Raw genomic sequence first — 288,358 nt, forward strand, 5'->3', positions numbered from 1 at the left:
CAAGTTGCCTGGGGCTGGGGGAAATGGTCTGTGCCTAACGTGGAGGAGGGGAAACCTACAAGGGATCTTCAGGCTCTGAGCTACAATTGGAGCTATTTGTAATTGGCTTCTATAGTCTGCTCGTGGAAGAACAAAGAACAATTGCATGGACAAGAAACCCTGTATTGAGCCAGATAACTTTGCTATACTTTTGAGGAACTCAGGTGAGCTTTTTTGACTTAAAGCATTACAAGATCAGAATACCTGAACCTGTTTAACTAGTGAAAGAAAAATGCTTTTAAAAATCTATTGGGATGATTCCAATAACTTGTGAAGGCTTTCTTTAGGAGTGAAGGCTTTCTCTAGGCAAGTTGTACCAGGTTGCCCAAATTTTCATCCATGAACCTCTTCTAAGTGAAATTAACTTTGGTTTCTTACCTTATTGATGGGAGAGAAACCAAGTTGTTATAGTGAGTTGAATCCTATTGATGTTGTGTCTTCAACTCTATGAATGGCAACACCTGTTCATACTTCTTAAATGGGCATACCTAATTTTGGTTAGTGATCCAGGCCAGTGAAACCTTCATTTATTAGAAAGGTTCAAGAGTCCTCAAAATGTTCAATTAATTACAGCTTTGAGTAAATGCAAAATGTTTGCAACCTCACCTAGTTGTCCGCTCTTGGTTAGCTTTCAAATTGAAATCTAAACACGTCTCACCTCTGCATACTTGTCAGTTCCAAAAGCTACTATGTCAGACAACACGGAGGTTGTTGAAATCCTCAAACAACAAGATAGTTTCAACAAAAGGGAAGAGTGTGAAAATCAACAACCTGGCTACCAGTACTAAAAACACCAAAACAAAAAAAGGGAGTTTTCAAATACCTACAATCCACCAGATGCTACAAAATCCTCCTCTCCACCCCCACACCTCAATCAGATTTCTGAGAGACAAACTCATTCAAACCACCAGGACACACACATACAAATTCAACTGCAAATGAACACATTCAATGCACCTCATACTCCTCCCATCTCACAGGTGGACAAACAAATACCCACCTACACAAAACGCAATTGTGCCACAGAGAGAAACATGTATCTTACAGTGACATAGAATCATAGAGTGGGAAGAGACCAAGTCCAATCCCTTGTCATTCAGGAACACACAATCAAAGCACTCCTGACATTTATTCATCCAGCCTCTGTTTAAAAACCTCAAAAGGAGACTTCACCACCCTCTGAGGCAGTGTATAACAGCCCTTATCATCAGGAAGTTCTTCCTAATGTTTTAAAGGAATCTCTTTTCTCATAATGCAAATAAATTACTTCATGTCCTTGTCTTTGGAGCAGCAGAAAACAAACTCCCCCTCTTCAACACCATCATACTGCTTTTATACAAGTCTATTGTGAGATCACATGTGGAATATTGTGTGCAATTCTGGTCACTTCACCTTAAAAAACAGATTTTAGAGCTTGAAAAAGTGCATAAAGGAACTGCCCAATGAGAATCGGTTAAAATGCTTAGGCCACTTTATCCCAGAAAAAAATAAATAAGGGAAGACATGCCAGAGATTTATAAAATTATACATGGCCTGGAGACAGTGGGCAAGGAGGTATTTTTCTTCCTCTCCCATAATGCGAGAACCCAGGGTCATCCACTGAAGTTGAAGGGAGGGAACTTTGTCACAGGATGTGATCATGGCTGCCAACTTAGATGGCTTTTACAGGGGAGTACACAAATTCACACAAAGGAGAGTACACAGATTCACAGAAGACTGGGCTACTGATCATGATGGATATCTACTCTCTTCAGTACCAGAGGTAGTATGCTTCTTTAAATCAGCTGCTGGGGACCACGGGGAGGATGATGCTGTTGCTTTCTTACTATTTGTGGGCTTCCTGGAGATAGCTGGTTGTCACTTTGTGAACAGAATGCTGGACTTGATAGGCTTTAGGTCTAATCTAGCAGAGCTTTTCTTATGTTTGAACCTGTAGTCTCCACGGAATTAATGACCCTAACTCTTTACTGCTTCCAATCCTAAAAGTACTTAAGCTTCTCATCTCAGAGCCAAAAAGTGGAAAACTCTGCACCAAGAAAATCTGGACTCTTCAAACTTTTAACTTTGCCAAAGCTACATAATTATGCTTTGCTTTTAGACTCTTGTCTCCTATCATTTATTAGTGTTTTTAGTTTTGGGGAGAGTTTCAGATGCAGAGGGCTGAAACCGTGTCCCAACCTTTGGAAATTATATTCCGCCACCCCTTCTGACACTGTATCATGTGGTGGCAATTGGGGTTGGGGGCAAACACATGAAAGGCTGAGCATTTCAGGATGCTGAGTTCTGTGCTATTTCGTGCTATTTTGCAGATTTATGACATGACAACATTGATATGTTAACATAACTTCATAAAAGCCCACTGTTAAATGCATTTCATTAAGCTAATTGACATTAATGGGATGCATTAGATTGGGCTCCAAATAAGACTTTCTTCGAAGAAGGTGAGGGATTGCTCTTTATACCCCACTTTTCTCCCAAAAGGAATTTCAAGGCAGCTTACAAACATTTCCTCACTCCCAACAACAGGCACCTTGTGAGCAGTGACAAAGGGAGGGAAAACTGCACCCAGGGCATTAGCTGCCCACGCGCCCCCTCATGCCCCTGACACACCCTTGGCCCTGCCCCCAACACATGATGGCAATGGCAGCTTCCGGGACAAGCTGCCCTGGATGTCCCCATTGCTGCTACGCATCTGCTTGTGAGGTAGGTGGGGCTAAGAGTATTTTAAAAGAACTGTGACTAGTAGCCCAAGGTCACCCAGCAGACAGCAAGTAAGTCCGCCACTCATGTGGAGGAGTTGGGAATCAAACCCAATTCTCCAGATTAGTCACCCACTCTCAACTGCTACACAATGCTGGATTGTGATACCTTGTCCTTTACGTTGATGACTTACAACTGCATCAAAAGTTTGGGATAACAATCTTCTCTTCAAAATCAAGATCAGTATGTTTTCTATCTATACCTGCCTCTCCTACCCAAACTTCTAATCATTTTCATGTGTTTGATGTTTTTGTGCCTGAAATTTATTGACAGGAACTTTAGGAACAAGCCTGGATTCCCCGGAGAGGGTATTTCCCATCAGGGGTTCCCCACTCCTTTAGTGGTTTTTTTAGACCAAATAGGAAATCCAGAGTTCAAGGCTTGCCTTATGGGATGATGCATGACCATTGCTACAAACAATGCTACTGACAAACAGCAACAGAATGAGAACGTCCAGAAATAGTTGTAAATTCCAGCCCTTGTTCTTATAACTACATTTGATCAACTGCAAGGATGGCTCCATGTCATTTCATCACCTATATTCTGGCCAGCACACACAGAAAAACATCGCTTCCAATACTTTACACACAAGTTTATTTTGATAGTATTTGAGTTCTGTTCTGGTTATTTCTCACCCTGGCTTTAAAACAAAAAATAATTTCAGGAACTAAAAGCTTCCTAAAGCTGAACCTTTAATTGGATATTTACTTTTGATATTTTGCAGCGCATTGACAATTGTGTGTGTTCAGCTAGAGTTTGAATGTTGTCATGCAACATTCAACAATATGACTATATACAACTGTCCCTTAATTGTTGTAAGCTGGACCACAAACTGAAAACCATTTAATTCAGATTCTGAATGTTTATATGAAAATATTGAACTTGAGAAATTTAATTTTATTGTGATGAAATAAGCAACAATAGTTAACAATAACTTGAAAACATATGTTGTAAACAGAGTACTTAACTGAAAGCCACTATGCTGCTCTCACCACTAGCCTTTGGTTAGAATGATCTGGATTCATAGTGTTATTTAGCCATAAAGTTCACTTGAGCAAACCTGGGCCTTTCAGATCACCCTGCACCAAACTGCTCAGACAGAGGAACCAATCCCAGGTGAATTACGTAGACTGGATGAACATTTATCAACTTTTTTACATCATCTGATACTGCTGAGCTGAAAATTGGGATGTGTTCTTCAGTCATCTGAGATGATACCGTGCTCCAGCAAAAAGGAGACTAACAGTTCTTTTTTTGTAAGCTGCTGGAGATTCTACACATTTAGTTTTAAGGACATAAACATTGCAGAAGTTCAATGGATAACCAATGTAAGGTTGACAGGGAGCAGTGGATTGAAGACACTGCAGGTGGGCTGGGGCAGCTGGAGATTAAGAGAAACATCAAGTGTCCAATGTTACTATTAGCATGTCAAAAAGTTACACATGAGCAATCTGTGGCAGACATGATTAGATAGCAAGTTGCACTTGCGGATGGGCGCGGGGATGGTCTTCACACCTAGACTACTTGTGCATCCCATTAGTGGTACATATGCCACCAATTGAGAATTGCTGACCTATAGAACCTGCTCTTCTGGTAAGTCTGAGAATTATTTCGAACAGATACTCCTGAATTAAAGATGTCAAGTACCTAGTTGTGTATGATGGACACCTCATATTAGCAAAATGTATGGACTGTGGTCTAGGAAAGATTCCCTAAGTGCACTGTGTCAAGGAAATGCACTCCCCTACTATATATAAGCTCCAGGTACACATAGGTTTCTGATTACTCTTGTACCATGATGTACCAATTAATGTTCTGTTTGGTAAGCTGTACTGTCTTCCTTGAATTTCCAAATGATTACACACAGTAGTTCTCAATCCACTGCTTATTGTGCATGTGTGTACATCATGTGTGTGCTGTCAAGACACAGCTGATGACCCTGATGGGTTTTCAAGGCATGAGATGTTCAGAGGTGGTTTGCCACTGCCTGCCTCCATGTGGGTTACGAGAGTTCTGAGAGAACTGTGACTGGTGCAAGATTACCCAACAGGTTTCATGTAAAACATGAGGTAATATTTGGCATTCTCTGTGGAAATGTCAAAAGTACAGTATATTTAATCATTGGATAACTTCAGAGTTCCATGAAAGGGCAAAATGATAATAAGAAATTAAAAAAAACACTTGTGGATTGGATTTATTTGGCAGGATGTGGTTCAGTCCTCCTGAAAGAGTCGTGCATGAACAATTATGTGCATGAGCAACTTTGATTCTCTCCAGCAGAGGGCCTCTTGTAAAAATCATAATTTTTCAAAAGAAGATGAGGCCCGCTCCCACGCCCTCAGTTATACAAAAAAAATTGTATTACTGTAAATTATGAGAGAATTTAAGATGAACCCCCTTTTTGATATCATAACTAGGGGGAAAACCTAGCCTTGCATTTAAGAAATATAGTAGTGCCAATCTCACGCCAAGCAAACCCCATTCAACAGATAGTTGCTCTAAAGCAGTGGTCCTCTCAGCTGCTGCAAGTTGGAGGGATGGCTATTTCACACATGCAGGCCATCATCCATCAACACCTAGCATGGCGTAGTGGCTGGGAAACCTAGGCTGGAATCCCCACTCTGCCATGGAAGCTTATTGGGTGACTTTGAGCCAGCCGCACAGCCTCACCCTACTTCATAATGTTGTTGAGAGGTTGAAATGGAGAAGAGGAATTTGATGTAAACCATGTTAGGTCTTTGTTAGGGAAGAAATATGCGGTAGAGGCATATAAAATAAAATCTGAAGGATAGAGCTGTCCTACCACTTTGCATGACCACAGATGCCACATCGCACAACAATTACAATTCTGCAAGAACAGAACAGAGGTCACAACAAGCATTGCGTAATAGGCAAACCTATAGGGTGTTCAAGGCAAGCAATGAGTAGAGGTGGTTTGCTATTGTCTGCCTCTGTGTAGCAACCCTGGGCTTCCTTGGTGGTCACCAATTCCTATACTAACTGGGGCCATCTCTACTTAGCTTCCAAGGTGAAGCTAGTCTGGCATTCAGACAAGGACATCTCTGCGCTTACCAGCTTTCTGCGCTTTTTTTGTCTGATTAATTTTGTAGCCCATCCCAAGCATGATTTACTCATGGAAAGGCAGCATTTCAATCATCTAAATAATTGAATTAAGGCTGGCCTGAATGGAGTGGTCTGATGTGGTAGTTCCCGTAAACCCCAGGATGTCCCAAAAGATCAGGGTGTCCAATTCTGGCTCTCTAGATGTTCATGGATTACAATTCCCATCAGCCCCATGTTCATAGACTATGATTCCCACTAGCCCCTTGCACACCAGGGCCAACACATTAACCATTGAGGGAGGTGATTTGTCAAGACCTATGGGTCTCAAACTTTTCTCTGCTCCATTTAATCACTGAAATTATCTGGTGCAAATGGTACAGCTGTGGTAACCATTTCCTTTCATATGCATCCTTGATATTCATCTCAGAGTCACCACAGGATGTACAGCCCATACATTCCAAATTCCACATAAGATCACACTCCTAAACTCAGCATGTAGCTGGCATAACCCAGTCTGGATCTGCTCAAAATTGCTGATTGCTTAGGAGATCCTTTTCAATGTCAAATCGATTGGAAGAGAAATCCACTTTATGTTTAGTTGGGAATGAAATGAAGTAATTGCAGGACATTAAGCAACAACTGTCAGTTTTTATCTTTCCCCACCCTGACGAATATAAAGTGATTCTGATTGGCAAGGCAAAGATTGCTGCAGATCTCTTTTGGTCATAAAATTGAGTTTATTGATACATAACATGATAAGATGCCTTCAATCCTTCCAATAATATTATGGTTTGTTTTGAGAAATATGCCTTCAAGAAGTAAGTGTTGCTAGGCTGCGATCTCAGCTGCTATCAGAAACCCTGAAACCACTTTAGGTAAATATAATCACTCACATGTTCTGGCTCATACAGGAAATACCATACCAACTAAAGGCAGACCTGCTTTATAGGCAGAGAAATTCAGCTTTTGCATACATTGTCTATAACGTTTTGGAGATGGCACAGAGAATATCCATGAAATAATAGATTTCCTTAGGGCTGACTAATGTTCAAAATGCAGTAAGCGAAGCTTTGAATTGTGTAGGCAGCTGCCTGCAGAAAAATTGTCTTGTCCCTTAAATAGTGGCTCGATGGGGTATTATTTGCAGGAGATATTATTTAAACTTGAACTTTCTGGGTGACCTTGGGCCAGTTATACAAACAGTTTAGCCTACCCTGAAAGGTTGATGTGATGATAAAACAGAAGTGGAGAGAATGACATGAGCTGCTCTGGGTCTGTATTGGGGAGAAAGGCAGGGTATAAAAAAGCAAGAGAATAAATATCAAGCCGTTAGTATTATATCATGGATCCATCTGTACATTTTGAATAATAAATGGATGTCTTAAAGCACTGATAACTGCATTTGCTGGAAGCTGTTACACTGAGCATTACAAACATGCTGGTTGTAAAAGGTGTTAAAACATCATTTCCTTTGTACGGACTTACACTAGATCTGAAGGAAAACTTGTGGCAGAGACAAGACATGAATCAGAATTCCCTAATATGTCGCCCTTACATCTGAGCCAGACATTCAGCCTTTTTTTTAATCCGGAAAGAAGCCTTCCAGACCCCATCTTACTATATAATTAAGCTGCGTGTTCCCAATGATGAACCAAAAAAAGAGAGGGCTGCTAGGAAGTGTAGTCCTCAACTATCCAGGAGGGCCCAGATTCTAGCTCTCCCTGGAGATGCAAGGACTACACTTCCCAACAGCCTTTGCTCCTCCCTCCATGGTGTGCTTCTTCCCAACAGCGGCATGCCTTGAAAAGGGGGAAAAAATACAGGAGGAAGCCATAGTCCCCCTCCTCCCCCACAATGTGCTTCTCTCTACCAGGACTAAGTCCTGTGATGAACTTTGAAGACCTTCCTGCCTGAACAGAGCACAAACTCTGTCAAACCACAGCCGAGCCAGAAGAGCCCATTGGCAAAGTTAGGGGAGCCTGTCTGGTGTGTGTGGGCGGAGGGAATCCATAAGTAGGCTTTTTTCCCCCATTGAATAATTAGGTTAAATTTTCATTATCTGTGGTAAATTAAGGGGCCAAGCCAGGAGAAAAGGCAAGAGAGGTTGGCCCCCTCGGTGGGCCCCTTTAACGCACCAATAGTTTTCTGGAGCCCATTGTATTTGTTTGTACAATGGGCTTTACTGCTAATTTAAAAATAAACCAGAAAGTGTTTCCTCCCCATCTCCCATAAAATCAGCTTGCATCTCACACAGTGAGTGGATTTATTTTCCTAACATCAGGTTTCTTGTAATGTTTGACAGTGCCAGGCTGGTTGCAAAATTGGGCTGGAAACAGAACAAAGAAGAGCTTATGGGGATAAAAGGCTGATATGGAAAGTATTTCAGGGACAGTTTAGCTATTCTCATTCTTTCAAAATCCCCTATTTCCCGTTGTCTCCCCAGTTTTAGGGGGGGAAACCCCCACAGCGATGGACAATCGCGGGGTTAGGTCAGTTTGATTTCCCACAAGATTAGAGTTTGAAACATTTATCACACACGTTTGCAAAGGCTAAGGAGATCCCATAGTTTAAAAAAAGACAAAACGGAATTTCATCTAAGCTTTACCATGATTCAAACTTCTAAGCTTACCCTGCCTTCCCCAAGCTACTTAATGTCCTCTCCAATATAAAACTCAGAGCAATTGATATTGATCAAGTTTGCATTGCATTGTTCACTTCTAGCCTTTGTAAAGCTGTAGCATTACTGAGCAACAAGCTGCATTTCATGCATTTTTGCAAACCCAAATCCTGTTCTCTTGCTCATTCTGTTCCGCCTCCTCCCTCCCAGCCCACTGCTGAAAATGTCATAACCCATTTTCTCTCCCAAATCACAGACATAGAACCACAGCTTCAGAAATGTTCCTCATGTAGAACACAGCCTAGGAGGTGCACCTATACGGATTGGTGGCTGGTGCTTATTTTCTATATGTGGTTTTTATCACCCAAGATACTTGGACCCTTCAAATCACTCTCTTAAAAACAAACCCCAGCTCAATGCCCCAGAGTGGCACAGTAGTTTGAGAATGATGGTAAACTAAGACCACGGAGAACTGGGTCCTAATCTTCATTTGGTCATAAAGATCACTAACGCTGAGGTGACTTCTCAGACTATTACTTGCGTGGTTGTTGTGAGGATAAAATGGAAAGGGGAACCATGTATGCTGTTGAGCTCCATGGGGGAAACATGAGATAAAACATAGGTGTCAAGCTCGCGGCCCTCCAGATGTTATGGACTACAGTCCATGCTGATGCTGGCAAGGGATAATGTAAACTGTAGTCCATAACATCTGGAGGGCCACAAGTTTGACACCTATGAGATAAAAGTATGTCAATAAGTGCAACCTAACATCTTACAAATCACTGAGGTCATAATTAAATTATTGGTATTGTTCACTTATGATTCCTGCTGAACCCATTTGAAATTGGAATTAGGAGCCCTAAGTTGAATTACGAACTCCAGAATTGTAAGTATCTGGAGATTTGGTAGTGGAACCTGGGGACAGATGAGGCGGCAGCCATTTTCTCCAGAGGATGTGATTTCTGTCATCTGGTGTTCAGTTGTGATTCTGGGAGCACTCCAGGTCCCATCTGCGGCTGGCAACTCCAGGCTGATATGGTTACATTTCAGTTTCCCCAACAAAGCAAATAATAGTTCTCCAAGGCTATTTCAGGTCAGGAAGATGTTGCAGGGCAGGAAGGTCTAAGTCCCTTCTCCCCACTCATCATAGTCCCAATCCAAATCAGGACCCTAACCATCCTTGAGAAGTAGGGGTCTTCCAAAACATATTTGTGACCCAACCTAGGTATTTACTCAGTGAAAACATAACGTGTAGTTAGGTCCTTGAGAAGCACTTGTTTCAAGGATGTAACAGGATGTTTCTCACCTTGTCAGGCCACATCAGTGGAGGTGGGATGGGGGGTTACCTCAGCTAGCTCACTGGGCCTGATAAGCCCTCTCAAGGAGCCGAATTCGGCCCCTGGGCTGCATGTTTAACACCCATGGCCTAGAGTAGTGATGGTGAACCTTTGGCACTCCAGATGTTATGGACTGCAATTCCCATCAGCCCCTGCCAGCATGGCCAATTGGCCATGCTAGCAGGGGCTGATGGGAATTGTAGTCCATAACATCTGGAGTGCCAAAGGTTCGCCACCACGGGCCTAGAGCATCTCTGACAAGTGTTTGTCCAACTGCTGCTTAAAGACAGGCAGTGAGGGGGAGCTTTCCCCTTCCTAGGCAGCCAAGTCCACTGTTGAACAACTCATACTGTAAAGGTAAAAAAATCCTAATGTCCAGCTGATACATTTCTGCCCATAATTTAAACCTATCCTCTGCTGCCACCAGGAACAGCTGCCTGCCTTTTTCTAAGTGACAGCCCTTCAAATACTTAGAAAGAGCAATCATGCGGCCCCTCAATCTCCTCTTCTCTAGACTAAACATTCCCAAGTCCCTCAGCCTATCTTCATAAGGTTTGCTCTCCAGATGCCTGATCGCCCTTGTTGCTCTCCTCTGCACCTGCTCTGTTTAAGGCAGGGTTCAAAGTGGCTCAGTCACAATATAATTCTGAAAGCTAGGTTTCAGCATTGAAACTCGGGCTACGATTGCAGAACTTCCAGTGAACAGAGGCAGAGTATCTTTTCTTCATCACTGAATGCATTCCAGGATTGGAACAAAATTGCTATAACCAAAATCATCATTCCCAAGCCAACGTGGAGGCTATCATCCCTGTTTTTAGAGATTTATAATGCCCATTTCAATCATCTCTAAAATGAGCTCTTGAAGGACGAGGCTGCGAAGTACTCAAATGAAGGCCTTAACTAATTGACCATCAAGGTAAAGGGGAAAAAAGAACCAATTTCGAACTCAGCCAATCAATCTTTATTATAGCTCACAAGCTACACAGAAGCAGGACAGAAACAGGGCAATCAAACCACAGGCACATCCTTGCTACAAAGAGGCAATGCGCAAGGATTCACTGAAATGTGAGGTCTTGAATCCATTGGGAATTTGTCATGCAGAGGCCAGCCTTGATATTGTGATTTCTGTGTTGGCTGACATGGAACCTCTGAGCGACAACTGATGCCAGGGGTAGATGTGGAGAAATTCTATTCTATGAGCAGATGCCCCAAATGCTAGGCTTGCCAACTCCAGCTTCAGCAATTCCTGAAGGGGGGGGGGGTATCTGGGGAAGACACTCAAGAGGAATGTCTGGCCACAGAATCCAGCATCCAAAGCTGCCGTTTTCTCCAGGTTGGAGATGAATTACAATTCCAGATTCTTAAAAACAATACAGAGAGGAGGTCGCAGGTGTTTCCTCGTCCTCTCACACCACAATCTGCAGCAGTATGTGGCCCTTGCGGGACTTTGATAAGTAAAAATTCTTGTGTGACTTCTGCATGGTGGATTGGGGATCACCGATTGTCTAGTTAGGCCCTGATTTCCCCATCGAAGTTGGGGATTTTTAGATTGTCAAGAAACATGATTTGGACAAAGTACCGTTAGGCATGAATCACTGCTAAACAAAACAGAAGTCCTAGGTCACCTTAAAAAAAACATTTATCCCAACATGAGCTTTCGTTAGTCTGTACTTCTTCAGGTGCGATGGACAAAAAGAAATTATTTTCCTCATATTTATGCAAAAATTACAGAAAGGGGGAAGAAATAGAAGTTGTTCTTTAGCTGCTGCATCTTTTGGTATAACCCACAGTCTCCATGAATATCTTCTTGTGTACAATGATTTATTTACTCAGTTCATACCCTATCGTTCTCCCCAATGGGGACCCCAAGTAGTTCACATCATTCTCTTCTTCTCCGTTTTATCCTCAATGTAACTAAGAGACAATCAAGGTTAAAAAAAAAATCAGTCTATCTTTATTACGGCCCACAAGCCATATAGAAGCAAAACAGAAAGAAGGCAACCAAACCACAAACATCCTTGCCACAAAGAGGTGATGCTTAACTGAGACGGTTTGCTGTGATGTGAGTTCCTGAAGCTGCTGGAAAGTTGTCGTGCAGCGACTAGTGCAGATATTGTGATTGTTGTGGTGGCTGAACTAGAGCCTCTGAGCGGCAGTTGCTCTATGCTGTAGGTGTCAGGGGTAGGTGTGCCTTGCCACCTACAGCACCTCACTTAGTCCCTGTGAGGAAGGTTAGGCTGAGAGTGTTTGCGACTGGTAGGGTTGCCAAGCTCCAGTCTGCAGGGGCATAGCTGAGGAAAATGGTGCCGAGGGCCAGAGGTGGGATCCAACCAGTTCTCACCACTTCTCTAGAAGTGGTTACTAGTTTTTTCTGAGTGCCGAGAAGGGGTTACTAAAGCAACCTCCCTGCCCAATAGGGACTGGAGGTGCGTGTGTGCGGCGGCGCCACTGTTTGAATCCCACCACCATCGGAACCTGTTATTAACATTTTTGGATCCCACCACTGCCTAGGGCACACCCTGCACTCTACTGCCTTGCAACTGCACACTGGCCCCGAACTCCTGCCCCCCTGTGACCAGAGGGAGTGGCACTCAGGGGTCTAGCCCCCCTGCACTCCTCCTAGCTACATCACTGCCAGTTGAGGGATGGAGATCTCTCGGAATTACAAGTGATCTCTATGCAACAGAGATAATTTCACCTGGAAGAAATGGCTGCTTTGGAGGGTGGGCTGCGTGATATTACATTGTGTTGTGGTCCCTCCCTTCCCCAAACCCTTCCCTCCCCTGGCTGCAACCACAAATATCTAGGAATTTTCCAACACAGAGGTGGCAACCCTAGTGACTGGCCCAAGGTTACCTGACAAGCTTCCATGGCATAGTGGGAATTTGAGCCTGGATCTCCCAGATCCCAGAACAATACCTTACAAATGTACTTCAGTGGCACTGGGATGAAATAGGAGAAGCTCATAGCCAATAGCTAATGTGGGCTAATGGCTAGAGTGTCTGTCTTGCACTGAGAAGACCCAATGGACTATGAACTTCACAAAGTGACCTTTAGCGCTGATGGTATGCACATTTGAAAAACTGAAAGGCAATTTGAAAGGTGGTTGTGTGCAATGAGATATGAAAAACAGGCACTTTAAAATCCTCCTGTATTGGGTTTGTGCATCAATTGATGGCTATTCGAGGTTGATTTAGTCGCATTTCAACTTTCCTGAAGCTTACAATGCTTGTGTGAGTTATTTTTGTTACTTATCTATGTACTGTACTTTGATTGCAGCCTTTTTTCAAGAAGAGGAGTTTAAGGTGGTGGTATATTTTGGTGTATTTTTCCCTCTTCCGCTTGAGCCTCACAACAACCCAGTAAGTTAGTTTAGGCTGAGGAAGAGTGACTGGTGCATGGCCAGAATGGAGATTAAAATGTGAGTCTCTCAAATCCTAGTCTGGCCCTCTAACGACGACTCCAGAATGTCTTCATGTCTGGCTCTTGAGAACATCTGGTGACACACAGAAGAAACCAGGGTTCTGATAAAACTTTCTGGGCCTGATTTACAGCAAGGACTTTCCTTACGTTCTGTTTATATGGCTTTTTCTAACAAATAAAAGTGCCTAGGACAGCAGTTGTCCATTGTGATTCCAAGCATGCTTTCCAAGTTGAAAGTCAGACCTGAGTTTAATCATGCTCACACTAAAGAAGAATTTGGATTTATACCACACTTTTCTCTTACCTTTAAGGAATTTCAAAGCAGTTTACAACCACTTTCACAACTGTTTGCAAGTGGGTTTTGCGATTCTGCACAGCTTCAAAGAGCACTGAAAGCAGTTTGAAAGTGCATTATTCTGCATGTGCGGAATGAGCCTTGGTGTTAAGAGATAGAAACTTGTCTTGTTTGTTGGTGATGTTGAGCTGGAATGGATGGAGAAAGAACTAAAGGTCCCTTACATTCAGTCTTGTCCATGGTACAGAAGCATTAGCTAGGAAGAATGTGGCTTTTGGGAGCTGGTTTAACCTGTCCGGAAGCTTCTTATTTTCTGGGGGACGAAATTGGGCAAGTTTCCTGGACCAGACAGTTGAGGCAATGGAGATGATGGCTGACACTGAGGCGGCTCAGATAGATGGGGCAGAGGCTTCATGAGCTTTCTTGGCAGTGAGCTCTGCCTTCCTGTCTAATGCGTCCTTAACATTACCTTTTCCATTGACAGACAGGAGATCTGAGGATTGAAGGGTGGCTTCTGAGCATTGATTTAGGGAAATTCTAACATTTCCATGGCCTGGCTGTCTGAGGTATAAAGCTTTTTGGCAATTGCAGGGGGCTACTTGATTGCCATGGGTCTCTCTCATTCCGTCCTGACTGTGATATCAAAAAATTCAGAGGAGAGACCTTTCCAGAGCTGGTGATCCTAGGTAAGAATTCCTTTGGGCCCTTTGGTTTGGATTTGGGTTCCCTTTCTTCCTTGGTTGAGTTTGATTGCTCAGAATGCTCAAGAGCCATGATTGCCATTGAAATAAGGGACTGAAAGTCATTAGCACTGAAGATGCACGGGAGGCACCAGGATTGTTCTCCTCTTCCTCCTCAGAACATAACTCTCCCTCTTCCTTTTTCCAGTCAGGTTGAGAACCTAGATTCTGGGTGGCCTTGGCTGCTCCTGCACTGAGGTTAGTGCTTGTGGCCTTCAATGCTGCATTGGGGATCCCATGGATGGGGAGCAAGTTTGAAAGATGGGGAGGCCTCTCCCTGTTCAGATAACACTGAGGGGGTTGGAGACATGCTATGGGGGAAAGCAGGGAACCAATTTACAGGAGGGAAGGACTGCTGGAAAACATAGAACGGAACACTGGATCATGGCCAAAAAATCCCAGACAAAATGGCCTCCCATCTGCTGCGTAAGATAGCTGCTCTCCCACAGGGTCGAAAGTAAACAGGGTAGGTCTGACATTGTTTCTGGAGTCTTCATGCAGGAACTGCAGACCTGACCCTGAGAATCAAAAGTGGTGGGTACGGTGGCTGGTGGGCAATTCTGGCCGCCTTTACCCAGCTGTGTTGAACTTGTCATCTTCTGGGTGTTCTTTAGCTTAGCTTTTTTCACACCTTTTTTTAGAGGGTGTAGAGCCACTTGCACTTTTGCAGCTTGAGCTGTTATGCCCCTTAGCATTTACTATGCCCGCTCCACTTGTAAGTGGGTCCAGAGAGCTGGAGGTTGCTGCTGGCTGTCCAGGCGGCAGAAGGTCGGAGTCCTTACATAAGAACATAAGAACTAGCCTGCTGGATCAGACCAGAGTCCATCTAGTCCAGCATTCTGCTACTCGCAGTGGCCCACCAGGTGCCTTTGGGAGCTCACATGCAGGATGTGAAAGCAATGGCCTGCTGCTGCTGCTGCTGCTCCTGAGCACCTGGTCTGCTAAGGCATTTGCAATCTCAGATCAAAGAGGATCAAGATTGGTAGCCATAGACTGACTTCTCCTCCATAAATCTGTCCAAGCCCTTTTTAAAGCTATCCAGGTTAGTGGCCATCACCACCTCTTGTGGCAGCATATTCCAAACACCAATCACACGTTGCGTGAAGACGTGTTTCCTTTTATTAGTCCTAATTCTTCCCCCCAGCATTTTCAATGAATGCCCCCTGGTTCTAGTATTGTGAGAAAGAGAGAAAAATTTCTCTCTGTCAACATTTTCTACCCCATGCATCATTTTATAGACTTCAATCATATCCCCCCTCAGACGTCTCCTCTCCAAACTAAAGAGTCCCAAACGCTGCAGCCTCTCCTCATAAGTCCCAAACGCTGCAGCCTCTCCACAGGAAGCTTAGAATCGGTCCTGCCTCCCAGAGTAATGGGTGAGAATAACCCATCTGTGAAGATGCCCTCCACCTCAAAGAGAGAACTGTGACTAGCCCACACACCCAGCAGGCATCATGTGGAGGAGCCAGGAATCGAACCTTGCCCTCCCAGATCAGAGTTTGGTGGATGGCCACCTCGCTCTCAGTCCCTCCTTGCTTCCTTTCCCATGCACCGTCACGTGTGTACAAAACCCTGGATGGCGTGGAAATGCAAGGGAAGACGCCCGCATTTAGGCCCCGATGGGAATCAGGGCCGCGACACTGCTGCGAAGCCTGCCGTATCTCTTTAAGAGCCCAGTCACTCTTCCCTCCACCTCCCCGGTTCTTGCTTTGCACTTTGTTTTAACGCAAGGCCGGGGTGCTGTGGCGAATCTTTGCACCTTTTCTTTGCCCCAGAGCGGTCCGCTACCCCCCCCCCCCCCCGACGAGGCTCCAAGCAAGGGGGAGGCCCGAAGGGAACAGGCAAGCCAAGGGTTTTTGCTTTCTGTTTCCCACTCCTTGCTCCCAAGCGGATTCCCCTCCTCCTTTTCCTTGCACATGTTGCAGTGTGGAAACGCAATCCCCACCCCCGGTGACACAAAAGCGAGCCTTGAAATCGACTCGGATTGCTGGATCTTTTCTCCTCTGTTTTTTTTTTTTTGCTCCCCCCTCCCCCTTTCTTCCAGCCATTACTTGCTGAACTCTCGGGAGATCTTTATCAGCCCGTCTGATCGATCTGGAGAGAAATCTGCCTGCACAGAAGAGGCGGCGCGTGTGGGCAGGGGAGGAGAGCAAGAGGCTGGGCAAGGCGCCTCTTCCTCTGGATCGCCCCCGAACCCTTGCGCATCCACCAAAACCGGGGAAAGTCCTTGCAGGAATTATTTGTTGTTATTATTCCGCAGTGTCTTTCCCCATCCCTTCTCGTTCCTTCCCTGGTTGGTTTCGCTGAAGGCTTCGCTCAGGAAGGCGAAGGAAAAAAGGAGCAATCGTTTCAAAAAAATGGTGCATGACCGAGGCGATTTTCTGCTGCTTTTTTGGACTGCAAAGTTGACGGCTGGAGAGGAGCGAGCGATCAACCGGGCTGACTTTTACCTCCTGAGCTCTTGAACAGAAGCCTCGGCTTATTTTGGCATCCCCCTCCTTTTCCTCTGGAGGAGATTGTATGGGGAGGATTGTTTGTTGCCTCTGAGTGCAGAACTGAGGGAGAGGGGGAGATGATGAGTTAAAAAAAATCCCTCCCGTTTCCAAAAAAAAAAAGAAAAAAGGAATTGCTCCCTGCTTTCCAGCTTTGGTGGAAAAGAAGTCCTCCTTTTGTTTGCAAAGTTTTCTTGGCTGGGAAAAGGGGGAGGGGGGTGACGGCGGAGGCGAGAGCCATGGCGTCGGTTTTCACCAATGGCCCCTGCCTGCAAAATGAAGCCGAAGGGGTTCATCTCTGCAGGAGCCTCGAAGTGGGCACCGTGATGACTTTGTTTTACTCCAAGAAATCCCAGAGGCCGGAGAGGAAGACCTTCCAGGTGAAGCTGGAAACCAGACAGATCATCTGGAGCAGAGGCTCGGACAAAATCGAAGGAGCCAGTAAGTATGTGCGGGTTTGCACAATGCAGGAAAAAGGCAGATCGTGTGAATCCCCGGCAATGGAAATAAAGGTTTTTTGTTTTTTTTTTACAATTACGATTTGTTTGAGATTCAAGTAAATTACTGTTTGCGTTGTGGGCGCCTGCTAGAGGCCTTCCAAACCAAGCAATGCATGCATTCATTTTGAATTAGTGCTCTCAGACTTGCGAGCATGACCACAAAGGCTTTCTAATCTGCCTGTTCACAGACACCTTTGTTAAACATTTGTGCCCCCTCGGTTTCAGTCTACAAGAGTTTTCCAATCTGGTTACCCGAGGAAAGCCTTTATTGCCTTTGGGAGGCTAAATTAGTGGCTGCTTGCAGATCTGCTTTCAGTGAAGTCATTGGTATGTCGATCATTCCTTGGGTAAGATGATCATTTTTGTTGGGCCAAGGGTGAAAGAAGAATGAGAGGGTCTTAAACTGCACAGAACTCTGCCCCATGAAGAGTTCCTCCCTCTCCAGATACCTTCTCTACTTTACACATTAGCCATCTATGCTCAATGCCTGTGCATCTGTAAACGTCACATTTTACTAGGCTGAAATCCTATACACACTTAAATTGGGAGTAAGGTCTGTTGAACACAATGGCACTCACTTCTGAACAAACTTATCTGTTTGTTTGTTTGTTTTTTCCCCCCAGCTGTCATAAAAAAACCAGGTTTGGCCTCTTGCCAATCCAGGAACAACTATTTTATTATTATCAACATCTTCTGGGCCAATGAAGGATGTCAGTTTTGATCACCTGACACTACACCTATTCCAGTTCTCCCCTTAGCCCTGTTAAGATGTCAGAGCTACAAGAGGAAAGCAGATTTCCTGTTTTTCTCAAGTTTGAAAAAAAAATAATAAAATCGAGTTTTTGTTTTGGATCTCTTCTTCTCTGTCAAGAGAGGTTATATTTAGACTCTGACTTTCCTAATCTCGATAGCAAGTTTCACTTTGTGTGATTTTTATTTAAATTGCAGTCATACTTTGTAAAAGGGAGTAAAAATGCAGTTTAAAAAAATCTCCCCCTAAGGAATTCGACTCCACATTTCTATATCTATACTCTAGAAAAATAATTGTTCCCTGGTCAGGTGTGGCAAAGAAAAATTGCCTCTAGGTAACCAGGTAAAAAGGATAAGTAAAATGGAAGGATTGTCAAAGGCTTTCACGGCTGGATTCAACTGGTTCTGGTGGGTTTTCCGGGCTATGTGGCCGTGGTCTGGTGGATCTTGTTCGTAATGTTTCACCTGCATCTGTGGCTGGCATCTTCAGAGGTGTATCTCAGAGGGAAGTACGTTACACACTGTGTCCAGAGAGAAGGAAATGTTTGGGGTATATATATTATCCAGGAAAAACGTTAGGAACAAGATCCACCAGACCACGGCCACACAGCCTGGAAAACCCACCAGAACCAAAATTGAAGGACTTTGGTTGTTCTCCCACACTTACCCCACCCCTCACTTGTCTGCCAGCTTTTGTGTAAAGGATGATGAAGCGGATGTTGGATTTTAATTAATATATCTTAATGCTTTGTTTTTATAATTTTATTATGTAAATCGCCATAGGCGGATTCCTGGCAGAAGTGGCATAACATTTTTTTTACTTGAATAAAGTGAATCTGTTTCTGAAATAAATGTGTCATGGAAGAGTATTGCAGGTATGAGAATGTCAAGCAAAAACCTACTGTGGCCAGTAACTTTTCTTGGCAAAGCTGAAATCCTCAGCATCTCTTATCTTGCTGGGTGTTGTTCAGGCATATTTTACTATGTGTGTAAACTGTACTGTTTCATACAACACAAATCTACACTATGATACAAATCTAAACTGCTGAGTGTGTTGTGCTAGCATAGTGTCTTGGTTAGGCTGCTGAGAGATTAAGGTTTGAATATCAATGCTGAGGTGAAAATTTGCTAGGTGACCTTGGGCTAGTCATAAGAACATAAGAAGAGCCCTCCTAGATCAGACCACTGGTTCATCTAGTTTAGCATTCTGTCTCACATAGTGGTCCTCCAGTTCCTCTGTAGGTCCCACAACAGAGTTTAGAGGCCAATGCCTTCCCCTGATGTTGCTTCCCCACACTGGAATTCAGAGGTTTACTGCCTTCAGAAAATGGGGATTCCCTCCAGTCACCAGGGGCAGAGTTATAAATGAAGCAAATGAATAAAATCTCCTAAAAGTGTTGCTTTGAAGATATACTGTATGCTGCAAATGAACTAGGATACTGGAATTTATTGCCAAACAGAACAGCTAAGACAGTAATGACTCTTCAACTTTGCTTCCCGTGAGGTAGATACAAATCTGCAAGTCACAAGCAGCATAGAATCTTGTGACACCTGAAAGTTAAGCATTTTATTGTGGTATCAGCTTTTGCGGCCTACGGCCCACTTCATTAGAGGCATGAACCATTATTAGAGTCTTCAAGTATGTATGTAAAGACGCACATTAAAAATATGCAAAAAGAGAAAAATTTTAAGCAGTGATCCCAAAATGCCACAGCATGTTTACATTTTCTATGCAAACTCCAAATGTGTTCATTTTTTGTATTTCGCGATGTTACTGTGTATAATTTATTTTTTTCTACCTTTGTGTGGGGGTGGAGTGGGGGGGGGGTTGTCTAATCTTATTTGTCGAAATAAATCTTAGTCCTTCAGGTGGTACAAGACTCTTGGCTGTATTCTTGTGCAGCAGACGGATATGGCCAGTGCTGTGGAATCTGCAAGTTTTTTTGAAAAAAACAACAAATCTTTCAAATAAATCTTTATTAACCAATTTATCAGCTTTAGAGACAGATGTTTGCACAGCTGGATGGCGACTTGATTAGCTGTAATCCTCTTGTAAAACTCTGCTAGAGGATCCTTTAAACATCCTAATTTAATATTTCTATCTAAGCTTTGCACACATTAATTATGGTGGCTATACAGTGGCTTAAACTGGGCTTTTCTAACCGGCCGGGGGCGGGAGGGGGGAAATCTTTTTGCATCCTTTCTTTGCAATAGATTTCTTTGTGGGTGCCAACAGTGATTTAGTGAGGGGGGGACAGAGAATTGTTTTCCATTTTTGCAGTCTTAGGTGCCGTGATTGGTCAGACCTTATTTGTGCTTCTCTAAGCTGAAAGCTAACTGTGGGCCATTTGAACAGCTTCCATGGCCCGAGTAAAGTGTTTAAAAAACCCATGTAGCCAGATAGCCAGTGATAGCTGTTCTAAAGGCATTTTGGGTGAGCAAGTAATAAATTAGTTTCTTAGATGTCCACGAGGATTTGAATGTTTCTATTGATTTTTTTTCTTTTAATGCAAAAAGCACTTAGAATCCAAGATGGTGGCTTTGCAATGAACTATGGGTACATAATTAAATAGGATTGTTAGCTGAAACTTCCCCAAAGAAGACTGCTCCTGAGCTGTATCGCCTGTTTTCTTTGCTGCAGGCCTTTAGAATAAGGACTGAAAGTCTGAAGAAGCCGTGCTGCTGCTAGTTGTGTAGTCAGCATGGCGTAATAAAGTGCTAGGCTAGGATCTGGGAGGTTAAGATTCAAATCCCTACCCTGTCATGGGAGCTTACGTCATGAGAGCGGCACACTCTCAACCTCGTTTATGTCACAGGCTTGTTGTGAAAATGAAAGTGAGGAGAATGGTATAAGCTGCTTTGGGTCCCCACTGGAGAGAAAGGCAGAGTATAATAATTACATTCCTGTGGGAAATATTATGCTTGAGATGAGATATGAAGTTTTTCTATGTTGGGGGCATTTGATTTGTGGTAGCGGTTCATTCACCCACAGCAGTTGTATCTCAGTGATGCAGTTGTCAAACAAGGAATGTTCTTGTGCGAGATTGCTGAAGATCTAAGGATGTCACAAAACTGAACTTTGAGTGTATTGTTGAAGGCTTTCATGGCCGGGATCAACTGGCTATTGTGGGCTTTCCGGACTTTGTGGCCACTGTCTAGACTTTGAGTGTTTGTAGCACGAAGGGAAGGCAACATGAGATAGTTTCATCAGATCTCAGAAACTAAGAAAGGTCAGTATTTGGTTGAGAAACTATAAAGGAAGACTGTGCAGAAGGTGTCAATGGCAAACCTTCTCTGTTTCTGATGTGCCTCAACAGCCCCTTACTGTGGTTTCCATAAGTTGGTTGTGACTTGATGACACTTCCATAAGTAAAAATCTTTAGCATTGGGTGAGTGAGTGCCGAGTTCAAGCTGAGATTCCTGAGTGGAATTTAGGGCTTCAATTAGCAGACCTACAGAACATGTTGCCTAAGGGCTGATCCATGTCTCTGTTTTTTGGCCATCGAACAGCTGACTTCTGATGACCCTGTCGGGTTTTCAAGGCAAGAGATATTCAGAAGAGCCTTTGCCTGCCTCTGCGTCATGCCCCTGGTATTTCTTAGAGTTCACTCACCTAAATACTTCCCGGGGTTGTGTGTGACTGGCCCAAGGTCACTCAGCAAGTTTCCATGTCAGTGGGAATTCAAACCTAGGTTTACCAGGTCCTAGTCCAGCATCTTAACCACTACACCATGCTGGCTCTCGCCCTGCCCCCAATGCCTTCTCTCATGTATTAGTAAGCAGATAGCTGAATGATGTGGTTATCTGAATACTTGTGTTTGCTGTATTATCTTAAAGTTTAAAAATTGAGTAACTTTGATTGCAGCCTGCATTTTGCCTGAAGAATAATTCATGTTCACTAGACAAAAGAGGGTACTTCTTCATACAAACCATAATTCTCTGGTAGAACTTGCCACCACAGGATGTAGTGATAGCTGCTAGTTTAGTGTGCTTTTAGAAGAAATTAGATGCATTCACTGAGGAAGGTTCCACAGGGTCTGGAGTGGCCTTCCATATTTCCAAGGTAGTCTCTCTGTGAATGTCAGTTGCTGTGGGGAACAATAGGAGAAGGAGTGTGATGTAATAGGGTGTTGAACTAGGATGACGTGGATTGAAGTTCCCACTGCAGTTTGAATCTTGCTAGGTAACCTTGAACTGGCACAATCTCTTTGTGTAAGCAGAGGTAGGATTCGGCAGGCTCGCACCACTTCAGCAGAACCGCTTGTTACAATGGTGCTTGTAAGCAACAAGTTAAATTATTTGAATCCCACCACCGGAACCGGTTGTTAAAACTGGTTGTTAAAGGGGAAAAAAGAAGAAGGGATGACCACCAATAAGAGTCTTCAGTAAATAAATCATCACTTTGTCACGCATCTCCAAAATCCACCAGTCTAGTAATGCTGCATCTTGCTCAAATCATTTATTTCTTTCTATAATGGGCCCTTGATCACTATAGCAACAGTCTGGAAGGAGCATCGCTTCAACTGTGATAAGAATGTTTTTTTCAGTGCTGTGAAACCTCAGACCTAGTGCTCAGAACTTGACAATATGGAGTCCCATTTGTCACTGTGTTCATGGTTAGCTGTTGTTAGCTGAGTTAATCATGCAGTAGAGCCATGGACATGTTTTGAGGTGGTCAAGGACTATAAAGTTGTGAGAGCACGTATTGGCCCAACAACATATCCCTGATTTCCGTCAGATCCTCCTTGGTGAACACAAAACCCACATTGCCACGGATATGAGGCAGCAGCTTTTCCAGGGCAGGATTGTTTTCCAGTCTTGGCATCATAGTGTTTTTCAGAACAGTGTCCTTCCTGCGCAAAGACATACAGTGGCCTTCCTGCTCAAAGACATACAGATTTGCTGCATTTGTTGAAGGCAATATTGTCTGCTCCCACAGTGAAATTGAAATGTACGTTCCTGAACTTTAAGATAAATTGTGCACCTGATCATGCAGGAGACATTAAGTATTTTGCCGAGAATACAATCTGCCCTGCTCTTCAAGCATCTAATACTATATTCACCACAAATGTGAGATGACACTCCCTAAAAAAAAGAGAAGGTTACAAGCAAAATCAGATGACATTGAGTTTAAGGTGACCCTTTCCCCTCTGGAAAAACCCTCCCACAAGCAGCTCCATGACCCAGCTGAGTTTTTAAAAGCTGGCTTCTTTCTGACTACATTTTCCAGTACAAACCAGGAGGCACCCAGGCAGAGAACTGCACTTACCAGCTGAACTGTGCAGGCTGCTTCCTGACCCATGGCTCAGCTGATGGGTGTGGGGGGGATTACACTCCATGTCTCTTGGCAGACACTGTGGCAGAGAACAGCGGAACCCCCCGACAGCTAGATCTTGGGGCAGGAAGTGACTTCACTGGTAGGAGAAACCAAAAGGCCTAGCTGGGGGTGAGTCGGGTGATTGGGTTGGGGGTTGCAGCCCCCCACTCCGACACTCATACCCAAGCCATTTCCTTCTAGCGAAAATGTGTGCCTTTTCTAGTATTTTTATTAATATTTAGATAGAGTAACTACAAGTGTATACATATTCCAGACGGAGCAGCATGCTTGATTTATGATACCGGGTGTCTTACAGTTCATCCTTTCCCAAATCATGTCTGACACTGAGTTCGCCTTTTTTAATTACTCCAGCTCATTAGTTCTGTAAAATATGTTACAGTAAATGTGCAGACATTCTGCATTTGTACACACACATCTCTTTGTAGGAAAGAAGCAATGTGTTTTCACTCTAAAAACAAAACTGGGGACCATTGTCTTAATTAAAGGGGGATTTAAATTGTGCGTTCAGTTGTTAACCACCAAAGGTAGTGTCAGACGTTTCATGTGTGTACAAGGAAAAATCATGCATACGCTGAACACGTTGTACACATGTCCACTGTGATGTGGTTACAGGATTAGTGAGCTAGAAACTTTCAGTGTATGAGCACTTTTTAGATGTTTGAGTATATCAGGGGGGTGCCAGTTGTGCATATCAGGAGTGCATCCTGTCTCTTGTCTTCCCGATAGGCTCATATGCCATTTTCACTGAAAGGAGCAACATGTGGATTTTGGATGCTCATACAGCCTTTAGTTCATATATATGGAAGCTGAAAATACATATTGCCCATTTGATACCACGCTATAGCCCAGTGGTTCTCAACCTTCCTAATTCCGCGACCCTTTAATACAGTTCCTCATGTTGTGGTGACCCCCAACCGTAACATTTATCCATTTTACAGATGGAGAACACTGATACAGAGAGTCTTAGGTGACCCCTGTGAAAGGGTCCTTTGACCCCCAAAGGGGTCCTGACCCCCAGGTTGAGAACCACTGCTATAGCCCCATAGATCAGGAGGAACTACCAGTGATTTCTGGCTTCCTGGTACCTGTGGGCTGAACAGCGATATTGTCAATTACAATTCCATGTCCGGGTAGTTAGAACATTTCTGCCACATGAGTTTATCACATCACTTGCTTTGGAGAGCCCCTTCTTCACAGTAGTTGCGGTTCCCCAGTACTTACACTCTCTCTCTCTCTCTCTCTCTCTCACACACACACACACACACAACACACACAACACACACACACACACACAGAGTCTAGTTTCCTCGGTCAAAGTTATATTCCAGAAGTCAGGCACAAAAGTTCCAACACTCGCAGCAACAAGTCCAAGGGTAAACCAAAAACACAAGTCCAGGGATTCAAATCAAGGTCCTGACACAGCAGATCGTTCAAAGCAGGAGCCACAAGGACAACAGCAATTTGATGTGTTGCTTCCAATCATCTATGCCCTTTCCAGCTGCTTATAAAGGCTACTTAGAGGACTTATAACACCATGCACCCGCTGGCTACCTCAGACCTGCTCCTGCAGATACTCCTCACTGTCCCTGGAGGACCTTGCTGGGTTGCCAGACACACATGTTATCTTCTGTCCTGTAGGACCTTGCTTGTTCTCCTCTGTTCCTGAGGCTCTGGAGATGAGGGAGATGAGCAGCATGGCATCTGACTTTCCACAGCTCTCTCTAGAGCAGGAGGGCTACGGGGTCCTGCACTGGTGTCAGGCTGTGGGTTCATGTCTGACCCCATAGGGCTTGCTTCTCTCCATTCCACTTCTGCTGTTGGCTGTGGACAGGAGCCAGGATTCCTGCTGACTCGTTATCAGAGGAGTTCTCAATACTTTCTGGACCCGTCTATTTTAGTTTTTTACCAGCCTGGATAATTTAGGGTTATCTACAAAGTTTTTCTGCCTTACATACAGGGTTTCAGCTTCATGGCATCTGACATGGCACCTTGACTCAATTTTAGGATCTATGTTCATAATTGCAGGTGATCACAATCTTCCTGCCTCCAGCCTGATCCATTAAATGAGATCTATGTCAGACTCTTGGACGTTGTAACTAGTAATGAGATGCTTCTATAATTGCCACTTTCTAGACTATCTTGCTTTTAAAAATAGATGAGATTAAAGGCTAGTTCCAATCATTTGGCGCTGGCTCTTCCTTCCAGACTTTATGCATTAACTCCATTTGTAGAGGGCCTTTTCTTTCCATGTATTAGTGCTTTGTCTGTTGCTTATAATATTAAATGGGCTAGTGCCAGGAAATAAGCTCCATAGGGCCCAGAAGTTTCACATGGCCCAGGTGGGATCTGCAAACAATCCACAGTCAGTAGGATATTCTTTCATTATCCACATGTGGATTAGTGCGGGGGGGGGGGGGGGGGAGAAGATGACACTGTTCTAGCAAATAGAACCCTGAAGAGGCAAGCAGTCCAAAATATAAGAAGTTGCAAATTGTAGAGGTTTCTCTTTAAGTTCTTCATTTTAGGGTAACAGTTCCAGAATATAAATATTGCAGAGGAAGGTTGGATTCTGAATCTGAGCAAGCTGAGTTTGTATGTGAGGAGTCTGAGCTTGCTTTATTCTTGACTTGTGCTCTCTCCTTTCTTGAGCAAAGCCAAGACCGAAGACTTTCAAGTTTAGGACATCTTTGATTCAGTGTCCAGTGTGGACTTTGTAACAAATTGGGGTTGATTTCTTTTCCAGTAATTGGGAATTAGCATGGGTTAGAATCTCATTTATTCAGAGGTGGGAAAGATGTCCGAATGCTGCCTGTGCGTTGTGTGACCGTCGTATATTTTTCATTCGTCATGGGTATTCAAAAATAAGACTGTGGTTGATGCCAGCTGGACCACCCTAGATGGTGGGGCAGCCAACAAATGGCGGTGTGATGACTGTTATTGGTGCACACGGGTATATGGAAGGACATACCCCAACAAGTACGTTGCTTCCTCAGTGATGTTTGGTCATTTCATGAAAGATTGGTTCTATAACCACAGGTTCAGTTATACAACTGTCATGACACAGTTTTCTATCAGTATTTTTAATGAGAGAAAAAAACAACAGTATAGCCTACAAAATTCCATCCTCATTCAGGCTTAGACAGATTTGGTCCAGATTTAGGAGCCTCTGAAATGTAGGAGCCAGTTTCAAGTCTTTATTGGCATACTGATACAGATATAAAATGTCCTAGTAACACAGATTTCTTGTCTCACTGACCTGCTTTTTTTCTTGGTGGCATACTGTAATTTCGCATACAAGGTATGCATGGTAGTTAAAAAAACTTTATTGTGTGACTTGTCTTACAATTATGGTCGTTTTCATTTTGAATACTTGATGCTGGCTGTTAATTCTCCCAAGATACTTGTTTTTTCATTCTCATATGAGACAGACCCACATTTGAACTATGGCCCCTTCCGCACACACAGAATAATGCGTTTTCAATTCAGTTTCACAACAGTTTGCAAGTGGATTTTGCTATTCCGCACTACTACAAAGAGCATTGAAAGCGGTTTGAAAGAGCATTATTCTGCATGTGCGGAAAGGGCCCATGTGGAATTTCTGCTGAAGGTGAAAATTCAGGCCGTTGAGGAAGTGGGTTCATCCCCTTTGTCCTTTGCCACAGAAGGATTGTCTGTTGCGCTTTGAGAGCGCCTAGTGTGAAAGGGTTGAGAAGGTGACCAGAGCTGTGGTCCTGTGCATGTTTATTTGGGATGCATGTTCAGTAGAACTTTTAAGTGTGCATGGGATCAGATATGGCCTTTAAGGTTATGGACTCCAATCCCCTTCTCCACAGAGGAAATCCAAACCAGAACATTCCTCACTGGTAGTTGTCTAGCCTTTGCTTGAAAGGAAGACTTGTTACGTAGGAGGTCTCTGTAAAAAGCTGGAGAAATAGCAATAATATAGAAGAGTGAATCTGTAGTGCTGAATGCCTTTACATATGGTTCCATCTAAGTAACAGGAGTTCTGGATTTCAATTGTGTGTGGTTTGGAAGTGGGATAGGGGAGGAAAGCCAAAGTCAGTGCCATACTAGTACAGTTTCTCTGAGGATGTTCTATCAAGCTTTGCTAGCAATTTTAATGATATTAATATTTCTATTATACTTAAATGGTAGCATTTCGGTAGGGGCAGGTCTCATGCTATGAAATCACAAGGGGTACAAATTTAAAATGTCAAATTGGGAGAGGACACTTGGGGAAGTGGCATGCTATCTAGCTCTCCAGGGAAAAGTGTCTTGCTTATAATAGTTCTATAAGTCCTTTGGTTTTTTTAAATAATATTTTTATTAATTTTTACTCATATATAAACACACACAAAATTTGAAAATTATTTTAAAAAATCAAACCATATAACAATAAAATGGATCTTAGTGTTCAGTGAGATAGACATGATACAAACTTGAGAGAGAACTAACATTCTTCTATTTAATTATTTAACACCTGCTGATATAAATCAAATAAACTTATTGTCCTAACTAATAACATCTCAATAACATGTTAACTTTATCATCTAATTCTTCTGATTCTAATTTTAATTTCTGTTGGTATTAATCTTATTATTATTAAGTAAACGATTCGGCCACGTATAAAAAAGATCATTCCTACTTCTCAACAAACTCTACAAGAATCATTGGTTTAACCATTGTAACATACTCTCCGAGGTTATACTCTCAGATTTCTGTATTTGGACTTTTTTGTTTTGTTTTTCCAGCTGGTAGTCACTATTACTCTGACTGCCGTTAGCAAAAACAAACATAGTTCTTTAAGGTTCTTTGGAAAATTCTCAAGGAGGATACCCAATAATTATAATAGCAAATGAGAATTTAATCTTAATTTTTTTTCCTTTTTCTCATGACCTTCCACCCAGTACTTTTTTGATTTTTTTACAAGACCACCACATTTGGAAAAATGATCCAACATCTTGACATTTCTGGCAAATACCATTAATTTTTTAAACTCATTTTTATGATATCTTTTGGTCTTCCGTGTTGATTTGTTGATTTTATGTGGTTTCCTGTATAGTTCTTGTGAAGTTACAAGGATTAGGCTGTGGTAAAGGTTTCAGAACTGCTTTAGGAAATCTAGGTATGTGGGGAATGAGTATTAATTACTGTTTTAATTACTAAAATGGGAGATGCTAGCGTTATACTGCCTGCAGATCACTAGAAACACATCCCATAAGAGCAGGTAGGCAGACGTCTGTGATTATATTTTGCAGAGGGAGGTGCTCTTTACATACTTCTACTACTGTCTTCACTGTTTGCAGATTTAGTGTTTAGATTTTTTCTTTAGATCCCTCCAGAGAGTGATTTTTTTAGCATGGTGGGTTGGACATGAAGCTGCCTCATGTTTTCCCCCTCAGCCCTTTGGCCTTAGCAGTTAAATGCTTTCTTTCTGTAGTGAGAAGTTATGGAGTTTAAACCTTCCTGGACTTTATGCCTCTTCAGTCTTTTATTTATTTAGTCCATTTATACCCTGCCTGTCTCCCCATTGGGGATCCAGGATGGTTTACATCATTATCCTTTCTTCCATTTTATCCTACAACAACTCTGTAAGGTAGGTGGATCTGAGTGTCTATAACTGGCCCAAGGTCACTGAGCAAGCTTCCATGTCAGAACAGGGATTTCAACGGTCTGTCAATGCTCAGGTGTTAAGTTGGCCCCATGGAGTATGGTTAGAGCTATTTGCTTTTTGGACTAAACTCTCTTGCATTCTAGAATGCCACTCCCTACTTGGAAGTATCAAATAGGTGGTGGAAGAAGGTTTTGAGTGCTTCAACAGTAGGAAACCAAGTGACTTACTGCATGTCTCCAGTTAAGTCTGCACAAAAGAAAGCTATCTCAAAAAAATCAAAACAAGGTGGTTATTGGACCTGGTGACCAGTTATCCATGAAAACGCTGCTGTAGGGATCTGCAGATCCCGATTGCCAGATGAATAGTCTCAAGTTGCTGCGCCACAAATGGTGCGGTAACCACTTAAGAAAGCAGAGAAATGGAGCAGATGTGCAATAATCAGATACAGGTCGAATGAAATATGCTTTAGGAAGCTTGCTTTGAAGCATGATGTTTTAAAAAGCGAGTGCCGTTGCACTGAAGCTTAAAACAAAGGAGAACTCTAACTTTTGTCTTAGGTCATCTCCCTGCCTCCTTTTGAAGGATATTAATATAGTTTTCCCATCTCACATGGCTTGGCTGGGTGCCTTCTGGTGCTCTGCTGGATCTAAGCGTGGCCATCTGCAGGCTGCAACCAGCTCTGCTGGGCTGGGTCCATCCACACATGGCTTTCCCAGGCCAGGTACCACCTTCTGTGATCTGTGTGCAATTTGTCTTGTCTGGGAGCCCCTTTTGGCCAGATGTGGCTTTTCTATCCTGGGCTGGGCTGGCAGAAGCTGTGGGGAGACCATCAACCCACTGGGAAATTCCTCAGTGGTTATAATGATGCGTCTGCCCCTGGATGGGAGAGTAGAAAGACTAGAGGCAAGGAGGCAATTCCAGGATCAAACATGACATGGAATAAGGGGAGAGGACTGAACAGTGTTTCTTGTTCACAGTTGTGCATAGCATCACTTCTCAGATGACAGGACACACCCAAGGACTGCAAACATGTTAGTTTAATGATCCCTGACTATTTAATTTGTTTTAAGTATTGGAGGTTATATAAAGGTTGCTTTATTTTGGGGACAGTAAAGCTCTAACAGCTCCATAACAAAGGTGAAGTTGGTTATGCTGGAGTGATGCCAGCTTAAGCTCTGGGATTTATTTTTGCTCCCCTTTGCCAGAGCATGGCAAATTCTTTAATTCTTTCTTTTAAAGCCTTTCATCTTTCTTTAAAAAGCCTTTCATTGGGTAGATGGTCAAGCAGAAATTTATCAACCCGTATTTGGGTGTGCATCTCTTATTTCAAAGGACCAACATGGAATCTAAGGCCCCTTCCGCACACGCAAAATAATGCGTTTTCAAACCACTTTCACAACTGTTTGCAAGTGGATTTTGCTATTCCGCACAGCTTCAAAGAGCACTGAAAGCCGTTTGAAAGTGCATTATTCTGCATGTGCGGAATGACCCAAAGTTTAGGAATAGCCCTGTTAGTTTGTACAGCCTTTTCCTGAAATGTCAAGATCTAAACAGAACGAAGGGAAAAATTGAAACAGTAAAAACCATCTATTTGACATTGATCAAGTTGCTGAGGGTTTTGTCTTTGCGAGTCTTCATGCCTCTGTGTGTAGATATCCAGAAATATTTCCTTTAAGCTTCCATTTGCAACTGTGCGCCATCATTTGTTTGTCTGCAAAATTAGGCACCCCCCCCCCTCCTTTTCTGTCCTTTCAGGCTTTTCTCTACATTAATTTCAGATCGTACCTTTGTTTTTAACCCTTAAGTGAAAATCATTGCCCTTGAAGTGTGTTAGTTTAGTTTACTAGCAGATACAGAATTTGCTCAGTTCACTCGCCTCTAATGGTTGAGCAAGATGTTTTCTTAGCCTTCCGTCCACAGAGGAACAGCATGAATGCTTACAATAGTGACTTGCCCACCACAAGTTGACCTTAGCTTTGAGTTTTGGTTTTTGTCATTGAAGCCCAGCCTATTGAGTTCTGTGGCACACCAGTTAAGCACCATGCAATGTAATCAATACATAACCATGTGCGATAGGTATACGATTCTGACTAAATGGAAACTTTTAATTCCCATTGTTTTAAAAGGAAGTGGTGGCTGTGGTGGTACAAGAACATCCAATTAATTCTCTCCCTCAGTGCCCACTGGGACTCAAAAGTGCTTAATTCTGGATTTTTTTTCTATATTTTTGTATGAATAGCAATAACACAAACTATTAAGTCATTTTGTTCTGCCTAATAGCCTAGGAATACTCCTGTATCTTCTGTAGCGATGTGTTTGCAGCATCTTGTATCTGTTTGCATCACCAGTGGAAAGTTAATACTGGGATAGTTATTTTTTCCTTGGATATGAGTTCTGGGAAGCTTGCAGGGGTATATATTGGTCCACTGGAAAAAAAATCCATAAGCTGTTTTGCATACCATATGTTGCTGTTTTGACCATATGTTTGCCCTGTGTATACAGCTGAGGGAGGGGGCATGGCTCAGTGGAAGAGCATCTGCTTGGCATGCAGAAGGTCCGAGGAAAGAAACTGGGGAGCAACCGTCAATCAAAGTAGACAATACTGTCCTTGATAGGCCAATAGTCTGATTCAGGGTCAGGCAGCTTCACGTGTGTCCATGTGTGTGCTAGAATTTAGAACATACTTCCTGTCCCCCCCCCCCCCCCAGTCCCGTCCCCCCGTTTATTAGTTTTAAAATTTTGGAGGTTAGGAATTGTACTGAAGTTGTACCAGGTATGACTGATTTAATCTGGATATATTTTAAAAGTTAAGTTTCTGCATCAGATAACAAAACTTAAGAAATCCAAACTTCGGTATCATTTTGTTGGGGTTTGAGCCTGGCATCTTCCTACCTTTTTGAAAACAGGGGGGGTTTTTGGGTGGGGGGAGAGTGCATTGCTATCACTATGCTGACAGCCTCTTATTGCTACCGGTCCGCATCTCTTAATAGTCTTTTGTTTCAGGGTAATGTGCCACATTTGAATTCTTTGCCTGTTTGGAGAGTGTGCTGTTCATTCCTGTGGTTTTTCCCCAACCTTTTATTCATGGCCAAGAACACTGTAGTGCAAGCAGGAGCCCCTTTTGATCCTGAATTTCTTTGTCCCTCCCCCATAGCTGCTTCTCAGCTGCTTCAATGCTTTCTGAAGAGCCATATCGGGTTTTCATTATCGATCTGGCTTTTGTCCTCTATGGAACCTTTCAGATCCCTGGCTGCTCTCTTAAGGGGGTTGTGATTGTATCGGGGCTCATAGGACCCATGCATCTTTGCTAGCAATTTTTCTTTTCCACCCCTCCCCACTACAGTTTTTTTTTTCTTTTAAGGCAGTTGAGGAGGCCACAAGAGTGTTCTCGTCACAGTAAAGATGAGGTCGCATTAGGTGCCAGAAAATTAAATTTTGGTTCTGCTTTGACTGATTATGATCATTAATTTTGCTGTTGACTCTGGCTTCAGTAGGACAATTTGATTTATTTAGATATTTTTATCCTCCTCCTTTCCTCTCCCATGCCTGTTTGATGTAACATGTGTATGAGAGCCTGTGTATATGCAAGGGTATATACACATGTACATATACACATGTATATATCATTAGAGAGATCCTGTGGGTACTGTGATGCATCCAAAACCTGTGTCTGTAACTGTTGGTGGGTTAACGGCACCCACTGAGGGGACCAGCCCCTCCTGTCTTTCCTCTCCCCTTGGCCAGGGGTCACCAGTAAGGGATAATGGCAGCCACCGATGAGGCAACCCCTCTTGCCTTTCCTCCCACCTTGTTCCTGAGAAAATTTGCGGTGGTCGTGGTGGTTGACCTTCCCTTATCTAGAACGGCTTCTTCAGTGGAATCTGAACCTCTGTACATCTGTCTTCACACAAAAATGAGGAATTGTGGCTGGGAATCACAATCTCCTTCGTAACTGTAGTTTAGCTCTGTGGTAAAACAGGAGTCCATTGGCACCTTAAAAGTCTAACAGACTTTACTTCAGCATAAGCTTTGATGGGTCAGGTCACTTCATGCCTGTTAAATGAGGTGTGTCCCCCAGAAGTTTATGGTTGAATAAAGCGGACTCCTGCTTTATTTTGTTGCTATAGACTCTCATGGCTACCCCTGTGGAATTAGGTTTGACAGTAGCTACCAGTTAGGTGTGCTTCCCAACAGCTCTTGGTCCTGAATGACTGGGTCCAGAGTCGTCTTTAACACAAGAAGCTGCCTTATATTGAGCCAAACCATTGGTTTTTCAAGGTCAGTATTGTCTGTGACTGGCAGCAAGTCTCAGAATGAGGTATTTCCCATGACCTGATTGTTTTAAGTGGAGATAGTGGGGATTAAAGTTGGAATCTTCTTTATGCCAAGCAGATGCCTTGCCACTGAGCCACAGTTCCCTAGTCGTCTTCAAAGAGCAACTGTTCATTGCAGCGAAGGTGTCTCTGGAATGAACAGAGAAACACAGTACAGAATTGGTTGGTTATCTGGCTTTGATGCTTTGTTGGAGGGTGGATGGGTTGCAGAGGGCAGTCGGTGAAAGACAGGGATACTTTTTGAGAGATGATAGACAAGATTATTGTAAGATGTTCTTCATACATTCATTTGACTCATTTGAAGGAAAACTCATAATTTGTTCTTTTCCAGAGTGTTCAATTTGGAAGTGAGCACTTGAATACATGGTATCATTCAGTCTTCCATTTGAGTTTCCTCTTTCTGTCATGGTCTTTCGAACGAAGCTAAGATATACCAAGTAAAAATTATCTTGATGGTTGGAATACTACACTGAATGCCGAAAAGAAGTTTTATTGTGTTGTTGGTTTTTTAAAGGTAGCTTTGGAAAAAAATTTCTCAACTGGTATAAATGGTTCCGGTTTGAAACTGACAGTTATAAAAACAGACGACAGTGTAATTAGCAGGCAACAATTCAAGTTTATTGACATGGCTAAAATTGATGGCAAAAGCAGATAGCATTAGGAGACCATATATCTTGCTCAGTCGTTCTGTGAATAAAATAATGTTGCTTCCGAAGGAGCATTAACGATAGGATGACATAGTAGGGGGATGGGATGAGATTTCCTTTCAGCATATGATTCACCCGGCTTTCAGCGGAAATGTTTTTCAGTAACAAGTAACCTGTCTCGTCAGCTTGTTAACCAGATTTTTTTTGGGGAATTCACAAAAATATATTTTGTGCAATGTTAGGGGGAGGGGTTACATTAACATTTGCAAAAAATAAAGTGTTTTTTAAGGAGACCTTGAAATGACTGTATACCATAATTCCAAGTTGTGCAATTAAAAAACCCAAAAGTCTGCATGTTGCAAGTATAAAAAAGTATATTGATCTCTCTGAGAGAATAGTTCTCAAGTCAGCACAATGTTAAGTTACTTTGGCTATCTTATAGTGCTTCCATAGAAATAAGCATCACTGAACTCAATAGGAGAAATGAGTAAACAGTTTTTGAATGGGCTCTCTGTCTCATTTACAAAATGGGGGGATAATACGGTATAGAGTAAGCATGTAAAGGAGCCCCGTGATACAGAGTGGTAATTTGCAGTACTGCAGTCAAAACTCTACTCATGACCTGAATACAGTCCCAATAGAAGTTGGTTTCATACAGTTGGCTCAGTGTTGACTCAGCCTTCCATCCTTCCAAGGTCAATAAAATGAGTACCCAGCTTGCAGGGGTAAAGTGTAGGTGACTGGGGAAGGCAGTGGCAAACCTCCCCATAAACACTGTCTGCCTAGTAAACATTGTGATGTGATATCCGCAGTGGTTCATTAATGATCTGGTGTTTGCACAGGGGAGTACCTTTACCTTTAAGCTTTAAGGGGACTTGAGGTTTGTTGGTTTGGTTTTTTCTGGCTGACAAGCAAAAATAAGGATCTTGCAGGAGATCCATGAGGAAGCATGTGGGTGCAAAGTGCCATGAAGTCACCACCAGCTTATGGTGATCTCAGCAAGAGACTTTCAAGGCAACTGAGAAGCAGAGATGGTTTGCTATTCCCTTCCTCTGCAGAGCCTTTCTTGGTGGTCTTCCTTCCAAGTATTGACCGTGCTTAACTTCCGATATCTGATGCGATCAGGCTATACCAGTGGTTCTCAACCTTAAGAACATAAGAAATAGCCTGCTGGATCAGACCAGAGTCCATCTAGTCCAGCACTCTGCTACTCGCAGTGGCCCACCAGGTGCCTTTGGGAGCTCGCATACAGGATGTGAAAGCAATAGCCTGCTGCTGCTGCTCCCGAGCACCTGGTCTGCTAAGGCATTTGCAATCTCAGATCAAAGAGGATCAAGATCCTAATGCTGCGACCCTTTAATACAGTTCCTCATGTTGTGGTGACCCCCAACCCTAACATTTTTCCATTTTACAGATGGAGAACACTGATGCAGAGAGTCTTAGCCAACCCCTGTGAAAGGGTTGTTTGACCCCCAAAGGGGTCGTGACCCACAGGTTGAGAACTACTGGGCTATACCTTGCTGCCTTCCCTACCATGAGGATGAATACAGGAGCATTTTGGGGTGGTGGTGGTGGTGGTAATTCTATCCAAATGTAGGATTTAATCACATTAACAGCAGAAAATTCACACTGGGACACTCTCTAATTTCCAAGCCATTATTAGTCATACCCTTACAAAGGAGGTTTTTTTCTTTACCACCCACAGGTCTGGAAATTTTCTTTTAAAAACATGGTCAGTGATTTCTTGGAGTTTTGGTAGAGCCGCTGGGAACCAAGTTTTGCAAATTGCAGTACAACTACTTACAAAATGTCCAAAGAGCTGGGATAGGTCTTGGGGTTTCTCAACTCAAAAGAACTGATATGGGGATTTTCCCTTTCTAGCAGCAAGTGCAGGTGGAGCTCTTCAGCTCTGCCCTGGTTTATCTACTGCTAGGTAGGCTGTTGTGGTTATTATAAGACAGGCCTCCACTTGCTGCAACAGCTGCAGGCGGTTAACTGACAGTATTTTGGTTTTATGCTGAATGTGATCTTCTGTAATGGAGAAAACTTTGTAGCTAAACTCCTAGTTTTATCCTTGAATGTGATTTGTTTTTTGCCTGGATCTTAACAGTTGTGAAGTTCAGAGTTGTGACATGGAGGCAGGCAATGGCAAACCACCTTTGAATGTCTCTTGTGTTGAAAACTCTACAGAGTTGTCGTAAGGTGGCTGCAACTTGACCATGCTTTTCACCACCACCACCACCACCACCACTTGTGAAGAACTGTTGCTTTTTTATATATGGATATGTTACCCAATATCAAAATAATGCTTAGCTGTTTTTGTGTGTGTTGATAAAACTGGAATGACCATATGATATTAAGGTATCGTTAAGGCCAGTGTGATGGGTCAGATCTGGAAGACTCAGGTTCAAATGTTACTCTTCTGTTGAAGTTTACTGAGTACCTACCCAGTAAGCTTCAACAGAATTGTTGTGGGAATAAGGGAGGATTGTTGTAGGAATAGGATTGTTGTGAGAATAAGAGAGGAGGATTATGTGAGCTGCGTTGAGTTTCCACTGGGGGAAAAAAGGCAAGGCATAACGGAAAGAAAGAAAGAAAGAAAGAAAGAAAGAAAGAAAGAAAGAAAGAAAGAAAGAAAGAAAGAAAGAAAGAAAGAAAGAAAGAAAGAAAGAAAGAAAGAAAGAAAGAAAGAAAGAAAGGTGGTTTTGTGAATTGCCATCAAGTCACTTTCAGCTCATGGCAACCTTATAAATCAATGTCCTCCAAAACGTCCTATTGTCTTGCTCAGGTCTTGCAAACTGAGGACTGTGGCTTCCTTGATTAAATCTATCCATCTCATGTTTGGTCTTCCTCATTTTCTGCTACCTTCAACCTTTCCCAGCATTATTGTCTTTCCCAGTGACTCTTGGCTTCTCATTATGTAACCAAAGTACTACAGCCTCTGTATAGTTATTTTAGCTCCTAGGTACAGTTTAGCAGTGGCATAGCACCAACGGGGCAGGGGGGCGTGATGCCCCGGGTGGCACTGTATCGGGGGCAGGCACCACCGTGGCAGGAATGCAGGCAGCGTGCACACCCCAGGCACAGTTCCCCCTCACTCCGCCCCTGCAGTTTAGGCTCAGTTTGAACTTGAACCCACTTTTGGGGGAGGGGGAAGGTTCCATGGTATTCGTAACACTCTTCCAACACCTCATTTCAGAGGAGTCTACATTTGTTCTGTCAGCTTTCTTTATTGTCCATCTTTCACACCCATACATAGTAATAGGGAATACTATGGCATGAGTTAACTTGCTTGTGGTTGCCAGTGACAAATGCTTACACAAGGATCTTTTCTAGCTCCTTCATTGCTGCTCTTCCTAATCTCAGTCTCCTGATTTCTTGGTTGCAATCTCCCTTTTCATTGATGGTTGAGCCAAGGAATAGAAATCAACAATCTCAATTTCCTTTTTGTCCACCCTAAAGCTGAATAATTTTCCAGTGGTTATTGCTTCTGTCTTCTTGATGTTCAGCTGTAGTCCTTATTCGATAAGGTAGTTTTAACTATATCTACATCAGTTTGAAAACTAGCAAAATCTCTTCTGGGATATTGAAAGGAAGTTGAACTTGGGAACTGAAAGCTGAATAGATGAAAAACAACCACATCATGTAGTGGGGAAAGTCCATCAACGTTTTATTTTTTAAAATCAAATTTAAAATCTAGAATATTATATGTTATAGTAGTACACCAGAGCCAAAACGTCAACTCAAATCCTATCAGACTTGTGAAGACTGGGTATTTTAAGTGTATGTTGGTACTGATTTCAACTCAACATTGCTTTTTTTTTTTAGCCATCTGTGGCTCTTATCACTATAGGGAGACCTTCTGAGGTTTTACTCAGCAATTAGGAATGTTGAATATGAACTGGAAGAAACAAGGAGGGAGGAGCTAACTCACATATGTGAGGAACCTGCTTGGCAGCCTGTCCTTGAATTTCAGAGCCATGATTAGTAGGTGGAAATTTTTGATCAGCAAACAAAACTCTTGAGTATTGCAACGGTTCTTTGAAATATTCCACCAAACTTTATACAATGGCTTGTATCGAACCACCTGTACATGGGAGAACATATAGTTTTCCTGCATGCTTATCTGTTTGCAGCCCTTTCTGACCCTTAGAGTGATCTTTCTTACATAGAAGAACTGGGGCAGGGTGGTATTGGGGTGAAAAGGAACAAGGGGATGAAATAGTCCCTCTTCTTAGAGGAGATGCACTTGCAGAAAAAAAGAGTGACTTTAATACTCAGTCGTTCCTCGTTCCAGCCCCCTGATTTATGCGACTGTTCCTAAATGTGGGTTCTGCAACCCTGCAAATGATCCTTCCAAAGATCAGAATGGAGACTGCCGGAGTAAATGGAGAAAACTCCACATTCGGTATCCAGTTGTTTCTGTACAAGCCAGGGTGTCTGGTTTTGGTTGTTGCCCTACTATGAAAACATAACATGAGAAAGAAGTACATCTCTGTTCCTGTTTTGAAGCTGGAGGATATAATAAAACAGTTTTGGGAAGGTCTCAGAACAGTGTAGGTCTCAGAACTTGGCTAGAAGATACTTCATGAACACAGGGATCTGAAAGCAGACTTTGTCAAGACTGGAGTAGTATTAAAAGGAATTGGTTGCTGTGTGTGCGTGTTCTGTCTAAATTAAAAGCTGATAGGAATGTTGAGGCATGGGCTAAGGCAGGGGTAGGGAACCTGCGGCTCTCCAGATGTTCAGGAACTACAATTCCCATCAGCCCCTACCAGCATGGCCAATTGGCCATGCTGACAGAGGCTGATGGGAATTGTAGTTCCTGAACATCTGGAGAGCCGCAGGTTCCCTACCCCTGGGCTAAGGGAACAAAATTCCAGATATTATTGGATTATTGTGTTACATTTCATATTGTCAGGTGTCTGACAGGCAATGGAAGAGAATGCATATTTTAAATAGCTAATTTTATTTGGAAGAGTGCCATAGTTTCCACAGTTTCCAGGAAGAACTGACAGTCAAAGCATAACATAACATAAGCATAACATAACAAAGCTTGTCATACCCCAGAACTTCCACAACTCTATTGCTATCAGTTCATTCACATAACACTGTTGAAAAAAAGATTGATTTAGCAAAAAGCAAAGATTGGGGAAAATCAAGAGGAACACCCATGTTCCGTGCAAAGATGCGGTAATGAAACTGATAATTGGAAGTGACATGACTCAGTGGTAGAGCATCTGCTTTGATTACTGAAGATCCCATAATGTTCAATACACAGTTAAAAGGCTCAGATAGTAGGTAATACGAAGAACTTTATTTCGACATCCCAGAGAGCTGCTGCCCGTTAGAGTAGATCGTACTGATCTGAATAGACCAATGGACTGATTCAGTATTAAGCTAATTGATGGGTGTAAATGTATGTGAGGGTATGCAGAGTCCAAGTGCTATATGCCTTCTTCTGAACTTGAAGAAGCCTGGCAATTAGAATGCAATTTTTGACTCCGTGAAGTTGTACCTTGTTTGCTTGCTGCAGAAGTCCTGCAGGTGGTGTACCTGATAAAACCAAGTTTAAAGGCTACCACTTTCTATAATATTTAATTGTCTGTTCTGAAGGGTTCTATCTTGATGGATCACTTTCAAGCTGTCTCATAGAAACGGACTATAGTCTTTACTTTCTTCCCTTCACTAGGAGGTCATTCTCTCAAGATTTCATTCATGAAGTGTAGAAATAGGTTGACCATCATGGAGAGTCCAGGTGTCGTGGACTCTGGAAAAGTTACTGCTTTCTGACTAGTACTAGTGTTCTGAGGCGTGGTGTTCTGTCAGAGGTGGTTGTGTTGTGTTGAATCTTCAGGGTGGCAAACTGTGCTTTTCATACACGCCTTGCACCATACTCAAATTGAAGTAGAGAGGGGCCAAGTTTCAGGAAATAGGGGAGAGGCTGTGGCTTGGCGGTAGAGCATTTGCTTGGCATGCCGGGTTCACTCTCTGGCACTTCTGGTTAAAGGATCAGGGAGTGGGTGATGTGAAAGACCTCAGCCTGAGACCTTGGACCCATCTGAGTAGGCGATACTGACTTTGATGAACTGAGGGTCTGATTCAGGGTAAAGTAGCTTCATGTGTTCAAGTGGCAAAGAATAAACTAATTTTTTTCTGGGGCAAGTCACAAATGGTGGCAACCTTGTGTAAGTGTGTCTGGCTAATATTAACATGGTGGCTTGGTCAGAAAGATGACCTATCTATATACTGCCTTCTTCCTGATTAAGAGCAACTAGTACTTCATTCAATTACATTAAAATGCCATTTGTACCTCCATGGCAATAAGTGCTATTCAGTGAATCCTCCTCCCCCCTCCACTGCCAAAGAAACGCACTAAAATAATTTCTAAAGCTGTTGAATTATTTATTGTATGATGATGATTGGAGGGGTAGCCACTTGGTCTCCCCCGCACTTGCCTGGCTTGTGTGGTCACAACATGGGCGGCTTCAGCAAACTTGGATGGGGATCTTCTGCAATGGTCTCCATCCCTTGCAGACAGACACTGTGAATAAGAAACAGTTTTCAGCAACAAGTTGGCAGACAACAGCGTTTCCCTCAGGGCAGTTGCAGCACTCCCTTGACCTGACCATCTTCAGTCTCTCATCTGTCCTGCATCAACATGCAAGCCTTACTCTTGGTCACATGTTTCTTGCACGTTTCTTCTGCCCCTCACCACAGCCATGCTTAAGTCCTGCCTTAGCATCAGCCTTGTGACTGAGTGTCCTGGGAGGACCACTGGATTGTACCGCTCCCTTCAAACTCTCCAGAATTAGCAGCTCCAACCTCTAGCAACCACTTTCTTCCCAATTGGTACCCTTCCAGGTATACCTGAGTTACAGGATTACAGCCTTTAGTTGGGCTTCCTGATGCACCTTGCCCCCTTTCCAGCTCTCTGATGCCACAATAGGAAACAGCAAGAGCAGAATCTCGGAAGGAGTTACATCTTCCAAGTCCATTTATAGTCTCTCAGATAAGTATGTGTAATGTAAACTTGGAATTTTCTAATGAAACTGACTTTCTATTATGTTTCCTCTGCAGTCACAGCACATCACACCCAGTCCATATGACTTCCCCACAGTATACCTTACAGAGGTTCTAATATGTCTTCACTCTGGTTAATTTTAACTTCCATACTGGAACCCCATTTATTTACCTGGGGTTATGTCTGTGCTAATTATTTTATGGCATATCTGTGCCTAAGCCTACCACAAATAATGTGGGCAGACTTTATCTTCCCAGTGTATTCTGTCTCCTGTTTGTTGTTCCACTTTTGGATTTATGAGTATGTGTGTTTGCAGAAGTATCTTATTACAGGTCATCATTTATTTCTTATTCCTAACAGAATAATTAACACCATATAGTATGATATTGTCTCAGTTCTTCTCTCACAGATTTTCATATGGCTAGAGTGCAAAGTTGCACTACAGCACTAGACTTTTGAGGTTAAGGGATAGCAGTTCAGGCATTTATACTTCTCGCCCTGGAACTCAGCTGTTTTGAACTGTTGTGCTGGGGTTGAAGCGTTTCCGAGCAGATTATCTTCTTCCTTTCATAATTTCACATTTGCCTCCAGTTTGTTACCTCGTAATTGCAAACTGATTGCCTTTGTCCTGATCAATAAGGTAGTGAAATAGACCTATTTTATAGAAAGTGTGGGGTTTTTTTTTACATATTTGTAGGCCTCTCGAAGTATGCAGAACAATATTACTTAATTTTTTTAAAATGTGGGAGGTAGGTCTTGGTCTTTCTGCCTCTCTCTCAAATGCCCCCCTTTTGCTGTTGACAATAGCCACACATGTTGACAGGCACAGAAAGTTCAAAATCATCAAAAGTCCTACCAGTGACGAAGACAGGAAATGGAAATTGGTTCAACAAGGGCAAAAAAATGAACTTTCTCACAGTGTGGGAGGCAAGACATACCTGCAGGAAGTTCTTAAGAAGGAAAGAACCCATAGTCTCTACACATTGGTTTCTCCTTCCCTCAGCAAGTGGTATTCAGTGACATATTGTCTCTGAACCAGTGGGAAGCAGTCTTGTCCAGTTTTCAGATCTTAGTACCCCCCAACAAAGTAGATGTTGTTCAGGAGGATCCTCCAACCATCAGCAGAAGTTTGGAGGGAGAGTAGGGGACTGCTGAGGAAAGGGGGTATGTTAGAAGGGAAGGGAAGCGGGACCACTGTCCTCCTTCCATTTTATCAAAGGCCTCCAAGTTGTGACTGCCGTCAAAAAGTTCAGATATCCTGTTAGTTGAGTCCAGATAAAATCTCTGTATCCTGGTGAAAAAGTAGTTGCCTGGACTTTGCTGACTGAAATTACAAAATGACTTGCATGCTAACTTGTCTCTAATTGTAGTACACTCCATTGGCCTGAGGGGTAAAGCTAATATGTGTTCACTCCATTGGCCTGAGGTGTTAAACTGATATGTGGGAAGGGGGTTGTGGTTATGTGGTAATTCTCCAGACAGAAGCAAGATTTAGTCACCAGCAGTTGTTTAAAAAGAATATTTAAGTGTCCCCAAGGGAGGGATCACAGTTTTCTGATTCCAGTCGGCTGAACATAGGCAGTGTCTCTTTCAGTAGGATCCTTAGGTAATATTGTACAATATGTCATGTGATGGGTCCCAAAATGGTGACACCAGGATAACATAACGAGATTATACATTTTCCCCTGGTTTTTAAAATGTAAAAGTATTTGAATAAAAAGAAAAGGAAATGGTCAGATCAAAAAGCAGTAACGATGAAGAGTGATGGCAGGTAGACCAGGTGCTTTTAGTCTGAGTTTAAATGCCTGTGTGCAGGCTGGGCAGGGCTTGTGTGCTGCCACAGCAACATGCAGTACTGAGGAGGCTCAGAGCTGGGTCTGGACTGCTGGCAGTTTAGCAAAGGATAAAGGCCAAGGTTGCCAAGTCCGTGGGAGAGTCCAAAGATAAGTCAATCAGGCCAGGAGTCAAATGCCAGGAATGCATACAGCAATGAAGAGAATCCAAGAATCAAGGTCAAAAGCCGGTCCATTGTCAGTCAGGTCTGGAGACAACAGTGGTGTGCAGACAAGGTCAGGTAGAATCCACTTTGCAACCACAATTGTAGTTTCTGCCCAAGGCTTTTTATTCCTCGGAGCTACTTGCCTAAGGCTGCTCCTTCAAAAGCTCTGGGCATTATTAATTAATTAATTAATTAATTAATTAATTAATTAATTATCATATTTTTGTTTCGCCCTTTCCCAGAGGGGCTCAGGGTGGGTTACAACAAGTGAAAAACACACTAAAACATTTAAATTGAACATTAAAACTATAAAAATGCCTACAACAGTCCAATATGATTAATTAATAATAATTTATAAAAATAGATGCCAACTTGAATGAATCCATACCCTCTCGGGTAATGCCTAGCTTGTAGTCTTGCTGAGTGACGTCTCTCCGTTAAGGCCAGCCTCAGTCTCCATCTGTACCTCAGGCTTACACCTGGAGACTCTGAGCTGCTAGCATCATCTTTAGCCCTGCTGATTAGTTCTGAGCCAGAAGCCTGTGGGGTTCACACTCTACCTGTTCAGCTGGCTTCTCTCTGAAAGGCTCCATTAAGCCTTTCTCAGGCAAGCTGTCAGCTACAGCAGGGGCTTCCTCAGAGGAACTGTCAGTTGCAGTAGGGGGGGCCATGACAACCTGTATCAAAGAGTCTTTGGGCACCATAAAAGGCTAGCAAATGAATTATATTATAAATGTTCGTGTGCTAGTGCCTACCTTGTTGGGTTGCCAGGTCTCTCCTCACAACCAGTGGCAGATCTGGGGTGGGGTATAGGGAGCAACAATCAGCACCCAAAGTGCTGGCATCTCATCAGGGAATGATGATTGGCGCTCAGAGTGCCTGCATCACATCGGGGTGGGGGTGGGGGCTGCTTTAGCACTTGCCTCCCAAAACTCTGTGGTGGTTTCCATAGAGTTTTAGGGAAAATGATAGAGCGTCCACATTGTATGATGCTGATGCTTCCACATCAAACTGGAAATGAAATAATTGTGCATACCAGTCAGCCCACCCCCTTTGGTTGGCCTGCTTCCCCTGCTAATCAGGTATGCGTAGGAATGTATAGGGCAGCACTAGGGATCGGCAAGCAATTGCCAATTCCTACTGTCCACCATTTGTGGGCGCCTGGGAACCCTACTACCTTGTGAGAAGCACAGATTGAGGTTATTATTTCATGCTTGTGACACCTCAAGTACAATTGTGGTCTGGAAACTTTTTTTACAGAAATGAGGCCATAACTCCAAAACTGTGCAAGAAAAAAGTCTACTCCAGGGGTCCCCAAACTTTTTAAACAGGGGGCCAGTTCACTGTCCCTCAGACTGTTGGAGGGCCAGACTAAAAAAAAACTATGAACAAATTCCTATGCACAAATGATTGTGAAATGCTTCTGATTTCACCCTTTCAGTTTCCTTTCTGTCATGGTCTATTTTTTAGAACAGTGACCAGAGTAATGTCCTCCAAGTATACAGGTGTGGGCTCCAAATAATATTGTTGGGGAGGTTGCCAGGAATACCTTCCCGTAAAAAAAAAAAAAAGAAGCAGGTAACTTTCCCTTAATGAAAGCATTCCATCTAACCCAGGATCAGGTATCTTCCTGTGTTCTTTTCCTCCTTAGCAGCCAGCGGTAGCGATTCGCCAGCTCTGGCTGATTGCCAGTGGGAGTGAGGCGAACAGAAAGCCTGGGAGAGCAACACATGGAGTAAGCCTTCCAGAGTGGAAGGGCGGCAGGCTCTAGTTGGCTATGTAAGGTTTCCAACTCTGGGTCAGAAAATTCATGGAGATTTGGGGGTGCCATCATGTAACTGCAATCAACAGCCGTTGGGGCCAGTTCCTCCTCTCCCTTGAGCCCCCACTGCACATGAATGGAGCCATCGCCGCCATGCCTGGCGGGCCGGATAAATGCCTTCAGGGGGGCACATTTGGCCCCCGGGCCGTAGTTTGGGGACCCCTGGTCTACTCAAACTGGGGTGTGACTCAATCTCAAATGATGATGAGCTAGTTTCTCCCTGGACCTTTTCAGCCCAAATCTACCCAGGTTTTGTACAGTCTGTCGGTACATGCCTTTTCTGGAGACTCTTGGATTGGTGTGAGCATCGTTTATCCTCTTATGCACTATCGCTATCCCTTATTTGTACTCTGTTCTCAAGTAGTGCTAAATTGGAAATAATCCTTGTACTGATAAATATATCCTGAGCATGTAATGGTTTCCTAGTGAACTGCATGAACAGCAAAAGTAGAAACCTTGTTCTTATTCCATGAAGGGTGAGCTGAGGAAATTCTCTACTGAGCTGTAAGCTGACCAGACACACCAATCTATGCTTCAGCGAGAGAGCAGGTGATTGTATTCATTAAAAGCAGGGTTTGCATAAATCTCAGAGTTGCTGTTAGGCCGAATTTAAATGTGAGATTGGAAAGGCAAAAGATCGTCCCCATGCAAAAGTTTCTCAGAATCTTGTTTATACTGTAGCTTGTGCAAAGTGGCTATGCGTGCCTCGTTAGCACACTACCCTCAAGAGCTGAGGATCTCTGGTGTGCAAACTAAATGCTCATAACTCCTTTGCGCTGGTTGCAGCAAAGTATAAACCAGGTGCTAAATCCTGCTGAGTTGTGTAGGGAAGCTCTTTTGTTTCTGCCTGTATCCGATTTAAATTGGCTTTACTGGCAAAAAGGAAAAATTAATTAGTACAGAAAGGGTCATTGCAGGGAAGTCGCTGAAAGTGAGCACTTCAGTTATATAGATGACTAGAAGTGTCACAGATGATTAATAGTATGCTATTGCAGTGGGCTCTGGTGTGTCACTTGAGAAACTGAACAGATTTTATGATGTATAATATACCATAACGTGCTTTACTCTGTGCCCTTTGCTTGTTCTGTAGGTCCTTTGCAATGTTCTCAGATCGACACCCATCTGTCACCAGCAGAGACCTATTTCCAATCTCATCAACAAACCACAGAAACAAATTATCACCCCAGGGTATTTGCATATTCTCCCCCCACCCACCCCCAGCCATCTTCTTCCAGCTGCTCAAGTCTCATTCCACCCAACTATGATTGCATTGACAAGGGAGAATGAATGTTTATGTAACCAAACCCCAGTGTGGGGGATTGGTAACCTCTGGCCCTTGCTAAAGTAATCATTGTTACTGGAACAAGAGCTTTGCTGTACTCCGACAAGAAGGAGCGCCGCAAAGCCTGAAGACTGAAGGGGAGTTCCACTCTGGAATGGTTTCCTGTTTACCTTCAGGAAAGCGGCTGGTGTTGGTTGAGGCGTCGGTGTTTATTTGTGACTTGTGTGGACCTAGGTGGGAATATAGAGGCTTTGTGTTTGTTTTTATCGGTTGTATTTTTGTGTCAGAGTTACTCAGATGGAATTGTGGTTACGGTATGAGGCCTGCAAGTGGGTAGAATCTGCAAAGCAATAACTGTTTATTTGGGAGGAAGAATAAGGTCAGATTTTAAACTGCAATTAAACTTATGTCCATGCAAATAAAATGTGCTGGTTACCACTGAAATAGGTTATCCAAAAACAGTTGCCTTTGATATTATTTGCATCCTTCCCTAGCTCTATTTAGACATTACAAAATGATGAACGTTTGCATTGGGCACAGGCATGGCTTGTTGTCAGCCTTGCATTCGGCCTCTTTCCCCTTCATAGAGTCATAGAGTTGGAAAGGGGCATGCAGGCCATCTAGCCCAGCCCGCTAGTGTTTGTCCAGCTGCTGTTTAAAGATTGCCTGTGAGGGGGAGCTCACCACCTCCCTAGGTTGCCAGTTCCACTGCTGAACCGCTCTTATTGTGAAATTACTTTCCCAATATTATCCGGTATCTTTTGCTCACAATTTATGCCGATTATTAGGACTTTTATCCTCTACTTCTAACAGGAATAGTTCCCTGCCCTCCTCTTCATGACAGCCTTTCAAATACTTAATGAGAGCAATCATGTGTTCCCCCTGCCTCCAACCTCCTCTTCTTCAGACTAAATATTCCTAGGTCCCTAAGCCTTTCCTCATAAGGCCTGGTCATTCTCTTCTGCACCCGCTCCATTCTGTCCTCATGCTTTTTGAAGTGAGGCCTCCAGAACTACGCATAATACTTCAGGTAAGGCCTGGCTAATGCAGTATACCCCAAGGCAATGCAATCTTGCAATATGGGTGTTGATGCACCCCAAGATTTTATGATGTTTTATGATGTTCTATTGATTGTGCACCACCCAGAACCCTTCAGGGATAGGGCGGTATATTAAACTAGCGGGGCCCGGCCACGCGTTGCTGTGGCCATTGTCCTTCTCATCACAGTCTGCATCCCACACAGATGTCCATCCAGGTCCAATGATCCGCAGCATAGCCTTTTGGGGTGGTCAAATGGAATCCCTCTTTCCCTTTTCAATTCACATTGTTATATGGTACTGTCTTGTTTTTTTAGTATAAGGTAACCCTTTCCATTCCACAATGGAACTGTCCAGAGTGCGAATCCCACTGTCCATGAGGCTGGTTGATATGCACAGTCCTGGCTTGGGTAAGGCAGAACTGGGGCAAGGAGGCTATCCCAGTCAGGCAGCAGAGGCAGGGTGGTGAGGCGCTCAGATCGAGGCCAGCTCCCTGGGTTCTTAAAGGGCCACGATGCAAAAGAAGCGGAGCCAGTGGTGCTGATTCGCAGCCCCACCCCTGGCGGATTTTCTTAGAAGAAAAAGGCAAACTGCAGCTCGCTTTTTGTAAAAGAGAGCTGTGTGGCGAGATATGGGTGCAGGAAGTGATGGGTAAAGTGGTGGTTGGATGTGAGGGAGGGCAGAGTGAGGTGTGTGAGGATGAGCTGGAGTGCTGTATGAAAGTATGTGTGTTATGTGGTAGCAGTGGGTGAAAGCGGCAGCAGAGAGGTGAAAGTTACCTGCATGGTGAGGGGTTACCCCCCACCTGGTGTCTCACACAGCAAAGTGTGTATGTGTTTCACTTCCAGTTGTATTACCTAACAGTGTTACCTATTTACTGTTTTCACTGCTCATCTCTGCCCATCTGCGTGAACATTCTAAGCCCTCAGGCCACAGACAGGCTGCACGAACATTCTAAGGGTGACAGTTAAACACAAACAGCTTCATGGCTTGGTGCGCCAGGAAAAAGATGTTTTACCTGGCTCAGATATGGACTTTTGGCAATTTGAAGGTCTGATTACTTGCCCACAACAGGGAGGGACATCCTGTGAAAATTTGGGGGCGATCCGTTCAGCCGTTTCGGTGTTAGGGAGTGACTAACAAAGTCACTGTTAGCTTTTTATATATATATATAGATGTGATAAACAGATAGGCAGATAAGACCACATTATCTTTTTTGTCACCGCATCACACTTTCTGCTCCTATTTAAGCTAAGGTCCACCCGTGTGCAGAGGTCTTGTTCACACATTGTTTCCTCACACATTGTAAGGAAATTTGAATTTTTCTGTGTTCAACAACTGTTACTTTGCCATGAGATCCAGGTACCTGAGCCAACTGGAGTTTTTCTTCTGTATGAGATTGAATCCTGATCTTTCTTTATTTTTGTGGAAACCCCTCCCCCCACTAGCAAGTTTTAACTTTTTAAATGTTTGGGCAGTTTTGATAAATATTTCTGCCACTTTAGCACACATTTTATTGGCCCCTCCAAACAATTTCTCCTTTCTACTGGAGGCAGGGGGTATCTTGATTGGGTGTCTTCTTCGTTACTTGCAAGGAGGCAGGAACCACTTAACAAAGTTGAAACTCCCCTTCCTGTGACGTGCTCCAAGGCTAATTACCTCAGTATTTTTTCCTGCCTGCAAGGATTGCACGGTTTTTCGCGCAGCTCCTTTGGGAACTACCAAATACAACAACTCCTTGTGTATGTGTGTGCCTGTGTCTCCCGTCTGTCTCCCCCCTGCCTAATGTAAGTAAGTTGGAAGGGGAGGCGCGGCCAGAACTAGGGGGAAGTTAGTGGAGGGAGAGTTCTTTCCTCGACAGTAAAAGCTTCCCGCCATTTCCACCGGCTCCCGCCTTAAGATGGCGACCAGCTCCTTCACCCCTCCTAGGGAGGGCTTCGCTCGTTCCACGGCAGAGGGAACTCGAGCCGCCAAGAACAAAACGGCAGACATCCAGCCGCTCGGCTAGAAAGCGACGGCCAAGAAGAAAGGGACTAAAAAGTCCGGCGGCAAAATAGATGGCGCGCCCGCGCAGAAGCACCCGCACCAAAACGAAGCTGCTGGGAGCTCGGCGCCTTCCGAGGGCACTGCCGTTACAGGCGGCTCCACGGCCGGGTCCTCCCTGCATCCCATGCGGGATTCGGAGTCCCCGGCTTCCCCCCGCACCGAGGAGGAGAGACGGGTCCCTACGGAGCCTAGGCAATCCCAGGGAACCCAGGGGGAGGGGGCAGAGACGCACGAGGGCGCCAACCTCCAGCCAGACCCCGCGGCGGCAGCGGTCGCGGCCTGGCAAGCAGCCCCGCCAGCAGCATTTGCCCACTTCCTTTCGAATCAGATTGAAAAAGCCCTAAACGCCAGAGAAGCTCGCCAGGCATCCTCGGAAAGAACAGCCAGTAGCGCGGCCGGAGGTCTACACAGAGAGGGAGTAGACCTGGCCTACAGGAAAGCCATAGACTTCCCAGACGAGGAGGAGGACTCCTCCCCTGAGGAGGAGGGGGTGGAGGGGGCTAGATTTTCAGACACAGAAGAAAATCTTATAGAGGCCACAGAACAAGCCCCCAAGTTCTTCAAGTTGGAAAACTTGCAACTGCTGATCACTAAAGCCATCTCAGCCCTGGACCTATAGGACCAGGAGGGGGCAGAAGACCCCCCACCAGACCCAGACTTCCCCCCTAGATCAGGAAAACCCCTAAAAGGGTTTCCCAAGGGCAATCTGGACTATTTTCCCCAGGAACTGGAGGGAGAGAAGTTCTTCCCTGTTCCAGAGTACTTTGTAAGTAGGATCAGGAAGGAGTGGATAAAACCAGCCGCTCACAAGACTCTTCCCCCCTACTTCAAGAAAACATATCTTATGCCCCCACAATTTCACACTATGCTACAGGCTCCTCCCGTGGACGCCCCGGTAGCCGCACTTCACTCAGCAGACCTCGTAGTCAAGGAGGGGGAGGGCAACATTAGGGACCCCCTGGACAGGAGATCAGAGGCATCGCTTAGAAAGACGCATGAATGGTTGGCAGCTGCAACCAAGACCCTCACCCCGGCCTCTACGGTCGCCAGGGCTAGTGTGGTGTGGCTTAAGAGGGTACTGGAGCGTATTCCAGAGCTCGACACCGCCACCAGATGCCACCCTAGATGCCATCGCCCTGGTGGTGAGAGCCATGGCGACCAGCATGATTGCCAGATGCAATGCCTGGCTACGGCCTTGGCAGGCCGATGCTCGTTCCAAAAACGTAGTAGCTGCATACTCTTATCACGGGACAGCTCTATTCGGCGCCGAATTGGACAGAGTCCTAGTCGAAACTAAGGACAAAAAGAAGACAATGCCCAAAGCTATCAAACATGAAAAGGGCAACACCTCCAACAGCAGGCCCACATTCAGATCCAATAGAGTCCTCCCTAGATTCTCCAGAGAAGTGAACAAGCAGGGATGGCAACAGCGGAGCTCCTTTCGTGACAAATCCTTCCCTAAGTTGAACAACAAACAGGGGAAGCCCTTCAAGCCAGACTTTAAGAAATAGTGACTATACGGACGCACCGGTGGGGGGGCGCCTAACCAGGTTCTCTGCGGCCTGGCAGAGAACCCACGTGGACAGATGGTCCAGAGAGGTAATTCAGGAGGGCTACGTGATAGAATTCCTACAGTTTCCAAGGCAGCAATTCGTCCCTTCTCCAATCGCGGGAAAGTCATCCAAAACGCAAAGAATACTTCAGGCGGTGGCCCACCTGCTGACTATTCAAGCTATAGAACGGGTGCCGACACAGGAGAGATTCTCAGGCACGTATTCGCACTTTTTAACGGTTCCCAAACGCAATGGGGACTGCAGAGCAGTGCTGAACCTCCGGACGGTCAACAAATCGCTCCGCCTGCCAAAGTTCCGCATGGAAACTCTAAGAACCATATCGGTAGCCCTGAGGCACAACGAATTCCTCACCTCCTTAGATTTAAAGGAGGCCTACCTACACATCATGATCCATCCGGCCCACAGAAAATTCCTAAGATTCGCTGTGGGGCAGCAGCACTTCCAGTACAGGGCGTTACCCTTCGGCTTGGCCACGGCCCCAAAAACATTTTCAAAAATCCTCCTGGGACCCATCATCCAACTGAGGGAACAGGGGATTCACATACACCCCTACCTGGATGACCTCCTCATCAGGTCCCAGTCCAGACAACAAGCACGGGAGGATGTAGCCAAGGTCCAGGAGGTGCTGCAAACCCACGGATTCTTAGTCAACCAAGAAAAAAGCTCCGTCGTTCCCAAGCAAAGACTAGAACTTCTGGGAGCAATAGTGGACACGACCAAAGACACGTTCTTCATCCCTCCAGAGAAGGCACAAAAGATCCAGATCGCAATGGCGGCACTACTGGTGGCTCCTCGCCCCTCACTGCTCAAAGCAGCCAGCTTACTGGGTCTCTTTATCTCAGTCATGGACTTGAATCAATGGGCATGGTTCCACGCGAGACCTCTGCAACAGCTTCTATGCAGATTTCAATGGGACATAATCCAGAAGAGGGACAAGCCCATCTCCATTCCTACCTCGGTTCGTGCCAGCCTGAGATGGTGGCTAAGCAAACGCAATCTAGCACAGGGCAACACTTCCTGCACGCAACCAGGCCGCAGATTCACGGATTCAAGCTTGCAGGGCTGGGGAGCAACCCTCAACCAACAATTCACCCAGGGACAATGGTCAGAGGAGGAGTCCAAACTCCCAATCAACTTGTTAGAGACCAGGGCCATATTCCTGGTGCTGAAACATTTTCGCCCACAGATACATCAACATGTTCTAGTACGCACGGACAACGTGGCAGCAAAGATTTATTTAAACAACCAGGGGGGACCAAAATCCCCGAGCCTTCACCAAGAGGCGGCAAAAATTCTGACCTGGGCAGAAAAACACCTGCAGTCCCTGGAAGCCCAACATATCAGGGGGAAACTAAACAGCCAAGCAGACTGACTAAGCAGAAAGCAAATATTAGAGAGCGAGTGGCAGCTCAACCCAAGAGAATTCCAGAGGATCTGCAAAAACTTCAGCACACCTCTAATAGACCTATTCGCAACACCAAGCAATGCACAACTGCCAAAATTCATGACGAGACATTTTCACAAGGGGGCGGTGGAAACAGACGCCCCGGCAGCCGATTGGCCACAGGCCCTACTCTATGCCTTCCCACTGTTTCCCATGATACTGCGACTCCTGAAAATCCAAGCAGAGAGGGCGGAAGTAATCCTAGTAGCCCCCAGGTGTCCAAGGAGACCGTGGTTTTCAACCATCCAGGAAATGACCATCAGAGGACCAGTGGGCCTAACACCATCTGCGGACCTCCTAATACAGGGCCCCATCTGCCACCCGGACCCAAGCTGGTTAAACTTGACTGCGTGGCTTGTGAAAGGAGGAGACTAGCCGCAAAAGGATACTCAATCAAGGTCACCAACACTATCTTGTCAGCACGCAAGAAATCTACAATCAATATTTACAATGCTTCATGGAGGACCTTTGTTCGCTGGGCCCAGGCAAAGCACATCGACCCAGAGAAGCCACGAGTCAGAGACATCCTTGAGTTCCTACAGAGAGGGTTCGCACTTCGGGGATTCCACGTTTTTCTTGCGTTTCTATCAGCTCAGAAGACAACTCTGCACTTTTCAGTCACAGTTTGCCCCGGGCCTAGATCAAGGGCAAGTCGCTCACCAGACATCCCGATATCGTGGGGTTTCTCCGAGGGGTCAGACTTTCTCAACCACCGAGGGTACACAGATTCCCATTGCGGCGCCTCCACGCCGTACTGACAGCACTCACACTACCACCATTTGAACCTATTCAATCCATACCCTTAAGGTGGGTGCATATGAAAACCCTGTTCTTAATCGCCATAACCTCGGCAAGACGCGTTTCCGAACTGCAGGCCCTCTCGGCAGACAGAAAATTCTGCACGTTCCATCCGGATAGAGTGATCCTTCGGCTGGATCCAACCTTCAGCCCCAAGATTCCCTCCGCATTCCACATAAAACAAGAAATAGTGGTTCCAAACTTTATGCCTAACCCCGCTCACCCTAAAGAGAGGCTCTGGCATAACCTGGATGTGCGCAGGGCACTCAAGGCATTCTTAATTAGAACTGAATCAATAAGAAGATCAGAATCCATCTTCGTAAACATCTCTCCACCCAATGTGGGGATGCCCATGTCAAAAGCAGCCATTAGTACGACTCTTAAGGCTACCATCATAGAAGCCTACAAGGCTCAATCCCGTCCGATACCCACGGGAGTGACGGCCCACTCCATAAGAAGTGCAGCGGCCAACGCAGCCTTCAGAAACTGCGCCTCAGTGGAGGACATCTGCAAGACAGCTACGTGGGCATCGGCTTCTTCGTTTGTAAGACACTACAGATTAAACTCCATCGCCGCCTCCGAGTCAGCGTTCGGAAAGCGGGTTCCGCAAAATATCATTGGGGACTGATACAACCCACCCTTTTTGTGGGGACACCGCTCTGGGAGGTCCCAATCAAGATACCCCCCACCTCCAGTAGAAGGGTCCATTGAATACTTACTGTGAAGGGCCTTTCTACTGGACGGCTAGGGGGGTATCTTGGCCCTCCCTGGTTGTTATCAAACCCCAAAATTACGTTCTAAACAATATTCATAGTTTAGTTAGTTCCCAGGGAGCAATTAGTTTAGTGTTAGCGTGTGTTATCCTTGTGAGCACTACTTTGTCAGTTCGAATACTGAGGTAATTAGCCTTGGAGCACGTCTCAGGAAGGGGAGTTTCAACTCTGTTAAGTGGTTCCTGCCTCCTTGCAAGTAATGAAGAAGACACCCAATCAAGATACCCCCCTAGCCGCCAAGTAGAAAGGCCCTTCACAGTAAGTATTCAATGGACCCTTTACTTGTTATTTGTTTCTTTGTTTCATGGTCTCTGTTCCCCTATCCTGAAATGGGAACAAAATTTTTAAGATACTTCAGCAACACGCCACCCTATTCTACCATTGCCCCCCAAATCTCAAAATCCAGACATTCCCTGCAGAAACTGTACAAGAATGTTTAGCTACTTTTAATTTAATTAACATTTTATGTGTGTCTGCTGTGCAATTTGAGTTTCTTTTGTAGAGGTTCACAGCCTTTTTGAGCCTTTTTGTATTTTTGGAATTTTGAGTAGTGGACATTACCTCCAAAATGGCTGTTCACTGGAGGCAGAGTCAAACACAAAATGGCTGCCAGTAGAGGCAAAGCGAAGGACGATTGACCCTAATTGTTACATCTAAAGCCTCTGTGAAGGGTCAGTGCAATTCTTGAGCAATATTCTCTGTATACAGAGACTGGGGTTACATCAGGGAGTTGGTATTGAATGAAATCCCTTTCCCTTATTCTTCCAGGTGTGAAGAAAGCTTATCCCCACTCATGCAAGACTAGGGTATTGACAGTTTCACCCAATTTCCTCAATTTACTACAGGCCCTCCCTGCACCGTGCCATATGGAATATTTTCCAGAACAGTCCCTCAACACTCAGAAAGAGGCTTCAAAGGGATTGGTGAAGGAGAAAGAGACTAAGGTCCACTTCTGAGAATTTTTCCATTCATGTGCTTTAGGATTCAGTCTGTATGATTTGCAGTGGTTTTTATTATTCAATTACAGTGTAAATGTCGACTGTGACTGTAAATGTCTGTGGTACAAATTAGTCTCAGAGAGCCCCTGGTGTTTTCCTTGTCCCTCTTAATCCCTGACAGCTGCCTGGGTGCTCCACACGAAGGGGAAGTGCTTCTCTTCATGCCCTGGCATGGTTGCTAGTAGGACAGGGATGTTGTGGGTCTTGCTCAGAAAAGAGGACTGGCACTCCACAGCAGGGCCAAGAATGGATTGTGGGGGAAATTAAAAGGGCGTCAGCCAAGCAGTGGCCACACCCATTTTCTTGGTATATCTGGTTTTTTGGTACACCAAAAATGCATTGAGAGACACCACGTTGCCCACAAACGCTTTGCGTCCACAGCTGCATGGAGAAAAGCAGGTGAAAAGTACTACCAAATAAACAAGCGAATAAACCAATAAATATTGTGGTATTGGCGTATTTACTAGGTAAAAAGAACTAAAAAAACCTGAAGGATTTTCATGTGATAGATAATAGAATTTAAGAGGACACAATAAGCCCACTGAGAGGCAGATGTTCTGTGCTGTGGCTGCTTGAACTTTCATTGAAAATCACATTTGTAAATGGTCTGATGGGAGATATCCTTGCCTTTTTAATCATGGTTGCATTTTCGTGACACCAAGTTTTGCTTTGTGGTATAGAATGGGAAGCAGTCCATTTTGAGAACTGAGGTCTTGCTTTTCTCTCTAGTACATAGAGAAGAGTATCAGTTACAAAGGGTAGGGGAATAGGTAGTAATGGCTACCTCATTGCCTTGATTGGTTGGTGCAGTTAAAAACAAATGCTTGGGTTGTTATCTGACAATACTAAGAACCTGGCTGTCTTTAGTGTAGACTTCATTTGGAGAAGAGCAAACTGGTAGGTATGCAAATGAGGGAGCTTTGTGGGATAAGGGAAAGATATAATCTTTGGATTGGATCCAGCCAGCTTTTTCACTCAGCCAGTTCTGCTCTTTACTACATTGGTCATCCCATGTGGCTTTTACTTATGCAGATCCAATGATCCCCAGCATAGCCTTTTGGGTTGGTCAAAGGGGATCTCTCTTCCCATTCCACTGGTAAAAAGACTGGCTTCATCAAACCTTGTGTGTTTAAGTAACAAAAGAAGACCTACTTTTTTGGGTGTCTTTGCCTTAAACACTTCTCCCGTTTTCTCAGAAGCTCCTTTTTCTGCTGATACACTTCAGAAGGATAGGAAGCGGTTGAACCACAAGTGGTGCTAAAGCCAGACATTGTGTGCGTTCAAAAGTTCTATTGTTGCAAGCTGCAAGAAAATGGTTTCCCCTAAACGGTTGTGCCTGATCTTTTGCCCAGCCTGTATACATCTATGCAAATTTTGAAGTCATAAGGAGGGAAGAACAGAGAAGGTAGCTACACTATGTCAAGGTCATCTCATTGTAGAGAATGTTATCAGGCTTGTTCAGCAAGCAAGCAGAAGTTCAGTCAATTTTGTACATCATCTGAGCTATTTTATTGGTCAAAGTCATTGCAGTTATGCAAATGTTATGAACTGTAAAGAAAAAAAGAAAATTGGATAGGATGAAGAGACCTCTGGTGGTGTGTGTGTGTGTGTGTGTGTGGGGGGGATAAGTTGATGTTCCAAAATTTGGAGGGAGGCAGGGGAGACAGATGACAGAAAAGATAGTACTGTAATGTATTTTTCTAAACAATCAGTGAAATGACTACAAATACACTTAAAGATTAGTGTCTGTGCCCTCAAGCTGTTTCAGGAAAAACAACAAAAATTCACAGTTGGAAGTTAAAGTTCTTACAGCACTCTGTTTTGAATTAAACTAGTCTTTCCAAAATTCTGCTCATACTCATTGAGTTATGTAACATGGGTTCCTAGAGAAAGCTGTTTTTGTTTGTTACAGCCTAGAGTGAATGCTATAGTTGATATCTCTGATCCAAGAGAGTGCGGACACAGCTACGTTCATAGGGCTCTAAAATAATTCATGCTCGTTAGGTTTTTTTTACAGCGGATGAGGGTATCACAGGCAGGACTTTTCTGTGACAGTATCATCAGTACTGAGTACTGGCGCCTTTTTCGGGGCTCTTCCGTCCTGAAGGCAGAATTGGTAAAAATTGGTGCAACCTTTTATAACAAAGAAAGAAAAGAAACGGGAAAGAATGCTGACTGCAGGTAATATAATAGATCCAATGTGGTGCAGTGGTTAAGGAGTTGGACTAAAACTCATGTCCAAATCCCCTGTTGGGTGACATTGGCCCATTCACACACTCTCAGCTCATGCCCTGGCTAGTATTTGGATGAGAGACATCCAAGGAATGCCAGAGTGACATGGAGGCAGGCAATGGCAGACCACTTCCCAAAGTCTTTTGCCTTGAAAACCCTATAGGATCACTGTAAGTTGTCTGTGACTTAACAGCATAAAATAAAACCGGTAATAGGGAATTGAATACAGCCCCTCCCCCACTGCCTCTGATCAGTAGAAATTTGGCTATCCGTATTAATATGAATAAATATTTTTTCTTCCATCGGACTGAATTTTTGCTTCTACAGCTCTGCCACCTCCATTTTTTAATGGAACTGTGCAGCTACTTCATTGATCCCACATGGAGCTTTCAGGACACTAGCAAAAGTCTCAGAAATTCAGGCTTGGATGTCTTAATCAGATCCTCTGTTTGACTGAATTACCAGGATACAGCTGAAATCTATGAAGTTGCTGAAGCTTGCCCAACTTCCGTTGGCTGCAAACTATTCTTGCTGTGATGGGGTTATCCTAAATAAAAGACAATGTGCTAGCCAGTTCCTGAGGTTCCACAGCTCCATAAATAGGACCTAAGAACTCAAAATCATTCCTAGCTGCCATATGGTATATATAGAACCTTTAGGTTAAAGGCAAAAGATCACATCTGGGTTCATGTTTGAGTTTGTGTGGATTCTAAATTTTTGCTTTGATACAACACAAGATGGGTTAGAGTGATGGGCTTTTTTGAGACGGGAACATGCCAGATAGATTAGGAGATCTTTCCAAACTCTCCCAATAGGAAGTTCTTAAAGGTTTTCCAAGATGATGTGTGAATTCATGCAAGGGCCAATATCTTTTTTCCATTTCTGATCACCTTTCTGGCTGTTCCTTTCATCTTGATGTGATGGCAGAGCCCAGTCTATGTTAAACTACACTTCCACAGAGGCATCTCTGTGCTACTCAGAAAGAGCCTTGTGTCTAGAAAAATGTGAGTCACAGATGTAATTAATTGATTCCACTGAGGTTTTTCAAGACTCATTTTTCCAGGAAGCAGGTTGACCTGTTCTTATGTTAAAGAAAACGCTGAGCATTCTGGTTGCCAGTAGGAAGACTGCAGAAACATTCCCTCTTTGTCTTCCACCAGAATTCTTCTCAGTTCTCAGCATTGCCATAACCACCTTTTGTATATGTTGATACATGTCTTTTGAACATATGGGATGAAAGAGGATTTCTCTCCCACAGTGCCTCCCCACCCCCATCCAACAGTTTCACCTATGGTTAGTATCCAGGGGTTGAGGAGGGACCAGGATCCTGGAAACCTGGAGGGGAATGGTGGTTGACTTGTCACATGGCAAAGCAGGACTCTCCACTGAGTCTTTCAAAACCTTTCTGATTCCTTTTCTTTCTTTCCTTTTTTCTACATTACTCTTCAGACAAATGTTTCCACCTGGGGAACAGTCAACACAGACAACAAGGGGTATTTAGTCATCCCGTGGTTCAGATAGTTGCTGGCCCATAAATTGCAACCATTACAGTTGAATGCTTGACACATAGTTCACCTGTGTCCAAATGTGCTCATTGCTGTGCGATAGTGGAGAAAAGATGATTGTAAATGGATGATCACCTACTGCTTTGCTGCCACTGCTCCCCACCCCTGGACTGGTGTCACCACCCTGTCTGCTGTTCATCAGAAACTCCCAGAAATTAACTTCACAATTTTGTGATTTATTAGTGTGGTGTCTCCCAGAGTCCTTTATGCCAGAGCTTCTTCATTATTGACTGGTGAGTTGGCTGGAACTCTATAAATTTGGTGCGTGTATTTTCTTGCACTGCTTCATAGGAATTGTAGTTTCCCTCCCTACGTGCATCCACTGAAACCTTGTTTTTACTGTTTGGTTAATGAAAGATATGTCTCTGGGTTTGTTTTTCTTGCAGCATTCCTGGCATTTTGTGCCTGTTATGACCAATGTTTGTTACTAGAAGGTGAGCAATCCTGATCTTACAGTCAGTTCTGTGCATGTGCCAACATGGTAATATGCCATTGACTATGCAAGTGTAAAAAGCAGTGTGGTATTCAGTGGTCTCTTGCTTCTGTCATTGGGGACTCTCTTCAATCACTTTAGCTGAAACTCTGAGTGATTCTGAGCTCAGCAAGTATGGAGGCTACTTTAATGACCTGACCATGACCTGGTTGGATACTTACCTTCTCCAGCCTCACAGTTCCTGGACCAGACAGGTAAAAACATCTCCCTCAAGCTGCCACACAAGTTACCAATGCCACTTTTAACCTAGACTTGACCTGCCCAGGATTCTGTAGTACAAAAGGCTGCTATTCTGGTGGGAGATGTTAGTATGAAAATCTGTTGAGGGGGTTGTTGTAAATGAAGAACTATATTATTTCAGGCCTCGGTGGTGATCATCTTTGAGTTTCAGGTCTTAATATTCCTGCAGTTAAGTGAAAGTTAGTATACCAAGTATAAACTTGCCTTTGGTTTGCTGTAAGGGGAGCCTTTGGGCAGTAGTAACTATGTGATTTTATGAAAGGCCACCTCTTAGAATGATACTAGGAGGAATAGTTCCATATATGTATGTAACTGAAATCTAGTGTAACATGGGAAGCAAAGGCAATTGTGTCTAGATCAGTCATTGCCGAACATATTTCATGACTACATCGTTATCTCTACTTGAATTACCATTTCGATCTACCGTAAATGTAGTCCCAATGACAAACTTAAATAGGTTCTTTACTTGTCACATGAATGCCATTAGGAATTCAAGATCTGAGTCCACTTACCTGTACCTTTACTGAGATACAATCGTTCCCATTTCATCTTTGTTCATTTGCATTTGCTGCTGAGGAACTCTTGACGTTCTTACTGTACTTCTGTCCTGTTTGTGTGAACATGACCTTGGCTACTTGTTCAGGATGCACCACAGTGACCTCTAGTGGCTCCAGGTAGACCCACTGTCAATTTAGAGTTTAAAATGCAGACAAGCCTTGTGTACTTAGTCCGGGACTTAGAAGATAGCTTGGAATAGTGGACTGGAAGGGGACCTTTCAAAAATATGCGCTGAATGGTAGGCTGTACTGCACTACAGGGTATCCTGTCTATATTTTGTGCTTCTTTGACTAACATCACTTATAGTATTTTTCCCTTGTTCAGTTCCCTTGTTCAGTCAAATACTTTTCATTCTTGCATCCACATAGCAAGACTGGGGGCACTTTAGAAAGTTTTACTTTTTCGATACTTGTAGACAGTAACAAACTGAATAAGATAAGACAGAGATGATGCTGGCTCAGCTTGACAGGACTACTGCTTTAAATGAGATTGTTCTTCCTACCATTAATGGTGTGTAGCTTTTGCCAAGACCCTCTGTCAAGAAATTTGGGAGTCTTGTTGGAGTCTGACTTCTTATTGGTGAAACAGATATCTGGAACAGCCAAAAAATGTTGGTGATGGTTCTCACCTTTAGTACCTTTGTGACCCACAGACTTGAAGGACTATTTCTCTCACCATGTTTCTGTACAAGGTCTTCTGTCAATACTCCTCTTGTCTAAGGGATGTCTGGCAACATCCCCATCTTGGCTTTTTCAATGGCTGCCTCATGGCCTCTGGAACAGCTTCCGGGAAGAGGTCAGAGGTGCTTCAAACCCCCTAGTTTTCCAGTAAGGCTGTGATAAAGAATTTATATAGTTTGAGCCTGGGCCAAGTGGGAAATGGGAAAAGTTTTGACTAATAGATTAAATAAATAAATCAACAGTCTAGCATTCGGAGAAAAAAAGAGCAAAAATACAAACAAACCCTAATTGGTACAGTGGGACAGAAAGTAGTTTATTAATGGTATAATTCCCCTGTTGGTTGTACGCATTGCTTTGTTAGGGCATGTGATTATCATTTCCAATGTTTTTCCTACTGCAGCTGAACAGGGGAGTTCTGTTCCACGGTGGAGTTCTGTACTTTTAGTTAATATGGTGGCTGTTTCTGTTCAAATTTCTGTGAGTACAGTTGTCCCTCCCATATCACAACTTTCCACATTGCTGTTTTGACTGATCGTGGGTCATGCCAGACCCCGCCCCCCCCCCCCAACACAAGCACCCCCTTCAAACTCCCAAAACTAGCCCTGGTTCCACAAGGGGGGATGCTGATGAAAAGCCCCCCATGTCTTCTGATTTCAAAGGGCCACTAATGCTTCCATATGCTGCCTCCAGAGCCACCTCGAGAAGCTAAATAGCTGCTGCTGCACACCGGCCATCCCAAAAACTTCAGCCCTCTGCTCACATTGTGGGGGATGCCACGTCCCTAACCACCAATGTGGGAGGGACAACTTTTTTTGGTGTGTGTGTAACTTTTGCAGAGGGGTCTGTTTTCTGTCCTACTTAATGTCCTACTTAATGTCATTCCAATTGATTTCTTTTCCTCCTCCTCCACTCCCCCGCTCCCCACAGTTGATATTCGTGAAATCCAAGAGATTCGTCTTGGAAGAAACTCCCGAGATTTTGACAGATATCAGGAGGATCCTTCATTTCGACCAGACCCGTCTCACTGTTTTGTCATCCTTTATGGCATGGAATTCAGACTTAAAACTCTCAGCCTTCAAGGTGAGATTGCATCTTTTCCCTCTGTTGAGTGTATAGATTCTCAGTTGTTTCCATACTTGAATTTCCCTTGCGACTTTCAGGATTCATTCACTCTCCAGTAGTCTTTGGCTTTTTGTGACAGCAGAAGGAAGGAAGGAAGGAAGCGGCAACATCAGTTCTGAGGAAGAATGGAAGAGAGTTGATGGTGGCACCTGCAGCAGCTTCAGATATTAAAGCTGCTACTGGGATTTTGAGACTTTTGAACATTTTGATTTGTTAATGAAATGAAAATTCTCCAAGGTACTCTGCGATAATTTCTACAAAATTTTAATAAAATTTAAAAAATCAATAAAACCATTTTTGAAACAACATGCATCAAATAAATTCCAGCAGTGCCGGTGAATAGTTTATTCCCCCCCCCCCCCCCAACTTGGCATCCCATATAATCCATTGATCCAGTTCAAAGGCCTTCTGTAAAAGGAAGGTCTGAGGAGCCATCTAGAAAGCTTTTAGAGAATCATCCATTCTCAGCACCCAAGGGCAGTTGGGGCACTGGCCCCAAGGACCCTCCTGTGGGGCTGTGCAAACAAGTCTAACTAAGGGTGACTCCACCTACTATGAGCTCAGACTGGTTGTTCACAGCTTGCAATGAGAAGCCAGTCTGTGGCCAGATCTGCCAATATTGTTTATGATGATTACTTATTTTTTACTTCTCCATGGTGGGGTTCCTTACATCTAATTTTTTTAAAGGTTTTTTTAAAGGTTTTATTTTTTATAAATATAAACAGGACAGAAAAAATAAAAATAGAACAATATCACAACTGCAATTACATCAAAAGAAAAAGAAACAAACATGCAATTAATATAATAAACAATACATGATAACAGGAACAGTTATGAGCAGTAAACAGAGGTATAACAATGAGCATTGATTGGTGATTATCATAATAATAAACCTTAGCATCAATCATAAAATACTTTATATATTTGATAAACACAATAAAGTTATGCAAAATTTAAATGATACATTGAATGAAATAGAATCGTTTAAAAGCTTGCAATGGTGATTACTATTATACTTTTCTAAAAAATATTTCCCCAAATATTGAAAGTTGAGTTAACATATTATTTTTAGTTATTTATTCGTTTTATATTTTCCACCACCCTGACATGGATATAGTATTATATCCATGATATATTTGATTTTTTAATGGAGTTTTTCTTGGGAACCAAAACAGACTTGTAGTGATAAGCAAGTGATAATTACCACTTTTCCAGGAGGAAAAGTCATCAGTAATTTTGTTTGTTTTTTTGTTTCCTTCCTACACATCAGAGTAAAAACAAAAAGGCAAAAACCCTGTGCAGTTTCATGTCCCTCCCAGGAATTAAAATAAATCAGCTAAAGCTTTGTTCGATTGATGTATCAGTAATAAACAATTAAAACTGTTCTTTCATAAATCTTTTGGTAGTCTTATTTCACAGCTAGAGGGTGTCCTCAGAAAATACTTGACTCCTTGCAGAGGATGTTTATACCAGTTGTGGTGGAGTGAAAGGGTCAGGGACTGGTGAGACTATCTAAGCTGGTACTCAGGTTCTTACACCAGGATAGGCAGTCATGAAAGGCTTTATATGTAAGACCAAAGCAGTTTTCCAAACAATAAATGCAGTAATTCAAACCCAGAAACATTAAACTCTGGTACTTTTAATAGGTTTACCCTGGTTTTCTTATATTGGTTTATCCTGCAAATTGATTTTAAATATTTTAAGGTGAGCCTTTCCTCTCCTCAGTGGAGATCCCATCTTGACCTTCAGTCTCCTCTTAGTTGTTCCCAAGTTTATCTGGTGAAGGCCTTATAATATGCTGATTCTCCTGTATCAGGGACCAGTTCAGGTAACAAGCTGACTGGCTCTTCATTTACTGCTGTTTTTATTCCCATGAGTTCATATTTTTGGATATGTATTATTCATGTAATTCTTCACCAGCTTGCAAGAGAACATGAATCATGAATGTTCCAAATAAGTCATCTGGAATGGCTGAACTTGGTTTATTTCTCACCCTGTATTTATTGAGCAGTCTCATCTACCAAAAATTGACTGGGCACTGGAGCATGTGTTTGCTATCTTTTTTAAAAAATTGTGTTATAATTTTATTACATTTTCCTTTGTGAACCACCTCCAGTTCTCCAGAGAGATAGCCTATACATTTTTAAAATAAATAAATAGTGTGGATATTGGAAATCAATCCCACAACCATTTCACAAGTGCAGCACTTGGTGTGGACCCATACAGCGCATATTTGCAGCAGCCCAGTTTGGTTGTGTAAATTGGTCCATAAAAAGCTTCCTAAGCAAGTTCGGTCAACATGATTATCCCTTCAAAACATTAGCTGGTTGGCTGCCCTATTGTATGCAAGTCCCCTCGTGTCATGCACACTGGTGGCTAATGGGAAGCAAATCTATCAATTTCTTACAGTCTGTAAATATTTTCCTGCCTGATCTTTTGTAAGCATTTCTCAAAAGCCACAGGTGACTCAACGTACCAACTATTGGCAAGCTTGTTTCGGATGATGAAAAATACACTTCTTTGTTTAAGGCTGGAGAAGTATTTCGGTCAAGAGTGCTCAGGGTGGTTGTTCTCTTTTAATGGTTCTTCTTGGAATGCTCAGTTATAATTTATAAGCTCAGTGGGATTAGCTTCCTCTGGTTAGAGGACAGCTGTGCCGGGACTTCCTGCGTGGAAACAGGGTCAGTGTCTGCCTCATATCTTTATATGTTCACTTGGTTCTTTATTTGTTCAGCCACATCCGAAGATGAAGTCAACATGTGGATCAAAGGGCTGAACTGGCTTGTGGCGGATACCTTAAAGGCTCCCACCCCGCTGCAGATTGAAAGGTAAAACAAAAATTACAGCAGGAAAGCAAGTGCAGGGAGTTGGGCGTGGCAGGGCTGTCGTTCTATCTCCTGCTTGGCCAGCATCTGTAATTTTTTGAAAACCTGGACCTGTGTAAGTAACTGAAGTCTACAATGTGCGCGATGAAAATTTATGTACGCTTACTTTCTTGTGGAGGTTTATTGTTCTTCCGAGAGTGAAACGTCATTCATTGCGTGTTTAGTGTGGCATAGTGATTAAAGCAGTGGTGGCGAAGCTATGGCACTCCAGATGTTCATGGACTACAATTCCCATCAGCCCCAATTGGCCATGCTGGCAGAGGCTGATGGGAGTTGTAGTCCATTAACATCTGGAGTGCCATAGCTTCACCACCACTGGATTAGAGGGTCAGACTAGGATCTGGGAGATCCAGGCTTGAATCCCTGTCCTGCCATGGAAGCTGGCTGGGTGACCTTGGGCCAGTCTCATACTCTCAGCCCAAGCTGGAGATGTGAAGGCCCAGATAAAAGAGGGGGAAATTGAGGAGGACCTTTCCACTCCTTTTTTTCTAGACCCTTTGTAGTTTTTCTTATGGAAATTTCAGGATGGGAAAAAAGGGGGTAAAAATCAAGTAAATACATTTTGAGGTGTGCAAAAATTATGTATAGTTGGGAGAAAAAGGCTTGGGGGTGGTGGAAGATACTGCTGCTAGCGGACTGGGGCAGGGAATCTATAGGGAAATCTGCTATATGGAAGCTCGGTTGCCACTGTGGCATATTGGCAGCTGCAACAGCACTGTAAAAACATCCCCATGTGGAAAATACCTCTCTTCACTTATTTATACCCTCGTCACATTCTTTAGCACAAGTCCAAGCAGTCCCTCTTGAGGTGCTCTGTGTATGCTAGCCAAGATAAGGTTTAGAGGGGCTTTTTTGTCATGCGACTCCCTCAACTTCAAAGATTTGTCTAAGGCGTTTTAAAGTTTTTAAATTAAGGATATACACATACAGAACAAAAAAATCAACTACACAACAAATCAAAAGAACCACATAGAAACCTTGTATCTAATATAAAAGTGCAACTTAAATGGGGAAAGGGTCGGGGGAGGTTTTACGCAGATTTTACACATTCTTTTCTAAAACAACACTCTTCAATACTTTATTCAGAATTTTCATGGACGGCCTAGCAACCACATTAAAGAAAATTCTTTATTGAGCTATTCTCTTGAAATGTACATAAATTATAAAACTATTCCAAATCACCTTAAAGTCATCTTTCCTTTTCCTCCCATGAATTAATCTAATTTTATTTGTTAAACTTTCAAGTGCCACTGTATTCCTTAATTTATCACGCCACTAATCTAGAGAAATCTCCTTAGCATTTCTCCAACATTGTTGTAGCTGCGAGCAATAGAAAGTTAAATGTTTTTCATTTACAATGGGTGTTTTCATCAATAAATAGGGTAAGACCAGTTCAATAGTAGGATTTATTAATTCCCTAGTTTTTTTTAGAATATCTGCAAATATTGATCTCCAAACATTTGTTATAACTGGACATGACCACCACTTATGAATAAACATCCTCCAATCACCAGCCTCTCCAGCAATCTTTATTATCTACTTTCATTACATGGGCTAATTGGAGTAAAATACCACCTTTGAGACATTTTTAATGCATTCTCTTATAAACTGCTTGAGTTTAATTTAAAAGGGAAAATCATTGGAATATTTGCTTCCAAGACTTACCATTAAATTTAAATGTTTAATTCTACTTCCCAATTCTTTTTAACTGTCTGCACTGAAGTTTGACCCTGATTTAATAATATGCAACATATTTAGTAATTAACTTCCCTTCTACCTTCTCTGTGTTCTGAATAAAATCATCAAATTCAGTTAATGGTCTGTTTAATTGAACTTTAATTTCCTTCTTTTTTAAAAACCTTAAAAGTTGATGTTTCAGCACTTAGTCCTTTCAAGAATCCTTCCTTCAACCCAGAGTTGACTGCTGTTATTTAAAAGCATAATATTTGCATCCATTGATGTTATTTGACTAAGAAAGTAAGCTGTACACCTAATTGTTTGCAGAAGCAAATTTTGGATAGGATACAATGGCAATCAATGGAGAGATACCTTTCTCTGTCAGCAGGCACTTCTGCGATGCTAGGCCCTGCATCCTCATTCTGGTTCTCCTTGGTCTCTTTTCCTGAGGATTTGGAGATAGAGTCATTCGGCTAGGCAGAGATGGCCATAACAGAATTTTAGGATTTTATCCTGTTTGAATACACTTGACTTAATGACTCTTATCAGATTTAGCACTTGTACATTGCCATAGAGGTGAAAAGGGGAAAGAAAACACATCTCTCTAGTTCATTTTTGTCTAGTCCTACCTTGAAGAGGCTCAGGGCAGTGTTCATGCTCCTTTCCTTCTCCATGTTATGTCCGTAACAGCTTTGTGAGGTAGTTTAGACTGAGTATGTGAGGGGCCTGAGGTAATTCATCAAGTTCTGTGGTAACATGGAGAACTGAACCCAGGTCTCCCACATCCTAGTCAGACATTTCACTCACTGTGCAGGCACTTCCTCTTATTCCCTTTCTTTTACGTAGATTGTGTGGAGAGAATGTGCTTGAGTTATGTGTACATAGTTGTTTTTGGTTAGAGGTGGGTAACCTGCACGGTAAAAATGCTACTGATCACAGATTTACATTTCTAAACATGTTTCTTTTCAGATGGCTTCGAAAGCAGTTCAACTCTGTCGATCGCAACAGAGAGGACAGGTAAATAGTATGACGTGTGCTTTTGTTAATCAGAGGCATAGCTACGAATTTATACAAATGTCAGCTCTGTTTTATATTATGAAATAGTGAATTCCCATCACTGTGGATAAGCAAGGTTGAGTAATAGGTATTGTGCTGTATTGGAAAAGTGGGAGGTAGTCTCTTTTGTGCTGACGCAAATAAAGCACTTTTAGATGAAAATACTGGAAGTAATTTTTCTAAAGCAATCCATAGCAGTTTATTAAATTATATTAATATATAAGAGTATATTAAACTCTTTTGATGATGCCCAGAAGTTGAATATATGCTATGTACTTGGACGAGTAGGTCTACTCAAGTGGATGAAGTTGATTCAGTAATGTAAGTTACTAAGTCTGGATTTGTTAAATGAAGTCTGGAGAAAGGCAGTGGTTTTAATGTTTGCTTTGATTCTTGGCCTAGATTTAATCCTAGTTCAGAATTCGAGATTGTGTGGAGAAAATTAATGGTGATTAAACTGTGACACAAGAACTTTGTTTATTTTTTAAAAACGGAAACATTATCCACAGATATGGAGCTTAGAAGTATCTGAACGGTAATATAGTATCTATCTATCTCAAAAACAGAAAACCTACAGCAAGGAAGTTTTATTCAGATGTGTTATTCAATTTGCCAAACATCAGTAATTATAAAAACAAAAGACATTGTGATGTGTGTTTAGTTCAGAGCTATAAGTTTTCCTATATGAAAAAGGATGTATGGAAATGGGTGAAAGTAAAGGCACAGAAATGTATTACTGGTAGGTAGTAAAGGACTAATGTACTTTGAAGTGGCTCTTATTTTTAATGCTAGTTCTGTATATTGATCCTCTCTGCCTGACCTTCTGTCTCACTGTCCTGTTCTATTACTTCTAGGTTTTCAGCACAGATTTCCTTTAAAGAACTTAAGAGTATATTAATCTTTCAATATTGATTTTCCTTGGAAAGATGAAATGCTGTAAGCATTACGACTAAATTGCAAAAAGGGAAAGTGAGGGGAAAACTTACTGCAAAGTCAATGGCTAGAAAACTTACCAAAGATGCCTTTGTTACCAAGGCAACTGAACACCTGATAGATTAGATAGTCTACAGAATCTCCCCATCTGTCCTTTCTTTACAGATTTCTTGTCTGTCTTTTGTTGGAAACCTCAAACCAAGTGATGTTTATGGGTTACAGAATCTGCTACCACTGTTGTTCTGTTGTTGTTATTTGATTTCTACGGCGTCCCTCATGGACATCTAAAAACATTCCCGCATTCAACTTATTGAAACAATAAACTCTGTCAAATACACCATTTCCATAAACTGTATCAAATACAGTAGGTTAGATACAATTTAAAATGACACTTAAAATCTGATCTAGATGTGATAAAAATTACTGCTCACTGAGGTAAGAGGTGGACTGGGCCAGGATCGAACTGTAGCTGTCTCAGCCATATGCCTGGTAGAACAGCTCTGTCTTACAGGCCTGCAAAACTGCATCAGGTCCTGCAGGGCCCTGGCCTTATTGGGTGAAGTGTTCTACCAGGCTGGGGCCAGGGCTGAAAAGATACTTTATGTATATATTTTTAAAAGTTTTCTTTCTTTGTTTTCTTTCTGTTTTTCCCCCAAAGAAAATAAGGGGGGAAATAAAAATGTGCGGCTGCGCTCAGCCTACCCGTGCACACATAGTCTGCTTTCTTAAACAGGAAAGAAGCCTTATTAAAGTACATGGAAAATAGCCATCATTGTAGGAGAAATACAGATGTAAAGAAATAAAAGAAAAACATTATCTAACTGTGGTAGGCTGATTCCGCATGGGCCAAAAACAGCGGTGTGAAAACGGTGTGAAAATGGTGTAAAGGGTTTAAAATGGTGTAAAAGGGTTTATACTGTTTTCACACCATTTTCACACTGCTGTTTTTGGCCCATGCGGAATCAGCCGTAGATTATGCTAGGTACCTTTAGATAGAACAAATATGTCCCTGTTAATGCCATCCAGGTGAGGTATTTGAACCAAGAACAAAGGAAGAGCTCACTTTTCAATGTTTCTGCCTGCTTAGGTGACACAATCCAAAATTAGGAATCCTGATCCTCATGGGAGCTGCTGTTCTTTCTACTATTGGTACCCTAGGATATGTAGCCCTTGTATCTCTCTCCTTCATTTTATTTTATGATGCCCATCCATCAGATACTCTTTGGCAAGTCAACCCAAATGGCTGAACCACTGTTCTTGTTGTTGTTTTTTAAATTCTCCTCTCTTGAGAAAATAAACAGTTTGCCATGGGTTCAGGAACTCAATTATAACACATGAAACTATGTGCAGCTCATAGGTGATCACTTCATCCTGGTTTGCTTCAACAGATGCTGGGTTCATTGGTCAAGGAGGTCGCTATCAAAATAAAAGCACAAAAGGGTTTTGTGGTGCTCTGGCCAATCCCTGTATCCCAGAGACCACACTAAGTGGTTCTGGGAGCAAGCCAGGATATATGTGTTCATATGTTAAGTGAAACAATAGTTAAAACTATGGTTAATAAATCAACTTTACTTCAGACCATGGTTTTGGACCTTAGGTTTAAAGAACCCTGAGCAAACATAGTTAGGAGGTGTTCTGATGAACTTAACGGGAGTTTTGCATGAAGTCTGAACTAACCAACGTCACTCCAGGCAGCCGTGGTAGTCACAGGAGGTTTGTACTGAATTTTGTGGATGCCAGAACTTAATCCCCTTTGCCTGCTGGGGCCAGACAAATAAGTTATGTCTCTCTTTAGCTGCCACTCGAACCCTTTCTCCCTCATTTTGGTCCTGCTGGGAGGTCTTGGATTGACCATTATTTGATTACAGACAAGAATGGAGGCAGCCCGTGACAACAGGGTGGCATGAATACAAAGGATGGGCGACATCCGTCAGAAAGGGAGGACTGCATCTTTTATAATATGCATATTGATGAGCTTGTATCATGGCTCAAAAGATTGTTGCCACCTGTTTTCTGAATACCCAGCCCAGAGGATTTGAAGGATGGTAATGCTTGCAAAGCACAGAAATGCAGAGTGCACTCTGTAGATATAATAACACAGTCTGGGTCTATAAATGATCCTTTGTCAACCGCACTTGGTGTGTTTGTGTGTGCGTAAGTCTCATTTAAAAATGCTAGTGAATTTTCCTGTTTCCTCTGTCCCCAATGTGAGAGGGGAAAGAATACTGATGCAACTGGACATAGAGTTTTAAAGGGAGCTCTTGTAAGAGGAATAAGCATCTTCTTTTGTACAAAGAGCATGACTTGACAGATTACTACATTAGAATCTCTTGAAATCTGAATGACCAATATTATCTTTATGGGCATAGCTAGACTTTTGTGAAAAATTCTGACAATAAACTTTCCCTGACAGATCAGTTGTAGTTTAAAAGAAGATGTGTGGATTTGGACTTGAAGCCAAAGGCTTCAGTCCTCCCTAAAAAGGTTCAGACAGCTCTGGAAGGATATCTTTTTCTCTAGTATTATTGATTATTAATTATATTATTGTCTCTGGGGGCCTTCTCTGTTACATTAAGATTCTAGAGGTCATACCGAGATTTGAGAGCGACCACTTACCAATCTTGCTCCAATTAAACACCTTCTCCTGAAAGACACATTTTGTGGATTGGTACCAATCCTCTTTAATGCCAACTGGAAAAACTTATTGTCAAGCCAAATGGACCCACATTTAAATAAATATCAGCTGAATGATATCAGCTGGATCCCCTGATGAATTCTTGAAGAACTGCAATGTCCCAACCCGAGAATTATACCAACGTCTAGCCCATACTGGCAGTTCAGCCATGAGATAACAACATCACTACTCTAAGCCATGGTTTGACAAGGACTGTAACAATGTCAGGAAAGCTCTTGCCACCACATATCAGGCTTATGAATCCAACAGTACTCCATTTGTTGCACTGGATCTGCTACAGCAGAAGAGACTTTAGAAACAGCTGCTAGCATGTAAGAAAAAAGCTATGAAAAAAATTGGTAACAACTCAATCAGGCTGCCATTTCCAACGATGCAGCCTCACACTGGCATATTATTTCGTGCTCTCAATGCAATGGTCCACCTATAGTAAATGGTCACATCTCTCCAGGGATTTTAGAACCTTATTTTCAGGAACTCTATATGACCTTTCTCCCTAATTGTGGTCCTGCTGGGAGGTCTTGGATTGATCATTATTTGATTACAGACAAGAATGGAGGCAGCCCGTAACAACAGTGGATGCCCTAGTCAAGATATAGAAAATTTACCAATGTGAGCACCTGTGACAGGGACAGAGATTAAGAATCTTATAAGCCAACTAAAACTAAGGAAGGTGCCAGGGGAAGGCTTAATTCCAGCAGAGGCCCATAAAAATAATGTGGACTTTGGGCCCCCATCCTTGCCTCACTGTTTACCTGTATTGATGATACCCATGGGCTCATTCCCAACATTTGGGGGCTTGCATTTATTGTTCCAGTATACAAAAAAAAAGAAAAGAAGAAAGGAAGATCTTGCTAATTATAAAGCAGTTAGCCTTCTTAACACAGTTAGCAAACTGTGTGTGTGTGTTTTTGAAGCTCTCTCATTTCTAACTGGGACAAACTGTTAGGTCAGTGCAGAAACAAAGACGCGGCCAAAACTTAAAAGTTACAACCCATGCCCTTGTTTCTAATAAATGTTGCCCTGATTCCAAACAAAGAACACCATAGGGAACACAATGCGGGGTGCAAACTGTGTGCAAGGCACTTATAGTGGAGACTCCGGGACTTTCTAGAACAAGAAAAGCAAGCTTGCAGAAGAGCAAGCTGGCTTTAGGGCAAGCTGATCTACCCTTGACCAATTTCTAGTACTCCAGCAATTAATTGAAACATTTATTTATTCTTTATTTATTTACAAGCTTTATTTAGCATGGGCTATGAACAGGCCAAAGAAGCAATTGAACAGAATGTGGAAGTTACAGCATGCCAACTGAATATAACCAAGTCTCTGATATGTATTACTAGTGAATCTAATAGGTACTGTATGTCTCCTGTGGCAAAACTAATCTTGAAGTGTCTAAACAATGGAGAACCTTTACACGGTGGCAGTGCCAGGCCCTCCCCTCTACTGTCCTGGAAGGCCGATACAGGAGAGAAAATATCCCTGTGGGTCTGGGCAGATAGAAACAGTAAGGCATGTGCTTCTGTACTGTCAGTTTTACAAAAACTGACATATTAGTTTTATTTCTATTTTGTTGAATAGATTCCCAGGTCATGCAGAAAAATTTTATATTTCTGTGTTGCTGATAAACACCAGTCCTAATATAATTTACAGTATGGCCAGGTTCTGTGTTACAGCGCTCGAAATATGTTGCAGGATAGTCTGCAACAAAATAGGCTCAGTGGCTTGATAGTTATAGCCTTCAAGTTAATCATTTTAGCATCTTTTTATACCTATCCACTTAAAAAATTGTTTTACCCCTTTTAACACTTGTGCATACTATTTTAATATGTTTTATCCTTTATGTTCTATCTGTTTATTTCCTTTACTGACCCTTCTTAGCTTCCAAGCTGTGACGAGATTAAGCTAATTTGGAATATTAGGGGTGCTACTGAATTCCTTTAGTTGCATGTTTATTCCCTAGTAAAATTTGGGGAATTCTGACCGCTACACCATATCAGTTCTGTAATCACACTGCACGTAACTCACACTTGGAAACCTACTTAAAAGCAATTCCCGGAGTCAAAGAAGCTGTAACGTAAAAACTGTGTATAAGAGGTTTTTCTGATGAATCCAGATTTGCTACCGAAACAACTGCATGTACAGTTATCCTTTTATTTGTCACCTTATTAATTTAGAAAACCTTTCCTTTGGAAAGAGCACATACTCTTCTGTAAGTTGGAATGGGGTGGATAGGGTGTGGTCTGGAGTTCTTGGTGATAACACCGACACCAAACAGTTTGTACTATAGCCTTCTGGGAACTTTCAGAATATTTTACCTCCTTGTATCTGGAGAGGAAAGGAACTTTTAGATTGAGTGTAACATGGACGCTTCCAAAGCAGTCCTATTATTCTGGAAGCCTCATGTTTATCTTCACCCCTTCTTTTGACAGGTCTCTATAGAAACTATGTATGCTGCCTCTGTGCATTAAGGTTCCGTTGAGCTGTGTTTTGGCAGCTTCTCAATTAGAGTGATGATGTGAAGCCTGAAGTCAAATGCATGCACCAACATTTGATGTTTCCACTTGGTAATCCATACAAGCCTTTGGCTTTGCAGTTGTTACTGGAATCCCTGGCAAAAGCTGCTGGGATTCGGGGGTGCGGGAGAGATGGACTTACACCTCTTATAAACGTTTACAGTCTAAAAAAAACCTGATTCATGGCCGCTGGCCCATTTATTCAGCTTTTCTGTTCCTCTTCCCCCCTTTGGAATGTAGACACTCTTTTCTCACCCACCGAGATCTGGAAGTAATAAATGAATAGTTACTGAGTTCCATTTCCTGACCTAATGACTGCAGCTAATCCTCAAACTCCAAAGCTGTCTGTCTGCAACATGCATCTCTCAGGAGTTAAGCTGGGGAGGATTTGTTTAACTGGATTAAATCCTCTGCTTTCCTGTTCTGCCGTGGAAGGGAGCGCTCCATTCTCCCTTCCTGGGAAGAGAAGAAGCATCACTTTTCAGCTGCCAGGAGCACATGATTCCTCCACCAGATGATACCTCATCATCTGAAACTGATTTGCTTGAGCTTCATCAGTCATCATTTGGCTCACTTAAACGGCAGTGAATCATTAGGCATGGGTTTCTCCTCTCTTCCACTTCATGGAAGGGAGATTCCCTGGACAAATGTTAGCCATGGTTAATTAACAAGTGAGAGAACATGAGAGTGAGAGAGTGGTGAAAATATCTGACTGGATAGCTGTACACTAACCTGGAGGCTCAAAGGATATAATGCATTGCACATGAAATGAGTTGTACACACTGAAACTGTCTGAAACTGTGAACCTACAGAAGATCACTATCCAGGACAAAGCTTGCAGTACTTTGGGCTGCTGCTTCGATTTTTATCAACACTCAGTTTCAACTAATATTCCTGTACCTGAGAGGTGGGAGCAGAGTCACTCTGTAGCAGAGATGCATAGCTACCTTGCATTCAGATCACCAGCATTTTGTGGCGAACAGCATCGAATGCTGGTAAAAGAGCTAAGCAACTCAATATGGGTAGAATCTCCAAAGAACCCTGCAGTTTCTTGGAGCACCGTTTCAAAAACATATCCTTAAGCAGATCCAAGTAAATGTCAAGCAATAGTTTTTGGCATTACTTTCAGGGACTTTTACCCCCCCCCCCTTTGCCATTTTTGCTTGATATTTTTGAAGGAAAAACTGCTTTCCCAGGACCTTTAAAAAATTTTTAAATGCTTGGGAAAGAAACTGGCTTGTTTTTATATATTTTCTAAAGCCAACACAGAAAAAAAACCTTTAGAAATATTTCTAATTTGGAAAAGATTCATAGGAATTATAGCTGTAGAAGAGTCACCTCTCCAAACATTGTTGCCTTGAAATTGTATGCATCTTCTGCTTATCTAAGGATCATTGATGACTTTGTAATTGTTTTTTGGATTTTTTAGGTGACATGTTAGTCCCCTTTACTAGGTTTAGAAGGAAATGTCAATCGATTTTGGAAGGAGGCCCACTGTAAATACATTACAGTGCGGTTCACCATAATATTTCCTCTGTTTTTCCTTTGTTTCTGATAATCTAGGATTTCTGCAAAGGATTTGAAAAACATGCTTTCTCAAGTCAATTACCGAGTCCCTAACATGAGGTTTCTGAGGGAAAGGTTAACAGTAAGTATTTGACTATCTTGTCATATCTTTGGCTCCGCTTCTCTGGCTCTTGGCAGCCATTGCTGTGAGTGACACCATAATATAATATTTCTTCCACACTGAGTAACTTTCTAACTTTTCCTGAGTAAAAATTTACTAATTGCTCAGGTGGTTTCTATACATGGGTGGGCTTGTTTGGTTTCCCTATTGCTGTTGATAAAGCACCCTGACAGAGGGGCTTCCTTGTGGTAGGTTTCCTTTCCCGAGTACCCTGACAGCATCCACATTCTCAACCCTGTGCTACTAGAACTTTTGCGATTTTTAAAAAAATAACATTGATACTAAAATATAGTTATACATTGTAACTATAGGTTAATAGATTCTCCAAATTCTTGGCTTTTTAAAATGCATTTAACCTCTTCTGTTGTGCCTTTCCCGTTATATCTCTACAAGGAAAAGGGGCTGGGCAGTTTTTTAAAAAAATGAAAACTGGGGATTCAGTGAACCTGTTATGCATAGTTTTATTTATTTATTTATTTTCTTCAGTTTCTATACCGCCCCATCTCCGGAGGGCTCTGGGCGGTGTACAGCATGATACCATCATGTATAGGATAAAACGACTAAAACTATTAAAAGCAGCGATAAAATAGGAAACTAAGCATAATAACTAGGATTGCTTTACAGAGTGGCGTCCGACAATTCTATTTTTCAAACCCTCTTTCAGGGGAGGAAAGGCAGCCAATCCCAAGATGGCAGGAGGCACAGATGTAAAGGCCGGGGGGGGGGGGCGCACCATCAACAGCTGGTTCCTCCAAAGGCCCGGCGGAACAGCTCCGTCTTGCAGGCCTTGTGGAATTCAGTAAGGTCCCGCAGGGTCCGGACAGCTGGCGGAAGAGCGTTCCACCAGGCTGGGGCCAGAGCCGTAAAGGCTCTGGCCCGCGTGGAGGCCAGCCGTATCATCAGGGGGCCAGGGTATTTTACAGTGGTATGCCCATATTATGTTAGTATCAATTTTTTTAAAAAACAAATTGAAAAGTCCCCCAATAGCCTGGGGAGGAAATGGCTACTGTAAGTACAGAATCATGGAAAATGGCTGCCATGTAGGTGGGAAAATCCAAATGTTTCTACCCACACAGCAGCCATTTAGACTTCACTACAATCTTCCCCAATAACTCAGAGCAAAGTAGGTTTGAAAAAGGTTGGAGAAAAACCTTTAGTTGAGTGTCTATTCTAAGACATCTTGACAATTTGCTTCTCATGTAGAATATTTAAAATGCCAACAATAAATCACCCAAAATGTGATAGATGTAATTATACTTTTGTATGTTCCTCAAACATCAAGAATAACTGACCAAAACTCAACATGTTTATATGTGACTGAGGATGCCCAATGTTTATTAATGCCCTTCCATCTCAACTTCTAGGATGTGGAACAAAGGAATGGAGATATCACATATGGACAATTTGCACAGTTATACCAGAGCTTGATGTTCAGCGCGCAAAAAGGGGTGAGTTGCTTCTAATATGATGGCTATAACATCTAGCTTTTTTCATTTCTTGCCTCCTTTCCAATGCTTCACCTTTGTTCCCTATTTGAAATGTATTAAACTCCCGTGTTACTTAAAGCCATTGCCCAGCATCCAGCAAGGAGGTATATATACTGTGTGAAAGCATGCATGTCTGCTCAGATCCCTGACTGGTGAAAGAACTGTGCTGACTGAGGGGCTGGTAACCCTGCTCAGAAAATCATTGATGAACCCCACTCTTGGCGCTGTTGCCTGTTACATGCACACAATTTGCTGTAATGGCTTGGGTGCAGTGTGGTGTGCTGGAGAGAGTGAACCTTAGGAGCAACGCTTTTACAGTGCAAGTTTAGGTGGGCAAATATACTGTCTCACTTTTGCATTTCTTCTTTTACAGATGACGGTACCATTCTTAGAAAGGTAAACTGTTCTTTTACCTTGGGCTGAATTGAGTGTATGATGGTTTCTTTTAATCTTGGAGTATACTGCTTGCTTCCTCCATCCTGAGGGTTTCTTAAATGAGTAATGTTGTTATCAAAATGTCACACTGAGGTGTTCTGCAGTGGAACCTCTTGATTAAGGATGCTTAAAAATAGCTTCTCTGACCACCTCTTGCAACTTTTAGATTTAGATTACTGGGATGGAGGATGTATTTGGTTGCAGGCAACAAATTAACACACGCTGAACTAATTATTACTCTAGTTGCTATGTTCATAGCATTTCAGGTTTCACTGAGTTTTTTAGTGTTTATTTATCTGATTCTTTTGTCTTGAATTATACTAAGGCTGTTTCCACACACGCATGAATTGTGCCGGTGGAGGCTCAGAGGCCGTTCACACGCTATCATGCGAGCAGCCCCGACTTGCTCCCCTGCCGGAGAGGCGGCTCTCCCCTGCCTCGGGGTCAGCCCCGCAACTCACCTTCCTGTCCAGTGTCGCTCTGGGGGGCTGCAGGGACCCGCCCATGCTGCCCTCCATGCTGCCCAGGGGTCAGAGGGCAGTGTGGGCAGGTCGCTGCAGGTCTCCAGAGCAACGCTGGACAGGAAGGTCAGTGGAGGAAATGGGAAAAGTGGCAGCGTCCTGCTGGTGCAGTTCGCACCGCGCCAGCGGGAAGCTGCCCCTTTACAAAAACCTCGCTTGTTGAGTGAGGTGTAAAGCGGCGCCTACGCACCGTTCCGGGGTGGCCAGGACAAACAGCACCCTAGGGACTGCGGTTTTTCCTGTGCGAAAAGCACACTAGGGACTGCGTTTTTTCCTGTGCGAACAGCACCCTAGGGACTGCGTTTTTTCTGTCTCTAGGGCGCTGTTAATTTGGTCGTGCGGAAACAGCCTAAGACAGAGGAGTCCAGGGGCACTTTGGAAACTACCAACATTTTATTTCATCATAAATTTTCATGAGTCATAGTTGCTTCTTCAGATGCATGAAACATAAATCCATATTTGTAGTCTGCCTTTCTCACCAAGACTGAAGGTGCGAGATCTAATGTACTAGGATTACAGAAGTCTAAACAAGCATAGTTTATTGAATGAGATACAAAGTAGATATAATGTAGAAAAGTTGTATTACATCAGTAGAGAATAATGCTACGACCACAGCATAACGTGCAGAAAGCAGATAGAATGTGTAATACACTGTGGTATACTCCGCAGCCCCTTTTCCTTTATAAAGTGCCTTCCTGAACTCTTCTCTTGTCGTGTATCTCTTTTGTTATCTTTACAGAACAGCCTCCTGAACAATTCTGTTTTACGCAGTTATTTTATAGTTTGCAGAATGACAGAAGGGTGGGAGCCCTCTTGACCTCCTCAGGGTGGGGACCGCAACAGAGGAAGTGAAGGTGGCAGCTGTTCATTCTGCAGCGTAGTGCTTTCTGACCAACAGAATTTCTCTGTGCTTCTTCCTCCAGCAGTAATGATAGACCTGAGCTCTGCCGAGTATCCCTGGTGGGATTCCAGACATTTTTATTAGAATGCCAAATGGTGAGTATGCACGACAGAAGAGAGAATGGCAGAGGATAGTGCAACTTGATGCTTTTCTGATGTGAACTATATCCTTATCCTGTCCTTCCCTGAAGAAGCTCAGTATGCCTTGTATAAGGTTGGCTAGATTGAGAGAGTGTGATTGATCAAATGTCACCCAGTGAGCTAGTGTAGCAATTTGAACCCAGGTCTCCCCTGTCCTAGACATTCTACTTGCAAGACCTCACTAGTTGACCACAAGAAACTGCCCGCTGTGCTCCTTTTTGGGCTTTCAAAAGAAACATAAGGGTCATATTAATTCAGAGGGAGCTTCAGCACATTTGTATTCTGCTAAATAAATCTGTTCTTTTGGAGGCCAGAAGATTTTTTTTACTGGTTAGTGTTTTTGATTTGTTTTTTTATCAGTGCTCCTTTTTATTGCATGTTGCTTCAAGTGAAGGAGGAGCTGGGTGCAAGTACTCTAAATAAATCAGTTGCCCAGATAACTGACCGGAGTTGCATTATGAATTTTCGTTGCAGTGGCCAAGCGGGTCTGCTGCCAAAAACCATCAAAGGGCGATTCTCTAGATCTTCTGGTTAAGCCACTCTTCATAACCAGATCTGGGCTATAAATGTCATTCCTTGTTACTGCAAAGACAACAACCACCACCAAGCCCTTATTGGCATATATCGGATGATACAGATAGGATGCAAAAAACAAATTTAAAACAGTCCCCCAAAGAAAATAATAATAGAGAATCTCTTAATAACAGACTATTTACTACAAGTTCAGTTTTAAACTGACCAACCCCAGGAGATAAATCAGGAGGCTTTCTTCTTTTCTTGTCTGAACTGTTCCTGTAACGTGCAGCCACCACCCGGCTGTAATCCCAGGTGTACATTCTTGGCTGCCGGCTTGCAGGAAGAAAAAAAGACACTAACCAGCACAATCTCCCGTTTCATCCTGCTGACATTTAGGGAAAGAGGCCAATATGCCACTGGGGAAGTGAACCAAAGGAAGGCTGTCTGCTTCTGAGAGCCAGATGAAGGGGGAGAGCATTGCCATCAAAGAGCCAAATATTTGAAAACAAAACACACCCAATCCTCTTTTTCATTACTCGGAGGGGGCGGGGGGATTATGTAGATTCTCAGGCTTGTGAAAAGCCATTGAGGGACACTATACTACATGGCTGGTTTTCAACATGAAGTAATTTCCTTATGTGAGAAAATCACGTCCACAGTCAAATTGGACTGGAGAGTTTATTTTGCTGATGTGTGTAGTCTTGGGTGTACTTCCAGAGAGCCAGTGCAACATAAGAGTGTCAGGCTAGGACTGCGGCAACCTGGATTTGAATTGCCGCTCAATCATGAAACTTGCTGGATGAACCTTTTGCTTTTCTTAGACTGATCCACCTCATCTGGTTGTTGTGAAGATAAAATGGGGGGAGGGGCACATGTGCCATCCTGAGATTTGCAAAGGAAGACAAGATAAAACCATCATGGATAAATCCTGTACAGAATGCAGTTATTTGGTGGCATGCTATGTGGGGAGGGGGCAATATACACCATAAGGACAGTGATTGAGGGTTTGAAATGGCCCACTGTTTCCTAAAAGTGAACTTGGTGCTTTGGTTGTACTCTGGTATTGCATAATTAACAATGAAAGGATTTTTGCTGTCCTGAAAGTAAGTAGAACTTTCTGAGATAGGGTTATTTAAGAGTTCAGTTGAGTGTAAATCTATAGAATTAGACCTCATCTTGAGTATACAGCATAGATGACTAATGGCCTCCCTTCTTGTTTTCCATGAAGGTAAGCGTCCTCTATATAGGCCAACAGTCACGTCAATTTTAATCATCTCTGTTCGTCTCTTGCATTCCCAACTGTGAATTGACCGTACTTTCCACCAGATTAGGCTGAGGCATAATGACTTGCCAAGGGCACCTAATCAACTTCATGGCTGCGTGGGGATTTGAATCCAGGTCACTCCAATCTAAGTCTTGCTCACTTGGGCATCCTTAGCTCTCTGTCCGCAGTAAAGGGACAATAATGCTGACCTACTTTTGAAGGATGTTGTGAGGATTACTGAGACAGCGTGTATGAAACAGTTTTGGGGATAAATTTTCCCCAAATTAATAATTACATTAATTATTATGGAATAATATTAATCATTATGGAAGGATACAAACTTAATAATTATGGAAGAATACAAACTTTCGGAATTTTACCGTTTTTTAAAAAATGGACATGCCAGTGGGTGCCCTCAGATAACATTCTCCTTCCTTGTCTTTGCAGGAACTTTGGGCTACTGATCTCCTTTTGGTGCAAGAGTTCATGTTCAACTTCTTGAAGGACCCACTGCGGGAAATTGAAGAGCCTTATTTTACCCTGGATGAGGTATGGATCTCAAGAAGCACAAGGGGTTCTTTATACATACTCTAGAATTCTTGGTTCTTAGAATAAAACAAAACACAACTTGATTGTTATATAAATAAGTCTGTAATCCTTGGGTTCTGGGGCTTCCTTCCTCCCTCTCTCCCTCCCTCTCTCAAGGAAACAGCCACAGTTGAAGACTTCCAGATCTAGGAAGTTTGACCTCACTCTTGTTCACAAGGGCCATGAAGAAATGGGGGTTTGCATCCTTCCCAGAAATTCTAAACCAGCATTAAATCATGGTTGAGAATCCTAGTTACTGGTAGAGGAACAGTCTACCATTTTACAGCTGAACTTGGATGTCACAACAGACTGGATTTGGATCAGTGACTTCATGAACTCCTTAAGTCCTTAAGAAGGTGGGGCAGAAGATGAAGGAACCTGAAGATCTGAGGCTCATTCACCTAACCACAGTTGTAGTTCTGTTGCTCCCATTCTCCAACTGCCCCTATTCTTGCAGTGTCTCTGCTGGTCCTGATAGTCACTGGGACCCCCAGCACCCCAGGCCTTGGGGTTCTCCTGCCCCACCATTTGATGAGCAGTGCTAGATAAGGTTTGATTTAAATGGTATACCAGCAAAGCCAATGCACTTTCCCATTGGACTTCTCATAAACACAGCATCTCTTTTTAGCCAGGAGGCCGCACTTTGCACAAGTCGCAACCCAAGGAGCTGCTATATGAGGGCAAAGTCCCTTGGATGCTGCTTTGATCTCACCCAACATAACATTTCAGTCAGGCTTGACAGCTGCTTGTTTGTAGGGGGTGGAGGAAGATGCATTCTAAATACCTGTGTAAGGATTTGCTGCCCGAATTAACCCACCCCACCCCCACCCCCCAGTACATAAAATGACTCAAACTCCTTGTTTTAGTCTTTATACAAGCTCTTCTACAGCCTGGATTTTTTTTCTGGGAAAGGAGTTTGGGCTGCTCAGCAGTTAGCTTGTTTCTGTCCTTGTACATGTGACATGGAAGATTCAGTGAATTTCTTGGTTAACATTTTGTGTTGCCTCCCCCTTTCCTTGTTTTTTTTCCCCTTCTGGTCAGTTTCTCACCTTCCTGTTTTCCAAAGAGAATAGCATGTGGAACTCAGAACTCGATGTTGTTCGTCCAGACGACATGAACAATCCCCTTTCCCACTACTGGATTTCCTCCTCGCATAACACGTAAGAAGAGAAAGGAAGCCACTTTGGGGCTATTTGTTACTTTCTCACTTTGTTCCTTTCCTGAGATCCTGTATGCATCATGTGCTAAATCCCCCCCTTTGGGTCCTTATGCAGCTAGGTTCAACGAGCTAAAAGATGAGGGATCTCACAGCATTCTTTTTGATTTTGGATGCTTGCATGTTGAAGATACTTCAGCTGCTGGCACACATGCATGGTTACTTGTGAAAAGATGTGCCGAATGAAATATGACTAGCTCAGAAATTTTCCAGTGAATATTTAAAAACTGGGCGGGGTTGAATCCCCTGAAAACAATAAAAGGACTTCCTGTAATTTTACAAAACATATGATCCCCTGTGGCTGTTACTAGGCAGCCGCAATACTGTCAACCTTCAAGCCTTGGTTTCTGTCAGTAAAGGCTAGGCCTTTTCCACACTTGTTCAGGCCTTTGAGGGATGACACATTGGGGCCAGTCCCAGCAATAACCACCAGTGACTTGCTACCATGAAACATGCATGGTTCACCCAGGTGTGGCTGCTTGCTACTGTTCAATAGCAGCTACCCCACAAAGGCCAATGTGGTATGGTGGTTAGAGTTTTACATAAGAATCCAGGAGAGCCAGGTTTAAATCCTCAGTCTGCTGTGGAATCTCATTGAGAGACTTCGGACCAGTGACATACACCCAGTGTAACCTACTTCACAGGGCTGTTGTGAAGATAAAATGGCAGAGAGGAGAATAATGTAAGCTGCTCTAGGTTCCCATTGTGGAGAAAGGCAGGATGTAAATGAAGTAAATAAATGTAGCTAAAGATGAGGGAACATTCACACATGAAGCAACCTTATACTAAGTCAGAACTGATGGTCCATCAAAGTCAGTATTGACAGTGACTGTCCAAGACGTGAGAGGTCTTTTATATCACCTGCTACCTGATTCTTACTGGAGATGCTCACAATTGAACCCGGAACTTTCTGGATTCAAGCAGATGCTCTACCACTGAACCACACCCCTTCCCCAGATAAAAGCTGGGTTGCTGAGGGGTGGGAAGGAAGGAAGCAAGCAAGGAAGGAAGTGTGAGGATATGGGAGCTGCCAGGAGGAAGGATAGAAGGAATAATGTGGGGAGGGGATGCAGAGGAAAGTGAGGGACCCTCTGCAAGCCCTTGCAGGTTGCCCACCAGGCAGTTTTGCCCAGCTCAGCTGGGACAGTGCATCTTGCCCAGAGTTTTCTGGAGAAGAGGCTGCCAGGAGGAGGGAAGACCAAAGACAGCGACTGATAAAGGTAGGTTGGCTGGTAGGTGGGGAGAAGAGAGGGAAGTAAGAAAATGGAAGAGGTTATGGGGATTGCCAGGAAAGCAGAAGAGGAAATAGTGGGAGAGGGGAAAATGAGATGCCCAACACAAGTCGCTGCAGGTCCCTACTTGCAAAATACAACTGTGCATAAAACATTGTTCTTAGAAATGGTGTTCAAGTCCTCTGTGACTCGCTGAGATGTTTATGGCAAACTCTCCATGAATCATGTAAGGTTTTTTTCCCCTCCCACATTAATAGGTACTTGACAGGAGATCAGTTCTCCAGTGAATCTTCATTGGAAGCTTATGCTCGTTGCCTGCGCATGGGATGCCGTTGCATTGAACGTGAGTGCTTGCCCCTCATCCCCCTGGTCCCATCCACTGTTTTTCCCCAGACCACATGATTACTGCTGCAATTCCAGGCACAGAAGCCATTTCACATCTTGCTAGATAGTCACAGTCCTTCGGTCCCTGAGTCTGAAGATTTTGATTAAGCCAGGTTACTAGCTCATTGTTTTGTTTTCTGGTTTTGGGCTTGTGTTAACTGAATGAAATGTAACCCTGCCATGTTCTGGCTCTAACAGCATCATCAGTGTGATTTGAAATGCATGTTTCGCTGCAGTAGGTACACATCTCCTGGCCGCAGTAGGGGCACATCTGTTGGCATCAGGGAGGGAAATAGACAAGATCTTACTCTGCCTGGCAGCAGTCCCCCAAAGTCTCAGGTGCTGGAAGGACTTTCCCAACAGCTGTTACCTAATACTCCAGCATCAGCACTAGAAGGAATGAAATCCGTGACCTTCTGCATGCAAACTGTGTGCTCTGTCATTGTCCCTTTCAATAAAATGTTTATTATCTAAGTAGTTGGTTGTCAGTTGGACTGAGGTGTAACTCAGGTTTTCTGGGGATTCTCCACACAACTGTAGTCCATCATAATAATGAATGTTCTTTGACTGCCTTGTTGGGATTTGGTTCAAGTTTATTTATTCATCCTTTTCAGTTGATTGTTGGGATGGGCCGGACGGGATGCCTGTGATCTATCATGGGCACACGCTGACTACAAAGATCAAGTTTTCTGACGTCTTGGCCACCATCAAGGAACATGCTTTTGTGACCTCTGAGTAAGTAGAATCCTTCGAACGTTAGCCTTAACCTCAGATTATCTGAATTCCAGAGACCCTTCATATGATTGTAAATGCTTAGTACAGCATGATTGTTTGCAGTGCAGGTATTTATGCCTGTGAGCCATCTTTACGTTGCCCTTGTCTGTGCTGTTACATGGCACTGCAGTTGCAACTAGGGGTGTGCATTCGGCACAGACCAAGCTGAAACACTCCTGGAAGAACCCTTCATTAGTATTTTTCGGAGTTTTATTGGTCTAAGGAAAAGGTAGCAATTTACAGGGCTCCTAAAAGCATTTCCTGAATTTTTTTCTCATGTGATCTGCTTTGACCTGCTGCCAATTCTGCTACCTCCCAGTTCCATGTGGAGTTTAAAGACAGCAAGAATTTTTCAAGTTTAATAGTCCCAACTTTTTTTGAAAAACCTTTAAAAGCCAATATGAGAATTTGGCTTTTTGGGGTTTTTTTGAAAACATTTGTTTGAAAACTATTAAACCCCAACCCCCAAAATAACAAATCATATATTTTTTAAAAAACTCTGCACACCCCTAGTTAACAGCATCTCACCCTGAATGTTTACTTCATCATTGTAGCAGAATACAAATAATTCATACTTCAAGGTTAATTGGGCTTATGACACAGTAAGTGTTGTATCAGGTGAAATTCTGTCCCCTGGCATCTAAGAAAAGCTGAATTTTGCAAATGAAATATGCAGATTAGGTCTTCTCTGCTCAAACCTTTGAGTACTGGTGCTGGGAGGCTGCAGCATGGGAGGGGTCTTGGCCTCTGCCTTGTTTGTCTGTCCTTTGGGGCAGCTGGTTGGTAGCTGAGTGAAACAGTGTTCTAGATAGATGAGCCACTGGTGTGGTCCAACAGACACTCATTGCTTTCTTAAGCCTTTCCCTCAACAACTGGAAGTCTCACCTAGCTATTCCACTTCCTCTGACTTTCAGTAGGTAGTGCCTCAGTCATTACAGAGCAGTTCAGTATATCTACTGGGCATAATTTGTGACTGTTTAATCATAAATTGTTATACAGTTCAATGTATATATGCACATGAACCAGTAGAGTTTCTTGTAGGTGCCAGAGGACTGGAGGTGCAGATGGGACACTGAGAATCAAGCTTCCCTCAGGAGCAATGTGTGGAGAGGAGATTTTGTCCGTAACTCTGGGCTCTTTCACACATGCAGAAAAATGCACTTTCAATCCGCTTTCACAATTGTTTGCAAGTGGATTTTGCTATTTCGCACAGCAAAATCCAGCTACAAAGTAGATTGAAGGTGCATTATTCTGCATGTGCAAAAGTGCCCTCTGGATTTTTCCTGGACCTGCATGATGCTTTTCTTACCAAGACAGGCACTCCTCTGAAAGAAACAGTGGCTACTGGAAATGTTGAATTTAGAGGAGGCCTTTATTATTATGTGATTGAAATTCTCAGGGGCAAGGCAGGATCTGTGTTTTGTATGATCAGATCCAGTGAGTAAAAATGTTGCAAGTAGGAATCTCCAGCCGGCATCCTGCAGTCCAAAAGGCAGCCGTTTCGTGATTTTTTTGTTCTCTTCTCAGCTATCCTGTCATCCTGTCCATCGAAGATCACTGCAGCATTGCTCAACAGAGAAATATGGCCCAAAACTTCAAGAAGGTGTTTGGGGACATGCTGTTGACTAAGCCAGTAGATAACTCTGCAGATGGGCTGCCCTCTCCAAACCAACTAAAGAGGAAGATCCTGATAAAGGCAAGTTCCATTCATAGCCCTTGTGGGCTATCTTGAATTGAAAGTGGGAATTACAGTAGGTGGTCCAAAGAACAAAGTGTGAGGAGTGCTAAATACATTTCTGTAACTAGCCTGCATTTTCAACGCTTGTTTATCTCATTTAATCACAATTCTCACAAAAAGAGTGGAGTCCATATGTGAGAATGAGGGGGGTGCTATGCAAAAATCATACAGTAAATGGACTTTTTATGTTTTTTACATGTACAATAAGATGAGAATTCTTGCTAGCCCACTGAAAAAATCTAGGAGCCCACTCTTTCCGTGGGCCTTTGATTCATTCTCAGGGATGTCTGGGTTGGGTCTTATAAATGCCACCATTGAATAGGTCTCATAAACTAAGCAAGAGTGAACTTAAGACATCTGTTGATGGAAAGTTTGGGGGGATTTTTACTTAAAGTTTTGCACAGATCTTTTGCTTCACTCCCATGGAATAAGTTGTCAGGCGCCCCAGAGACTGGAAAAACCAGCAGGACATTAACTCCAGGCTTGTTCTTCTGGGCTCTCACAATATCTTGTATTGCAGCACAAGAAACTGGCTGAGGGCAGCGCTTACGAAGAAGTGCCGACATCCGCCATGTATTCAGAGAACGATATCAGCAACTCAATAAAGAATGGAATCCTGTACCTGGAAGATCCTATAAATCACGTGGGTTTCCTTGCACTCATGAGTTTCACTCCATTGTTTTACCACAAGTTACCTAGATCCAACACACTAAGCAATTCCAAATGTAACAATCGTATGTCTGTTTGCCGGATTCAGTGGCTGCTGGAGCCCAAGACATGATCTTGATGTTACTGTTGATACCAAGGGTTGCCCTGGGGGGGTAGGGGGTGGGGATGGGATGGGACGGGACGGGACGGGACGGGACGGGACTGGACGGGACCTCTGCATGTAAGTGCACAGTGGTGCTTCAGACAGCCAATGTAGTGTAGGGATTAGAATGCAGGACTGGCTCCTGGGAGATGTAGTTTTAATTTTTAATTCTTCTGCAGTGTTTGCTGGGTGTCCTAGGTCAGTCACTGGCTCTTAGTCTAGCTACTTCTTGACTGTTGTAATGGTGACATGAAGAACAGGCAGTCACATACAGTGGCATAGTGGCTAAGATCAAGTGTACTCTAATCTGGAGGAACTGGGTTTGATTCCCCGCTCTGCCACTTGAGCTGTGGAGGTTTATCTGGGGAATTCAGATTAGCCTGTGTACTCCACACACGCCAGCTGGGTGACCTTGGGCTAGTCACAGCTCTTCAGAGCTCTCTCAGCCCCACCTACCTCACAGGGTGTTTGTTGTGAGGGGGGAAGGGAAAGGAGTTTGTAAGCTCCTTTGAGTCTTCTACAGGAGAGAAAGGGAGGATATAAACCCAACTCTTTTTCTTGTTTAGTGGGATATATATATGTATCCCACTAAACTATGTGTGTGTGTGTACATATACACACGTATATATAATTTTTATTTAATTAGTTTATATCTAGATCACCTTTCAACTAAAAAACACTACTACTAAACTACTACTAAACACTACTAAAATACAATCAATAAAAAATACAATCAATAAAAATACAATCAATTAAAAATTAGTTTTCAATAACACCACTCCCCTGTCACTCTGTTAATCTAATTCAAAGACAGTTTTCCAGCCTGTCTGGAAGGCCTTGAGGGAAGCATTCATTGCCAACATGAGGTAGGGAGTTATAAGGGCAGGAGTGGGCAGGTGGGACTAGTATCGCAAACAGATGTGATGTTTGGGACCGAGATACTTTTGAGAGCACTGGGTACTTGTGACTGGAGTTGGTCCTACCTTATATTTTAAAACATTCTGCTATAAACAAGCATATGGGCCTTCCCAGTTTAGTAACTGTGGGGAAAGTATGTTGTGTAAAGAACTGAATGATGCCTCATAGTATCATATAATTTTTACAAATGGGAACTATTCCAGCTTCTTAGAATAAGGTTGTGTTATCCACAGTTCAGTGTAATTTTCTCAAAGATTTCTTGGGCAAGAAATACAGTTTTCCTCGGTCTTGAAAACTTTTGATTGCTACTTCTTTCAGAAATTCTAAGCTGGTTTGTACTTAGCTAGCTTTCATTGTCCAGCAATCCTCAGTTCATATTTTAAATTAATTCCTATTTTAATACTGTTAATTCATTTTAACTTATCTTCCCCTACCTCCTGACAATTGCTTGGTGACAGAGGGTTGCATACTCACACTGTTGGATCTTGTGCTTTCACTGTACAGTAGCAACCATTTAACCATCCTATATGGACACATCAGTCCAGTTGAAAACAATTTCAATAGGACAATGATCATGCAATATCCAACAAGGTGCTATTGCACTCCCAGGTAGTATTTTAATATTGTCAAAGACTTATTCTCAGTCTAACTCAGTCTTAGGGCATTTTCCCCAGTTCTGTTACCTGAAGTCTTGTTGATGTTGAGGTGTGAACCCAGCACCCTCTGCATGCACACCACGTTCTCTACCACTGAGCTACATTTTCCCCAGCCTAGAGTGTTTTGATACTGAGAGTGTTGACTTTGGGATAAACATTATAACTCTGTGTTTCCTTTGCAGGATTGGAACCCCCATTATTTTGTCCTCACCAGCAGCAAAATATACTATTCTGGAGAGAGAACCAGTGATCTGGGAAATGAGGATGAGGAAGAGCAAAAGGAGGTACGTGTTGGGCTGCAGAAATTGGTTCTAACAGCCTTGGTCATGGAAGTGATTATTCTTCCTTCCTGCATCAGAAAATGAGGGGTTTTGACGTTACCTGTGGGAATGTATCCAATTATGTCCAAGGATAATCTCATTTTTCTAAGAGGTTGCAGCAAGGTTCCCATTCAAGGAAAAAATACTAGTCTGACTGCCCAATGCCAGACTAAAATCAGATCGAGATGGGGTGGGATTAGGATGGAGCGTGCTCAGTCCCGCTGTTCATAGGCAGGGCAACAGAAGCTGCAAGTTGGTTGTCCTGGTTACTGCTTTTGAGGAGAGGAGGGAAACGGGAGTTCAGCATCAGAGACAGAGCAGCCAGGTAATGTTTTTTCAATATGGATAACAAATGCAAGAAGCTGACTTCTTTATGTTTTCAAAAGCAGTTTGCACACTGACATTAACACAGTTTTCTGCAGTGTCTGATGCCTCCTGTTGTTGGCAGCAGGAGTGACAAGCCTCCATTCCTTAACTCTTTCTCCTGCTTACTCTCCTATTTATTCTACAGAGTGATCACATTCTACAGAGGATTGGCGGGGAGGGGGGGAGTTACTGAAAATCCCATTCTCCTGCTTGGCTGAATCTTGGTTTTAAATTCTTGGAATGCAGAGATAGCAGCCTCTGAAACGCAGTGCTATGGAGAGACATCGCAAGGAAGGTCTTGGCCTCTATCCCCTGTTTGTTGGTCTTCCAGGCTAGCTGGTTGCCCACTGTTTGAAACAGTGTGCTGGGCTAGACCTTGGTCTGGACATTGGTCCCACTGGTCTGATCCAGCAGGTTTTCTTATGTCCTTCTGAATTGGTCTTAGTGAAAAGGAAGTCAGATTCCAGAACAATGCAAATATGGCTCTGCTTTTCCATAGAACTACAGGAAACTAAAGTGGCAAGTTCATGTTTGTTTCCATGCTAGGCAAGCAACAGCACTGAACTCCACTCCACTGAAAAGTGGTTCCACGGCAAGCTGGGAGCCGGGCGTGATGGACGACACATCGCAGAGAGGCTGCTGACAGAGTACTGCATAGAGACAGGGGCTCCCGATGGCTCTTTCCTGGTGCGGGAGAGCGAGACCTTTGTTGGCGACTACACCCTTTCTTTCTGGTAAGGATCTCTAAGTGTAATGTTGATCACCTAGCCCTGTAACTCTAAAATGTCCTTTCCTCCAAGGACCCCTGACAGGCAGGGTTTTCTGCCTTCCATTTTACCTTCACAGTGGATTTGTGAGAGAATAACTAGCTCAAAGGTATAAAGAGAGCTTCATGTCAGAGGGGGGAATCTGAACCCAGGTTTGGTGATTCACATGGCAGTCACCACAGTACTTGCAAAAAACCTCCACTCTGTTGAGTGCCTTGTCACTCAACATCCACAGAGATAGCATCCACCTCTGTCCTGGACTTCCCCTTGCCCCACCTGAAGATTCCCCAAGTAAGCCTGGCCGTCTGGCACACCGCTGACTCCCTTCCACTTACCAGTGGGCTAAGAAAGACGATGCCAAGCTGAGGAACACCGCCATGACTGGCCCAGCCCCCACAAGCACCCAGATGACCAGGGGGAAACTGTCAAGATGCAGCACCAGGCGGCTGGCAGAGCATCTGGCAACCCCAAGGAACAGGCCCTCCAATGACCTGAGCTGTGAAGTGGAGCAGAAGTGTCCCTCCCTGCCCAGTAGGGCTAGACGGATGGCCTTATGGGCCTATGGATGAGTGGGGGAGCGGGTTGAAGGGCCAGGCCTGGGAGGGGGGAGGGTATAAAAGGCAGGAAATAGATGAATTGGGGAAGTAGTAGAGGAGGAGGAGAAACAGAGAGGGAGAGAGTCAGTGAAATAGATAGAAGAGGAGGAGGAAAAGAGATGCGAGGAGGGGCAGAGCGTGCCTTCCTCACTGCTGGCAGCAGTGAGGCCCAGCCCAGTTCAGAACCATAGGCCCAGCTTCCTGTCAGGGGCTAACGCGGTCAGCCAATCTGCAGTGTTCAGCCCTGTCACTCCATAGATTAGCAAGATGCACCACCCACTTCCCAGCTAACGGGAGCAAGGATGGGCCAGAGACTTCCCAGGAAGGGGAAGGCGCGGCAGCATACCCAACCACCCCAGGCCAGGAGGGAGAGCTCCACAGGCACTAAAGTTTGATACACTTTGTGGTAAATTCCCAAGCAGGCTTGGTTCAATTAGTATTTCTGCTTTTTAAAATACTTAATAGCTGCTATTTGAACCCACAGCTATTTTAAGAGCTGCCAAGTACCCTGCATTTCCTCATGTAATCCATGATAGTGATTCTTAATGGGGGCCATCTGCCCATCTGAGCGGTGACCTACACATGGGGGGGAAGCTTCAAAAATGTTAAGAGCGTGCAGAATTTTAGAAATAAGCCTGTTTCATCTTCATGGGTATTCTGTGCAGCCCCACACTGGGACTGTGCTTGCACAAGTCTGCACAAACACAGTCCCAATGTGTGCCTGCACAGAAACCCACTCAATGAACTAGTCTCAGGTAAGTGTATTTCCTCTACTTTTAATTGCCTATGACAGTTTCAAACTGCTTGTCCTCAGGATCAAATCCCAGCTTCTTTAAAAGCGGTGCATTCTACCTTGGAAATCTTCTTGGTCCTTAAGAAATTACTGGATTCAAATCTTGTTTCCCCTTTATCTGCCTGTATGAATAACATTTTCTGGAGTGCTGTGGCTTTTTGGAGGCACTCAGTGATGAGGTTGCATACTTGGGCGACAAAATTAAGAACCACTGATCTAGCTTACCCCATTACGCTTTGCTTCTATTTCTGTCTTTCTCTGCAATAAATAAGCAACCTGTCCACATAATATGGCTTTTAAAAACACATTATAGGCAATGTTGCAGCTATTACAGAACATGCAAAATAATTCAACATAATAATAGTCCTTATAATAATGATAATAATAAGTAATTCAATCTCTCCTGTCCCCCTGCCCTTGCCCCACCCCATGCAGGCGTAACAGGAAAGTGCAGCATTGCCGGATCCATTCCCGGCAGGATGCCGGCAGCCCCAAGTTCTTCCTCACTGACAATCTGGTGTTCAACAGCCTCTATGAGCTCATCACCCACTACCAGGAAGTGCCGCTCAGATGCAATGAATTCGAGATGAGGCTGACGGAACCTGTGCCCCAAACTAATGCACACGAGAGCAAGGAGTAAGCAAAGGGGGAAGGGGAACGGGCAGCCGTGCGATTCTGCCCTGTGGCTTGCATGGGCTTTCCAGCCTCATTGTTGACTATGAAGCTTTTGGGGCTGAGGTCAGTTCACAGTATTGTGGCATGAATTTAGCACTCTTAAGCGGGTGACTTTGGAGTTGGCCTTTCATTTGGCTGGTCTTCTGCTGGTTAAGCTTTATGGTGTGCCAGCTCACTTGTCTAGATTTTCCATTAATCAATTACATATAATGGGGTGGGGGTGGGGGTAGCCTTGTGGACTAATCACTTGCAACCTTTTGTGGAATGTCCTAACAATAATGGCATTCTCTTACATCGGTATTTTCATCACCTCTAGATGGTACCATGCTAATCTCACCCGGCCTTTGGCAGAGCGCATGCTGATGAGGGTCCCACGAGATGGAGCTTTCCTAGTGCGCAAGAGAAGTGAGCCTAACTCTTACGCCATCTCCTTCAGGTGAGTTTTCCTCCCAGGTGCTGCAGACTTGGAAGTTTGGTTTTGGCACGTTCTCTGATAGTTCTACTCCTTCAATGTTTTTCTCCGATTGGTTATAAGGGAGTGGAGAGTGGGTAACATCTCCCCACTACCAGGTCTTTCCTGCTCCCATTTCTCAATGGTTGTCTGGGTAGATGTTTCCATCAGGGTGGTGTCGTGATTAAGAGCAGGTGGATTCTAATCTGGAGAACCGGGTTTGATTCCCCACTCCTCCACCTGAGTGGCAGAGACTTATCTGGTGAACCAGATGTGTTTCCGCACTCCTACATTCCTGCTGGGTGACCTTGGGCTAGTCACAGTTCTTCAGAACTCTCTCAGCCCCACCTACCTCACAAGGTGTCTATTGTGGGGAGAGGAAGGGAAAGGAGTTTGTAAGCCACCTTGAGTCTCCTTACAGGAGGGAAAGGTGGGATATAAATCCAAACTCCTTCTCCACCACCACCTCCTCCTCCTCCTCCTTCTTCTTCTTCAGTCATCTCACCAATTATTCTGTTGATATCCCTCAGGGCAGAAGGGAAGATCAAGCACTGCCGAGTGCAGCAGGAGGGCCAAACGGTCGTCTTGGGTAACTCAGAATTTGACAGCTTGGTGGATTTGATCAGTTACTATGAGAAGAACCCGCTGTATCGGAAGATGAAATTGAGGTATCCAATAAATGAGGAAACCTTGGAGAAGATTGGGACGGCGGTGAGTGTGATGGTGGGAATGGACTGGGTGGAGTCCAGCGTCTTTGCCCTGGGCTTGAGTTGGGAATGTTCTTGGTTTTCTGGCAGAGGGGCGTTTTGCAAGAGCCAGAGTTGATTATCTCTGGTATTGTGCCTGAGTAGCTGGAATAGGCCAAACTAGCCTGAAGTTATCAGAGTTTTAAAGATAAAACGGTCAACGAAAGGCAAACAATGAAAGGCAAACAAGATAAAACGGTCAACAAAAGTCAAACAAACAAACCTCTGCTCTTGCCTTGAAAACTGTTTGAAAGGGGCCACCATAAGTGGGTTGCAACTTTGTTGATGTTGCCATGCAGTTAGAGGGAAGGCCTGTGAGTGGGATCCTACCATGTTTTCTGATTGTGAAAAGAGACCCCCAAAGAACCTAGGCCAGAGAATGCTGGGTCCACATAGTCAAAGCCCTCCCTGGATATATACTGCGTTGAAGAAGGAGGTTAAGCAAAGCTGAGCTGAAAAGCTGTCAGGATTCCATCCTGTCTCTTTCACCTGTCTTGGAATCACTTTGCTTGTATTTCTCTCTTTGTCTGCAATAGGACATAGATTTACTCCTTCTCTGTCTCTTTTCAATTTTTGCTTGCCACATTTGCCAGCTGTCTTTATAAGAGCCCTTAGTTCCCTTTTAGCTGTTATGATCTTTCCCCAAACAAGCAGCAAGGGAGGAGGATGGGGCAAAACACATCTCTGCTTTGTTTACCAGGAACCAGATTACGGTGCTCTCTACGAAGGACGGAACCCTGGATTCTATGTGGAAGCAAACCCCATGCCAACCTTCAAGGTATTTTCCTAATATCACCAATGTACTTCAAATGCAACTGGGTGCAGGTCAGCTGATGGTTTTTGCTAGATGATATGCTGAATCTTTGGATACTTTCTGGTGGGACCAAGAGGATCCAAAGTGCAACAGGAACCTGAAAGGAAGGAAGAAGTCTAAAACTGCAATGCAGTTGTGTCTAGATGCATGGACACTCTCGATCCTCAGAGTGGGGTTTATGACAGCATGTAGCTGTTGTTTGAGTGCCACGTCTTGTTGTCTTGGTAGAACATCTGCAAAACACACACACACGGCAAAAACCCCTTTTGAAATTTTGGTATGTAAGCCAAGCCTCCTGGCATTCTTACAGTATGATTTCACAAAGCATGAGAAAGGGTATCTGGGTGTATACCCATCTCGGTATGACAGTGGCATTCACATAAGGTTATGGAATTAGACACAAGGTCTGCTTGTTAAGTTGCAAAATAGAGAGATTTAGTTACTTCATTTATAACCCATATTTCTCCCCCACACCAAAAAAAATATAGGGACTTGCGTTGTTTTTCTCTCCATTTTATTTTCACAACGACCCTGTGAGGCTGGGTGTATGTAAGTGCCCCAAGGTCATCCAGCAAGCTTCCGTGGCAGAGTGGGGATTCAAACCTGGGTTTCCAGATCCTACTATGACACTTTTGATAGTTTTTTTGTTGTGAATTTTTACACTGCTCTCCCACTTGCAATGGATGCACCAAGCTAGGAATAAATATGTCTCTATAAATTAAGTAGGACCCCATTTAAATCCTTGGCCCTAGTAGTAGCCACACTCTCACTGTATATATACGCATCCCAGTTTTTATAGTGATCAACCGGTCTCTCTTTCTCTGACTTTGTGTGTTTAGTGTGCTGTTAAAGCCTTGTTTGATTACAAGGCACAGCGGGAGGACGAACTCACTTTCACAAAAAATGCTGTCATCCAGAATGTGGAGAAACAAGAAGGTGGATGGTGAGTTTTCTCTACTCTTTAGATACTCACAGCCCTGTCCTGTTGGTGAGGCTCCTGGGGAGGTCGCTGCTGGTGCGCTGCCTTCAGAGGCTTCCAGGTGGCCCAGAAAGGCAGGAGAAGCTGGAGAATCCCCAGCTGTTTGAAAGCCCTCCATAGGGGAGAATGGAGTTATGCCAACCGAAAGGATGGCATACGTCTGACTTCCCTGTGGTCGGCATTCCTTGGGCCAAAGCCTGGTGGGAGCCAACTAATGTCAGACACACACACCCCCCTCCGGAATGCCCCCAGTTATGTAGGTCTCCACAGTGACCTCCACAACTCTGAAAGCGGTGGCCAGAAGTGGGTCGGGCTGCAGAGCTCCATGGCAGTTGCCCGTCTCCCTGTTTGCCTTCCTGGCCAGATTAAATGCATCAGTACAAGCCCGCACTGACTCCAGTGGGCATTCATGCCCCCCCACCCCCCGGATTGGGCTGCCCATTATTTAAATATATATCCAAATATATGTTCGACAAATATATATTCGACTCATTCGATTAAATATATATTCGACTCATCTCGAAGTAATCCGGTGTTTTGAAGGGAAGAAACAGTTGGCTGAAACCTTCTTTTGTCTCCTGCTTTCTCCTCGCAGTTCTGTCTCTTATCTTCTTCTTTTCCTGTCCAAATTATACCCTTCACCTGCCATTTTGCAGCTGTTTGGGGAAAGTTTTTGGTCCAAGATGCAGACCTGATGCTGAATATCTGTTTGGGCTGTCTGCTGGGGTCAGTTTGTTGGTGTTTTTGATGAATGACAAAGCAGGAGTCTTGTGAGCTATCTTCTGTTTCTTGGGAGCAGGGTAGGATGAACAATATAGTATGGTACACTGTCGAGGTTAACTACACTTCTCTGTTCCACCACTGGCAAATCCTTTACTGCTATACAGATAATTTACAGTACATGGCTGTGAAAGTTGGACAATGAAGGAAGCTAACAGGAAGAAAACAGATTATTGGAAATGTGCTGTTCGAGGAGAAGTTTACAGATACAGTGGACTGCCAAAAGGACAAATACTTCCATTCTAGATCAAATGATGCCTGAATTCTTTCTGGAAGCTAAAATGATTAAACTGAGACTGTCGTACGTTATCATATTATGCAAAGACAGGACTCACTGGAAAAAACAATAAGGTTAGGAAAAGTTGAGGGCAGGAAAAGAGGAAGACCTAATATTAGATGGATTGGCTCAGTCAAGGAAGCCACAGCTCTCAGTTTGCAAGACCTGAGCAAAGCTGTTAATGATAGGACATTCTGGAAGTCAGTAGTTCATAGGGTTGCCATAAGTTGGAAGTAGTGTAATGGCATTTAACACAGCTAGTAAATTCTGCAGGACTCCTTAAATGTTGTTCTGTCTCCAAAGTTGTTTTCTCAATACAAATGAATGGTGTTTGCATCCTTTGCTTCTCCCAGGTGGAGAGGAGATTATGGAGGCAAGAAGCAACTGTGGTTTCCAGCTAACTATGTAGAAGAAATAGCGAGTCCGACGGGACTGGAGCCAGAGAGAGAAGTGAGTATTCCTTTTAGAGACCGGTAAAGAAATCTCTAGGAAAGTTCTCAATTTTGTTTTGTTTCCATCGACATTTCTTGCCTGGGCTTGGGAACTTCTGCATTTGGGAACTGGCTTATGCGAGTAAGAGGAAAAATGGTACAGCCGCAGTCTCTTGCTGGGCCTTTTGTCAGTTAAAACCTGTATGGACATAATGCAGTGAGGGCACAGAGAGTTCTTTCTGATGGGAGCTTCAGTTGCAGAGCTACTTTTTCCTCGTGACTTGGCAATGCAACCAACATTTATTATACTAGGATGTTGATGGCCACGTTCTAGTAGAATCCTCTGAAGATGCCAGCCACAGATGCAGGTGAAACGTCAGGAGAAAATACTACTGGAACACGGCCATACAGCCCGGAAAACCCACAACATCCTTGTGATTCCAGTTGTGAAAGCCTTCGACAATTTATTTTACTACTTTCATTTGAATATATGTGGCCCTTGCCAAGAAGGTGGTGAGGAACACAGCCACGTGGAGGTAAAAGTCAAGAGATGTTCAGCAAGTAGGAATGGTGTGAGAGGGAAAATCCAGTGGGCAATTGAGCAGCAAATTTAGGGTTTTTAAGTATCTGTTGTTGTTTCTAAAAATGCAAAATTGAAGAAAAAATTCAAAGCGACCTTGAACCTCCTTTTGGAGTCTGGGTGCAGGAAGACTAGGTATAAATATTCATGTTAAAATTACTTTATTAAATATATGTGTTACCTGACTTCAATCACTTTGCATAAGGTGGGGCTGTAAATAAAGGTATGACACTGCTGTGATTTTTCTCCTAGCAACAGCTAGATGAGAACAGTCCTCTGGGAGACCTTCTTGGAGGTGTCCTGGATGTACCATCCTGTCAGATTGGTAATTCAACTGATTTACTTTTTGCATGTGCTTATTGGAGATGGGATAACGAGCTTGATTTCTATTGTGTATGTTCTTCCCATTCCCCTTCTTTTCTCCTTCCTTGCGAGTGTACAAGGCTCTGTTACTACCATGTTTCCCTGAAAATAAGACAGTGTCTTATATTAATTTTTGCTCCCAATGATGCGGTATGTCTTATTTTCAGGGGTTGTCTTATTTTTCCACTCCACAGTTGCATGCTCTGGTGTTCCGTTTGATGGGCATGCTTCCAAACAAAAACTTTGCTACGTCTTACTTTCAGGGGATGCTTTATATTTAGCACTTCAGCAAAACCTCTACTATGTCTTATTTTCAGGGGATGTCTTATTTTCGGGGAAACAGGGTAAGGCCCCTCCCGCACATGCAGTATAATGCACTTTCAATCCACTTTCAATGCACATTGCAGCTGGGTTTTACTGTGCGGAATAGCAAAATCCACTTGCAAACAACTGTAAAAGTGGATTGAATGTGCAGTATTCTGCCTGTGCAGAAGGGGCCTAAGACTTCACTTCAAGGCAAAGGGGTCTGTTAATGTGCAGAACAGCGGCCTTTAATCCATCCATGCTGGGCTGTTTCTCATGTTTCTGTATAGCAAATGCTGCCGATGGTAGGGTGTTTTTGCAACTGTTGTGCATCTCATCTAAATGCATCACTGCTGCATGGTTGACACCTGCAGTGACACCTAGGTCTTGAGATGCATTTAGGGGTCCATGAATGGAGCTGACCCTCTGTGCATCATTGGTTCATATGTAATGTTTAGTAGCATGCTAGACTAGTTAGTTCATATACCTGTAGAATGCTGGTTCTGAAGACAAGTCCTAGAACAAACTCCTGTGATACAGAGTGGCACAGCCTCATCTACTTGGGTATTAGTGACAGCTCTTCTGAGTTTCTCCTCTTCTGCTGATTACATCTCCCTCCATGAGACTTGCATCTATCAGCTGCTTTGTTACTATCTGAAAATGTCTGGATGGTGTGCAGTGTTGATAGCCGGGTCACTAGTCTTCAGCAAGGCAGGTGATTCCAGAAATATAAAGGGAGGAGTACAAACAGAAGGGCAGATCTAGTCAGGGAGGTTTATGTAATGACTCACATATTGCTGGGTTTGGAGAGGTTCAGAGTTACTGCAGTTTCCTTCTTACATGTTTTGGAGAGCTGCACTCGTGCTGTATACAGCAAGAAGCCAGGATTAAATTAAATTAGTCTTCTATTTCTCTTCCTCCCTTGCTTGTTGTCTGCTGTTCTCACTGCCTCCTTAGTAAATAAAATGAGGGTGTAGAAATCTTTTGAATCAATGGCCAGCCCTGAGGCCTCAGGGTATGGCATTGGCCTACTGGCTCTGTTGCCTAAAACTGACTCTGCTCACGCTCTCTCCTCCTACAGCTATCCGCCCCGAGGGAAAGAACAACCGCATGTTTGTCTTCTCCATCAGCATGGCTTCCATCTCACGGCGGTCCCTAGATGTGGCTGCCGACTCGCACGAAGACCTGTTGGACTGGGTGAAGAAAATCCGTGAGGCAGCGCAGACTGCTGATGCCAGGGTGAGAGAAGCTCTCGTGTCAAATGTTGTAATTTATACTCAGAAGCTGTGGATCAGCGGTTCTCAACCTGTGGGTCGGGACCCCTTTGGGGATCAAACGACCCTTTCAAAGGGATTGCCTAAGACTCTCTGCATCAGTGTTCTCCATCTGTAAAATGGACAAATGTTAGAGTTGGGGGTCACCACAACATGAGAAACTGTGTTAACGGGTTGCGGCACTAGGAAGGTTGAGAACCGCAGCTGTGGATGCTTCTATGAAGGTTACGTTGGGCACTATAGGACAAGTGGACAGTACAGGACAACCTTTTCCCCTAATAGTGGGACAATACCCTCTATAAATTTCTAAGAAACTGAGAAAGAAAAATATGCCGCAGGCACCTTCTGTTGCCAACCGATGGACCAAAACTGCCCCATCCATGTATAGCAAACCTCAGTGAAATCCAGTTGCCCTGCTCTTTCTCACTTGGAATCATTCTTGATGGCTCATGTGGTTTCTGCAACCAAGTGCATTCCTGCCCCATGTCGTAAGCCCTGCAATCTGTCTCTTTGGCAGCTCTCCGAAGGGAAGATGATGGAGAGGAGGAAGAAGATCGCACTGGAGCTTTCCGAGCTTGTCATCTACTGTCGCCCTGTTCCCTTTGACGAAGACAGTAAGTGCAAACCACTGCATGGAGAGAGGTGACAGGCCAAAATCTGGGATGAATTCATCCTTCGAAGCGCAGATGACAACCATCTGTTAAACCTGCCTCGTGCTAAAATGATACAGCAATTGATCTTTGCTGTCACTGAAGTAATTTTGGCTGATCTTGGACAATTGTTTTCCCAACTTTCTCATTTATGTAGCACTTTGCAGGAATTTCAAAGACATCCAGGGAGCACTGAGCTGGTTTGGAGCTTAGAAAGGGTCTTGTGGAGAAGGGAGTGCTTCCTAATGCCTATACTTGGAGTAGCAAAACTAGATGTGAGGTTAGTTGAGCCAGAAGTCTGAGGCATTCCGGTGGCCTGCCTTCCAGTTTGGATATTGGCAGTAATTGAATGAAGGCTTTCTCATAGGTATTGTAAAGTTGCTTGGTGACTGTGGAGCAAACTAGCAGAAGGGTTGCACAGTGAAACAAATAGCCCTTTTAAAATTTGTTAGCTGTTTTGCAACTCTTGCAAAATTACAATAAAACTGGGTATCATAGGGCATTTAGGACTTTAAATATAACATTAACCAGTCAAGAGCTTGACTAAAAAAATAACAACTACCCCCCCCACCCGCAAAAAAGAGGCAAGGGTTAATTTTCATGACCACCTTGAAAACTTGCGATATGGTTGAGGCAGCAAAGTCTGTACCATCTTTTGGGCCTCCCCTTCCCTGTACTCCATTTTATGATAATTTCATTTTGGGAATGTTGAATTATAAGTGGTGCTGACTGGGGCAGAGGGATTTTAGGAAGAAGAAGAGTTTGGATTTATATCCCACCTTTCTCTCCTGTAAGGGGACTCAATGTGGCTTATAAACTCCTTTCCCTTCCTCTCCCCACAATAGACACCTTTTGAGATAGGTGGGGCTGAGAGAGTTCCGAAGAACTATGACTAGCCCAAGGTCACCCAATAGGAATGTAGGAGTGCGGAATCACATCTGGTTCACCTCTGATAAACCTCTTCCACTCAGATGGAGGAGCGGGGAATCAAACCCTGTTCTCCAGATTAGAATCCACCTGCTCTTAACCACTACACCATGCTGGCTCTCCCCTCAGTCCAAACTATATGGTTAATGTATGATGTTTTTAGGTAAATTTGTAAACTGTGTCACCACCTTGAGTTCCCTTGTTAAGCTGTGGAAACTGGAACTGTGGAAATTGGATTGTTTTAGATATTGTATATTGGTTTTATATTGTGTAATTATTGTGTTGTTAATTGCCCCAAGCCTAAAAAGGGAGGGGCGGTCTAGAAATTTAATAAATGAAATGAAATAAAACTGTTCAGTAAGTCTATGAATTCTATGTTAAGTAGTCCAGGTTATGATTCACCAAGATATCCAGACATGGAATGAACAGTAGCACAGTGAACTTTAGTGTAGACGTCGCAGGGTTTTCTTGGATTGATAGATTTACCGGAAAACATAAGTTTCACGTTGACTTCAGCAAAGAGATAAGTTTCAGGAATCAGCCCTGAAATTCTAAAGTCAACTGATTGGTTTTTTGAAAGTCTGAAAATATGAATCTGCTCTGCAAACTTGTAAAAAACTATAATTCGTTAGATTTTAAATAGATTTAAACCCATTTCTTCCTATGTAGTATGTGGCTTGTTTTTAATGGTACATTTCATCACCAGTGTGCTTCCACCACTACTCACTCATCTCTTAGTTCCTGACCAAAGGTTGCCTGTTTTCCCCTACAGAGATTGGGACAGACAGGGCCTGCTACAGAGACATGTCCTCTTTCCCTGAAACAAAGGCAGAAAAATATGTCAACAAGATCAAAGGCAAAAAGTTCCTCCAGTACAACCGTCTACAGCTTTCCCGCATCTACCCCAAAGGACAACGCCTTGACTCCTCCAACTATGACGCCCTGCCTATGTGGATCTGTGGCTGTCAGTTGGTGGCGCTCAACTTCCAAACGCCAGGTCAGAGTTGCCTTCCTTCCGCGGATGTGTGTTGCTTCACAGCAATTCCCAGTGGTAGCCACAGCTCACGGCATGTTTATCCTCCGGGAAACTTTTTTGTTGTACTTGGTGGCTGTGTGCATTAGACAGCATTCTGAATGCTCTTATTTTGAGTTTTGTTCGCACTGATGATGTGCAATATTTTCTTTCTCTTTTTTTAAAATTTTAATAATTTATTAAGACTTTCAAATACAGTTTTAAAAACAACAAACAAATTATACACAATCCAATAATCATTACAAAACATAGTTCATTCAATAGACTAAATTCCCTTCCAAAAAATTTGCCTAATTTAAATAAGAACTAAACATAATTTTCTCCTTCCATGTTTTTGTATTTACATATCGTAAACAAAAACTTTCAACTATATTTTAAACTTTATTGTATTACCATCCATCCTCACTTAAAAATAAAACATGGAATCATTTCACGGAAATGATGTGCAATATTTTCTTGAAATTTTACACTAGAAGTATTTTTACCTTTATGCAGTCAAACAATGTATTTGTAAAATAAACACAGCTAATATGTCTTAATGTTAAGCATTTTATAGCACTTTTCACACAGATCAGATTGGATCTCTTCTACTATTAGTGGTGCTTTCCTCTGCTGCAAATAGCGTTGCTGAGATACAAGAGGCTCTGAAGAGGGGTGGGGGTTTTTGCATTATGCCAGAGAAAAAATGTTGTTGCTATCAGAGGGCTTCTGCAGGATTCTCTTTATTATCTTGCAAACCGACCATACAATAAGGTGTAATTGTCCTCCTAGTGCAGCTGAGGTAAACAGCGCGGTCCGATGCAGAGATACTCTAATCTGTGGCCATTGAAATGAATTGGCTTCCATTGGAGTAAATCTCTTGCTAAGAATGACTTGCTAAGACCACTTAGCAAGTTCATGGCAAAGGAGAATGTTGGTTCCTTCTAGATCACACAGGACATTTTTTGGCCCAGTATGGGACACCAGCTCCAGGCTGCTTCTGGGCTAACTTTCCTCGTGAATTGAATAAGAGCTTGGCTCAGAATAAGCTTTGAGCTCCAGTGTGTGCTGGGATTGTGCAGGGAGAATGTACTTGTTATGGCAGACATTGCAAGTGATGTGCACACATATGGTCTTAGGATCCTGAAACATTAAAATGTGCTTTGAGGTTATAAAAGCCTGAGTATTCGCTAACAAGATCTGGCTTTACTGTGTGCTTGTATCTCTCTTGTTTTCCCCAGTGTTAACCAGCGCCATGCTGCGCTGCCACGAGCGCACTAGTGGCATGGTTAAAACATGCTTTAAAATGGCACTTGGTTGCAGACTATTTAGGATTTTTTTTACTGGTTAGTAGGGTACTGATATGGGAAAAATCAGTATCTGAACATGGGGTTAAGAGTAACAAATTGTCCTATTAAAATGGCACTATGACAGTTTCTCTGTGTTTTACAGACAAGCCAATGCAGATGAATCAGGCCCTGTTCATGTCCAGTGGTCGGTGTGGCTTCATGTTGCAGCCAGCTAACATGCGGGACGACAACTTCGACCCCTTCGATAAAAACACCTTGCGTGGGATGGAGCCCCTTTCCATCTCCATTGAGGTAGGTCCTAGTTCTGACAAGTGTTGTAGTAAATCCTCACGGTGAAGGATGTGTCTTTTGAGCATCCAAAGATTGCCATGGTACATCATGAAGAGAAAACAAGTATGTGCATATTGTGATTGAAATGAGATACTTACATTTTAATGTGGCTTTGCCTTTGCCATAATCAAATGGGAAGTTCAGTGGGCTACTGAAACTACAGCTTAAACCAGTGGCACTCAGTCTGTGGTTCGTGGAGGACCACTTCTGCAGTCACCAGCAGCCAAAAGAGCCACATGACTACTGTGTGCTCTGTATGCCGCCTCATCAAACCCACCCATTAAATAATATAAGATGCAGCTATTAACTTCATAACCCTTTCAGTTGTCAGAGTACCTGTGCACATATGTCTCTCCGCCATTGTGAAACCTTATCCAGCCCTTATGCACCTGGAGTGAGGTTTTCCTTCTGCCAGTCCTCTGCACAGCATGTTGGGCAAGAGGGAGATTGCCAAGCTACCTGGACGAGAGCAAGCTGATGGTGAATAAATAAACCCAGCACAACCCCTCTGTGGGCAGCTTGCACTTTCCCGGGTGGCTTCCACACCTGGGGTGATATTGGTTTCACTGTCTTCTGCGTGGCTGGTTTACTTGACTTCTGGTAATTGCCTAGGTGCTGGAATGAGGGAACAAAGGCTGCAACCTATGTAAGTAGACAGAACTGTGCTAGAGCAGTGGGCTTCGACCTCTCCAGCTGTGGAATGCACCTTTGATCTGTAAGCAGCAGCACAAAACCGACGAAGCTGCAAGCATCTAGCATCTGTCACTTGATTAGAAGAGGAAGAGCTGCGGTTGGAATCTCACCAGTTTTTAGCCTAGACAATGTGGAGTGGACCAAGAGAGTCAGAAATGAGCAACAGTCTCCAATCATCAGTAGTTGTACTTTACTGAGAACCATACCAAGCATTATGTTCATGGAGGAATCCTTTCCGTTAGTGCGTGACCTTGACTTTTGCTGCACATGAAGAGTGCTGCAAAGCGTGATGTACATGACGAGAAGACCTTTCAAAAATCTCTACCTGGCAGAAATGTTTCCGTAATTCACTTGAGAGACCTAAAATAGGTCTAGAAAATTGGTCTAGAAAAATCTGTAGCCTGCCTCTTTTGAAACGTGTAAGCTAAACCTATACTCTGAATAGTTATGAATTTCTAAATGCTTAGGGGCAATGATTTTGTCTCCCAGGGGCAGGGCGGGGAGATGTGATTTAACAGAATGGTGATGCACTAGGTATTTATTCCATACTTTGAAATGGATCAGAACAGGGAATCTGAAATGGTTGTCGGAAAAAATTCTCTGGAATATGATAATCTCTGGACAGTATAATCTGCTACCCACAGGGGGCACCCTCTGTTTACAAATTGCTTTTCCCATTGCTGGAATTTGTGCTGTATATAGCAGAGTTTAGGCTGGAGTGAGGAAACGGCTAGATCAGGGGTCAGCAACCTTTACCACCCAAAGAGCCATTTGGACCCTTATTCCACAGCCCCGAAGATCTACGGAGCCGCCTCCAGTTCTGCCCCTCCACTCACCTTTCCTTCCAGCGCTGGGAGGTGGAAGCGCTGGGCAGGAAAAACCTCCCTGCCCGACGGAGCAGGCAGTTGACCTGCCCAGGGGCCTGCCCGCTGGGAGGCAGCAGCACCGGGCAGGGAAACCCCCTCTGCCCCACAGCTCTGTGGGGCAGAGGGGGGATGGTGTTCGTCGCCTCTCGCGCTGCGGGAGGCAGCAGCACTGGGCAGGGAAACCCCCTCTGCCCAATGGAACAGGCAGGGGGGATGGCAGCTGCTTTGGAGGGACACGCCCACGCTACCCTCCAACCTCCTGGGGTCGGAGGGTAGCGTGGACGTGTCCCTACAGGAAGGAGAGGTGAGTGGAGGGGACGTGAAAAGCAGTTCCCTCAAGCACAGAGCCGCCTCTTGTTTGGCCCCTCAACTCACCTTTCCTTCCAGCGCTGCTCTGGAGGGACATGCCCACACTACCCTCCGACCTCCAGGCCATGTGGAGCCGCAGTATAAGGCTGAAAGAGCTGCATGTGGCTCCGGAGCCGCAGGTTGCAGACCCCTGGGCTAGATCCTTAATAGCACCTTTTTTGGAAACACATATAAACTTCAAAAATAAATCTTTACTTTTTTGGATTTATATCCCTCCCTACCCCAGCCAAAGGGGAGTCCAGGTCTGCAGAATCCAGATTGGCTGTCTCTTAATGGCAGTTACGAAGCTGCTTCTTTCGCAACCTAGTCTTCTTTGGAAAGTCTAAAAAATCCAAAATCATTAGTTCTTCTTTTTTTTAGGGGGAGAAGAAGCACTGAATATGGCAAATAAGCTTGCAGGAGGCCTGAGAATGCTTCTAAAAATTGCCGCCTGAAGTATGTGTGTTATAAAGTCCAGACTGAAGTCAGAACTGGGTATGTGCAGCAGAGGTGAAGTGTAGGCAGGGAGCTGTAAAGTTCTCCCTGCGCCAGGAAAATGTGGCTATGTTCCTGGAAGAAGATACATCTATGTTCAACTGTGGCCTCAGGTGAGGGGCAGAAAGAGGGATGCAGAGCAGAGTGGCCTCTTGCTTTCATTTCAGTCTGTGCTGCTGCCCTATGCAGGTTACTTGTGAGAGTAGAAAATGGAAAGTTCAGGATGTTAGAACAGCCCCTGAGTTTCAGGCCAGGGGGCTTCTGGATCTTTTCACAGTTGGGCTTTCGGGGCCACAGGATTCTTGATCCAGTTGAAGTTAGTCATGCAGGGAGAATTACGCATGCAGGGAGAATTAGGTAGCAGAGCCAGCTGTGGTGGTAAACTGGACTGTACCACAGCAAGTAGACAGTTCCAGTTGCAATTTCTCCTTCGCATTGCAAAACGCCATGTAGATAGGAAACAAACACAGCACGGAGCAAATGTCTATCCCCTCTGTGCTTTCTGTTCTACTTTTCTGTTGGCAGGGAGCTTTAAAAGATGTGGCACTGGTCCAAAATTCCATCAGCAGTCCATTCTACCTCCTTAGGCTCCTGCAGATGTATTTCAGGCCCAACTCTCTCTGAATGTATGAGAGGCTGAGGCTCAAATCCACCCTCTGCCATGGAGGCATGCTCGGTAATCTTGAGCTGGTCATCTGCTCAAGCTTAGCCTGCCTCTCAGGGATGTTGAGATGATAAAACGGAGGAGAGGAGGACAGTGTGAGCCACTTCAGGGTTCCCACTGGGGAGGAAGGGTAGAGTTTAAATGAAATAAGTAAATAAACGGAACATACTTGTGAAAACAGATAGCAGCTTGGAATAGACCTTGAGGATGTAAACCAGGGATTTCCTACCTTTCTTTATTGACACCTTCTACTGCACATGTGTCAAACTCACGCCCGCGGGCCACATCCGGCCCTTCATACAATTCTAACTGGCCCTTCATCCCTTCATACAATTCTAACCGGCCCATGTAACACACACTTAAAATCCCATTGTCTGGCCCCAGCCCCAGAAGCCTGGTTTGGTTGGTGTGCTCAGGAGCCTGCTGTGAGCAGCTTAGCATTTGAAAAGCAGGAAGAACATATTTGCATGCAAAATTTGCAAGCAACACTCACTCCTCTCCAAATGTGCAGATCCCAAAGGGGGAGGAAAGTCATCTCATCGCAGGAGAGCTGGCCCATTGCAAACACACGTCCCCAGCCCTGGCTCCTTTGAATCTAATCCTTGCAAAAAAGGGGGCCGGTCTGCCCGTGAGTTACAGCTCTCCAAGCCAAACAAAGGGTGAGCCCTCCTCTTCCCCCTCCCCCCCCCCCCAAACTGGCAAACTCCCTGACTCCGAGTCCGGCGGCCTCTCTTTGCGGGCAAAAGTTGGTGTGTCTCTTTTTGCCCCACTCCGCCCAAGTTTCCTGGTGCTTTGCGTGAATTTTTTGCAAGAGCCACCCCGATCTCTTGGTCATGCCTTGGGTAAGGCAACCAAGCAGGAGGGGCGGATGGGAGGTCCAGATTCAGCTGTGCACCAGGGGAGTCCTGCTCTGACTTCTGTGCATCCCTGCAGGGTAGGCTGCCATGTGGGATGAACAGAAGCTGTTGCAAAATGAGGAAGGAAGCCTCCTGGCTTACCTTGCAAGGCTATTGCAAGGTGGGAAAACGCGTTGCCATCTCCCAACTGGACATTCCTGGAGATATGAGGTGGAGCATGGGGAGGAACTTTAGCAGCCACTATCTGGTGTAGCCCTCCCTCCTTGGGGAAATGTATCTGTCTTGCCTGGAGATCAGTTGTAATTCTGGGAGATCTCCTGGCCTCACCTGGAGGTTGGCCTGAAGCAGAGGCATAGCTGGGCAAAGCTGTACCCAGGGCGGCCTCCGCATTTTCAGCCCCCCCATGGGTCCCCGTGTCGCACCCTGCACCTCCTGCATCACCACTTACCTTATCCCGCAGGTATGATGGTGCATGGGGGTGGCTGCTGCGCGGGGGCCCACCGGGAGGGGGCACAAAATGAGGAGGCCGCCATCCCCCCTCTGCCCGATGGAGCAGCAGGCGGCTGCCTTCTCTGTCCGGCAGAGGAGGTTTGCAGGGCACCACTGCCACCTCCTCTCTGCCCAAAGGAGCAGCAGGCAGCTACCTTCTCCGTGGGGCAGAGGGAGTTTGTATGCCCGGTGCTGCTGGCGCGCGCAGTGCGTGAGCCAGCAGCACTAGGCAGGCTGCCGCTGCCGCCATCTCTGCCCAACGGAGCAGGCGGCTGCCTTCTTCGCGGGGCAAAGGGGTTTTTCATGCCTGGTGAGCTGGCAGCACCAGGCAGGCCACCGTCACCATCCCCTCTCTGCCCAACGGATCAGGCGGCTGCCTTCTCCATGGGGCAGAGGGGTTTTTCATGCCTGGCAATAAATGTTTATCCTGTTCGGCCCGCGACCTAAAGTGTGTTTTGAGATTTGGCCCGCTGTGCGATTGAGTTTGACACCCCTGTTCTACTGCAATGAAACGTATATCCTGATCTGTTCTTCTTCCCCTCCCCCCACATGTCCTGTTCAGTCCTACATACAGAACATGGACTCAGAAAAGCACCAGGAGACAGGGTTGCACTTACCTGTAATTGATGTTCCTCGAGGTCTTCTGTGCAGGTACACACAGGCATCTGAGCAGACCCAGTGTGAGGATATACAGAAGACCAATGATGAAATGAAGTTCGTGACGAAATGAATGCATCACACACACCCCGAATTTGCCTACAGCAAATATTCTTGTGAACTTTTCCTCGGTCTTCCAGAGGCTGCAAAAGCTACTCTGCAGCAGCCAGTGAGCTACTGGAGATCCCTGCGCTCGAGTACATGATTACCAAAGGGTAACTGTGTAAACCTGTTGTAACAAAAACCTAGTGGCATCTGAAAGACTAACAATATTTGTTTCAAGATCTGCTTTTATGGGTAGCCTATGAAACCTCATATTAAAATAAAGGTTCATCTTTCAGGTACCACTGGCTTTTGTTGTATTTGGCTAGAATAAGTGTTCAGTGGACTACTGCCTAATTTGTTAAATGGAAGCAGAAGTCCAACCCCTAGATTAGTTCCTTTTTCTTTTTTAAAAAAGCCATGCCTACAGCAGAGAGAGTGAGGGCGGTGTTCTCCTAAAATAATAGGAGAACTTTGGGCAGCAGGTAAGAACGAGAAGTGAAGAGTTGGTTTGTATCTTTTTTCTCCTGTAAGGTGTCTCAGTGTGGCTTGCAGACACTTTCGCACTCCCACCCCAACAGGCACCTTGTGAAGTGAGCTAGGTGGAGCTCAGGGAGTTCTGAGAGAACTGCAACTAGCCCAAAGTCACCCAGCAGGCTTCATGTGGAGGAGTGGAGAATCAAACCCGGTTCTCCAGATGAGAGTCCATTGCGCATGTGGAGGAGTGGAGAATCAAACCCCGTTCTCCATATTAGAGTCTGCTTCTCTTGACCACCACACCACACTGGTTCTGGGGTAATTAGTAGTCATGGAAAGCTCATGTGAAATAATGGTGTGATTTTTTTTTTCTCTTCCCCCTCTCCCAATTGTGTAGATCCTTGGGGCACGGCATCTTCCTAAAAACGGAAGGGGGATTGTTTGCCCCTTTGTAGAAGTTGAAGTGTCTGGAGCAGAGTATGACAATGCAAAGCAGAAGACGGAGATGGTGGGTGAGTACCCGGGTGTAATCCTGTACCTGTCACCCCTAATTCAGCTGTGGGGGTAAAGCTACAAGAGTGCCGCATGCCTTTTTAACCAGGAAGAGCCTTGCCAAGAGGTTGGCTTGTGTAGCAATTTCTTGTCTGTTCAAAAACATTGGTTCTAGTTTGAGGCCTGCAAAATTTCTGGCAGCTTCTCTTTCATTGAGAACTTGAGGTCCTGCTGACTGCAGTTTCAGAGAACAAGTTAAGAAAGGGAGTCTACCCAGCCGCTGGTCACACCATTAAGCCAGTAGCTTCAAGATCAAAGAAGCCAGGGAAGGAGTTTTACCTACACATTCCATCTTGTTAGTGCAGGGGCCCGTTAGTGAAAGAAGGAGGCCCTGTACAGCTGCAGGGTACTTGGTCTCATTATGGCAACACCTCTGATTGGTTAGGTCACCTGGTATCTGATCGGTCAAATTATACTATTCATGGTACATTTGATTGGTTAACTAGAATCATGCCAATATGAGTCTTTCATTCTGGTCTTTGCCAGATTGCATCTCACTTTAGGACACTCCGGATTCTAGGCCAGGTGAGCCACAATGGTTGGGACACCTGCTTTTGAATTTGGACTTTGAAACTATATTGGACTCAGTATTGTCTGGTAACATCCAATGTTAGAGAACCAATGCTTGAAAATGTGCTTAGGCTAGATATTTAGCTTTTATTATTTTATCCTTGCTGCAGAGGGTGCGGGGGGGGAATGGTGCCTGGGGCAACACCTGCTCCAGCCGCTCCCTCCCCTCTGTGCCTCACTTACCTTAGCCGGTGGGTGCCTGCTGCAGGAGGAGTGGGGGGGCTATTCTCCGTCCCCCATGTGACCAGCTGGCATGCACCCAGGGACATGTGACCCCACATGTCCTCGTGAGTGCTCCGCCTCTGCCTTGCTGTTCATTTTTATTATATTCTATATCTATGTAATTATTTTCTTAATAAATCTTATTAATTATATTTTGGGGTGTTGGGGTTTGGGACTACAGCCTGAATTTAGCCCTACTTTATACCTATTGGCTACAGATACCAGAGTCATTGGGGACTTTTGTTTGTTTGGATCGCTGCTTGCAAACTTCCCAACTTGGGCTAACTTCTTGATCTCAGACACAGGAATGTTAGAAACTCAGTCCCTTGGTCTCTGGCTGACAGATTAGTTAATGGGACTAGTAGTAGCATGTTAATGTGGAGTTGTGAGAATTCACACGTCAGCAGTTTGTAGTTTTGTTTTTGACCAACCTGCCACTCCCTTAAGGAACCTCTTAGCTTTTGACAAGCACCCTCGAAACATTTATCTTTCTAGACTATTCTTACAGACAAGCTTTGTCTTGTTGCTAGGCTAGCACTTAGTAGGTTGACACTTGGGGGACCCCTCCTGCAGCCCACTTCCTGTTGCTTTGGTGCTGCTTGTTTCCCCTTCATGTTTTCGGATCGGTAGATGAGGACTTCGTTTGCAGAAGTTCAGCACAGCCTTGACCAAGGAGCCTCAAGCCGCATCTTGGCCCTTTGATGTAGCTAGAAATGTTTCCTTCTCCCTGAACCACCAGCAACCACTACTAGGCTCTCTGTTCCGGTGCTAAAAATGGAAGCTTCAGTAAGCTGCTGATATAAGCCTGCAGAACTGTCGATGGTCGGCCATGCGAAATATCCCTTTGACAACTGGAAGAGAAGCAGAAGCATAGTTGATGAGATGGCATTTTTTATTGCACCAGGGAGCAACTTTCAATGAATGCAGCTCTGAGAGCAACGTGGAGTTCTTCCTTGCATTGGGACTGTTCGGAATGCAAAAGCACGTCCATTTGGGTCGTAGTCTGTGTTTGGTTCTGCAGATAAAGTGCAGGCGTCGCTGCTGGCTCATTTTTTTAAAAGTCTAGTTCTGCTCAGTCATTGGTTGCAGCTTTTTGAGCTCGAAGGGCAAATCGAAGAACAATCATGGCAATCCATCACTTGCACAGTCCTACAACACGCCTGTTCTGAAGAATTTGTATAACAAGCTTGTGTGTTCTTGGCAACAAGGATCCATTTTGCAGACTGGCAAGAACTGTTCGTTCTTATGCGAATGAAGAAATGCCTTCTCGGCATTTTGCTGAGTACCAGTAGACGGGAAAGAACCTGTCTCTCTTGTTACAAAGGCATTAGGAACAGCAGATGAAAGATGGTGACAGCCGCAAAGCAAACATACCCGACTCTGCCAGTTTGTCATTAAGCTAGAGCCGTGGTGGTGAACCTAAGGCACTCCAGGTGTTCGTGGACTACAATTCCCATCAGCCCCTGTCCCATCAGCCCCAATTGGCCATGCTGGCAGGGGCTGATGGGAATTGTAGTTCATGAACATCTGGAGTGCCATAGGTTCGCCACCACTGAGCTAGAGAGTCAGTGTGGCTGCAGTAGAGGTGTGTATTAGAATCAGAACTGAACTGTCTCACTTCAGACCGTCCTTCTGGATCAGACCCGTGGTCCATTCAGTTCAACATCCTCTTTCACACAGTGGCTCAGCTTGAACTCAGGTGAATGGGCTGGGCCAAGTCAGAAACTCATACTCACGCTTCATCCTGAGGCTGGGTGGTTTCAATCTTGGACAGCTGTGTGAAATCAAAGACGCTTTTATGTTCCCATTTGCAATGGGCTCCTCCATGGTGGAGAGGAGATGCTGTCAGATCAGTGCCACACATGCACTTGAACTCTGGGATGTGTAGGAGCAATATGCCAGTACATACAGCAGAGGTATCTCTGATCAGTGAAGACTGATTGGGAGGGGGTAGCTGTAAGGTTCTGGCTTAGAACTGTGAACATCAACTGCAGAAAAACTTTGGATTGGATCCCACAGACCTTTTCCACCCGTGGGGAGAATTCTTAACTTGTGTAAGGAGCCTTCCCATGATGCACCTGGGGAAGGCTGCTTAGCTCAGAGAAATGCACCATAGTTGAAACAAGTTTGCAGAACCAAACCCCACGAGCTTTAGATCATTGTGAAGAAGAAGAACAGGCTTATTGTGGCTGAAGCCAGCTACTCTTGGAAGTATCTTGTAACTTTATCTTTAAAAAACAAACCAGGCAGAACTTCCATTGTCTTTGTTTACTATAGTTGACAACGGCTTGAACCCTGCTTGGTCCCTGAAAACCTTTCAGTTCCACATCCATAACCCTGAATTTGCCTTCCTCCGCTTTGTGGTGTATGAAGAAGACATGTTCAGTGACCAGAACTTCTTAGCTCAAGCCACGTTCCTGGTTAAAGGCCTGAAGACAGGTACGTTGTGGGAGCTGGTAGGGGGAACTCTCTTGGGAAGTACAGTTGTACAATGGTATTAATTTGCCAGTACTAATAAGAATGGTAGGTACAAGGAATCAGGAAACAGGGTGTTGCTGATCCAAAGTGTTGTGAGTTAAAACCTGAAAAGATCTTCAATGTTTATTAAAAGCTGAGAAATCTGCAGTGCTCCTTTGGGATGGGTGACGGTAGCCCTCACTTTGACTTGAGGCTGTTCTGTGCTAAACTAGACCTTTGGTTCATCAAGGTCAGTATTGCTTAGTCAAACTAGAAGGCTGTCCAGGATCTCAAGAGGAGTTCTTTTATTTCATTGACTGTCTGGTCCTTTCAAGTGGAGATGACTGGGATTGAACTTGGCACTGGGACTTTCTGCTTACCAAGCAGATGCTGAACCACTGAGCTAGGGCCCCTTTCCCCTCATTTTGCCCCCAGTATTTGCTCTGGCCAGGGCCCAGGGACCCCAACCTCTGCCCTGCGCGCACACACACACACACACACACACACACACACACACCAGCTGTATTCCAGTCTCTCCTCATCTTCTCTCTATGTACCTTTCTTCCCTTTTGAAGAGAATACAAAATTCTCAGTTCAGTAAAACTCAAAACCAAATAACCAAACAAGCCGTTTTTCTAAATTTTACATTGTCTTAAGGTGTGGATTAAAAAAAAATCCCTATTGTAAGATTAGTGGGCAGCGAAGGGAAATGATTGTGATTAGCTGACCCTCACCCTAACCTTTTTCAGTAAAGGGAATGTTCATTTTCTTTTAGGCTACCGAGCTGTGCCTTTGAAGAACAACTACAGCGAGGACCTGGAATTGGCCTCCTTGTTGGTCAAAATCGATATCTTGCCGGCCAAGGTGAGTCCAAGGTTCTATTATGGTGGTTTTTAACCTTCCATATTTTATGTTCCACCAATCCCTCTGTCAACGAGCCTGGGTCCCATGATGACATGAAAATGAACTCCACCTTCTGTTAGAACATTTATATGATTATAGGTGTTCTGTTACTACTACCAGTGTGACACAAGGTGGATAATCATGGCAGGTAGGTGTATTGTCGAAGGCTTTCATGGCCAGATTCAACTGGTTGGTGTGGGTTTTCCAGGCTGCGTGGCGGTGGTTTGGTAGATCTTGTTCCTAAAGTTTTGCCTGCATCTGTAACTATTCTTCTCAATTGCCATTCTTCTCAGTAATAGGGCAGGCTCTGCTCATCCACAAGGTTTTGGTTTTTTGAAACTCCAGCCAACGAGGCTGGACATTATAATTTTTTTGGTCTTTCCATTTAAGCAGGAGAATGGAGAAATTAGCCCCTTTGGGGCTTCAGCCTTCCGAGAGAGGTCAGGCGACTCTGCAAATCAGCTTGGGGCAAGCCGAGGCAGAGAAGGCTCCTTGGAGACTCACTATCAACAGCCGTTTGAGGACTTCCAGCTGTCACAGGAGCAGTTAGCAGACCACTTTGATAACCGAGATCGAAGGTGAGAGATGGGAGGTGGGCACAGATTTCTTTCTAGGCGGAGTGCTCTGTGGTTCTGTTTCCACTGTGCTGCCAGTGGGTAGGGAGGGGTGAAGTACAGAGAGATGGGACAGAGTAGAGTTCCAAGAGGATGCTTTGTCATTCATTCCAACACTTGTAGAGAAGGATAAGAATATTTTTTCTCCTCATGTGGCACGAGGCAGACCACAAAATAAGCATCACGCAGGACAGCCATAGCAATGCTACTTCTTGACCAAATGACATCAAAAAGTGAGGCTCAGATGTTAGTCAGAAGAGACCCTGAATGTTAAGAACCCTGGCTACCTAACAGGTCCTGGGGGTGGAATCTTGAACCGAATGTGCAAAAACACGACCAAACTATTCTGTGACAGTTGCAGCTGCTGCATGCACAGCGCACTTACTAGAATCAGAAGGCATCCATTTCCTGAACAATGCACTGAGTGTAACTTGGCGATCATCTGCAGTTGGGGACCGGTGACTTTTCTCTAGCCGGTGTGGTGCAGTAGACTAGAAAAAAACATTTGGTTGCATTTCTTGCTCAGCTGTGAAGTCAAGAGTTTTTAGGCAAGCCTGAGCTTATTCAGGCTAGCCTCGTTCAGTGTTGTCGAGAGGACAAAACAGGCAAATCAGAATCTCCTGGGAAGCAGCACAGGATACGTTGCAGTTGGACAGGTTCACCTCTGCTGCTCCGGTGGGTAATCCCCCCCCCACCCTTAAGTTGTCTCTGGCTATGTTCGTCCCACTTTTCTTCCCTGCAGGGTACTGCGAAGGACCAGGGTGAATGGGGATAACCGCCTCTAGCCCAATTCAGCCAGCTGTAAAGCACCCCCAGTGCTTATGATTCTCACGGATTGCTGTGAACTGGTTTCTATGGAAACGGCACTGCTTTGGCCTACTTTCAGGCAGCTTTTCCGGTTTCTCTTCTGAAGGGTGTTCAAGTGGTGAATTTTTTTTTAAAAAAAGGATCAAACCATGAAACAATGGTTAAGTGTCTTGACCGCATCGTAATGAAACAAACTTTAAAACAGACATGCCTGTCTTGTTAACCCCTGGACGCAACTGCGTATCGTCAAATCCCTCCTTCCCCTCGACTACGACTACAAGAGAGGAGACTACCTCAGAGCTCCCCAAGTGTCCAGATGTTTTTGTAACACAAAATGCCTTTCTTCGTTGTGCAAAAGACTTTTAAAAAGAGCATCCTTCATATCGTCATCTCCAAGGCGAAAGGAACATTCGTGTCTTCTGTTTTGTCATACCGCACGTGCCCAGTGGGTTCAGCTAGCCCACTTTTTGTGACTACATCCAGCAACGCAAGCTCCCTGAGGCTTCCTCTGCAAGAGCAAGGGGGGAAGAGTCAGTATTAAGCATGCATCTTCTCTTGATTAGAGGCCATTTGGGGTTAGTAATTTTAAGTGCAAAAAGATTTGCGGGGGGCGGAGGGGGAGGGAGAGAGGCTGTAGGACCACTAGTTCCTCTCCAGCACCTCCTCCTTTTGAGTGAACTCAGCCATGACCATTGTGAAGCTGTGTTATCTCAAATACTGCAGTCCACTGTATAGATATGACAACTGAGATATTTGTGGGGGGCGGGGGAGGGGAATACAGGGTAGGGAAGGGAACACCTGAGCCAAAGCCAGCTCTGCAGGGAATGGAGCTCTTGCCACTGAAGTCGACTTGCTTACTTTTCAAAGTTGAATTTCAGCTCCCACTCTGGCAGCAAAACAATAGCGCCGCTGGGTGCAGCCGGTTCATCAGCAGCTGTGGACTGTCAAGGCCAGTACGCCTCAAGGTGGGCACTATTGATCTGCTCACATTTCCAAGCCAACCCGCCTGCCCAGTCTGAGACGACTGTTATGGCTGATTTTGGGAAGAAGACATTTACACGTGGCTAGACCACCTTGCCTCTTCTGAGTAATCGTCTGCCAGCAGTTACGACATGGGGCATTTCTATCCTGATCCTGGGGGGACCAGCAGGAACAACTCGTGCAGTTTCTGATTGGCACAGTGATGCTACCCCAAGGCCAGAACTTAATATTTATTTAGGCTGCCAAACGGGGGGGGGGGGGGGGTTCATTCCAGTCTCCCAACAGTAAGCACCAATGTACACTGCAGTATTTACTATATGTGTTTGTCTGACTTTTAAGAGGACTTTGGTTCTGCCTAACTATTATGGATTGTGATCAGATGGCTGTTTGGGGGAGGGGGATAGATCAGACAAACCAATTAAATTCACAAGTTAACTTGTACTGAGTCATTGTGTTTTAGGGGAGTATGACAGTGTTTTCTGACATGGTAGCTATGAACAGCTGAGTTTTTCAGGAAATGGGCATGGCCATTATGAGACAGGGTTTGCTACTGGCAATCCTCATACAAACTGAAAGGGTTTTCCATGGCTGCAACAGCAGCCACAGTCGCTGGAATAGTAGGATGACCTGCCTTTCCTTAGCCTGTAGTTCCATTTTCCCCTTCTGCCTCCCGTGGGGCATCTTTCATTCTTTCTGTGGTTCTTTTGCAAAATGAGGAAAGAGATACTGTGTGGCTCTGCCTCCTTGGGCTGCCATTTTGAGTTTGGCTGCACAGGCAGCTGCTTTGGGGTGATGCTTCACACCCCTTCTCAAAACTTCAGAGGTGCCTGGAGGCTGAAAAGGTTTGGAGCTCTGGAGAAGAGCAATGGCAGAAACAAAACACACAAGCAGATCTGTCTTTCGTTGCACTTGGATTTGGCTCATGGGGCTGACAGGCAACGCTGTCCATTTGGTATACCCTCTTCATCTAGAACAGTGGTGGCGAACCTATGGCACTCCAGATGTTCATGGACTACAATTCCTATCAGCCCCTGCCAGCAGCGGCTGATGGGAATTGTAGTCCATGAACATCTGGAGTGCCATAGGTTCGCCACCATGGATCTATAAAATCATTTGTTGCTCTGCATCCTAGCCCGTGTTATAACTCACCTGCAAGACAGTTCACTCGTGAAAGGCTGCTACTGCAGTTATCGTGTTTATTGCATCCATTATTGTTTGGCCCTCCCTGCTTGCGGTGGTGACTAAGTGAAAGATACCCAGTTGCTTAGGCAGTTTTGGTGCTGGCGGTAGAAGATAAGGTTGCAGTGAGTTTATTCAGTGTGAAGCTACCTCAACTCAAAGCCAATGAAACTCAATCAGCGGTTATCAACCGTCAAACTGGCTCCCATTTGCACTTTGGCACAGCAGATATAGCAAGTTTTAGCTTTCACTTAAGGCCAAAAAAAACTAGAACGTGGTATAATTGAGCAGGAAAATCTATTTTGCTTGCTGCCAAGTTTGAAATTAAGAGTTTGCACCCTTGATTCACCTTAGGTCTTTTTTTAAACAGATAGGCAGCACCATGGAGTACTGCTATATGCCTGTACTATGTAATTACAATGTTTATGGTGTGATGTGGTGCTTGCACGACACAGGAAGCTACTGCTGAGGATGGGTTTCAGGGGGATGTTTGGGCACCACCCAGAATATTTGTTTGCTTGAGTGTATTGCAAGCCACAGTTGAAAAATGTGGAATCCTAAAAAGATGGCCAAGGTAGAATCAGTTCAAGCAGATTGTCCAAATGTACCCTAGAGGCCCAAGGCTCTCTAGCACTGTGAGGGGCCACGATGGGATCAGGCCTCATTCATTTTTTTAAGAGTCCTTTTTTTTTCTGCAGAGAACTTCAGGCCACCTGAATGCAGATTCTTGCAGCATGGGGTTTATTCTTTCAAAATCATTGCCTTTTTTACATTTTTAAAGTGTTTTCTGCCACCACGCTGCCAGAGAACATCCCAGTCTCTGCTAAATTCATAATACATTCTGAGCTAAATCAAGCTGTTTTCAGTGGGGTGGTGGGGGGTGGTGGTGTGTGACTCCTAGTTCTCTTAAGAACAAGGAAACATAAAGGTGCCGAAACAAAATCCTGGAAGATGCTTCTGAAGACTTCAAGTGAGGCATTTCTCCCGTGGTTGCCCATCAACCTCATACCTGTGTTCTCCTTTGCATTTCCTCATATTCCTTCCTTTCTGATTCTTAGAATCTGTGCTATGGTTTCAACACTAACTGAAGGCAAGATAACCAGCCTCCCCAAAGGTTTCTCAATTCCCCATGCCTGGTTTGTGTCCTCAAGGTCCCCATGACACTTCCTCATCTGACAACCAGCATGGCGGACTTCTGTTTTATTACCATGCAATGGTAACCTTCCCCCGCCCCGCCCCGCCCCGCCCCCTGGAATACAAGGAGGACTCAAAGGTTACATTTTTCCTTATTGTTTATTTAAGAACAACCAAATGTCTCATTTCACCAAACTGTACAAGCAAGCACTTTCCCCACCCTCTTAGCCACATATACAAAATGAAGGGGAACTTGCAGTTCACTTCGCAGAAGTGGCATCCTTGCTGAACAACAGCGAGTGACATCTTAGGACCGGCACCAGTTCCCTCCGGCAGAAGAACTGGTCACCACCTGCGGTTTCAGCTTTTTCCTCTTTGAGAAGTTTTAGCAAAAGTACAAAAGAACCTTTTAATTTCTTTTTTTTACATAATTTGCAAGCCCTACCAAAAAAAGTTACAAAAATGAACCCCCTACCCAAGTAACGTTAAAGATTGGGTGAGGTAGCCCCATTGCAAGAAAGGCCACCTTCTATTGAAGGCCCTTCACTGCTACATCATCGTGACCTTGTGGATAAATCAAACCACTAAGAGTACTCAGCATTCCATGATCGGATATATAAAAAGTAGCTACCCCCCAGTCTGCAAATGTGAAGCGCTTGGCAATCTACTCAGAAGAAGACAGCGATGTAGCACTGCAGATCTTTCGCCAGGCATTCAAATAAGTCTTATCTGGACCTTTCAGTATGAAACATGCTACCCTCTCCCCCAATTTGGGGGGGCGGGGGTAAGAGATGAGGAAGAGGGTCACTCTCAGTCAGACATGACATATAAGGGAAACAGTTTTTGCACTGGAATAGATTGCTAGCAAATTCTGAAGGGAAAAAAGCATCAGCAGTTTGGGCTGGTAGCTGCTTGCTTCAGACAATCTTCTCAAAGGATCAACAGGAGCCAGATACCGCTGTTCTGTTGCTGAAGACTCACAGATAAGATACCAAATGCCGAGTAAAAGTGGGAGCCCTTCAACTGGTGTGACAAAAATTTTACGCTAACCAGAAATGAGAAAGATGCCGGCCTTTGGGTCTTTAGAGGCACTTCAGGCCTGTTTTACAGAGAGAAAAAACCCCAACCACCTACAAGCATGCATCAAGTCCGTGGGCTTTGTGTCCGATGCTCTCTTATGGCAGATCTCAGCTCTAGACAGACTGAACATCCCAGCTGCAGCCAGACACTCAAGCATGTTGTCCTCACATCTCTTCAACTGATTGGGCATAAGCCACTTCAGGGGTTCCTAAGTCAGGCGTACCTTCGTTTCTGCCATATACGTTTCATTTAAAAAATGGTTCCTGACAGGTTGCATTTCAACACTGCTTTCAGAATCTGAGACACACAGTCAGCCAAATTTCCTTAGTGCTAGGTAACAAAACATACATCCCTGGGTATACAGACACAGGAATCCTGTTGCGATTTCAGCACCATCTCTGCTGAAGGAAGCGTGTAAGGGCATGAATGTTATTTAGCTCAATGGGGTTTACACATGATGAATTCTAAAACAGACTGACTTCTGGGTCCGTTGCAAAAACACTTATGTGTATTCCTTTGCTGGCAGGGTGGAGTACTACTTACTGGTCCCCTCACTCACCATTCCATTCTCAACAGTTTTATAATGTGTGATTCCCATTCCAATGGTTAGTTCAATCATTTTTAGAGAAGAGTTTTTGTGAGGATGACATTAACATTCAAGTATGACTAATAAATACCATATGAAGGGACTCGGTGTGGTTTGCAGCTGTACACACTCCAATCCCTTCGCATGATCTAAAAACATCCTGCATTCTGGTTCAGAATTTCGTCACATTTCAAGTTTTTAAGAAAAAAATTAGTGGGCAGTGTAATATTGGGAGTGTAAGATTTCAAATGATCTTGCCTGCGGATGATCAGCTTCAAACCAGTTCCAGATTCGAAATGGCCCACGAAAGCTGCCTCGTGCCGAGTAGTACCATTGCAATACTATCCACCTAGCCTGACAGCCACCTGGAGCACTGCTGTCGAGCCAGCGTATCTACTAAGCACCACCAGCTGGTCTCACAGTTTGAGAACAGTCCGTTAAATACCATGAAGGGTCCTTCTCCCTTGAGAACAAGAGGACGTCTTGAGTGGGCGTTTCCCACCACTTGGTACATGGCAGGAACAACTTTTTCTTCTTCCTGCTCCTGTACGGGGAGTCACCTTGCCCAGTATGATATTTCCTAGGGCAGCCTTAGCTTGATTAAACATAACTAAATAACTGAAATTAACTCCAAATACAAACATAACTTTAAGAACATGAAAAACTAATAATGAAAATGACAGATAGCAAGCAGAAGTACTTGACCAGTATATCCTAGAAAACACAGCCTTTCCTGTTCCTCAAGAACAATTGAGGATGACCATGGGTTGTGTGTGTCAAGTTGTCCCGCTCTCAAGGGACAAGGACCCTTCACAGCAAGTATCCAATGGACCATGCTGCCTTGAAGGCAGGAGGACAGCTTGAGCATCCCCCAGCAGAGTCCCCAATTCAAGGAGGGTCATCAACTATGGTTCCAAGATATGCCGTAAGACCCTGCGGCTGAATGCGGCCTCAGCTGAACCATAGGTGTTCAGTATATAGTGTTTGACAAAGGTTGACATGTGTGACCAGGTGGTAGCCTGACAGTTTTCCTCTGGAGAGGCGTACTTAAGTAATGCCGCATGAACTGCTGTACTTCGGATGGACTGTGCTGTTATGCCCACTAGAACTGTAATGCTTCTGGCTTTATTCACTTCTATAATACAAGCCTTCAGGGTGGAACTGACAGCGGCATTAGACATAGGCTGGCCCTTTTTTGGAAGACTAATAGAAACAAACATTTCCTCGGGTTTTCAGTCCTTTTTAGAACTTGAGGGCTCAGCATACATCCAGGGTATGCCAAAATTTCTCCTTCCTACGTGAAGGACTTGGACAGAAGGACGGAAGTATCAGTTCTAGAGTTAGATGGAACTTGGATGCATCTTCCAGTGGGAGGAGAGGATCTGGTCTTAGAATCATATCCTTCTGGAAAACTCAAGAGCTCCAACAATAGGTAGAGCTCCCAACTCCATACTCACCGAGCCAAGGTAACTGACACTAAGAATAATATTTTCATGCGCAGCCATTTCAGTGCAATCTCAGATAATGGCTCACATCCATGAGCACCATCGTGACCATGTGGAGACTCCAAGTGGGGAACCGATGTATTTCTTGTGGACTTATCTGTGAGATCCCCTTTGATAAACTGCCTGGATATGCGGGTGTCTAGTAACTGGTTCTCCCTTGTAGGATGGCAAAAACATAGTAAGTGCAGCCAGCAGGTGGGGTAGAGTTGCTGCTCAGGCCAGACATCTGTCCATCATGGAGGAACTCTCGTAAGGAAGGGATACTAGGCCTGAGCGGGTCAACTTTTTTCTCTCTGACACCATCTATGGAATGCCTTCCAATCGAGCTATAGATCTGCATGGTGGACGGTCTACAAGAGGCTAACATGATGTCCGCCACTGCTGGAGAACAGTTGTGCTTCAACAGTCTTGATGGTGTAACCTCCATGCGGTTAGCTTGAGCCACTGGGGCCAAGGATGTAATAAAGACCCCTTGTGCAGAAGGTCTAAAACTGCTGGCAATCTGAGGGGTGGGGCTGTTGACAGTTCCTGCAGGAAATTGAGCCTTGGGTGACGTGGCCACTACTATTGCCAACGCCTTGAGTAGTTTTATGCACCTCAACAGTTTTGGGCCCAAAATGGTGGCAGTTCCTCCTTCAGGGCTCAGGGAATGCTGCTGTGTCTTCCCACCACAGCCACTAGACACCCGGAGTGCCTTTGGGTCAGCCATGTCAGCTCCTGGGCACAATCTGCCTCACTGCGTGTTCTCCTGAACACTGCATGTTCTTCTGGTTCACAGTGGCACTGGCCTTGGCTCAGCTTCTGAAAGGAAGCCAGCAGCCGGGGGTTTTTATGCTTTTTTCACAGTGCAGTTAGCTCACTCCATCTCTTGTCCATCAAGAGGAAAGGCCGGGAAAAAGGAAGTAGGGCAAAGAACAACCGAAGGGAGTTAAAGGAACACAAGAGATACTAAGAAGCTTAGAAATGTAGAAAACCAGAGAGTGAAGGAAAAATTTAAGTAGCACGAGGACAAAGCCTACTCTAATTTCTGTCTCCCTTTCCTAGGCAGGAAAAGAACTGAAGGTGAGGAATAGGAATAGAGGAATAGGAAGCAGAAGAAAAAGTTGTTCCTGCCTCCCTGTATCAAGGGGTGGGAATCGCCCAATCAAGGTCTCCTCCTGTCTTCAAGGCCCCAGCAGTCCAGGCTTCAGCCCTTTTTTCCACAATGAGCTGCTTTAGCAGCATTAAGCCTATGATTTCACAGTAAGCAAAAGGAAGTGCAACTTTTAAAGTACAAATTTTGACTCAAAGAGCAACTAGAGTAAGGTGAGTCAGTACAATCTGGATCTGGTCTGTGTTCAGTGACTGCTAGGCATCTTTCGAAGTACACTATCCTTACCAGAAGGGTGAATATGTGCACAAATATAATGTCAACTGAGAAAATACAACTGAAATGAAAGAAATTGCATAGTGTGGCAAACAGTAATCATTACAAAGAACCAGGTAAGCACTTTTAGAAAACTGAATTTTAACAATCTACACAATTAAGTGCCTAATAAAGTGTCTAATAAATTTGAATATTACAAACTAGCCAAATGATTCTATTCTGAACCAGCAAGTTCCAATACTTTCCCCCACAAAAGGGGGTGGAGCTTACAAAAATGGATACTGTGTGAATTTCTAATTCTCAAGCATTTGACTTTTCCATATATATCAGTGCATATATAACACCCCCTCCCCAACCCAGATTATTAATTTGTTTCACCAGCAATCATTCTGTCTCCAGCCATATTAAATTTACTATCCACAGCAATGGGGAAATCAAGGACAAAAAAGCCTACAGTCCTTTCTCCACACAAGTATCTGTTCACACAAACTGATCTGAATTCTTACATGTATGTGGGTAGTGCTTCCTGAAACAAGAAATGCTTCTGCCAAACCACTAAAAGGAGATCAATATCTGTTTTGCAAATACCAATTTGCACTTGAGTTTTGCTTCACAACCTGCATGTCAACTTCAAAACCTGCATATTTTGCCAAACAGAAAACACAAGGTACTAGAAACTGTACTGCAATTCTCCACTCTGTAGAATGCAATTTATTAAAATCCCCAAACCTTAATTAAAATTTAGCAGGTTTTAATCTAAACTGAATTACAGGTGAAATAATGCAGTGATAATGAATTAGTACAAACCTTCAAGCTGACTGAGTACCAGGCACATGGTCCACATGTATGGAAATGAACTTGTTCCCTGCAAGGGCACCCTTTAATTCGGTTCAGTGGATGATAATTATTCTATGTACACCTCTCTGCCCACAGAACAGGTCCCCTCCAAGGAAATGAAGCGAACAGGGGCTACCAACTGGAATTCACACAGCCACAAAGCATCATTCAATCAAGGCATAGATGTCCCAACCACCACCTTGACCTTTACACTTTACCGACTTGTACCCTCACATTACTAGTGTCTATGTTGTGATAGGTGTTGATATTGGGTGCTTGCCTATTGCATGCAACAGAAACATTTGGTCACAGATCCAGGCTAAACCAGCTCTGTTTTGATGCAACACATCTTGATGGTACATGGCGTAGGAGATTAAGAGCTCGTGTATCTAATCTGGAGGAACTGGGTTTGATTCCCAGCTCTGCCGCCTGAGCTGTGGAGGCTTATCTGGGGAATTCAGATTAGCCCGTACACTCGCACACACGCCAGCTGGGTGACCTTGGGCTAGTCACAGCTTCTCGGAGCTCTCTCAGCCCTACCTACCTCACAGGGTGTTTGTTGTGAGGGGGAAAGGGCAAGGAGCTTGTAAGCCCCTTTGAGTCTCCTGCAGGAGAGAAAGGGGGGATATAAATTCAAACTCTTCTTCTTCTACGTCTCTCCTTGCAATTAATTTGACACATTACTATTCCTCTAAATCAGATGGGGAGCATAATTGGCCCTGGCCAAAGATTTGCCTGAACTTGTAGTCCTGGCCTACGATGGGATGTTTTTTTAAGCTTGCCACTAAACTTGCCCATCCCTAACTATCCACCCATGGGACTGAATCTCTCCACCAGCAGAAGTTGCTTTCCAAAGATATGTTGAGAACTGCAACTTCAGTAATCCTTTTATGCCAGTAAACTGAGTAATAGCTACTGCCAGTCAGCCATCAAACCTCTCAAGAGTACACGAAGCCCACACGTTCATGAAAGAGCTAGATTAGTTTTCCAATGTAATTATGGCACAGCCTCTACATGTACATCTTAATGGAGACTCTAGGCATAAAATAATGATAACTGCACTGTATATGTGTATATGAAAACAAACTTGCATGTAAGAAAATCCTGGAAAGCACAGCCTAACACGAATTTCTCCCACACCAGCTCTATTGCGGTGAACAGGGCTGCTCAAGTGCTTGGGAGGCTTTGTCTTGTTTCTCTGGCTCATGACAATGGGAACTGGCCTTCACGTTGCTGGGAGAACGGTGCCTCGAGTCGCTTACCTGCCCATGTTCTCTGAAAGCATCACTTGCCCCCTTAAGCTACCAACCTGGGGCACACGCCTACTCAGTATCAGCCACCCTTGGATTCAGGCCTCATCCTTGCTTTGATCTACGTAGCTTTCAAGACTTATCAGCAATCCCAAGACAGGCCGTTCTGCACAAGCGCGGAACACACAGCATTGGATAATAGACTGAATTGCCATGATGCTTAAGAACGTGGAAGGCTTTTGAGTGGTCAGAACTAGATAGAATGGACAACAAGAAGTCTGCCAGCTTATTAGCAGAAGAGTTGCCATAAAAGGCATAAATATATGAAGCTGCCTTGTCAAGACCAGCGCGGTGCCATCCACTCTGACAGGAAGTGGCTCTCCACGCTTTTCCAAGCAACTGCTATTCAATATCCTTTAACAGGAGATGACGGGGTTTCTTGGGACTTTCAGAGGAATGCTCAACACAAGTGCAATACAAAGCTGGGACCTGATACTACACAGAGAAGATTCTCAAGGCCGAAGCCAAAGCACATGTTGCCTACCAAACAAAACAGCTAATTAATTAGTGCTACCAATCTCCTGCATTTAAATAAATATTTCCTTGCTGCTAAAAGTAAAATCCTGGCATTTTAAATTACAGATTCCATACAACATTAAGTCAATGAAATGAAACCCTTTCAAAACAACAAGCAGCCAACATGCAGGCCTCTCTCTACTGATACTAGAATCCATCTGTGAAGGTTCTGCACCTCAACATAGCTTAAACTTGCCAGCAATTTATTCCAGCTAATCAATGGCTAGGATGAAGCCAACACAGGAAAAAGTAAAGTAGGAGATCTAAGCAGCTTTGACCCGTACATGGAGGTTTTCGTAAGTAAAATCTGGCATTTTGCCAATCAGATGACTTTATAATCACAATTGTTTCCAAGCCTGCAGGGTTTTTTTTAGTAACCTTCTTAGTGAGAAGAATTTTTTTAAAAAAAGAATTTTGGGTTAAGATTTACCACAAAAAAAATTTTTTAGACTTGATTAACAGGTGCATCTTATTTGCTAGGATAATGTCACATTATTTCACATGAAGGACAAAATAATACCTGATGCCATCTTTGGGTGGGTGTGTCCCGCACCCAAGGTTTCTTCCATGATGCTCAACAAAAAATGGTTCTAAAGATCCAAACTCTATTGTCTTTATGTACTGCTTGGTACACTGTTCATCACCCACAAATATACTCGATTTCCAGAGCTAGAGACCCAAATGTTAGAATATATGCAATGATCCAGCTTTCAGAGAACAAGCACTAAAAATCTAAAATACGTTGTGTCAATGATAGTTCTGTGTATATGAAAGGAGAATGTTTAACACAATGCCCAAGATTGATGATACTTCTGAAGGCCAGCTGATAATTTTAAAACGTTGATTCTGATGGATATGAAGTTCGAAAAGGGGGGCAGGGAGGGGCAGTGGAAAACAAACTAGAAGGTCCTATGCCACAGGGGAGAGAAAAGGATTTTGCAGATGCTGTGCTAGGCTCTGCTCCTATGCTAGATTCCAAAGCGCCCCCCCCCCCAACCAGCCCCACAGCTTTGCGAAAACCCGATCTTGGCATCATGGCAGTATTTCCACAGGTCCTTCTACAAAGATTCCAACCAGCCCCACAGCTGCTGAGTCTTCACAAGTTTAACACCAAATCCTTCAAGGGGAGGCAGCACCGGTTCTGTCCGTTTCTGCAAAACAAAAACCACACAAACTCATATGCATCGCAGTGTAGTTTATAACACCTGGAAAATCAGCAGGCAGAGAGGCTAAGAAAGCTGAATAAGCAAAGTCACTGTGACCTCAAAATGGGGTTTAAAATGTCTGCCGGCTGCTATAGGGAACTGATTACAATCTGCAGGGGGCATGGGGGTTTTGAGCCCCAGGTACCACTTCTGGGGGGTACATTTTGTGGTTGAGCCCTGCCCCCCCAACTTCACCCCGTTGGGAACTCCCCATTCGGGAGCACAGTTGAAGACTGTGAGGTTCACTCTATTTGCAATCTCCATGTGGAGACTGTGAATGGGGCAAGCTGGGCTCACTCGCCTCCATCTCCATGCGGAGGTCAAGTGTGATGCACCTGATTTCCACATGGAGAAGAGAGAAGCAAGGGCCGGGTTGAGCCCAGCTGAGGCCAGGCTTGGACCCAGATGTAAGCTGCAGCCAGTGGCTCTCAATCTCCCTAGCTTTATACTGTTGGCTTTGCCCCAAAGCTCCACCTGACCAGAGGTGGAGCTTGGAGGGCAGAGCCAACAGCATAAAGCTAGAGCAGGGGTCGGGAACCTTTTCCCCTCAAAGAGCCATTTGGCTCACCCTCCCCCGCTCATGCCCACTTCGCCGCTCCTCGCCGCCTCTCCTGCCTACAATAGCGCCATGCCTAGCAGCTCCGGGCTCACACAGCCCGCCTGCAGGGCAGGCGTAGATGGAGGCAAAGCCCGCGGCACGGCCTGGCCGGCCGCGAGCGAGGGATGCGCCCGCCCTGCTGCTTGCAGGGCGGGTGAAGATGGGCCCCGCGGCTCGGCTCATGGAGCCGCAGAACAGCGGCGGAAGAGCCGCGGGTTCCCGACCCCTGAGCTAGAGGCTCCAAAGCAACGATGATTGGACTGAAGCAATCATGGACTGAAGCAATCATGGAGATTGAGAACAGGGGTGAGCCCCACTCAATGGCCTGCAGCTGGGTGGGGGGCAATGTCCAGGCTTGCCCTGTGTGCGATTTTAGGTAGATACACTCCTGGTGCCAATCAACGCTCTATGAGGAGGGAGGAGAGGAGAGATAAACCACATCTAACTCACAATGCCTCTCTCTCTGCAGCTGCCATTACTATTTTCAAAATAGTAGGAAGACCCAATTACAGATCTTCCAATGATGAGGCTGTTCTCATCCTTAGATTACTAGCAAAGCATGTGGGTTTATGCCCAACACATTTTACAGAACAGAACTTAGAAAGAGGCACATAGTGAAGGACTGGGTGAAGAGCCAATATGAGCAGTCAGCAAGGTGGAGCAGATGCTGACTCTGGAGACCTTCCCAGAGGCCCACTCTGAGGCATAAACTTCATGTTCCTGCTGTGAAGCAACTGTACTGCTTTTATAAAGAAAAAGTCCAGTGGCACCCTGAAGACTAACAACTGCTATTTGCCATTGCAAGCTGCAGTAAAGGGCAGAGATTCAGGTTTCAGACTGCTGCAGACTAGGGAAATAAAACAAAGATCTAGAGCACAGGTGTCAAACTCACGGTCCTCCAGATGTTAAGGACTACAGTTCCCATCATGGGAATTGTAGTCCATAACATCTGGAGGGCCGCGAGTTTGGCACCTATGATCTAGAGGCACCTTAAAGACTAATGACATTTAATTCAGACAGGTAGATAATGTGATGAAAAACCATACTAGGAAATTTTTATGGCGTAGTTTGGACGTGGGGTTCAAAGTTTGCAAATGCAAGCCTTGAATGGCCTTGGGCCCCTGCGGGAGTGCCTCTCCCACTGTGCTCTGGTGCAACAATTCGCTCATCTGAGCAAAGACTTTCAAAAGCGCTGCAAATGAGCAAAATCAACAGCTGCCCTTATATTTGCAGTTTGGTGTTGGCTCCAACCTTATGCAGTGGCTCTGCCCAAGGAGATCAGGAAGGCTTCCCCACCTCCACCATTCTGCAGAATGTGCAAAACTCAAATGTTCAACACGAAACATTTAGAAAAGAGATTTGTACTGTAGTAGAATACGCAGCCCAAGAGGGCACCATTATAACAGAACGGTCCACTGCGGTGACTACTGTAAGTATCACCTGATTTTACTGCATGATCTTTGCCCTGTAATTCACTTTCTGAATTATTTATAGTTTGCCTGCCTTAGATAGTTTGAGGCTCCAAAGCAGCCAGCTTTCTGGGCGGCAAAAATATTTCAATATATGGTTTTACTTTCTTACATGAAAGACATGAAAATTTGGGAGATAATTTCACACCACATGGAACATGCCAAAATTAGGGTACCATTGTACTCTAATCTTGTAATCCAAGTCAAACTGCATTGTTCGTCAATTGTGTTATACTGCCTGGCTGCAGACAAAGTAAATAAATAGTAATAGATCTCAGCATAAGAGGAAAAGGAAGGAACTAATAAAGAAAAGGTAGACGCGAGTCCTCTCAAGCACAACAGCAAGTGGTAATAAAACTATCAAAGTCCATCGCAACAATTTGCACCAAGCCTTGAATCCTCCCTCTCCCTTTCTCATAAAATTTCCTAGCACAATTTCCTTTCATGTAGCTACAGGGATGCAAGCAGTGGTGGGAAGTTCAGCAGGTTTGCACCACTTCGGCAGAACCGGTGGTTAATTTAAAATCCTCTTGTATACAACCAATTGTTAAATTATTTAAATCCCACCACCGGAACCGGTCGTTAAATAATTTGAATTCTACTGGATGCAAGGCTCTGCTGTTGTTACAAATGGGAAATGGTAGTATAAAGATTATACAGATATTTAGGATGAAGATTAGCAGCCAACTTTATCATAGAAACAAGGGAAATATCTCAGTTGCAAATCCTTAAGCATCTAAAGCGTTGAATTGGAATGGGAGTGATGAGGAAACAAAAAGTGCTTTTTAAAGAGTGTCTTGGATTGGGGTGCTGTGTAGTTTCCGGGCTGTATGGCCGTGTTCTGGCAGCATTCTCTCCTGACGTTTCAAAGGGAACAAAGGCCAGACTACTTCTATTCAGATGCCTCACCTATGGACCTTGCTATCTCCATTGTTACTCACATGCTACGCTTCATTGTTACTCAGTTGCCAGGCCACTCCAATTCAGATGCCCTCACCTATTGACCTTTACTCACAGGTATATATACTCCACTTGCTTTCCTTTCCAACTATCAGATCCTCTGAAGATGCCAGCCACAGATGCAGGCGAAACGTCAGGAGAGAATGCTGTTAGAACACGACCATACAGCCCGGAAACCACACAGCACCCCAGTGATTCCGGCCATGAAAGTCTTCGACAATACAGTGTCTTGGATTGTTTTTGTGGAATTTTAAATATACTGCGCTTGAGAAACTGGGGGACTCCACCTGAGTCAGGAAACAACATGAGCTTTTTTTGATGTTAACTGCACCTTGTAGTAATAAGGTAAGTCACTTTTCCACTGAAAGTCGAGCGCTTGCACTATGGCTGCACCCACAGGGTCATTATTTTCTGTGATGCTTTCATGCAACCAAGAAAGCAAAATTTTGCATGATGGGAAGACGTATATACTACCCCACACAAACAAAATTAATCTCTGAAGAGATTTTGGTTGTTGTTGGGGGGGGGGGGAGTTGTTCATTTTGTCTTGTTTGCTTCTGCTGTCGTTAAATTAATATTTGGGTGCTGGAAAATTGCCTACTTAAAGACTTAAAGACTGGAAAGTTGCCTACTTAAAGAGTCACACTAGCAGAAACAATGTTGTTATCAAAATCCTTACCCAAACATCCTGTGGGCGGAGCACCATCGACTAGCTCTGAGCTGCCTTCTTGACCTCCAGGCTCCCAGGATTCACTGTTCTCAGAAGCCTCAGAAAAGGCATCCGACGCACCTTTGTGACTGGCGGCTGTCTCGCCAATGCTTGAGCACTGGTCCTCGCTGCCAGTGTCTGATATTGGCCTGCTTTCTTCTTCCAGCCTTTCAGCAAACCAAATCCTGACCTGCCCAGGCGTCATCTGAGTTCTCTCAACCAAACTGGGGAGATCATCTTCGTAGAGCATCTTGTTCTTTTGAAAGTATTCCTGGAGGATCTCCATTTTGGGATCGCCAAAGCCAGCCAGGCCTTTGGGAAAGATGCCTTGCTTGTAGTTCTTGTACCATCTCAAATTTCCATTTTTTAAACCATAGCGGCTATCCCCAAACCAGCGAATTACTTCAGCCCTGGGAAGACCCGACTCCAGACACAGTTTGTCGTATTGCTCGTTTGTAGGCCGCTGGGTCTGCACAAAGAGCTGTTTAAGCAAATGCCTTTGCTGGGCTGTTTTTTTACTTGTTAGTTTGGGTTTCTGGGGTGCAGCTGACTTGCCAGGAGAACTCTCGCTCTGATCATCCACAATCAAGCCAGACAACTCGCTTTTGCCATTCGACTCGGTGACTTTGAGATTCTTCAAGTTGATTTTTATGGGGGTCACTTTGCGTTCGCCCGCGGTTTGAGTGCTATTGGCTGCATCCGACAAGCCATTTTCATTTGAAGCTCTCAAGTCGTCTGAGGAGTCTTCTTCCCCAGAGTCACCTTCAGCATCTTCCTCTCCTGGCTGGGCGGTTTCTTTGACAGCCTGTCTTTTCCTTTGCTCTGAAAACCAGCTGTCGATTTCTCTCCTTGTCATTTTAGTTTCACTCCTCAAACGGTCCACTTCTGCCTCTGAGGGGAAAGGATCCTGTGCGAAGCTGCCTTTCAATACTTTCAGCTGCTCAGGAGCCCTCTCCTTATATTTGATAGCAGAGAAATCAGGAGTCTGATGCCAGGACTGCCGACGGACCGGGGTATGTGTTGTAGGCATTGCTGCTGCTGCGGAGGGTAATTCCGAGGCTGTTTTGGGAGAAGAGGTGAATGTAATTTCAGGCACAGAGTCTATGATTATTGTATTATCTCCAGCATATACAGCTCTGCCGCCTTTTACATTTCTACAATGGTACCTCCTATCACTAAACCATTTTCGAACCTCCCTTATGTTAAGTCCCGTGATTTTTGTCAGCCGCTCGACTTCAACTTGGCCAGGGAACTGATTCCGGCAGAAACTAGTCTTTAGTGCAGATAGCTGTTCAAAAGACTTCTTGTTTTTGTATATGTTAGGATCTAGGAACTCTTGGGCAGATATGCTCGGGCAAGCAGTGGGCTGCGTCTGAGAGGTACTGACCACTTTCACAGCCGATGCAGAACTAGAAACTGACACAGTGGATGGCTGTTTAGCTACCTGGGTCTTTGGAATGGAGGTTACTGCTATTGGGAGTGATGAGGCTGAACTCTGAAATCCGTTTGTTATTATGGGTTGGCTAACCAGCACACCACCGGCTCCTTCAGGTTTGCTGACAGAATGGCCAGGCAAACTAGCCTGAATGAGATGCTGAACACTATTAGGGGTTGCAACCAGAGGCGTATTCAACACTGTGATGGTGGACTGGGGCACAGACTGAATGACGGTGTTGAACATTTTTTTCCGTGCATCTTCAATCTCCTCAGGTGACCAACTGATACCCTGTTTCAACCTCTGGGCTGTGAACCAGATCTTCAGCTGCTCTTCTGGGTACTTGGTCACAACTGTCAAGTAGCAAAGCTCAGCTTTGGTAGGGTAAGGGAACTTATGGAAACAGTTTTTCAGAAAACTGTTGGAGTCCATTGTGGCATTGTATGTTGGAATACTACTCAAGGGAATCATTACTTTGGGAAGAGATTTCGATGTGGGCAGTTGCTGCTGAACTTGTGGTTGCTGCTGCAAGTGTACAAGTTGGGTGATGCCTGCCTGCAAAATAGGCACTTTCCCTAAAATTGAGCCGTTGACAACCGGAGTTGGTTTGACTGCATTTGACTGAACCGACGGTGCAGGTCCATTGGCGAATGGCTGTTCGCTACCTTTCTTCTCCGAATCACTGACCGGTTGACTCGACGAATTTTCTTTCAACGTGTGGATTTTTTTCACTTCGGGTTTTGCTTTCCTTATTTTCATAATGGGCGTTTTGGTAATGATAATTTCAGCTTGGCTGTCTTGCCCTTCTCCTGGAAGATCCCCTGAAACAACTTGGGTGGTGGAAGTGGTATCCTCAACAGTCTGCTCCACAACCACGCGGCTGCCTTGTTTTGTGACGTTGCAGATGAAGCTGGTTTCCCCAGCATGGCTCTCTGCATTGTGACCAGAAAGCTCTTTGTGGCTCTTTACCAGGAGACTGCACTGCACACAGACAAAGGAGGGGTCTTTGCTAAAGTCTTTGTGCTCAGAATCCAAGTGCCCAAGAAACCGACTAACATCTTGACAGCCAAAATCACAGTACCTACACCTGTACGTATCACCATCCACAATTCCTTTGTGTCCATTGGACAGCGTCCCACCGTTGTGATTACTGCTAACAGTTTCAGCAACAGGTGCAGCAGCAGGAGTTGCAGGTAGCTGAAGCCCTTCAGGATCAACTCCAACAGAGGCTGACTGAGACTCCTGCAGTGCCAGTGTTTTTGTCGGTATCATACAGGGGGTCGTGGACTTCCTTTTGCTGGCCATTATTGCAACTCGTAGAGATAATTGAAACTTACAAGTAAACCATTACTTTTTGAGAATGCTTTGTAGATGGAATTCCAGAAATTCCATGATGCCAGGAAACATGGGTGTCAAGTGTTGTGATAGCCATTCAAGTTTGCCATTGAATTGGAATCTGTGGAAAGAAAGGAAGAGCATGTTACATTACAGAGTTACACCAACTACCAGCCTCAGCACTATGCACATTTCAATATTCAGTAATGTTTTGCATATCAATTGTGCAACTGATTCATAAGAGGTAAGATCAGATCAGTTCAGTTCACTAGAAAGTTTGAAAAAGTGTTTTTTGTACATTCCGCCAACAAATCTGTTTAATGCAGGGGTCTGCAACCTGCGGCTCTCCAGATATTCATGGACTACAAATGATGGGAATTGTAGTCCATGAACATCTGGAGAGCCGCAGGTTGCAGACCCCTGGTTTAACGGAATTCAGGAGAGAGTTGGTGACGTAACTGTTATGCTGGAGCAAATCCAAGCCAAATATACAAGAAACCTTTGAAGAAGCCAGATCAGCATCGCCGTAGGGGAATTTTGTTGGCGATTTTGTTGGCTCAAACTGCAAGGATATGACAAGCTATCTGATTTTAACCAAAGAGCATTCTTTTTTCTTTACTGTCAAGTCACAGCTGACTTATGGTGATCCCATAGGGTTTTCAAGGCAAGAGATGTTAATAGGTGGTTTGCCTTTATCTGCCCCTGGCATTCCTTTGAGGTCTCCCATCCAAATACCTGCCAGGGTTGAGGTTGGGAGTGAGTGACTGGCTGAAGTTCCTATACGTTTCTGTTCTGGTCTTTGACTGTAATAAATAATACTATGGCTCAAGTTCCCCCAACAAGCTTCCATGGCAAAGTGGGAATTCAAACCCGGGTTTCCCTGTACTGAATTTACCATTTGATTCAACCTCACTGAAGCATTTTGAGATCCCACGGAAGCAGGGTCTAAATGATTAAAAGTAACGTTGATCAAAAATAGTAACAAGTATCAAACACAGGACTAAGGAAATAGCTCAGTTTTAATACAGTTAAAAAAAACTACAAGGTACCATTTAATTAGGGATATTATAACGTGATTCCCAGAAAAAGTTAATATTTGCCTGGCTTGCTCTCAGTGTCAGGTTAGCTTGAATTTTAGCACAATGACAACATACCAGGCAAAATGCAATCAAAGGGACTGTTTGTACATCTCTCCTCCCCCGCCCCCCGCCCCCCCTGAACAGTTACATAAACTCCTGCAAAAGCCTGGCTCAGACTTGTATTTGCAACTTGAGTTGTGTACTGAGTAGACCAATCTTAACAGGATGTTTTTGATTACAAGACAGACAGAGAACTTGTACCTGCAGAGTTACAAAGGAACCATGGCTAAGAGCGACATTTCTCGTTTAACATCAGAACAGGCGAAGTCTATTTTTACAGTGTGGATCTGGTTCATGTAAGAGTCTGAACCATTTGCACTTTAACCCTTCTACATCTTTAAAAAAAGTCAGAAAGAAACATGCAGATGTATTGTCAAAGGCTTTCACCAACGGAATCACAAGGATGTTGTGGGTTTTCTAGGTTGTATGGCCGTGTTCCAGTAGCATTTTCTCCTGACATTTCACCTGCATCTGTGGCTGGCATCTTCAGAGGATCTGTAGGCAATAAAGCAAATGGAGTAGCTTTACTGCCAACAGACCCTCTGAAGAGGCCAGCCACAGATGCAGGCAAAACATCAGGAGAAAATGCTACTGGAACATGGCCATACAACCCGGAAAACCCACAACATCCCAAACATGCAGATATTTTCTTCCTCCAACCTGTACCACTTCATACTAGGTATAGTCTTCTGCACTGAGGGGGTCACAATTATCCTCTAGTATTTCCAACCCCTTCCCATCTTTTTTCTTCTTTACCTTGAGGATTTTAAATCCCAATTAATGTGGAGGAAAGCAAAATGATACACTCTAGATGCAACATAATGACAATTCTCACTTAACCCCATAATAACTACCTTATATAAATTCAGGAGATGTTGATTTTTTGTACTTTCCCCCTAATTTATACTCCAGGCAGGTGTTAAGTTGAAGCAAAACAAATGTTCAAATGGAAGAAAGCTCCACCTGTGCAAAAAAGAAGTCCTACAAAAACATTTCAAACATTTCCTGCAGAGGGTACAAGGGTCCACAAAAGAAGGTCACACTTACCTGTAATTGTTGTTCATCGAGTGTCTTCTGTGTAGGCACACATGGGTCTGGCACAGTGCTGAAGAAATGAAGATGAAATTAGGGAGGATAAAAATCAATGATTACAAAACTTGGTTTTAAAAAAATTAAATCAGATTTTTAAAATAAAATGCTTTTTTGGGGGAAAAATCTATTTAGTTTTCTGTTTGGGGTATGCTATAGTCCCAAGGCTATTCATAATGAAATAACGATTGGGGTTTTTTAAATTATGTAGCATGAGAGTATAGGTTAATGCAGTGTTTACATTTTTTGGTAAATGAATTCCATTAATCCATTCACAATGTCATGCTCTTCCAGAGGTTTTAGTAGGATTATTTTGGGCACTTTTTTATGTAGAAGATATTACAGATGCTTGGTTTTTTACCATTTATCACTTGATTCAACTTCACTGAAGCATTTTGAGATTTCAGTGGAAGAGGGATCTAAATGATTAAAAGGAATAATAAGTATCAATTACACAGCAACTAAGGAACTAGCTCAGTTTTAATATAGTGAATTTGTGTCTGCAGAGATAACATGTTTCTTCTTCACAGCAAAAAAGTTCCAAACAGAGTTGAGAAAATACATTAATCTAGGGTTTCAAATTTCCAGGTGTTGGCTGGATATGTTATTAGTTCACCTTGAGAAAATGGCCACTTTGGAAGGTAAACACTATGACTATATACCCCACTGAAGTCTTTCCCCTCCCCCAACCCTGCCTTCCTCAGGCTCCACCCCTTTCCCCAAATATCCAGGTATTTCACAATCTGGAGCTGGCAACCTTACCTTAATCCCATTGTTATTTTGCAAATCTATGTACATAGAATCAACCCCTCATCTAAGTATTACGTTTCAAAAAGTAGAATGAATAGAAGATTGTTTGGAGTGGAACAGATCTGCACAAGGAGCTAAGTGTGAGAAGGGAGGGGCAAACAGTAAAAATGAAAGTGGAATCTTCTGGGCAGAATACTCCACAAGTCTTATGATCTTTGTGGATATAGCCTGAGATTTATTAGATTATTCTCTCTCTGGAGGAGAAAATCTGTAATAGCAGCAGGCCATTAAAAGACCCAGTTTGGGAATATTTTAATGATGTTCCTCTACCGATGGGTACAGCATGCATGCATGCAAAATCAAACACTGCCACAAAGAAATTCAAAGCCTACCTATAAGCCTGAATAAGACTGGAAATAATTCACATTGCAATAATTTCATTTATGTATTTCTAATAGTATGAACAAATTGTTAAATTTTTGATATAACTATTAAACTAATAGGAAAGATTGCTGTTTTAAAAATGAAACCTTTCTCTGGTTGTAAATATTAAGATTATACCAACAAGAATGAGTCTTTTATGTAGAAATCCATTATTTAAATTCAGTCTGACAGACTAGTGATTTAAATTGTGATTTACATCAATTTGATTTAAATCAAATTCATTGCGGAAGAAATTATGCGTAGTCAGGTTGCTGGTGACAATTTTTTAATTTTAGCAATTGCTCCTCTAACGGCCAGCACAAAACAAAACACCTTCAGGACTGCACTGGAGAGTCTCTCTGTGGCCAAATCTCGCTGTGGTTTTTCCTGTATGATGATTTATACTTGTGCACTTTGAAAAAGTCTTTGTACTGGAAGAGAATGGCAACAATGATGTGCATTTTCATCCTGTTCTACTAGGAAAGATTAAATTGGAAAGAAGTCCACCTCGAACATGGCAATTCAGCTTACAGAATACACCTTGAAAGTTTGTTCATTCAAAGTCTTGAGACAGTCACAGAAATTCTCTTCTCATTCAGCTGGGCAGAGGTGGAAAATAACTCTACTTCTATTTGCTACACATGATGAACATACACCAGTTTTAAAAACAGAATCACATAGGTTTAGCCCAATACATAAAAACATGTCCAAGATATTGTCTGATAAAATACAAGCAACTAACTCAAAATTGTCCTGGTTGAAGTCACATACCTTCTGATAATCTATTTTTGCCTAATTTTAAGAGTGGAGTGATTTGGAAAAGTAACTGAGCATTTTTAATCATAACTTGGGAACACACCCTGGACAGCAGAGCCTAATATTATTTTTTTAAAGATCAACTCCAATACTAATTGTTTTAATACATAATTTTTAAAACATAATTTGGAACAATCCAGTCTTAACTGCTGATGTCATCCAAATTATTTGGATGACAATAAGCATCCTGAAGCTGCAATTTACTAAGAAGATAACAACTTTGGGGGAAATATAAACTACAATTAGGAGAATCTATAGATTATTACAGATAAACTTCAACGATGTGCTGTTGGGCACAAATGCTCTCATTCTTTTCAGCTTGGCTGGATTTAAGTGGCTTGTTTTTAGATGTTTCATGGAATTAATGAGTTAGAGTTTGTAATGCAAAACATTTGGTTCAGCCAATGCCAAAATCTACAACTGGAAGATTAAAAGGGTGACCTTTTCCAAAGCCTTGCTTAGCAACTAAAGTTGAACCTGTGCCATAACCAAGCGTGGATCCTTAAAATCACTTAGTACAGATTAATTTTTTCCTAAACATGTTTTCAGCATCTGGACAATCTAAAACAGTGGTCTTCAACCTTTCCCAACCCAGGACCCATCTTCAATGACCAGGTGGAAGCACTGACCTGCAACTGTGTGACAGAAAGTCAGATGACAACTGTCAGATAAGAGGAGGAGCCAAAAGTTGTGGTTTTATCATCAGGAGCTCTTTGTTAGAAACACACAAGGAGCGTTAGAGGAGTGGGGGACAGGGTTTAGTCTAGGTGGGACCTGGGGAACCCCGGGAAATACAGCTCATCTTTAGACTACAGAGATCAATTCCCCTGGAGAAAATGGATGCTTTGGAGGGGGGGTCTGTGGCATCGTACCCCATTGAGGTCCCTGTCCTCCCCAGACTCCACCCCCAAATCTCCAGGAGTTTCCAAACCTGGGTCTGGCATCCCTACCCTTCATCCCCCACTAGTGGCCAGGAGGACCTTTTGAAAGCCTCGTTTGGCCAGAGGAAGAAACAGAAGGGAACAGAGTGCTTTGGCATGAGAGGGAAGTTCTGGCTCTGCCTCCACTAAACAGAAATCCTCTCCACTACTTGGTAGTCTCCCCTCGCTATCCTGTTCATCCTCTTAGCAGGGCTCCCCTACCTTTCTAATCATCCGCGCAAGTGGTAACTAGTAGCATGTTCTTTTCAAAAAAAAACATCGTGAGCAACATCTAAGCTTCAGCAGTTTGTATGCCAGCACGTAGCTTGAGCTCTGCTGAGCCCCACATAAGAGACCCAAACTATAGGATGAAGACCAAAAATCAAAAGTAAGGTTAATGGGCTAGACATATTTTTATTACTGGTAAACTAAAGCTTCCTGACCCCTGGTTACAGAGACTCTGTGTACAATTTTTTAAAAACACCCAAGACTGGGTGCAAATCTACATCTCACTCCTGAGGAAAGACATCAGAAGAAGAAGAAGAAGAGTTTGGATTTCTATCCCCCCTTTCTCTCCTGCAGGAGACTCAAAGGGGCTTACAATCTCCTTGCCCTTCCCCCTCACAACAAACACCCTGTGAGGTAGGTGGGGCTGAGAGAGCTTTGAGAAGCTGTGACTAGCCCAAGGTCACCCAGCTGGCATGTGTGGGAGTGTACAGGCTAATCTGAATTCCCCAGATAAGCCTCCACAGCTCAGGCGGCAGAGCTGGGAATCAAACCCGGTCCCTCCAGATTAGATACACGAGCTCTTAACCTCCTACGCCACTGCTGCTCCTACGCCAGAAGCCTCATACTTGTGCAAAGGCTACTTGGTAACATATGCACATGCTCTGTAACTCCCAGTAGAACCCCACAAACTAGTTAGTTTAACCTGGTAGGGATGGAGTCAGTGTATGGAGCTTAGAATAAGGAGAGTCTTTTTTGCTCAGAAATTGTGTACATCTCTTGGCTTTTAATGCCGCATATAAATTTCAATTACCTTTTACATGTGAAATGCTAATTGGAAAGGTGTTTGTGTGTGGGGGGGGTAAAGTTAGTTTGAGCAGTATTATTGCTGCAATCATATTGTTACTGTAAGGCTGTATTTTTCAAACTGAAGTTTCATTTCCATATGATTCTGTTTCTTTAAGGAAGAAGCCTACTTCTGGAATTTGCTAAACCAGGAAAGTTGGACTTTGGTCACCATAAAGTTGGATCACACAATAACCAGCTGCTTAACTGAATTTAAATATATTGTCTGCAGCAAGTTTCTGTTCTCTGTATATCTATGAGTTCTGTCACGCAAAGCTTATTGTATTATTCTGCATGTCGGAGGGTTTTGACTGAAAGAAATTTATCAACTGGCAAGTTGTGTTCCTAATTTAGCCCCACAGAACTCAAATAGGCAGAGGTTATACCAGTACCACATGTTTCCAGCTGGTTTTTGCAACACTGTATTATCCTGCTTAGACCATGTGTAGAGTCTAGATCCAAGATATAGGGATCAATATTCTACCCAAGAGATGGTAAAAAAAATACCATCTTACAGCCATTAAGGCTACAATTGCATTTGTTTTAAAAGAAAAACAAGGTAGGAATATCTGAGTAAGCAATTTCTCTTGACCTTAATAAACAAAGAGCAAACCATGACCAATCGTAACTTGCAAATAACATCCAATTAGAGGAAGACAAAAATAATTTTCCAGTTAGCATTAGGTGCTGCTCACCAGATATAATGAAGACACACACTCCTGTTTTTATAAGGCGAAACAATTTAATTAGCAGGTAACTTCTTCACCCCTGCTCTGAGTCAGTTTATGGCACTCTATCAAGTGGCAGGTTCTACAGGATAAAGGGCCAGTGGCTGGACTAATGCTGCAATCAGAGATGTAGGCATGAAGCGTGCACTAAATGTTTTCAGTCGTAGCTCCTCTCAGCAAGCCACAAAACTACCAACTTAAACACTTCCTATGTTCAAAGAATCTGAAGTGGAAGATACAAGATACGGCTTACTACCCTCACAAAGAGGTCAATTTCCATTAATTCCTCGTCCCTGCTGCAATATACCCAACATTCTGCTTCTAGTTAGCTGGATCCACTTTTAGGTTACAATCTTGTGCTGAACTACCTGCACATTACCCAAAAGTACAAGTTTTCCAGCTCCTGACTTTTCCCTGCATCAAAGGTGTCCACTAGAAAATCCAGATATTCCAACAAAGATTTTCAAGCATATTTCATGACGCACTCCCAAGTTACCCAGGATATGAGCTAGGCTTATCATCCTTTCAATTTCCCCACATCAACCAATAATACACCCTGAAGGAACATTTCTTAAACTGGGGTCTAAGAGGGCACTCCAAGGAGTCCCACAGCTGAGAAACAGTGTTGTTGGTTAGTAGTACCTGTTTATTCCTTGGCCTTCCTGCCTTCTACCCACCACTAGTTGCATTTCTCACACTGGTGGAAATTGCTTCAAGAGGACTTGAAAAACTTTAAATTAGAGACTACAAAGAGCAGCTGTAATAATGCTGAAAGTTGAAGACAAAGTGCAAGCGATGGCCAAATTATCTTCACAGCTGTCTGGACAAAGAATTTTTTTCTTCAGTGAACAGCATGAGGGGCAGAGGGACACACATGTGAAAATCTGTACATGGGAACGGAAGTCTTTAAGTTGCTAAGTTTGAGAATTGCTGCCCTAGGACAAGCCTCGCACTTTCTCATAAAATACATTGTTCAGGAGTGACCTTCGTCCAACTATTTTTCAAGAACTGTGAGTGACAAGGTTTTTTTTCCTACTGAGGGGACTCACATCCTCCTAAGATTTTTGGGATCTAGCTTTGTTTTGCACTCAAAACCTTCCCCTTGGTTTCTTGGTGTACTACAGGTAGTGAGTTTATAGGCTTTCAGTCTGTTGATGTGAGGTAAGTTTTGAGGTGAATAATTGCGATTACTGAGGCTGGATTAATATATGAACAAGAAGATTTAATATATGAACAAGGAGATGAACAAGAAGAATGTTTTATTTATTTATTTACAGGTTGGCTTTAAAGGAACAAACCTGCAACACGGGTCTCCAGGTAGACAAGTGAAGAAGAGTTGAGATTTATACCCTGCCTTTCTCTCCTGGAAGGAGTCTCAAAGGGGCTGGCACATTCTTCCCCTCCTCTCCCCACAACCGACACCTTGTGAGGTAGGTGGGGCTGAGAGAGTTCTGAGAGAACTGTGACTAGTCCAAGGTCACCCAGCAGGCTTCATGTGAAGAAGCAGGGAAACAAATCCAGTTCATCAGATAAGAGTCCGCCACTCTTGCGGAGGGGTGGGGAATCAAACCTGGCTCTCCAGGTTAGAGTCCACCACTCTTAACCACTACACCACACTGGTGAAGAAACCTGGCTGAGGCATAAAAATATAAACTGTTTATGGCTTCAGAGGGTAGCTGGACTTTTCCACAATGCTTTCAGGCAGAAACAGGCTTTAATTGTATGGTGTGTCCTCTCACCCACAGGATTCTACCCACACCAACCTGCTCTTTCCCCGAGTCAGACTAAATGGTATAAGCCAGGTCTGCTCACCTGCAGATACAGGCCTAACAATGGAGCACTTCCTTCTCTCCCAGAGACTGAGCAAACCACTCTGCCACACCATCAGGCAGAGCAGCCCTTCCCTCTGTATGCTCTTTTCCTGAACAAGACCTGAGATGTCCCTACACTTTTCCTGGGGCAGAACTCAATTCCTTCTTCTCCTGTGTTCCCTCCAGCATCTCATCCCGCTTCTCAAAGGCGACTGGATGTTGGAGCAGCACTCCTATGGGCTCATTTTTCTTCCAGGGGGCTGCTGTCCATCACACTGTTCACAGACTTCTTCGCATGCTTGAGGGTTCTCTTGTCAACCTCCCCTCCCCCCAAACCAAGCTCATTGCACATAGAAAACTGGATGTAAAAGAAAAGAAGGCTAGAACCCTTCTCACTAACACTCACATAGACGTAGTGGGCTTTCAAACACAGGGGAGAGCATTCAAAATTCCTGCTCTATTTTAGTTTTCGTTTCTATGGAACTATGACAGTAAACACTGGATGGATGGCAGAGAAGCAGCGAAAGAGACAGCTGTAATCGAACATGGTTAAAAGTAGTGTAAAAACAAGCCACTGTGAAAATAACCCGTGGACAACTGACAGTATGTCCCAGCTAGAATACCTCCTAGTAAAATAGAGTTTCAAAAGATTCACAGCTCCTGTTAAAATTCGAAGACAACTCTAAATAATTCTTAATTCTCCTTTGGCTGAAAGAGGTCCAAGAAAAAAATTCATCAGTGACTCTTACATGTATCTGCACAGTGCCATTTATGGTAAGTATTCACAGCTCCACAGAGGGTAACAACCTGTTTCTCACAAAACACCCACCACACATGATTTGTGAAGCATCCTGCCTGAAAAAGAGTTGTGGAGAATTTAAAAGCTTGCATGAGGCTTTGTGCCATTTTGGTTGGTCTTAATAAAAAGGTATTATGTCAATTTTGTTGTGTTTTGTATTTATCTTACTGTTCTATTTTACATAGAATGACTCTCTCATATTTTTCCAGGAGGAAACATTATGGTCTTGATTTGAAATGCTTTGAAAAATGTATCTGGTAGAAAGAAAACATTTATAATGGTTGTTTAAATATTTTATTCTGCCCTTCCTCTCATGAGCTCTGGGCAACGTACATCAAGATGGATCCCATGGAACATTTCTGAATGTGCAAAAACTACATCTAGTCTCTTGCAAGGAGCCCTTGAGCCAAGTCAACTTGACTGTATCCTGTTTTGCCTTTCTGCTCATATAAGAAGAAGAAGAAGAAGAGTTTGGATTTATATCCCCCCTTTCTCTCCTGCAGGAGACTCAAAGGGGCTGACAATCTCCTTGCCCTTCCCCCTCACAACAAACACCCTGTGAGGTAGGTGGGCTGAGAGAGCTTTGAGAAGCTGTGACTAGCCCAAGGTCACCCAGCTGGCATGTGTGGGAGTGCACAGGCTAATCTGAATTCCCCAGATAAGCGTCCACAGCTCAGGTGGCAGAGCGGAGAATCAAACCCGGTTCCTCCAGATTAGATACATGAGCTCTTAACCTCCTACACCACTGCTGCGAAGTGTCAGCAATATCTCAGCACCGTACCCGCCACACAAGCCCCCAATAATTAACTTCTGAAATCAAATCACACCACATCTCTAAATTAGATGGCAACAACGATTTTTGCACCTAGCAACCTTGATCAGAACTGGAAAAAAAAAGTGCTTTATCTTACAGGAGCAGCTCCGGGACAACGTCTGGCAAAAATGGAACTACATAAACTTCTCCTCCATTACTGCATGCCAAAATGTAGCCCATTTTCTCCCCTTTCACCACGTTATCCTCACACCACTTTATGAGGTAGGTTAGGCTAAGAGGAAATGTTGCAACCGCATGAAGAAACAAGCCCAAACTTCTGTTGAGAACAAAAAAAGGCAACAAAAATTAAGCACCTAGAATAGTTCTTCTTTTATGTAATTAGTGTCACATTTGATTAGTCTAGGAATTATCCTATTGTTACAGATCTTGTTGAGTTATTGCTAATTTGAAAAGCTTGTTAACAGAAAACAATGGCTGGTTACAAAGGCTGACTCAAGATTTTGAATCTCTGATACAATTATTAAAAGATGCTAGCGCTTTTCTATGGGTAAAATGGATGAGCTAAAAGACATAACGTAGCAACTGCTGTAATTTAGAGACACATCCTTACAAGAATATAGAGGATGGGATTTTCCAGAGGATCCCTGCTGACTAGGAGGGAGTAGCTGGAGGCAGTAAGATTTAGAAAGCATACAAGGAAGCCTGGTGACTACTTTTTGTTTGACAATAAAATATTAACATTTACTTTTACCTTGGTGTGTCCCTCATATGACTAAACCCTGACTTATTACATGGAACCAGAAATGAGATGCCAAACAGACATCTGAAGTGGAAACAGGAGCAGCTGAATGTGGACAAGAAGAGCTCCATGCAAGGATCTGAAGTCTGGTTGCAAACCAATGGCAGAATGTTAGCAATTGAGTTTTTTTGCATTCACCTTGCAGATGCCTGGCAATATTGTAGGAACTGGGAGGAAATGTGGGCAAAGATTAGAACTCTAACCACAGGTGTAGCAAGGGGGGAAAGCACCTGGTGCGCCGGTACGTCCTCTGCCCCTGCCCCCACCGGGGCACGCACCTAGTGGTCGTACACCCCCCTGCCCTGTATCTAACAAATCTGGCTTGAAGAAAAGTCAAGCATCCATATGTGGAGTGAGAAAAAGCACTGGAGATTTATCACAATTTCCAATTTGCAGATTATGTTCAGTGTAATAAATGCAAGAATTTGAGGAGTATTTATGCCCAAAAAGAACGAGACATTTGAAAGGAACAGATTCTTTACATGCATGCAGAAAATGGATGAAAGTATAGACAAATATGCCACAGAACGAAAAACTCAGCAGCAGACCTGTGCTTTCAGGACTCTGACTCTCTGACCAGGGGCAGGGACAGGATTATGCCTAGCATTAGGGAGAATGCCACAGGGCCATGGTGGCGAACCTATGGCACTCCAGATGTCCACGGACTACAATTCCCATCAGCTCCCGCCAGCATGGCCAATTGGATCTTACCCTGGACAAAACTCTTCACACTTGCAAAGCAACAGAAATAATGAAAGCAAAAGCATAAGCAATTAGGCCAGATGAAGAGACTGTCCATGCAGGAAACAAGCAGAAAAGCAGAAGTTAACTCAGAAAGTTCAGCAACCATTTTGGGAACCACCTATGAGTAGATGCAGAAGTCTGAAAAAAGTGCGGAGAAACTGGGGCATGAAGCATGACCCCAAACAATGTGCTGCTTTCCAGGAACTTTGCTACAACTGTGGGAAGTGCAACCATTTTGCAAAATACTGTGAGTCACAACTGTTGAAACCCCAGGTGCATGCAGCTGAGCAGCATGAGGAGTTTTATGAGGACATGGTGAATGCAAGCACCAGTAATGAGGAGTGGAGACGGCCACCGGAGGTATAAGGAATATAGATATCTTCAGAAATGGAAACAGATGCTCACATCAATGTTTTCCCAGAACAAGCTCATAAAGAACTCCTATCTAGGCCAAAGTTACATCCAGGAAGCATAAAAAAATATCTGCATATTCAGAAGTTACTGTACTTGTAAAAACACTTCCAGGTATGTGACCAGGTGAAAGAGTATGATTAGAAACTACAGTTCCAGCATGCAGGATCAGAGGAGTACAATTGAAACAAAGGTGTCCCCTTGGAATTAGATGGAGACACCTTTTGGTATATTTGCAGGAACCCAAAAGTACTCCCAAACAAATTGCCAGATATGTTGATACATCAGGATGATGTGCGTTTCCAAGCAACACCTATGATGTCCTTCCAGAAGTGAGGACGTCACTGAGCTGAGTCCAAATAAGGCCCATCTAAAGATTAGGGGGGTCAACAAATGCCCCTCCAGTCACGGAGGAAGGTACAAATTCCAAAGACACTCTTCGAAACTTGTCAAGCAGTTTGGAGCAGAGTAGAGAAGTGAGTAGTAACAACTCATGCCAGAATGACGACTTAGTACCTCTTCTCTGCAGAAATTTCAGTATAAATTTGTAACTGTGGTTTTGTCTCAAATATCTGATGCTTTTTTAGGGCTAAAAAAGGAAAGATGTTGTGATTATTGTAATTTAGAGACACATACTTATAGGAACATGGAGGATGAGAGTTTCCAGAGGATCCCTTCTGGCTAGGAGCTGCGCGCAATAGGACTTAGAGGTTATTTCAGGAAGTTATTGTTTGGCAATTAACTATTAACATTTTCTTATACCTTGGTGTATCCCTTATATGATTTAATTCTAGCTTATTACACATAAAAGGGCAAACTCCTACTGCAAATAACACTGACCTCTCTCAATGGAAAGGATATATCACAATGAAAAACTTTTCAGACCAGAATTTTAGTAATTTTGAAAACGAGATTTCAGCTAATTCATGGACATATTCAAGACATCTTGGGAAGTCTAACTTACCAGTTCTATGCCAGGATTTGACAAATGGCAACACAAAAATTCAGTGCCAGTTCTCATCTGCTGTCACTTTTTAATAACAAATTCAGAATGCAAATTATTCAAATGCATTGATAATTCATGAACTGTATTACTGACTGGACCATAAAGGCTTGAGTCACAGGTCTCAGTACCCTCAGAAAGCTGTGAATGCCAAGACAGAAAGATGACATGGGAAAAGGGCCACAGATGTTTTCTCTTAGTCCGTTAGAATTTGTAATCCTCCATGCCACTTGCTTCCACAGAACTCTGCGCCTCTAACTTAATGTGAGAAAAATAGTTCAAAAAACATTCTTCTCCCTATCCAAGATTCTTGCATCAAGATAGCTGGAAAAGATCAAGCATATTGAAGCCTTTGGAAAACGCTGGTTTTCAGCTCCGTGTTCCTCTGCTTACTGAACTTGCTTATTCTTTCAGCAGAACAAACTGTTCCAGGCTGAGGCAGAACTGCCAGTGTTTGAACAAAGGGTCCCCCCACCCCACCCAGACATTCGCACACACTTCAGACTGCATTCTGCCAAAGACCCAGTCCATTTCCAGTGCCAAGACACAAAAGGTCACAGGAGGTCAAGTCAAGCAATGGGTGTAGCCTTCCAGTATGCATTGCAGTGAGAGAGGGAAGCAAGTGGTAGGGAACAGATAAAAGACCCCCAAACTTTCATGATAGCCATTAAAATACAACAGGGAAGGTACTGCATACAGGCCTCAAAGCACTTGCTGCTTTGCAGAAGATAAGCAACGTATCCTCCAGTATTACCCCGATATAGAAGCTGCCAGTATCAAGCTAGAGGGATTTTAAAGGATCAAAGAGCTTTTATCCCATTTTTATCCTGCTCTTCCCCCAAGGAGCTCAGGGTTCTCTCATCCCTATTCCACCCTCAAAGGGATGGGTGGGCCACTTGCACTGTGTGCACAACTGGTCCAAGGTCACACACAGAGTTTCATGGCTAAGTGGAGATTCAAATGCAGGCCACTCCATTCTTAGGCCAACATGCTCTCCACTACCCCTTACCTGCTCTCGCAAAGGCTTGGTTCCTCTCTCCAAGAAAGTCAAGAGATTCTGGGCTATTTCCCTCACCTCACCCTTGCCACTTAACGCATGAGCTATCATCTGTGGTCAGTAATCAATCTAAACGGGATGATAACACAACTCATAAACGAGAAAGGAAACACTTGAGAAATTCGTATGTTTCTCAGATTTTCAAAGGTGAAGCATAACAAGCAAAATAGACTCAATTCCTCTAAACTGTTGGATTTTCCCCAATCCCCTGTAAATTGCATGAGTTAAAGGAAGCTTAAAAACAACCCACATGACAGAATATTGCCTACAAATAGTTGCTGTAGGCTTACCACAATAAATTAAAGTTTCCTGTTATTGTGAGCTTTACAGGCTTGGCTTTAAGACTGTTATATGGATTCATTCCTGCAATATAAGCAAATGGAACACAGAGATGTTAACAGTCTGCAGAAGTATCTTGGATCCCACTCAAATACACAAAGTGGCTTCAATTTATAACAAACACTTAAAGGCAAAGCTCTTAAGATCAGACTGATATCCAAGATGCACTGCTTGCTCAAATGGCCTGATTTGTACACTGAATGGCCAACATTGCAGCCTTCATGACAGAGGAAGCTGACATGAACCTCTCTGTTCCATACTACAGGAAACATTATGTAAGGTGGCTGTTCCATATGGTGGCTCAGTACATGCAGTTCTTCACCTCAAAAAGGAAAATGTGCCAGATTCCAGTGCATAGGGCTGCCGGAGGCACCCATTACTGACTGGATTATGAGACGGATGCCAGGAAACAGACTAGTCACTCAGCTGTTCCACTTCTTACCTAAAAAGTCCACATGTTTTATTCATAATTCAAGTTCTATGTTAATTATATTTTATTTCATGATTGATGTTTTCTGGGATGAAGGGATACTTGACTGACACTTGGGCCTTTTGGATAAAATTGCACATGTACTCTATAAATAAAAAGTAGGTTATCTGGGATGACGGGCTATCTAAACTCTGGAGTATGCTGAAAAAGTTCACTGGTAAATTAAATACATTTGAATTAAGTTACTATTTCAAATAATTTTAATTTTTAATCGTTTGCACCAGGTGCTATTAGCACAAGCATCAAAACACCCCCAATAAAATAATAAACTAATTCAAATGCAAACATCAGCCCCAAATATATAAACACAACCAAGGCCAAAAAATGACAAGCTGTATCCAAAACAGTTCAGGATTAGTCAGGGTTAATTTCCAAAGGTATGTTGGAACAGAAAAGTCACACAAAGTTTTCTAAACTTTGTCTGAGAGGCCTGCCCCTAGGACCTCATCCAGCAGATCATTCCACAAGACAGGCATCACCACCAAGAAGGCGACAAGATGATGTGGTGGAGATCAGATATACCTTCCAAAAAAAGGGAATCTCAAGCAGAGGCACTGGACTTATCAGCTCTGACAAGCAGGTTTATATGAGGAGATGTAAGTCCTCAAGGGCTTGAACTAGCACCTTGAATTGTGCCCATAAATGAGCAGGTCACCAGTACAACTTTTGTAAGCAAGCTGCTACATCTGCAACGATCTACTCCAGCTAAAAAGCGAGCCACTGCATTCTGTACAAACAGACATTTCCGAGTTATCTTTGAGATTGGCTCAACATAAAGCCCTTATGGCAGTCCAACTCAGTAGGTAAACAAACATGGATCAATGGGGCGAGGTCACCAGGGCTGAGAGCGGGAGAGGGCTTTCAAAGCCGATTGAAATGAGAGAAAGCACTTCTGACTACAACTCCAACCTACTTCTCAAACAGCAAAGTTGAGTCTAGGAGCCCAACCAGACCAGATCCATCAGACCCCATCCAGCCTGAGCAGAACAGGTCTGACTAGGTCTGAGCACCTTTTCAGTAATTGTCAGGTTCAGCTTTAAAAGACCCGATAATTTACAGGGAAGTCAAAAAAAGCCGATCCCCCTTCGCAGGTGGGGAGAGAGGGCTGCCTGTGGGATAGGGTATCTCCTGGTCTCGCAGGCAGTCAAGAAAGTCAAAAATCATTCAGCTTTATTGGAGCCAGGCTTTTGCAGGGGGATAGCCTGTATTTTTTGGGAAGAAAACCCCCCCAAAAAAGGCGAAATGGCTTTTGGGTTTCTTTTTTAATCATTTGAATTTATTGAATGATCAGCCCTAGTCCTGACAAGAAGACAGATGCCTTCCCAACCAGCAGAATTCCTAGCTCATCCAAAGTCAGCTTTTTCTTCAGGGAGAAAAGCATCCATTTGAAAAAGACTTCTGAAAGATCAGCTCATGTCCCCTAGCTGCACAAAATGCATGGTTTGACGGCATTAAAAATCACTAGCACCTTCAGGAAGTACCTCCCTCCCAAGAGTCACACACAAGCACACAGTGTGGAGATCATGGAAAAGTGATATTGATTGACAGTCTTTCTTGAAAACTTAACAGCTGTCTTTCACTTTAGATCCATTTAGGAGCTCTGGAAGCGACTATTAAATTTGCAAGCCACTAAACTGAAGAATTATTCTCATCTTATTGATTTCAAGCCCCATTTTTTTTTCAAATGGCTGACAATCATCCCATCAGCATCCTCCAGATTTCTGCTTCGTGCTCTGCCACTGTCAATCTTACTGCCAACATTTTTTAGGATACTCCTGGACTGTCAGCATCTCCCTGTTGTTTTTTCCCATTTAGTTTCCTCACACCAGATATGGATGGGTGGAGTTCAGCATCTACAGAAGCCTAGTGGTTGGGATGCCTAGGACTGGCTGCTCAGGAATGATAGTCATGCTAATCTAGGTATAAACAAGGTATAAAGAGGGAAAAGGTGGCATTAGGATGAGGTGAGACAATATCTACATTTCATCCCCACTTCCTAAGATATGCCTTCAACAGTAGAATAGAATAGAATAGAATAGAATAGAATAGAATAGAATAGAATAGAATAGAATAGAATAGAATAGAAACTGATGATGAAATAACAGTCAAGCAACAGTTGCTCTGGAGAACCGAGCTTGGGTTTTGTGGTTCAAGGGAACTGTTTCCCTCACATACCAAGAAAAGAGACGTATTGAGACTCATTATCCCTCTTGTGTTTCAAAGTAGCCCAAAAAAGGGATGGCTGCTGTCTGTAGCCCATCAAAAGCCCTGGCAAGCAAGTAACTCTCACAATGCCTTCTGAAGATATTCAGCAAGGGAACTCCCCTAATTTCTTCAGGGAGCCATGATGGAAAATTCTTGGGCTCTGTTCAATACTGGGGGGACTGACCTGGGTGGAAAATCATGACCATAACTGACTCGTGGGATGACAAGAGAGGAGACAGTCTTTCAGGCATGCAGACTCCAGGCTGTAAAGGGTTTTAAAGGGTCAAAACCAGCACCTTGAGTTTAACTGAAAAACAAATCAGCTGCCAATGCAGCTGGTTCAAAATGGGCAAGACATTCCCATCAGCCAGTCCCTAACAGTAACCGGGATGCCCAAGCAATGCAGTTTCTGCATTGTCTACAAGGGCAGCTCCACGCAGAGCATAGTGAGCCCGCTCAATCAACAAGGCATTAGTGGTCTCACCGAGTCTAATAAAAGCCAGAAGGGATACGGATCAAGAGCACGGATGGTGGCTCTCACACTCCGAAGGACTCTGTCAGCATTCATAGGTATGGTCAGTGTGAAACTACCCATTACAAATGAACAAGCAACTGCTTCTGGCACTTCAGATACCAGATCTGCCCTCAACTTCGTCCCCAAATCAGAACGGATGAGAGATTTGCCTGCAAAGTACCTTGCAAAAAGGATCACTCACAAACCACTATAAAAAACTGAGCTGAACAAGATTCAAGTGGCAGAGAAGAGGGCCTTCTTCGCCCCCAACACTACTTTATAGGCCTGCAAATGGGCTTAATTGCATGGGAACACAGGAGGGGGAAGTTAACCCTCCTTCTCCCAGCAGCATAGTTGTAAAACCTTGGGAACATCTGTCTTTCACTGGTAAATAACATGATGATTTTTGCTGCAAACCAAACCACCTTTATGCTATTTTAGTCTCCCTCCCTTGATTCAAAATGGGGGGGGGGGGTTAACTGCACACCAAGGGAAGCAGAAATGTATGGCAGGTTTGATAACTTTCCCTTGACCTTTTCCTGGCCATGCTGGCAGGAAACTGGCCAAAAAGTTATGTTCCGCCCCTGCATGGGTAGACTCAGAGGCTCAGACAGAACCTCCAGTAGTTCCTGCAGGACCAGGTTCAGAGACTAAGACAGAACACAGAGACAGAGCACAGCCAGGCTCAAGCCCTGGGACTCGGCAGCATTCTTATACCGAGCTGGGTACAGGAGGTCCACAGCCAGCTCCCTCACTCCCTCCAGAGCCCCACAAGCAATGACGAAAAGAGCTGCACACCAGTTTACAGGAATGGAGATGAAGCAGATTAGAAGCTCTGGGGCAAGATGGGCTCAATGAGAATTATCAGGATTGAGATGAGCCGGGCTCAATTGAGGCAACTCAGTTGTATAGGATTTACACTGGTGGGTGGGGAATTTAGTACATAAGAGGCTGGAAATCAGGCTGTGGTATGGCAACAACATTGTGCCTTAACTCAGAAGCCACTGATCTTGTTTCAGTAGCTTAATCCTGTTTTGATCTCAGTCTGTAATTCTGACCTGACTTTGTTACACCCCTCTGCTTTGATATCTTGGTGTGCATTAAATGGATGGAGTGACTGTGTATGGACTCCGGCCCTGATTGGTGAGTGTCTGTTTATGACAACAGATATAGCAACATAACTTCGCACCCAGTGAGAAATGTTTGACTTTGGACAGAAGAGCAAGGAGAAGTATCGCATATTAAATACTGGAGTCTTTATATCATATGATAATACTTATATTACAAGGATGTGAGGATATTAAATATGTACAAGAGTGCAGCAATTCCAAGAGATGTTAATACCAAGACAAATCCATACCTGTAGATCTCTAACGCTCTCTTAATATGTTCTTTTCCGTCTCCTTCTCTGTTCTTGTAGGCATCCCTAAAATCTCTTTGTTGTGACAGCGGCAGTCCTCCAGAATCAGACCTGTGAGAATTTTTAAAAATTATATTAATGCTTAGTAATTAATTGCTACTAATTCAAGTTCTTTAAGGATAAGACTGGCCTTAAATGAGTCAGTCCAGGGTCCACTCCAGCCCAGCACTGCTACAAATTTAACTACTTGGATAAAACTGATGTTTTTGTTTTTAAGATGAAATGGGGGGGGGGGGGCGGGTTAGGAAAAAGCTTCTGATCAGGATTATCAAAATCTTAACTTGCGAGTATCTCGTGTGTATTATCAAAGTCTTATCTTGGGGGTACCTTGTGTGTAGAATGGGAAGGTATGCAGATTTAAAATGCCACTACCGTGTTTCCCCGAATATAAGACAGTGTCTTATATTAATTTTTGCTCCCAAAGATGTGCTATGTCTTATTTTCAGGGGATGTCTTATTTTTCCTGTGTTCTGTTCATCGGGCATGCTTCCAAACAAAAACTTTACTATGTCTTACTTTCGGGGGATGCCTTATATTTCGGACTTCAGCAAAACCTCTACTATGTCTTATTTTTCGGGGATGTCTTATATTAGGGGAAACAGGGTATTATCCAAGGAGGAAAAATTGAAAACACAAGAACAGCAGCTGTTTGAACAACATGAATATCCAGCCTGATGGAGAGCTTGGAGAACCTGAAAGATTGAACACTGTTTTGTATTATTTAGTCCTAAGAAAAGGTTTTATGTGACTTTTTAAAAATATGGATTTGCTTTGGATGAGTGCAGCCACCCCCCTGTCTCTTTCTGCTAACAGACTATTCAGGATTACTACTTTGGAGATAACAAATGGAACAGCTCCTCCACAGACAGGTATACCACAAATTTCAACATTTTTAGTGTGTGAGACAGTGCAAGTGTCTGAAAGAGAACATTTATGTATAAAACTTCTCCACTTGTCAGGGAGAAGTGTCCTAGCCAGGGAAAGGGAGCCATTGTCTTTCTGTGCTTCTGTCTTCCCTTCCTCCTGACTCATAAATAACCAGACCAAGGCAAAATCACAGGCTGCTCTGTCATCACTCTCGACTAACTATAAGTAGGACAAGCTTTGAGAGACCATGAGGAAAATATATGTAGGAGTGCCTCACCCTTTCTAGGAACATCATTACATTTCTCCATAAGAAAAAACGTACATCAGTCTGTCTTCAGACTCTGTGGAAACATTTCCCTACTTTAATTTCTCATTTTAACAATAAGGTGGAAATGTAAGAATTGGCAGGAAGAATTGACAGGATACATTTTAGGCCAACCTTTTTTGCTTTTCAACAGGAGTCAGACAAATGCCTTTGGAGGCGTACAAGGAGCGGCCTCAAGACAGACTGCGACACCCCCTCTTGCTAGTCCTCAGCACTAGCAATCAGATGTTGCAGCTGTTCACTACTGTGCCTAATAATCATTTGATAAACCTTTGGATCTGTTCCCCCTGCCAAGGGAAAGCCAAGAGCCAGAACAGTGTTGTAGTTAAGGTGTTGGACTAGGACCCAGGAAACCCAAGTTCAAATCCTCACCCCTGCCATGCAAATTTGCTGGGTGACCTCTCAGCCCTGACCCTTGCTAGCACTTGCATGGGAGACCTCCAAGGAATACCAGGACCATGATGCAGGAAAAGGCAATGGCAAACCACCTCCAAAAGCCTCTTGCCTTGAAAAACATACAGGGTTGCCATCAGTCAGGTGTGACTTGAAAGCAAAAGAGAAGAGGGGAGCCAAAAAATAAACACAAAGAGTGAAGAAGACAAGAACGGCTCTTCGCTCATAGTCAAACCACCACAAGCAACTCATGTCATTTTCTAGCCAGAAGCTTCACAGGCATCAACTAGCCAGGAAGCTGTTTAGAGAAGCTCTCACAACCAAACCGATACCGTTATAAACCATAGCTATATTTAAATCAGCAACTTGACTTTCCACTGTAGGTCACCTGGCCTCTTTCAAAGTGGCTGGTTAATTCTATCTACTCAGAACTCACACAGTTAAGCTGGCTTCTTGTTGTTTAAAAGTGAATGAATCGACTTAAGAGGTACCTGTAAAGGAATACAAAACTCTCCCCAAAACAAAATATACAGGACACACAACAAAACTTCAAGATACTGTAATTTCAAAGGATTAGTAGTGGGTTTAACATGCATTTATTCAACCCTGCTTCCTGGGGAGTTAAATTACAATCCCTGATACAGTTACCATGCACAAAAACTACAGCACAGACAGCGAAACAACAATGGACTAAAGGGGAGGGGGAGAGAATCTCCCCTCTCCCAATGTAAAAGTTACAGTTTGGGGGAGGTGCAAAAATGTTTCCAAAAGCAGAAAAAAATGACATTGTCTTTCTTCTGCACACCCCCCCCACCCCCGCTTGTTCATAGCCGATTTGCCTGGTTTGCTGCTGCTTTGGAGGTAGGAAATATAACCTCATGGCCTTGCAATACGGTGCTTGCTATTTCCTCCCCTGGTAGTTCTTTTGCCCCCATCCAATTATAGCTACCCAGAGTTACTCATATATATATATAGCACCATCAAGTTGCTTTACAGAGTACGAGACATCCAGTCTGTGACCTGAAGAGTAGTCCTATTCACAATCAGCCCCTATTTGTCAGGTGAATAGGAGAACTGACCCACTTGCCTCAATTCCAGGTAGGGCTGCCAACTTCAGGATGGGAGCCTGGGGAAGGGCAGAGCTCAGCATGAAATGTGATGTCTACCCTCTACCCTTTTCTCCAGGGAAACTACTCTGTAGCTAGAACAGTTTTAATTTCAGGAGAACTCCAGGCCCCACCTGAAAACTGGCAATTTTAACTCCAAGGATGTGCTTTGCCACCCAACACTTGTCTCCATGTAAACAGCTTTGCTCTTCTCACAAAGGAATGTTAATAATGACTGAACATTGCTTCATTTTTCAGGAAGAAAAATGCTGGCGAAGTGTGTTCTTCCTCCAACTGGAGCGCAGCGTTACACCACATCCGATCCACTTTATGTTTGCAAGCAATGTAATTAATTTAAGAAATGGAAAAGAAGTGCACATTCACAGCTTTAGGTAAATATCCTGAAAAAAGCAACTGGTTTCCGATCACCACAGATCTATCGCCCGTGAAAAAAGTGGGGCTGAAGGGTCTAAAAATTGTGAAAGGCATGTAACAGTAGACTCTTTTGAGAAACAACACAACTTCCGCACAAGAGGGAACAACCAAGAGCAAGCCTAAACTTGTAGTGCCGCTGATGGCAGCGCAAAAATATCAAAAGAACCAGGGAAGGTGTCGAACGTTTCTCTAATCGTACCAAATAATAACCAGAATAATACAAGAAGCATAAAAAACCTTCTAAAGTCCCAATTAGTATGAGTAGTAAAAAAAAAAAAAGATTAAGCAGCTCTAAAATCCAAGCAACAATGAATATATCAGGACATGAAATTCAAGCTAAGCCAAAACAATCAGATAAATTAAACGCTGTGTTCAGTTCCCCACTTACAAGTCCCCCAAAATAATATATTCTCCAGAAGACAAAGAACGAGGAGGATGTCTTGGTCTCCCAGGGCAGGAAACTTTCAAGCTTGTGACCGCAGCTAGAAAAGCACAGACTTTCTAGCCTTATTTAATTGACAGCCCAACCACAGAGAAGGGCAAAACAAGATGATCTTCAACTTCACAAATCCCTAATAAAAATCCCTACATCCCTTAGGAATCTTGCTATAGAACACCCTCCCACTTCCAAGCAGATTCAGGTTAGTTACAGTTTGAAAAACTAGTATACTTGCCGGCATACCCAAAATTGCCACCAATTAAAATTCAACAAAGGCCGTTTCATCTACTTCACTAGACCTGTAGTGTATTTATTTTGTTCCAGGTTTACTTGTGATGCTGTGAAATTCCATTTCAAATTTTCTAGCAAAATGTGGGAAATTCAGGTAACAGGTCCCTTACAATAGAGTGAGAGAAAAGCACAAATTTGACAAATCCCCCTTTCAATCTTCACTTCATTAACATACTAGCAGTACCATCCTAAACAGAGTTACATCCTTCTAAATATGTTGAAGTCAATGGGCTTAAAAGGGTGTGCCTCTGTGTAGGATTGCACTCTGGATAACCTTCAGCGAGGTCTCTATTTATCAGCATTATCTGCAACATGGGGCTGCTAATACTGTCCTACCTTATAGAGTTATTTAAGGCTACTGAAGTGATGTGTGCCAAATGCTTTTGTTACAAAAATAGTGAAGCACTATTATTAGTACTACAAAATTACATTTCAGGATACTGAGTAACTGCCAATGGGAGGGAGAGGCTGAAGTCAGCAACAGGAAACTGGATAGTCTCCTGCATTTTGCTACTACTTTTCATAATTATAGTCTGCAGGGAAATGCACTACCGACTAAGTTTAAGGCATGGGGAAACCTACAAACCAATTCCCCATTGGATAAACAATAGGTGCATGGCCCCTAAATTTACAGGGGCATCCAGGAGCTACTGTTTGCTGTCCAGGAGAAATGTACCGGCACCATGTGGCTGCCTGTCTATTATTTCCAGCAGTACAATTGCAGTTGGGGGTGGGGAGACAGAGTTGGAAAAATGGAACAGGTTAGATCTCTTTCCAACACACCATTGCCCCATTCAAAACAAGAGATTCCACGGTTGCTATTGACTTCTCTAACTGCCTACCGTGTTTCCCCGAAAATAAGACAGTGTCTTATGTTAATTTTTGCTCCCAAAGATGCGCTATGTCTTATTTCCAGGGGATGTCTTATTTTTCTGTATTCTGTTCGTTGGGCATGCTTCCAAACAAAAACTTTGCTATGACTTTCTTTCAGAGGATGCCTTATATTTCGCCCTTCGGCAAAACCTCTACTATGTCTTATTTTCAGGGGATGTCTTATATTCAGGGAAACGGGGTATCTGTTTATGGATCTCTCAATAAGCTGACTCTAATGGCAGGTTTCTGTGTGTAGAAGGGATAGGGATTTTTTGCCAACTGCCCCCTCATTGAAACACCCTGGATGTCAAAAACTAGATGGCAGAAATTCTGTGTTGCTCCTTGTCTGAACCGCTGGCTGAAATATACAACTCCCTAACCAGGTATGGGGGGGGGGGAGGGGGGCCAGGGAGTTGAGGAGAAAAAAATGTCTGGAAGCACAGATGCTCTTCATTCTTCATGCTGACCAAAGTAAGTGTACTGTGCCAAAGCCAAAGGCATAGTAGCATAAAGATTTTTATTTGCTGTAATAAGAGTTATAAACCTTGTTCAATGCTGTATTTTTTATGATCCAAGTTTTATTGACAGAGCCCCCGGGGTCTGGGCGGGCAGGCGTTCATCTGAGCACACAGACTCTTTCCTTTGCCTCTGCAGCACTCCTGCTATGATGGTTTTCCATTTACAATCGCTATGCATTTGCCTCCTTTTATACCATAAAAACTTTCCATCTACATAAAAGCTTCAGAAAAAAGTCAAACAGAAAATTAGATGCTGGGGAAAGAGTTCCAGGACTAGCTGCACAGGTAGACATATTTTGAATAGGAGAGAACACCACCCCTCCAGAGCCCATTAGAAATCTAACTAAGTAGAGGAATAGTAACATCAGGCTACAGGATCAAAGGCTATTGAAGATCTCTTCCCCATATAATTACAGAAGTCATTTAAATTTTTGAGCCGTGCCACTGGGTTTCACGCAATATTACACTCTGTAATTGAAAACAAGGCATTTTACTATTTCTTCAGAAATGTTTCAACAGCATACAGAATTACTCAGCCCCTTTCCTTTATCAGTCTTAAGGTCTCCTTAAACTCAATTCAGATTTGGGGGAGGGGGTGTGTGTAGAGCAGAGGGACAGCGTATTGCCTCCAAAGGGGCTTTGGGCAGCACAAAAAGAAGGGAAATTTTTAGAACCTTCCTGATGCCCAAATAGCCCCAGGCTAAACAGATTTACCGGTATGCCATACTTTTTGATGGTGTAAGTCTACGGCAGCGGAGGCAGGCGTTCCCAGGCTGGAAGGTTGGCAGAAGCCAACTAAAGTCCATTCAAACCCCGGAAATTCACCCAACCTGCCCCCCCCCAATGCTGTGCCAGCATGGCTTGGACATTGGTGCAGCTCCTGGGCATTTGCTACTTCCGGGTGTGGATGCCATAGAGCTGTACAATGCCCGTGCACTGGCGCCTTTGTCCTCTCCCCCATCTTTGTTCTCCCCATTGGCATAGGTCTGTGGTGGCGAACCTTTGGCCCTCCAGATGTTACGGACTACAATTCCCATCAGCCCCTGCCAGCATTACCAATTGGCCATGCTGGCAGGGGCTGATGGGAATTGTAGTCCATAACATCTGGAGTGCCAAAGGTTTGCCACCACTGGATAGGTGCTCTCTATGCCAGTGGGGTAAGCAAATGTGCAGGTGCAGCCCTCCACTATCCCCAGAAGTCGATTACCCCCCTGCCTCCCCCCCATCATCTGGATTAGGCCCTTACTCTTCAAAAACAAAACACTTTCCCTACCACTGAGTTCTACTGGAAACATACCAATTACCACTATTCCTGGTTTTATTTGCTCACAGGCTCAAACTTAGAAGTCGCTTCCACAACATTTAACTCAAAACACAGGGTTCCAGTACTGCGTGATACTGTAACAGCTAAATCCTGTTTGTGACATAGCAGCAACTTATGGAAAGGAACATCACGTTTTCAAGGATGAATGACAGGTTTGGGGAGGAGTTCATCATAAGGATCAATGAGCCCATACTGCCAGGTTCACTCACAGGTAATGAAAAGACACATATTCTTTTTTTAAAAAATAATATTTATTAAATTTTTCATAGTATACACAAACATAAAAAGTAACATTTTTGTTTAAAATAGATAGTTGAAAAGTTTTCTTATTACATTCCCCTACTTGGGAATTGTCTTGATGTACGAACTCTACATACATCCTTCAAGCTTAGACTTCAACCAATCGTTATTTTATATCTCAAAACACAAATCGAATAACAAATACTAGCCTATTTTTCTATACTTAATTAACTCATATCATTGTTTATACACCTTTTACAGAACAGGAAATATAAAAGAAAAATAGGTTTACAGGAATACAGCAAATGCATTCAGGCTCAATTCTTTTAATTTACTTGAAAGGTTGTCCTGAAGAATTCCTTCAGTAATGTCCAGTCTTTTTTTGTGTCCTTGTGTTGCAGATTCCCACTCAATATATCTAAGTCCATATAAATCCATAGTTTTGTATACCAGTCCAGAAGAGAAGGTAAGTTCGGTGTTTTCCAATACTTAGCTAGTTCAATGCGGGCCGATGAAGCTATGTATGTTAATAGTTTTGAATGACAAAAAAGTTTTTTATCATTATATAACCCCAACAGATAGATTTCTGGTATCATTTCAAATTTCAATTTCAATATTTGCTGTGTTTTCTTATGTATCTTTCTCCAAAAGTTTTGTATTTTTTCGCACGACCACCAAGAGTGGAAGAATGAACCTATCGCCTTACCACACTTCCAGCACAGAGGTGGATATTTGTTGTTTATTTTAGAAATTTTCAATGGAGTGATATACCATCTATGTATGAGTTTACCTATGTTCTCTCTTATATCTATACATGGTATGTTTTTATATGCTTTTTTCCATATTTGTTCCCACTCTTTTAAAGCTAGATTTCTGTCCAAGCTTTTACTCCACTCTACCATACTGGATTTGATAAGTTCCTCCTCAGTGTCCAGCAATAAAAGTAATTTATAGATTTTACTAATCTGTTTTTTTCCTCCCCTTCCTATTATTTCATCAAAGGTAGTTTGTTTCATGAAACCCCAAAGTTGTTAATCTTTTTTAAAGAATTGATACAACTGTACATAAGTGAACCATTGGCATGGCTTTCCCATTATGGCGATTTGCTCTCTATCTTTTAAAGTAATTTGGTTATTATGCAGGGTCAATAATGTTTTATATGTTAGCCAATTTGTGCCTTCATTTTTGTCCCTTATTCTTAAAGCTTCCATACGGGATACCCATAGCGGGACTTTTCTGTAAAATGAATCTTTATATTTATCCCATAATTTAATCAGATGACGTCTTACATAATGATTGTTAAATATATTGTATTTTTTGGATGGGTCTGGCCATAGTCTATCATGCCATCCAAAGACGCATATTCAAGTGGTTAGGATTTCAACACACTTTGGAATGAAGCCGTTACTGGATACCAAAACTTTGAACTGTGAACTTACCAATAATTTGCCAGGAAAACAGTTTGAGGCGTAATGAGAGTGCAAGCAAAATGCTGATCAAATGGGTTTTAATTTGAAAGGCTTGTATAACATGCGGCAACATACTATGAACTGACATTTGTCCAGGCTGCTTGTTAATTCTAGTTATGCAACAGGGGCTATTGGAGTAGACAAACAGCAGGCAGATCCAGATTTAGGTTAAAAGCTCTGGAGCGCTGAGCTGCCCAATCTCTTTCTCCTCAACAGTGCATCTCCTCCCCTCATTTGTCTAGACCACTTCCTTGCTCTGCTGCTCCTTTCAGGTCCAAACCCATCTCAGACTTGCTCAGGCACATTCCCATTCCCCCCCCCCCCCCCGTCTTTTCCTAGGAGCTTGAGCAGCTCAGCCAAGAGTAGCAACAGCTTCACCATCACTACAAAATCATCTGCTGCCTTACAACATAAGTTCCTTGTAAGGGAAGTACAGATTTATAAATCAGCCCTCTAATACAGCACAGAGGAAGAATTCCCCCAGGTTTGGGGGAAAAAAATCTACCTTTTTCTTATCCACCAATTAGGTATCCACAGATCAGCCCAAACTTGAGAAATAGCTATTTAGAAGAAACTTTGGCCTTTATCAGATACTCCTAGTCTCGTGCTGCCAGAGAAAAACTCTGCAGCCTGGCAATGGCCAGTTGGAGTGCAGGACACACAGGGCTTGGGTGCTACTGTTGAAAAAAGTTCCCGCTTGGTAACTAAAATCACAGGAAAAGGGATTCTTGACTGCCCCAGTGACCAAAGAAGCTCATCTGGTGGGTACACGAGAGAATTGTAGCCCAATGATTATAAAGTAACCTACCCAGGGAGGTGCACTTGGACCCTCATTCCTGAACTTTAGGAGGCAGCGTAAGACATAAATCACGTGTGAACAGAGGGTTCACCACTCAGGATTCATCTACCATTTTTTGCAAGGTAAATGGGCTTTTGCTGTCTGCTACACACTTTCTGCAAGTCTTCTCTTCCAGAAATGACCCCTAGCTTGAGGTATGCAAAAGGAGCCATCTGGCTCTAGTCCAGCTTCTTCAATTTCCCACTGAAAGAACCCAAAAACTTTATATGTGCTAACTAGGGAGAAAAATAAAATTCTGTTTGATCTAGAAACCTAAACTACTGGAAACAATTAGAGGCTTGTCACTGACAGTGTTTTGGGTTGTGTGCAAACACGTTGAAAGAAAATGAAGGAAACTTTGCAGGCAAGTCAAATTTGCAACGCGACCTCAAACAGTTGACTGTAGATAGTTAATAAAAAAAAGTCGCTTTGTTTACTGTCCTCAGATGATCTTTCTTAGCCATTAATAGACATGTTTTCAGCTCTTCTCTTGGCTTTTTACTTGTTGTTAAAACAGAAATAGGCTTAGTCACCTATTGGTTTAAGCCAGAGTCTATGGCACTACTTACTGGCTTCAACTGAATGCCACCAATGTTACTCAGCTGTGTAGACACATTGGCCACAGCTATTACATTTGTGACCTCTCTTACTCCTGATTCTTCTCACTGCAAGGTCATCAGAGCACAGTTTAGGTATGCCAAGAAGCTGTTCAACTGAGGTTCATTTATTTACTACACTTATAGCCCAGCTTTTGTCCATTATGAAACTCACAGGGGCACATGTAAGGCCCCCGGGAGGTCTCTCACTTAGGCACTGATCAGACCCAATCCTCCTTAGCTTCAGCAAGATTAGATGTAGCTACAAGTCATGTTTGCATGAACAGGAATATCTCACTTCTAAACTTACTCCACCTTTCAGGATCCCCTTGCTAAGTAACACCATGCTATCAGCACACTGCCCAACATTAAAATACAAGAATCTCACATCGTTTAACACTAAGCAAGTTTGGGTGCTGTGTGGTTTCCGGGCTGTATGGCCGTGTTCTAGCAGCATTCTCTCCTGACGTTTCGCCTGCATCTGTGACTGGCATCTTCAGAGGATCTGATGTTGGGAAAGCAAGTGGAGTATATATCTGTTGGAGTGTCCAGGGTGGGTGGGGAAACCTTGTCTGTGAGTAACAAAGGCGGCAACCAGGTCAATAGTTGAAGGCATCTGAATAGAAGTATGAGTAACAATGAAGACTATAGCCTGGGAGTAACCCTGTAGATAGCAAGGTCACTGGTGGGAGCATCTGAATAGAAGTATCCTGGCCTTTGTTTCTTTTGTCTATGGTCATCCTGTGTTTGTGTGGAGCTGGTTTGACACAGTCTTGACCCTAGTATTTTTCAACACTGGCAGCCAAGTTCTGTTCATTTTCATAGTTTCTTCCTTCCTGTTGAAATTGTCCATGTGCTTATGGATTTCAATTGCTTCTCTGTGTAGTCTGACGTAGTGGCTTTCAGAGTGGTCCAGGTTGGTTTATCATGTGTTCTGCTATTGCTGATTTTTCTGGCTGAAATAGTCTGCAGTGCCTTTCGTGTTCTTTGATACGTGTCTGTGCGCTGCGTTTGGTGGTTCCTATGTAGACTTGTCCACAGCTGCATGGTATGCGATAGACTCCTGCAGTAGCTAAAGGATCCCTCTTATCCTTTGCTGAACGTAGCATCTCTTGAATTTTCTTAGTGGGTCTGTAGATTGTTTGTAGGTTGTGCTTCTTCATCAGTTTTCCTATGCGATCAGTGGTTCCCTTGATGTATGGTAAGAACACCTTCCCTCTAGATGGCTCTTTATCTTTGTTCATGTGGCTTGTTCTTGGTCTTGCAGCCCTTCTGATTTCTGTATTAGAGTAACCATTAGCCTGTAGAACCCTGTTTAGGTTCTAAAGCAACTAAGCAAGTTTATTTTTTTCATTTTTATTATTTCTAAACATGTAGCAATCTCAATCAACAGACTATCTCATGGCCAATTCATATATAATGCAGAGGCAAACATGAGTTCGCCATTGAAAATACATGGAACAATGGACACAGCAATTACCTAAATAAGAACTATGTCTAGTATTCAGATGTACAGACATGGGAATTCAAATCACATTTTATGTGTTTAGGCTTACACTTCAAAATTACGATCTGTGCTACCACCATCTGCCTGAAGAAACAATATTCTGCAAGAAAAATGAAGAATTGGGGAAAGAATTTGCTGCTACTTCATGCAACAATAAGACAAAGCAGAAAACGTCAACCTTTTATATCCAAAGGCCAATGCCTTCATCATAAAATAAATAAAAGATCAGTAGATCAGTTGACCTCAGTAACATCTGATCAGGGCTGACTATTCTGTCACATTTTGACTTGCCCTTTCTCTAAAATAGCTCAGGTTGGCACACTTATTTTATCCCACCTCAATGTAGTGAAATGAATTGGAATGAGAGAAAGTAATCAACGGCTTCACCAGGACGCAGCTTGAAGCCAGCCAGCCACAGCATTCATCTGAGAGGCAATGAACACTGCCACCATCGGCTGGGATCAAACTCAGCCACTGTGGCACTGAGATTCTGACATGGCTCCCAACTGCACACACCTGGAGCACAACGGGAGTAAGACACCTTTGTATCCTCCTACACCACTGGCAGACAGTAGAAAGCCAAAACCAGCACCACAGATCAAGGCTTGGCTTGGACCCAGCCACTGGCACCACTAAAAGGCAACAGGCATATTTACCTTACCTGTCACCTCTCATGCTGCCAGGGCCTGGCTTAGTAAGCCAAACTGGATGAGGAACACTCAACTGCGCACTTGATAGCTGACAAGCTGAGCCTCTCCCTCTCTGATGCCACAGGGAAAAGGGATGAAGGAGCAAGGAATGCAGCAGCTCCGCCTTTTCCTGCCAGTGGAAGGAGGCAGACCAAGAGCTGCCTCCTTCCCAGTTTGCCCTATTCCTCATCTTCCCACCTACCAGTAGCCTTACAACCCACTTGTAGCAGGATGGTGATCCAACCTTGATTCCTGATTTATAGTTTGAGAGCCACTGGCTTACCTCGATCCCCATGAGGCTTCCTATTAATACCATGTGCCCGCTTTGCTCACAGTATCATACTAGGACTATTAGCCCCCCCCAAAAAAACCGCCATACCTACAGTCTTAAAAGCAACCACATTATAAAATACTTTTGAAAATTTTAATGCTTGAAGCCCCTGAAGCCCTTTCCCCATTGGAAATGTAATACTGATGCTCAAGCTAATGCCATCCAAATACAGAAATAACTAGCAAACAGTGAATTATGAGAACAAGATTGCTGCCCTGCACATTCAGGAAGTTCCAAATTGCTTCCAAGGGAGGGGGGGGGATGAGTGAGGTGATAGAATCTTATTACCAAATGCTGCTCTCAAAAGAATAATTTTGTATAACTTTACGGCCCTTTGGAAACAGCAAGGAAGCATATGAGGAAGGGCCATCACTCCCATTTGGTAAAATGTCTAGTTTTATAGCAGAGCCAAGTGAAACAAATCTGTGTCATCTAGAGCCTCAGAACTGCTTGTTCACCAGGAAGGGGGGGAGGGACTGTAATAAACTTTCCTAGTAATTAGATACAAATGACACTTGGAGGCAATTTGAAGATTATACCCTTGCAAACAAATGCCATTTGTATACTTCAACTAAAGTAAATGCATTTGCTTTGCCCTTGTTTATCCTAATCAGTGCCTCGGGAGGAAACTCAGAGGAGGTCTATAAATGCAATAAATAAATAACCTTTTCCTGTTATTCACTTTATTATTATATGAATAAAATTCATGTGCATGGTTCTGTTCAGAAGTAGTAGCACCTTCCAACCCACTGAACAGGATCTATAGACACAGTTCAGTTTAGTTCCACACACATATTTCTTTCTTTGCCAAATGTGAGGGATTAACGGACTCCTTAAAGATCCTCTCTCTTTTTTTGATGATCACACTGACACTGTTTGCTGTGAGACAGTTGCTAACTTTCTCCTTGAAATTGTAGATAGTCATTAATTTTATACTATTTGCACTTTGAGTTAATGTCTCACTACGAGACTGTTGCTAATAATTTGTTTGTAATTGTAGCTTTTTGTCCATTTTTTTTGGTACCTTCAATTGTATTTGGGCCAATGGGCTCCTTTTCTCTTAATGTACTTTCTTTCTTTCTTTCTTTCTTTCTTTCTTTCTTTCTTTCTTTCTTTCTTTCTTTCTTTCTTTCTTTTTTATTTTGTATGATGCCAATAAAGGCTTTCGTTTCGTCATTTCACACGTATTTCTTTCAGTATTAAAAAACAATCCTTCATTTGTTTAAGCTTATTTCCATACAAACTCATGCATATCACTGAAATGAATAGGGCAACACCTATCTCTATAGATCTCTGACAGCAGATTACAGCCAGTGGATCCAATGACTAACCAGTTCAGGTGGCATATTTGCACTGGTACCCTAATAACTGTCTGTGATACAAAAAATGAGAATGTCTAACTATATCTTCTTAGGCCCAATTACACCAACGAGCTGAAATATGTTCTAAGACCGTATGCAAAGTGTTTGTAACGTGCACAGTGAACAGCACTATATATACTCAAGAGAAGGTATCACAGCTCGCTATACATTTTCTTCCACTAGAGGTCACCACATCAGCCAATACATCTGTTTTAAGATCACAAATCCATGTCAAGCAATCATTAGGAGGGGCAGACCTCACTAGCACAGGCAGTGGGAGGGTGAACAGCTAGCAAAATCCATTTGCAGTGCTGGTACAGAGCTTTAGCACAAAGCATTCATTCTGATGAGAAAGCTTTGTACTATCACTACGAGCTTTCTCATCCAATCTGTACCAAAACACAGATGCGACATTCATTAAAGGAGTATGGAATTTGGTAAATGGCAAGAAATATCACGGAAATGGATTATGTATGCCTTTTAGACCCCATTGTAATTTGTGAGCATGGCATTTCTCAATACAATAGTCTTGTAAGGATAGTGACTCTGATGCATCTTAAACGAGGACTGTCAATTGAACTGACAAATGTAAATTGCCAGCACGCTCCATTCATCTTTAGCAAACACAATGCAATTCATGGATGAATTCGCATGGGCTGTTAATCTTTGATTTACCAGTGGAGCTGCCACAGGATATACCCTGACTACCACTGGCCAACTGATTTGCACATCTGCAGAGGAAAATTTATGCCAATATTAAAATCTATTGAGCTTATGCTAGAAGATAAGGTTTTGTTTTGGCAATCTCATCTACATCTGAACTCTTGCAAAGCTTATTTATTTATTTACAATGTTTATATACCTAGTTTTCTTCCAGGTATCCCAGGACCCAATGCAAGAAACAATGGGAAAACAATATAAACAATCCAATAATAATTAAACGTTAACACAAACACTTTAAAGAAGCGATCTAAAACAAATTATGTCCAAACCAGCTGGGTATCCCCCACTGTCCAGACTCAGATTGCCCCAAAGGCATTCCAGAATAAGCTATGTTTTATAGCCTCGCTGGGTTGCAGCTCCTATTACAATAAGGGGAGGCTCTTGCAGAGGCATAAGGCAGCCACTGAAAAGTCCCAAACTGTGGCAGAAAATTGGTGGTGGGTGGTGGGGTGGTAACAGACTTTGCTGGAAAAATCAGAACTGCAGCATAGAAACATGCTTCTTCAAACACCCAGCCACAGCCAAGCTGCATTTAAACCAAAATGTAGAAACCACCTCAGAAGGCAGAGTAGTAATTAGTGAGATTAACTAGCCCTAGTAGCAGCAAGACGACTCTAAAAAAAATAGAATCGGCAAATCTGTAAATGGTAAATATCCCAGTTTTGATGCCTATTAAAAAGCCAGATGGCTCAGCATTAGCACACCACGGCCACAGCACTATGCTAGAACATCTGAGTCATTAGTGACTCAAAAGGAAAGAAGCCACTCCATGTGTATGCCACATTTCCTGAGGTGATTCGCTTTTCTCAAGGTTTCTTCAGCCAAATATTAAGCAGCCCTCCACCTTGAATTCTGCAGACCTGCTGACAGCAACAAACCTGCAGACCTGCTTTGTAAAAATACAGTAGCCATGAAGAAGAAATGACCATCAGTGTCAATACTGAAAGAGAATGTGGTTTAAACTTGCAAATTAGAATATGGTTCAGGAAACGCAATGTCACACCAAAGACATAACACAGGTCACTTATTCGCATAACCAGAATAGTGCGGTGAATCTGACGAAGATGAAACTGACTTTAAACCACAGTACCTCAACTACAATTGGCAATGCCTGCTCTTACTGCAATCAAAAATAGCCAAGCACCCCAACAAGCAGGTAATGCTGAAGCAAGATGGAAAGGGAGGCCAAAAGTAAGTGTTTAATAAACGGTTCAAATCAGCACTGATATTTCTGGCTGAACTCAAAAGGATCTCTCCAAAAGCCAGTCAACAAACCCAACAAGGATATTGAGGTTACTCTCCAACAATCCTTTTGTTCTTTTGCTAACCAATAGAAATGTCCAAACCAGAGTTCAGAAAAGAATCATACAAATGCATTTCTGTGATACTAAATATAAAAAATGCTTCCTGGTGATGTTTTTTCACCCCACCATCTTGGATTGAAAAATTAGGTTATATTTATAGAAGGGAATACCTGATGACATAAACTCAAGAAAGCTTACGTCATGTGCCTGTTGTAGGCGCCACAAAATGTGGTTTCATAATTTTAAGATAGTGGCTGCAGTTCTTAGGATCCAAGAACACAGTTTTAGAAACTGGAGCTTTTGCTGGGTTAAAAAAAATATTTCAAACTTCTAAGCGCCATGCTTCAAAGAAATCCTAGGCATGTTTAGTCAGAAATAAGTCCTGATCAGCTCAATGAGGCTGCCTAGTCAGAGAGTTTAAGATTACAGCCTAAGGCATTTAGCCCACAAAGCATGCATCTTCAGAGTATAGTAATCCCAACCTGAAGAATATTGTCTAGACACAAGGCTGCTCTATTCAATAAGATGGTTTGCTGATAACAGGAACAAAGTGCAAGACCTATTTACCTAGGCCAAGGTGTGTTTGCAATGTCATGGAGAAAGGCTGTCAGATGTAAGAACCAAATGGTTTTCCATGCACAGCGGCCTAAGTGCAACTATGCAACTTGAGTCATGATCAACACTGTTGTATCAGGCCTAAATCTAGCCTAGTCAATACTTTGAATTCTTCCGAAGTGACATAAACACTCTTTGCTGAAGAAATCTGAGGGCTTTGGATAAACACCCTTTTCTCACTGAAGAATTCTAGGATAGTAATGTAGAATTTGATACAGTTGAGTTACTGACAGAGACCTGCTTTACTGCCAATCATTTCAAATCCAGAAAAGACATGTGTAAGTTTCACCTTTCCTGTAATGTCTAAGTCTGCACCTCTTCACCCAAGCCAACAGCTGCTCTGAGAAGAGGGGGACTTAAATCAGGAAAATGACCAGAAAAGAATAGAGTCTTACATCATCCCACTCCTGACCAGTGCTATACCTCCAAGTTGTAGATCTAAGTAGTTGCCTCAAAATACCTTAAAAGGGTGTGAGAAATCCTGTTCACACATCCCCCCTGTAACATTGTTTAGTTCTTGGAACATGCAGAATAGTTCTGAGGTTCTGTACTTCCCAATATGAATAGATAAAACCAACATGCCATATCCTGGGTAGTTATGCTTATAGAAATGGACCTGCAGTCTCTGATCCCCCAAGCCAGATGCAGCCATCTAACCACATATATCATCTTATCAGGGACTTTATAAGCCCATTTATTTACCCTGTTTCAATCCATCACAATCCTAGCCCATAAATGTTTTGTATATTGCATGACTTGGCTGCGGTCAGCTGGTTTATTTTGTCCTGTAACTTCCTTTGCCCAATCAACAAAAAGCACAATAACCCCAATATAAAATAAACTCATATGATGGTTTCCGCATCCAATACTACTAATCTGTGCATGTAACATAAAACATTAACATCACACAACCATCTCAAGTTGACCAAAAATTAATTTTCCAACAAGTAAAAGCAGTCACCTCTCAAACATGATGGCCTGAATACATCCAAAAATCATAGTGTTTTTTTTCTGCAAGAGCCATCACTGTGGAAACAACAGGAACAGTTTCCCAATGGCAGCCAGTATCAGCTTCTGCAATTGCATATTTACGAAACTGTTCACATGGTACAAAATTGGCCCAGAGAACTCCCATAAAGGAAGAGCATGTGGTATACTGGACACAGTGTTAGCTCTGGCTTAAATCGCTTACGTGGCCTTTGGCAGGATATTCTGCCCCTCTAAGCTTCTGTTCTTCACCTGCAGATAGTGACCTACTTCTCAGAGCTTTCCCAAGGTTAACTGAGGTAAAGAAATAAGTTACTCTACAATATGTTAATTCTAAGTGTTCATTAAATGTATGGCAAGAACTTACGCTCTTTCATTCACTCTGGAGATCAAGCCTAAGATCTAGGAATACTACATTCCTAGTGTACACCCAGCCTATAATCAGAAAAAAATGAATTCTAATAACCAGTGCTTTGCAACTGATAAACTCTCACAGGACTTGGGTTCTAACCCCAAACGGTTTAGAATCTATGAGGATGCAGTTTCCTATTTGCAAAATCCACAAATGATCTGCCCCACGGGACATAATAAATACATTATTATTATTATTATTATTATTATTATTATTATTATTATTATTATTATTATTATTATTATTATTATTATTATTATTATTATTATTATTATTATTATTATTATTATTATTATAGTATTTATAAACCGCCCTCCCCCGAAGGTTCTATCCATTCATCTTTCTATTATCACGGCTGAATTACAGTTGATACAGACCATTTCAACATATTTAACATAGCCATCCTGAAATGAAACCAATTCTTTTCTACATCCATTTCCTTTTGCATCTCACTGGTGGTGTGCTCTTGCTTCATTTGGTTGCTCTTTTGTTCTCCTCTGCGCTCTTAAAAATCAAATTCAGCCAGCATAGCATGTTCCAACTTATGAGGAAACATTTGGCTCCTCTAGATCCATGGAGAATCAGCCATCAAACTTTCTTAGGACACAGTGATCCTAAGTTTTGGACTTACAAAACACAAGTGCCCACACAGAAAGAACAGAGAGTAAAGTAAATCTAAACAGTCTGGAAGAATAAACAAGTATGTTTGCCTGCAACATCTGCAGGTAGAAAGTTTTTTTTTTGAGGGATGAGGAGAATGCAGGTGTGAACAAGTGGGGAGACATAAAAGGATTCCGATTCAAAAGTCGCCTTTTCCTCTTTAGAGTTTTTGAAAACATCCCAATCCCAGACCAGTCATTTCTCAGAAATGTTAACCATCCAAGTGAAAGTGACGCAAGACGCTAGCACATGCTCTTTCCATCTGGGTTCAGCATCCCACTCCAAATGTTTCCAGTTCCCAAAATCCTTTGCAGCCAGCTGTGTGTAACAAGAGCCCAGTAACATCCTGCCTGCATAGGCTGTAAACACAAGATTGTCAGAAGGTTTGAATACAACAGTCCACCAATCTGTGACATACACAAACGTGCTAAGCACTAAGAAAAAAAATATTAGTCTTGAGACCAAGGTGGGACAATGTGAGGAATGTTCTGCTGTCTATTTTCCAAGGGATGTTCTGAAAATCAGTTCAGGCCCACAACTTTAGATGATTGAGTTTTTTGTTTGTTCATTTGAGTTGCTGTCAAGTCACAGATGACTTATGGTGACCCCACAGATTTTTCAAGGCAAGAAATGGTCAGAGGTGGTGTGACATTGCCTGCCCCCACACCACCACCCTGGTATTCCTTTGGGGTCTCCCATCCAAATACTAGCCAAGATCAGGGCTGAGAGTGTGTAACTGGCCAAAGGTCACCCAGCAAACTTCCAGGGATTTGAGCCCAGGTTTCCCAGGCCCTAGTTGACACCTTAACCCAGCTAACTCTTCTGACTATTCTATACCAATTTTTTTTAAATTACTGAATTTATATCCTGCCTTTCTGCACTTATCAGGGTCACCAAGGGAGTGAGGACCCTTAACATGTAATGAGTTGTTCAGTCTTGTGGATCATCACAACTATTTGTCAGAGAAGTTGCTGTTATTCCTACTGTAAAGAAACCTGACTAGTACAGGCAAAACACACATTATGTATATATGAATATGCACATTTGGATACTCACAGTCCAAATACATGTCTGAAAAGTATCTTATCAACAATTTTCAGGTATATCCAAGTATCCAAAAGATACCCAGGATTCTCAAGAATACTAGATATCAATTTAAAAAAAAATCTGGAAATATTTGGGAAAACCCCAACATATTCAAAAATATCCAAAAATGTTAATGGTTAGCATTTGAAGTCTCCCAGCTTGTTTTTCTTCAATTTTACAGGTTTTCAGGGCAATAGAAATAAGGGGAAAGTTGAAGGTCTCCCAGGCAATAGGATCAGATGTTATGTGAGAACTCTTGTACAGAAAATAAATACAGTACCAAAAATGTGGCTCTAGTCATTTTCATAAAGAAATCCCCCCCTCAAATATTAGTGGAACAAGAAATGTTAGGAAACTAGAAGAGCTCCTCAGTTTAAAACGGGCATAAAGCAAATCACATGAAAACACCCGAAATAAAGCTCATGCACATGGTACTGCTTCTGGGTTCCTTTGGTTAAGCGGGTCTTACTGGGATTCTATGGCTTGATGTTGGTTCTGTTGAGTTTGTGGGTTTTGTTCACACGGGAGGCTTTTGGCCAGTGATTTTGCTTGCACGTGTGTTTGGTTATTGACTTATTGGCTTATGGAATTATTTTTCCCCTTGGGAGAAAATGAGGATAAGCAGGATGTCTGGGGTCACTTTGTTCAGAGGCCCAAGGAACTGGGCAGCTTTGTCAAATCTGCCTAGGTGAATAATTCCAGAATCCCCGCATCAAAAGAGCCAAAATCACAAAGAGGTATTAGGGGACCCGAATACCCCCCCCCCCCCCAATATATTCAGGCCCTTCCTGAAATAAAAAAAACAATTTTTTCTGATGCACAGTTCTAAATATATATGTACAGCATTGCATCCAACTTTCCTCTGACATCTGAAAACATAGAAGTAGCCACTGGAGGTTGTAGATGACTGGGGAAGGTAATGGCAAACCACCCTGGAATCAGTCTGCTCAGTAAACATTGTGAACTGCAAAGACTGTCATGCCCTTATATAAAACAGTTCTGGTCACCACATCTCAAAAAGGTATTGAAGAGATAGAAAAAGTGCAGAGAAGGGCAACGAGGATGATTGAGGGATTGGAGCACCTTCCTTATAAAGAGAGGCTGCAGCGTTTAGGACTCTTTAGTTTGGAGAGGAGACGTCTGAAGGGGGATATGATTGAAGTCTATAAAATTATGCATGGGGTAGAAAATGTTGACAGATAAATTTTTCTCTCTTTCTCACAATACTAGAACCAGGGGGCATACATTGAAAATACTGGGGGGAAGAATTAGGACTAATAAAAGGAAACATTTTTTCACGCAACGTGTGATTGGTGTTTGGAATATGCTGCCATAGGAGGTGGTGATGGCCACTAACCTGGATAGCTTTAAAAAGGGCTTGGATAGATTTATGGAGAAGAAGTCGATGTATGGCTACCAATCTTGATCCTCCTTGATCTGAGATTGCAAATGCCTTAGCAGACCAGGTGCACAGGAGCAACAGCTGCAGAAGGCCATTGCTCTCACATCCTGCATGTGAGATCCCAAAGGCACCTGGTGGGCCACTGCGAGTAGCAGAGAGCTGGACTAGATGGACTCTGGTCTGATCACGCTGGCTTGTTCTTATGTTCTTATGTGATGTGACATCACTCATGGGTCAGTAATTACCTGGTGTTACACAGGAGACTGACCACCTTTACCTTTCACTCAAGGCTGCACAGAAATAGAAGGGGGATGGGTCACTGAAGGTGCTTCATTTTTTTCCTACTGGCTATTTTCCCATTCCAGGTCACCCTCTCCCCTTCCCCCCAGGTGAACACACACATATCTTTTCCCCAATAGGAAGAACAACAAATAAGTGGGGGTTCAGAGCAATGGTTCCCAAACCTTTTTGGGTTGTTGCCCCTTTGGCTTCCAAAATGGTCCACTACGAGTTCAAAATAACAGTGAGGAAAGTGCTGCTGCTTCTCCTTTTTTTTTAACAAAAAAATGAGGATGGGACTCCTCAAAGCAATGAGGATGGGACTCTTTTCCCTGGCTCCCCCCGGGCCTCGCCCCTTCCCCAGGGTATGCAATGAGGAGAGGGCTGCTGTTTTTCCTTTAAAGAGCTCTTTCTTGGCAAAGCAGTGGCAATGGGGCTCTTTGCCTTGGCTCTCCCCACCCCCCAGGGCTACACAGCAAGGAGGGTGCTGCCTTTCCTATAAAACTCACCTGTCATCACATGGCAAGGATGGAAGGACAAAACCTTTTTCCTGCCAGCGGGCCCAGGAATATCTGCCCCCTGCCGCCCCAAAATTATCTGCCGCTCTACTACTGCCACAATATTCCTCATCCCTTCAGTGCCCCACCAATGAAAAACAGCTGAAAAGAAAAGATTAAACCAACCCAATGTTCCACATGCCCTTTGTTCCTGACTACAGGGATGATGTTCATTTTCACAAATGCCAGGGGTAAGTTACATGCAAGTACTTTGACCCACCTTGTACTTTGACCCACTGACAGTGCCACTTAACCAAGCAAATCACCCAAACAATGTCATAATGATCTGAATCCTGCATTTTCTGTTCACGACTAAGAACAACTCAGTATAAAACTGAAAAAAGTTCCTAATTTTTGATGGCTCATGCTGTACTTCTAAGGAAGCATAGTCGCATCAGTCAAGTTCTCAAATCATTCTGTCCACAATATAAAACAGTCCAATTAAGGATTAAAACAAAAACAAAAACCAGCAGCATAAAACAGAAAACACATTGTGGCACAAACTTTTGCAGACAACTGTTGCAGCCAAATGGCAACTGTTTAAAAAAAACACAAGCATATTTTTAAGCAGCAAAACACTCAAGTTTTTTTTAAAGTAGCAAGTCAGCATTTACTTTAATTTACCAAACATAGTTGCCGTGCCATTACGCGACTGAAGCTAACAGAACCTTACAAAAGGGATTGCTTAAACAGCTGCCTGGCACAGGAACACAGGCGAGACGCTGTTCAGGTAATACACCGCTTGCAACAAACTGGCAAGTCACCAACACAATGGACAAGCAAACATGGACCATGAAACGAATGCTATTCTTTATTTCATATGTCAACCGCTCTCTATTCTCTACAGCTGATCGGCTATCCACGTCACCTCCCTGTAGCCAGTCAATGTACAAATGCAGAAAGATGGCATTCTGGGAAATCTTGGCTGTTGGGTTCAAAATGGATGTGAGGAAATATCTGGAAGAAGGTAGGCAGAGTTAAGGAGAGACACTCACACCCTATGAAAACTTGAAACCTGGAAGAATTAGCAAACACATTTACTTAAACATGTCTAGAGCGCATAATAAAAGTTTATTTTGGAACAGAATGCAAATATTTTAATTAAGAAAAATAGACAGCGACACAGACTGATCTGAAACTGTGCAGATCTTCCTGGTACAAGTGGGCACATTCTCACTACACCTTCTCTGCTGACAGTCACCTTAGTGTAGTGCTTAAGAGTGTCAGACTAGCACCTGAGAGGTCCAGGTTTGAAGCCCTACTCTTGTCATGGAAGTTTGGTAGGGTGAACTTTGGCCAATAGCATACTCTCATTGTAACCTTCATTACAGGGATTCTGCGAGGAAAAAACGGAGAAGGGGAGAAAGCTGTGGGTCCACATTGCGGAGAAAACTGAAGTAGAAATAAATATTGTATTTCCAAATTAATAGACTTCACGCAACTTCAGTCTGATCTTTCAGCATAAGGACAATCAATCAATACCCCCCTCCCCCTAGTTTAACAAAATATCACAGAATGCTTGGTGGCAGCACAAAGTCCATCTCAAAGTCAAAAGTGGAGTAAGGGCATAGGGGCAACTGCTGCCCAATCAGAAAAGAGGCATCGAAGGAACAGCTAGATCATGGACAGAATTCATCCAGTGAATTTCTGAATAGAAATTGATGAATGAAAAATAAACCAGGAATCAAAATAAATGTAGCCCTGGGAGTGAATGGAGACAAAATAGCAGGAGGAATAGAAGGAGGAATAGAAATCCATAGCAGGAGGAATAGAAATCCAAAATAATAATGAAACTAAATAACTCTTCAAAGAGAAGAAGTAGTTAGAAACATAGTAAAGCTGGGCAAGAGAAACACCTTGCAAAATTAACATACGTCATCGGTGTCCAGTTCTTTCCCTTTCTCTTAATTCAAGGAACAGGTTATCAACCTAAAGCAAAAGCTTAAGAGGTGCCCTGTTGGAGGAGACAAGTAGTCCACTTATTTCAGCATCGTGTTCTTCACAGTGGCAACTAAGGGTGAGTGCAATTTCTTCTTAGTAAATTTCAAGTTTGGGTTTTAAAAACCAGGAAATTTTCAGTAAAACCGAATAAAGCTGACACCCATCAGTTTCATTCGGCTTTACCAAATTGGAGGGTTTTAAAAAAAAATGTCGAAATTTACCGAATTTCCCTGTCACAGAAGAAAGAACTTCAACTGAATGCCAGGTCTTTTCCTCCCCTGCCACTTCCCAAGTCCAGGAGGACTTCAAACTGAATGCTCAGATCAGCCGGATAGCCTGGGCATTTTTGGTAAAGAGAAAAGTCATACTGGAATTTTTCGGGGGGGGGGTGTGTGTGTTGGTGATTCAGTTTTATCAAATCACCAAGCCTAGTGACAATAAGTTCCCTTGGAGAGTTACCCGAACCAAAACCACCAAGAAAATGGGGTTACTAATGGCTTTCTGCCCTGACTTCAGTAGCCCAAGCAAGCCCAATCTCCTCATTTCTCGGAAGCTAAGCAGGTCAGCTCTGGTTAGTATTTGGATGGGAGACTTCCAAGGAATACAAAAACTGAGACAGGGAGGGAAGCAATGACAAAGTACTTGTCAACATCTCTTGCTTTGAAAACCCTAAGGGGGTTACCATAAGTCAACTGTGACTAGACTGCAATAGAGAGATAGTGAGATGACTTTCTAGTGCAATACAGATGCCAGATTTGCATGAGTTATTTGCCCTGGGATTCAATGTTTCTGGGAAGCAGGGGTTTTTTTTTCCTTGCTTCCCTACATCATTTATGCACCTTCCCTCAGGCCTTGCACAGTTTATCTCCAATTTTTCTCAAACCTATTTGGCTGCGGTGTTTGGCAAAGGTTACATTAAAGCCTGGATGGCTGTCGGGTGGGTGGGAAAATTCAGATTTCCCCACTGAATGACAGCCATTTCCCCTGCCCCTGTCTCACTCCACCCTGGCCATTTCCTTCCCCTGCCCCAATTTTTTAAAACCATCCATTGAAAGTCATTATAGTGATAGGACAATATGTGTCACAGATTACTGTATTCTGAGCTTTCACTTAAACCCCCCCCCTCCCCGCCCTTAAATCTCTAGTACTTTCCCTTCCAGATACATAAGGAGAAAGACAGAAGAAACAAAATGATTGGAATTCGGTGAACCTGTAACACCTATAGTTACCCTAATATAATATTTAATTGTCAGTTTTTAAAAACCAGTAAAAGCCCCAGTGGCCCAAGGAGGATGGATGGCCAATGTCGGGGGACTAGCAGGGAAGCCCCCCATGTAGAAGTCCCATTTGTTGCTGTGCAGATGAAGAACAAGTGACTCGAAGAATAAGGGTTATTAAAAGTCTCGGTTGAGGTTCTGTGTTTGCAACTGCGCATGGATCCTAGGGTATGGCTGGGTTTGCGGAGACAATCTAGCAAAGAGAGAGGCATATTCCCGAACACACAACTATGGAACAAAGTGGGAAGGTGGGAAGCCGGCGGAAACAAGGGCACCAAGAAATTAAGAATCCCCCGAGAGAAAGAAGGGGAGGGGGTCCTAAGACAAAGGGAGATGGAAGCCAGAGTAGAGGGACCTCGTGGGGTGGGAGAGCCCGAGGGGGAAGCAAGGGGGTGGGAAAAGAATGACAAGTCTAAGACTTCAAGCAGGGATGGAGGGGGGATGGAGGAAACAGGGTCCAGGAAAAGGGTCTGACCCACGGAAATGAGGGTCAAGAAAAGCTGGAGAGTGGGGAAAGTGGGGAAGCAGGGGAGGTAGGTTGGGGGAAGAGCCCTACGGAGGAGGGGGGGGGTCGTGAGATCGGTCTGGGCAGGGGGTGGAGAAGACAGATTCGGAGTAAATAAGGGGTGTAAACCCCGGGATGGAAGAAGTGGGACACGACCCACCTCCTGATGGGGCAGGAGCCCAAGACGAAGGGGCGTTCAGAGCAGTAGGGCAGGCATGTAGCCTCCTGAGATCCCGCGTCCCCGGCACTCACCTTCTCCAAAGGTAACTTCTCCCTTTCGGTCGCCGGGTCCCAACGCCCGTGTAGCGAAGCCCAGGCGTCCCAGGAAGCCGGCAGCGAGGCCCCCACTGTGGCTCCGTCTAGCGTGGAAGAGGAGGAGGAGGAGGAGCGGCTGGGCGGGGGGGGGGAGACGAACTGTCGAATCGACGCCACAGGAGCAGCGTGACGGCCGAGGGTGGACTCTGTGCGCTCCCTATGGCAAGAGGTGGAGGGGGAAAGGGAAGGAGAATACGACGCGGGCGGGCACAACACACACAGAGTTCAACGCGGATTGCAACTGAAGGGGAGAGCGGGGGGCCTCCGGTGAGAGTGACGTAACCTGTGTCAGGCCGCGGAGTGCACATGCGCACTGGCGACTTTACTCGCTACAGGGTAGTTTCACTTAGCATTCCTCTTCCCTTTCTGTGATTGGTGGGCGTCATTTTGGGAAGGAGGTGCTTTTTCTTCGTGGTTGTAATTTTTCTCACCTTCCTCCTTTCCCGCTCCTGTTATTCGCATGTTTTCCGTAGGGGGGGCGGAGGGGCCTTTTTCATCGGTTTCTCTTCTTCACATATCTATAAAATGTGTGTTATAAATAACTTATTTAGTTATAAATTTATAATTTCATTTGTACATGTATATTTATTTTATACATTTACCATGTTATTACGTAATATAAGTAACTTATTTAGTTATAAATAAGTTACTTATTACGTAATATTATTATTACGTAATATTATTTATTACGTAATATTATTTAATATTATTTAGTTATTTATAAGTTACTTATATTACGTAATAATATGATAAATGTATAAAATAAATATACATGTACAAATGAAATTATAAATAATTTATAAACATACATAAATAAAATGCGTTATAGTTATAAATAAATAAAATTTGTTTATTAAAATACATTTGTTTCCTTCCTTTCTCTGAACACAACGAATCTGTTCAATATAGGAGCCCCCCCCCCCCCCAAGTATGTGCGATTGAAATATGCTTGTATGTCAAAACTTTCTGAATGGTCCGAATGACTGAATGTCATTCTTTTCCATTTCATGGGGAAACAGAAGTCTCCCTGAATTTGAAGGCTGGGAAAGGATGTTTACAGAATTCCATTATACCTAAGAGCTGGTAGATCAAGACGTAGCGGCATTGTGATGGGCAGATCAAAGGATAAACAGTATGATTTTGAGCAAGACCAGATCTTTTCCCTGGAATAGAGGGATCATTGCAAAAAAACACACCAAGTTTGAAACAATACACATTCACATTCCTGCACACCCTAGATTGCTCACTGGAAGGCAGTAATGGCACAGGAAGATCAACAGAATTGCCTGCCTGATTTGCTTGATGAGCCGGTCTGTATTTGGCTCAAGCCAGTCCCATCTCATTGTGCCAGCTGTCAAGTAATAGGAAGGACAAAATTATGCCACATAGCAAAGAAGAAGTGGTGGGGCACTGGTAAGAGGGCAAGAGTTGCAGGCAGCCTTTGGTAATAGGGCTCTGAGAAGATAAGCTATGTAAGGTTGTCTTTGTTCTTTCAGTCTGGCATAGGATAGGGCAAATGGTTTGGACACTCATAAAACATTCCTTCTAAAAATTAAGTGAACATGGGTTGTCCATAAGTGTAGCTGCTTGAAAACAATGTTATTTTCTGAAAATTATTAATTTTCCAAGGTGTTCTCAAAATAGTTTCAGGTGTGTTTGTTTGAGGGATGTTATCTTGTCTCAAGGGACAGATGCCTGTCCAGTAACTTTAAAAAACACACACCAGTCCACTGCCTCTTTAGGGACTCTATTCCTTATACATAGACTTTAGGGTTGCCAACAGGCCTGGAGAAAAAATGTCCTGCCCTTTTAATAGATGCTTCATGCATAGAAATGAGCAGTTCAAGTTTTCCACGGCATGGAAGCAAATAACATCTCATTTAGCCTCTATTAAAAGGACAGAGCATTTTTTCCCTCCAGGGACAAATTGCCCTAGTTGTTTTCTCAGCTATGAAAACATCATACAGGATGGCAAATTAGTTGTGGGGGCAGTTGTTTGTTCAGAGCATCTTCACAAGTGCCATTCTAGACTCATTTCCTCTTTGTGTGGGTGTCCCCGTCCCCCCTGCTAAGTAAAGAGGTAGTGTGGTGTAGTGGCTATCGACAATGATTTAGGAGATCCCAGTTCAAATCCCCACTCAGCCTCATGCAGCACACAGGATTGTTATGAAGATAAAATGGGGAGAGGAAAACCATGTACGCTGTGCTGCTCTGTGCCCCTTAAGGAAAGGAGGGACACATAAATCTTTTAAAAGCTACTCTCCATCTATTCCTTTAGCAAAAAATTGTGGCATATCCTTACAATGACTAAAACATCAGCCCAAAAAAGACCCTGATACTGACAACATTTTAATAGTGAGATTCAAGTCCAGTAGCACTTTAGAGACCAACAAGATTTTGGAGAAATGAACATTGAAGAGTCAAAGTTCCCTTTGGTCAATTCCCCACTGAGGATTAGATGTGTGCTCGTCACGTCAAACATGCAGGTTTCTTGCAAAACTCCCCACTTCACCAGCGCTGAACACACATTCATCCTGTTTCTGGCACACACACACACCCAGCACGTGTTATTTTAGAACCTGCATGGAAGTAGACCTTTTAAAAAATGTGTGGGCAATCTGGAGCGGTGGATAAGTTGTGGGGGGTGGGGGGATGTGTGAATCCGGATTTGTTTTTCCCGCTGCTGGTAGTGACGTGGAGCCTCCCATCCAATGAGAACGCAGTGGGCTGAGCACGATGCGTGCGCAGCCTTTTTTATTTTGTGGACCAGAGATCCACATGGACATGAAGCAACATGGGGCCGGTTTTGACTGATTGACTCAGTAGAAGGCAATCCAAAGCAGTGCTACACGTCATATCCATGTGGATCCGACTACATGGAGGTGCGCGGAAACAGGGCTTTGCTTTAATCGCCCGCTTCTTTGTCTCCGCGTAGAGTCGTTCTTCTGTGCATTCTCGCACAGACATGGATCCGCAAGGTTAAAAATAAAAAAAACAATTCCCTCCCCAACACAATGCAACAGCCAATCAGGAAAGCCCCTGAGCGGAATGTGTGTTCAAGCCACCAACAGTGGGGAGTCCTGCGTTGCTGCTGTGTTGCTGGGAACAAGGATCGTTTGGGGGCCACAAGCTGCGGTGGGGACCATCAAACCATGATCAAAAGGTGCTGAATCTTTCCAAACCTGGATGTATCTAGATTCATTTTTTCATTGGGGAATTGATCTTTGTCAGCTCAGACCCCAAAATCAGTCTGTAAAGTGCTACTGGACTCAAATCTAGCTGTTCTATGGCAGACCAACATGGCCACCCTCCTAAACAAATTACTTGTTTTAGAAAATAGCACTTCCCTAGTCCAACCTGCTAAATGTATAATAGACAAGGTAGAAACTGTTCTTAAGACCTGTTCTTCCTCTAACTTTCAGTGCTACCTTACTTTGGACCAAAAAACATAAACTCATTTCCTGTAGTTGGGTGTGATTTTATAAACAAAGATCCCTGCCAATATGCTTCCCACATTCCTGCTATTTCCATTTTGGGATGACTTCCCAGCATGACCTGTTTTGTTAATGATGTATTTGTGCATACTCATCCATAGCCTCTGTCCTGCTTCTGACTCACTGGAAAGGTTCTCATTGATTTCAGTAGGCCATCAGTGTTCAACAGCCCAGACCTGAAAATCTGCTTTAGTTGCTATGCTGGAAACAATGGTTTGTATTGCCACACCTACAGCAGCATCATATTTTGATGAACTAAGCAAGTGGCTCAGCTTTGACTCCTACTAGGAAATGCTTCACCACTCCCCAGGTTCTGACCACTGTCAAAGTCCAGAGCAGGGTTGTGCCAGTTTGCCTGGTACTGTAGTTTTCTTTTAATTTGCTAGGGTCAAATGATACCCAACCATCCTTGGTTGCTAAGGTAAAATGATACCCAATCAACCATAAAACTCTTTATTTGTATCCCTTTATTTGTATTTGTATTCCTTTATTTGTATTCCACTATATTCCTTTCCCCTCCTCTGTATTATGCTCACAACAATCCTGTAAGATAGGCTACAATGAGAGACAGTGAATGGCCCAAGGTCCCTCAACAAGCTTCCACACCAGAGTGGGGAATCAAACCTGGGTCTCCCAGATCCTAGCCTGACACTCTAGTCATTGTCCTACACTGGCTCCCTATTCACGTGAACACACTTGCCAATAGCTTAAAACAAAATACCCAATTATACAAAAAAAAGAAGCCAGTATATAGGCAATGCTTAAATCAGGGGCCTGCAATCTTTTTGAGTCTTCAGGCAAATTTGGGATTTTGACACAGCATAGCCCAAAAAAATGGCTGCCAAAAAATGGCTGATGCAAGAGGAAGAGCCGGCCTCAAAATAATCACTGAAGCTTAACCAGTGACACTTGTGCTGTGGTGGCAGCTGCTGCCAAATCAGCATTTAAAAAACTCTGCACAGCCAGTCCAATCTCCAGAAGTAAATCAGAAGCCTTTCTTGGCAAAAGCTTTACCTGGTCTTAAAAACCCCCAGGGGGCACCAGAAAAAGTGTCGGTGGTCCCCATGGTACCCACAGGCACCATGTTGAGGATCATTGCCTTAAATAGATGGAAAAGACAGAAATTTGTCAATCAGCAGAGCCAAACAAACAAATCAGTTCAATGAAATGCCAACAGTAGGACTCAATTTCATCTCGATCACCTCTTCTTATGCGCCTTGTCCAGTTTTATGTCCTGTTTTAACACCAGCTCTGTCCTGTATTTTGTTTTATTTTTATTGATATGCCTAATAAAGGTCAGTTGTAGTTGACTCAATTTCAACTCAAGTTCATCAAACTTGGGGTGAATCACATAGACATTAGGACTCTTAAGTACAACCCCTTGAACTCCTGCCTATGAATTTATTCATAATTAATTTATTTTAAGTCCTCCCCCCACTACTAAGAAATGTTGTCAAGGTGACTAACAAAATGAAAACTGTGTGTATATACAGATATTTACACAATACAAATCTGGAAAGGGAACAAAACCCTGCTAAATAGGATGGACTTTGAAATAATAGGCAAGCTTCTTCGGGCAGAGAGGTCAACAGTATGGGGCCACCACCAAGAAGGACATTGTCCTTATTGCCATATATCATACCACTGATGGTATATACATTGTAGCTCAAGGGGGCTTCATATCTAATGAGCAAGTAGCTAATTGTGGTAGATCTTGTGGTATGTAAAACCCTAGAAGCACCTTTCTTGTTTATTTGGTCTTCTCCTAGCGACACATTGCCTGACCTTTCTTAAACATTCAAATTCAGTCCTACTTGACCTTTCTGTGGCTAGAAGACAAAAGACACTTGACAAACACCTGGTGCTTTTCTGAACCAAAATATAGGATCGATCTGGATACTTCAAAGTTAGTTACCCTTAGGGGAAAATGTATCTGAGTGTGGTCAGATTCCATTTCACTGCATGGGAATTTACATTCTTGGGGAAAACAAGACTTGGAGTTTCTGTCTTGCTTTTCTTCTTCTTCTTTGTGTTACTGTTTGCTGAATCACCTCTTTCAAAAGCCTCTTTGTTGATCTGTTGAAGAAAAAAAAAACTCGGAGCCCCTTTCAAAGCCAGCTGAGACAGGAAAAAAAACACTCTGCCAGGCTTCCTCCCACCGCCTGTCTCTGTGGTTTTAAATGGCTCTTGTATCACTTCTCCAGGAAGAAGAGTGGACTGGCTGGGAAATCCCTTTAACTCCCTCCTCCTCTCAGTGGGGATTCCCTCTGACCTGGGAGGTGAGGTAAAGCAGACAGAAAGAGAGAGGGTGTCACAGAGACAGTTGCTAAGAAACCCGAACTGTTAGGGTTTTTCGGCTTGGGCTCTGCAGCAGGACAAATTATGTGCTAAAGCAATGGGAAACTTACAAACAGCAGTTTACTTTGGTTTGAACCAGGCCAAAAGTCTCACTCCCACACTATCTTTCACAGTATCTTTTACTTGCTGTCTGGTTGCCAAACAGGATTTCTACACTGACTGTTAAGAGACATCAGTTCAGCTGAAGGAGCATCTTTGACCCCTCTCCCTTCTTTAAAGTGGTCATCTGTCTCAACGTTACTACAAGTTGTCCTTTCCAGGTGGTAGAGAAACTCTTTCACACTTCCTCCCCCACAAATTTAGTTCCTGGGAATCAGTTGCCCCTCAGAAATAGCATAACGGGAAGTCTGTACAGTTTTTCCTACCATTTGAGTAGGGATAAACAAAGCCCAGGGGTTCTCTTCTGGAAATAAACCACTTGATTGTTTTGCCTGATATGAAGAGGTCTTCATTACCTGGCCTGGTCTGAAGCCTGGCACAATGATATGAATCACTGGCACTGACATAAATTGGCACCCAACACTTCATTCCTCTCCTAAATGACGGTTCAAATATTATTAGTCCAACATCTGAAGAGGAAAAAGAGGGAAAACCCCTTGATCTGTGGAAGTCAAAGTGGCAGTGATGGTACTGAGAAAGTACTGGTAGTAGGGTTGCCAACAGCCTGGAGCAAAAATGTTTTGTTCCTTATTAGAGGTTTAATGCGGTCAGGTAATTCATCAGGTAATGCCATTTACATCCATGCCATGAAATGTTTCAGCTGCCCATTTCCATAAGTTAAGCCTCTATTAAAAGGACAGGACATTTTTCTCCAGGCATGTTATGCCTCTGACTTAGAAGGATGTAAGGTAGTGATGACCTGACCTGAATAACCAAGGCTAGGCTAGCCTGATCTCATAACATCTTGGAAGCTAAGCAGAGTCAGCCCTAGTTAGTATTTGGATGAGGGACCAACAAGGCAAGCCACTACTGAATGTCTCTGACCTTGAAAACACTCTGGGGTTGTTGTAAGTCAGCTGCAGTGTGATGGCAAAACAAGAAGAGGAGGAGGAGGAAGAAGGTAGACCAGTGGGACATTGACATCATTGGGAAAGTCCCGGAAGACAGATGGGGTAAATAGAAGCTGCTATAAGCCAACATCCATTGCCCATGTGGTGTTGCCAGTTGCTGCCATTTCCTCCAGAGGAACTGATCAATTACAATTCCAGGAGAACTACAGCTCCCACCTGAATGTTAGCAACCCTAGGAGCCATGCTGGTAGCAGCAGGGACCATAGTTCAATGACAGAGTACCTGCTTTGCACACAGAAGGTCCCAGGTTTAACCCCTTGCATCTCCAGTTAAAAGGATCAAGTAGAAGATGACGCAAGAGCCAACATGGTATGGTGGTTAAGGTACCACACTAGGATCTAGGAAACCCCAGTTTGAATCTGCCATGGAAACTTGCTGGGACACCTTGTGTGAGTCACACATTCTCAGCCTCAATCCTGGAAAGTATCTGTATGGGAGATTTCCAAGGAATACCACAGGTGTGACATGGGTCGATTCCCCACTATCATCTTAGCCAGGTTTCAGAACACAAACTAACCAGGTTTGAGGGACCACCTCCCCATTGCTTGCGTGGCAGATTCAGTTTCTGGTGCTCGTTCTCCCCATTAATCCGCGTTCTGACAGGACCTGGTTGCAAGTGGCATAGACCCCATTAACACGGTTCAGAGCTGATCCGAGGGGAGGGATGAGGGTTGAAACCCTGACTCGTTTCCCACCCTGGAGTGTGACACGGAATTTGGGCAACCAATCAGCACTGCGATGCACACACAGCCTTTCCTTGGTTTCGTTTCCGCTTTTGCGATTGGCCAGCAGAAGGAGACACAAACGTTAAACAGTCAAACGTGTAACTTTGAATTGTTAATGGTTCACACAGGTAATGATTAACTGTTTGCACAGTTAAACGTTAAACTTTTACACATTGGTTTTTTGATCACGCCCCTAAAATGTACGTTTCCACAGTGGGAAAAGGTCCCGCCCCATCAAGGCATGCCAGCCAATAAGGGGAGACTGGCGAAGCGAGCTCGCCTGGTAGTGGGGATTGCTAAGAGTTCTTCAACTGGGTGTGTCTGCTGTGTGCTCGTTGTGGTGGAGAGGGAGAAACTCCGATGAAGAGGACACAGTTTCACAAAAAACAGGTTTGGAACTGCGTGCAAATTTCAAGTGGGGATTCGACCATGGAAGTAGGCAATGTGGCAGACCACCTCCAAAGGTCTCTTGTCCTACAGGATCACCACAAGTCAGCTGTAACTTGACAACAAAATAACAAAAAAGTGACATTAGAGGCCTTGGCCTCAGTTGCAGAAAAACCGAAGCCAGTGTAGACAACACCATCCTTGATGAATCAATTATTAGTAAAAGGCAACTTTTGGCAGTTAATCTCTCAGTGGCGTAGTGGCTAAGAGCAGTGGCTAAGAGCAGGTGCACTCTGATCTGGAGGAACTGGGTTTGATTCCCCGCTCTGCCGCTTGAGTTGTGGAGGCTTATCTGGGGAATTCAGATTAGCCTGTGCACTCCCATACACACCAGCTGGGTGACTTTGGGTTAGTCACAGCTTCTTGGAGCTCTCTCAGCCCCACCCACCTCACAGGGTGTTTGTTGTGAGGGGGGAAGGGCAAGGAGATTGTAAGCCCCTTTGAGACTCCTATAGGAGAGAAAGGGGGGATATAAATCCAAACTCTTCTTCTTCTTCTTCTTCTTCTTCTTCATTACCACTGTAGGAGTAATTTAGAGAAAGTCAACTTCTTCCTGATATATATCCTCTTTATATCCGCCATACTATCATCACTACAGTTTTTTGCCACTAGGCCGTCAGGAGCAAGCTGCCACCCTGAATGCCTGTCAGACTGGCCACCACAACCACCCACCAGTCACTGGTCTACATGGTTTCTAGGCTGGGAAACAATGTGGGCCAGTCATCTCAAATTTCCTGCAACAAGGTCCAATATTTCATCTTTCAGTTGAAATGAGGATCTAACTGCAGCTTGACTTCCCAGCCACCCAACCCCTATCTATGTCAGACAGTGCCACCAGAACACTACTTTTTTCCTCTTACTGCCCCAAGAAGTCTCTTGAAAGACTTGGAAATTCAGCTGGCCCTGTTCATCAGTACTGTTGAAGATATGAAGTCGCCCTGTAGTGAACCAGACCATTTATCCATCAAGGTCAATATTGTCTACTCAGACTGACAGCGACTCTCCAGGATCTTAGACAGATGTCTACCACATAATCTGCTACCTGGTTTTCCAATTTCCAGGGAAGGCCTGGAGACCACCCACTATTACAACTGTCCACCAGACTATTAGAGATCAGTTTCCTTGGAGAAAATGGCTGCTTTGGAGGGTGGACTCTATGGCATTATACCCTGCTGAGTTCCCACACCACTCAAACCCCACCCTCCCCAGGTTCCACCCCCCAAATCTCAGGGTATTTCCCAACCAAGAGCCCACAACCTCACCCACTACCCAAACTTTTACATGGAGATGCCAGGGAATTAACCTGGGGCCTTGTGTATGCTAAGCTCTAGCACTGAGCCATGGCCTTCATCAAATTACCTTCATATGTTCAACAAAACTTTCCTCCAGGCACACTAGGAAATTATCAGAGCAAGCTTTATGTAATCCATTTTTTTCCAGAAGGTTTACTAAGAATACAGGAACTGAAAGTACAGTTATCTCAGAACTGACAAAACAGAGCAGCTTCCCACTGATTTCGTCAGAAGTGTAGAAACAAAAATTCCACCTTCCTTTCCTTGTAACAAGCTGTCCCTACCCTGAGGGAAATTTCCCTCTGTGTATGAAGATTGTACTGAAGAAAGCTGTAGCCCTCTATCCAGTGGTGGGATTCAAAAAATTTAACAACTGGTTGTTTACAAGCACCATTTTAACAACTGGTTCTGCCGAAGTGGTGTGAACCTGCTGAATCCCAGCACTGCTTCTATCCCTTTAAGCAGCATTTGTCAGTGCTTATTTTAGCCCTTTCTAAACAAACAGGTGGCGCTGGAGTCAGTTGTGATGCTGTCTCCGACAACCAGTCATCCACCCACACACCAACAGTAATTCCTAGGTCTATCGCCAGTCATGACATTGAGCTTGTCTTGAAACATGGCCTGGATGTCTCAAACGGATTGCTTCAGGAGCTGGCAGTTGAGTGGCATATGATGTAGCCCACATGACTTCTGGCCATGCATTTTTATGGATCTTTTACAAAAGGAAATGGTGTCATGATCTGACTGTGTAAACATGCTAGCTGAAATATTACCAAATTACTATCAGTAATAACTCGGAGTATCAATTATATGCATAACCTTGGAGCCAAATGCCCCCAGCCCTAGTGCAGATGTTTTGTTGTGGAAGAAAAAGGACATAATAGGAGTAAAAAGAGCCTTTGCCCCCCATCCTTCTCTTCTCCCCAACTTCTGGAGGGTTCTTGCTTAATCACATATTTTAAAAAACCACAGCAAAGAAGGAGGAGCTGGTTGCTCCTTGGTGACAAATTCAACTAAGAAAGATTTTCCCCATTTCTACATTAAGGGAAGCCACACCTGCCTGTAACAGAACTAACGGCACAGTAAACCCTGGCAGGAAAACACAATGTTTCTGTTATCCAGAGCCAACTGTGCTTTACGTGGGACTGCCTTTGACCACAGTCCAGAAACTTCAGCTTGTCCAAAATGCAGCAGTCGGGCTATTGTCAGGGCCAGGACCCAGGGACGATAATCAACCCAGTGCGGAAAGATCTGTCCTGGCTTCCCATTTGTTTCCGAGCACAATTCAAAGTGCTTGTTCTTTAGAGGGAAGAATAGTTTGGGGCCAGGGAACTTGAAGAACCACCTCCTCCCATATTGTCCTGCCTATCACTTAAGATCTGCCTCACAAGCACTGCCTTCTGTCAGAAGCCAGACAGGTGGGAACTAGAGGCAGACCTTTTCCGTATTTGCACCTCACTTGTGAAATGCCTTTCCCCTCAAGGCTTGCCTGGTATTTACGGTGCTTTCTTTTAGATGCCGGGCCAAAATGTTTCTGTTCACCCAGTCTTTTAATTAAGGGGCAATAAAAAAAAGCCATAACACTATTTTAACCTCAGAAACTGTTGTTTTAAGGTGTCTGTGGTTTATTTTTGTGATCTACGTTTTTATGCTGACCTGGGGCTTTTTATTGTTGGATTCTATTTAACATCTTTTAGTGTTATTTAGTTTATTTAATTATTTTTCCTCCAGGACTTCTGTCCTAAAGTTGCCAATTTGGCTTGGGGAATTCTGGAAGATTTGGAGGAGGAGCTTGAGGAGGGCAAGGTTTGGGGAAGGGAGAGGCCTTAGCTGGGTAAAATAGTATACAGTCACCTCTCCAAAGCAACCATTTTCCCCAGGAGAACTGATACCTGCAATCCTCAGATCATTTGTAATCCTGGAGGTTGACAACTCTAGGGTTGCCAGCTCTGGGCTGGGAAATACCTGGAGATTTTGGAGGTGGAGTCTGGGGAGGGCAAAGTTTGGGGACTGGAAGGACCTCATAATAGTATAATGCCACAAAGTCTACCCCCTAAAGCAATCATTTTCTCCAGGGGAACTGATCTGGGTCATCTGGAGATCAAATCGCCTTGAGCCCAAACTTGGTTGGAAAAGGTGGGGTAGAAGGCAAACAAACACACACACCTAATAGAGGTCTCCAGGTGCCATCTAGAGGCTGGCAATTCTACCCAGAGGTGGGATCCAGCAGGTTCTCACAGGTTTCCGAGAGTAGGTTACTAATTATTTGTGTGTGCCGAGAGGGTGATTTTGTCACGTGATTTTTTCCTTAGTTACGCCCTCCTCTCAGCAGTAGCGTGCGTGGCAGCCTGTGCCCGCGTGCATTCGTTTCCCGCCCAAGGACTGGCGCAGCGGCTGCGTCCTAGCCACAGCCCCACCCCAGGAATGCCCCGCCCCCGGAATGCCCGCCCCCGCTCCCGTTGTTCCCCGCCCAGCCCCATTGGTGCTACGCCACAGTTTGAATCCCACCACCATGGGAACCTGTTACTAAAATTTTTGGATCCCACCACTGATTCTACCCCTACCCCATCTTGACTCTGAATACATCAACCTTCCCCCCCCCCCAAATGCAGAGAAACATTTGAGGCTTTTAAGCCACCGATGTTGTGACCTTCTAGAGTCCCTTAAGCCTTCCTCCCCGCCCATTGCCTACTGTATGACCAGGCCATGTTTTTAAAAATGGCAGCGGCACAGAAAAAAAAATGGCAACCACACTGACATCATTTTGAGAACCTAGGAAACAATTGGAACACCTGAATTATGCATGAAGCTGGACTAGGGGTCCGAGGTCAAAAGCAATAGATGGGTATAAAGCAGTCTCCTAAGCCTAGCCCATTGACTGTGAATGGGGGTAGATCTGGAAGCCTCCTTCTGTGCCCTCTGGCTTCAGAAACAACAGCCCATTTTTCAAGGCATAGTGACAGGCATGATCATATGTAAATATCTCTAGATCAGCTGGTTAGGATAAATAGCAGAAAAGCAAGGACTGGTTGAAAAGGTGGCAACTCTCAAAACCTTTTCTCACCCTTGTTCCCCAAACTGAGACCCCCCCCCCAATTTCTCAAACCCCATTTAATGTGATGTTATATTACACAAATTGGTGGGAGTCTTTCCCTTTTAGAGTGGAGAATTAACGAGAGCAGACTCTTGGGCCCCTTCCGCACCTGCAGAATAATACTTTCAATCCACTTTCAATGGTCTTTGCAGCTGGAAAACAGCAAAATCCACTTGCAAACAATTGTCAACGTGGATTAAAAGTATATTATTATGCATTATTCTGCACGTGTGAAAGGGGCCCAAGCTTAGCAAAAGGTCGGGTAAGCTTAGAGTCTTTGTTGCCCACGTATATAGAGATCGGCTTTGGCAAGAAATTCTGTAGGACAGCAAGTAAAGTTTAACACATTTATTTAGAGATAATAGGGGTACACAAGCAAACAATAAGCAAAGCAGAACACACACACAGTTCTAGGATAGAAGCAGTTTTGAGTGGATAGGTTTGGAATAGATGAAGGGAATTGGGGAGTAAAGGTTACAGTCATCTGATCTTGGAGTGGAATGGTCCAATGAACAGAGCTGAGTGGCCTGCGCTTATCTCTGGTAGAAGAACAATGCAGTGTGGAACAATATCAACAGAGAGGTTTCCAGAGATATTGAACAATGGCTATTGGGAGAGGGGGCTTCTTATAAGGAAAATGAGACGGTCAGGGTTATGCAGAGTGGCCCTTAATCTCCCAGGATAAAGAGGAGTCCTGCATTTCCAGGGAAAGACAAGAAACAGATATCAACCGTAATGGTTTGAGTCATTAAACTAATGGTTGGGGTATTGGGCCAAGCTTGAGAATACTTAAGGGTGGGAGGAAACTGATGAAATTGCAGTTTCAATAACAGTGACAATGTTAATGAGGTGGTTGTTAGAGAGATTAGTCAGAGGAAGAATTTCTTGGGTTAACACAACACTTGCTCAGGGCAAACACATTAACAGGTTATTTGTCTCTGCAGTGGTGTATAGTTCAGGGCTGGAGATGGGAACGCTCTCCAGCAGGGTTACTGTGCTCTCTTCATCCCTTCAGGAAAGGTGTGAGATGTGCCTTTCTGTGTCCTTGTGGGTACACTAGCCAATGCCAAGAATGGGCTCTCTATTTTGGCACTTCACTGCTAGGTACTCCCATGGATTGGCAGGATGAGTCTTTAAAGACACTCCTGCCTTTAAAGCAGGGCTCACCCAACCCACCATCTTGGGTCAGTCTGGTAACATTTATGTCTTCATCATGTTGCTGTGTGGATATACTTATTCTGGGAAGGGTGGAAATGGGACCTTAGAGTATGGTCTGAGGTCATGTGAACCCGTTATGTTGATGAAACAAAGTGCACCTTGATCTGGCTGCAGGATGCTCGGTGCCACAAACTTCCCAAAAGAAGAACAAGGTAGATGGTGCAAAGGTTTTTATTTTCCTAAGTGGTCCATGCACCATAATATCACAAATCCTGGGGGAAATCGCTGAAGGGATAGACTCTCATCTTTTCATTATCCAGTAGCCTACTACCTACTCCAGAGTATGCCTAATAGTCTCTGTTCTGATTAACATGATTTATAAGTGTGGGAAAGCTGTGACCAGCAAAATGACTCAGCATTTCAATATTTATTGGACTAAATAGCATATGTGGACATCTAAGTAAATATTATAACGCCAACTTTGTTTATGACAAATGTGTTGGCAGCTTTCGAAATGTCAGCCTCTCTTTTCTCCTTTGTGTCATTCTGCCTCCAATAAATAAAGAATATGGTCAATCAGTGCTGACTTCAAGAATCTGTATCAAGAAGATTTGTTTGTCTCCCTTTTATCACTGTCTTTTTTTTTCATTTGGAATTCCCTCATTAGCCCTCCTTCCTATTTACATGTATATATTTTGTTGAGTGTTTTTTTTCCCATCGTTTTATACATATGCAATTTAAAAGATGTGTTTAATGCTTTGACTGCTGCATTGGGAACTGTGAAGTGGGTTGCGAGTCAGCATAAACACATTTTTAGCAAACAAAATTTCCATGCATGGCTGAACCATCTCCCTATTTTCAGAAAGGCTTTCTTGTCTGATATAACCTGAGGCCCTGGTTGCCTGAGGTATTCCATTATCTGGGGCCATACACATGCCAGTCAAGCAAGCCTATTACCTACTGCCTGATTGGCAGGACAGACAGAGGGAGGCATACCAGCCCTAATGGAGGAGGGAATGCCAGCCAGCCTGCATGCACTACATGGGACAGAGTCAAACTAGTCAGAGATAGGAAGAGGGGGAGACAAAGGCGGATGCTACACAATAGGCTGCTAACCTACCCTGGGGTATTTTATTTCATGCACTCAATTCGACACTCTCAGTGAAGTTAAAAGTGTTGCAGTCTCAACAGTAAATAAGCAAACACACAGAGATAAACTAGAGGAGTTTCAAGGGACCACTGGAGAGGACGGATATGATCTTTTCTTTGTGAAGAACTGTTGATTCAGGATTTGAAATTTCTCAACATCTGCAATCTTCCTGGTGCAAATTAATGCCCCCCCCCCCGCACACACCCCGCACACAGCAGTTGTTAGGATGAATAAGGAGAAAAGACAGACACTGTGGTGTCATCTTTGAAACTGAAAACGCACTGTTTTATCATTAATATTAATTATTCCATGTATATAATATTATTCATTATATATATATATAAAATGAATAATTATTTGTGATATAAATAAAGCAATGTAGTTAATATTTTCACCAAGTAGATCAGAAAAGTTTACATTTACATTCATAGCAAAACTGAGATGTTTAAGAACAAAATTAAACTGTTTGTTCCTAGAAAAGTTGAGATTCACATTCATAAAAGAATAAAACTGTGTGTTTTCAGTTGCCACTTCATCTTCAAAGATGACACCAAAACAGCACTTCCTTCTCATTATATAAGTTAAAAACATGGTCTGATGGGGGGGTGGGGGAATCCTAGAATAGGCAGGGGAGGGTGCTTAATCCTGGTCTACCCAACATTTTGATTCTTCCATCCAGGCTCTGGTACAGAAAATCAGCCAGGTTGAAAGAACAATGGGGGAGGGGGCATTAAAGTAAGACGGAGGAGGCAGAGTTTTCTTCCCTTCAGCTGCATTTAGCTTGCTGGAAATGACGGGCTTTGTGCTGCCTCTTAACCTCAGACTTCAGAAGTAGACTTGGCTGAAGAGATAGTGAGATAGAGAGGGGTCAAGGCACTGGACATCCTTTCCCTTCTGCTCTGATCCTATGCTTTGATGTGTAGATGGCTACTCTCAGGGAAACTCTTTCCTTCTGGCTTCTTCTCACACCTCCACTCGCATGCACTCTTCTCCATCTTGCAACCATGAGGGCAGGATGCAGGTCCTGCATCTCCCTTCATCCTAGTTAGAATAGATTAGGAAACTATATTTACTAAAAATGGAGTTCCTCAGTAAATGAAGTATATTAGTTTGAACTGATAAAGAGGCTCTGAGTAATTTTTTTTCCTGGCACACACACAGACTGAATGGGCTTTGCTCAATTACCATTTCAGAACCTAACAGGCTGAGGGAGCCAAATTCTGAATATACCAACACATCATGCACCCCGCCCCCCACCTACTGCTTTAAGCTTGTGAGGAGGGAGAGAAAATGACATATAACCCTTATCCAACCATTTGTTTTGCAACATTCAGGGTTGCAACTAGCCACTGGCTTGCTGGTTTCATCAGCAAAACTATATTTTGAGTGGATCCTAAACAGGATTATAGCAGTCTATCAAAATCAGTATGCTTAGAAGGATGTAACTCCACTTAGGATAGCATGGTTGGTTAGGCCAATGCCAGCAATATCTAAAAGGACCCCCACCTCCTTCTATCAGCTTCATCAGTTGAGCCTTGGACTAAGGCTGCTCTCATTCTATCCAGGGTTACCAACAGGTCTGGTCTTGCCCTTTTAACAAAGGCTTAGCATCTGGAAATGGACAGCTGAAGCTTTTCGTGATGCAGAGATAAACAACATCTCATTAGGCTTCTATTAAAGGGGAAATAATTTGTTTTCTGCTTCTATAATACAGAGTTACCATTTAGACAAGACATTTGATTTTGAAGAGAAGAAAAGGTTCTGAAGGAAAACGAGATTGCCGTAATGGGAGGGACTGTTGTGATGGGAAGAGAGTTGGCAGAAACAATTGTCACGCTGGTGCATAGGGGAGAGTGGCATGGAGCAGCTGAGGGGTGGCAATAAGGAGGGTGAAGCATGGGCAGTGGGGAAATGTGAGACCTCCATCTGAGGTTCTGGAAGAGAAAAAAACTGGTACTGTGTCCGCTTTCCTGCCTCTTCTGGGGCTAAAAATAACTGGCAGAGGTTGAGTTCTGACTGAGCAAAATATATGACACCCCAATCCATACCCACCTCCCACATATGATTACTTTTCATTCAAGGTTAGAAGTGTAATCCCAAGAATGCTTCCTTAAGAGTAAGTCCCACCAAGAGACTTGAGTAGCCTTCTGGATAAAGCTACTTCAATTGTTCTCATAAATGCTGATCACCGCTTATCAACAATAATGTGAAATTTGGCTCTTGAACTGAGAAAGTGTGTCCTCCTGTGATCTATGCACTCAGTTCGAGGACATCATATGCTAATCTCAACAATCATAAGTGAGACTGTCTGTGCTTGTTTCCCATTTCTTTTGAAAGAATGTTTGTCCCTGGCTGAAAATGAAAGCTAAGAACCAATGAACTGGAGCCAGTGATACAGCTCAGGAAGAGATTGGGCACCGCCATCTTGTGGTGAAATGAAATTCTGCCTTTCTCCTATAACTGACTCCTTTCCCCCCTCATTCAGGATTTCAAAAGGCTTTTGGATAACCTGGGCACTTGGACACCAGATACAATTTAAAATTCAGATAACATAGAATCAAACCAAACAGCTGTATAGGGCATGAGATAGATTCTCAGTTGACTCATTCACTGACTGTTTTCCAGAAAGTACAACAACCATTTACAAAAACACTACTTGGTGATAAAGAATCCCTTGAAATGGAACAGAATCAATATCTCACCTACAAAGATGGGTTTTCTTTACTTCAAATTAGACTTGAGAAGAAAAAGTAGACATAGATGGGGGGCGGTGCGGGTTGTTTGTCTTTATTAAGGGAAGAAGGATGTAACAAAATAACGGTTCCAACAAGGATGCTATTTGTACAGTAGCCCTCTTCAGTTGTTATATCTGGGAGTGTTATATAGGAGTCTATCACCTACACATATTGACAGAGCACGTAGCTCACCATCTTCACAATACACTAGGTTTCCATGTTGTATGATCAAAGACAACATGTATTTATCATGTACATTCTGCCTCAGTATGGATGAATCCTGAGAAATCCAGTGTTCACTTTGCATATCCTGGAGAAATATGTGCTTGATAAATACACACATTGCTACTGTGATACAACATGGGAACCATGCATACAGGAATATATATCTGTGATTTAAAGGCTCTTCCACACATGCAGAATTATGCACTTTCAATCCACTTTCAATGCATGTTCCAGCTGGACTTTACTGTGTGAAATAGCAAAATCCACTTGCAAACAATTGTGAAAGTGGGTTGAAAGTGCATTATTCTGCATGTGCAGAAGGGGCCAAAGTGGATTACAAACTCCTTTCCTTTCTCTCCCCACAAAGGCACCTTGTGAGATAGGTGGGGCTGAGAGAGCTCTGAGAGAACTGATTGACCCAAGGTCACTCAGTAGGCTTCATGTGTAGGAGTGTATTTGGGTGGGAGGGAAACGTGGTTTGCCATATTAGAGTCCACCATTCTTAACCACTACACCACACTGGCTCTCCAGTAAAGGACTAATGATTCTTCACACACATACACACTTTTAACTGGTTCAGCTTCTGAGCATTTAAGACCATCCAAACAGACAGAAATTCAGCATTCCTGAACTGACCTCAGTAAAGAGAGAAATTCAGATTAGCCTGTGCACTCCCACACACGCTAGCTGGGTGACCTTAGGTTAGTCACAGCTTCTCGGAGCTCTCTCAGCCCCACCCACCTCACAGGGTGTTTGTTGTGAGGGGGGAAGGGCAAGGAGATTGTAAGCCCCTTTGAGTCTCCTGCAGGAGAGAAAGGGGGGATATAAATCCAAACTCTTCTCTCTCTTCATCATAGCTAAACATCTCTCTGTTATAAAAACCACATAAGCTACGGTTGCCAACCTTCAGGTGGGGACTGGAGATCTCCCAACATTACAGCTGGTCTCCAGGTGACATTGCTTAGTTGCCCTGCAGGAAATGGTTGCCTTGGAGGGTACCCCACTGAGAACATACCCCAGGCACCACCCTTAAATCTCCAGGAATTTCCCAACCAAGAGCTGGCAACCCTAAATAATCAGGCCAGGTAAAAACCATCAGAGCTCTAGTTCTCATAAATCCCATTTTGCAAGAATACTGGGCTCTGTTTTTCTTTGGAACGAAACATGCTGCATCTCTGCCCAACGGCAGCACTGAAACAGGAACCCTTACAAAAATATTCATCCTTAGAAACACACCTTGACAATTTTTTCCCCAGTCGGATGTTCAGAACATCCATTAACTGTTATTTTGCAGCTCACTTCGGAAAACCAAGAACACTCATGTCTGGCTATGAAGGAAACTGTCAGCCAATGAGGTAGGAATGTCTTCTGGTACATGAGAGATCTAACAAGTACCTGCGAAGACGCACTCCAGTTGCTGAACTACTTGTGCCTGCTATCAGCTCCTTAATGCAAGGAGAGATCTGATGGTGGTGGAGGCTCCAATGACAGCATGTCCGATAATGTTTGCAGCACAGGCTCCTCCCCTTTACTCAGGTATGCAGGAAACAGGAAGCATCAGGCAGGTGTGGGTGGAGTTGAATGAAATGGTGTCTAGGGAATCTAAAGACTGTTTATAGGGAATCTAAAGACTGCGTCTGTTTCAAAGTCCAGGACTCATTTAAGTGAAGTTAAAATCTGCTCAGGTAATGGAAGAGTAATATTTGTTGCTCAGGTGTTGTCCTTTTGCTTCTAGGAAATATTTTGATCTCATTGAGGAGAAAGCTGCAGAGAGGAGTCTTTTGCATGTGAACGTCTTGTGAAGTGTGTAATGGCTGGGAAGTTTTGAGGGGGAGTCCTTCTAGCACAGTTTCTGCTATGAGATTTGTGATAAATATATCTGAGTTTCCAGTCTGTAATAGTGTGGAAATATGTTAGTGTGCTCTTTTTTATCTGCAGTTGTTTGTTTGTGTATATGAGCAGGCTGGAATTTCTGTTTTCATCTTCAAGAGAGGGAATGTGAAGAGGTGGGCCTTTTAAATTTTAGGGGCACTGAAAGTTGTCTTACTGTAAAAGGTAGAAAGGTGTCTGATTACCTGGTTTCATGGACAACTAAATATGTGTACCTGGCTGTATGTATTGTATGATTAATCATTTTTAGTTTTAATGTACTTACTGTAGTGTTAAATAAACCTGAATTATCCAATTGCTTAGTTGAAAACAGTAATGTATTTTTCCAAGGCCAGTTTCTAGCAGTGTTGAATTGCAAGGTAATATGAAACTTTGGATAGAAGGAGCTGACAGTAGATTTACTGATTCAGACCCCTTTGTCCAGTAGTAACAAATTATGTCTCCACTCGTCAGAGGCAATAAGGATACATACCACACTGCACGGATAATTTCTGTAGTGCATACAGCTTTGCAGGTATTCTTTTTGGGGGTATTTCTTTCGGAACATACATTTGCCATTTTTCATAGTTCAATGGGCCTTGGCAAGGAAAATAACTGGCTATGTGTAACTAAACCCTGTTAATCCAAGAAGCCAAGGATTGAATGAAGCTGTCTGTGCACTAAACTGATCAAAGGTGAAAATGTGTCTTCAGAATGAGAGTCTTTAAAATTAATTCACATATGCATACAAAATATGCCTGAATTTCCCATTGGATGATGACATTAGCAGATATTTAATAAAGTGAGCTCTGTGTCATTAAAGTTTATAGTCTAGAGAACTTTATTGGCTCTCAAGGAGCTTCAGGACTGAAATGTTGTTCTACTACTCCAGAGTAATATAGCTATCCACCTGAATCTAGAAGGGCAAGTATGAGTCTCAGCAAGGAATTGTGGCTCAGTGGTAGGACATTTGCTTTGCATGCGATTGATCCTGTGTTCTAATTGCTGGCATCTTGACTTAGCAGAACCAAACAAGCTTCCCCCCCCCCCCCCCAGTTATTTAATTTTCATATGGAGCCGTATGGCAAAGTCTAGTAAGCTGCAGCACTGCAGTCAAATCTCTGCTCACAACCTGAGTTGGATCCTGATGGAAGTTGATTTCAGATAGCTGACTCTAGGTCAACTCAGCCTTCCATCCTTCCAAGGTTAGTAAAATGGGGACTCAGCTTCTGGGGGAAGGGCATAGAAGACTGGGGAAGGCAATTGCAAACCACCCCCTTAGCATAGTCTACCTAATAAACATGATGCGATATCGCCCTATGAGTCAGTCATGACCCACTGCTTGAACAGGGGGTTACCTTTACTTTAATTTTCATGCTCCAGGCACAGGTGATGAAAATTTATGCTCAGTACATTCTTCTGTGTGTATATTTTCCATTTTCTATGAATGGGGCAATGTGCAAAACGTCCATGCATATGCATGGGCATCTTTGGTATTTGCAAATGTATTCCTTCAAAAAATACCCAGGTCTGGGGGAAAGATATCAACTTCTGGTGTGATGTTTACATCTGGGTGGGTTATCTGTCTCTTGACCTCTCTTGGCTACAAAGATTTTTCTGTCTTGCCTCATTTTTGTGCAATATTAATGCTACCTTCAGCTATGGTTAGTGGCCATGTGACAATTCAACCTGATATACTTCTTTCAAGCAGTGAATGTTATTTTGCATTTCTTTGAACCAGTCCAGCTTGATAGATTGGTTCAAACATCTTCCACTCATCTTTGGATAGGGAAGGGGCTGCAGTTCAGTGGTAGAGCATCTACTTGTCATGGGCTGATTCTGCCCAGGCAACTCAATGGGTTACCTGAACCCGTGTTTCCTATGCTGCTGTTTGCACAGCGAGTTCAGGGGCCAGCTGGGATCACTGGGATCCTGGTGGCAGGCACGGTTCACTCGAGAATCTCCCCTGAGTATCCACCTTCCCCAAGAATTTACCCCCCAAGAATCCCACTCACCCACCTACCGGTACAACATAGCAGCTGGCCACCTATTAGAGAATCCACTCTAATGGCAGCCACCTGGGGAATCCACCAAAATGATGAATGGAAGGGGTGAGAATAGAATGCTTCCTGCTTGCCATAGTTCACACAGGCAAGCAGGAAGCGTTTGAAACCCGGTTTTAAAAAAGTAGCTAATTTAACCCAGGCAAATATAATGGATCAGAACTTCTCCCCCAAAATGCTTTTCAAAAGGCTTGAACCATTATATTTGGCCTGTGCAGAATCACCCCTGGAGAAGTTCCAGATTCAATCCTCAGCATTTCCAATTTTTTAAAGAAAGGATCAGTGGTAAGTAGATGATGTAAAAGATCTGTGGCCCAGGAGAGCTCCTGCCAGTTTGAGTAGACAGGAATGATCTGGTCTGAGACAGTATAAATCAGCTTCATCTATGTGTTCATGTGACATGGCACTAATGTGGCACTATAGCAATATAGTGCTATAGCAATATAGCAGTCATTTATAACTGGATTTTCCTGTGCGGACAAGACAATCCGGTTGCAATGACTGCCATTGTGAAATATCCAACAATATATGGAATGAAACAAGAATTTCTTCAGTGCTACTAAGGTGGAACACAGGAAGTTATTTTATACTGAATCAGACCAGCAGTCTATCCAGTTTAGAATTGTCTGCATGGATTAGAATTTGCACTCTAGGCAGAAGTTTTTCACATCACCTATTGCCTAGTCCTTTTAACTGGAGATACCTGGAACTGAACCTAGGACCTTCTGCATGCAAAACAGATGCTCTGCCATAAAGCCACAGCTTCTCCCTAACTACTTGACTTGAAAGTAACACATACTTTATGCTGCAGCTTCCAATATAGTATGACAACCATGAAAGTAATCCTTTGATTATGTGGTCCTGCATTACAAGGGGTTGATCTTGGGGTCTCTATTATTCTATGAAAGTACTGTTTGGATTGCTTGCCTCATCTGAAACTTTTTTGGGTAGAATCCAGGGAAAAGGGGCTGAAGAACCTTTACCTCTTAGGAGATTGTCACCTATGCAGTAGTAAACAATATTCCCCAACTACAACTATTAACACTTACAGTTTGCTTTCTGTTTGTTTTTTAAAGAACCTGGGTAACATATTTTTATGCAGCTGGGATATTATTTTAACCCATGGAGTACAAAAAGTACTGCACTGAAATATTTTTCTACCCTATGAGTTTATTTTGAAAACAGTGCACCAGGGGACACTACTTAAGTGTTCTGGATAGATACAACCATACCTGATTATCATAATCCACACACACCTCATCCTCACTCTCCTTGCACATGAGTACCCAAGAAGAGGTGGAGGACCTGCATGGGTGTGAGTGAGTTTGCACTCTTCCCTCTTGTTGTATGGGGCAGAAATTAATTGTTCTCCTTGTTCTCTGCCGTTTGAGGCGCTGACAGAGATATCCTGTGTACGTGCCCCTGCCTCAGGTCTGCTAACCCTTTAGCCTGTCAGGTTATTGCCACAGGCAGGCATTCAGGCAAGAATTTCTCGTCTGGTGTCTTTAGAAGGGACAAGATCTTTATTTACTGCCACACAACTCCGTTTTCTAGGAACATAAAAGAGCAGGAAGCAAATATCAGAACATTAGCAGGAGTGCTACACAAACTAATCAAAAGAAACAAAACCAAGAAGCTACCTCAGTTGTGCAGGTCACTGTTTTTACCTTGAAGTTCTTTTTGAGGAATGGATCTGAGCAAAGCTGAAATTTTGAAACAGGAGGCTGCTCAAGGCAGACTTTGCTGCATGAAGGTTTGCTAGGTGCCCTGTTCTGGTGGATAAACCTCTGGAAATTGTGACTGCTACTCATTGGTGCCCAGCTGCCTGGTTGATAGGTGGAAACAGGTCAATCAAAAAAGGGATAGCAGTCAGGCATCGTGCTAGGCCCAGGGCAACACTCTAGCACTTATCCCAAAACTAGAGTTTGGGGCAAGTGCTAGAGTGTCCCTCTGGCACTTCTGGATTATGCCAGAAGTGATGTCATCACATTGTAGTGATGATTTCTGCCTGCCTTCCCCAGATTCATTTGTCCACATTCCCTGATACTTAGCTTGCATACTTCTCATAAAATGCATTAAACCTTTCTCTTTCCCACTACGCTTGGGAGCACATCTCCCTGACTTATCCTGAACTTGACTTTGCACTCCCATTCCCACGCATGCTGCACCTTTCCCCAGTCATAACAAGGTGCATATCTTTAATGTTCATGGCCCTAGCTCAGGACATCCAAACTGCAATTTATCTTGCTTCTTCCGGACAGGTGAGCAAATCGGCATCTCTATCCTGCTCTATTTTCTCTATAAAGAGATAGAGGTGCTCTGTGTACCAAACTCCCAAATCTGGGGAATGGAGGGAGTGGTTCTGCCCCAGAAGGACTGGGTGTGGGATCTTGGAATCATCCTGGATGGGATGCTGCCATGGGAAGCCCAAGTGGTAGCAATAACCAGGAGCACTCATTGACATCTCCAGCTGATTTTTTCCCCTTGACTGAGATGATCTGGCCACAGTTATTCAAGTTCAGGTAACCACTTGATCAGATTATTGTAATGCTCTAGATGTGGGGCTGCCCTTGAGGATGGTCTGGAAGTTGGAGCTAGTGCAGAATACGGTGACTCCTCTTCTGACCAGTGGCTCATACCAGGATCACATCACCACAATTTTGAGGAGTCTGTACTGACTTTTGATGCACTACATTGCCCAATTTGAAGTGCTGGTGCTAACCTGTAAAACTCTAAATGGACACTTGAGCGACCGTATCTGCTCATATATTCTGGGCACTTGAGCAACTGTATCAGCTCATATATTCTTTCCCAGGCACTGATGTCAGAGGGAGGCCCACCTGGCTGTCCTGCCCCTGTCTGAGGTGAGGGAGTGGGGGTGGGGCGACTCAGAGGCCCTTCTCAGCAGTGGCCTCTGCACTGTGGAATGCCCTCCCACTAGAAATCTGCCATACACTTTCCCTCCTGGAGTTTTGGCACTTGGTTAAGACAGTTTAGCTAATTCCGCCCCCCCCCCCCCGAATATGGGGTAGCTTGGGTTTTGTACACTCCTTCCATTTTTAGGGGTGATTGAGGTGGGTGTTTTTATAACATTTTATGGTTTTAGGATTGGGTTTTATAGGGATTTTACTATTGTACTGGGAAGGACCTTATTATGGTTTTTCTTAAAACCTGCCCGGAGACTGCAGTAAAAAGTGACAAACAAACAAACAAACAAACAAACAAATAAATGGAAACCATGTTCTCTCAGCCTGAAATCTGAGGAGATTATTGCTTCCTCTTCAGGAAAGAGCGTGACTTATCTTGGCCAATGTCTTTTGGGTGTTAATCATCGTAAAAAAATGACAACCACAAAAGAAAAAAAACCTTAGCGGGACATCTTTGTCATTAGATAGATGGGGACTTGGTTTGGGGTGGAAATATATCCCAAATGCAGTACGTGTGAATTTCTTTCAGAAGATGGGGTTGAAGGTTAATCTAGCTCTGCACATCCTACATTTCATCAAACTGAATACAGCACGCCAGCCATGCGTTGTGCCTTGCAGATTATTTAATAATCTATCCATCTGCCCCCAATGTGCAACCACAGGCAGCAAAAGCAGGAAGTTGGGCTGTGATTGACTTGATGTGGGCTGCCTGTTGGGCAGGCTTACCTTCATTCACGTTCCTTGTAGGAGGCTTTGGAAGAATGCAGGTAACCATTCCGTGACTCTACCTGTCATGCTATTGCTATTTCTCTGCATTTACTGGGGAGAATTTCATTGCTTCAGACTTATCCTATCAGCGTGACCAGCTTGAAAATTCCAGACCCACCCAACAAGTATGTTGATGGCAGATGTGGGGTGGAAAGGGTGTACCTGGAAGAGATCTGACTCGCTGGATAAGAAATAAGCAACCTCTCTTCCTAGTCAAGAGTGAAAAGTGCCCAAGAGCACCAAGAACAGAACAGGAGTGGAGAGTACTTTATTGCAGAAAGTCTTGTGGGAGTCCATTGCTATGGAATAATGGTGGTACGTTTTAATAATGAAATACATTCTCATTGCCCCATAGACTCTAGAGGTGGGGTAAGCTTCACTCTCGGAACATGTTGCTGCCTTGTGTGTGCTTAACGTGTGAAAAAACATAATGACTTTCAATATGAGTTTCACAGCTTTGATGCTTCAGCTCCTATTCATAACCTAATAATGCCTAAGAAGGGTTTTGCGGCATCTAGGAGGACTATTCTCTTAGGTGTAATTTGTGAAAATGTCTCCACTGCTAACAAATACTGATGATATTTTTAATTTTTAATTTGCAGCTCTCCTGCAATCTCAGGCCGTTTCTGCACGGCCATGCTTGGGGGGTGTATTGGCATATATGATAACGACGCACCCCCCAATTCCGGTAGGGGTGGGGAAGACAGCACAGCCTGCATGGAGGCTACACCGTCGCCCGAACGCCTGACCATTCCTCCGACCTTCCGTTGCTTGGCCAGGCCAGGGGACACACCCCTCTGCCCTGCGCGACAGTTCTGGAGTTGCAGGGCAGGGGGGCGTGTCTCCTGGCCTGGGCGACGCGCCGGAAGGTCGGAGGGACGGTAAGGTGTTCAGGAAAGGGGGGGAATGGTGCCTTCCAGCTGCTGCCGTTTGCACGGCAGTGGTTGGAAGCTGCTGTTTTCAAAAAACCTCGCTCAGGGAGCGAGGTTCGGAAACAACGGCTTCACGCCGCTTGGGGGTTGCGAGGCTGCTGCTGTTGCGATGCAGCAGCGGTGACCGTGCGAACCCCTCCCCAGGGACGCTGTTTTTAGAGTCCCTGGGACACTGTATTCCACCCGTGCGGAAACAGCCTCAGTCCTGGAGCTAGAATAGGTTAATGGATGCAGTTTGCTGTTTAGCTATTTGCATCTTGGTTTCCTACCCAATGTACATCTGAAGTGACTGACAGCATCATATTCATCTCCTTTTACTTTATCCTCACAATAATGCTCTAAATAAGGCTATGTTTGTGTAACTGGGCCATGGTTACCCAGCAAGCTTCCATGGCAGAGTGGGGATTCAAACCTAGGTCTCCCAGATGCTAGGCTGACACTCTTAACTGAAATACTTCACTGACTGGTTAGGAGGATTCCTTGTGTCTGCTGGCTCCTCTCCTCCCCTATAACAATGCCTGCCTGTCATGATAGTAGACAAAAGCTGGTGAGAAAAGGCTTTGAAAAATTGTGACCCAAAACCTTTCCCCCCCATACCCCGTTTTATTTTTAAACTTTCAGCTTGACAAAGAGTTCTGTTGAACTCAAATGCTTGCATGTTGTTCTGTGTTATGTATTGTTGAAGACTTTCACAGCCAGAACCAACTGGCTGTTGTGGGTTTTCTGGACTGTGTGGCTGTGGTTTGGTAGTTTTTGCTCCTAACATTTCACCCAATGCCAGCCATAGATGCAGGCAAAATGTAAGGACCAGAAACCACCAGAGTACGGCCACACAGACTAGAAAACCACAACACCCAGTTCTGTGCTACGTTGGTTGGTCCTAAGAAAAAGTATTGCACGTATTCAGATTTTGTCACAACTGTAATCATATGCCTAATCATTCATGGAATCTATGATACATGCCTAATCATTCCCTGGTCTTATAGCTGTTAAAGACACAGGGCCTCCATTACTTAAAATCCAGAGCTACTTCTTGCTTTTCCATCATGTTCTTAATTACTTACCAGAAATCCAGACTGTTACGTATTTTCCAAGCATGATTATAGAAAATGTTTTTATTTATTTGTTCTAGATATTTATACCACTCCTTTCTCCTCAATGGGAGACCCAAAGCTGGAGACCCTCCTCTATTTTAACCTCAGACAAACTGCCCTGTGAGGTAGTTTAGGCTGAAAGAGTAAGGGTCTTAAGGTTATTCATGAGTGAGTGGGGATTGAAACCTTGGCCTTCCAGATCCTCGTCTGACTACACCGTGCTCTATCACACAGCTGTTGAAGCCCTGGTAGAAAAATGGTGCCAACCATATGTGAGTTGGAAGTTGGCAACAGCGTTCCTAAGAAAGTATCCTTCAATAATCTTTTATCCTTGGAGATCAGGTAGCGGCCTCCTAAATGGTGTGTTCTGTATAGTACTGTGTTTCCCCGAATATAAGACAGTGTCTTATATTAATTTTTGCTCCCAAAGATGCACTATGTCTTATTTTCAGGGGATGTCTTATATTTCTGTATTCTGTTCGTCAGGCATGCTTCCAAACAAAAATTTTGCTACGTCTTACTTTTGGGGGATGCCTTATATTTCGCACTTCAGCAAAACCTCTACTACGTCTTGTTTTCCGGGGATGTCTTATATTCGGGGAAACAGGGTATGCATGTGAATAAAAAAGTGAGACATTTTGTGCTTGTGTCCGTGTTGAGTATTTCTACTAGTAACTTGATGATATGGATACAACCTGCCATTCCTGTCTGATGGAGCACATTCCTTTTTGCCTTGCATGCCATTGAGTTTGGAAGTCCAGGCAGGGCTCTAAAATTCAGTTTCCACAAAACTCTGCTGAGAGGAGACTGGTAATTAATGCAATTCAGTGCCCTCATAGCATCTGGCCTGTTGGAAACATTCTTGTCCTCTTAGGTCTAAGGTTGGTACTGAGATGCCTTGTCATGCCTTCATCCGCTGCTCTTGCTGAAACAGGTACAAAGTAGGTTAAGATAGCAATCTTGATCAAGCCCAGTGTTCCTAGGGACCTATTATTTTACCTCCTACTGTGTTTAGATATTGCAATAGAGGCATATCTTCTGCCTACATGTATATTCTTCTTGCCACGTGTACCAGCTCCTAGTGCAGTGGTTTTCAACCTGTGGGTTGGGACCCCTTTGGGGGTCGAACAACCCTTTCACAGGGGTCGCCTAAGACTCTCTGCATCAGTGTTCTCCATCTGTAAAATGGATAAATGTTAGGGTTGGGGTGTCACCACAACATGAGGAACTGTATTAAAGGGTCACGGTATTAGGAAGGTTGAAAACCACTGTCCTAGTGTCTACTGGTGCCTTATTTTAGGGCATGTATGTCTGCTTGGGTGATGGTTCATCACTCTTAGTTTGCATTTTGGATCCACTTAGTGAACAAATCTTCCTTCTTACCAAGAACACAATTTTAGTCTCAACCCACAGTAGCTACTGAACCTTTGCCTCTCAGCTTGATATGCAGATGTTTCCAGCTGGTGTTTTCTTCTGGGATGAAAAACTTCAGCTGTTGATATCTGCATTCCTTGTTGATTTTTTCTATGCCATGCAGTTGCAAAAGTGAGGGTGTATATAAAATGCACACAAAAATCATATCTGTGCATTGTTTACCAATGCTTCTTGAAAAGTACCTGAAGCACCTTAGTTGTATGTAAAAGGCCTGGACAGAGACGGGCAACCTGTCGTTGGGTTTGCCTGCATGACTGCCAACTAAAACACTTGGCTCAGCAGGTTACAGTGATCAGGGGACTCGCATGATCTTCTCTCAGCGCACGCAGCACAGCACACAGCTGACAGAAGCACTGAAGATTCTAGAGCTAGCGAGGGCAGCTCTAGGAATTGTGTTCATCTTTGACTTTCTCATAATAGAAAAAGCCAGACTCTGTACAAGAAGCAAGAGTGTAGCCCCTTTTTTGGATAATTTGAATCTGTGTAGGTTTCAGAATGACTTGTGGGATACTTGGAAGTAAGACAAGTTCTCTTTCTCTGCCCTGGAGAGGTGGGTTTCCTTCTAGGAAGGGATCCAATATGGAACTGTCCCACTCTTGCTGGGTAAGAGCTTTCTCTGCTGTGTGTGACTGAAATGTTCTTTACTTGTTTGTAAATATTTCCAAAGGATCAGAAGGCTGTGCATCTGTGTTTATGTATGTGTGTGTGTATATGCATATGTATGTGTGTATATGCAACTTGGTGTGAGGAGAACCATTGGATGCTCCATAGCATATGTATTGTAAGGAAATAATTTGGGACTCTTTAGCTTGGAGAGGAGACGGCTGAGGGGGGATATGATTGAAGTCTATAAAATTATGCATGGGGTAGAAAATGTTGACAGAGAGAAATTTTTCTCTCTTTCTCACAATACTAGAACCAGGGAGCATTCATTGAAAATGCTGGGGGGAAGAATTAGGACTAATAAAAGGAAACACTTCTTCACGCAACATGTGATTGGTGTTTGGAATATGCTGCCACAGGAGGTGGTGATGGCCACTAATCTGGATAGCTTTAAAAGGGGCTTGGACAGATTTATGGAGGAGAAGTCGATTTATGGCTACCAATCTTGATCCTCTTTGATCTGAGATTGCAAATGCCTTAACAGACCAGGTGATCGGGAGCAACAGCCGCAGAAGGCCATTGCGTTCACCTCCTGCATGTGAGCTCCCAAAGGCACCTGGTGGGCCACTGCGAGTAGCAGAGAGCTGGACTAGATGGACTCTGGTCTGATCCAGCTGGCTCGTTCTTATGTTCTTATGTTCTTAATTTTCCTAGTATGCAAACAGTAGTATTTAACCAACATGACCACTGCAGCTGGGGATGCTGTGTTGTATGAGTGTTGTGTTTCATTATGAGTTGTGAAGCATGTTCTAAACATTTGTTTAACTATCTTAAAAGTGTGAAAAAAATATAATTTGTTTCTGATAGGAGATTATTCATGCCTGTCGGAACACTGGCTACTATGCCTGGCAGACCTTTGGTCAGAGTCGGTGTGGTTATTTGACTGGCGGTAGTTCTCCAGCAAGGTCTCCAGTAAAGGTCTTTCTGTTGGGGTTTTGCAAGTGTCTGTCACAAGTTGCTGAGGTCCCCGTTTATGACCTGATCTATTCATTAGCTATTGGTCAGTGAGGTAGCCATTGCTTACATGTAAGTGAGCACGCACATCTGAAGTTGTAAAGTTTTATTTGAGCAGACACGACACCAGAGAGGAGGTACGAGGTAGACATCATTTGAGACAGCGGATAGGTATCAAGATGTAACCAGACATACAATAATGTAGATGTGTGACAGGAAAGAAATTATTTCTCATTTTATCTCCATGTAACCCTCCCTTATAATAAGTAAACTCATTTATAAAAAGTGTCTCTTCTGTCTACTCTTTAATACCAACTCTTTCATGTCACCCCCTGTCAGATAATTTTAGAAGAAGAGTTGGTTTTTATACCCAACGCTAACTTTAAGGAGTCTCAAAGCACCTTGCAATTGCCTTCCCTTCCACTCCCACAACCGACACCTTGTGATGTAGGTGGGGCTAAGAGAGTTCTGAGAGAACTGTGACTGTTCCAAGGTCACCCAGCTTCATGTGGCGGAGTGGAGCGGGGTGGAGAATTGAATACAGTTCTCTAGATTAGAGTCCACCACTCTTAACCTCTATACCACGCTCTTAGCTGAAGAAGTCAGATTGAGCCTGGGACTCTGTGCAAAGTGGATGCTCTACCACCAAGCCATTTGTTCAGCACAATTGATGGTGGCTTGCTTTGCCCATACTGGTTTGTATATTGGCACATGGAGGAAGGGATGCTATATGCCTTCCTTTCTGGATCTTGCTGTCTTCCACTTGCTCCCAAATAGTTACAGAATCAAAGCCTTTCTCACCTTTCTAACCATTTTGCAATGGGCAGTAATTATCTATGGTATGGCAAATACATTTGCAGCAACCTATTAAAAATCATCATGCCTGTACAGGTATTTACTAGCAGCCAAGCTCATCAGTCAGTGCCTCACTGCCATGAAGACTTTTAGTTCTGTCGTAACTTCCAGCATTCTGAACCTTTGCCCTGACTAAAAGAAGAACTGTGATGGCATGGATTAAAACCGGTTATTCCTTGTGCCTCTGGTCTCAAAAACAAGACTGCAGTTCTGTGCCTCACAGATCAAGCATCTCAGAAGACTGTGAATGGAAGGGCAAAGTTCTTTGCATGTTGGCTGTTCCTGACTGTAGTTTCATGAAAACTTGGTATAGAAACATAGCTGGCAGCCAGCATGGTTAAGAGCAGGTGCACGCTAATCTGGGGAACCAGGTTTGATATCCCGCTCTGCCACTTGAGCTATGGAGGCTTATCTGGTGAACCAGATTAGCTTGTGCACTCCAACACATGCCAGCTGGGTGACCTTGGGCTAGTCACAGTTCTTCAGAACTCTCTCAGCCCCACCTACCTCAGCCCCACCTACAGGGGAAGGGGGTGTTATGGCACTGGGGGTCAGAGGAGAATGTTTTTCAGAAGGTGCACCAGATGTCTTCAGGCCGTTGCTACTTCTGCTCTGCTCCCCATCCAAAGGGAGGTAGGGAGGTCAGTCGTCCTGCCCATTGGCCTGGTGCTGCCACTTTTGAGTGCTAGGAAGAAGCAAGCTGGGATTGGCTTTTTTGCTTTGGGGAAGAAGGTAGCTCTAGGAAACACAGTGGTAAGTGCCATGGTTCCCGAGAGTGCCTTATTGGGGATGATTGGTCCTAGACCATCTTTAAAGCTTGTGACCTCATCTAGTAAACTATGATGGATTGTGTTTGATTAGAGATTGCTTCCTTTGGGGGCATTGAAGCATTGCCCTCTGGGCTGGGATATAGTAAAGCAGAAGATTAAAATTCTGGGTGCCTGGTGTTCTGCTTGTCGCTGGTCTACAGCATCATCTTCCTGTTGTGTTCCATCTTTGCCCACTGATCTTGTGGAGCCTGAGCTGCAGAACATGTCAAAGTCTGGGTATGGCCTGCTCCAGACACTGCTCAGCTGTTGCATTAATTCCTTGATCAACCTGATTTTATTAAAGCTGGATAATGGTCCACCGTACTCTGTCTTATGTTACTTGTTTAAAAGATACAAAACATCATGAACTGTTAGGAAGTCACTTCAAAGCACATATACTTAACATAAAGCATTAGAAAATTCTGCAAACAGGCTTGGTGTCTGCAGATCAGTATCTTGGTGTCTGCAGATCAGTATCGGAGCAGTATCAAATAGTAATATACTGCGTGTTGAACTGAATAGTCAAAAATGGTACAGTGTCATCTGCTTGGAGTTTTAGGACAACCAGTTATTTTCAAGTCCCTGAGTTCACTTCAAGGTTCAAAGTTTCGAGGTAGCCTGTATTGGCATACAGCCAGTGGTGGGATCCAAAAATTTTAGTAACAGGTTCCCATGGTGGTGGGATTCAAACTGTGGCGTAGCGCCAGTGGGGCTGGGCAAGGCACGATGGGGGCGTGGCTGGGCATTCTGGGGGCGGGGCATTCCTGGGCGGGGCTGTGGTAAGGACGCAGCTGCTGCACCAGTCCTTGGGCAGGAAACGAATACACGCAGGCGCAGGCTGCCATGCATGCCGGCGCACCTCCTGCTAGACTGCTTCAAGTTCTGCATGCTACTGCTGAGAGGAGGGGCGTAACTAAGGCAAAAATCACGTGGCAAAATCACCAATTAGTAACCCCCTCTCGGCACACACAAATAATTAGTAACCTACTCTTGGGAACCTGTGAGAACCTGCTGGATCCCACCTCTGCATACAGCCTGAGTTCACTTATGAGTTTCTAAAACTTCTTTAACTTACGGCTGCTTGTTCTTTTTTTCTTGTAGTCTCAGACAATGAACTATGTGGGCCAGCTTGCTGAGACCGTTTTTGGCACTGTGAAGGAGCTATACAAAGGCCTGAATCCGGCCACTCTGACAGGCTGCATTGATGTAATTGTGGTGAGACAGCCAGATGGCTCTTTACTCTGTTCCCCTTTCCATGTACGCTTTGGGAAACTGCGTGTCCTGCGTTCAAGTGAGAAAGTGGTGAGTGACCTCTGATGCAAGCCATCTTGTACTTTTGAGGGTGGGGGGGGGAGGGGAGATGTGCAATAGTCTCTTGTTGCCCTGAATATAACTAACAAATGACCCTTCTACCACCTAATGAATTTTTTTTGGAAGTCCCACTGATTTTTTTTGGTCTTTTTCTGCTTAATCACAAGTAGGGTTGCTAACTCTAGCTTGGAAAATTCTTGAGTGTTTATGGGAGATAGAGTTTGGGGGAAGAAACCCAGCTATCTCCCCATGTGATGCGACCTCTGAAGCAGGTATTTTTCTGCAGGGAAACTGCAATGTGGAGCTCGATTGTAATTTCACCTGGAAATCAACAATCCTATGTGGTAGGATATAGCAACTAAGCGCGTGTTGAATGGCCATCCATACAATCTCTTCACATTGCAAAATGGAAGTTACTGGCCACTTGGCAAAGAAGAGGAGGAGGAGGAGTTTGGATTTATCGCCCACCTTTCTCTCCTGTAAGGAGATTCAAAGCAGCTTACAAATTCCTTCTCTTCCTCTCCCCAATCTCTCCCTTGTGAGGTAGGTGGGGCTGAGAGAGCTCTGAAGAACTTGACTAGCCCAAGGTCACCAGCTTCATTAGATTCACTACAATTCCATTCCACAAAGGGATGAAGTTGCTACCAGTAAAGAAGATCTTCTGTTAGTAGAACAGAGCCATAGGACCCAAAGTGATTGTCCAGTGTCCATGCTCTTTTCTGTACAGCCATAATAAGACGTCATGGAGACATCTTTTTAAAAACCAGTTCCTCATTTTTTTAATGTATTGTCAAAGGCTGGAATCACTAGTGTGTTGTGGGTTTTCTGCGTTGCATGGCCGTATTCCAGTAGCATTTTCTCCTGATGTGTCGCCTGCATCTGTGGCTGGCATCTTCCTAATTTTCTGTCCAAATAGCACAGACAAATAAACCATTTGAGGAGACAGTGGGTTTTTTCCCTGTCCGATGTGCAAGCTCTCACTATCGTTTTCTCCTGCTTGCCATTTTCTGATGCTTGAATCCTCCATGTCACCCACCATTTGGTGAGGTTTCCCTGGAAAGTTTGTTCTGCTGGCAGCACTGGCAGTGACTCAATATGAGAATCACACGCTTCAAAGCAACCTCCCCCAAAAACATTTACAAGGAAAAATGACACATTGCCAAAATTGGCAGGAGAAGCTGAGTCCATTCATGTACTTTATTCACTGAAAAGTCACCCAACCATGATGCCAGCAGAGCAAACATCCCAGGGGAGCTTCACCAAATGGCAGGTGGCACAGAGGCATCAAGTGTCAGAAAATGGCGGATGGGAGCTTGCCGATCAGGTGGGAGAAATGAGATGTTTCCTGCTGCCTGCACAGTGAGCAGGAAACGCTAAGAACCCTGTCATTGGGGGGGGGGGGGATCTCTAGTGTAGAGTTTTCTTTAAAAACCTGGGTTGAGCTGAAACAAAATGCCTGGAAGACGTTTTGGGGGAAAAACTGTGCAGAGTTCTTCCCCAAAATGCTTCTTTTAACGTCCTCAAGGCGTTTTATTTGTGTTGTGCAGAAGCTCAGGCTTAAAACATTGTACCAGTGGGCTCGTGGCCTTCAAGTGATGACTGGGAATGTGTTGTTGGACCTTTATCAAAGCTGGATACACTCTACTGTATAGTAAAAAATATGTACTCTGAGTGTATAAATATGACTTGCAGTGGTCAAACTACATGTTATATAATGTAAGAATGGAGCTTACTCTTTGTGCTAATTTTTCTATTGGAGGGATAGCTTTCAATCATACTCTCTCTAGGTTGACATCGAAATCAATGGAGAGCCAGTTGACCTGCGAATGAAGCTGGGTGACAATGGAGAAGCTTTCTTTGTCGAAGAGTCAGAAGAACAAAAGGTAGGTTGTCTTGGTCTGGTTCTGAGGTACAAAAGCATAGCTGGTCAATTCTTCATACACTTTCCTTAAGGGTTTAGTCAGGGGATCACAACCTTTTTGAGCCTGCAGGCACCCCCGTGTTTTGAGAGGAGGTGGTGAGGGCCACCTCAAAATGTCTGCTACAGGAGGTTCAGTCATATAAAATGTTTCTCTTCTCACACCTCCTGAAGGGGGAATAGAACCACACAGTAAGGCAAACCTCAGTGCTTAATGGTCCTTCTGATCCTCCCATGGAAAAACTTTTCATTTGAATAAGGGCAGTTAGTAAGAAGCCCTGACTTACAATGTGCCCACCCACTTTCTGGAAAACTTGGAGAGCCCCAAGGAAAATACTGGTGAGTACCGTAATGCCTGTGGTAACCACACCAGGAAACACTAGACTAGACTGAAGACCTGATGTTTCCAGTGCTTTCCTGCTTAGCTCCTCCCCGGTAGAGAGTTTTGCTTGCTTCCTTTCCCCCTCCCCCCCTTCAGTAAGCCTAACAGATTGCTCATGCTCAACCATATTTCAGACCTGTGGTGTACTGAAGTGTTTCTCAGCTATCATCTGTGAGGGTTTAGCAGGAGTCTACCAGTCCTTTGCAAGGACAGAGGGCAAGACCTTCATGTGCCTTTCAGCTAGTGTGATAATGGAGCTTTTCCAATTTCCTAGAAATGATGGTAGGGACTGTCCAACTGATGGGAAGGGGATGGAATTGGCTTTTGAAGAGTGGGAACTCAGGACCTACCAACAGCTAGCTTCCAGATCCACTTGGCACATTAGGCAGAAAATGTGCTGATTGTTTTCTGGGAACTGACATCTCAACCTTAAGAACTCTAAGTGTTGAGTGGCACTAAGGAGGCAAAGTCCTAATGCAGTCATCAGTCACTTCCAGTATGACACTGAAGTGATTTCCACCCTTCTTTCCAGCTCTTAGTATTTCATCATAGAAGTAAAGAGAAGCTGTGGTCTGTGTACACAGATAACAATAACCAATGTCAGTTTTCAATTAAATAACAGAAGTTCAGATTTTATATTCTATTTCCAATTATCATTTGTGAAAGTCTTTTGAGGCGTTTCTTCAGCTGGCCTTTGGCTAGAAGTTATTACTCAATACAGAACCTTCTTGATGGGTCTGGCACAAAGTCCCTTCTAGTCAGAAGGTAACGTTGCTTAGGAGTTGAATCAGGTCATTCTGAGATGTGGGTGTAAGGATGGCAGTTTTGCCTGTTTCTCTCCCAGCCACCTGGCCTTGACGGAATGCCTCCACCCGGGCGGCGGGCCAGAATCGGCGGCAACAACCTTGGTGGACGGCTTATCTTGCTGTCCAGGATAAGCATTCCGTTCCCATGAGATGGGCCTGGATGGCCCAGGGAGGGGGAAGGGATTGAGTACGTTATAACCTTTAGTTTGGGCGGGAGGTCTCATTCCTGTCATGTCGTGTGTGTGTGCTTTCTAAGATGTCTGAATAAACGGTCTTACATCCAAAAGCCTTTTATTTCTGCTCTTTGGAATTCCTTACATTATGACAGGAATCACTTTTTAACCTTTACTGTTACATTGAAGTGGATCTCTGGTGTTTCGACATGCAGAGATTGAGTGTGCTTGACCATGTGGAAGGCACGATAGCCCCCATAGAGGGCTTCGAGCTTTCCCTTCCAGATTCCGAGGATCTAGGAGATGGAGATGGGCCGATTTCTCTGGTGACTCTCTCCAGACCTAGAGACAGTACAAGTTTGCCCTTGTTTCATTGGGATGAACAAGGTGGGTCCGATCGCGTGGAGATGCATGAAACGTTTGGTGCATTGTCCATGGATCGGGCGCCTGTCGACCGGTTCGTTTCCCTCCGACAACGAAAGTGGATTACAAACCCAAATGCAACCAGTCCCTGAGGAACTGGGACTAACGACCATCCATGCTGACACCCAGGAATCCATCGAAAGATTCCTCGACAAGTACTTTGATGATATCCCCAAGGAGCAGCAGTGGCATAGTACCGGGGCGCGTCCCAAGACTACGGCTGAGGCTGGAACAATGACGCGGGTCGGGTCGATGATCGGTAGAGGGTTCCATACTAAAACTGCGGCTCCAGAGCCAGGAGCAAGTGAGCGGATGGAAGAGCTTCGTGGAGCGGTCGGAGGAATCGAAAGGAATCCGTCTGAGATGGAACTTAATCCCGACCCTGACCCGTTCCCAATGCCCTCGAAGGAAAGTTGGGACGATGAAGTGGCCCTGCTGCGAGAAGCCAAACTTGCCTGGGAGCGCGAGCGCGAACTCTGGGCAGAGGAGCCGAAAATCGCAACGGGACCGTGAGAAGCAACGCAAGGAAATCCAAATGGAGTTGGATCGCGAAAGAGAAGCGTTGCGTCAACAGTTCCAGCAGAATCTGACAGTTCATGACAAGGTACTGGATCAATCAAAAATGGATTTACAACGCCAGCGCGAGAGCATCAGGGCCATCCAAACACAGAATGAACTGACTACAGCCATACAACGAGATGAACGAGCTAAATTGGATCGTGAAAGGGTGGCCTTGCATGCTAATTCAGGACGCCTTAACACGCAAGGAAAGGGAGTTGGCGACCTGGAACAGGGATGTGCGAAGGCAGCGGGCTACACTGGCAAGGGCTCCAGACAGCGCCCACACCTTCTCCGCCTACAGTTCCCCTCCCCGGCCGGAGGCACGGCACTTCGAGGCCCGGTTCCAGCCGCCCCAACCCAGAGCGCCACTCGGTTCCTCCAGCCCTGCCACTTTACCCCTTGCAGCCACCAGGCCACCTACAGCAACAACCTCAACACGCACCTCGAGCTGTTGAGAGAGGATTTTACAGACCCCCCATCCCAGCTTCGTTTTGACGGGACTGCATCGAAACTCCCCTACTTCATCTTACAACTCGATGCCCATATGCAAGAGTATGATGATTTTATATCGCTCTGAACGTGAGAAAGTTCGAGACATTGGATCAGTACTGGATAGCATAGCGGCTGAATGGTTCGTTACCCTCTACGTAATTACAGGCTGACGACACTACCGCACAGTGGGGGTTCCTCCAGGCGTTAAGCCTTCGCTTCCAGGACCCTGATGTATAAAACAACGCTATTCTGTCAGTAACAACCATCCAGCAAGGTAACCGTTCTTTCGCTGAATATGCTCGGGAATTTCGTGCAGCGGCCAGTAAACTTCCTCCAGACTGGCCAGAACGCATGAAATGTGAGTACTTTTTCGAAGGCATGGACATCAAACTGCGCGAAACGGTTATCCTCATCCGAATCCCGCGGACAGTAGCCGAATGGATCGAACTGGGATCACAAGTCGCTGCCCGTCTTGCGCTGGCGGCAGCAGATGGCCGCCCGCACCAAAACCTGCAACAACACCAGCACAAAGTACTCGCGAATCAACTCCTGCCGTCGCAGCTGAAACCACTTCGGAACGCCGTCGCCGCTTGGGATTGTGCCTTTACTGCGGGGGACCTGGCCACCTGGCTGCCAACTGCCCGAAGAAACAAAAACCCCAAGTTCCGACTACACGCACCGTGGCAGCCAAACCTCCACGTAAATCAGGTCCGCCGCCTCAGGGATCGTCTAAAGCCGCTATCGAGGAAGTTTTCGAGGACGGAGATGTAGCGCTCTGCCTGTCAGCAGCACCCGAGGACATTAGCCCTACTCCAGATGCGGTGAGTGAAGGCAGTGCTCCCATTACCATTTTAACCGCGTTAGCCAACCCAAGTAAACATACGCGCATTCTGGCTTCCGCACTTGTGGACTCGGGCTGTTCCCACTGTCTCATGAGACCACAAGTGGCCGACGAACTTGGTTTAGACCGAGTCCCCTTGGTGAAACCCATTCCCTTCTGTAAAGGATTCAATGGTGTTGGTGAGCGGGACAGCCGCCTGGCCTTGACTGCATTCCGTAACCCGGGCGATGGGCCAGCATCTGCGGCGGAGACCTTATCTCTGCGAGAGAGATGAGAACTCCGTTCCCATGGGAATCCGGGAGGGGGGATGGGATGGACAGAGTTATAACCTGTGCTGCTGGCGGGAGACTTTATTCCTGCCACGTCGTGTACGTGAGCTTTCTAGGATGTCTGAATAAACGGTCTTTACACCAAAAAAGCCTTTTATTTCTGCTTCTATGGAATTCCTTACATTGTGGCAGGAATCCTAGTTCATCTATCTTCCTAGTGCAGTGGACCTCTGGTGTCTCGGCATGGAGAGGTTGAATATTCCTGTGGAAGGTGCGGTAGCCCCCAAAGAGGGCTCCGGGCTTTCCCTTCTGGATTTGGAGGAACCGGCGGGAGAACGGGTCTCGCTGGTAACTCTTTCCCGTCCTCGTATCGACACGAGTCTTCCCTTACTCCGTTGGGACGAGGGACGAGGAGACGATCATGTGGACTTGCATGAGTCGTTTGGGGCGCTGTCTATGGATCGAGCGCCTGTGGATCGGATATCTGCCCGTTTCCGTGTTGATTACAAACCTCAGATGCAACCTGTCACGGAGGAGACGGGTCTGACCACCTTTCATGCGGCAACACAGGAGTCCATTGAACGATTCCTGGACTCGTATTTTGGTGATGCTCCCAAGAATCCGCCGTGGCATAGCACTGGGGCCCGTCGAAGACCACCGTTGAAACCGGACTATATCGGGGATTGGGAGGGGTATCCGCACCAGCTTCCGATCGGACCCCCCAGATCCCGGATCAGCAGCTGCACCTGAGGTGCCCCGTGGAGCCACCGGTGGGCACGATGTCCTACATTCTGATGAAGAGGAATCCGAAGAAAGCCTGCATTCCCATCCGGATCTATTCCCCCCCCTCCCCCAAAAGAGAGCTGGGATGAGGAAGTGGGCCGACTGCGAGATGCCCAAGAAGCATGGGCCCGTGAATGCCAGCTATGGGAAGAGGAGCGAGAGCAGCTGCAGCAAGAGCGTGAAAACCTGCAAAGAGACCGGGAACAGCAGCGCAAAGAAATCCAACTTCGAATTGGACGTTGCCAAAGACGCGCTGCAACGGCAATATGTGCAGAACCTATCAGTCCATGATAAAGTCCTGGAACACTCCAAACTGGACTTACAGCGTCAACGCCGAAAGTATTCAGGCCTTGCGTGACGCAAAGTGAACTAACTGCAGCTGTTCAACGGGACGAACTGGCCAAACTGGAACGAGAGAAAGCAGCTTTGCATGCGCATTCAGGATGCCTTGACTGCAAGGAGAGAGATTTAGCCGCCTTGGAGAGGGAACTGAAGAAGCAGCAGAACAAGATGCCCCAAGTTGGAGTTCTCCACGCTGTCACTGGTACAGCCAACGCCAGAGGACGCTGCTGGGTCCTGCTACTCGCGCATCTGCCACCTTCCAAGGACCGGCTCCCACCAGAACACCAGCGGCACCGGCGTTGGTACCCCCACCTCCACCGATTCCGGCCCCCCCCCTGCGCCGCTGCCTCAACCTGCGCAACCGCCGCCCCAGCTGGCGCCAAGGGCCGTGGAGAGGATATTAGAGACCTCCAATACCTGCCCGTTTCGATGGGACCGCTTCCAAACTTCCCTACTTCATCCTACAACCTCGATGCCCACATGGGAGGACTATGACGATTTGTACCGGGCTGAACGCGAAAAAAAACGGGACATCGGTTCCGCTCTTAGATGGGCGGCAGCCGACTGGTTTGTGACTCTTTTGAATCTGCAAGATGAGGATACTTTCGACGGGTGCCGGGCGTTCCTCCAAGCCTTAAGGGCTCGCTTCCAAGATCCGGGTGCTGAAAATGAAGCCATCCGCACCATCAAATCTATTCAGCAAGGCAACCGCCGCTTGCAGAATTTGCCCGAATTTCGATGCGGCGGCTGCTCGACTCCCTCCTGAGTGGCCTGAGCGCAGTAAGTGTGAATACTTCTCGGATGCTGTCGACAGCAAACGGCGTGAAAGCGGTGTTTCTAATTGGATCCCCCGCGACTATTGCTGATTGGATCGAATTGGGATCCGAAGTGGCGGCTCGTTTGGAGTACGCTCGGGCGGGGGGCCGCGCACGCCCAAAACCCGCCACGAAAACCGCCGCTGCGACTTCTAAGCCAAGCCCAGCAGCCTCTACCGAGACCACCTCCGAACGCCGTCGCCGTCTGGGATTGTGTCTTTACTGCGGAGGACCGGGTCATCTAGCCGCCAACTGCCCGAAAACAGAAGCCAACCGCTCCAGCCGCGCGCACCCCATCTGCCAAGCCACCACGCAAATCCGGGCCGCCCCCAACGGGCTCGTCTAAGGCAGTTACCGAAGGCGACCCAGAGGAGGGGAACTGCAGCTGTTTGCCTCTCTTCAGCCCCCATGGATATGGGTTCGACTCCAGATGCGGTGAGTGAAGGCAGCGCCCCATTACGATTCAAGCGCTTTCTGGCCAACCCCGCTAAGCATACTCGTATTATAGCCTCAGCTCCTTGTAGATTCTGGGTGCTCCCATTGTTTAATGCGCCCCAGGTGGCGGAGGAACTTGGTCTAGACCGAGTCCCCTGGCTAAGCCCATACCGCTTCACCCAAATGGACGGCAGTCCTCTCGGGGTCGAAGGACCAGCCCAGTTCAAAACGCAACCGGTCCTCCTCCGCTGCGCTGACCATTGGGAGAAAATTAGTTTTATTCTGGCGCCGGTGGCCAAACACTCCATAGTTCTGGGCATGCCATGGTTGTTGTTGCATGAACCAAAATTCATTTGGAAGGAAAGGATCTTAGAATTCACTGACCCTCCTGGCGGAGAACACATGAATTGGGGGGAAAACTCACCTTCTCCTGGACATACCCCCCTTGGCTTCATCAGCGATGCGGCTTTAATTGCTCCCGATTCTACCTGCGGCATTCCACCGGCTTACCAAGATTTAGCCAGAGTATTTCAGGAGCAAGAATGCGATCAATTGCCACCCCATAGAGAGACTGACTGCAAAATCGTATTACAGCCAGGGGCGCAACTGCCCAAAGGTAGAATCTACCGCGATGAGTCCCAATGAGGAGAAGGAACTTCGTGCCTTCTTAGACAAGAACCTCGCCATGAGGTTCATACGGCGGGTTACCAAACACACACATGCTGCTCCTGTATTGTTTGTTTAAAAAAAGGATGGGTCTTTAAGGCTCTGCACGGATTACCGAGGACTCAATGCGGTTTCCCTGTCCAATAAGTACCCTTTGCCATTAATCAAGGACCTGTTAGATGCATTGGGCAAGGGACGCATTTTTACTAAGTTGGACTTAAGAGAAGCTTACTTTACAGGGTCAGAAGTGCGGAAGGCTATGAACATTTGACTGCATTTAACACGAAATTTGGACAGTATGAATACTTTAATAATGCCATTCTGGTTAAGTGGGGCCCCCGGAGCTTTTATGGCCCTTATCAACGAAGTTCTCCATGATTTATTATACGAGGGAGTAGTGGGTGTACTTTAGATGACGTTTTAATTTATTCCCCAAACCATGGAAGAGCATGAAGCATTGGTTCGAAGTATTGAAACGCTTTGCTCAACAACTCCCTCTTTGCCAAACTTTCTAAATGTTGTTTCCACCAAACCTCTATCGACTATTTGGGTTACCGGATCTCTTCCGAGGGCTAAAATGGATCCTGTTAAGATTGACGCAGTCCTCCAATGGCCTGCCCCTACCAATCGAAAGGAACTCCAATCTTTCCTAGGGTTTGCTAATTTCTATCGTGACTTTATACCCCAATTCGCTGAACTGACTCTCCCACTCACAGACCTCTTACGCACTAAGGGTAAAGATCCACAGGCTGCCAAGCCCGGGGCCCCCCTGTCCTGGTCTAAAGAATGTCAGACAGCCTTTCAGCTTTTAAAATCAGCTTTTACTACCGAACCCATCCTGAAACACCCTGACCCAGATCTTCCATTTGTGGTTCACGTGGATGCCTCGGACAAAGCGCTTGGAGCAGCCCTGTTGCAGAGAAATAGCATGATAGGCTGGTTCCGTGTGCTTATTTATCAAAGAAATTCTCCGGTGCTGAGCTCAACTGGACTGTAGGGGATAAAGAGACTGTGGCCATCAAAGTAGCACTTTCCACTTGGCGCCACTGGCTGGAGGGGGCTAAACACCCCTTTCAAGTTTGGTCGGATCACAAGAACTTACCGCCCTTTCCACCCCCCTCAAGATGTCCGCAAAACAACTCCGTTGGGTCGATTTCTTTTCTCGTTTCTCTTTCACTGTCCATTTTCCCGGAAAAACCAATAAACTGGCTGGATGCGCTCTCGTGCCTACCCGGGAGGGTGGAGCTGCCTTACGGGATATTCCGCGACTGTTCTCTCCCCCTCCCAATTGGGGCTGGCTGTCACCCGATCTCAGACGTCCACTCCTCCTTCTCTACCCATTCCCAGCCTGGTCTCTCCTTTCCTACGGGAACTCGAGGAGGCGGGGCTGCGCGAGCCACCGGGCGGAGGAAGGTGACTCCCAATTGCGCCTGGAGAATGGTGTTTGGCGGCATGGGGATTGTTGGTATGTGCCTCCCCTCCGTAAGCAGGTTCTCGAGGCCTGTCATGATGCCCGCTCGGCTGGACATTTTGGCTTCCTAAAAACTCTGCATTTGGCCCGCCGTCAATTTTGGTGGCGCGCGATGCGCAAGGACATTGAGACGTATATTAAAGGTTGCTCTGTTTGTGCGGAAGCCAAGACCGTTCCGGGAAAACCCCATGGTCTGTTGAAGCCTCTCCCGGTGGCCTCCCGCCCCTGGGAAGTCATCTCCATGGATTTTATTACGGATTTGCCAGAAAGTCAAGGCAACACGGTCTTGTGGGTGGTGGTGGACTTATTTTCTAAACAAGCCCATTTCATCCCATGTGCTTCCATCCCCTCCGCTCCTAAGTTAGCGCGTCTGTTCATTCAGCATATTTATCGTCTACACTCCGCCCCCGTTAAGGTGGTCTCCGACCGCGGGCCCCAATTCATTTCAAAATTCTGGAAAGCTTTTCTGGGTTTGTTGGGGCTACCGGGCGGTTGCCGCCTACCACGCTCAAAGTGACGGTGGGACAGAGAGAAATAACAGAACCCTGGCGCAGTATTTACGTTGTTCCACCAACTACCACCAAGACAATTGGTGCGAGTTAACTCCGCTTGCAGAATACGCCTATAATAATGCGGTTCATACCAGTACAAAACCCCTTCGAAATTGTGTCTGGTCGGTCCTTCCCTCCGTTGCCGCAACTACCAGCATGGAAGCGTTGAATCCTGGAGTTTCAGCAGTGGATTTCATCTGTGGCCGAGGGGTGGAAAATGGTCCAGACCGCCTTACAGCAGGCTAAAGACTCCCAAAACTTCAAGCGGATAAGCACCGCTCGGATTTCCCTTTGCGTAGCCTGGGTGTATTTGTCTACCAAAAATCTCAGAGACGTGCATAAATTTTCAAAACTGGGCAAAAGATTCGTGGGACCTTTTCAGATTACTAAAGTGATTAATGATGTCACTGCCCGGTTGGACTTGCCTAATTCTCTAAGTAATATCCATCCTGTCTTCCATTCCAGTTTGCTCAAGGAAGCTCCCGTTTCCGATGCCTGGCACGACCCGCCGGAGAGACCCCCACCGACTATAATTGATGGCCACAAGCATTACTTAAATTGACGCCATCCTGGACTCTCGCTTTAATCGCAAACGCTTGCAATATTTAGTCTCTTGGGTGGGATATTCCTCTGGGTATAATCAATGGGTTTATTCCGAAAATATTGACGCCCCCGCCCTCATTTCTGCTTTCCATCGCACCTTTCCGCACAAACCTGGGGGGGGGAGAAGTCTTTTTTAAGGGAGGCAGAGTGTAAAGGATTCAATGGTGTTGGTGAGCGGGACAGCCGCCTGGCCTTGACTGCATTCCGTAACCCGGGCGATGGGCCAGCATCTGCGGCGGAGACCTTATCTCTGCGAGAGAGATGAGAACTCCGTTCCCATGGGAATCCGGGAGGGGGGATGGGATGGACAGAGTTATAACCTGTGCTGCTGGCGGGAGACTTTATTCCTGCCACGTCGTGTACGTGAGCTTTCTAGGATGTCTGAATAAACGGTCTTTTACACCAAAAAAGCCTTTTATTTCTGCTTCTATGGAATTCCTTACACCTTCACCCAAATGGATGGTAGCCCTCTAGGCGGTGAAGGTCCGGCACGTTTTAAAACCCAGCCAGTATTTCTCCGTTGTGCCGACCATTGGGAGAAAATAAGTTTCATCCTTGCTCCTGTTGCTAAACACTCTATTGTGTTAGGCATGCCTTGGTTGCTCTTACACGAACCAACCATCATATGGAAAGAGCGGATCCTCCAATTCTCGGATCCCCCCTGTGGAGATCACATGAACGGGGAGGAAAGCCCACCTCTCACTGAGAACGAACTCATGGGTCCTAAAGCTTTAAATGTATTGTCTGCCCCTGTTCCCGCGGAAATCCCGCAGGCGTATCAAGACTTGTCCAGAGTGTTTCAAGAACAGGAGTGCGACCAATTCCCACCCCATAGGGATACTGACTGCAAACTCTTACTGCAACCCAGAGCTCAGCTACCTAAAGGTAGAATCTATCGCATGAGCCCCACCGAGGAGAAGGAACTCTGCGCCTTCTTAGATAAAAACTTGGCTCGTGGATTCATAACGACGAGCCAAAACATACCCATGCCGCCCCTGTTCTATTTGTTAAGAAAAAGGACGGTTCGTTAAGACTTTGTACTGATTATCGTGGATTGAATGCTGTGTCCATATCCAACAAGTATCCTTTGCCCTTAATTAAAGACCTCTTGGATGCATTGGGCAAAGGGCGGATCTTTACCACATTGGACTTGAGAGAGGCTTATTATAGAGTCCGTATTGCGGAAGGCTACTTAACACTTGACAGCTTTCAATACAAAGTTTGGACAATATGAATATTTAATAATGCCATTCGATTAGCTGGAGCCCCAGGAGCCTTCATGGCCCTTATCAACGAAGTTTTACAAGATCTGTTATATAAAGGGGTGGTCGTATATTTAGATGATGTATTAATTTACTCACAAACCATTGAGGAGCATGAGAAACTAGTACGAGAAGTCTTACAATGCCTACTAGATAACTCCCTCTTTGTCAAGTTGTCAAAATGCTGTTTCCATCGCTCCTCCATAGACTATCTGGGGTATCGAATCTCTCATGAGGGTTTGGAAATGGACCCAGCTAAAATAGCCGCAGTGATTGAATGGCCTGCCCCCACCAACAGGAAGGAACTGCAATCCTTCCTAGGCTTTGCCAATTTCTACCGTGACTTTATTCCCGATTTGCTGAAATTGCCTTGCCGCTCACAGACCTATTACGCACCAAAGGCAAAGACTCGCAGGCGTCTAAACCCGGAGCGCCCCGTCTCTGGTCTCAAGAATGCCAGTCAGCATTCCAGCAACTAAAACAGCTTTTACTACGGAACCAATTTTAAGGCACCCAGACCCAGATCTTCCTTTCATCGCGTATGTGGATGCTTCGGATAAAGCGCCAGGCGCTGCCCCTCTTGCAGAAAAAATAAAAATAACAAATTGGTACCGTATGCTTACTTGTCCCAAAAAGTTTTCTGGGGCTGAACTAAATTGGACTGTGGGGGATAAGGAGACCGCAGCTATCAAAGCTGCATTGAGTGTTTGGCGCCATTGGCTGGAAGGAGCCAAGCACCCTTTCCAGGTCTGGTCAGATCACAAAAATCTGGCTGCCCTGTCCACTCCACTCAAAATGTCTGCAAAACAATTGCGTTGGGCCGATTTTTTCTCCAGGTTCTCTTTCACAGTCCATTTCTTCCCCGGTAAAAGCAACAAACTGGCTGATGCGCTGTCTCGCCTTCCCGGGGAGGGGGGAAACATCGCTACGAGACATCCCGCGCACCGTTCTCTCTCCCTCCCAGCTGGGATTAGCGGTCACCCGATCACAAACTACGGCGGCTCCTCCCCCACCAACCATCCCTAACATCGTCTCCCCCTTCCTCCAGGGATTCAGGGAGGCGGGGCTCCGCGAACTGTCGGCGGAGGAAGGAGATTCACAACTGCATTTAGAGGGTGGTGTTTGGAAACGGGGAGGGTGTTGGTACGTCCCTCCTCCTCTCCGGAAGCAGGTTCTCGAAATGTGTCATGATGCCCGTCAGGCTGGGCACTTCGGGTTTTTGGAAACGTTGCATCTGGCCCGCCGACAGTTCTGGTGGCGCTCCATGCGCAAAGACATTGAAATGTATATCAAAGGGTGTTCCGTCTGTGCGGAAGCCAAGTCGATACCGGGAAAGCCGCATGGGTTATTAAAACCCCTCCCACTTGCATCTCGACCCTGGCAGGTCATTTCCATGGATTTTATAACCGATTTGCCGGAAAGCCACGGAAACACTGTTTTATGGGTGGTGGTGGATCTTTTTTCTAAACAGGCGCATTTCATTCCTTGCACCACCATCCCGTCGGCACCTAAACTGGCCCGGTTGTTTATCCAACATATCTATCACCTACACTCCTCTCCCGACAAGGTGGTATCCGACTGCGGTCCCCAATTCATATCTAAGTTTTGGAAGGCTTTCCTGGAGCTGTTGGGAACCACCCCAGCGGTCGCCGCCCCTACCACGTTCAAAGTGACGGCCAATCAGAACGGACGAACAGAACGTTAGAACAGTATTTACGCTGTTATATTAACTATCATCAGGACAATTGGTGCGATTTACTTCCTTTTGCAGAGTATGCGTATAACAATGCCATTCATAGTAGCACGCAAAAGACCCCGTTCGAGATTGTTTCTGGTCGGTCTTTTCCACCGTTGCCCCAGCTGCCTGCAGAGGTACTGCAGCCTCCAGAATTCAACCAATGGATCTCTTCGCTAGCCGAGGGTTGGAAAACAGTGCAGTCTACCTTACAGCAGGCCCAAGAATCACAAAAGGTTCAGGTGGACAAGCGTCGCTCAGACTTCCCTTTGCGTGTTGGGGCATGGGTCTATTTGTCCACTAAAAACCTTAGAGACGTGCACAAATATTCAAAACTTGGCAAGAAATTTGTGGGCCCTTTTCGGATTACAAAGGTGATCAATGATGTTACTGCTCGTTTGGAACTGCCTAACTCATTAAGTAACATTCATCCCGTGTTTCATTCCAGCTTGCTCAAGGAGGCTCCCGTTTCAGATGCCTGGCACGACCCTCCGGAGCCACCCCCGCCAGTTATAATTGATGGCCACAAGCACTATGAAATAGATGCTATTCTGGACTCCCGCTTCTCCCGCAATCATCTACAGTATCTAGTTTCATGGGTTGGCTATCCCTCTGGCCATAATCAATGGGTATATACAGAAAATATTGATGCCCCCTCCCTCATTTCTGCTTTTCACAAAGCCTTTCCTGACACAGCGGGGAGCCAGGGAGGTTTTCTTTGGGGAAGCAGAGTGTAAGGCGATGGCAGTTTTGCTCATGATTTTCTCTCCCATTGCCACCTGGCCTTGACTTGGAATGTCTGCCTCCCACCCGAGGCGGCGGGCCAGAATCTGCGGCAACAACCTTGGTGGACCGGCTTTATCTTGCTGTCCAGGGATGAGCATTCCGTTCCCATGAGATGGGCCTGGATGATGGCCCAGGGGAGGGTAAAGGGATTGAGTGCAGCTAGTAACCTGTAGTTTGGGCGGGAGGTCTCATTCCTGTCATGTCGTGTGTGTGTGCTTTCTAAGATGTCTGAATAAACGGTCTTACATCCAAAAGCCTTTTATTTCTGCTCTTTGGAATTCCTTACAGTGGGCCTATAGAATTGGCTACCCTCTGAGATGTGACTTTGTAGACAATAGAAATAGTTTTTCAAGGCTCGCTTTTAAAATACAACTGATAAAAGCCTCGTTGTGTTGCTTTGAGGGTAGAAGCTTTCAAAAGGTATACATGGTTTGCCCCATGTACTTTGAAAATGGGCTACCCAGTGAGTGGTACAAGCTGGTGAGGGAGGCAGAAGGGTTCAGGGTCTTTAAACATTTTCATTCAAAGTGAGGGTCCTTGGGTGCTCACAAACTTTCAGCAAGAAATGATTACTGGATTTCCAGAGTTCTATACGCTTGAACTAGAAGTTCCTGAGGGAAAATATTTGCTAACTTAGTTGATTTCAGTAGTCTTGAGGGGATGCCTTTCTTGAACAGTGTTCCCAGACGATGCCAAATGCAAAGAATAGCATCTAACTTAGGTAATTCTGCAACTGGTTTGGTTTACAGTACGGTTTATAGTTTGTTTCGTTTGGCTTATAGTTTAGCTGGCTCTAATTTGGATCAGATGTCTGGCAAAAATTTGTTCTCTCTTTCCAGGAGAGCATCCCCATCTCCTTGTGCACATCTCCTATCCCTTTTGAGAAACACTCAGATCTAGCAAACAGAGCTTCTAGGGAGGCTTCCAGCTTGTATGGAAACCCTGATGCCTCCAGCTCTGACACAACCCTTCGTAAAAAAAGGAGGCGTAAGAGGAAGTCCAGGAGGAGGGAATCATCAGCAGACTCCACTTCAGAAGAACAAGAAGGCACTGAAAGTGAGATGCCGCTGGAGGAGAAGCGGAAACTGTTGGCTGCCAAGTGAGTGAGTTGTAACCCAGAACCTGGATTAGTGTCTAAAATATATAAAATATTTGCTCATACCACCTTTCACAAAATATGCTTCATCGACGTCTTAAACTGCCTCCTGTAGTTTCAGATTCTTGGGTTGTCTCCATGAGGGGACTCCCCCCCCACATTTCAATTTTCATAATCATATAGAGAGAGCCGTACATGAGCTGACAAGTACACTTACAGGCCCCCTCATGTCCAAAGCTGGATGGTTTTAGCCCTCACATTTTAAAACGGCACTGATGTTGACTGGATTTTTACTGAATTTTATTATTTATTATGTATTATATTGTTGTAAGACATCCTGAGCCTGTCTGGGGAAGGGCGGCCTAGAAATTAAAGAAATAACTAAATAAAAATAAATGCATAGAGGCTGAGGGCTGAGACTATGGATACAGTCTCAGTCTCCACCCACACCCGCCATATGAGAGCTAATGTGGTGTAGTGTTTAAGAGCAGGTGGATTCTAATCTGGAGAACCGGGTTTGATTCCCCACTCCTCCACCTGAGTGGCAGAGGCTTATCTGGTGAACCAGATGTGTTTCTGCACTCCTATATTCCTGCTGGGTGACCTTGGGCTAGTCACAGTTCTTCAGAACTCTCTCAGCCCCACCTACCTCAGAAGGTGTCTGTTGTGGGGAGAGGAAGGGAAAGGAGTTTGTAAGTCACCTTGAGTCTCCTTACAGGAGGTAAATGTGCAGTATAAATCCAAATTCCTCCTCCTCCTCCTCCTCCTCCTCCTCCTCTTCTTCTACTGCCTTCAGATTTTGCAAACAGCTGTGGGATTGCCAGCTCCACGCTGGGAAATTCCTAGAAATTTGGGGGTACAGCCTGGGACCTCAGGGTGGTATATTGTCAGAGCCGACCACCCAAAGCAGGGGATCCATCTTCTGCAGGGGAATTGATCTCTGTGTTTGAGATCAGTTGTAATTCCAGGAAATTTCAAGGCCCCTTCAGGTTGGCAACCCTAAGATGCAGGTAGAACACCACCAGTCAACCCACCAGTCTAACAGGTAATTATTATCACCTTTGGCAAGGAGTTGCCCCCGCCCAGTCTCTGGTAGAGCTACCTATCACTGTCCTAAACCTTTTCTAGAAGGATTGAACTTTGGACCTCTTGCATGCAAGACACTTGCTCTATTCCACAGCCTTTCCCCTATTTTATTAGCATTTCCTAGAAGAGGGTGTAAGGGTGGCAATTGCAGGCAAATATTTTGTTCATTTATTATTTATTTTGTTCGATTTGTTAGGCACCCTTCCCCTGACGGGCTCAGGGCATCATACAACATCTATACTTATAATACAATAAATCCAGTAAAATTCTTAGTCAACAACATAACAGCACTCATAAATTCTACTATGGGAGGTTTATAAAAATATAAATTCATCCCAATCGAACTCTTTCATACTAGGAAGGAGGAAAGGGAAAAGGAAGGGAAAGCCTAGCTGAACGGCTCTGTCTTGCAGGCTCTGTGGAACTGTACCAAATCTTGTAGGGCCCTGGTCTCATTCAGCAGAGCATTCCAACAGGCCAGGGCCTGTCTAACAAGTCATTTGCATCCCTCTGACCCAGGTAGCCTAGGCTAGCTTAATTTCATCAGGTCATTTGCATAAGCATAAGGGTGATGGTCATTGATTGCCCAAATATAATCTCAAGTGCTGTATTCCTTCTCTGCCCTTTAGCCATGAGCTGATCCTCATTTTCCATAGAGGAGCAGGCACAGAGCTAGTGAGAAACCTGTGAACTTGTAGAGGTTTCAGTGCCTGCATTCTTTCTAATATGACCCTGTATGTAGCAGCCTGACCTGGACGGCCGGGCTAGCCTGATCTTATCAAATAGAACTGTACTGACACCTGTTTTCATTAAGATCTGATGTTACTAACGATGCAAATGTATCCTTCTTAATCAGCAATACAATATACTACTCATTCCCTGATGTTCACTCATTCCCTGAAGAAGCTGGAACTTTGCAACCAAAGGAAGCCCATCCCTTTTCTGATGGAGAGCTGCCTCCCACGGAGAGGTAAAACCCAGGTTTGATTCCCCACTCTGCCACTGAAGTTTGCTAGGTGATCTTGGGCCAATTTCAGCCTAACCTACCTCCCAGAGTTGTGAGGATAAACGGAAGAAAGGAGAATGATGTAAACCACTTTGGGCTCCCACTGGGGAGAAAAGCGGGATATAAGTAAAGTTAATAAAATAAATCAGGAAAGTTCGCTGGGAATCAATGGCAGGGGTGACCTTGGACTGGTAGGAGTAGAATAATCATAGAATTTGGTAGCATGCAGGAAATGACAGAATTCTGTATGCAGACTACTAGCAATGGAAGCTGGACAACTTAGATCAGGACTGAATGAACTATGCGACTATTTCTTCATGCCAAAGCATTTTTATTTGAGGGCTTTTGTTTCTTGAATAGCAAAATCCCTCCAATAAGTACATAAATAGAGCCCCATTGAATCAGAAAAGTGGTCTATCTAGTCCAGCTGTCTCTCATAGTGGCCAAGCAGTTACTCTAGAGGGTCAACAACATGGCATAGAGACATATATTGCCTTCTGACTCTGGTATGCGGAGATTTATTGCTTGCAAATGTAGAGGTTCACCATGGATAATTCACCATGGATAATTGCTGCTGATAGACCTATTCTCCATGAGTCTTTCTAATCCCCCTTTTAAAGCTCTCTAATCATGTGACCCTCACAACATCCTCTGGCAGCAAATTCCACAAATTTCATCACTCATTATATAAAGAAGTATTTCCTTTTGTCTGTCCTTAATCTGCTTTCCATCAGCTTCCCATGCCTTATGGGAAATTACTTTTAAAAATGGAGGGGGCTTGTGTAATAAAACTTGGTTTTCTTCTAAAGAAACTATTAGAATATATCAGGGCTTTCTGGCTTTCATAAGGTCTTTGAGTTAGCATGACTAGAAGTGGGAAGTCTAGACTCTATCTTAATCGACTTCAGGTCCCGAAGGTTACCTGGGAAGAAAGCTTGAATAGGTTTGGATTCTTTTCCTTTCACACAATGATTCTTGATTTTCCCCCAGTTCTAGTCCTGAGCCACACAATATGGTCGGCAGTGTCTTTCAGGCTCTTTGCTGCAGGCTCCTTCCAGAGACCAAACTGGAAGGAGTAGTGAGTTGTGAGAAGACACTTAAACTGCTTCTGTTAGCATGCACCAGAAACTGTGGTGTCAGGTCAGCACTATGCTTTGTATCCCAGTCAAGGAAGATACTAGATATGGGACCAACAAGACCTAGGGTGGCAATCCAAAGAAAACTGTCCAGAAATAAGGCCCACTGGGTGAAATAGGGCTTACTTCTCAGTAGACCTTAGGACTGTACCCTAGCTAACCTTTTTGGAGCATAATGATAAGCATAGATACAAGTCTGGCAGATCTGGATTCTCTTCCCAGCTTCATGTCTGACTTGTTCTACGAAGATCAATCTGTACCATTGCATCAGATTGCATTTTCCCCCTCTTGCATATTGTGACTTGATGTCTAAACTGTCTTTTGCCATGTGTGGGTCAATGGGCATCTCTAACTGCTACAATTAGTAAAAGTTTTTTTCCCCACCTCCCTCTTTCAGCCTTTCTCCAAGTTGTCATCAGTCAGCCCCCAAAAGTGACTCTGAACTGGAGATCAAAAGTCCTGAAATGCCTCTTGGATCTGACGCCCACATGCAGTGGTCCTGGGGAAGGCTGCCTGAAGTGAGTGAGTGCAGTTGGAGAGGAGTCCTTGAAAGTGCTGCTACAGAAAAAGCATGCACTTCTTCTGCAGGAAACGGGTTTTTGCTTTTTATTGCTATTATTTGTCACTGGCCTCGAGGAGTACCTGGACAAAATCATCTGATAACTGGATATGCACTACAGGGACACTTCAAAATATAGGGCGGCCATTTCACAGATTCTTCCTTTTCTCTTCACTGTGTTGGCCATTCTGCTTATAACATAATGGCAAACATCTATGTTGCCAAGTGTGTGTCCTGCAGGGGAATGCAGCTGCTCCTACCACCTCACTGAAAAATATGCTTGAAATTTCATAGGGGTTTGTCAGTTGGATCGTCAGCAGAACAAATTGCTGTGAATTGTGTGGTTGCATGCCTTATTGGATATGTTATGATGTTAAACTTTATTTAAAAGATAGCCGGCTTGTGTCTTGTAAAAATAGGATTTCATAGTGCAGGATGACTGCTTAAGTTTGTGCATCATGCATGGGAGAGGGGCATTGTTGCAACTTAAAGCAAAAAAAAAATGTGATCACCTGCTTCCTTAGCAAGAGGTACCAGTGTACATGCTTACTGACTTGACTACCACCAAAAACAAATTACAGCTGTGGGCAGGATTTGGATGCAGAACGTAGGAATGAGCATAGAGAGCGGGAAAAAAATAAGTAGTAGTTTTCCTTTAGATAAGCCTGCTGGGGGCTCTCCAGCTGAGGCAGCCACACCCCCTTCCCCAGAGCTTGACCCAACCAAGTCACATTTATGTTATATCTGGTTCTCATAACATATTTTCAACACCGCTGTCTTAGAGGCTCATCTGTACAATCCTAAGCCAAGTTATACCCTTTGGGCCCATTGACTCAGTGGACTTAAAAGGGTATAATTCTGGTTTGGATTGCACTGTAAATGGTCTTTGAGCCTTATCTGGATGTGTGATCACAGTTCGTGTTACATCAACACTGGAAGAGAAGATTCTGTAATTTGAAAGTGTTGCTCTACAAAGTGACTTTCTAGCAAGAATTCAACCACATGCAAGTGACTATTGCTTGGGTCCCTCATACCGCTTGTTGTTAAGAGGTATAAAAGCAACTACAAGGAATACTGTTAAGGCACAGTTCTATTTTAAATAAAACCTTAGCTATACCCCTGAGATTTTTTGTTGCTTTTCCTCCAACCTGAAATGGACCCCCTTCATAAACAGTGTTTTATCTCCTGTGTGCGGAAGTGTTCAAGGCCACTAGATCTCAGAAACGGAACAAAGGTTATCTAGATTGTATTTTCAAAAGCTTTCACAGCCAGAATCAATTGGCTGTTGTGGGTTTTCTGGGCTGTGTGCCTGTAGTCTGATTGTTTTTACTCCTAACACGTCACCAGCCATAGATATTAGGAATGAAAACTACCAGACCACGGTCACACAGCCTAGAAAACTCACAATGACCACGAGTCCAGATTCTTTTTCTCTCCCATAGCATATCTTTTCTTATTGCTCCTTTCCACCTATTGACTGTATCCTTTTCGCCTGGTCCTATAAATACAAAAATGTTTGTGGGAAGGAAGCTGTAAAAATAGCTGTGAAATACACAAATAACTTCTGAATATGCTTGACTTGCCCTCTTTGCTCTTCTACTGTATAGTTCAAGATTCTTCTCATTTTTGTAAAGGTGAGCAAATTGGAACGAAGTGAAGCAACGAAGCCCACTATGAACATGGCAACTACAGCAACTCTTGCTCCAACTAGCCTCCCTGTGGGTGAGACGACCCACTTTGTTGCCATTTCAGAATGCCACTTGGACACTGCAGACTCTGTTGATGCATCAGATTGTCCAGTTGCTCCTTTAATTAGACCCACACCTGTCTTTTCTACTGGAAATGACCTTCCAAGGAGTGGAGACCCCAGCTTTTCTGCTCAGGTGATGGCCAGCGATCAAGAGACCACTGTCACATTCTCAACAGATGCAGAGAGCCATTCAAAGCCTGCAGAAAGTGAAGGAAAGAAGAGCGTAGAGATGATTCAGGAACTGGAGCATGAAGCACCATCATTGAGAAAATCCAGTTTGGATCAGGAAGCACTCTCCCTAGGGAAAACTAATTTGGAGCAACCGGAGCTAAGCAGCAGCTCAGAGCCACAGCAGGAGATGAGAAGGGGTAAGAAGGGGTTGAAAATGATATCATCATTGAGCCACCTTGCAAAAGCAATAGGGCTGGTTTATCGTAATCCTTTGCATCTTTTTGAGGTTCTGTGAAGAGAAGTTCTCACCTGGGACCGACTGATATTTACCTGGAGGATCTGTCAAACCTGGATGCTGAGCAAGTGGCCCTCTATTTTCCTAAACGGTATGAGTTTGAGTCACTGGTTTTAGCACACTCAGAAAATGTGTAAGAGAAATTGACTGCACGAGACATGACGCTTACATTATAGAGCTGTCACTATTCATCTTTTGTCTGCCATCACTGTCTAGCGGAGGAAGTACCCATCTTTGGGGTGGGTGCATGGGGGGCGAGGTTGATTACCTTCAATTTGACCATCCCACTCAACTCCCCCACACACACACTTGTTTGAAGAACTCCTGACTTGGCATGACTATTGGTTTCCAAGTGAGTGGCTTGAAATTCTCTTTCATGTGCAGCAGCAGCAAGTCTTTATTGACATAGAGAGTGGCTTGAAATGCAGACCCTGGATTAGTGCCCCAAATGTGTAAAATATCTGCCCAACTTTCACAAATATTCTATATCAGGAGTCTGCAACCTGCGGCTCTCCAGATGTTCATGGACCACAATTCCCATCAGCCCCTGCCAGCATGGCCAATCGCACAGTATTGATGTTGTCTCATTCTTTCATTTTCAGTGATGCTGAACCGAGCGGCCAAGCACAGACAGATCCCAGCAACTTCTCTCAAACTCACCTGCAGGGTGGCACAGATAATCTGGAGTCTATGGCATGTAACGTGATGCCACACATTCTCCTGTCTGTCTGTGGAGGTCTTGGAGATAGTGGAGACCTATCTCATGGTAGGTCTGAAAGGGAAAAAGGAATCTATCCTTTAGGACTTCAAACCTTTTGGCAAGGATGCTGTGTTGACCTTTCCTGGAATGCTAAAAAATATAGTGGTGAATGGCAAAGGAACAGAATCCAGTAGCAGGTTGATCACAGTACATTGTAATGATGGATTGAAAGGTGCTGGTACCTCCAGTGACTGAACTAGAGTGGCTCACCAGCCAATCTGAGGCAGATCATTGCTGCCCAAGGAGGGAAGGGCAGCCACCGACCCACAATAAACAGACAAGACACATTCTTTGTGGTAATAATGTAACAAAACTGGCACAATCTTTTCTTCCCCTCTTCCTCTCATTTCTAGCAGAGGAGTTTATGAAACATGTAGTCTCCTACCAAGAGTTTGCAGAGAACCCAGCAGTTATTGAGGATCCAAACTTGGTGGTACAGATCCATAACAAGTGAGTGGAATGACTTTCCAAGCCCTATACTTTCCCCTAAACTGAGAAAAAAAGAAACTAATGTGTTTATATACATTTGCAGATTTTTTCTGTAGGCATAGGTGTCTGTTTCTGTTTGGCCTTTGAAGTGCCTCCTTTCCCTATCTTCAGGATTGTTAGTATGTGTAAGCGAAACTCGTACCTTTAGCTGTGTTTCTGGTTGCTTCCACATTCAGATATTACAACAAACCTCTACCAGACTGTAGGCATCCCAGTTTTCAGCGAGGAGTCAATTTGCCAAGGTGTTTGCATTCAACTATTGTAGAAAATCAGATTTCATTTCCAGAATTCCCAAGCCCAGAAACCTGCAATTGCAATCTGTGTGGAAGGCAGGGGCATAGCTAGGGAAAATGGAGCCTGGGGCAAACTCCAAGTTTTCTGCCCCCCATGGACTCCCCTCCCCACACCCCACTTACCGTAGTCAGCAGTGGGGCCTGGTGGGGCTGGGCAGGGGTGCACATCTCCTGTGGATCACTCCTTTGCTGTTGGGCAGTTAGAATGTTAAAAACTATATACAGAGCAAAGTTGTCTCCCCTTGTAGATATTATAACTGGTCAGTGGCAGCACCCATGATCCTCTCCCTGCAAGCTTTCCAGAAGAATCTTCCCAGGGTAAGTTGCAAAAGTCATAGTTGCTTAAGTAAGAATTGCAACAACATTAAAATGTCTAGATCCCAAAGCACTAAGAACGCTTAGATATGAGTTTTCATGAAATATTGCAACTCGTGTGCAAATAAACCAGCCAGCACCCACACCCTGAAAGGTCTTTGGTTCAGACTGCGTATTAAGCCATCTCTTTTCTACGTGGCCTTGAAACATACTTCACTTATTGTTTTCTAGTTTCCGGACCATGATTTGCCAGGCAATTTAGGACAGGGCTACAAAACATTGAAAACAACTGGTTTCCTTTAGAGGTGTCAGTTTCATCTGTGATCAGACTTCTGGGTCTTAGAACCAAACAAGTATCTCTTCTCAGTGGCATGTGCATTATTCTACCAAGTTCATTTGCATCTTATACTTTTCTGCCCAGATGACAATTTGGAGAGTGTCCAACTCCTATTTTTGCGAGGTGATCGTATCTCTCCTTCTGCTGCCTCTCTCCACTTTCAGGCTTCGCTTTCGGGGAGCTTTGAGATATCTTCTCAAGAAGAAGGTTCAGGTATTTTTCTCAGCTCTGGCTAGGTAGGAAAGTCTATGAGGTGGTATTCCTTTGGCTGCCCAGCTTGACTGCCTGATGCTTCTCGTTTCATTATCTTCAGTTCACTCATGAGTTTCGGACATGTCAGTGCTGGCTTCAGCTTCTGCTTCATTTTTCTTTGTGGTTTTTATCTTGCTCATCAGCGTCTTCTTCAGCGACTTAGGGTGGCAAAGTATACTTATTGTGCTCTTATCTATTCTTGAGAATTGGATTCTGTACTCTTAATTCTGATGACTGTAACCCACTGATATACCTTTTCTGGGTTTTTTTATTCAACTTTTCACTGGGAATGTTTGCACATGCTTTGTATCCAAGTATTCTGATGTGCTTTACACTTGGATTAGATCTATGCTACATTTTATGTGTCAATGTCAACCTATTTTATAGGTAAGTTGCTCTTTTCATTGTCTCATCCAATATTGCATGTTGGGTGCTGGCTTGGCATACATCTGGCCATCTCAACAAGGGCATGGTTCTTTCTTTCTGATACTCCATTCTGCCCAGGTGTGTATGGCACTGTTGCTCAATTATCTGTTCTTCAGGTATTCTTCCACCTCTTTAGTATACTCTTCCCTACAATCTGTATGGGGTATTTATGGTTTCCTTCTAAACTTGTTGCTATCTGCTGCCACAAACTGTAAAGGTTTTCAAAGCATTTCATTTTTCTGTTTTATGAGACATAAGATAATGTACCTGGAACAGTCATCAGTAAATGTTGCCAAGTAGTTCTTTGTCCTTGGAGGGAGAAGCTCATGGTTCTATAAAAATTGTTGAGCATAATCTGAAAGGGATATGTAGACTGACTTTGACTACTTTTGGGGAGCAGGTTGCAGGCTGCTTTTCAGTCATACAACACACGTACCTCATAGGAGTTTAAAGCAATATCATCTTCATATCCTTTGTTAAACCCTGATTTTCAGGCTCTCTCAAAGTTTCTGGGTGTCTTTGCCACAGGTGGATGAATTTGCCATAATGAGCTTGTGATTATATTTTGCTCATTCTGTTGGGGAGGTTTATATAAGGGAAGCTTATACTTGAAATTCCTGTGGTTATAACATCTGTTATAACAGCTCACACTGGTTTCCTTGAAACTGCACTGAGGCCATTACTAGAGATGTTCAACACTGATAAAAAGCTTCCCTCTTATTAGGACATATAGGACATTGTACACAAAAGTTAACATTGCTATCAAAATGGACTATAGCACTGTAAAAATTCATCACTGGTTCCCTCTGCTCAGATGCTTTCTCTATCCAAAAGGAAGATCTTTATGCTGAGACCAAGATATGTAAAGAGGCTCCTGGTATCTCAACATGAGGCTTAGTGCCCTTAAATTTTTTACCATTCATATTGCTTTTAGGCCTCCACCTTGTATATCATCTGCAGATTTGCCTGCAACTGCTTTAGATTTGCTTCACGTGTTTCTGTGATTTGGCTTTCTTGGCTCTTCTTGGCTTTCCAGATTGAACAATTCTTTTTCAGATGTCCAGTCTTTTCCCAGCTATTACACCCCTTGGTTTTTCTCCTGTGCATTTCATCTACCTTGAGGGCTATCTCTGAATTTCAGTGGTTTTGCCTGCTTGAAGTTCTTTTCGTGACTTTAGTCATCCATTAATTTGACCATAAGACATTCCAGCTTTTGATCTGCCTCTGGTGTAGTTTCACGGACACTGTTGAGAGGACCATAAGACTCTGGAAAACTATGGAGTAGTAGTACCACTACACGATTGTCTTTCCCTGCTTCTCTATACTCAGCTCTTGTTCCACAATTTCTAGCATGGCATTTATACATTCATGCATACCCTGCTTTTTGCTTAATCTTTTCTTGTATAATTTACACAGAAGGTTTAACTTGCTGTTTAGTTCTGAATGTTCATGCAGTTTCTGGAGTCCATCTCACATACCTTTGGCTGAATCTTCTTTCCTCATATGGATTTTCCACTTGCAGGCAATGACTGCCTTTACTTGCCTGTTTTTCCTGTCACTTTCTGCTAGGCTGTTAACACATCCCAGAGGTCATCTTTGCCAGTAGTGTTTTCCATAATTGTTAATTGTCATTATTCAGTTTGGCCCCTACAAACTTAAGATTTGATCTGTTTGCCATCCTTCTCTGGATAATTGGGTATGCCTTCATTTCTTACTGACGGTTATAGCTTTCTTGCAATTTATCTTGTGATCTGGGCCCATAACCTATTGGCAGAGTTGGGAAAATAATCCAATCTCACACAGGCAGTGCTGGAGGAAAAAATCCAGTCCCACATAGCTAAAGTTATATTCTATAAAGTTTACTGCAGGCCTTCCAACAACAAAGAGACCTTTAAAATATACAACCTTACATACAGTCAAGAGGAAGCACAATAAGAGGCAGGGAATAGAAGCATTCAGCAATGACCTCTTACTTTTACCACTTAGATGCTCCCAGTCATTGCAGAGCTTTTTTCTCTCACCAGGTGTAACACAATGCCATTTGTTGGGGAGGTTCCAAAACCCCCACAGTCAGACAGGACCTGCCCTTGTAAGAACAATTGAGTAGAATCCATATCCCATGTTCTTTTTTACTGTTGCTTGTACACAATTATTTGGGCTCATGATACACCCTTAAACTTCTGCCTTCCTAGGCATACTTCTCTACTGAGTTCCTACACAGAGCTGCAATAATTTTGATAAGGGCTATCTTCATGCATGGTATCTCCTGCTTGAGGAGTGAATGATGTGGGGCTGATGAGTTCTTGGTGAAGCCTTTGGTATTGTCTTCATTTGAATAATCATATAACGGACAGCTGAATATTGCTGCATAAGTTATTTCTGCATAATTAATTGTTGTCACATCTATGTAAATTAACCCTTTTGTGTCTGCACATGAGTTGCTGCTAAAAAAGCTCATCTTTGTCTGATTTTCTTGTGTTTGCAGAGTACTGTTGACAGACTCATGAAGGAGAAGATGCCTAAAAAGGGTGGCAGGTGGTGGTTTTCTTGGCGTAGGAGAGAACTTTCCAATGAGGAGGTAGATTTGTTGTGATGTTCCTCAAACCAAGTTAAGAAAAGAAATTGTATGACAATTTCTCTCAGTGGTTCTGTGCAAACAAACCCACGACAAATAATTGCAGCTGGGTGGGATTAAATTGGCCAAGTAAACTGATTTGTAAGTGTTACAAGTATTATGCGGGGAAATATGACTTTACATTCTTCCTTGGGAAATATGTTGTGGTGTCTTTGCCAGTCCAAAAATATTAACAGTACAGGGTAATACAATGCCAGTATTTTCCCCTGTTGCTAGGATCTGTATTCACCATGTCAGAAATAGTTATACTCTTCTGTATGTCTTCAACCTCTGAGATAACTGCAGTAGCACAGGTAGGAGTCTACCACACCTTCTTCCATGTTGCTGAGGTAACTTCAGATAGGATCCTAAGAATGAAAACTAATGAAGAGGAAGCAAAACCAGTCAGTTCTAGGCAAACTTAACCTGTCTTCATTGTAGATGTTTCCTCAGGAGAAATTTAGGGAACATGAGCTGTATATATTTTTGATTTAATTCTCTTTTGTGGGATTAGATTTATAAGCACACAATCAGTGTGCAGATAAAGTTGGTTCAAATCAAAGTTTAGTTGTGCCCCCCCCCCCCCCCCCCACACACACACACACTGTACACTGACCTTGGTGCAAGAACAATAGACGCTGTTACCCTGAGCTATCAGTCTCCACTTGTATTGGGGGAAATAGTTAGAGACAGAGAGCAAGAGGGCATAACTGGGATCAATAACCCATGTAAACCAGGATTGTTCTTGGTGAGTAGGCAGTCGTTATAACTGAAACAGGTCTTGTTAAAGAACAAAAATGATGAAGAGGAGGACCAACATGGTGACAGACAGGGAGCCACTTCATTACAAGCTCTCATGTCTCCTTCGTTTTGTGGGCCTGAATGGATAGGCAGAGGAGAAGGAAAACTCCCAATGTATATTAAAGGTCCCAGGTGACAGGTGCACGTTAAAAGAGCTGAGGGTTTTTTTTTTTTACTTCTGGCTCTTTGCTTGCTGATTCCATCGAGATGCAACAAAGGCAGATAAACAATGTAAGTTAAAAAAAGCTGTTTCATGTCTGCTGGGCCAGCTTTTTGACTTTTGATAAATGCTGGAACTTGCTGTGTGAAACATCCAAAGAATTTAAATGACATCACAAGTGGAAACTTTGATTATAGCACATAGCTGCCGAACTTACCTTTTAAATTTGCCTGGCAGAGCATCTGGGTTGGAGCATAAATGGAGAACTTTGCACTTGAATAGTTTTGGATAATAATTGCATAATTGTATACACACTATTAATGCTTTTGGATGGCTCTCCTTATTAACTGAGGGTTTTTTTTAACTAATGAAGGCAACTGATTGTGGGAACAAGCAGTGTTTTGACTTTCATTTAGCAAGCTTATCTCTTCTTCTTTTTTTGTTACTTTTGTCTGATTGTCCTCCAAAAGAACTGACTAAAAGGTAAAGAGTACATTAACTACAGGCTTTAAAGTCTTAAAGTTAATTGTTGCTGCCATCTGTTGATCAAAAGGGGAAAGTACACTACAGAAGATCAGAATTTTTGATCTTTACAAATTTTGGATCTAACAAATATTGAATTATATTAATTCGTTTTTGAAAACTGTGTTGAAATTGGATATGGAGGACAGAATCTGTGAATTATTTCAAAATGGAGCTTACAAACCCTCGCCGTTATAAATATTAGATTTTGGATATTACAAGTTTCTTTATTTCTCCTTGCTTTCTTCCATATCCTAGGTTTTATATTTGTACCTTTGCTCCAGTCCTTTGTCATTCATTCTCAGAAACAGAAGGCTTGGGCACAGCTACTACAGCAGAATCTCCTTCTACAAAACTTAGTAGCAAACTTTCTGAAATTTTGTTCATATCAATTATTTTCACCTCTCTTCCCTTATTCCTCACACCTGAGGCTTAACCATATGACTACTGAAGGTCAGCTGACCTTGTCGCTCACATAAATTTCCGCTTAATTTCCTTGACAACAGCCTCTCAAATACTCTGTGTATGTAGTATGGGGGGGCTATGTGTAAAAAAGCTTTTCTTTGATATCTGTAGCTGTGTTAGGAATGGCCTTCACACCCAATTCTTTGTAGAATTGGTGAGACTTCAGTTTAGTGTTTGATCCACTAATTGCTACAAGCAAGAAGATGTCAAAGGTAACTTAACTGTTGCCAATCCTTTGTATCCATAGCCAGAATCCAACGCTCGGCAAATGAGTTCAACCGGCTCCTTTCAGCAGAGGTGATGTATTTTCATGTGTTCATGTGTAAGGGTGATACCATAATGAGGAAGCCATCAATTATGAAATCTTGCAGAACTGATTATCTTTTTCCTGAATTGTCAAGTGGACAAGTTCATGCAGTTTTTCTGTGGGACTCGTAGCTACTAAGAGGGTTGCTTGGTGTGAGAATGGTAAACTCAAGGAAACCTTTAATATTCCGTACAGTTGGAGAAAGGGTAAAGTCTATGTTTGAGGAGATTTCTTCCCTACCCGCCACCAAAAGCAGTGAGGTGATCCCTGCTTGTCTGAGATGTTATGCTTCTGTCCTTAAAAAAGTGGAGGATTGCTTTTTCAAAAGCATAGTGAGGCAGTTCCTTGGCATATACCTGATTAAGTAAACATAAGAACATAAGAACAAGCCAGCTGGATCAGACGAGAGTCCATCTAGTCCAACACTCTGCTATTCGCAGTGGCCCACCAGATGCCTTTGTGAGCTCACATGCAGGATGTGAAAGCAATACACTTCTGCTGCTGCTTCTGAGCACCTGATCCGCTAAGGCATTTGCAGTCTCAGATCAAGGAGGATCAAGATTGTTAGGTACAGATTGACTTCTCCTCTATAAATCTGTCCAAGCCCCCTTTAAAGCTATCCAGGTTAGCGGCCTTCACCACCTCCGGTGGCAACATATTCCAAACACCAATCACGTATTGCGTGAAGAAATGTTTCCTTTTATTAGTCCTAATTCTTCCCCCCAGCATTTTCAATGAATGCCCCCTGGTTCTAATATTGAGAGAAAGAGAGAAAAATTTCTCTGTCAACATTTTCTATCCCATGCATAATTTTATAGACTTCAGTCATATACCCCCTCAGACGTCTCCTCTCCAAACCAAAGAGTCCCAAACGCTGCAGCCTCCTCATAGGAAAGGTGCTCCAGTCCCTCAATCATCCTCGTTGCCCTTCTCTGCACTTTTTCTATCTCTTCAATATCCTTTTTGAGATGTGGCGACCTGAACTGAACACAGTACTCCAAGTGCGGTCGCACCACTGCTTTATATAAGGGCATGACAATCTTTGCAGCTTTATTATCAATTCCTTCCCTAATTATCCGCAGCATAGAGTTTGCCTTTTTCACAGCTGCCATGCATTGAGTTGACAGTCCCATGGAACTATCAACTAAGACGCCTAAATCCCTTTCCTGGTCTGTGACTGATAGCACTGACCCCTGTAGCGTGTATGTGAAGTTTGGGGGGTTTTGCCCCTATGTGCATCACTTTACATTTTGCTACATTGAACTGCATTTGCCATTTCTTAGCCCACTCACCTAATTTATAAAGGTCCACTTGAAGCCCTTCGCAATCTTTTGCGGTTCTCACCACCCTACATAATTTGGTATCATCCGCAAACTTGGCCAACACGCTACCCACCCCTACTTCCAGGTCATTTATGAATAGGTTTAAGAGCACCCCCAAAACTGATCCTTGGGGGACGCCATTCCTTACATCTCTCCATTGTGAGAACTTCCCATTTACACCCACCCTTTGCTTCCTGTTTCTCAACCAGTTTTTAATCCATGGGAGGACTTCTTATTCCTTGAAAAGGGTCCACAGATATGGATTGTACACCACACCCATGGTGACTCAAGAGACTCAGCTTCCCCCAGTCTGAAAGAAAGCTTGCTGTGTGTCTATGGATGTTCCATCTAGAATCTGATTATGACCAATTGGTCTGTGAGCATTAATGAATGGAATGGAAATAGCTCCACCTTCTAGAAAATCAAATCAGTCAGCATCTCCCAAAACTTACCCCCAGTTCTACCTTTTCTCCTTGTTGGCTAGTTTATATGCATTTGTTCTTCATTCCTCAGTTGTACCTCAAAGATATGGGATAAGTGAAATACAACTATTTTAACCTTTAAAAAAAAATCATACTAGGCCCGTAATGGCGAACCTTTGGCACACCAGATGTTATGGACTACAATTCCCATCAGCCCCTGCCAGCATGACCAATTGGCCATGCTGGTAGGGGCTGATGAAGAGTATAATCCCTCTTATCATGACCAATTGGCCATGCTGGTGAGAACTGATAATCCCACTGTATCTAGATATAGGATTATCCTACTAAGGTTATGAGCTGCTGTAGAAAAATGTGAGATAATGGGGGTCGTAGCCAGAGGTGGGATCCAACCAGTTCTCACCACTTCTCTAGAAGTGGTTACTAATTTTTTCTGAGTGCCAAGAAGGGGTTACTAAAGCAGCCTCCCTGCCCAATAGGGACTGGAGGTGCGTGTGTGCGGCGGCGCCACTGTTTGAATCCCACCACCATTGAACCTGTTATTAAAATTTTTGGATCCCACCACTGGTCATAGCAAACCTGCTTGCTTCCAACTGCCCAGAGAAGCAGGGCTCACTTGGAGGATTTCATTAATCAGAAATTCTAATAAGCATGTATGTCGTCTGCTATTTCCCCTCACTAATTGGAGGTGAGGGAGAATGCTTGTTTCATCTCTTAACTCTCATGCTGCCTTAGCTGCTAGCCAAGTAGCGTTGTGCACTTACTACCTTTTCTGAATAATAGCCATGAGTCTTTCAATTGATGGCAAGTAGTAGGTTGCCATGACTCAAGTGTCTATGATGGGATGTGTTTAATGATTTATTTTACTGGTTTAATTTAAACATTTATTAGCTGCCTTTCTTCCTTGCAGAACTCAAGGTGCTTTACAACATAAATAAAAGATGATAAAAACAACAATTATAACACCCATAAAAATCTATTTAAAACCCCCGGATTGGACGGCTAATAATCAAAGCCGAATCAATCAAAATGCAGTCCTTAATAAGACTGTCTGCTGAAGATTGACAATTAGGGGCCAGGTGCACCGCCCTGGGAGGTTGTTCCATAATTGTTGTCTCAAATCTGTTCTATAATTGTTGTGTCAAATCTGTTTTCAAATCCCTGAATATCCTCAGACTTTCATAGGCATTTTTAAAATTTGTTCATTGTCACTATGGGAACTGGCCCCAAGACTTTTTCTGAGTTCCCTTTTTCTGATCCTCTATTCTTAAAGGGTGTTATTCTGTTAGTGTTACTCTTGTACTGACTGTGAGAGTTCTAGAAGGAAAATGGCACAGGGCTTCGCACCTACTGAACATCTAGGCAAGTTTACACTTCATGGTGATCACAAGTTCAGATTCCCATGTTATCCTCTGGCGTTATTTTGAGCTAAAGCTCTACTTTGTGATTTGACCGATAACTTAAGTCCTCTGTTTTTAAATTTTTGTTTCATCCTGTTTCTGTGCAGATACAGGGAGAGGGAAGATACTTCGTCCAGTGATGAGGAGACTACATCTTCAGGCCGAGGGGCCAGACCCATGTCGGATTCTATTACACAGAAATTTCTTCCAACCTACAAGAAATCCCTAAGACTCTCTTCAGATCAAATTGTATGTAGATTTTCAGGCATTTACCATTACCTAGAGGTATATTTAACAGATGTGAAATTGCTGCCAGAAACTGTGCAAATGGTCTTCTCAACAACTGGTATGGCTTTTGAGTGGTTCTGTGCAGCCTGGCTGTGAGTTGCAAATGGAAAACCATCCCAGACTTTCATCTGCACCAGCTAAGGAGGGTCATGACTGACTTAACATTTGGGTGAAAGGTTTCTGAAGAGAAAGAGGGGAGTGAGACTAAACCTTTTCTGTCAACACCTGTCTAATTGGTGCCCTACTGTAGTTTTAGATGTTTGAGCATAAATGGATGCACTTCTCTTGAAACCAAGTGGAAAGAAGTGTCAATTCAAGCATGCTATGGAACAGCTGCTATAACTGCATGTTGTTGGGACTAATATTACACTGAGAAGACAAGAGAAGAAAGGAGGATATACAAATTAGGACTATAGATGTTCAGCTGTGGTTTAACAAGGAGTGCCTCCTGGGGCTGCCCCACCAACAGCTCTTGCCACTGTCCCTGCTTTTCGTTGTCCTTGTTCAGGAGCTGGAGCAGCTAATGAACCTTCCTTCCCCATTCCCCAGGCATTTTTAATGACCATGCAGCAGACCACATGTGCCCAGTGGGGCTTCCTGAACTATCAAGAAGTCCTACTGTGCATGCACAGCCTGCTTCACACTCTGTAAAGATTCCTGGAGAATGAGAAGACAAGGAATGTTTGTGCTCTGGAGGGGTGCTACAGCTAGGGCAAGGCAGAAGCTGCTGCCCATTAAAATCTGGTGCTTGAAGCAACTTCCTTGTCTTACCTAATTGTAGAGCAACCTAGAAAATGATCTGAGGTTGATAATATTTAGCCAGCAGGGCATGGTGTGGCTCAGCTAAAGTAAGTACTTTAAAAAATGCTGATTTTTCGCGCGCGTGTGTAATTTAAACATGGGCTCAGCTCTTGCAGTGAAATCAGTGTCACTTTCATAGCAAGTTCTGTGTCTGCAGGACATGTTGAGTCAAAGAAATAGGATCAATTCTATCTAGAGTAGAATGTTGAGTCAGTGAACAGAATCAATTCCATGCCGATTAACTCTTCCGGATGTGGTAAATTGTCAGGGAAGCTAGATTTTGGATGGAAAATGGGAATGACTGTTTGCATGCGTGGTGATTGGGAACAAAGGGAAGAGGGAAGGGGTGGATGCAATTAGTCATTGCTGGATTAAGGCTGCTGTTCTGTTTCTTGGAAGTCAGCACCAGCGAACTCTGGGACTTAATTGCAAGTAAACGCTGTTATTATTTATTTATTATTTTATTTAATTAATATGCTTCCCTTTGTGGGCGCAGGGCGACTTCCAACATATAAAACACAACATATAAAACAATATTTCCCAATCCCATAAAAGCCTTCAGTAGCAATAGAACCACTTAATCTATTATAATGCAACACTTAAACCCCATCAACAGCACACACACAGAGAGAAGGAGAGAGGGAGGCCACTAAGGTGGAACAGCAGTAGCTGTCTGAACCATAAGTCTGGTCGAACAGCTTTGTCTTACAGACCCTACAGAAATGCATCAAGTCCCACAGGGCCTGCGCCTCACTGGACAAAGCATTCCAGCTGGTCATCAGTCAGGCTAGAAATCACCCATACGTTGTTATTCACTGATTTCAGCACCCTTTAGGGGACATACTTGGAGAAGCAGTGCTGCATGTGTGATGGCCTCAGACCATTTAGGGCTTTGAAAGTAAGCATGAAAACCTTAACCCTGATTCAGTACTCCACCTGGAGCCAATGCAGTTGGCAGAGCATATGTTGAATATGCATCCACTGTGGGGTCCCATAAGGACCCAAGCTGTTGCATTTTGCACCAGCTAGTTTTTGGAGTAGGCACAAGGGCAGCCCTGGATAGAGCGAGTTGCAGTACTGTAACTTAGAGGTGACCACTGGAGGTGCATCACTGTAACTAAGTCAGTTTGGGACAAATAGGGCACCAACAGTCTCGCTTGGTGATGGTGGTGAAATGCTCAGTGTGACATGAGCCTCCATCGACAAGGAGGCATCAAGTGTCACACTGAGACTCTTGAGGGTCAATGCAGGTGTCACACTGAGACTCTTGAGGGTCAATGCAGGTGTCACACTGAGACTCTTGAGGGTCAATGCAGGTGTCAACTGCATGCCATCAAGAGTTGGCAATTGACAACCCTCCTGCCTCCCATCCCTCCCTGACCCAGCCACAGGACATCTGTCTTAGATGGATTCATCTCCAATTGGCTGTTTCAACTACTTCACCACGGCCTCCAGACAACTGACAAGAACATCTGCAGCAGGGCTTGGATGACCATCCAACAACAAATATAGCTGGATGCCGTCAGTGTACTGATGACACCCAACTGCAGAACTTCATATCAACCTGGCAAGAGGGCACGTGTAGATGAATTGCCCTTAGCAGTACCCCACACATCAGCATACACAGGGCTGGGCTGCATGTGTTTAAAGAAGTGGAGCTCTTTATTTAAGATTTACTGAAGATTTTTTTAAATTTATCTTTACTGTAGAAGAGTCTGAACCTGAGGGATGGTCCCAATGAGGCAGCATTCAGTGTGACCACTCAGTACCAGGGCACATGCCGTTGTGAAGCCACCATCTACCTGTGGAACTGGGATGACAAGGTGGTGATATCTGACATAGATGGGACCATCACTAGGTAAGTCGCCACCATAGTAGCCTTTCACTTTTCACCCTTTGGTATGATCACATGATCAGCAACTATTCTCTATGCGGTGAACCCTGGAGATTGTAGCTCAAGTTGGAGTTCAAATTTTGGTAGTGTGTACATGCGTGTTTCTAATCATTCCCTTCTCATCAGATCTGATGCTCTAGGTCACATCTTACCGCATTTAGGAAAAGACTGGACCCACCAAGGGATTGCTAAGTTGTACCACAAGATCCATCTGTAAGTATTAGAATATGTATGAAGGCTTTATGGGTAATTTGCTAAGGTCTCTTCCGGAGTAGGACCAGGGTCTCCTTGCTGGCTCATTCACAGGATCAGTTGTATTTATGAATAATTTCCCTTCCTCTTTCTATTTGCTCCTGGGAACATTTTGAGTTTTTGCTTCTGCAACAAAGAAAATAGTTTAACAGTGCAGTCCTAAGCAGAGCTACACCCATCTAAACTCAGTGGCTTTAGGGGGCTGTAACTCTACTTCGGATTGCACTATAAATTAAAGGTTTAATACCTAACTATTCTAGGCAGTGTTTGGTTGATTTTTCATCCAATGTCTTAAAGTGTGTCTGCCTTCTTTTGATGTGCTTCTCCATACCCCAGTTATTTATAACTACCTTTCTACAGATAATTCTTTAAGTGGTTTCTCTTGCCATTGAGAACTAGAATGAAAATACTGGCTAGGGGCTTTCAGAATTTTGGATCACATGGTCAAATACAAGATTCTTTGTGATTCACTCCCCCTTCTCTTAGGGTATAAACATTTGTCTGTGAGAAAAGAGCCTCAGTACTTGGCATGTGTGGCAACAGCCTTCTTGTGGTAACCTGCTCTTAACCACTACGCCACTCCAAAATATAACCTGTACAAGTGGGAGACTGTGGCATGCAAGGGAGTGGCATGCACGGGAGGGGAGGGAGGGGTGCCATGCAAGGGAAGGGGAGTGACTGAAGGGAGGGGAGGGAGGGGTGGCATGCAAGGGAGGGGAGGGAGGGGAAGGGGAGGGGTGGCATGCAGGCTGCTGATTGCACAGTACTGGAATCAAAAACGTTATTGAAAATGGATGTTTGTTAGAGCCAAGTATGAGTTTTGATCAGTGGGGCAAGCTTAGAATTTCTGTGGCAAAATAAAGATGCTATTTATTCAGTATTGGAATATGATTATATTAGGTGAAAGGTGAAAAGCGTTGTTGTGTATTTGGAGGTACTTAAGATGAGACATGTTTATTTAGGCAGATTACCCACCAGTGCTGTGGCGTGCGGTGGGATCAGAAGCACATGTGCCGAGAGAGAAGGCATGTCGGGGCAAGTTTGCTTGTTTCACCGTGCTTCTTCTTGCCCCATGTGTGCTTCTTGCTTTTTTGCTTTCTATGCAAGTCTGGGTCCCTGAACAGATTTTTGTTTTGTTCTTATGATCCTGATGGGTTAGGATGGCCAGTGCAGGAAGTTTTGCCCTCTGGTATTGGTGCATATGCCAATCTGGTTTGTTATCATTTTCCCTGCACTGTTGCTGATTGGCTAGAATTGTATAGTAAAGGAAAAATGCTACTGAAGCATACCCAGTTGACTGCGGGAGGGGGACAATGACCGTGAGTAGGTGTTGCAAAGGAAGAGCACTGTCTGTAGCAGCAGCTTGGGAGAAAACATTTCTTGACTTTCTGAATGGGTTGCTTTTGCCCCCAGGCTCAAAATGTGTGAGCATTTGGCACAGCTGTAAGAATTGGGATTAAATGTATGTGAGTGCAATGGGATGTCCTTCATTGTAACTGGAAACAAAGAACATTGGGATAAGTGAGGATGTCATTTATTTTGATTCTGCTCTCTTCACTCCAGGAATGGATATAAGTTTCTCTATTGTTCAGCCAGAACCATTGGGTTGGCACACATCACCAAAGGATACCTGGACTGTGTCAAAGATGAGGGCTGTGTACTCCCAAAAGGTCCCATCCTGCTGGCACCTAGCAGCCTCTTCTCTGCTTTTCATAGGTAACCTTTCTTCATAACGATGGACCTTGAGATTTGACTTATACGGGCAATTCCTCTTCCAGAAGTTTTATCAGTGCAGAGAATTCAGGGAAGCTAATTCAGCTCAGAGATACCCATTTGAGGTGCCTTGTGTGTTAGACCTAATATCATGTATCTTAATTTAATGTCCTATGTGTGAATGAGGTGAACTCCAGCAACTGTTATCACTTCTCTGTGTTCAGACATCTGCAAGTTAAAGAATAGCTAAAGGGAGTGCAAAGACATAGCTAATTGGAATTCAAGTGGAATGACTGCTCCTCTTGATCACATTTTTGAAAAGTGGAGTCTTTTCAACAACTTGAAATGAGTTTTACATTGTCGAAAGCTTTCATGGACAGTTTCAACTGGTTCTGGAGGGTTTTCCGGGCTGTGTGGCCGTGGTCTGGTGGATTTTGTTCCTAATGTTTCGCCTGCATCTCTGGCTGGCATCTTCAGAGGTGTATCACAGAGAAAAGTCTGTTTCTCACTGTGTCTAAGTGAGAAGGGAAAGTTTAGTGGGGTATATTGTCCATGTCCCAGGGTGGGGAACCAAATTAACTGTTTGGGTGGAACTTGCTATGCAAAGGTGTGGTTGAGAGCATTGTATTGCGGGTGGGGTTATCAGTCCATTTTTTAAGCCTGGCTCCCAGTACTTAAAAAATGATTTTTCTCTGTGATACACCTGGCTCCCAGTACTTAAAAAATGACTTTTCTCTCTGATACACTTCTGAAGATGCCAGCCAGAGATGCAGGCGAAAAGTTAGGAACAAAATCCACCAGACCACGGCCACACAGCCTGGAAAACCCTCCAGAACGAGTTTTACATTGTTTGGACTTTTTTAATGCTTGGGGGGACAGGGAGCACAAGGGTTGTATGTGCCCCCTTCTGACATGGCTCCTGTTTGGGACCATCAAAGTCTTGGCCAGAGCTCCTGGGATGTCTGGAAAGCACACCAGGAGCCACCTCTTTTTATGATGCCCCCGATACAATATTTTGGGTGGGCGGAGTGAATAGAGGCGATCACCTCTTTTTAAGACATCCCCCAGATGTCTTTTTTGTGCTGTGCAGAAGAGACCATTATATGTGTTAAGTGTCAACAAGTTGCTTCCAACTCATGGTGACTAGCAATCAATATCCTCCAAAATGTCCCATCATTAACCGCCTTTTTCAGGTCTTTTAAGCTGTGGACCATCTCATGTTGGATCTTCCTGTTTTCCTGCTACCTTCAACTTTTCCTAGCATTATCATCTTGTCTAGTGACTCTTGTCTTCTCATTGTGTAACAAGCCTCAGTTTAGTCATTTGAGCTTCTAGGAACAGATTAGGCTTGCTTTGATCTAGAACTCACTTATTTGTTTTTTTGGTAGTCCATGGGATAACACTCTCTTCCAACAACACATTTCAAAGGAGTCTACTTCCTTACTTTCAGCTTTTTTCATAGGGAATACAATGGCATGAGTTAACTTGATCTTGGTTGCCAGTGACACATCCTTACACTTAAGAATCTTTTCTAGCGCCTTGGTGCAATGTGTAGTTCCTTTCCATGATCAATGGAATGTTGGTAATGGGATTTTTCAACAGAATTTTATTTTTTCCCTTTGAAATTGCTACTTGGCCAGGCAAGGGGGAAGGATACCAAATTTACAGTTGTCCTCAGGGGGAGGGTGAAGGAGAGAACCCACCCTGCTCTGACACTTCTGTAATGTCTCTGCCTACTGCATTGTAGGGATGTGATTGAGGGGAGGCCGGAGGTGTTCAAAATTGCCTGCTTAAAAGATATCCAGAACTTGTTTGGCTCCAACAGGCAGCCATTCCACGCTGCCTTTGGGAACAGAACAAATGTGAGTATGGCCCATTTGATATGGGGGAGGGAGGGACCCTCCTCTTCGTTCCTTTTGGGCAAACCTTGAATTGTTTGCTGCCTTTGTCTTTTTCTGTTGTGCCTTGAACAGGATGTCCAGGCCTACAAGAAAGTGAACCTTCCAGAATCTCGTATATTTACTGTGAACCCCAGGGGGGAACTGATACAAGAACTTGTGAAGATCCACAAATCAACGTAAGCTCGCAAACATATCTGATGCATAATCTTCATAATGTGTAAACTCTCTATAGTGGAGTATGTGGTTTTTGCTGAAACACAAGTGAAGTCACTCTCATTCTGCTTCAAGAAAAAGAGTGCCCCACCCTTTCTCACCCAGGAATGTTCACAGATGACATGCAGTCGCCTTATGGGTTGGCTCCATCTAGCTACATCAGGGGTAGGGAACCTGCGACTCTCCAGATGTTCAGGAACTACAATTCCCATCAGCCCCTACCAGCATGGCCAATTGGCCATGCTGACAGAGGCTGATGGGAATTGTAGTTCCTGAACATCTGGAGAGCCGCAGGTTCCCTACCCCTGAGCTACATTTTTCAGTCAGAATAGAAAAGAACACAGGTTCTGGCAAAACAAATGTTAGTTGATAGTAAGGCAAGCAAAAAGAGATTTTGAGAAGAGATGGCCAAAATCATTAAGTCAAAGAAAAGTCTTTCCAGATATAAACAGGAGCAGGAAACCAACCAGGGAGGCAGTTGGGGGTTTGGATGATGGAAGAATAAAAGGACTACACAAGGAAGATGGTGGAGATGGCAGAGAACTGAATTAATTCTTCATGTCTGTTTTCACTGTGGAAAATGTGGGGTACATCTTACTGGAGCTGCTTTTTTAAGGAAGCGTGTCTGAAGAAATGAATCAAGTTGAGGTGATGAGAGATTAAATTCTAGGACTGTTAGGCAAACTGAAAACTAATAAGCTTGCTGCTCCAGATGGCATGCACCAAGGGTTCTTAAAAGAACGCAGATATGAAATTGTTGATATACATGCTCCTCAAATCAGCCACTCTATTGGATTACTGGAAAAATAGCAAATCAGCCACTCTATTGGATTACTGGAAAAATAGCAAATGTCACTCCAATTTTTAAAGAGGAGTCCAAAGGAGAGCCAGGAAATTACAGGCCAGTTGGACTAACATCTGTTCTGGGTAAATTAGTAGAAATTGTTATTAAAGAGAGAATTATTAAACACATTGAAGAACCAGACACAGCTGAGGGAAAATCAGCCTGTCTCCCACAAATGGTATCCTGCCTCACCGGCCTCTTGCCGTTTTTTGAGCAGGTTAACAAGCATGTGAATAAGATTAAGCTAATAGACATCGTACACTTGGACATCCAAAAGGTTTGGTAAGGTATCTCATGGAAGACTCCTGAGTAAGCTTAACCATCGGGGGATAAGAGAAAGAATCCCCTTGTAACTCATGAGAGAATATGTGGAAAGGATGAAGTTTTACTAGTGTCCTTATGGCAGAGAGCTGAATCTGGCCCCACTCCTGTGCTAGCCCCGATTCATTGAAATATCTTCTCTCTACATACGGAGTGTGTGCATGTTCAGTGCATTTCTTTCTTCATTAATAAGGGAGATAAATGTTCCAGTGCAGGGGATGGAGGTGCAAGAAAGGAGACTTGCTGACTTTAATGCTTCATTCCCTATTTCCTCTAGGTATGAGAGGCTGAGTGACATTGTAGATTTCATCTTTCCGCCCATCGGCAAGGATGTGAGCTTTTCCATGGAGTGTCCAGAGTATAGCCATTTTCCTTACTGGAGAGCTGGCTTGCCTGCTGTGGACTTGGAAGACCATAACTGAAGATGCAGAACCAGTGAAGCATCATATCCTGAAGGCTGTTTAGCCGTCCAGCCTCTGATAGGTTAGATGGGCAGAATAAATCTTCTGCAGTGTCTTCCCTGCACTGTGATGGGCTTGCTCTTTGGCACTGAAGCACCACCTTTTCCCCCTGCTCTGAGATGTCTCTGGGTTCTGCTGAACTTATGTATGCCCTGTGACTGAATGCACTTTTTCTTGTGAACTAGGAGCATTTATGAGGTTCATAGAGGAGTTTGAGTCATATCTGTCCTTGATGTTGGACAGAGGATTTCTGTTGGATTTATCCAAAGATTGATAATGCTCACAACCCCCTTTTTCTTTGCCCCATAGCCTATGTGGAAAATGTTAACAGAAGCCACATTCCTTGGAAAGAGAAACAGGATAACTGACACACATTGTTAGAGCTCTTCCCATTGCTGTAACATTGAATGATTAGCCCAGTAATGTTTCTGGCTTCATATGACAAATGGTATCAGTTTATGGTGGTAGTTCACCAGTGGTGTTGGGATGTGATTGTAGTCTTGGTGCCTTGATGCCTATGTTTCAGTCTGAACCTTCCTGTGCTCCAGAAACCTGAAGAAAACTTCTTCCCTATCTTGTTCAATTGTTGGCAGATTTTATCAGAGATGACAATAAGACAAAAGTAATGGGTGTGAACCATTGCTGGAAATGTTGCTGTTATACCACCTTCGGGTCTCTTTAAAACTATTACCCACTTTCTGTCTCAGTGGTTTATGGTAACTTTTGAACAGGGAACATTACCCTGTTACATAAAACCATTTTAAAGGCGTATTGCCTCTGAAGGGGGGAAAGGAAACACTATATCTTTACTGTAACTGTCATTCTTGAAGACAGTATCATGTCAGCCATCTCCTGTTCTTTTAGACTTGTGAGGTACTTTTTAGAGTGCATTGCTTTATGGAGTGAAGCCTTTTTCTACATGGCAACTGTGTGGAATGAAAAACCAGTTGTCAAGCTACATTCAAGGGTGTATTTAGTGGTTCTGACACCCCAATTCTTGTGCTATAGTCACTATAATCCTTGGTCATTGTAGCTATGACTGATTATACATAGCCATGGGTTGGGACCATCACACTTTCCTTACTGGACATTGGTGCTATTCGTAACCGATTTTTCAGTTTAAGGCAGAAAACTAGGATTTAACCCAAGGCCCTTATTCTTTTTCTACCTCACTTTTACTTCCTTTTCTTTTTGTAAACCTGAACAAGACTGTAATATATTGAAGAGATGGCATAACAGAAATAATAAATAGAAGACACAAAAAAGTCCTGTGCACTAGTTGTGTTGTGATGCATGTACTGGCTATAATTAAGAAGCTTTGGAGCTGAAAGACTCTGCTGTGCAGATGTGACAATAAAGGTTTCAATAGCTGAAATCAAGAGACTCTCTCTCTCTGTGTATATATATATCTGTATCGTCTCCTTAACCTTGTTTAGCCGATGGATACTGTTAGAAACTTGAGAACCCATAGTGGGTACCATTCCAAAATGGCTGCCATGGGCCACATGCAGGGATGCCAGCACTAGGTTAGGAAATATATGGAGATTTGGGGGGTGGAGCCTGAAGAGGGCAGGACTTGGGGCAGGGAGGTACTTTGATGCTATACAGACCACCTTACAAAGTGGCCATTTTCTCCAAGTGAACTGATTTCTGTTGCCTGGAGATCAGTTGTAGCAGATCTCCAGTCATCACCCGGAGGTTGGCAACCCAACAGCATAACCAGTCACAGCATATTGGGAGCTAAGTGTTTTTCTGTGATAGAGTTGTTTCGGAATGGGTGCCCCCTTCAGTAACAAAGGTGAGACCTCCCAGACTTTGCTGAGGCCTTTCCTGCTTTAATGAGGTGAAGGAAAACCAGGATTGGCTCTTTGCTTTGGTGAAGAGTAACTCTGAGGAAGAAAGATGTACATGCCACACTGGAGGAGCACTGCTCTAAAGTAAACATGAGCAGCAGCAGGGCTTGAATCAAGCAGATTATAAAAAGCAATTTTCCCAATTTCAAAAGCAGAGACATTGAGGTTTACAAAGCAAAGTTTGTAGCAGCTGCAAACCTATCTTTCACCATCCACTTATCCCATCACCACACCATCTTCTCAACTAACTGTAAAGTGTCTTGACTTTCTGCTTTCTCAGTAACTTAAGCCTTCTGGGCCAAAGCTGAGTGCTTAGAAGACAGAGTAATGTGATCCGGGACAGCCTGGTGGGAATCTTTTTTTCTCTCCTTTCAGTACAGTCTCAACGGCTACAGTTCGAGCAAATATACAATGTCTTAAACAAGAAACGGTACAAACTCTGTATTGCTGAAGGCTTTCACGGCCAGAATCGCTAGGATGTTGTGGATTTTCCTGGTTGTGTGGCTGGGTTCCAGTAGTGTTTTCTTCTGATGATTCACCTGCATCTGTGGCTGGCATCTTCAGAGAACTAGAACTCAAGCAGAGCATTCTAAAACAAAGATGGTCCAGCATGTAGTGGATAAATTTACAATTCTACTTGAATCTTCCAGTGGAAAAGAGTATAGCAGGATACACATGGAAAGTCTGCACAGGTCAGTGGTCTACCTATGTCTGTAGCATTCATCTCTTCTAACCAATAGGCTTCAAACCAGAATTTGGAAACAGATTCACACTATGCAAGCCAGACCAAAAGAACTCATCTACCCTCTGTATAATGTGTCTTGCAAGTGAATTGTCACAGTGTGTGGCAATAGCAACCAACTTAGAAAACTTTCAAATGGATTAGAAAGGTTAGTAAAAAAAAAAGCAGGCTCAATGGATAGTAGCCAACACAAGCTAAAAGTGAACTCCCATGACGCTGGGTGTAAAAGAAAGGCACAGATTTGGTACTGCTGCCTGTGAGCGTCAATAGAATATGACTGGCCACATTCACAAACAGACTGACCTTTGTTCAATCCCAAAAGCCAGCTCTTTAAGGGTGAGTGGTATGAACACCATATGTAAGCATGAAGAAAGGGCTTGGAAATTAGTGCACCCAGGATTGATAGGTGTATGTTCCAGCTGCCAGACTTAAAACTTGAGGCTTATGAAATGGGATATAAAGCAGCTGAAATATTTGTTTTTAACAATGTAACAGTTGTATCTTTGACACAGAGTAGATTGGATATTTTATGCCTAATAAAGGTTTTGGATTTAGATTTGGACACAGAGTAGATTGGATCTGGCAAATGTAACGAAGAAAGATAGATTTGAGATATCCAGATGGAGGTATTCACTCACCACTTGTGACACTCGACACTGAGGAGAGATGATCCCCATGATCAACTGTTCAATGCAGTTTTCAACACATCCCATCAGGGTAGACAAGTGATGAGCTTCGTTGAGAAGTTGGCCAGGCAATCAACTGACGATGCAGACTGTTAGGCCTGGCACTATGGTAGCATTAGAGGGGAAAGTCGCTAGCAGCTATTAGAAGCAAGCTGCTCAGTTCATGGAGGTGGTCAAGACACATATAAATGCTGGCTTCCAATGTCCTGTCCAATGGCCTAGGGAGCAGCAGTGGCGTAGTGGTTAAGAGCAGGTGCATTCTGATCTGGAGGAACCGGGTTTGATTCCCAGCTCTGCTGCTTGAGTTGTGGAGGCTTATCTGGGGAATTCAGGTTAGCCTGTGCACTCCCACACATGCCAGCTGGGTGACCTTGGGCTAGTCACAGCTTCTCGGAGCTCTCTCAGCCCCACCTACCTCACAGGGTGTTTGTTGCGAGGGGGGAAGGGCAAGGAGATTGTAAGCCCCTTTGAGTCTCCTAGAGGAGAGAAAGGGGGGATATAAATCCAAACTCTTCTTCTTCCTACATAATATGAGCTTCATGACATGGTGGCAGCCCCCTCTCTGGCTATGGCTATCTCACTCGTGGCCAGTCCAAGCCCATCCAAAGGGGACAGAGAGGGAGGAGAATGCCAGGTCACTACACTTTCCTATTTTTGCTGGATTCATAGGTGTGGTGTCAAGCTGAGCTGGTTTTGTTAGTCAGCCATGTTGGATAATCTGAGATTCCTTCGGTATGCAGATTGCTGGGAGAGTGACAGCCTTTGCCAATGAACTCAACAACAGTGGGAAGAGGAGGACAGAAACAGAAGTGGAAGAACAAGAGCAGGGCGAGCTGAGAGATAGAGGCGTTGCAGAGAGATCTGTGAATGGTAAATGGAGGGGGGGAGCATAATTGAGTGATGAAATGTAGACTCTGATGCTGGAGAAAGATTGACACACAAGTGTGACGACCTCAAGGGAGACAAAGAACATCTTATGGAGGGAGGGAGGAAGAAAGAAAGAGGGAAGGTTCCCCAGACAGAAAGGCCTGCAGAGGGTGGGTAGGCAGGGTCTCCCATTGCTTGCCCCCTAAGGCTGGTGGGAAGAAAATGGGGGCACACTGGCACACTATGTCAGTTCTGGCAAAAACTGTCAGTGACCTTATTACATTGGGGATGACACCAGCATTCACTGAAACCTGTATTTTGGGTGAATCCCACAGTTTTGCCCTGTCATTTTTACTGACAGTTTTTGCCGGAAATGCTGCTGTATGCATACTTCCAGCACACCTGCCTCTGCTCTGCAGTTCCCCTTGGGGGTGGGGTGGGGGTTTGCCAGGTAGCAATGCTAATTAGAAGAGAGCACACATGGAGGCTGATAAATAAGGGACACTCTAGGCTGCAAACAGAGTCAAAACAACTAAAAATACATTGCTTTGGTGGTGTTAATAGTGTGATGAATGGATAACTATATTAAAAGTGTCCCTGGTAGTGATTTCAGAAGTCCTGGTCTGTCCAGGAGACAGAACTTGATATGGTGCTATGAAGAAGGAATGGACTTCAGTCAGTGGCTGCACTCTCTGGAGGCAGGCAAGTGGAATGAATTTTCCCTGTTTCCCTGGTGGTCTCAATTGTACCACTTTACTTCCTTCCATGTAAGAGAACTGCTGCCACCACCATTTCCTCCTGCAGATGTTCCACAGCCAGGGATAGAGCCAGCAGTGTGATTCCACACCCCTGATCCTTGTACAGATGTGATTTCAAACAGCTGCATACCTATTATGACCCATATTTCAACCTCTCTATGTGATTGTAGTGTGTGCAGCTGAGAAGGGGCTTGCGGCTACTTGTCTGGAGAAGAAAGGGAACATATGAAAGCAGCTGAGCCCCAGGGCCTCCTCCTCCGTGGGTCAATCTCATGTTAACCCTCAGCAAAACAATTGAAGCATTTCACAGCATGGGATAACAGCTGCCACATGTAACGATGTTGTGTCATGTGCTGACCATTATGTATTCTGGTAGAAGGAAAGGAAGGCAGGGCAGGCAGGGTAGAATCTAATCAGAGCACTATGTAACTTTCCTTATTGCACCTATCTGAGAAATTAGGAGATATAGTGCCATAGCAGTGTATAGTTTCTGGCTGTGGGGTTGGCTCTGCCACTTCTGATGCTGGGTCAATGCTGGCATGGTAATGTGGCATGGCTGGCTTCCTCTCTTTTTCTCCTTCCCTGCCCACTCATACTGCCTGGGTAGGGGAAGGAAAAAAATAATGGTCCCCAATTTTTCGAACCCCCTTAAAAGTCTGAACTAGTAACAACAATTCTGCAATGTTAGGATGACAAAACCACTGCTCTACCCAGAACTTGGATCCAAAATTATTACACAATGTTTTGAAGTGCACACCTTGGCTGTACAATCCCCCTCCCCCTCCCCCACATCCTTCATTCATGCTGAGCTCTTGGTAACTTTGAGTGCAACAGAGGGATAAGATTGTGAACACAGAAGTGTTTTCATACTGCATAGCTCCATGATACCTGCTGTCTTCTGAACCGAGTATCTCAAATACTAGTCAATGCTGCCATGAAGAATTCCAGTCCAGGTTTTGTATTTTTTGTACAAAATGGAACAACAACAACAACAACAACAACAAGTCTTTGTTTTAAATCAGTCTGCTCATAAATTGTGATATTGCTTTGAATGGCCCCTGAACCGGATCATAGCTTCCAGTATATTCACATAGTCTGTAGGAACTGATTTTCACTGTTTCAGCTCTTAAATACCAGAGTTTTAATTATTCCCCAAGCAGAGAATCCATTAGACAGGTCTGTCTCCAGTTTCTTCCTGAATTAAACAATGTTCTGAAATGTAACCCAAACATGACCCCAACTATAGGAAGGCACTTTTTGCTACATAGTACAGCTGCTAAATGTCCACAAGAGACTACAGTAATGGCAGATGTACAGCTTTGGCTGTAGCGAATACTGCCACTCTTTAGAGTGAAACGAGAGACTTATAGCAGCTTTTAACTTTTGTGTAACCTTCCCTTCTCCTCTTGATTTTTTTTAAAAAACCCACCCCCAAACAATTCCTGATATCACATTGGAATCTGCATGGTATAAGTTAGTTGAACTTCAAGACACGTTTGCTGTAGCTAATGGCGCCGGTTTTGCAGCTTGCCTTCTAAAACGCCAATGTCTTCAGCTAATTCTGTGACCTTCGCTTGGCAATCCAACAAGTTGTCCTTGAGTATGGTTATTTCCTGAGAGTGGCCAGATAAGGTTTTATTCATATGGTCCATATAGCCCCACATAGTCCCCGCATTGTTCTCCAATTCATTTCGGATGCGGTCCAAGCTTCCTGTTACCACACTGAGCCTGCCGCACATGTCCTCTACCTGAGCCACACGTTCGTCAAACTGGAGCACTTCCTTCTGCAGGTTATGAGCCACATTTTTGCAGTTGCCGAGGTCACTGATGATCCTGGACTTGAGTCTCTCAAGATCCCCTTTTAGGTTTAGGACACGCCTGTTGCTGAACAGTAGTTGGGAGCCTTGGTCACTGATCTTCTCTTGTATGGAAAAGACCTCATCCTCTATCTTGCGTTCTCGCTCATCTAAAGACGAGTTGACATGCAGCACCGTGTCTGAGTACTGGGAAACCGAATCTTTCAGTCCTGTGAGGGATTTGCTCATTGTATTCAAATTTATCTTCAGAAGTGTGATCTCTCCTTGCAAGGCTCCGGCTGCCTCTTCCTCGATTCGCCTCTGGATCTCCAGAATGGTAGCATTCAGCTTCCTCAGCAGGTCTGAGTTGCTGTCCATCCGAAGCAGCAGATCCTGGTTCTTGCTTTGGCAGTCTTCAATCTCCGTACGGAAGATCTCTACGTCTTTTGAAGTAGACGTGCATCCCAGTGAGCATGTGCTCTCCAAGGTGATCATCCTACTCTGAAGAATCTCCAGCTGCTCATTGGTTTCCTTCCTCGCAGTAGCAAGCTCTCCCTCTAGAAATGGCATCATGGCTCCATCCACTCCCACTGTGGAGCTGATGTTGTTCACTTCTCCTACAATGGTCATGAACCTGTCTTCCAACGTTCTCATTTTATCATCAAACAAGGCCCTTGTGCCATCCAGCTCTGACCCCAGCAGGCCTCTCATAGAATCCTCCACAATAGAGCAACAACTTCCTGTTTCCCTCTCTGAAATATTCAGTCTGCTCTCAAAGTCCTCAAAACGCCCTTCAAAGAGGCTCCCCAAGGTGACTGTAGAAAGTTCATTGTCCATCCTGGAGTGTAGATTCTTCTGAGACTCAGATATGCTGTGTAGCCCTTTCTCAAGGATGTCCATCCGTTTGGTGAGGTAGTTCAGGTTGCTGCAGCAGCTTTCCACCACTGTAAGCCCTTGGATCTGGGTTTCCAGCTGAGAAATCTCCTTCTTGATCTCTAGCTCTTTGCCATCTAGGGTCTGTTGAAGGCGCAGGTTGGCCGCTTTCTCTTCTTCACACTGCTCTTGTACTTCCTTGATTCGATAATCGCACGTGTTCTGGATGTTCACCAGTTTCTTCTCAAAGCCATCCAGCAATTCTACCCGGAGGTTGCTGAGCCTGCTGTCCACATACTCTTCAAGCATATCAATGGAGGTGAGGGGTGATGGCCGGGCTGATTCCAGAAGATGCTTGATCTGTCCATCGTGGTCAAGTACCATGCCGTGCACTTCATCCAGCAGACCAGTCTTGGTTTTTAGTACATCACTCACCTCAGTCACTTTGCTTAGGATTTCGCCCACTGGTGGATAAGGGGAGAGGTCAGCTTTGTCTGCTGCATCTACTATCCCATCGGGAATGACCCCAAATCCCATGGTTGAATCAGGCACGCTTGGGCTGTTCATCAAGGATCCAATCATCTTACTGGTGTCTTCCTGGATGGCCAGTCGTAAGTGGTCTCCCAAGCCACTCACCATACTGTGCAGGTTGTCATAGGACTGTGAGAGACGCCTGACTTCCTCCTCAAGATGGTCAAGTCTCTCTCCCATTAAACCAGGCATTTTTCTACCTGTAAGAAACAGAAGTCATAATAAGTGCCAAGAAAAACCTCTAGAGGTTCATGTATGTGTGCTCACTAACTGGTACGTGTGGTGGAAAGTGCCAACAAGTCGCCGCCGACCTGTGGCAAACCAATAGGTCAATGAAAGAAATGAACAGAGGTGGTTTGCTACTGCCTGCCTCTACATAGCAACCTTTGACTTCCTTGTGGGTCTCCCATCCAAGTAACTAATAGTGGCTGACCCTGCTTAGCTTCTGAGATCTGACAAGATCAGGTTAAAAAATACACAGAAGGCCACAATCATAGAGTGGATGAAAATACCCAAGCATTGTATATATTCTGCTCAATAGGTAAAGCTAAGGACAAATGGGGTTTGCTGGTCACATCTGGCTTTGATGTGGCTGCTGTGAAATATCTTGTGCAAAATAGTGGGTATCAATGAACAGCACTGCCTCTGTCCATGGTAGACAGCTGACAGTAAACTTGTGTGCATTTAGAAGAAGAGGAGTTTGGATTTATACCCCACCTTTCTCTCCCACAACAGACACCTTGTGTGGTAGGTGGTGCTGAGAGAGTTCTGAAGAACTGTGACTAGCCTAAGGTCACCCAGCAGGTAATATTAATTACTTTGTTCAGATTCTTTAGCATGGTAAAAACACATTGTCAGATCACTTCATTAATTTGGTTGTCAGTCCCATCGGTTTCCATGGAAAACACAGGCATCAAGGAAACTCACTCCCCACCAAACTGGGAAATGAATGCCTCACCTGAGGAATCCTGGAATTTCAGATAGACAGGAAAAGGAATCCCTGGTCTACGAGCAAGGAAAGGGACACCACATTTTCAGTAATAAATATTTCTCCTCGTTTAGCAGGGCTGAAAGCCTTATAAATTTTATCCCTTACCCAAGAGAATTTTCTTGCAAAATTGCAGACCGAGAGGGGAAAAAATGCCCCCCGCTTTATTGCACATTAAACATTTTCCTTTGAAGAGAGAGCCACTCAAAGATTTAGGGATTAGGTTTTCTCCATACTTTCTCTCCACTAGGATCATGAGGCACATTTAACGTGAATGATGTACAAGTCAGGTGCATATCACTGAATCGTTTCCCTTCACTTCTGCTTTCCTATGCCCCACTGCCTCAAGGAAACAGAAAATGCAGGGAGATTAAGGCTGAAACACCATGGTGCTGCCAGGAAAAATGGCCTGGTCAGTTAGGACCAGAAAGTATGAGGTAATTTCATTTGGATTAGTCCTCTAAGGTCAATGAACCAGGCACAGTCCGTTTGGCTTTTGATTTTCTAGGTTCCAAACTCATATTCTTAGAAACCAGGCACTAAAGTCGATAACCACAAGGTTTTGTCACTCACCGTAATGATTTTTCTTTGGTCCTGGAAATGGATCCGCATGTATTTTGGGGTGAGGAGGAACTCTAGAACCTGGGAACATCTTTTGAGTGGGAGGCATCTTGGGACTGGGGTGCTGGGGCAGGAGCCCTGGCTGGTCAGTTGGACTGTCATGGCATCCCTCTCCCATGAGGCCTGGGCAGCATCTCCATACTAATTCAGTCACAGTCTTGTATCCAATTTTGTATCTGGGTCTGAAGAAAGTGTGATACCTAATTGCAAACAGACAAGAAATGTAGAACAAGATTAAGGATTCACCATGCGGGTCTTAGCAATAATACCTAGGGTATACTAAAAATGAGCGGGCCAAAATACACAGATTGAGAGTGGGGTCCTTTCTAATAGAAGAAGAAGAAGAGTTTGGATTTATATCCCCCCTTTCTCTCCTGTAGGAGACTCAAAGGGGCTGACAATCTCCTTGCCCTTCCCCCCTCACAACAAACACCATGTGAGGTAGGTGGGGCTGAGAGAGCTCCAAGAAGCTGTGACTAGCCCAAGGTCACCCAGCTGGCGTGTGTGTGGGAGTGTACAGGCTAATCTGAATTCCCCAGAAAAGCCTCCACAGCTCAGGCGGCAGAGCGAAGAATCAAACCCGGTTCCTCCAGATTAGATACACGAGCTCTTAACCTCCTACGCCACTGCTGCTCCTCCAGCCTAATAGTCAGATTCTCCACAATTCCCCCATGCACTGTGTCCAATTCAGATCATGGCGACAGAGCATGTGGATAAAGGACTTCAGCCAGCCCAAATGCAGTGGTTAAGAATAGTGGACGCTAGTCTGGAGAACCAGGTTTGATTCCCCACTCTTCCACAAAGAAGCCTGCTGTGTGACCTTGGGCTAATCACAGTTCTTTCTGAAATCTCTCACTCTCAACTACTGTGCAAGTTGTCTGTTATAGCAAGAAGAGGGAAAGCAGTTTGTAAGCCACCTTGAGACTCCTTACTGGAAAGAAAGGTGGGGCATAAATCCACCCCCCCCCCCCCCCGGTACTATTTTCCTGTAATGGTCTGGACAGGGTGCTGTTTGGTCTGTTGTAGAAAACCACACACACACACACACACACACACACACACACACACACACACACACACACACACACACACACACACACACACACACACACACACACACACACACACACACACACACACACACGACCTCCAGGTGAGGAAAACAGTGTGAGGGAGGGGGAATCCTGCAGCCTCTTCTCCACATGTGTCACAGTTGTTATCTGAATCAGGCACTGTACATGGGGGAACTGAGGAGAACCCCCAATTCCTGTCTGATTGGTGGAATACAGAGTGTGCACCTTTAACCCAGCCTATGTACCCCATAATGTGTAAACTGGCCATGGCACTGTATTATTCTGACAAGTCTTCCAACACAATTCAATAAACCTGGAACAGGAAGAGTAGGTATGTCTGTCTGTCAATCCACATTCACACAACATTCCACATGGTGTTAAATCTGGTTGCAATACTGTTATGCCATGTCTTTAATGTGTGTTCACAGAAATCAATCAGATTCTGTGGATAATGAATGCACAGGGGAAGTTGGGATCTTGCAAGTTGGGAAGTTGGGATCTTGCATTCTTTCCTTATCTATCAATTTTATGCATTCTTCCAACCTCCTTTACAGGCTTACAAATATAGAAGGTGTACATATATAGGCTCAGTGCGCTAGATAGACATCGAGATGATTTCGTACGGGTCTCAGCTTATGAGTTAACAAGCAATTTGACTACAGTAAGCTTGAATGTGAAATTTCACAGAAACCTCACTCTGTAGCTGACAGAAAGGGCTCTTGCCCTTAAAAACATGTGCCATTATGGACTCAGGTATCATAAGAACCTATTTTTACTGCAACAAACAAATGCAGCAACCCCTCTTGATTTTGTTCCTCTGGGGAAAGCAGATATTTGGGGAAACGCAGGCAAACCTGGGATGACTAAGCATAGCATGAACATGATCTCTCCTTCAAACCACTTTTTGACTTGCCCCTTGCCCTCCCCCAAAGTCGACCTCCAGCCTAATCAACATTTTCTAAAGTCTTAAAAGCATTCATTCTTCTTACCACTAGGGGGCGGCAAAATGCTAACAGTTGAATCCCCAGCATGCTCTACAGGTGCCAATTGCTCTTGGGACTTGAGCTGATGGGTTTATGGCAATGAACATCTTTTTCATTTATCATGGAAGCAGTCAAGGCACTGTCGCAGCAGCCATTCATTAATTTTCCACAATCCACAGGCCAGGGATGAGAGAAAGCAGCTTAAGGAAAAGTGCATAATCTACATGTGAATAAAAACTCCTTTTGTAACAGCTGTGGCTCAGTATGTACTTGGCATGCGGAAGGCCCCAAGTTCAGTCCTCTGCAGACCCAATGTCAGTCTGAGTAGACAGTATGGATCTTGATGGACCACTGGCCTGATTCAATATAAGGCAGCTTTATGTATTCATACACATGCATCTCATTGGATAAGTAAAGTAGCCAGTAAAGGCAGAATTGGCTCTTGGTAATCTAGAATTAGCAGGGCAGAGTGCTTAGAGAGTTATTCTAGAATCCAGGAAACCTAGGTTGGAACCCTCACTCTGCCATGGAAACTTTTTGGGTAACCTTGGACCAGTCATTCTCTCTCTTCCCCCCCCCCCCCGCAGAGCCAAACCTACCTTGCAGGGTTGTTGTAAGGATAATAACAGTGCACTCCTAACCACATTTTCTGAGAGGTCCTATGGAATTTGCTAATGTAACTTTATGTATTTATGATCTGCTAGTTCAACACTTCTCATCCTTGCCTGCCTCATCTGTCCCAAAGCAGCCCCCTTTCCTGCAACTAAAACAATGCAGAGACATCTGAGCTGACCTTGCTGGCCCAGGTCTGGGTATGAGATGAAGCAGTCTTGTGCTCGCTTTCCAGGATGCCTATAGTCAGTTTTTTTTCTTTTTTGCCATGCATCTCCAAGTGTATTGTGGCTGCATATACATATTTCAGGCTCTTAAGCTAATTTTTGACCAATCTGTTCTGCTATTTGCTACCATAAGACTCCCAGTAATCCTGCAGCAAACGTTGAAGATTAGGCTATATGCAGATCTTAAATATGCAGCACTTCATCCTTTGGGGTAATTAAATACGGCTGGATCATGGTAGAAACATGCAGCTGTGTTTGCCATGTGTCCAAAGCAGCGCAGTCTGGCTGCAACCCAATGCATCTCTATGCCAGTTTTGTCACGAGGATGATCCCCAAGGCATCCCTCTGGCCATTCTAAATGGAGCTGGATTCCTGTACCTCTGCTGAGCAATCATTTTTGACAACATGCGCAGGGCTGGGATGCCTTCTTTGTTATTTTTCCGGTGAGCCACAGGACACTGGAAAAGGCTCTGTTTCTGGCATCCTCCTTTGGGAAGCGGCCATAGAATTCTGCATCGTACCAAACCTTGCAATCCCCTTCTGTTCTCTCCCTGCTTGACCAAGAGGAGTGGGAGTGGAGATTGCTCCCCACAGAAGCCTCCGAGTTCCTGCAGTAGTTTAAAAAGAAAACAACAGCCGTGCCTATAAAACCCAGGTCTCGGCAAAAGCTGCCCAACTGAGCCACTGTCAACAACAACATTGGCGTGAGCTATCGCTCAGACTCTAGGCAGACATCTGGGCCAAGGGCAGGCTGCCTTCTCTGTCTTGCTCTTGGCAGCAGATCAGGGTTGTAAAGAGAGAAAAACTCTTGCCAGTCAAAGCAGGAAAGTAACTGGCACCTGCGGGCTTCTATCCTGCCACATTGCCCTCAAGTGCCACTTCCAGTTAGGAATGAGGCTGCTTCTTTTCAGGAACAACAACCCCAAAAAAATCCTTTCAAAGTGCAAAAAACGGCACTCCCCATCTCAGCAAAAGGAAGTATTTATTGCAGCTGGATAAACATTCACCCATAGCTGGGGGAAAAAAGCTGCATCTCTTCTTTCACAGCCTTCCAAGCCATATAGAAAGTTCATCTTGCAGGGCTGGTTTTGTTCAGAAAACATCCTTTATTGACTCCAGCACTTGTTATGAAAGGGTAGATTCAAAGGAGGAGGGAGGACGGCTCATTCCTACTTCATAAACTGATTGAGGATCTAGAAGAGCAGCTACTGCTCCCCTGAGCTGGGGAAAACTGGGCTTCTGCATCAACACATCCTTCTAAGAACTGCATCATTTTTAGGAAGATCACCTTGTTTACACATTTTATAGGCTGATTATGCACTTCTGCTCTGCCCCGCAGAGAGAGATTCAGTGATTCTTCGGGGAAGTGATTTCTGCACTGTCACATTCTGTGTTACAGTGCCATAGATTCTAATAGCTGTGGTTAGTAAGAGCAGAGAAAACACACAGTTTTCTTTCTGTTTCTGCTCCTCGTGGGCATTTCTGGGGAATCTATAGCTTGCAAAAAAGGACAAAAATATCGATATAATAGAAAATGTTGATGCAACACCGAAATATTGACATTGTGTAGATATAAAAAATGGTAGCCTTTAAAAACAAAGCTGGCAATCTAGCAATGACCAGGAGCAACCCGAAGGTGAGGGCAAGCAAGTTATATAGCAGGCAGTGGGATGCCTCCTCATGTGTAAACAAAGAAATGCAAGGAGACCCCACTGAACAGTAAAGACACCCCCCCCTCCATGATTTCCTATAGTATCATAGAGTTGTAAGGGGCCAGCCGGGCCATCTAGTCCAACCACCTGCTCAATGCAGGATCAGCCTGGAGCATCCCTGACAAGTGTTTGTCCAGCTGATACTTGTAGACTGTCAGTGAGGGGGAGCTCACCACCTCCCTAGGCAGCCGATTCCACTGCTGATCTACTCTTACTGCAAAAAAGGTTTTCCTAATGTCATACAATACATTTTCAACACAGCCAGAGCTTGGGGTCTGGAAATAGATGTCTGCATGGATTACCAAGAATGATGTACTATACTAGTTAGAAGGGCACAAGTCTCTCCAATCAAAGTCCAGCACTATGTTAGCTGTCAAATGGGGAGGCTTAGAACAAATGTGGGCCCACACCCCACCATTACATTCAGCAAAATTGTTCCAGCTTAAGGAGCCTCTCCTCCAAATTAAGTAGCTCTTCATTGAACTGAACACCACCTATGTTGGCGGAAGGCTGCTTCAGGTGGGAGGGAAGGTACCATTGTCAGGATGAGCCTGGCAACTGGTGGGAGGGGGTGTGACATCACCAGTGTGATGACATCACTTCCATGGATTCCTCAAAAGTGATGTCAACATGCAGGTGATGCCAATGAGTTTTTATTAATTCTTAATTTATTTTAATGCTTGAATGTTCTCCTGCCAACACTCTAAGAGGCAGTGGGGAATGGGAACTCCGGGCATTTTATACTTGTAATATATGTGAGCATGCCTGTCATTTTAAAATATGATGTGGGAAAGAAGGATTCTCAGCAGGAGCAGAGGAAGCCACTGCCTGCATCGCCCTCAGTGAAGCATCACATACCGTAAGCCCAACTGGGGGCTTGGCTGATTTAAGCTATACTTCCAGCTTTGTTGAGCAGAGGACTAAGTTGCAGGTCATTACTGTGAATATTTCAAAGCAGCACTTGTTGAATGCAGCAGTAGGTTTGGGTCTGCTTTTTCACAATACCTGAAGCAATGACCCCTTTCTCACTGCTCTTCTGGAGTCCTTTATTGTGGAACAGCATCACTGTGGTTCTTGGAAAACAACCCTCCCTGAGCAGTAGCTATATATTTCTCTCTGCATTGTTTTAGTTGTAGGAGAAGGCAGCACGATATAGCCTGATCTTGTCAGATCTTGTAAGCTAAGCAGGGTCCGTACTTGGAAGCAAGACCACCAAGGGAAACTCTGCAGGGGAAGGCAATGACAAACCACCTCTGCTTCTCATATGCCTTGAAAGCCCTTTCTGGTGTCACTAGAAGTTGGCTGCAACTTGAAGGCACATCCATACAAATGCACCTCCCAAATCCCAGAGGGGTGTCTTCCTTTGGCTGTTGCAGCAAAAACAAAAAGGAGTCTTGTGGCACCTTAATACTTTCTGATTTACGGTGAAACAACCTTCCAAGGACTACTGCCTCCTCTATCCAGTGAATGGGGCATGTCTTCAAGTGGGAGTTACATTATCATTTGGATAGCGAAAAAACAATGGGGTCAAAAGGTTCTGCAATACAAGAGAGGGAGGGCAGCTCAGTGCCTGAGCATGTCCTCAGTGGCTGAGCATGACCTAGAGGTCCCAGGTTCAATCCCTGATATCTCCAATTAATAGGACAAGGTACTAGGGGTGAGGGGATGGGGAGATCTCTCTGCCTAAGACCCTGGAGAGCAGCTGCCAGTCCTTGATGAATCAATTGTGTTTATCTTAATGTATCATTTCTATGCAAGGCCCAAGTGTGTGTAATCAAGATAAGTATAACTGGATATACCACAAGCTTTGTTCCTCTGGTCACCAACTCTAAGTTTAACACAGCCTGGAGATTTGGGGCTAGAGACTAGGGAGAGCAGGGAGGGGAAGCCCAGCAGGGATGTGGTACCCCAGAATCCACCCCCCAGTTCTGCCATTTTCTCCAGAGAAACTGACCTCTGTGGTTTGGAGATCAGTTATAATTCCAGCAGAACTCCAGGCCCCAGCTGGAGATTGGCAACCCAGCCTGTTAAAAATTATAGTACCTGCATCTACAATCTTCGTATAGTGAACCAGAGGCACAGCTGGGTCAAACTGCGCCCAGTGCACATTCTATATTTCCCCCCCATGGCCCCCCCTGCAGTGCCCCACCCCCACCCCCACTCCCCTTCCCATACTTACCTTAGTTCCTTTCTTTTTTCTAGAACTTTTTCAGGCTGCAAAAGGCCTGTTCACAGTAAAAATGGCCTGATGGGAACTATACTTCCCAGGAGACCTTGTGAGCTGAAGGTCTCCTGGGAACTGTAGTTCCTCAGGTCGTTTTTACTGCAAACAGGCCTTTTCCAGCCTGAAAATGTTCCAGAAAAAGGAAAGAAACTAAGGTAAGTGTGTGAAGGGAGTGGAGGGGCGCCACGGGGGTCGCCGTGAGGGGGGAAAGGGGGAGGAGCCTGGGGGTGATTTTCTGTGCCTCCCAGGCATGCGCCCGCTGCACGGCGCACTCCCTTTCCCCTTGTAGATCCGCCACTGTAGTGAACTTGATTTGTCTTTATAAGTGATTTTCATGCTTTATTCAACACATTTACAATTGCATGACTGGTTGAAACCACAGATTAATCCAGGTATTGGTCCTCAGTTCCATTCGTAAAGTGAGCGTGCATTGGCTCCTTCTTACATTATATTCACATGCATTTGCAAGATATATAACATTGTGGACAGAGCAACTGTCTTCCTAGATGTAGTAAAGCTACATTCAATTCTTGTTGGATGAAAGGACTCTACAGTTTTCACTGAGGCCTAATGAGATAGCGTCACACTTCCTGATGCATTCAAAACAGGTTTTTTAAAACTCTATGACAAAACATGAGGATTTGTTAAGGAAATGAGTAACCCCACCCATTCCAGAAGGTTGGGTCTGCCTTGGGTTGGATATTAGCAGAAAACGGTCAAAAACTGTGAAGAGGCTAGAAGAGCCAGGTGGTGTTAGCTTGCTAATTGGAGAACACACCTTGAATGTAGCAATACCTACAACCGCTGTAAAATGAATAAAATGAAAATAAATAAATGAATAAAATAAGTGAAATGAACAAAATGAGTTAAATAAATAAAAGAAAAAGGAGTTTAATCCAATGTTATGATAAGAACACAATAAACAATGTCAAAGTGACAAACCTTACCCTTAAATGACAAAAATCTAAGTTTAGGTAAACAATCCTATCATATAACATGTGGCTGGATATATATATTTTCCTCTATAATGTTGCCTATGGTGTACAATATGTAAACTGCTAAGAATTATTGTTGTTCCTACAAACCTAGGGTGGTGTTTTTAGTTATATATTAAACAGCACTTTTGTGCTTTTTGCTTAAAGTCCTGATTCTTCTAGCTCAGGGGTCTGCAATCTGCGGCTCTTCAGATGTTCATGGACTACAAATCCCATCAGCCCCTGCCAGCATGGCCAATTGGAGAGCCGCAGGTTGCAGACCCTTGTTCTAGCTTCTTCGTAGTTTTTGACAGTGTTCTGCTAGTATTTTCTATCTGTGTTGCCCTCTACTTTTTATACTTTGGATTGGATATTGGCAGCTTGGTCCAACAAGACAGCCCTTATTGTCCTATTTGCTTGAGCTGCCCTGAGGACTGGATCCCCAAGAGTCCTGTTTCAGGGGGCATTATGGGCTGCAGCAAGGGCAGAGGGAGGCAAGAAAGTCACACTCTGCAATCAGAAATCTTTCCATTCATGGAAATACTCTTCTGGATCCAAACCTGGTAATGCACATCATGGCCAACAGAGTTTGGCGTGGGCTCTGCTGTTCGCATAGTTGGATTGCAGGGATACTCCTGGAAAGAAAATCACCTATTTCCCTCCAGGACAATTTCCACTCTCCTGCTTCTGTACGGAACCGGGAACACAGAGATCCACCATCTGGATAAACTCCACAATTACAATGAGGTCCAAATCAAACATCCCCCCCCCCCCCACTAATTTCAATGGCAAATTATAGAAGAATGCCTGCATGTACAGCATGTGAGAGATTTATGTTCTGTTCGGGTCAGGTTCCAAGAAATACATGGTTATGTGGAGCTGCTTTTGGACTCTTGGCATCGGTGGGTCTGTGTTGGAAGCAGGCAAGCATAGAAATCCCTCCCATTTTATGCTTGCAATACATGTGAGCATGCCTGTCACTTTAAAATATGATGTGGGAAAGCAGAACTCTCAGCAGGAGCATGGGAAGCCGCTGCCTGCATCACCCTAAGTGAAGCATCACATACCATAAGCATCTCTCCCCCCCCTCCCTGTATTCAATTGCTTTCCATCACAAGGCTCCAAAGGGGCTCAACCTATTGACTTGTAGCTGTAAAGTTCATGGGTGCACAGACAATGCATACAGTGTTTAATTTAACAAATGTTACTTGCAAAGCTTAGAATTCCACTCCTCTCCTAGTCCCTCCCATAACACTTAACAGTGCAGTTCTAAACAGAGTTATGATCTTCTAACTCTGTTCAGGCTTGCATTTTTAATCCCCTAATCCTAAATTGGTCAGCCTTTCTTTGACATCAAGGAAACTAAAGGGATAGCAGCAAAGAAGACTGTGGCACAAAGCCCGCTGTGACATCAGAGAAGATCAGCCAATAGTATGTAAAGTGACTGGGCAGATAAAGGTGTCAGGAGAGAACATTTCATAGGTGAGTGGGGAATAATTTTATCACACAGATGGGACCTTTCTAGTTACTTTGTATAATGGATAATCTTCCAAGTACCACAAAGGCAACTAGATGTTAACAGTCTTCTGCAATCTTCACCGTGCTATAGCTACATCCAAACATGTACTTACAAGATTTTCCCAGGACATTTGGGTCCCCAGCTGCACTTGTGATATTCAGCTTTCACATAGCTCTCTGCCCCATCCTGAAGGGTGCACGTCACGTTCTTCTGCACCACATATGCACAGTAGTTCCTGCAGTGGAAATAAAGCAAGATCAGGTGGCTAGATTTGGTCCCTTGCCCCTTCTGAAAACTCCAGGCCAGACTTAGTCCAGGTTTTGACAGTATGTATGACCTCTCCTTGATTGAATTGGCTAAAGGGTTCCTTCAGACAGTTCGTTCATTTGGAATAATTAACTAACTGATACCAGTGACCTGGAAAATTCACAGGGAAAGAACGCAGAATTTGGACAGAGGCCACCACCAAGGTGGATGCTGAGCTATCCAGGAAAGGACCGTAACAAGTTAGGAGTTGCCTGGGCAACTCCGCAGGGAGTCAGAGTATGGGCTATCAGGTAGAAACATCCCAAAGGACTAGCATGAATGTTTCCTGAAATGGGTCATGATGAAACTGGAATCTCATCTGCCACTTCTCTAGCATACGGATAGCATCAGCGCAAACAAATTGTGTACAAATTTCATTACAGGCAAAACTCTAATTAGTAGTTGGCTGCTGTGGTTCCAGTCTGTGTGGCCATGGTATGGTAGTTTTAGCTTGATCTGAAACTACTAGACCACAGACACACAGCCTGGAAAACAGCCACAACAGCCAGTTGATTCCAGCTGTGAAAACCTTTGACAATAACTAGTCGAATTGTGGGGAGAGGGTTGAAGAACAGACGCTGCTTGTGGCTGTGCCGGTGACAGAGGGATCCCATGCATTCAACAACAGATCCAATTGGTTTTTTTCCCCCTTAAGAAGCAAATGCTTAGTGCTTGATACTGTAGGCACACCATTGTGTCTTCTAGTTGCATGATCCAACTTGGGGACAGCAAAGGAGAACTGAACACCCACCAGGTTAGTTCAAGAGCAGGATGCTCATTCTTCATCAAGCAGTTGAATGGTTTGTGAGTATCTTGTGCCTGTTCAGCTGTTAACTTCCTGCATATTCAAATGATATAATATGGTGCAATCAGCAGCATTTCACGCATGCATGATTTCCCACAGTTCACGGCAGTCCTAGCTTCCCTCACAGGCCGTTGTTCTGTATGCTGCTTGGCAGTCAAGGGTTTAAATAAAGAGCAAGCAAACCAGACAATCACCCAGTGGTTATGAATAAGCACTGGGTTTTTTAAAAAAAAACCTTACCATTTAGTGTTTGTGTGGGTATCTGTTATCAATGTAAATTTGCACCCACGTATCTTTGTACTGCCTTGTGGGAGTTGTAGTTTCCCCAGTATCATTTAACTACTGACCATCCACAAACACTGATTTTAGCAACTTGTACCTACGAAGGGCACTCCTAACCAGTCCACAGCCACACACCTGAACATGGGTACTCATCTCTCCCCACCTGTAGCCCCCTCCTCCTGTTTCTTCTTATGTTCTACATCCCTTCATCAGCCATTGTTGGCTAAAGCAATAGTTTTTCTGTGATGTCTTTGCTTTGTTAAATGACAGGTGAAAATACTTTTAATTGTGGAGGGGGTGCTTATGTAATACTTGGGAGGGAAGGCAGCAGATCTCATCAAATCTCAGAAGCTTTGCTGGGTCAGTACATGGAAGAGAGACCTCCAAGGGAGACTGTAGAAGAAGGCAATGACAAACCAACTCTGCATCTCACTTGCCTTGAATGCCCCTTGCTGGTGTCACCATGTTGGCTGCAACTTGATGGCACTTCACACATACATGTAGATTTTGGAACAGAAAAGGAAAGGAAATTCCCCATTGCTGATACTGTCCTCACTGAGGATTGGGGGTGGGGGTGGGGGTGGGGGTGGAGACATCAATGGTCTCACCCAACAAAAGGTGGGTTGCACTAGAAAGCCTTCTGGCCTATTATGAAATGAACCGTAGTGAATGAGGGGGATGTACACAGCCTCCAAGGAAAGCCTGCATGGGAATGGCTACAGGTGCCGAGCTGGCACAGATGGAGAGTGAGACAGACTTCAGAGCTGATTACTTAGCAAAATTCGGAACACGATGAGAAATTTCAGGATGCAGGAAGAGATGATAATGCAGTGGAACAGGATTAAGGATGGAGGGGTGAAACAGATGGCAATATTGGAGGAGGATGAATGAGACACTAAAAGCAAACGACCAGGACAGTAGGTCCCCGGGTCACCGCAAATTGGGCAGAGTTGAAGGTCAGGAGGAAGCGGCTAGAGATTTTGTTCCATGATAAGAGAATGGGAAGGGGAAAATCTCCAGAAACGAGGGATAGTGGTTTCATTCATAGTAAGCAAGAGAAGGAGCCACACATCTTCACTTAGAGATACTTAAAAGGAAAAGCGAGTTTTCCTGATTAAACCAGAAATGAAATTCTGATCTGTTTGAAAGGCAACAAATTTGAAATTTTGAGAGTGTCAGTGATATTTCCTATTCTGAAATCCACGGCAGTGCTATCGAGGAGTGTTGTGTGTACCTGCCTACTGGTGCCATACTGACATCATTTTCAGTGAAAACCAATCGGTGTCCAAATCCAAATCCAAAAACCTTTATTAGGCATAAAACCAGTGCCAAGAATTTCAAATACAATAAAAAGATCATTATTGCTCAACTTGCAGTACACCGAGCAAAAACATAGCAACAGCTTATCAATCGGTGTCATGGGGCACTCTGGATTTTTTTTACAAATCCACAGCATCCTGTGACAGCACTTCTGTTTGTGACTCCAGTGACTCCAGCCTGCCAGCAACATTTTTTTATAGCAAGGCATAAGTAGTTAGTGACACACATGCTTTAAGAGACATGCATTGCTATGAGTGACATGCAGCGGCATAGGCAAAGTGAAACATGGAGAAAGAATTGTGAATGTCCTGACTTTGGCATAGGCCCTTTCCTCACATGCAGAATAATGCACTTTCAATCCACTTTCACAATTGTTTGCAAGTGGATTTTGCTACCCCTCACAGTTAAGTCCAGCTGCAAGGTGCATTGAAAATGGATTGAAAGTGCATTATCCTACATGTGTGGAAGAGAGCCAGACCAGTTTTCTTGCCTGATTTTCCTGCACTGTTTTCTGATGTCCACATTAGTGAAAGAAAACAAAATTGAGCATAGGATGGCTGCATATGACCTGTCGCATACATGCAGGAGCACTTTCTCATACTTTGGGCTTGACCTGTGAAATGCTTTCCAAAAAGACTGGCCACATCAGTTGCAATAAATAACTGGCCTGCATCATGGTAGATTTCTAATGCAGTATCAGAGAAAGCCTCACCAGATTTTTGCTGCATGGAGCCATATTTTGTTGCTTGAGGGCTATGAAAGCAGCTGGCTGCAAGATTGCTGTTTGTGGTTGCCCCACCACCAAAAACAGCTGCTTGTCAGATTTTGCCATATGGAGGCCCAGCTGCCAAAACATTGAAACAATTTTTCATATCTCACGAAGAGTGTCTTTGGCAGGTAACAGAAGTCAGCTCACCTTGGTGGGGTGAGGCGGCCTATAAATCTAACAAAAGGGGATGGGAGCAATAGGCTGTTTCAGGAAATGATGCAGCAAGTCCTGCTTGTCTATGGCAGGGGACATGGCACATCACCACCACAACATGAGGAAACAATGCCTCTTAGCATGTACAGAATGTTTCTGGGTTGTGCAACCAGTCATTTACTTGGCAGGATATTAATTGCAAAAATCAGAACAATGCCTGATTGTCTTTGGGAGAGGATAGGAGTCACTTCACTTGTTTTTTTTCTGACACCACACAGGTAGAGTGTGTGTTTCTTGCTTTTGTCCTTGCTTTGTGTTTTCCAGTGGCCCTCAAGGCCTCATCACACAAGTACCCTATAGTATTGACCACAGGGGCTAATTCATCTCTCTGCCTTATATCTACATGCTATGGGGTTCACATGGAATTTAGTACACAGGGGAGACTGCCTTATTGCTGTCTAATTCACAAAGCATGTTGTTTTTTATAGCACTTTGGCTCTCTGCCTTTAGCATACTGTGTTCTGAATTATCCACTAGATCAGTCCTCTCTGCAAAGCTCTATCCTTTTAGCAGTATGCTGGGCTATGCAGTCTTTGGATTGTTTTTGCATTCTGATTCCAGGGTTTACCCTGGGCAATTATAAATAAGAATGCCCAGCGTTATATATAGCAAGTCAGATTACTTGGGTGCACATGGAATAATCTCAATAAGCCTTACCACAACCCTAAAAGATAAATCAAAATTATCACTCCTGTACTGTAGACTACAGGGGAGGGAATTAATAAGAGATGATGGCTTGCATAGTGAGTGGATTCATAGCTATGACAAGGTATAAACTAGTGGTTTCATAGCTTTCAGCTGCTAAATCAGAGCGATGTTGCACGGAAATGAAAAGGAAGCAGTGGGTGAGCAAAATGGCAGATTGGATCGGCACAACTGGGGTTGCTTTGCAGCAGCAGATGAAGGTGTGAAGGTGGAGAAGCCCTACAGGCTCAGGACAGAATGTAGGTGGCTTGTGGGGAATGGACTTTGATCCATGACTGAAAACACACACAAGCAATTATCCACCAGAGCATAAGAGCTTGACCATTCCTCTATTCCAGGCAACTTCTGCACAACGGAATTTGGCTCTTGCTCTTCCAGAAGCAATTCGAGGATCACAAAAGCAGACTGCCTTATACTGAGTGAAACAACTTTTCTGTCAAAGTCAGGACTATCTACCCTGACTGGCAGCAGTCTTCCACGCTCTTGGGCAGAGACCTTTTAGATCACTTACTATCTGTTGTAACTAGACTTGCCAGGGTCTGAACTGGGGGCGTTCTGCAAGCAAAGCAGATGTTCTGCCACTGAGCCACAGTGCCCCCCCCCCCCATTTCTAAAAATCCCAAGTAAAAGACAGGGAGAAACATATGAATTCCAAACTGGGAAGTTTCCAAATTAGTATAAGAAAGACTTCAGTATACTAGGAATCTAGAGCAAAGGTCATGCACATTCTGTGCAAAGGTAACCCACATTTTGTGCTATGCAAGAGGGGAATATGGATCTGTATCGATTATGCAGATCAAGAACATTTGGGCACATTTGCAGCTTATGTACATAATGTAGATACTGCTGAACTGTCAAGTTATAACCATCTTATGAAAAGGGCTTTCAAGGCAAGTAAGAGGCAAAGGTGATTCACCAAAGGCTTCCTCTGCAGGGTCTTTCTTGGTGGTCATAAGAAAAGCCATACAGGATCAGACCATCTCACCCCCCATCCTGACTCACGCAGTGACCCATAATTCCTCTGGAGGTCCAACAACAGGGCACAGAGGCTAAGGTCTCTCACCCAAGTACCAACATTGTTTAGCTTCTGAGATCTGAGGAGATCAGGCCAGACCATTCCGCTCCACACCCTTTTTTCAGCTTAACTACTTTTTAAACAGAACAAACCATAAACAGTCGTATTTTCAGGGTGCCGAAACATTGGGCACAATTGTACATTCCACTCAACCAAAAATACACGCAGTCTTAACTATACTGCCTGTTGCGTAAAGGAGAAACCTGTCCTGAGAATACTGCACATGAGATGCAAAAATCAGGAGCAATTATAGTGTGGCCATCATCTCTGCCCACAGAACCCAGGAATTGTTCCCATTAAGGAAGAGATCTCCCAGTTCACTTTAGGCATGTGGTCCATTCTTCTCCCATAAATTAAATTTTGCCCATCTTGGAGTTTTACCTGACTCTGAATACCACCATCTGCAAAGTGCTAGTTGATGCTGTACCTGTGGTTGATGTTGTGCTTATAGAGTTCTGGTAGAAGGGGCCAGTGATGTGGACACATGAGCTGCCTGTGAGTCAGAGTGCTGGTCTGTCCAGCTCAGCCTCCCCAGGACATTCAGCAAAGAACATTACCAGCTCTGCCGTCTGAGATCCTTCCACTGGAAAGGCAGATGACTGAACCTGAGACCTTCCACATGCAAACTGGTAATAATCCCTGAACCTGTCTCCAGGGAACAAGCATCCTTGTCCCACTTCTGGTACCTCCTCCTGCAACTTTTTCAGCTAATCTCCCTTCTCCTGACCTGAAGGGATGGGAATGGAGAGTCTCTGCGATTATGATGGTGGGACTGATGATTTATGTTGCAGTCCCACTTTGCTGAGAGTAAACCCCAACGAATAACCTAGGGCTTACCTCTGAGTAGACCTGCTTAGGATTGCTCTCTTAATGTCAACACATTTCATTTCAGTGTATTGTTGAGCGTTTTCACATCCAGAATCAACAGGCTGTTGTGAGTTTTCTGGGCTGTGTGGGAAGAAGAGAGGTGTTAAGGTTTCCGGAAGCTGTATGGCTTAGACAGCTTAAAGATGCCTGAGCGTTATCGCCTGCGTCTGTGGCTGGCATCTTCAGATCTTCAGATGCCAGCCACAGACGCAGGCGAAACGTCAGGAGAGAATGCTGCTAGAACGATCGGCCATACTTGCAGCCCTCGAAAACCACATACAGCACCTGGAAGCGATTCCGGCCGTGAAAGCCTTCGACAATACATTGAACATCTCTACTGTGTGGCCATAGTTTGTAGTTTTGGCTCATAACCATGAGATGTGCTCATACCTCTGAAGATGCCAGCCATAGATCATGCAGGTGAAATGTTAGGAGCAACAACTACCAGAACACAGCCACACAGCCCAGAAAACCTGCATTAACCACATCTCATTTCATTCCAAATCCATGACTTTCAGTAAATTTTTCATGTGGCCTTAAGAAGGGTTTGCTGTCTGGTGTATTTTAGACCAAATACTGCCACCTGCAAACTTTAGAAGCTGCTACTTTGGATCTCTTATATACTGACCACAGGTACAGCACAGAGTCAGTGTAGAAGAGATCCAAAGTAGCAGCATCTAAAGTTTGCAGGTGGCAGCATTTGGTCTAAAATACACCAGACAGCAAACCCTTCTTAAGGCCATCTGTGTTTATTTCTGAGGAATCATCTGTTTATTTCTGAGGAATATGAGAGTTTCTAGCCTCCTCAGTTGGCTTATACATGGAATTACAATTGTTATAACATATTAAATGAGTTAACAAACTTGGTTATGAATGCCAAAAACACACATCTCTGTATTAAACAGGGCACGTGTGAATGTTTCTCCTGCATAAATAGTGCAGCCACAGATGTTTTGTGGTAGAAAGCAGTAATTACAGCAAATGCTCTTTAAAAATACACGGCTGGTTGTCATTTAATTTGGAGTATTATATCCACCAGCAGGAGACGGCTGACAAACTTGTTCTCTGCCTGCCAAAAGATCCTCCCCCTGCTTTACCAAAGTTCATGATGTTTATACCCTGCCTCAAGCTAGCATCTCTAGGTGGGTTACAAAGACTGAAAAACAATTAAAACCACAACAAAAACACCACGAATAAAATATAACAATTAAAACAGCAATTAAAAATCACATTAAAATACCCCACCCCAGACCAGCAGCTATAGTGAGGATTTTCAGTGAGGCTAACCAAATGCCTGGTGAAGAGGAAAGTCTTTGCCGTGTGCCTAAACCTATAAAGGGTAGGCACATGGTGAATCTCTGAGGGGAAACTATTCCAGTGCCTGGGGGAAATTATGCAAAAAGCCCCTACCCCTGGGCAGGGGGAGAAACCACCAGGAGCGCCTCCCCCTGTGATCTCAGTGCCCAGCAGGTACATTTGGGCACAGGCGCTCCTTCAGGTAGGCAGGGCCCAACCATTTAGTGCAGCACACAGAGTCAGTCCCGGTCTAAAGCCACTGAAATCAGCCAACATAGGCTGGAGTAACTTGTCCTGGGATCTCACTGTCGGTGGAACAGTCTCGAAGAGGGGATTGCAAACTGAAACTGCCAGGTCTATTGCAACTACTGCTTGTTAAATAAAAATCGGGATTATTGTCAACGGCTTTCACAGCTGGCTTGTGGGTTTTCTGGGCTGTGTGGGTTTTTGCTCCCCACGTTTCATCCGCACCTAAGGCTGGCATCTTCAGAGGTATGTCAGGGCAAGATGCGGTCCTCTCCACAGCACAACGTGGAGTGATTGGACTGGAGTGATTGTCCCTTGGGCCACCCCACAGGCACATTTGCATGTGTGTGTGTGGGGGCGGAATGGGGATTTCCATACGACCTGCTGCGCTCCTCCTCTACCAAAGAGGAGGGCGGCATTCGTTCTGCGCCCGTCCCTGCAAGGTGGCTTGAACAGCCTCAGACGGAGAAGGCAAACCAGAGCAAAGCGAGCCTCCCGCGCTGGCCCCGACCGAGGCAGATCGCTAATGGGGATCCCGCTCGGTGGCCACTGGCACGCCCTGCAGCCGCAGTCAGGGGCAGGTGAGTCCCGCCTTTGGCAGGCAAGCGGCGCGGCCCTCCCCCGGCCCTCCCCCGCCGCTCAAACGCGCGGCAAACGGCGCCTGGCTGGCTCCACCCAATGGAGGAGACGAACGCAGACCCAGGAGGTCTCGGAGCGAAACATTCCTACCCAGTCAGGCAAACGGTGCTGCTGAGCCCAGGGCCGAGGGCCCCACCTGGGGCTTGCTCTGGTGCGACACCGCGCTCGGCCCCTTCCAGGTTCACCGGCGTGCAAACGGAGCCGCTGTCTATTTTGTCAGTTTTTTTTAATCCTAAAAGGGGGCGCGGGGTCCCCGCTATGTTGCATTTTTTAAAAAAAGATAACCGCCCGCTATCCCCGAAAACAAACATCCCAGGAATCTTTCCCCGAAAACCCCCTACTGTGGTTCTACCCCCGAAGCAGCCGCAAATACATTTGGAAGAAAGAAGCCCTCCGCTCGCATCCCCCCCGCCCCCTTCCCCGAGCGCTCCGGAATGTTAAACTCCATCTGAATTCTGCAGATCGGTTTGCGAGCCGAGGAGAAGTGGGGCGGGTGGTGGGTGAGAGACATGGGGAAGGAGAAAAAGGCCAGCGGGGCCGCCCGCGACTGGAAAGCGCTTGGTCCGGTCTCGAAACCCCTGTGCAAAAAAGTCCCTCTTTCCAAACTTCCACCGCGCCTCTTTCGGAATCCGATCCCGCTCCTCAGTGGACCCGCGACTGAAACTGACCCGCACGACGCTGAAATTGACCAGAAACTCTGCCGCCCGCGCTGGACCAGCGTCGCTTCTCCCCCCTCGCCTCCCCAACACGAACCAAACCCCCGAGGCAGAGACCGCAGAGAGGGCGCAGCGAGAGGAAGGCGCGAACGGAGGGCTTACTTGTGTCTCCCCATGGGCTTGCTCGGAGTAAGCTGGGGGCTAGATCCTGAGGTATAGAGGTTGAAGCGGTTGCCGTAAGGGACGGACACCGGGTGGCGGTAATAGGTCCCCTTGGCATCGGTGAGGCAAACCAGCGTCCCGACCCACAGCAAAGAGATCGACGCGCACGGCAACGCGTTCCCGGGGAGCCTCCTCGCCTTGGTCATGTTCTCCGAGGGACGGGGCGAGAGATGCGCTCGCTGCTGCGACCCGGCTCCCCTTCTGGCCACCAGGGATCTGCCGAGGGCCACTTTGCTCGTTGCCTTCCAGACTGGGGCGGCTGAGGGTGGGGTGGCTCCCTCTAGGACAGAAGGGGGCTGGAGGCGCTGCGCCCCTCGTTCAAGTCCATCCCAAACCTCTCAGGGGGGCGAAGCTCCTGCTCTCGTGAGACAGAGGCGGGGGAAGGGGAGCAAAGGGAGGTCTCCCATCCAGGTCCCCCGGCCCCCTTTCGCCCGGACTGGAGCTCCAAACGCCAGCCTCTCTTTTGTACCTTTCCTTGCCGTTCGCCTGGCTTCGGTTAGTCCGGCTCTCCTAGGAGGGCAGGGGAGAGAGGCGGGTCCCTGGCGCTGGATTTGCATAATATTCCAGCCACCTCCTCCTCCTCCTCCTCCTCCTCCTCCAGCCGGCTGGCCTTTGAAACGCTTACCCCTGCCATGCATCATCATCAAACAGTTAACAAAAAGAGGAGGGGGGGGGGGAAGGGATACGGCGGGAGGGGGGAGGCTGACAAGAGAAAGGAGCAGAAAGAGGGGCAGATATGGGAAGTCAGACCAAGGGGGACGTGCTTGGCCAATGCCAGTTTCTGGGGATGCGTTATGTCTGTGTAAAGTGCCCTTATATTGCAGTCGACCTGGTGTGGTGGTTAAGAGTGGTAGGCTCTAATCTGGAAAACTGGGTTTGTCTCTGCCTCATACGGAGTAATAGGATACGGAGTAATGGATTCAAGGTGCAGGAAAAGAGATTCCACCTAAACATTAGGAGTAACTTTCTGACTGTCAGGGCTGTTCGACAGTGGAATTCACTGCCTTGGAGAGTGGTGGAGTCTCCTTCTTTGGAGATTTTCAAACAGAGGCAGGATAATTTACAAAGGTCCGCTCGGAGCTCTTCGCAATGTTTTGTGGTTCTCACCACCCTACATAATTTGATATCATCCACAAACTTGGCCACTACACTACCCACCCCTACTTCCAGGTCATTATGAATAGTTTAAAGAGCATCTCAGAATCCTCCTGTGTGCTTTGGATAATATATGCCTAATATTAGACCATCCTTCACATCTGGTATTGATATCCACAGTGCTTCTGTAGGGGAATCAGCTCCCTTTGCATTGTCTATTTTATGTGACACGTAGGGGGCAACACCACCACCCCGATACGCCCTGTCCTATCCTTCCTGTAAATGTAAGAAACATATTTGCAATATGTATCCAACTGATTTCTACATCCTTTTTTGCCCACTGTTTACCCATTTTATACAAGGAAAGCAAGAACAGAGATCCCTCTGTTATGCCTTATCACTGAGAAATGTTCTTCAAAGAAGTGCCCACCCAAGCATTGAGACTTCATTCAGCTGTCAGTGTGGACTCCACATGCAGTTCTTGGACAGCGGTTATATTGAATCAAATGTCTGGTTTACCAAAGAAAACTCATATGGACATGACCCTCAGAAGAAGCACTGCACACTGATTCTTCCTACATAGTTTTAGATTCAGAAGGTTTTTAAAGTGTTTTTAAAGATTTCTTTAATCATCACAATATGGTGTGAGGAGGGATCTTGATAGCTGTCTGTTATGAAAGCATTAAAAAAACCCCACTGTTGGGATGAAGAAAAGAACACAAGTAGTCAAAAGCGCACTATAAATCACATAAAACATCTGACAGTAACTACTTAGATAATAGATCCATTCCTGAGAGACCATAACAACTGAAGATAGGTTCAGAAATACTGAGATGACTTCTCTGATGTAGATGACCACAGGAGCCATCACAAAGATTATGAAAAGAGCCACTGCCATCATCGTAGCAAGTCATCTAGTCGAACTAGGAGTAGTCATAAAAGAAAGCATTAGAAACATCGCCAATATCATTCGAAGAGCCTCCGAAGGAAAAGATCCGAAGGAAAAGTATAGAGGAGGAGGAGGAGGGTCACCGGATCTATCAAAGTGTAGATGTACTAAGAGCAGGATATAAAATTGTTTCTACTTTAGGTGAAGGTTCTTTTGGGGAAGTAGTAGAATGCATTGATCATCACATGAGAGACATGCGTGTTGCAAGAACAATTGTGAAAAGTGTTGGCAGATACCGAGAAGCTGCTCGTACAGAAGTCCAGGTATTAGAGCATTTAAATGATTTGGATCCCAACAGCACATACCACTGTGTACGGATGTTGAAATGGCTTGACCATCGTGGCCATGTTTGCACTGTGTTTGAGCTACTGGGACTCAGTACCTATGATTTTATTAAAGAAAATAGCTTTTTGCCCTTTTGTATTGAATTTATTAGGAAGATGGCTTATCAGATTTGCCAGTTGATAAACTTTTTACATCAACAAGTTGACTAATACAGATTTGAAACTTTTTACATCAACAAGTTGACTAATACAGATTTGAAACCTGAAAATATTTTATTTGTAGAGTCTGATTATGTAATGGTAAAATGAGGTGAGATGGACATATGCTGAAAAACACAGACATAAAAGTTGTAGACTTTGGAAGCGCAACATATGATAATGAACATCACACTACTTTGGTGTCAACAAAGTACTGCACACTGCCCACTGCCTCTTCCTACATGGTTTTAGATTCAGAAGGGTTTTTTTTAAATACTTCTTTAAACATCGCAATATGGTGTGAAGGGTTATGTTAGCATTAGAATGGGCCCAGCCATGTAATGTCTGGAGCATAGGATGGATTCTGATTGGTTTGTCTGATTGGTTTTACAGTATTTCACACACATGATAGTAAGGAACCCCTGGCAGTGCCAGTGCACATGACTAAAAAATCAAAGAAGCAGTACTTTGATTGTGACCAGTTGGACTGGGATGAACATAGTTCTGCAGGTCGCTATGTCAAAAGATACTGCAAACCATTGAAGGAATTCATGCACTGTCATGATGAAGATCATGAAACTCTTTTTGACCTCATTCGAAGGATGCTGGAGTATGATCCAACTACGCAAATTTCCTGAGGTGAAGCTGTAGAGTATCCTTTCTTTGATGCCCTAAAAATACAATCAGTTGATCGTAGCTTTCAGGGAGATGTTATGGAGTGTGTTCAGTCAGCAGCTAGCATGAGATTTTTGTATATGTGTGAGACTTTGTAAATTTATTTTGTACAGTTGGTTCTGTACATTTTGTATTCATGTCATGTCTGTCGAACAGTTGCAGTCTTGATCATGAATTGTTGTAAATATTAAAATCACTTTACTTTTACTTTTCAACACAATATACTGGATGTGGCCCTGAATCTTACAGCCTGCCTGTCCAATCATCATTCCAGTTACCGTAACTGAAAGATAGCATGGTACAATGGGAAGAATAGGATCTATGTGACACAGATTCAAATTCCAATTCTCCCTTGAAGCTCACTGAGGGAACTTAGGCCAGACACTGGCCCATTATGCACGGAACACTTATGTTGGGGCTCTTCACTGCGGTTTGTAGTGGGGTCTCCTTATGCTTCTCTGTTTACTCACTCACTCCTAGCTGCACAGTTTGTGAACTCTCCAGGCCTGCTTTTCTCTTAACTCTGCCCATCAACTCTCTCTTAAAGGCATAGATCTCATCACACCTGGAAGTCTCAAAATGCCTTGCTTTGTAAAAAAAACACCCTTAATCACAGTTAAATCAGTACTGCTGTTCTTGCAGTTATATAGATACTGTGGTCACTTTACAGAAATAATCCTCCACCCAAATGAAAGGCAAAGCAAGGGGACCATATCCTAGATGTGATATTCTCTCCCCCCCCCCTGCACAGAGAGTGTTTCTGCCTTGCTGCTGCCACAGGAGGACAGAGAGACTTGTTATTTTGATATTCCTGTATTGGATCGATCATTATTTTGAGAGATCTAATATGGCACAAATGTTTCAAGTCGAAATAAAGTTTTTAAAAGCCCTCCCAATCATTGTGGTGGGTGGAAGTAGAATGAGGAGGTGGAGTGACTGTGGATGGCGAGACAATGTCCTGGGCAAAGCTGTACTTACTGGCAAACCTCCCCTGCTCTGGCGGTGAAGAAAATTAAAGTTACACTTGAGGTGGTGTAATTTGCCACAGAGAGAATGGAAAGTGAAACTGGGGCTCAAGGAAATACATCCATACAAGAAATCTTGCTGCAACAGACATTCGTTCCTGTAGCGTGGCAGCCACTCTCTCTCAACTTCATTTTTTTTTGCCATCAAGTCACAGCTGACTTATGGTGGCCCTGTAAGGTCTTCAAGGCAAGAGACAATTGATACTGGAATACCATGATACTGGTATTCTTTGGAGGTCTCTCATTCAAATATTAGGTCTCTCATTCAAATATTCAAATATTAGCCAGGGTCAGGGCTGAGAGTGTGGGATTGGCCAAAGGCCACCTAGCAAGCTTCCGTGGCATGAGTGGCAATTTGAACCTGGGTTTCTCAGGTCTTAGTCTGACACCTGAACCACTAAATCACTCTGACTCTCAAAATCTACTACATAGGGCTGTTTAAATGAAGATAAAGTTGAGGGTGGGGGGAAAAGAACAACATTGTAAGCTACTTTGGAACTCCAAAGGGAAGAGAGGTGGGATATAAGTATCTGAATAAACTGCTTGGTGAGACAGAAATGACAGCTAACCCGCTTGAGGTTGAAATCCAGGAGTCAAGCTGCTGGAGCCGGAGCCAACAGTACTATAGTTCAGATGTTGTTCTGTCAAATGCTGAAGATGAACTGCCAAAAGGTGGAAATGCAAGCCCCACCTTTCCTGGAGAAGGCAGGTTTTTCTTAAAGTGCCGCACCTGGCATGGGATGGATGGTTCTTGGCTTTGTGAAGCTTCAGGGGTCAATTGAGGATAGACCTCAGGTGCTGCAGTGGGCTCTGGGGCAAAGGATATAGAATCCAAATCTTAAGGTAGAAGGCATAACTGGGACAGTGGAGTTAGCCTTCCAGAGCTCTTTGGGGGTGGGGAGTTCCTGGAGGGGTCCCAACTATCTCCTTCTTTGGTAGTATCAAGTGCTGAGCTTCTTTCTTGTTTGGGTTTTCAGTCTCTTTGTTTGATGAGGAAGAATTCATACTGCAATCTGTGGCAGGGACACAGCTAACTTACATATATTAGTTTGTAATGAAGCAAGGAGAACAACGGCCATACAGGCCATCTCCCCAACAGCTTCAGAAAGAAGCAGGGGGGGAGGTTGCAGGGGGGGGGTGATGAGTGACCCAGGGTCTTTCTCCTCCTCTCTAAACTCCTTGTCCCTCATGAAGCCTGCTGGGTGACCTTGGCCTAATTGCAGTTTTCTCAGACCTCTCTCAGCCCCATATCTGTGGGAGGAAAGGAAAGGGAGGAGTTTGTAAACCACTTTGAGACTCCTTACAGGAGAGAAACGTGAGGTATGAATCCAAAACTCTTCTTCTACTACTACTTTTCTCAGGGTTTCTGAGGGAGAAGTAATGAATATTAAATTCAATTAAATTAATGGACTAATTTTACTATGTGATTTTTTTACACAGAATTGTTTTATTGTGTTGAGTGGTTTTGTTTTATTGCTGCAAGCAGCCTTGAGTAGGCATGGAGAGGTAGCGTACAAATGTCTTAAATATATAAATAAGTCAAACAATCCAAATCTGATCTACTCAGGATCCCACTCAGATCTCTTCATTATGAAAATGTTCTTGACACTGTAGCTTTGTCATGTGGACATACTGTATGGAAATGCTAAAAATTATTTCCAGGTACAAGCCAGATACTGGTTTTGTTTCTTGCCCTCTGTGCCCACCACAATTAGCATCTTGAACTCAATATAGGTTTTGGAGAAAAGAACATAATTTCCTTATTTATTCTCACAACAACCATTTCTCGTGTCAAGAATAGCCAGTTTTGCTCTTAAATTCCTCCTCTCATAGAGTGAGAATCCCATAGTTATGAGGATTAAGAAAATGCAATCAAAGTTTTCTACTCCCAGAGATTTTGAACCCAGGTCCAAATACAACATATTATCCACTCTACCATCCACTTTATCATTCTGTCACCTAGGGCAG

General features: G+C 44.1%; 4 protein-coding genes, 1 long non-coding RNA gene and 1 pseudogene across 13 annotated transcripts; 3 read left to right on the forward strand and 3 right to left on the reverse strand.

Moving 5' to 3' along the window:
* Nucleotides 1–5,073: 5,073 nt before the first annotated feature.
* LOC125432883 lies at nt 5,074–22,832 on the reverse strand. Its single transcript, XR_007244563.1, has 3 exons — nt 22,719–22,832; nt 12,333–12,335; nt 5,074–5,084 (listed from the first exon to the last, which is right to left on the reverse strand). It is a non-coding gene; the product is annotated as an uncharacterized LOC125432883 (long non-coding RNA).
* On the forward strand, nt 16,141–116,542 carry PLCG1 (phospholipase C gamma 1). Of its 5 annotated transcripts, none has more exons than XM_048496969.1 (32): nt 16,141–17,207; nt 61,442–61,594; nt 64,371–64,464; nt 67,168–67,215; nt 74,959–75,043; nt 76,447–76,530; nt 76,943–76,965; nt 78,449–78,521; nt 80,794–80,895; nt 81,976–82,094; nt 83,640–83,725; nt 84,381–84,501; nt 86,068–86,236; nt 86,799–86,921; nt 88,846–88,947; nt 89,896–90,083; nt 91,941–92,141; nt 92,497–92,616; nt 93,162–93,342; nt 94,078–94,155; nt 95,031–95,134; nt 96,581–96,677; nt 97,497–97,563; nt 98,986–99,143; nt 99,696–99,792; nt 101,528–101,752; nt 103,220–103,368; nt 109,393–109,507; nt 112,617–112,778; nt 113,572–113,660; nt 114,090–114,277; nt 115,056–116,542. In XM_048496969.1, exons 1-32 carry the CDS (start codon nt 17,006–17,008, stop codon nt 115,096–115,098), a joined length of 3,846 nt encoding a protein of 1,281 aa, XP_048352926.1. In that variant the 5' UTR covers nt 16,141–17,005; the 3' UTR covers nt 115,099–116,542. The 5 variants fall into 5 exon arrangements, with proteins under 5 accessions (XP_048352926.1, XP_048352923.1, XP_048352925.1 ...); XM_048496966.1 differs by having other exon boundaries at nt 16,142–17,207; nt 97,491–97,563; nt 114,093–114,277; XM_048496968.1 differs by having other exon boundaries at nt 16,142–17,207; nt 78,452–78,521; nt 97,491–97,563; nt 114,093–114,277.
* Nucleotides 116,543–124,323: 7,781 nt separating this feature from the next.
* On the reverse strand, nt 124,324–178,528 carry ZHX3 (zinc fingers and homeoboxes 3). 2 transcript variants are annotated; one of them, XM_048498338.1, is made up of 5 exons: nt 178,231–178,528; nt 152,569–152,679; nt 135,512–135,569; nt 130,526–133,446; nt 124,324–126,765 (listed from the first exon to the last, which is right to left on the reverse strand). In XM_048498338.1, exons 4-5 carry the CDS (start codon nt 133,293–133,295, stop codon nt 126,734–126,736), a joined length of 2,802 nt encoding a protein of 933 aa, XP_048354295.1. In that variant the 5' UTR covers nt 133,296–133,446; nt 135,512–135,569; nt 152,569–152,679; nt 178,231–178,528; the 3' UTR covers nt 124,324–126,733. The 2 variants fall into 2 exon arrangements, with proteins under 2 accessions (XP_048354295.1, XP_048354296.1); XM_048498339.1 differs by lacking the exons at nt 152,569–152,679; nt 178,231–178,528 and adding an exon at nt 140,904–140,976.
* A 19,080-nt stretch (nt 178,529–197,608) lies between these two features.
* Nucleotides 197,609–255,099, forward strand: LPIN3 (lipin 3). 3 transcript variants are annotated; one of them, XM_048498624.1, is made up of 20 exons: nt 197,609–197,726; nt 211,511–211,711; nt 213,508–213,603; nt 227,874–228,133; nt 230,073–230,186; nt 231,756–231,876; nt 233,552–234,035; nt 234,125–234,224; nt 234,736–234,899; nt 235,247–235,343; nt 235,924–235,993; nt 239,491–239,583; nt 241,815–241,864; nt 245,144–245,285; nt 247,835–247,983; nt 248,146–248,232; nt 249,835–249,987; nt 251,732–251,846; nt 251,958–252,061; nt 253,541–255,099. In XM_048498624.1, exons 2-20 carry the CDS (start codon nt 211,520–211,522, stop codon nt 253,683–253,685), a joined length of 2,736 nt encoding a protein of 911 aa, XP_048354581.1. In that variant the 5' UTR covers nt 197,609–197,726; nt 211,511–211,519; the 3' UTR covers nt 253,686–255,099. The 3 variants fall into 3 exon arrangements, with proteins under 3 accessions (XP_048354581.1, XP_048354579.1, XP_048354580.1); XM_048498622.1 differs by lacking the exon at nt 197,609–197,726 and adding an exon at nt 207,563–207,731; XM_048498623.1 differs by lacking the exon at nt 197,609–197,726 and adding an exon at nt 207,563–207,731 and having other exon boundaries at nt 235,250–235,343.
* A 4,473-nt stretch (nt 255,100–259,572) lies between these two features.
* Nucleotides 259,573–282,680, reverse strand: EMILIN3 (elastin microfibril interfacer 3). Of its 2 annotated transcripts, none has more exons than XM_048498456.1 (4): nt 282,105–282,680; nt 272,876–272,998; nt 263,392–263,639; nt 259,573–262,030 (listed from the first exon to the last, which is right to left on the reverse strand). In XM_048498456.1, the coding sequence occupies exons 1-4, from the start codon at nt 282,308–282,310 to the stop codon at nt 260,136–260,138; spliced, it is 2,472 nt and encodes an 823-aa protein (XP_048354413.1). In that variant the 5' UTR covers nt 282,311–282,680; the 3' UTR covers nt 259,573–260,135. The 2 variants fall into 2 exon arrangements, with proteins under 2 accessions (XP_048354413.1, XP_048354414.1); XM_048498457.1 differs by lacking the exon at nt 282,105–282,680 and adding an exon at nt 265,502–265,695 and having other exon boundaries at nt 272,876–273,001.
* Nucleotides 282,681–282,900: 220 nt separating this feature from the next.
* Nucleotides 282,901–285,446, forward strand: LOC125433389 (annotated as a pseudogene).
* Nucleotides 285,447–288,358: the final 2,912 nt, after the last annotated feature.

Source organism: Sphaerodactylus townsendi, linkage group LG05 (genome assembly GCF_021028975.2).
Source record: "Sphaerodactylus townsendi isolate TG3544 linkage group LG05, MPM_Stown_v2.3, whole genome shotgun sequence".
In the NCBI taxonomy this organism is placed as follows: Eukaryota; Metazoa; Chordata; class Lepidosauria; order Squamata; family Sphaerodactylidae; genus Sphaerodactylus; species Sphaerodactylus townsendi.

Excerpts from the sequence above, each read along its gene's own strand:
- PLCG1 (XM_048496965.1), top strand. The coding sequence starts at position 17,006 with ATGGCGTCGGTTTTCACCAATGGCCCCTGCCTGCAAAATGAAGCCGAA. Across the intron at positions 84,502-86,067 it reads CATGCTTTTGTGACCTCTGA|CTATCCTGTCATCCTGTCCA; the intron begins GTAAGTAGAATC and ends TTCTCTTCTCAG. Across the intron at positions 96,678-97,490 it reads GACTGGAGCCAGAGAGAGAA|CAACAGCTAGATGAGAACAG; the intron begins GTGAGTATTCCT and ends TTTTTCTCCTAG.
- ZHX3 (XM_048498338.1), bottom strand. The coding sequence starts at position 133,295 with ATGGCCAGCAAAAGGAAGTCCACGACCCCCTGTATGATACCGACAAAA. Across the intron at positions 126,766-130,525 it reads TCCGCCCACAGGATGTTTGG|AAACGGACAGAACCGGTGCT; the intron begins GTAAGGATTTTG and ends TTTGTTTTGCAG.
- LPIN3 (XM_048498622.1), top strand. The coding sequence starts at position 207,624 with ATGACTTGTGGGATACTTGGAAGTAAGACAAGTTCTCTTTCTCTGCCC. Across the intron at positions 207,732-211,510 it reads AACTGTCCCACTCTTGCTGG|TCTCAGACAATGAACTATGT; the intron begins GTAAGAGCTTTC and ends TTTTTCTTGTAG. Across the intron at positions 248,233-249,834 it reads TTGTACCACAAGATCCATCT|GAATGGATATAAGTTTCTCT; the intron begins GTAAGTATTAGA and ends TCTTCACTCCAG.
- EMILIN3 (XM_048498456.1), bottom strand. The coding sequence starts at position 282,310 with ATGACCAAGGCGAGGAGGCTCCCCGGGAACGCGTTGCCGTGCGCGTCG. Across the intron at positions 263,640-272,875 it reads AAATGTCCTGGGAAAATCTT|GTATCACACTTTCTTCAGAC; the intron begins GTAAGTACATGT and ends GTTTGCAATTAG. Across the intron at positions 262,031-263,391 it reads ACCAAAGAAAAATCATTACG|GTAGAAAAATGCCTGGTTTA; the intron begins GTGAGTGACAAA and ends TGTTTCTTACAG.